Source organism: Chelonia mydas, chromosome 1 (assembly GCF_015237465.2).
Source record: "Chelonia mydas isolate rCheMyd1 chromosome 1, rCheMyd1.pri.v2, whole genome shotgun sequence".
Lineage (NCBI taxonomy): Eukaryota > Metazoa > Chordata > Testudines > Cheloniidae > Chelonia > Chelonia mydas.
This window is the reverse complement of record NC_057849.1, coordinates 250,781,458-251,052,466: the sequence shown is the minus strand read 5'-3', so window position 1 is coordinate 251,052,466 and position 271,009 is coordinate 250,781,458. Positions and strand designations below refer to the sequence as shown.

The window sequence follows — 271,009 nt, the reverse complement described above, 5'->3', positions numbered from 1 at the left end:
GCATAATGACTTAGCCACTCCCAGTCTCTATTTAAGCCTAAATTAATAGTATCCAATTTGCAAATGAATTCCAATTCAGCAGTTTCTCGCTGGAGTCTGGATTTGAAGTTTTTTTGTTGTAAGATAGCGACCTTCATGTCTGTGATTGCATGACCAGAGAGATTGAAGTGTTCTCCGACTGGTTTATGAATGTTATAATTCTTGACATCTGATTTGTGTCCATTTATTCTTTTATAAAGAGACTGTCCAGTTTGACCAATGTACATGGCAGAGGGGCATTGCTGGCACATGATGGCATATATCACATTGGTGGATGTGCAGGTGAATGAGCCTCTGATAGTGTGGCTGATGTTATTAGGCCCTGTGATGGTGTCCCCTGAATAGATATGTGGGCACAGTTGGCAACGGGCTTTGTTGCAAGGATAGGTTCCTTGGTTAGTGGTTCTGTTGTGTGGTATGTGGTTGTTGGTGAGTATTTGCTTCAGGGTGGGGGGCTGTCTGTAGGCAAGGACTGGCCTGTCTCGCAAGATTTGTGAGAGTGTTGGGTCATCCTTCAGGATAGGTTGTAGATCCTTAATAATGCGTTGGAGGGGTTTTAGTTGGGGGCTGAAGGTGACGGCTAGTGGCGTTCTGTTATTTTCTTTGTTAGGCCTGTCTTGTAGTAGGTGACTTCTGGGAACTCTTCTGGCTCTATCAATCTGTTTCTTCACTTCCGCAGGTGGGTATTGTAGTTGTAAGAATGCTTGATAGAGATCTTGTAGGTGTTTGTCTCTGTCTGAGGGGTTGGAGCAAATGCGGTTGTGTCGCAGAGCTTGGCTGTAGACGATGGATCGTGTGGCGACCTAACCCACTGTGTAGACAGCACCTCCCATCAACATAGCTGCTGCCTCTCAGGGAGACAGATTAACTATGTGGATGGGAGAAGTCTTTCATCATTGTAGCATCATCTTTACTAAAGCACTACAGTGGCATAGCTGTGCCACTGTAGTGCTCTACATGAAGACAAGCCGTTAGTATATTGCTTGTGTATGTGCACACTTGGCTCCTTGCATCGGTGCTGCACATACTCACCAGGAATACCTGTGTCAATGCCCGGTGCGGTGCACCATGGGTACATATCCCAGTGTGCAACCTGTGGCCGTCCAGCACCCTGTCTTTTGAGAACTTTTGGCACTCCATGGTGGGGGAGAAAGAAGTCACACAAAGGTGACTGACAGCAAGGGATCAACTTCCCAGCGTGCAATTATCTCCATCCCATAATATCATCTATATCCCATAATTTTTGCACCTTTTTAAAAAATCCCATGAACCTGCATGGCCCTTCTCACTGTTTGCCGTCTCTGACAGGAGTATAGAGTCTGCACAGCCCTGCATTATTGTCATGAATGTTGGAAACACAGGATGCACTATCCTTCAGTATTTGCAGAGCCGCAAGAAGAACAAAATCAGCATGGAACATGACAATTTCTTGGAGGACAGATTGCTGTGGGACACAGCAAGGACAAATTCAAGGCTGTTGGTGGCATTCACAGAGTAGTTGCAGATGGTGGAGTTCTGGTTCTGGGCCCAAGACACAAGCAGGGACCACATCATAATGCAGGCTTGGGCTGATGAGCAGTGGCTCCAGAACTTTTCGATGTGCAAGGCCACATTCCTGGATCTGTGTGCTGAGCTTGCCCTGTCCAGCACAAGGATACCAGAAGAAGAGCTGCAGTGAAAATGAAGACATGAGTGGCGATCGCACTGTGGAAACTTGCAACGCTGGATTGCTACTGGTTAGTGAGAAATCATTTTGGAGTTGGAAAATCCACTGCGGAGGCTGCTGTCATGCAAATGTGCAGGGCCCTTAATGTCTCCTGTTACCCAGGACTGTGACTCTCAGCAATGTGCAGGACATAATGGACGGATTTGAAGCAGTGGGGTTCCTGAACTATGGTGGAGCAATAGACACTACACATAGCCCTATTTTGGCACCAGACCACTTTGCCACAGAGTACATCAACAGAAAGAGCAATTTTTCTACGCAAGCATTGGGAATCACCCGGGACACTTTGCTGACACTAGTGTGGACTGGACAGGGAAGGTACATGATGCTCTCACCTTTAAGAACACAGGGCTGTTCAGAAATCTAAAAGCAGGGTCTTTCTTTCCCAACCAGCGGATTACCATTGGTGATGCTGAAATGCCCCTTTCCCCTCTGGCTCATGAAGCTGTACACTGGCCACCTTGATAGCACCAAGGAAAGATTCAACTACTGGCTCAGCAGGTGCAGAATGACAGTTGAATGTGTTTTCGGTAGTTGCTGGCGATGTTTACTCACAAGATTGGATCTCAGTGAAAAAAAATCTCAATGGTTATAGTTGCCTGCTGTGTCCTGCAAAATATCAGTGAAGCAAAGGGGGAAAAGTTGCCGACAGGGTGGAATGCAGAGGTGAAGCAGCTGTATGTTGTGTTTGAACAAGGCAACACACAGCAATTAGAAGAGCTCAATGCAGAGCTATCCAGCTCAGGGAAGCTTTGAAAGAGCACTTTAACAATGACCCACAATAATGCATTGCGGTATACTGTGCTCTATCTGGCCCTGCTGTTTTGGGGCCTGTTAGGAATTCTGTGGTGCTTGGTGCACATCAGTGAATATAGCACTGTCAATGCACCTATGAATTTTGTGGTGCTTAATGTACATTTGTAATTATTTCACTGTTTGTCACTGATCCTATGAGTTGTGTCACACTGTACAACAACAAGTAAGTGGGTGCTCTCAGAGCTGCTAGGCATTCTGCAGCATATATTGTGAATTCTTAAAGATGAATTATTTTCCAAATAATAGAATTTTATTCAGTAACAAAACCAGTGCAAAGAAAAATCTGTGCAATTTAAAAGCACATTAATGTATTATTTTTTTAATGTATTTTAAGAATTTAGCAAGGAGAAAGAACATTTATGTCTCTTTTACCTGCACATAAAGCGACCGTGGCTCTCAGGTAAGTGTATGTGAAGCTGTGGTTGGTTCTTAATGTCCCCCAATGTGAAGGTGGAGGTTGAGGTAGGGGTAGGCATGTGGCCCCTAATGCCACATGGAATGTTGAGGAAGGATATAGGGAGATGCTGTACTGGAGTTCTCCACACACTGCATAGGGAGGTGAACCCATGACTGTTGAACTTGTAGGTCCACAAGAGTCTGCACCATCTACATTTGCTGCCAGAGAAGCCCCATTATGTCCTGGTGCAGCTCCCTCTCCTATTCCTGTGGGGACTCCTGGGTCTTACTCCGGTCTTCTCTTTCCTTTTCCAGGCTGTTTGCAATATTCACCCTCCAGGCCCTTTGCTCATGGTCTGTTGCAGCACTCGCTTGCAGGATCTCGCTGAACATGTCATCCCAAGTCCTCTTCTTTCTCCTCCTTTCCTGGCTCAGGTGTTCCATGGGTGTGTACAGCAGACCCTTCAAGGCTGCAACAGCAGCAGCTACAGATAAAACACACAGAGATAGCATTGACACTTCTGTTTTGGAGTGCTTGTGCACAGCACCACTCACAGCACCAGGCATGGTCGGTATGGCCTTCTGGGGGGAGGGTAATGAGGAGGAAATTCCTCAGCTGCATGAAGCTTTGAGTATAAGGCAATGGTCCTGAACACTGGCACCGTTTTCCCCTGGTAGTGGTGATTTTAGCTGTTTTCTCACTCATGATGGTGGCAAAGACACAGAGCACAGCTGCTGCTGGTGTCCGAAGTCTTCCTGGCCCATATGCTGCTAGCCTGTGTATTGCAGTGGTGCCTGCTGAAGTTATTGCTGACTGGCCTGGGAAAGTGTCCTACCGTGGAGGAAGAAAAAAGGCTGCCACCCTAGAAACCTTCACAAGGGGGTTGCAGAGTAGCTCCATGAAAGTTTCATTGAGATCTCTCAGGAGGATTCAAGGGACACCACTGCATACGCAAACAACCTTCTCTGCATAGCCCAACCTGCCTGACTCTACTGGGGAATGAAAAGAAGTTACCAACTCTTCCTCTCTCTGTTGTACCACTCAGCTTCTAGTCTGAGTAAATTAATGAAAAGTCAATAGCTGTGTCCTGTTAAGTTGGGGGTGCCAATCAGTGCATTGTTGTAGCGGGAAATACAATTACACGCTTACCTGGAGTTCCTTCCTCTGCATCGCGCTTTCCTGAGCTTGACTTTGCTGAGACGGCAGTGGCGTCTCAAACAGGTCCTTCCTTGTGGCATAGCTGGATCCTGACTGCATGCGCCCATCTTCCTCCTCCACGTTCTCACTGTTCATGCCAAGAGCCTGTGACCCAGGTATCCATGGTGGTGTGCAGGGTGGTGGTGAGGTCTCCACCAAGTACGGGACGCAGCTCTTTGTTAAAGCGTCAAGGCTGCAGCTCTGCACAGGATCAATTGTTTGCCTCCCTGGCCTTCCGCATGCCTGATGCGGTTCCTTCACTTTCATGTGGCAGTGCTGGTGATCCCTGTTGTACCTCTTCTCCTGCATCCCCCCCTGCAATCTGCTTGTAGATGTCCACGTGTCTATGGCTGGTCCGTAGTGCTGCCTGCACAGCCTCTTCTCTCCACAAGCCCAGGAGATCCAATATCTCCCGACTACTCCAAGCTGGAGCATGTCTGGAGCATGTTGCCGGCATGGTCCACTAAACAGCTGTGCACAACAATGGAGAGCTGCTAGGTGTGCTTGCCAAGGTAGATAATGAGGAAAAGGCATTTCAAAGATGTGTGGTGTTTTAAAGGGGTAAGAAGGCCTTCTGATCTCTGTGAACCCTGGGCAGTGGAGTACACAATTGTGACCAGAACAGTCAGTGTTAGGCATTGTGGGACAATTGCTGGAGAACTGTTAGGGTTAACATGAGTAACTCTGTGTCTACACTTGTGCTGCATTGACCTCAATACACCGATCACGGCTCAGTGCCGCTCAGGGAGGTGGTGTTACTGCATTGCTGTAATGGGTCGCGTACATCGATGGGAGACAAATTTAAGTGTAGACACATGCACAACTAGGTAGATGCCAGGCAGCTTACAATGACCTACGTTTGTAGTGCAGATCAGGTCATACCCTAACAAGCAGGACACTGAGATCAGAGGCCTAGGACAGCCCCTTTCCTGTTCGATGGAGAGCAGCAGCCAACATACAGCAGACTGCATACCGTGCATCCAGAACAATTTGTGACTAAATAAAGGATCATACAGAGACCTTGTTCCAGGCACAGCTCTCTTTGCTATAATGGGCCAGGTCTTAGGGTCCAGCCAAATTACACAAAGCAAGCCAGGGTGTGTTTGTGTTTACATGACATACAGCTCAGCTTTGTACTCTCCTGGTCCCACGGGCCACTGTGTGCAGGCCTGGTCTCACTGTGCTGAGTCCAAGGACCGTTCCCCCTTAGTTGGGCTGCTAACAGCCCCAAAAGGCCAAAACCAAAACCATGGAATGGTACAGGTTAGTAGGGTCCTAGCCAGGTCATGCTTCCTCCAGCCACACCACCTGTACTGCCAACAAAGGGAAGCACAGGAGCCTCTACACCCCCAGCGTGCTGGGCCAGATAAACCAGCTCTACACCTGCAATGTGGTGCAAACTGACATTTATATAGTGCCTTTTATCCCAGATATGGTATGTATGTGCAGCACGCCTGAAATGTCACTTGTAAGGAGGACAGCGGCAGCCAACTAGCACAGGGCTCAGGAAGAGAGAATTTGTTAGCCAACACCACCAGGGCAAATCGCTGTTCTGAGTGCTGGCTAAAGATGAAGAGCTGAGTACCATGCAGCTTTGAACACATTTAGAAATAGGGATTCTGTCTGCCTGCAAGAAAATTAAATAGACCCTGCGACTTTTTGTTAGAGTAGATTTCCAGTGTTGTGCAGAGTGCTGGTTGTCACCCTCCACCCCAAAGGGGTTGCATTTCAGTTATGCTTTATCTATGTAGTGCAATATTCTTCCCTCTGCTTCTGAAAACAGAGGAGAGACAAAACCACTAGCTCCTGGCTAAGTATATGGAACAGTGTAGAAGTGAGTGCTTGAGGCCTCCTTCCAGATGTTTCTCCACTGCAGCTCCATTAGCTTACCCCTGGATTTGCAGGGAGACGTAATGCAGATAGGGGCTAAGCTGGATAGAGGATCTGATCTCTTGCAGCATGCTCATCTCCGCTACCCCTCAGATTTTTGATGTGAAATCCAGTCAGACTAGACTGCTAGTGCCACAGACTGTTGCTAGAACCAGAGACTTCCTTCCATGGCTGCTGTTGTGAAGCTGCAGTGGGAGTCAGTGGTGGGGTAGCTGTGCATAAGCACGGGCTTGCCTGGGTGTCAAGAAGCCTTGTGGCTTAAATAGCTAAAATCCCTGCACACTGCATGGGAGGAGACAAACTTTATCCCTCAAGGTAGCTTAGCTTCGAGAAGGGAACTCTTAGCATTTCCGGTCCCCTGCATGGGAAAATCCCAGCTAGGGTAGAATAAGGCCCCTAGTTTGTAAGACTCTTTGAGATCCTTCCGGATTTAAATGGTATCAGAGATGGAAATTATTATTATTCTTTAAAGCGAGACCGGTCAGGAACTCTCCTGGCTGTTAGCATGTGTTGGCAGTTGGGAGAAAGCCCCTTCCCTTATCCCATTCCAACTGCTACAGCTCCCTCAGTCGACAGCCTTCTCCATCAGTCCCTCTCTGACCAGAGTCAGCGAAGGAGCTCCCCCCAGGAACTGTGTACCGGGCTGCATCCATTGCTGCTCCAGCTCTTCAGGAATCTGCCTTTCAACTGCTCCGCTGCATCCTTTATTGGTGAATCCCATTTCAGTTGTTTGAGATAAATATATTTTTCTGACCATTCTGAGCCTTTAGACTGAGGTGAATATAACGGTTTCTTTAGATACATTGCGCAGCCTCTCTGGGATAGGTAAGCCTGAGGCTCTGAGGGAGTTGTGTCTTCAAATGATCAGGCTGCTGCCGAAAGAGGTGTGTTCTGCTTGAAGCCTTTAATTGTCTATAGGCTTTAGGATAAGGGCTGTCTGCAAATGTTTTGCCTACTATTGTTACACATAACACTTTAAGATTTCTATAAATTTAAGTCAGTACAGGGGAAAAAAATTTCTTTTTTCAGTTATTTTTAAACATCTGGTTTCACTGTAAAAAAGAAACTTACTGTCATCAGATTCCCACGGTTGTGTTCTTTTTTCACACAGCAAAAAGGAAAAAAAAAGTGCTTGTAAAACCACAAAAGTTGGCAGGTAGGCCTTAGGAACAGGTGTAGTAACTGTAACTGCTTTTACAAATTGACTAGATTACAAATTGATAGTGTCCCTTTAACCTTTCTATGCAGCACTTTTAAAAGGTATGTGTGGGGGGGGAATTAAAAAGGTAGCCAAACTTTTTTTGCACATCAAAAAGTTTCAGTCTGGGTAAACATGCAAGTTGATTCTTATTTTCGCTCATTGTAACCAGCTCCCTTTTTTCATGCACTAATCTACTTCCTTCCCAGCCTTCAAATGCTTAAAACATACTTGTTTTATCCTTAAAATCCTTAAAACATACTTGTTCCATGATGAAAGCTTTCAGTAAAGATTTCTCTAATCTGTGTGTTAATTGCATGACCTTCCATCACTGTAGTAGAATATAAGCACCTTGCCAAGTATTTAAAAATAGAAATACTCTTCCCCTTCTAAGCATGTAGGAGGTACAGTGTGACTAGTTTAGAGGTCATTTGATTCTGAGTGAAGAAATAATTGAAGGAAAGCCAAGTCAAAGAAAGATTTCAGAGTAGCAGCCGTGTTAGTCTGTATTCGCAAAAAGAAAAGGAGTACTTGTGGCACCTTAGAGACTAACAAATTTATTTATTTTAATGCTCAAATAAATTTGTTAGTCTCTAAGATGCCACAAGTATTCCTCTTCAAGTCAAAGAAAGAAGTTTTGTATTAGTTCTGTAAGCAGCAAATTCTGTGATTTTTTAAAATTTATATCACAGTACCACTCAAGGCTTTTCACTCAGGATCAGGGCTTCATTGCACTGGGTGCGGTACAAACACTGAGTAAGAGACAGTGCTTATGCTAAAGATGGTCATTCTTCTCTCCTTACATAAATGAGTTCAACAATGAAAGTTCCTCTCCTGGACCTCTGAGCCTTCCCCTTCTGGCTGACAATCTCATTTTTCCAGTGGAAGGTAGCTGTTGTGGGGGGCAGGGGTTCTCTCCAGACCCCACTTCAGATTCTTATACTGTCTTTCTCTCTCCCCCACGGCAAATACCCAAGGAGGTTCTTGGAGCAAACAAAACAAAAGTTCTCTCCCCTCTTTCTTCCCTTCTGGGAGAGGGGAGTCCATGGGAAAACAGAGAGATGTAAGGGTCATGTGGAACCCAGGATCAGCCCTTTGGGTGGACCTAAATGGGCTCCACTTCCAGCACCAACTTGTGGGACATACTGCTCTGAGGCTGGGTCTTGCAGCTTCAGGGTTGGGGGTGATGTTGCTATCTTCCTCTCCATGAGCCTGTTCCAGCTGTCTGAGGCAGGGCAACCTTCTTCCAGTTCACCACCCCTACCTGTGGCAGGTTTTCCCTTTTATGCCCCACAGGCAGAACAAAGCTTGCAGGTGTACCTTGTTGGTGTTGAACAGGCCCAGAGCAGCTCATTAGTCTTTTCTCTGCCAGTGAGGGTGTGCCCCACTACAGGGGGTCATGGTTGCAGAGGGAAAAGCAGTCTCTCAACTAACTATGGTTTTGAATATCAGGACAGATAACTTGGACTGGACTCTCTGTTGAACAGGGAATCAGAGTAGCGAGCTGTGTACTGGGGGTGTGTGGTCAATCCTGTATTAAGCGGACTAGCTTCAACGTTTTGTAACTCTTGGAGTTTTTTCAGAGCGTACAACTTCATGTCTAGACATCATTTGCATGATCAACCCTGGAGGTTACCGCTGCATAAATAGCCATAGTCACTTCTGGGTGTGATGGAGTGAAATCTTTGAGTGAATAAAGTACACCAAAATATGAATAGAGTCCCATTGTAGATACACATCTCTGAGGAACTGAGCAAAAAGATTAGACTGGACTCTGTATTTCCATATTACTATTTGCAAGTTAAAAATGTACCTCCACTTGGGGTCTAGAGGTTGCTTTCCTGGACAGATATTCCAATATTTTACTGCAAGAAAATAAGAGCTAAACTTATTTCCAAATTTTACAAGAATTTAGTTAATGACACCACTGGGCAACAATATTTTAATAGGAAGTGAAAAGGCACTGGAGTGAAAAGCCTGGAGAACAGCTGGGCGTGAAAGACTGGGCGAGAGCTGCTCCGATGTCCAGAACATCTTGATTTGCTGTACATGAAAGGAAATGCTTATCCTGCTCCTCTCTCCTACCTTCAGATCCAGCTTATTTCATAGAAATTGAAACCAAATATAGTTATCCATATGCTGGAAGAAGAATTGGGAGACCGCTGCAAATTGTGTTGGGACATTGGGAAAGGAGATAGACGGGTTATGTAGGATTTCCAAAGATGGTGCAAATGGTAACAGGTAGAACAATGAGGTAGTGCTGCTGTGTTGGAGGCCAGAAATGAGGTGGGCCTAATTCTCCTGACACAATCAATAACTTTAGAATTACTGTGGTCTAAGTCAAAAGGTAGTGAGAGTAGATTTTAAGCTCTTACTTACGTTGTAAGCTCTTTGGGGCAGGGACTGACTGTCTTTTCTCTTGCCCATGCACGTAGGCCCTGAAAAAGAGCTCTGTGTGGCTCGAAAGCTTGTCTCTTTCACCAACAGAAGTTGGTCCAATAAAATATACTACCTCTGCCACCTTGTCTCTCTCATATCCTGGGACCAACACGGCTATACCAACACAGCAAACATATCCTCAAACGAGGGTGCTAGGACAATTTTTATAGTGGGGATGCTGCTGATGGAAACCATGTATTTGGTGTTTGTTATTATTACCTCAAACTGGGGGGATGCAGCAGCACCCCCAGTTCCAGCACTACTGTCCTCAAAGGTGTTTAGCTGCCGAGCTCCCATGGAAATCAATGGCAGTAAGTTTGGAACAAATGGATTTCAACAATACTATTTCATAACACTATTAATTTCCTAATTAGTCTCACCAGGGAAGATTGGTGGGAAAGATCTCAAAAGACACATACTATTTGGTTTGTAAAAGCAGTTTTTTGCTATTCTGTATGTATCCCTTTGGGATAGGGTGACCTCACTTAGAGCACCCTCTCATGGCAGGCTGCAGCCAAACAGTCACACCTGCCTCAATTTCCCTCCTTCAGAGACTCCAGTAACTCCACATCAGGCTCTCTTGCTTCAATAATTCTCCCTCTTATTACAAAAAACATAGTGTAAATAGTCCATGACAAAAGTCCCCATAGTCCATTTATCACCCCCAGCGCATGTAGTCCTTAAAATTCCACATCATCTAGTCCCTCGACACCTCACATACCACACCCCAGCGTCTTTCACCACACCTAGACTCTTTGTCAGTCTTCTCCTATCCTTCTGCCAGGTCAGCCACCTTCCAGCTGGTGTACAACCTCTTCCCAATGGAAACTGCCCCAGCCTCTCTGCTGGAAGTTCATCGTCATCAGGGGAGCATCAATCACTTCCCCTGTCCCATTAACCTTTCTCGCCTCAGACAGTTCCATCTGGAAGTTCATCGTCATCAGGGGAGCATCAATCACTTCCCCTGTCCCATTAACCTTTCTCGCCTCAGACAGTTCCATCAGGTAGGCCCATCCACTGTTCCCTTGGCCCTCATCCCTCTCCAGCCCTCTGGCTCCAGCTCTCCAGCATGGAGATGTCACCGGGGTACGCCCCTCTGCTACTCTCCCACCTTCAGACCTCTCTGGCCCTCAGCGCTGGTCCTTCAGCTTGGAAATCAGCAGGTGACTCCCTCTGCTGCTCTCCTACCCGTAAACCTCAGTCCAGGAAGATAATTCCCAGGGAACTCCATAGAGAGCTTCTGGAAAGGTACCTGAAGAAAGCAGCTTTGGAGAAGCTGCTGGAGGAGCTGTTGAGAGCCCAGAAACACAGTCCCAGGAAGGAGGGATGTACAACCGCCTGAACCTGAGGGGAAATACTACTGGCCAGGGAGACTTTATTTTGCGTCTGGGTGTGACACGCTTTATTTCAAGTTTATTTGGACTTAATAAAGTAGAACCCCAGCAGGGGATTTTTGTCCGATACCTTTTAACCTGCATAGAATTCCTAAGAGTCCTGAGAGAAGGGGAAACTGAGACAGAGCCACACTTGACCAGCAGAAAGTGCTAGAGGACAGGCACGCCCTAGCGATTGAGCTACAGACTCTTTAGCTTTTCTTTCTGTGTTTTCCCTTTGAGGGCTTGTCTACTGTACAAAATGTTGTTGTGTTCAAACATGATTGTGAAAAGTCGGGTTAGCTGAGGTGATGACTCTGACCCATGTAGATCAGGAAAAGCAGTGTTCAGCATTGTGATAGCATACCATGATTAAACCTCTACCAGGCCTCCAGCCTATTATAAAAAGAAACGGGAAGTCCCTGTACATTTTGAGGTTAGAGAGTCTGTTGGTTGTAAGCGAAACCAACCAAAGGCAAAACTCAAGCCTGTAACAGTGTCACTCTCCTTTCCTCTCTTCTCAAAGGTCTTTTCCCCTTTTGACTACCAAACAGCTGTTATAGAGCTTCTTCTGCACCCTCAACAGCCTGACTGGCTGTTCAGTCCCTAGTCCTGCCTCATCATTACACAACCTTGGAGAGGTTGAAACTTGGGGAAAACTAGATAGGTGTCTCCATATCCTGTCACAGCTACCTTAGCTACAAAGACGAAGAGTGCTTTATAGGTACCTATAGGTACAGATAGATATAATAATTAAACAATAAGACACTCTAGGGTTTCTATTATAGTGTAGTAATGAAATAGTCACTGAGGCAAAAGACCAAAGTCTGCCTGCCATTAACCACCAAGGCATGTCGTGATTACAACACATACACATTGTTACAATATACGTCCTGGAGCATCTGACTATAATAATAAAGTATTGCGTTCGAAAGAAAAAACATTCATATGAAAAATATTTTTTTTAAAACCGAGGACACACTTGAGGACATGGTTGAAGAAAATAGTCTCATTTCTTTAAAGTTTTAATTGTAAAGCACTTACTTCAACAGTAAAATAAACTGACCTTAACATTGCTATAAGGAGACTGTATGGCTTTCTAGGAGCTCTTCTTGCCTCGCAGAGTCCCTCCTACTCATAGCTGACACACACTGAGAGCAAGAAAGGGACGCATTAAAAAGTAAAGGGAACCTATCAATGTTGCAGCCCCTAGGCCTAATCCTGAAAACACTAGTGAGTGTAGTCCTCTGGAAGTTACGAGAATAAGCAGTTGCAGAATCCAGTCCTAAAATATATGCTGTGGTCACTTGTTAGGCTTCCTTCTCACCTATCAGTTTGATCATTTACTCAACAATGCCCTTCCATCTCATCTCCCCCCTTCCTTTGGCCTGTAAGCAGGCCCTGCACCTCCGTTAAGTTTCCTTTTTTCTTCAGGGAAGTTAAAAAGGAGCAGAACTGTTAATTTTTTTTAATGTCACATCTACATTTTATGGCACTGATTCTCCCCTGTGATGCAGCTATTTTATGCCACTCTTGCAGCAGAAAGGGGTCTTAGAAAGTGTGAAACTAGCCCCAGGAGAATACATCTCTATTAGGAAGGAGTTCTCTGCTTCCATAGAGCCTAGTGTAACTGTCATACATAGGGTGACCAGATGTCCTGTTTTTTAACTGGAAAGTCCCATATTTAAGCCCTCCTGCAGGTGTCCTGACTTTTTCTTTAAAATGGGCAAACTGTCCCATATTTTCTGCCTTTCTCTCCGCGCCCACCCCTCCATCAGTACCGCTGGGTCCTGCTGCTGCCTGGATCCCTGCTCACCAGCTGCCCACCCACCAGCTGTGAGTGGGGTGGTCCAGTGGCCCACAATGGGGGTGGGTGTGCAAGGCTGGTGGCGAGACAAATCTGCAGCACACGGGTCTAGGCCTCTCCCCCTGCTGGTCTATCACTGCAGCCCCCGCTGTGTGCCAACTCTGGAGTGGGAGGGGGAGCAATTTCCAGCCTGTTCCCACCCTAAACCTGCAGGCTCCACAGCAGGTCCCCGGGCAGGGGCTTAGCACCTTCTTCACCCCCTCGGCCCCGGGTCCTGGCCCCAGGGGGCGTGGCACTGCTCTGTATCGAGGCACCCTCCCCTGCTAAGCCACCTCTCTGGCTGGGTTCGCTGAAGCCCCTGCAGTCAGGTTCCCTGGGCCCTGGTGCACAATGCACCATTAGGGCTTAACCCCTTCCTGCCCACACTGTAGCCGGGGCGGGGGACAAGAGGCAGCTGGGTAATGTTGGTGGCCAGCAGCAGCCTGGAGGTGTTAGTTGCCTTTCGACACTGTGTGGTCAGGAAGGGACAAGCTGCAAAAACATGGGCCAGGTCATCCCTTCCCCCCCTCCTTCTCCCCTGAGGCTGGAAGTAGCTCCCGTCCCTTCCCTCCTGCACAGTGCTCAAAGGCTGCTGCTGGCCACATTCTGGTGTGAACATTGGCAGAAATCTGCCGGGGGGGGGGGAGGGGGGGGGGCTATGACCCTGCGTGCCCCCACATGTCACCTTGGGAAGATGCAGCGCCAGGTACTGGGAGAGGCGGGTCCATCCTGGGGGGCCCAGCCAGACATGGAGGGTGGAGAGCACCGGGCAGGAAGGGTCAGTTGGTTGGTCACCCTCCCATGTGAGAGAGGTACAGGAGTGTGTCTATGTCACCTCTCCCAGTGTGTGTGTGTGTGTGTGTCACCCATCCCCGTGTGAACCCTAAAGCCTCATAGAGAAGAAGGTAAAATAAAAAGAAACCAACGCAGTATTTCTTTTTAAAAGGGGCTCAGTCAACTTTATGTTAATTTGAATGTTTGTACTGCATAGTTCTGATTGATTGCTGTTGAACTCGCTTGAATACAAGTAATTTTACCAGGTGTCCTGTATTCAGCATAGGTAAATATGGTCACCCTAGTCATACACAGCTGTTGCTTGTGGCCCCTGGCGTAGCGACACACTGGGAATGAGAGGTGGTGCGAATGATACACTCTGCACTGTAGCTCGTCTTTAGCCAGCATCAAAGCCTACTGAGAGTTGTTACTGGGCAGGACCAGAATGCAGGAGGCAGACAGATAGCTTTAAAGCTGCCTTTGCCACCCCTTTTCACACAAAAAAGGAAGAACAGAGAATTTGGCCCAAGTTTAGTACAAACGTGATTTAAATCATCATTTACCAACCCTAGTTTTTCCCAAGACACTCTGACAAAGTATCTCAGACATTTGCACAGTTTCCTTAAATTACCAAAGCTTCCTCAACACCTCCACCAACTATCTGGCTATTTTTCAAGTGCCCCAATTTTGACTATGAATATACTTTGCTCTGCTGTTGATAGCTTTATCCAGTTGCACTGGGACTGCAGGATCCCTCACAGGAGTTCAGCTGGGGGAGGATGGTGGAAAGGAGGATTCTGAGCTAGGCTAAGTCATCAGCGCAGTTAGGGAGTGAAAAGGAGGCTTTAATAAATGTTCTTCAAATCTCCCCCACCCTTCCCCGCTTCTGGCTCCCCTCCATAGCAGCTCCATTTCCCCTCATCTCTCTGTTTCCAGGAGGGGTCCCCATACATTATAAAAGAGAAAATGTTCAAGAGAACTAACAAGGCCTTTTAACGGTCTGAACAGTGTTCAGATTAATTACATTTTGTGAGGTACATTTTAGAGCGAGCACTGCTGGCTGTGAAGATAACAGTAATATTTTGCTTTTTCACCATTCCTCTACATCAGTAGCACCTAGCTGGTGGCCTACTGGGCTCTATATTGTGTCTCTCAAGGCCCCCTGTGTCAAGAAGAAATTGTGTATTTGATTGTGAATTGTAAGTGTGCTCCCTGGACCATGCTGTGCAATTTTTAAACTGTTGTGTTTGAATCAGTCTTAGCTCTAGTGGGCGAGGTAGCTGTGTCACCAACTCTCACTACTTTATCTCACACTATTTGGTGTGTGTGGGTGGGGGGGAGGCGGGGTTTAAAAACATCAGCTTCTGAAGTCAGGTCATTATGTGAAATTAACATAGTAAGTTTCTAACCTTCATGATTGTGGAGAAAAGTTTTAAAATGTGATCCCCCATGCACCCTAAAGGCTCAGAAACCAGAGGCACATTATTTTTTAAAAAGACCTTGTGATCTTTAAGCCAATCTCAGGATGTTGAATGTTTTGGGTTACCAATACTGAAGTAGGGAACACATTTCCCCAACTGCCTCCCACCACTTCCCCAGGAGCAGCTCTGATGAGACATGGGAGCACGCCAGGCTGCTGTCTCGCCCCTTCTGCATCACAAGGAAGGAAGGAGTAGCTCTCACTGCTCCATTGCCTGTTTCCCTGATGGACCACAGGAGCCCCAGAGATCAACTGGCTCTGCCTGACCACAGGGGAGCATCTAGGACAGAATGCCTCCCTTCCCACCGCAGCCATCCAGGGCAGCACAAAAGATGGGAAAAATAGAAGATAAGAACCAACAACCAGAACCATAAGGTTCCCTGATTCTCTGGCTCAGCCCTGGAGCAGGTTAGAGCAGCCTAAGGGATGCACCAATTTGCACCAGTGCTGTGCAAAGAGAGTGGACAAGGGCAGAGAATCTGCCCCAGTGTATTGATTGTAACCTTGGACCTTTTGAAATAATGCTTTTGTGCCTCAGGCTGAAATGTCAGACCCCACTCCTGTCCTCAAACATTTTCAGACGTGAAACTGGCGACATCTTGTAACATACTTTCTAAATTAGTAATGTTTAAAAATTGTTGCACAGAATTAAGGCAGTCTTAGCCACTCCTTGTTTAAGGAGGTCACTTTAAAAAATAAAACTTTATTCTGGTGATATTGGTATATTTACCAGCAAGAGCTCTTGTTACATAGCGTTGCATGTCTCAACTACAAATAGACAAAGGGGTACAAACCCACATTGGTATCAACACAAATATAGAGACTATTCAGAAAAAGCAGTCTTTCGAACAGCAAGTGCAAATCCTTTTTCTCTCACCTTGTCTTTTCTCAGTTTGAGGGCAAAACAGGAAGCAACCAAGTGAGTCCCACTGGCATAAAACAACGTGTAAACTAAGCTATTTTATATATCAATATGGATGTTGTACAAGTAAAATACAGGTATCATTCACACAAGCTGGCCAAAGACTAGTGTACAGCTGGAATAATTTAATTGGCTTATGTGTGTAAAATCAGAATTGGGCGCTCTGACTTCACGCTGAATGACAGCAGGGATATTTGCGAAAAGGTCATATTTTTAATGAACCAGCAGATGGCATTCTTACCCTTTATCCTTCACTGGACCAACCATTAATGTGTTTTACAGGGTCCTAGTCACATTTTCATTTTATTGCTGAGACCGACTAGCTCTGCAAATGACCATGTTCCAAAAAAGTAGCTAATGGTTTTTTAAAGGTAGGAATATTTCCTGCATTCTGTACCAAATTGTAAGTGACTTAACTTTGAGGCTTAAAACTATTTCCCCAGAGCTCTCACTTGAATTTTAAAACATTAAATGTAGTCTTTTTATAGGTGGCAACGGAACTTTTTCATATGCCCTTTTAGAAGGCATTTTAATATGCTGCAAAATTTCATGCTGAATACAGCATACACATAGCTACAGGGATAATAAGGGCAGAAGGGATCACTGTGCTCATCTAGTCTGATGTCCTGCATAGCACACGCCATTGCATAGGAACATAAAGTTTAACACATTGAATCAGATCATTGGTTCATTAATCCAGTCTGATGGATAGTTTGTTCAGAGGAAAACAATAATAAGATGCATCCTAACAAATTGTTCAAGGGTAAACATGAGACAGGAGCTCTGAGGAATATTTCCAGATTTTTCCAGGCTCTCAGCTAACACTATGAAACACGAGGTTTGGCTTTCTATATAATCTGATCTTACATAGCTATAAATCTCAATAATGGCAAAAATATTGATTGATTTTTAACATGGCAGACAAGTGTTTGTATTTCAAATACAAAATGATTTGTGAATCATATGCAGTATTAAAAGTCCACATATGGATTTTTAGTGCTATCACGTGAAATATGAGTTTATAACTATTCATATCTGGTTGGTGCACAGCTATAAAAGATGCAGTGATGGGGGGGATCTGGGTTACATATTTATAGTAGTGCTGGATCCAAATTTATCCACACTGATGTTCTGGGCTAAAATCCCACTGATTTCAATGTATTTTAGATCATGTCATTTGTGAGCAGACCTCTGCTGATGTTGCTGGGATTTCTAAGCATTGATTCCTAGAAGTATGTCCTTAAGACATTCATAGTGCAACTCGGATAAGAGAATTTCTCTCTTAAACTAGCACAAGAATTGTACTGGTAAACCCGGTGCAATTTGAGAAGGTTCAAATGGTGAAACCGAAGTGGAAAATGAAATGGGAATAGTCTAATACCACTGTCTGCAGCTAGATGGCAGTAATGACACACTAAGAATGTCTAGATTTGTTAATTTATTGATGATTCTTCTTTTGATTTATATTTTTCTTACATATATTAAAGCTGGGACTTTTTATTTTTAGCATGCCATATTTTCAGTTTTGCCTGTCTGTGTACAGTACTGATATGTGTATAGAGATCCATCTGTGTTTGTCATGTAGTTCTTATTGCATGAAAAAATGCTTGAAGCTTGGTGTCCACTAAGTATGAGCAAAGCAAATTCTATTCTCTCATTTAATTTTTAAATAAAATATTTAGTCTAGTCTCTACTTCCACAATATATTTCTATTTCCCCTACGGTAGAAGTGCAGCTAGGTATTCAAAAGTGTTTGTGTGACTCTACGAATTCAGAAGTTGTCATTTTTTTTAAAGATTTTTAATTGGCCATTAGCTGTTGATCATCAATTTATAACCTTACATGAAATGCTTTCTCAGGAGCTCAAATATTGCCTTAAGGTAGTTAGAAGGGACAAAACAAAAAACAAAAACAAAACCCAACAGCTCTCCAAAAATACTCAGAGTAACTTTGAGGGGGAAAAAATACAACTCAAAGGTTACAGAAGGAGTTTCAGAACTTCTCTTTTTTGAAGTTTTTCCATGAGTATGTTAGTTTAAAAGATTAAAGTTTGCAATCTGCTCTGAAAGTAAAGTTCTCACTAAAGCCTGTATACCAAAGCTGTCTGTGAATTGAAGACCTGGTGTAATTAGATTACTGTAAATACAATAAGAAGCTCACTCGTGGTGGTCTGTAGGTGTCACGGGGCACTAAGGATGTATTGGCAGGATTTGGGATAGTTTGACTGAAAGCAGAGAACACAATCTCAAAATCCTTTTAATCTTTTTGCAGTTCTTTGGGGATTTGTTTGTCATTAAATAACAGTCAAAAGCTGAAGGGAATATAAAATGACATTAAATCACTCAAGTATTTCTATACAATTTATTTATTCTACTAGAGTCTTTAGTAAGGATCATAATTTCTGCAAAGGTCTTCTAGAGCCAGTAATTTTTAAAAATCCTACTAGTTTGGGTCCAAATACATTTTTTCTCTTAGCACTTCCAATATACGGTCTTCCAAAAGTGCTGTGGCCTGTTGCTATGTGTCTGGGCTCAACAAGCTTAAACTTTGCACGGCCCATGCTAAACTAATTTGAGTCAATTTGTCTACATCATTTCAACAATCGTTCTGTGCATTTTGAATCGTACATACAACACTGCATGATAAAGGCCCACAGAGTAGATGCCGACTGCTCATTCTGCCGTGGTCTAGCTGTTGCTAGTTCTTCACCATGGTTTCTCCATATCCTAGTGACAATGTTAGTTTTTCGACGGTGGGGTTAAGGCTCTGCCTGGCTAGTTAAGACTTTCTTTACAGAAGACAGCTCCTATACAACTGCCAACTCTAAGCCTGACCTTTAAAATGAAATGGGGGAGTGTTAGCCTGAGTACTTTCTAAAACTTCCCTAGGGATCTCAAAGAAATACAAGGCGATTTTGCAAGTCAGTTTTAAGCATGTACAAGAAAGGGGCACCAATACCAGAAGCTCTTATTACAAAGAGCTTGTCTAACTTGCTTAAAATTAAGTAGTATAAGTATAAATAGTTCTAGCTAGTTTTTGAATGTAACCTTTGGGTGGTAGTTTTATTTTTAGAACTAAAATAAACTTGGAACTTGGGCAGAACAAGGGTGAAGAATTAGAACAGACCAACTCTGTTCCTAGGGAGTATTACTGGCCAGATCCACAGCTGGTGCAAATCGGCATGGTTTCACTGCAGTCAGAGTTGTGCCAGTTTACGCCTGCTGAGGATCTGGCCTGAGTGCCGAGCTTCATATTTCAAAAACTCCACTATTGCATGTACAGGAGGGTCCAGGAATGAGCGGACAGTAATAGAAATGAATACCTTATTCTTGTGTTCGATAATCCCTGCAAGAGGGGTTGAAAGGTAGTAATTATCTACTGAGAAAACATCTATAACTGATGCTTATATTGTGCCTGGTTTGGTTTGACCTCTTTCCTGGACCTCTCCAGTAGAGGATGATCGCTTAGCAAGTTTTGCTTATTTGGAGCCCGATCTAACACCTATTGAAGTCAGATCTGGTAGACCTGTGTTCTAATTCCTTACTCTGCCATGGACCTGCTGGGTGACCTTGTACTAATCACTGCCCTGCTTTGTGCCTCAGTTTCCCCATCTGTAAAATGGGGATCATGATACTGGCCTCCTTTGTAAAGTGCTTTGAGAGCTGCTGCTGAGAAGTGCTGTAAAAGCACTAGATATTATTTATTACTAAAGCCAATGGAGAGACTGCCACTGAGTTCAGTAGAAGATGGATGAACTCTTTTAGAAAGAACACCTCATTTTGAATTCATTTGAAGGCAGTTTTGATTGTTAGTTAATATTTATATTACAGAGGACTGGATCAGTCATGGGGCCCTCTTGTGGCAGCCACTGTACAAACAAAGGGAGACAGAGTTCCTACCCTGAAGAGGTTACTGTCCAAGAAGAGGAGTGGCATATGAAGGCTGGAGCTATGGGAGACAATCAAACAGATCCATTGGCTATATTTTGTAGTCTGGCAATTACATAAATATTGATGCTTCCCAACTACCCCTCAGCTTAGCTATTACATGGTGGCTGATTTCTTGTAGGCTTTGTGGCAGAAGTGGGGCTGAAAGAGGGTGACAATGCAGGGTAGTGGGTGGCTTTATGGAGCATTTCAAAAGAACAGTCAGGACATAAGGTGCAGTGTGGACGATAACACAGATGACTGTGTGAGAAGCAAACAGATAGGATTGTGGAGACTGGCATCATTGGCTGTGCAGAGAGGGAGGGGTATGTCTGAGCATGACATGACACAGGACACAAGCAGCTATGTGGGGAAGGGCAAAATTTGTGAAGATTAAGACAAGGAGGATTTTTCCCTTTGTTTACTCTTATGATCAAAGGGATTTGAAATGGTATGGTCAAAAATGCCAATTTTTCCACAGGAAATTATGAAATAAACCTCATTTTTTACAAAATTTCTAGTGAACATTTTTTTGTTTTTTTTTTTGTTTTTCAGTGAAAAATATGAAACCCCCAAAAGTTTTCAAAATACCTGCTTTTGATTTAAAAAATTGGGTTTTGTTTAAAAAAACAAACAAACCCAATTTTTAAAAAACAAAAGTTTAAACATTTGACCAAAACCCAAACATTTTCACCAAAAATAAATTTGGTTGAATAAAAAAGTGGAAAAATGTTGACCAAAAAGCCATTTTTCATCAACAAAACCTTTTGATAAAACTATTGCAATCAGCTCTGGTTTGGGCACTATTATGTTTCACTGAGAATTCATTGTCTAGTGCCTGGTTTCCAGAGGATATAAGTGGAGATGTGCAAAACTTGGCAGGCTCTGTTTGCAGTGGTTGATGTGAACTTTCTCTGGCATTCGAATTCATCTGCGGTTGCCCTCCTTGAACTTTGCTTTTAATTTTAGATTCAAATGGACTTCAGTAGCGAAAGTAAAAATTCCCCTGAAACAACAGTGCACTGGGGCCAGAAAGTTGCCTTAACAGGCGAGCTGGGGATTCCCCTTGCATAGTAGCATTTTCAACTGGGAGAGAGGCCAGTAGGGTCAGTTCTACGCCTCTTCCTCTCCCCACCGACGCAAGGGCACTTCTGAGGTAGTTAGTGTGCACTGTGCTTGGGCATTCTCAGCCATGTTACAGCACCTAGCAGTCCCATACAATCCAAAGCAAGTTTCAGAAGGCCTGAGGCTGACAAACCAGCCCCTGTCTGGCTGCCACAAGGGTAGGGAGAGTGTAACCTAACTTTGAAGTCCACCTTCCTCTCAGGTACATCAAGTAAAACTTTGGGTATTAGTAGCATGCCATCTAGGTATGCAACGCATGCATTTCATACCCCAGAATTCAAAAACATGGTCCAACTGGTGGTCCATGGGCCAGATCCAGCCTACAGGAAGATCCCATCCAACCCCCAAACACACACACGGAGGATGCTATTTTATAGAACAAAATGGAATCTTCCGCACAGTGTGACCTTGTATGCGCCCTATGTACAAGATCATGCCACATGGAGGATGCTGTTTTGTGGAACATCACTAAAAAGGTTGGACCACCTGAGCCATTCAAGTTTAGAACTGAACCGTTGCGTGTCTTACTAAAAATGTCACAGCATGCCACTGTTGTTCACACCTGAAGATCTGAGCCATTCATTCTAATACTGCTACAGCTAATAAAGATTTCCCTTTGCTCAAGTAGCCAAGGTTTGTGTTTCTGGAGAAGTTGGTTCTGACTGATGACAGCTTTGAGGCTTCTGCTACAGAGTAGCTACAATTCCTCAATTCTCTCTCACAGGGACTAGCTTGCTACAAACAGATGCAGGAAAAAAGGAAGCAGGACATGGTATGTGATGGGGGCAGCAGAATGGTGAAGGGTCCATCACTAATTAAACAGCATGTTTGCTGGCTAGGCCAGTGCCCTGGTGCAAAAGCAAGTTTCTTATTGCAAGGTTTATCGAGAGGGTTTGAAAAACAATCTAAGGAACATGAACATGTCAAAGCACCTCAAGTTAGGAAGGTAGAAAGCAGGGGCTTTATGAGATAAATAGACGAGAAGTGAAATGTGTATAGTCCAAATGATCTATTAACAGAACCTTTCTATCCAGCATTCTGAGTACTGGGCCAGATCCTGAGGCGAACTGGCCAAAATGCACAAGGTGCAAATCAAGGGGAGGATGTTGCTAAAATGGCATATTCCTGATCCAGAGTCCACTCTGGGCTGGGCTAGGCCAATCCAGTCCCCTGGCATATGGAACTGAATGATAGCAAGTGGCTGAAAGAGCAACAGGCCATCAGTAGAGCATCCAAGTGTCCCTTTTCTGAGGCCACACCCCCTACACTGGCAGCAGGTGAAATGATCCTATCAGGTCTACAGTCTAATTCCGTTCACGGCCTGGCATCCCCAAATCTGGCCACGTTTATTTTTCCTTTAGGGTGTCAAACCTAATGGAGGAGGCCTAGTAAATTCAGGTTGACTCAGATCTGTCCTTCTCAGGTGGAAAGTCTGAGAATGCTTGATCCTGAATGGTGTTTCACTTGGTCAGGTCATTTATATGCTCAGGGAGAGCAGCAAGAGCAGTTCCTAAACAAGGGCTTGTCTATACAGTGCATTAGTCCACACCAGAGGGGTGTAAATTCTAGTGCACACTAGCATGTTGCACACTAATTGGCCCTTGTGGACCCTGCTGATGTACACTAAAATTTCTTACTGCACATTAATGTAGTTCAGTTTTAAATGGTATTAAGTTAACGTGGACTAGGGAACTTTTAGTGCATGCCTGCGGGGTCCATGCTGGCCAATTAGTGCAGAACACATTATAGCTAATGCGCACTCAAATTTACACCCCTCTGGTACAGACTAGAGCTTTGTATAGACAAGCCCTAAGGAATACACACCGAGTGCACCCAAATTGTTTTAAGTTGCTGCGTTTCAAGGTTGAGGTAGAATTTGGGCTTGCAAGTGGAATTTAGTCAACAATTCTGTTAGTGCGTGAGAAGCAATAGAAGCCAGCTCACTCTCCCATAAGCATGTTGATTGTGTTGTGCAAACAGGAGTAAAAATGAGTGGAAACATTTGTAACACTAAAGTTAGCAGATGTGACTGAACACACACAGGAAGCAGATCACTTAAGATGCCATTTCTATACAGTCATTTTCAACCTTGGAACCTCAGTTTAAGAGCTGACGCTATATTGATACACAGGATCAATGATCAGAGCTCATACACACAGCATGCAGAAAGGTGTACATTTTATGCAATTATTTCCCCAATCCTACATATTGAGATGCACCAAAAGACTCCACTTGGGCTTCTTAGGAGTGCAGGCCTGTCCAAGAACATGAGCTTTTGGGACTGAGGCTAAGAAAGCAGCCAGAAGACAGTTCAGCACTGCTTTGATGGTGGTGGCACAGACTGACTGTATGACAATTCGCAAATGATTTAGGTTGCCCGTGCCTCAGTTTTGCCATCTATAAGATGGAAATAATAATGCCTGCATACATTTAAAAGTGCTCTGAGACTTAGATGAAAAGCATTACATAAATGCTATTTTATATTCATACGTATTATTTAATACATACATCAATATTTAAATATAATTCATTCATTATTATACAATTTAATAAGAGCTTTTTGCCAAGATCTTCGAGCCAACCAGCAAATACCACTGTGATGGGCTTGTTATAGGATGCCTGCATGGATAGTTAGATTGAAGAAACAAGGGCTTCCAACTATTCCAAGAAGCATCTAGGGCTAGTTTCTTGGTTAATTAAATAGTTCGAAGAGTAGAGCACGTGTATAGTTGCTTCCCATAGCTCATTTTCCCTGGCTGTGGCTATCTGGTAAGAGAAGAAATGGAGCAGATGGGTAGCTGCCTGTTCATTGCCAGTCAACAAATTATGTGCCATTTTGAAAGACATCTAGTGTTGAGTGCCTAGTTGTTAACATGTCACAGAGTTAAACACGCACGGGCCCCAGTGAATCAGATTGCCGCGGTTTTGTGCCATTTTCAGGTTGCTAGCAGTGGAGGCCGCTGACCAACTAGGGAAGTTCCCAGAACCATGAGCCCATGGAAGACAAAACAGATGAGGTGCCTAAGGGAACTGATATATGGAGAACCTGAGCTAAGTTATTGAACTGTTAGGCTGACTTCATTTCTGTGAATTAACCAGACAGAAAAAGCTGGTAAACAAACACACCCTTAAATCGACAAACATGTCAGAGGCTGTTTCATTCTGTTTTTTTCGTTTTAAATAGACAGTTCTTCTTCATGTATTTGTCTGTGTAGATCCCACTGTTATGCGCTGCTTGTGTGCTGAGACCTCAGCCTATCATGCTGACCAGTATTGTCTCATTGTTGCCTTGTACTCTCCTGTCTGTCTGTATCCATTTGTTGTCTTGTCTTATGCTTAGATTGTAAGCTCCCGGAGGCAGGGGCCACTTTTCGATGTTCTGTGTTTGTACAGCACCTAGAACATAAAAACATAAGAACAGCCATACTGGGTCAGACCAAAGGTCCACCTAGCCCAGTATCCTGTCTTCTGACAGTGGCCAATGCCAGGTGCCCCAGAGGGAATGAACAGAACAGGTAATCATCCAGTGATCCAACCCCTGTTACCCATTCCCAGCTTCTGGCAAACAGAGGCTAGGAATACCATCCCTGCCCATCCTGGCCAATAGCTATTGATGGACCTGTCCTCCATGAATTTATCTAGTTATTTTTTGAACCCTGTTATAGTCTTGGCCTTCACAACATCCCCTGACTAGGAGTTCCACAGGTTGACTGTGCATTGTGTGCAGAAATACTTCCTTTTGTTTGTTTTAAACCTGCTGCCTATTAATTTCATTTGGTGACCCCTAGTTTGTGTGTTATGAGAAAGAGTAAACAACACTTCCTTATCTACTTTCTCCGCACCAGTCATGATTTTATAGACTTCTATCATATCCCCCCTTAGTTGTCTCTTTTCCAAGCTGAAAAGTCCCAGTCTTATTAATCTCTCCTCATATGGAACTGTTCCATACTCCTAGCACAATGTGGTCCTGGTCCAGGAGAAGGGCTATGTGCTATGATAATACAAATAACCAATACTAATGTTATGTCTACAAGTCCGAATTCCCTGGAAAGCAGTAGCTACTGAGGGCCACGCATGGCCCCTGCATGAGCCTCAACTACTTTTTCAGTTTCAAAATAAAAAACATTCAGTTTTGAAAGACTTTCCACTGTGGGAGGAAGCTGTCAACCCATATAGGCAAATGCTCAAGTCAACAGACAAAAAAACCAAGTTTGTTGGGAATTTGCCATAAAAGGGAACATGATGAGAAAAAGCTAAATGTTTTGGCAAAAATTTCCATTTTCAAAAAACAACTAAATTTCTTCAAAAAATAAAATAAAATTCAAATGCAAAAAGAAAAGCATTCAGGTTATGCAGGGCGCTGGCCAGGGAGAACAGGTGGGGCTGGAACTACAGGAAAGTGTTGGATCCTCTGTCATCACTGTCTCATCTAAACAACCTGCCAAATATTCTAAACCAACAGACAAAGAAACATGATAGATCTGTTTGTAATATAGAGGGTAATAAAGGGTTGAACCTTAGACTAGGTAAGACTAAAAGGATGAGTGTCTGCCCCAAATACTGATCCAGCAGATGAAGGCCTTTAAAGATGATATAAAAGTGCCTACAAGAGACCTGCCTGTACACTGCAGTTTTGTGGACATTTTGAGGGAAGCTAGAGTTAATGGGCTAGTAGCCAACCTCAGCAGTCTCAAATGACCCCTATCCATTGGTGGAGCATGTGCAGTAGTTTTCAGGATGGGTAAGATTGTCTAATCAATAGCCTACAACTGACTAGAAAGGAAAAGGGGAGGTATTAGGTCAGCTGGCAGAGGGCCGGAACAGGATGGTTGTGCCCAAAGGTAGCAGTGGGAGTGCTCCTAAATGAGAAGGTTGGTTAATCACTTTACTCTTGGGGCACCAGATGACAATCTTTTGTCAAGATTCAAATTTCCAAGGCACTAAGGGTGCAAGTCATCATGGGAGCGATCGCTATATGTATATTCCCCTTCTAGGCTGGGTTGGCCACTCCAGCTGCCTGTTTGGGGATGTGTCCGTGCAAAATGAAATGAGACGGGTGGATGGAAAGCAAAGACCTTCAAGAATTAAATCAGGTTAGAGCTTTACAATCTTACAAAACTGAGCATGACTGTAATGGAAAAGTGTGTTTAGAGGCAGTTACTGGAGCCAGTTGACTCCAACTGTGCTGCATTCCAGTGGGTTTTTCTAGTAGCAGATCTCCTGATTAATACATCTGGGGAAAGAGACCTTGAGAGTGTACACAACAGTTGAACTAATCACAAGCAATAAAGAAGACAGTATTTACAGGAAGTCTTTCCAAGGACAGAGATTGTCTGTTCTGACATTATTCTAGAGGACAATCTAAAAATGTCCTATCTATGTCATAGCACTGGGCAGGAAGGAGGTAAACAAAGAAACCATTGACTTTGTGGGATTAGCAAGCAGTCTGATGGTGAGAAAACCATCAGGACTGAATGCGTTGGGTTTTAGAGAACACTGTCTAGTAGTTAGAGCACAGGCCCGGGATCCAGGAGATTTGGGGTGAAATCCTGGTCTCATTGAATTCAAAGAGAGTTTTGCCATTGACTTCAGTGGAGCCCGGATTCCACCCCTGGATTTTGGCCCTGATACAACAAAGCTTGCAAACATATGCTTAACTTGAAGCAAATCAAAGACAATGAGACTTAAGCGTGTACTAAAGTGTTTACTGAATTGGGATCTCTATTCCCTGCTCTGCTGCTGACTCACTGTGGGCCAGACTCTGATACTAGATCTGGTTAGAATATGGGGTTTTTCCCCCTGCAGGAAATTTCAACTTTTTTTGAAGGAAAAAACAAAAAACAAAACAAAAAAACCCCTAAAACCTGAAAACTGAACTAAGCCTTCTAGAATCTATATGAACGAGATAAATATTTTAGCCCCATTTTACAGACAGAGAAAAGGAGGCACAGAGAAGTTATGTAACTAGTCCATAGTTTCACAGGGCCAGTATCACATTTTGTGGTACAATCCAGACCAGTGAGGGGCTGTGTCATCACCTGCCCCGTAACAATGGGTGCCTTAAAATAAGACAGTTACCTTTTCCGTAACTGGTGTTCTTCAGGATGTGTTGCTCATGTCTATTCCACAATAGGTGTGTGTGCTCGCCATGGGCACTGGTGCCGGAAGGTTTTCCCCTAGCAGTACCCGTAGGGGGGAGCCCCCCCACAACCCCTGGAGTGGCGCCTGCCTGGCGTGGTATAAGGGGAGCTGCGCGCTCCCCCCACCCTCACTTCCTTCTTGCCAGACAACTCCGACAGAGGGGAAGAAGAGCGGGGTGTGGAATAGACATGAGCAACACATCTCGAAGAACACCAGTTACGGAAAAGGTAACTGTCTTTTCTTCTTCGAGTGATTGCTCATGTGTATTCCACAGTAGGTGATTCCAAGCTATATCTGTTGGAGGTGGGTAGGAGTTCACAAGTTCCCAGGACAGAGGACAGCCTGCCGACCCCGGCATCATCCCTGGTTTGAGGGACGATCGCATAGTGTGAGGTGAACACGTGAACCGAAGACCATGTGGCAGCCCTACAAATGTCCTGGATGGGGTCGTGGGCCATGAAGGCAGCTGATGAGGCCTGAGCCCGAGTCGAGTGTGCCCTCACAATGGGTGGCAGGGGGACACCCACCAGCTCATAACAGGAACGGATGCACGAAGTGATCCAATTGGAAAGCCATGGAGTGGAAATTGGCTGGTCCCTTGCGTGCTAAGCCGAGGCGATGAACAGTTGCGAGGACTTCCTGAGCGGCTTGGTCCGCTCGAGGTAGAAAGCCAGAGCCTGCCGCACATCGAGCGTGTGGAGACGGCGCTCCTCACTGGACGCGTGAGGCTTGGGGCAGAGGACCGGTAAAAAATGTCCTGACCCATGTGGTAGGTGGAGACCACCTTCGGGAGAAACACGGGGTGTGGGTGGAGCTGGACCTTGTCCTTATGCAAGACTGTGTACGGCAGCTTGGAGGTCAGGGCCTGAGCTCCGAGACTCACCTGGCCGATGTGATTGAAACCAGGAAGGCCACCTTCCACAAGAGGTGAGACCAGGAGCACGTGGCCAGTGGTTCAAACAGGTTCCCCGTGAGATGAGCCAACACCAGGTTTAGGTCCCACTACAGGACCAGGGGTCTAGAATACGGAAGAAGACAGTCCAAACCCTTAAGGAACCAGCCAGTCATAGCATAGGAAAATACCGTGTGCCCTTGCACCGGCGGATGGAAGGCTGATATGGCTGCCAGGTGCACCTTGACTGATGAAGGCGCCAGGCCCTGGGCCTTCAGGTGGAGGAGGTAATCAAGGATAAGCTGGATTGGGGCGGCAACAGGGGAGACACTCTGGTCCGCTGCCCACCTAGAAAACTGGGACCACTTCGCCAAATAAGCACAGTGAGTGGAGGGCCATCTACTTTCGAGAAGGACACGCTGAACCTGTTTTTAGCATGTCATTTCCTCTCCACCTAACCACTGAGCAGCCATGCCGTGAGCTGAAGAGCCGCTAGGTTGGGATAGAGGAGGCGGCCATGGTCCTGAGAGAGCAGGTCCGGGCAGAGCAGCAACGGCCACGGCAGAGCTACTACCAGGCCTGTGAGGGTCCCATACCAATGCTGCCTGGGCCATGCCGGGGCAATCAGGAGGACCCAGGCCTTGTCCATCTTTATCTTCTTCAGGACCCTGCTGATTAAAGGGAACAGGGGAAAGGCATAGAAAAGCCGGCCTGACCAGGACAGGAGGAAGGCACTGGAGATAGCGCCTCTCCCCAGGCCCCACCTGGAGCAGAACCGGAGGCATCGCCAGTTCTGCAGAGTCGTGAATAGGTCCACCTGGAGAGTTCCCCACCTTCGGAAGAGCCAGTGGGCCACTTCTGGGTGGAGGGACCACTCGTGTTGTGAGGAAAAGTCCCTGCTCAAGTGATGCGCCCTCTTGTTCCGGGCGCCCGGTAGGTGGAAGGCCTTCAGGTGGATGTTGTGGGCTACACAGAAGTCCCACAGCCTGAGGGCTTCGTGGCAGAGGGCAGAGGATCGGGTCCCGCCTTGCCTGTTGATATAGAACATTGAGGCCATGTTGTCCGTGAGGACCCTGACTACCTTGCCCTCCAGGTGAGAGCAGAAGGCCATAGACGCCAGCCACACCGCCTTGAGTTCCTTGGCGTTTATATGTAGGGTCAGGTCTTGTGCCGACCACAGGCCTTAGGTCTGAAAGTTCCCCACATGGGGCCCCCAACCCAGGTCCGACGCATTGGACTCCAGCTCCAATGATGGGACCCTGTCCCTGAACGGGACCCCTTGGAGCATGTTGTTTGGGGCGGACCACCACCACAGGGAGGTGATCACAGAGTCCGGCACGGTGAGGACCTTGTCCATCCTGTCCACGGTGTGGGAGAACTTCAAGGCCAACCAGAGCTGGAGAGGCCTCATCCTGAGTCTGGCATGACAGACCACGTCTGTGCACGCTGACATGTGACCCAAGAGCTGCAGACAAACCCTGGCTGTTGTCACCGGGAACCTTGTGACCGAGTCGATGAGACCTTTCAGGGTCTCGAATCTGTCTGGCGGGAGAGAGGCTCTGGCCGATGCTGCGTCCAGGAGCACCCCGATAAACTCTAAGCATTGGGCCGGGACTAACATGGATTTGGTGTTGTTTACCAACAGGCCCAAGGTAGTGCACGTGGACAGGAAGAGTGCTACGTGACACCTCACCTGCAACCGGGAGGTGCCCTTGACAAGCCAATCATCCAGATAGGGAAATATCTGGACCCACCGCAGTCTGAGGTAGGCCGCTACCACTGACATGCATTTTGTAAACACCCTGGGGGCAGTGGACAGACCAAATGGGAGGACCATGAATTGGTAATGATTCTGTCCCACCACGAAACGGAGGAAGCGCCTGTGCCCCTCGAATACTTGGATGTGAACGTACACGTCCTGTAGATCAAGGGCAGGGAACTAGTCCACGGGATCCAGGGAGGGGATGATGGAGGCCGCGGAAACCATGCGGAACTTGAGTTTCACCATGTACTGGTTCAGACCTTGCAGGTCCAGGATGGGCCTGAGCCCCCCTTTGGCCTTCAGGATAAGGAAATAACGGGAGTAATAACCCTTGCCCATGAACTCCTCGGGCACTGCCTCTATTGCTCCTAGTCCTAGGAGCCGCCCTACTTCCCGCTCAAGCAGGGCTTTGTGTGAGAGGTCCCCCAAGAGGGATGGGAGTAGGGGGTGGTTGGGCGGGGAGGAAGTAAACTGGAGGGTGTAACCCTGGGAGTTGGTGTTGAGGACCCATCGGTCTGAGGTTAACCATGACCACTCTGGGAGAAAAGCACACAACCGGTTGGAGAAGGGGAGCTTTATTGGGGGTGGATCCCTGAAGAGGACTGGCAGGGTGCCCTCAAGTGTCCCGTCAAAAGCGCCTTTTCCCCGCCTGCTTGTCCTTGGAGAACCCAAGCTGGGGGGCAGGCCGAGACTGCCTCTGAGGGCATCTCTTATAGTCCCACTGCTTCTTATGGGCGGCCTCATACTTTGGGAGGGTGGCCTGGGTGGGAGTCTGTTGCGGCTTGAACTTAGGTTTTGTCGGAGCCAGGACACAGAGTCCCAGTATCTGGAGGGTCGTGCAGGAGTCTTTCATGCCATGCAGCCTTGTATCTGTTTCTGCCGCAAACAGAGCTTTCCCGTCAAACGGGAGATCCTGTGTGGAAGACTGTGCCTCACTGGACAGCCCAGAGAGCAGGAGCCATGAGGCCCATCTCATGGACACCGTGGAGGCCAGGGATTGTGTGGCCATGTCCGCAGCGTCCAAAGCTGCCTGCAGGGATGCCCTAGCGGCTGCTGCCCCTTCCTCCACTAGCGCCTTGAACTCCTTCCTATCACGCTCCTGGAGGAAGTCCTCAAACTTGGGCAGGGAGCCCAATAACTTGAACTCGTACCTGCCCAGGATAGCCTGATGGTTTGCCACTTGTAACTGGAAGCTTGAAGATGAATACATTTTCCTTCCAAAAGAGTCCAGTCTCCAAGAGTCTTTGTTCTTTGGGGTCAGGGCTGGCTGACCCTGCCGTTCCCTGTGGTTGACCGACTCAACCACCAGGGAGTTGGGTGCCGGGTGGGTATACAAGTACTCATGTCCCTGAGTGGGTACAAAGTACTTGCATCCCACCTTCTTAGAGATGGGGGCCAATGAGGCCGGTGTTTGCCACGGGGCATTTGAAATCTTAGCCACCCCTTCATGGAGAGGCAAGCCACCCTACCCGATGCCAATGGGGACAGCACATTAAACAGAGAGTCTGAGGGCTCCTCCATCTCCTCTGCCTGGAGGTGGAGGCTTGCTGCCACCCTCTTTAAAAGTTCTTGATTGGCCCTGAAGTCCTCCTGTGGGGCGGGACTGCAATCGCCTCCTCCGGGCAGGGCGAAGAGGCAAGTGCGGTGCTCTGGGTGTCGGCCAGCACTGGAGGATCCACCACCTGCTCGGACTCTGGGCACGGTGCAGAGGACATACGTCCCACCGACTCCTTTCTCAGGGGTCTGGGGAGGAAGGCTGATGGTGCTTCCAAAGCTCCAGCCACCGAGTGAGCTCCCACCTGGGGCTGCGCCAGTGGCCACGGTGCCCAGTGGTACCATTGGGCCGGCCACAACGCTCGGTGCCTCTGCACCTGCTGTGGCACCGGCGGGGCCAGCTGTTCAGGTTGGCTGGCCTGGCCCACTGAAGGACGGCTATGAATAGAGGCTGGGCTGGCGTAAGAGCTGCTGTTGTTTCTGAGCTGGGAGGAGCGGCGGTGCCGGGATCTATGTCGGCCACGGGACCGCGATCTCGACATGCAGGACCAGTACCGACCGTAACAGCTGCTCCGTGAATGGCCTCAATGGGCGGACCCGTGACAGTGAGACACTGGCGATTGATGCCCAGGGCTGCGATTTCTTGTTGGAGACTTGGAGCGGGAGTCCGAGCGGGAACGGCGTCGGTGACCGTGCCGTGACCGACTGCGGTAACCCCTCAGAGATGAGGACTGTTGGCGACGCCTGCCGTGGTCCCATCAATATTCGCTCCTTGAGGACAAGCGATGCAGAGAGTCCTGGCCGGACGGAATCCAGCCAGACAGTCTGGTCAGTGTCGAGGGCAATCCACATGGACTCTGCTCCGAACGGTCACTGCGTAGTGAACAGCGTTGGAAATGTTCCCTCGACCGAGACCAGTACCGGGCCGGAGGCGACTGCGGAGATCCCAGAGGCAGCTTGCTTCTGGAGCGTGGGGCCGACATCGACGGCGCTCCAGGCACGGCATGGACATAATGAGCCTCACCTCAGTCCCTGGAAAAATCATGGAGCAGATCCTCAAGGAATCAATTCTGAAGCACTTAGAGGAGAGGAAAGTGATCAGGAACAGTCAGCATGGATTCACCAAGGGCAAGTCATGCCTGACTAATCTAATTGCCTTCTATGATGAGATAACTGGCTCTGTGGATGAGGAGAAAGCAGTGGACATGTTGTTCCTTGACTTTAGCAAAGCTTTTGACACGGTCTCCCACAGTATTCGTGCCAGCAAGTTAAAGAAGTATGGGCTGGATGAATGGACTATAAGGTGGATAGAAAGTTGGCTAGATTGTCGGGCTCAATGGGTAGTGATCAATGGCTCCATGTGTAGTTCGCAGCCGGTATCAAGTGAAGTGCCCCAAGGGTTGGTCCTTGGACCAGTTTTATTCAATATCTTCATTAATGATCTGGAGGATGGTGTGGATTGCACCCTCAGGAAGTTTGCAGATGACACTAAACTGGGAGGAGAGATAGATACGCTGGAGGGTAGGGATAGGACACAGAGGGCCCTAGACAAATTAGAGGATTGGGCCAAAAGAAATCTGATGAGGTTCAACAAGGACAAGTGCAGAGTCCTGCACTTAGGACCGAAGAATCCCATGCACGCTACAGACTAGAGACCGAATGGCTCGGCAGCAGTTCTGCAGAAAAAGACCTAGGGGTTACAGTGGATAAGAAGCTGGATATGAGTCAACAGTGTGCCACTGTTGCCAAGAAGGCCAATGGCATTTTGGGATGTATAAGTAGGGGCATTGCCAGCAGATCGAGGGACGTGATCGTTCCCCTCTATTCGACATTGGTGAGGCCTCATCTGGAGTACTGTGTCCAGTTTTGGGCCCCACACTACAAGAAGGATGTGGAAATGTTGGAAAATGTCCAGCGGAGGGCAACAAAAATGATTAGGGGACTGGAACACATGACTTATAGGAGAGGCTGAGGGAACTGGGATTGTTTAGTCTGTGGAAGAGAAGAAAGAGGGGGGATTTGATAGCTGCTTTCAACTACCTGAGAGGTGGTTCCAGAGAGGATGGTTCTAGACTATTCTCATTGGTAGAAGAGGACAGGACAAGGAGTAATGGTCTCAAGTTGCAGTGGGGGAGGTTTAGGTTGGATATTAGGAAAAACTTTTTCACTAGGAGGGTGGTGAAACACTGGAATGCGTTACCTAGGGAGGTGGTGAAATCTCCTTCCTTAGAAGTCTTTAAGATCAGACTGGACAAAGCCCTGGCTGGGATGATTTACTTGGGGATTGGTCCTGCTTTGAGCAGGGGGTTGGACTAGATGACCTCCTGAGGTCCCTTCCAACCCTGATATTCTACGATTCTATGAGGGCTTCAGGCATGGATGGCATCCGGACAGGCCTGTTCTGAAGGGGCTGGGCTACTCCGCTCAACATGAGTTGGAGGCCTGGGGCCCAGTGGGGATTGAAGACTGCCCAACATGGGCCTAGCCTCTGTCCCAGACTTCCCTTGGTGCTGCTACAAAGAGGGAGTCTTCCTGGCCCTCTTGGCATGCCCCGTGGATGGAGAGTGGTGCCGACTGGTCAGTGGCACCAGAGGGTCACAGAGTACTGACGCCGTGGTGCCGGTTCAGAGCGGCATGCTGGAGTCGGGGTCAGTGCCGATTCCATCAGGATGGCCTGGAGCCTAATGTCCCTTTCTCTTTTGGTCCGAGGCTTAAACGACTTGCAAATCTTGCACCTTTCGCTGATATGTGTTTCTCCCAAACAGTGCAAAGAGTCTGTGTGTGGGTCACTTCTTGGCACAGAAGGTCTACAAGAGCCGCATGACTTAAACCCCAGGGCGCGGGGCATGCTCCGGCCCAGGCTCACTGACTAACTAAACTATCTAACAGCTAAATAACTACAGGTACTAACGCTGAATGAACGAACAGTTCTGGGGACGAGCTACAGCAAAGCTGGAGCAGAGCAGTTCCGACACACCTTCACTGATGGCAAGAAGGAACTGAGGGTGGGGGGAGCACGCAACTCCCCTTATACCGTGCCAGGCAGACACCACTCCAGGGGTCGTGGGGGGTGCTCCCCCCCTACGGGTACTGCTGGGGAAAAACTTCTGGCACCGGTGCACATGGCGAGCACGCACACCTATTGTGGAATACACATGAGCAATCACTCGAAGAAGAAGCTCTGCTTCTGTAGCTCCCTTGTCTGGATGCTCCCAGCCTGCACACAAGCCTACACTGAGTGTCTGTGTGATCAGTAACCCTGGACCAGCAGCTCTGACTCCAGCAGCCTGCTTGTTATACCACAGCAACACTCTGGGCTCCACTGACCTTGGTTACACCTGGTAAGATGACCCCAGCAACCCCCAGTCCCAAAGTCATGTGTTCCACAATGCCCAGCCCTGTCCTGGACCATTCAGAGGAATAATAAGGTTTGTTTGCTCCTCTAAAGAGACAAGCCACACAGCTTGTCACTTTAACTGGCATTAACTATCACTTCAATTCAAACACAGCACTGGGTTGGTTTAGATTAGAAGTAATATATGTTTATGAACAAAAGGAGATAGGATTTTAAGTGAGTCCAAGTATAAAGGATAGTGTTAGAAATGGTTACAGACAAATAAAAGTGAATCACTTTCTAGAATACTTAATGAAATTACAGTCTTGGTTCAAGGTAAGAGTCTTAAACCACTGCCTTCCAGCAACATGGCTGACCACCTGTCTTGTCAGCATCTCCTACAAGGTCCATTGTGCTCAGTTCCTTTGCTTTCTTAAATGAAAAATGGTTTGCGGTTCTTTGCCCCTCTCTTTTATAGGCCAGTGAACCTTTGAAATGGATTCTTCTGAAGGTTCTTCCTCCTCCTTCCCCCCCACCATAGTAAATTTCATTCAAGCTGTGAGGAAGGAGACATGGAATGTGCTGGTAAAGGAAATTCCATGCTGGTTTATTCCCTCACTAGTGTCTGCTAAAATGCAAATGAATGGCCACTTGAGATGTGATTGCTAATTGACTCTGAGGACACCTGGCTGGAGGCGCTGGCCTGTCCTTTGCCTGGGAGAAGCTTGTTTACCCACTCCCCAGACTTGTCTGGTAAACACAGAATAGTTCCACATTTTCCTCATATTTGAATGGTCCCTTGGCCATTTACCATACATACACCTTGAAAGAATATTAATGATCAGTGTGTTGTTAGTTTTCCAGAGATACCTTACATGACACGCATCATGTACAGTTTATGTATTAATGAATGAATGAATGAATTGAATTGAATTAATTAATGAATTGGGGCACACTGAACTGGCCAGACCAGCTGAAACTCAGTGTCAGATACTAGTGAGCTCCTTGCCCTCTTGCACTGGGATGTTGTTAGGGTCACAGCCAGATTCTGACACGCTTTACTCATATTGAATAGGACCTTATTCAAAAAATGGCTCCAGGGTCATTTGGAAATGCCATCATGGTGCTTTATGGGAGTTGTAGTTCAGTACCTCATGCTGCCAATCTTTCCTGTAGACTGAGCTCACTGGCTGGATTACTTTTCCCATGATGCATCCTGTGTCATGGGGAGGGGAAGCAGTACATCATGGAGTCCCTGGCTGTGGTGTCTCAAGGAACATATAGTACAGCTGCGGAGTCCAGCCCATAGACAAGAATGGGAACATGTGCCAACCAGACTATAAATCCCATGAGGCCTTGTGGCATCATATCCAAATAGAAATATTTCTGTTTTCAGCCGAGAACTAAAAACTTTCTGGTTTTTGGATGTTTGCGTTTTTGATGGAAAAAAATAAGATTTTTCAAAGAAAGCAGATGCTTTTTGCAAAACAATTAATTTTCTCTCAAGCCCAGTTTTCCATTAAGAAAACAGTTTTGATTCACAATTTTCACCCAGTCCTCACTGATGCCTTTACTTTTGGTGAGTAGCAACTTCCTCCTTGAGTGGTACCACTGACTTCAGGGAACCATTTGTGGAGTAAGGTACTAATCAAGGTGAGTAAGCATGTCAGCATTGGCTCTGTGAAACTCTGGGGTAGTCACTTGACTTCTGTGCCTGCTTTTCTCCATCTGTAAAACGGGGCTAATAGTACTTGCCTCCTTCTTAAGGATGCCTAAATGTTTGTAAGACACTTTGAGATTGTTGGAGGGAAAGTGCTATAGAAGTGTAACACCAACAGACCGCGGTTGTGATCAAACCTGGGACCTCTGGAGCTAAATGCATGAGCCTTTACTGCATGAGATAAAAGCCATATGGCCCTTAACTAAGGCTGTAGCAGACTCATTAATCTCTCTCTAAGTGGTCTTGGTGCCACTAGATGGGATAGAACACCACACCCAGGGGGTGTGTGGGTTACAGAAGCACCAAGAAACACTATTCCCAGTGAAAGGGGACGTGTGCAGCTGTCAGGCGCTGAGATTGCCCTGTTCTTGCTTGACATTCAGGGGTAGATTTTCCAGAGCGCGCACGTTAGACATATATCAACATTTGGAGTTATTTGGAGAACCTCTTGCTTAAGCTTCTAAGTTTCAGCAGAGTGGAATATTGTGTTTCAAAGTTATTGCCAATGGGTGTACACTACATTAGATTGAAAGTGTGTTTTGTGCTTGCCACTCCATGCTGAACCCCAACCCCTGGCTCATTAATATACATGCCCCTTCTTATTTGTGCCCTTATTTGCACTCTGTAAACTGCTTCTAACAGCTCCTTTCCCCTCTTTGTTCAAACAAACAATGGCCTTTGAAAATTTATTTTAATGCTGCTGAGACCAAATTGTTATTTAATTTAACAAATGAATAATTCTCTTCTCCAAATCCCCTTTAGCTGCTCACAGATATTACTTAATAGTTTATCTGTATGCCTGCCAAATTCTTGCTCCTCTCAAAGCATACAAAGACTAACCCTTTGCTTGTATATCAGATTAGCGGGGCAGGGTAGGGGAGGGGAGGACTAGGCCTTTTCTCTTCATTCTCATTTTTCCATATATAAAATGAAAACATGTAACATAGGTTTTATATAGGTAAACTTGGCTGCTTTATCTGGACTGAGATATTATGATGTTTGGGAACATCTCTAGGAATAGGATTATCTGAACATTTGTGTTATGGATCAGGCACAAGAAAGATATTTCTATTCAACTGTTTGACGTATAATTTCAATATTATTTTATATAATTTGACTTTTTAAATTATTCAGTTTCTTCTTTTGTTTTATGTCTTTAAGCAGTTAGTGTTGGTGAGATTCAGTGGTTGACTTTTTAAGAGCTGCAGGATTGGGGCCTTACGCATATGAGTAGAGCATGGGGTTCAAGTGAGTAAGGACCACAGCAGTGCCTCCCAAACTTGTGAAAGCTGAGCTATCAGCCTCAGGAAAATAAAACCAATTGTGAAAATAAAACCCTGCAGCCTGGCCATGTGTTGTTACTAGTCCTACCCAAAGTGAGCGGTCATTCAGAGTAGATTGTGTAGATGTTTGTAATATGATCCTCCCTCTCCTTTCTCACCGTTGCTGAGCAGTGAAATAGTTAACAACAGAGGCATTTATAGTATATTCATTGTCACCTGAGTTAGCACCCATTGAAAAGAATGGGGGAGTTCACACTCAGGCCTATTGGTTCAGGCTCTCTGCAAACTCAGACAGACATCACTGCATACTTTACACAGGGTCATATTTGCAAGGATTTTCTTCACAGCCATAACAGCTAGAGACTTAGGGCACATCTTTACTGGCAATGTTAAAGCGCTGCCACGGCAGCGCTTTAACATGGCTTGTGTAGTCGTGGCGCAGTGCTGGGAGAGAGCTCTCCCAGCTTTCTAAAAACCCACCCCCCACGAGGGGTGCAGCTACCAGTGCTGTTGCACTGTCTACACTGGCACATTATGAAACTTGCAGCGCTCAGGGGCATGTTTTTTCACACCCCTGGGCGAGAAAGTTGCAGCACTGTAAAGTGCCAGTGTAGACAAGACCTTAGCTTTCATTTGAAAAAATAAATTAAATTTTTAACAATAAAATGAAGTGGTAATCTTCTGGGGTCTGATCTGAAGCCAACTGAAGTCAGTGACTTTGGTGGGTTTTGGATTAGCCCCCTACTGCATGGATTAAAGTAGGCAATAGGGGATGGCAGCCCAAGTTGGATTCTGCAGTGGGTCAGATGGATGACCTCTCTGCCAGCCTGGGGCAAAAACGTGCTAAGGAAGTGGACTGGGTAGCAATACAGCTCCTGTTGGTGGCCCATGTCTTCAGATTTGGTAGTATGCTCACACCAGAGTTTAGTTCTGACAATGTAAGTAATGCTGCAGCTTGTCCTTGCTTTCCAAAGATCATCTGTGGGACTAAAGACAGAGCAAATAACATCTGGGTCACTGTGTAAGTATTTCAGGCATCCTTCAGACGAATGTGAAAAGGAGTATAAGAGGGGGAAGGGTACAGTTAGAGCCATTAAGCGGTCACTTCCTCTGTGTACGCCAAGATGTGGAAAGCGTTGCCCATGTTCAGATGCCTAATTAGAGATTGCTTCTGTAGTTTCTTAATGATTTGTCCTTTGTCTCACGTCTGTCTTTAGGTTCATCATGCCTTCTGAAGGCAACTGCCTCTTCTCCAAAATTCCTGGGCCTACTTACCTCTGCAAGCAAAAACTATTCTTTGCGGTTTCCAGTTCTTTACTTGAGCTCATTGGTTTTTAAAAGCTACTTTGAAATAGATTTAGCTGTGCAAAACAAATGATATCTGAGTAGGCACTATAGGACCCACCATTTCAAAAATAAACTCAAACCAAGCAACGTCGAGAACATACACGTCCTTCTGTAACAGGCAGAATTACAAACATTCTGGTATTTCGGTAAAACTGTGAGGCCTAACTAGTTAAAAGGCAATGTGCGCTGAAAGGTTCCTTCAGCTGGTTCCCCCCAGTTCTTTCCACATCCAAGAAGCTTGTGGAGTTAGCTGCCGATTAACATCCAGGAAGATTGTGCTCTGTCTCCAGTTCATTGCTCTTTTGTTGGCTTACGGTTATTCAGAGCCCATTTATTGTAGATGAGCCATTCGTTTTCCTCTAATTGGATGGGATTGGATTTCACTTGCATTGTTGGCTGTATTGAAAACCCAGGGGGGCGGGGATGGGGGTGGGGGAGAAATCAGACAAGGGTCGTGGAGGTTTAACTGAGCGCCAAGTTTAGATTTCTGCCCAGAGAAACTGTACCTTTTTACATAAACCCCTTGCTTGGATTTGCAAGTCCTCTGTGAGGTCTTGAATATTTTATTGCGCTACTTGTATATATTTCCTCATAATGCCTGATCCTATCAGGGCTTCTAATAAAATGCCTAGGAATAGCAAAATCTAGCAGTGGCTTTATACTGATGTCCCTCTTTTCAATCTCCAACCGGCTTTCTGTCTCTTCTTAGGGGTTCACATGAAAATTACTTCACTGCTACCAGGTACCACATTGTATCATTATGCCCTGGGAAGTTGCTCCAATTTATTTTGGGGTTACGCAGGGCTCTGTGAATGGCGCATATTTCTGATGCTGACTTCCACTGTGCATTCCATCTCTAACAAAGAGCAAACAGGTTCATAAAGGTTTTGCCCTCTGTTCCACCTGTACAGCTCCTTTGTAGGAACTTGGATAACACTTTTATTGTTGATGAACCAGCCTGAATAAAATTCCTCTCCATATCTCATAACCGTAGTCTCACAATGCACTCTGAATTGTTAACAATAATAGTAAAAGAAATATCAGCAAGTTGAACTGGAAATACAGATCTACTGGACAAAGACATGTCATTTGTATATAGTCACATTTCAGAGTAAGACCCACACTGTAACACCTACTACTAAACTGCAGAATAGTAAGAAACTTACAAATTACAAAACAGAGAAAAAATCAGAAGCCACCATTCACGAAGACAAGTTTATCCTTAGGTTCTTCTGCAGCTGAATCAACAATTTCATCTAAAGAGAGCAGTTCGTGGACACCCAGTGATCCCTGGAGAGCTGGCTGGTCACATGGGGCCAGCACGAACCTAATGAACCATGTAAATCCCACTTACGCCCTCAAAAATAGGTTTTAAGTGGGACTTATGCATTGGCCTTATATGCTGAATTAAATTTTACCTGTAGATGCATAAATTTTAAGTCCAGAAAGGACCATTATGATAATCTACTCTGACCTCCTGCATAACACAGGCCTTAGATGGGGGTGGGCAAACCTTTTGGCCTGAGGGCCACATTGTGGTTCTGAAACTGTATGGAGGGCCAGGTAGGGAAGGCTGTGTCTCCCCAAACAGCCTGGCCCCCACATCCTACCCTCTGACTGCCCCCCTCAGAATCCCCCATCCATCCAATCCCCCTGCTCTTTGTCCCCTGACCACCCCCTCCCAGGACCCCTGCCCTTAACCACCCCCCGGGATCCCACCCCCATTCAACCCCCCTGCTCTCCATCCCCGACTACCCCGACCCCTATCCAGTATCCACACCTCCGCCCCCTGACAGGCCCCCCGGGACTCCCACGCCTATTCAACCGCCCCCTGCTCCCTGTCTCCTGACTGCCCCCGGGACTCCCTGCCCCTTATCCAAGCCCCCCACTCCCTGCCCCATTACCATGCTGCTCAGAGCACCAGGACTGGCAGCCGCGCCGCCTGGCCAGAGCCAGCCTCACAGCCCCGCTGCCCAGAGTGCTGGCGGCACGGTGAGCTGTGGCTGCAGAGGGGCGGGGAGGGGGGGGAGAGGACAGCAGGGGAGGGGCCAGGGGCTAGCCTCCCCGGCCGGGAGCTCAAGGGCCGGGCAGGACTGTCCCGCGGGCCATAGTTTGCCCACCTCTGCCTTAGACCTTCCCCCAGTAATTCTTGCATCAAGCCCTTATCTTTATTTCATCTATAGAATGTCTTTTAGATGCTGGGTCTGTTCGTTTCCAGCTGAGAGAGAGAAGATGGCAGAAGTAGATGAAAACAGCAAAAGTAGACGATATGATTAACTTTTTCAAAAAAGGACGGAACGTTTATCAAATAAGGACAGCTGTGAAACAGATAATTCCGAATATTACGTTTTCATTTATGCAGTTGCTATTGGCATAGAGATATTGTGTGATCATGAAAAAAAGGGAAGATGGTCCATGCACTTGTGAATGGGAGGTAGTCCAAGAATCAGCCTCTACATTAGGATGTGATCCATGCTATGAAAAAGTTTAAGAATCCCTGATTAAAAAAAATAGGGCAAATTAACAAGAAACTCTCTCCAATATTCCAGCTTCAAGCACGAGTAAGCTCCACTCGTGCAAGCTTTTTCTTTCCTGGTGTCGTGTTGGAGTTTGCATCAGTCCAGCTACATCTGAGGTTGGCTACCAATGGCCGAAATCCCAGTGCAGCCAAGGCCAAGTCAGAGAAATTATTTGACAAATAGTTTTGAATAAATTTGACAAAATTGTGATTGTTCGTGGGCAGTTTGAATAAAAAAGTACAAAATGTGTCAAATTATTTTCTATGAATTATTTGCCCAGCTCTAGTTGAGACCGGTATATTTTGGGCATTAAATGTTAAAATCAGCACAACAGGCAACCAATGAACAGTGCAAAACTGCAGGGAGTGTGACATAACAGAGGCCACAGAATTTCATGCAGTCAAACCAAAGAGCTTGTGGTTGAATACTGCAGATCTTTTAGAAAGACATCCCCTCTTGATTTAAAGACTTCAAGTGACAGAAAATCCACAACATCTCTTGATAAGTTGCTCCAATGGTTAAATAGCCTCACTGTTAAAATGTGTCTTATTTCCAATTTGAACATTGCTGCTTCAAGCCACTCAATCTCGTTATGCCTTTGAGGGCTAGATGAAAGAGCCCTCTACTTTCGCATAGAATCTCCCTGTGTAGATAGACCAGAGGTGGGCAAACTATGGCCCACAGACCACATCCAGCCTGCGGGACCGTCCTGCCCAGCCCCTGAGCACCCGGCCGGGGAGGCTAGCACTCGGCCCCTCCCTCGCAGCGATGCCGACACCGCGCCACCAGCGCTCTGGCCCACCGCTCCTGCCGGGCAGCGGGACTGGCTCAGCGGGGCTGCAAGCTCCTGCTGCTCTGAGCAGCGTGGTCAGGGGGCGGGGAGTGGGGGGATTGGATAAGGGGCAGGGAGTCCCGGGGAGCAGTCAGGGGATGGGGAGTAGCGGGGGGGGGTTGGATAGGCGTAGGAGTCCCGGGGGCTCCTGTCAGGGGGCAGGGGCATGGATAGGGGTCAGGGCAGTCAGGGGATGGGGAATGGGGGAGGTTGAATAGGGGGTGGGGTTCCAGGGGGCCTGTCAGGGGGCAGGGGTGTGGATAGGGATCAGGGCAGTCAGGAGATGGGGGGGTTGGATAGTGGGTGGGGTCCCAGGGGGCCTGTCAGGGGGCAGGGGTGTGGATAGAGGTCAGGGGGGGACTCAGGGGACAGGGGAAGTTGGATAGTGGGTGGGTCTCGGAGGGGCAGTTAGGGGCGGGGGGTCCGAGGAGGGGGCAGTCAGGGGACAAGGAGCAGGGGGGGTTGGATGGGTCAGGGGTTCTGAGGGGGGCAGTCAGGGGGCGGGAAGTGGGAGGGGGCAGATAGTGGGCGGGGGCCAGGCTGTTTGGGGAGGCACAGCCTTCCCTACCCGGCCCTGCATAGAGTTTTGTAACCCCGATGTGGCCCTTGGGCCAAAAAGTTTGCCCACCCCTGAGATAGACAATCACCAAGTCGCCTCAACCTTCTCTTTTGTAAGTTAGATTCAGTGGGAGACATAAGGAACTCAATCAAAGACATGTAAGGCAGTCCCCAAATCATTCTCATGGCACTTCACGGAACCTACTCCAATTTTTCAACCTTGTCTTTGAAGTGTGGATAGCAGAACTGGACACAATATTCTAACAGTGGCCTCACCAATGCTATATGGAGATAAAACTACTTCCTTACTCCTATCAGATATTCCCTTGTTTATACATCCAACTGACCCAAGGATTACATTTTCCCTTTTAGCCACATCATCAGACTGGGAACTCATGTTCAGCTGTTTCCCACCATGACCCCTAAATCATTTTTAGAGTCACAGATTTCAAAGACACAGTCCCCTATCTAGTAAATTTGGCCTACACCCTTTTTTCCTAGATGTATGACCCTGCGTATTAATTGATTGCACCCAGCTTATCAGGACATTCTGATTGTTCTGTACAACTGACCTGTCTTTACCTTTATTTACACCTGACCAAATTGTATTATCTGGAAACTTTATCAGCAATGACTATATTTTCTATCAGACCATTGATAAAGATATTGAATAGCATTAGGCCAAGAACTAATCCCTGCAGGATCCCCCTAGAAACATACCCACTGAAGGATAATTCTTCATTTGCAATTACAATTTTGAGAACTATCAGTTAGCCAGTTTTTAGTAGATTTAATATATACTGCATTGATTTTCTATTATGTTAATTTTCTTTAGAACATTGTATTTTATGTCAAATGTCTTGCAGAAGTCTACATCTGTTACTTTTATCAACCCAAGCTTGTAGTCCCATCAAAAAGTGAGAAAGATTGTTTGACAAGATCTCTTTTCCATAAATCCACATTGATTGACATTATATTGCCATCCTTTATTTTTTATGATGGTGGTTATCAAGGGAAGAGCTGATTTTACATTTATAAAGAATAATGCTTCTAGTATAACTATTCACAAACTAACCCTCTTCTGATGCCCCTGGCTGGGCTGAGGCAAAGGTGCTGCTGGCTGGAGGATTGGAGTAAGAGACTAAGAGGGTGTGTGTTGAGGCTGGAGTCTAGGAAATGGTGGAGTATCTCGGGGAGGCAAGAAGAGAAGAGACATGGAGCAGAGTGGGAAGCTGCAGTGGTGGGAGGGTGTAGAAGGAGGAAGGAAGGAAGATGGATGAGACCCCAGGGGGAGGGGCATGGAATGTGGACGGGGAGAAAAGACATTGTGGGTTCAAGGAATGCAAGATACCCAGGGAGATATAATGATTGCGGTGAGGAAGGGGAATGGAGTTGATAATTGTAATTGTCCTGTGCTTCACATTCCCAACCCAGATAGTGGACCTCATTTGTTTTTTCAACCATCAATTACAAAATATTCATGTGATTTGCACAGGGAGAGACATATAGACCCAGATCCTGAAAGGTATTTAAAGCCCTTAATTCCCACTGATTTCAATGGAAGTCAGGAGCCTAAATTCTTTTGGAGACCTGGGCCATACTCACAAGCAAAGGAATTATGTTCCATTAAAATCAAAATATAGCTACATGATAATGGCTGCTGTCACCGTGACTTACCTTTCTGTCCTTGGAGTAGCTGTTGTTTTCCTTTCTCTCTTGCTGTGAGTAGTTCAGTTCACTGGCCAAGCCAAACTCCGTCACTGGCGGTGTAATAAAAGTCCATAAATAAATAAAATTAAATGAAAAAAAAGGTCATTTCAACTCAAGTCTAAAACCTTCACCTTTGGGGCAAGGCAGAGCCAAGGCTCACAAAATGAACAGTTTCCTAGGGTTTGTTGAAATTCTTGTTTTTTTTATTTTTCACAACAACAGAAGCATATTTAAATGAAAGATTCCCCCCCCCCATTTGAAAATTAAGGAATTTCTTTGATTTTGATTTAAAGAACTGCAGTTAAACTTGTTTGATTAGAAGATATTTTCATTTTGGTTTTCCCCAATCCCAGAAAAAGGGGGGGGGGCGGGAGGGAGCAAATAAAAACAAACAAAACAAAACATTAGAGGGTGACAAAGTTACATTTTGTTTAACTTTTTTATTAACTTTTCCAGTGTGAGAAAAAGTGGAAAAACTAACAAACAAAATGGAAAAAATAACTAAATGTAAAACTCCCTCCTAGCTAGAAGCCCTACCACAGGTTTCACTCAGTCACCCTCACTTGGAGAAAAGAGAGATTACTTGTAGTCCTGGCCCACTTCCCAGCATTCCTTGCTGTCAGGCCTACAGTTCCCATACTTTCTGGGAACTACAGTCCCCAGAATGCCTCCATTCTAGGCAGAAAAATCAGTACTGAGGTGTGCTGGCCTCATAGCCTGCCTGAGAAGAGCCAGCTCTGGTGGGTTTTTTTTTAATGAGTGATAGGATTGTTGAGAGCTCTGGAGCTCATCTTCGGATGATGCTAGAAGCTTTAGCTCTCTCCTGCAATTCAGCCCTGCCAGAAGCCAGCGGACTCCCCTCCCCTTTGCTAACCATTTTCACAGGAGGGGTGAGGGGAACAGAAAAAGCCCAACAGCTCAGCATAGCTTTAACCCTCCCTTTCTGTGAGCAAGGGGGACAGGACAGCAACTCTGTTCCTTCCCTCTGCAACATCTGGCCTGGGAAGGGGCAGGAGGGTGAAGAGCCCCTGGAGCAGCAGAGGTGAGGCTGGAGGGCTGAACTGCGGGAGGGGGAGGACTACTGATTTTTAATCTGCTGAGATTGGCAATACTGAGTGTGCCCTGTTACAGACACCATGAATGTAATGATACAATCTGTACTACCAAAGCACGCTTCCAGGAAACCTGAAAAGATGTTTACAAAAGTACATTAGAACACATGGAAATAAATACTTTAGCTTCCATAATAATACCAGAAATTACACTAAAAATGGGATTAGTAATGACTACTGTCATTAGTCAGTTTTGATACTTTGTGAAGCTGTTAAAAATTAAGTTTACAATATTATGCTGATTATATTTAAATTATGTACTTTTAGTAACCAGCATTTCTGAAAAAACAAAACAAAAAACAAAACCCCCCTAAATAGGTGTGTGTTGCCTGTTGGCGTTTGACAGTGTTATGTAAATAGCGATTGTGTATTGTGCATATGGATATATGAAAATTAGCTCACTTTTATTTAAAGTCTAGATATGGATTTAGGAGCCTAACTTTAAGCATCCCAAAATATGGGCCTACATTTCCAAAAACCTGGTCAGTTTTCTATACTGGGAAAACAAAACAAAGCACAGCATGGACTCCCGATTGGCTGGTGTCATCAGGAGCTGAGAGTAATTTATAATGGTAAGATTTTTGCCTGGGGAACGGTACCAAATGGGACACCACAGGGGTCAGTAGCGGACACAGTTCAATAACTGAATTAATGGTATGGACACTTGTTCAGCCTGTCTCTTGAAACAGGGCAAGCAAAAGATCAATTGTAGGAGCACTCCATGGCCTGTCTGACACAAGCAAGGCAGCATGAGGAGTATTGGGGTACTAAGTAACTAAATATGAAGGCCCTAAAATTGAGACACCCCACAAAATGCATTCATAGGGAAATTTCTAATGCAGTTTTTTTGTAATGGATTCCCCCCAAAATAAACACCCCCCCCCTCAAACTTTGAATGAAAAACCCATGCTTAAAAAAAGATAAGGAAAATTAAAGAATCATCACGTTTTCCAAAACTCCCCTACCCTTCCTAATAGATTAAGGGTAGCCCAGAATAAAATATGACACTATATAACACTGAAATATAAAATGAAGAATTGTTAATGGTAAGATTAAGAGCTTTGATAGCCTGTGTTATTAATGATATGTAATTATGTATAGTGAATGAAACATTAAGGCTATGACTTTGCTGGAGTAAGTGTGGCTTTGCCAATTCTTCTTTTACATAGAATTACTAGTCTGCTTAAAATGTCATTGCTGACAGAACAAAGGTAACGTGTTGGAAGATGTAAGTAAGAGATACACAAACATGCAAGGATAAGTAAAAACTCCCCTTTTTCTGGGAAGACCCAGGGCAGGGTGTCACAAAACAACATAACCCAGAAGCTGCAAAACAAATAGGAAAAATACAGAAGTGGGGTAAATGAAGCTTGCACATGCATAATGTATGGGTTACCTAAAATCCAAAGCGTTTGATGTGCTAAAAGCTGATTGGATAAAGATTAAGTAATCTGAAATGCAGAAATGTATAAAACACGTAAGTGAACGTGGGTCCAAACTTGAGAAACACTGGACCAGAAACTAAAGAATGGGACCAAAGGACCAGACCAAGGGATCAGAGAAGGCAATGAGTATCATGGAAGATGAGTCATTACACAAACTAAAAACTATTTCCCCATGCTAATTTCCCCCTACTGTTACTCACACCTTCTTGTCAACTGTTTGAAATGGGGCCATCCTGATTATCACTACAAAAGTTTTTTTCCTCCTGCTGATAATAGCCCACCTTAATCAATTACTCTTATTAGAATTGGTATGGCAACCCCCATTTTTTCATGTTCTCTGTATATCTATATCTTCCCACTGTATTTTCCACTGCATGCATCTGATGAAGTGGGCTTTAGCCCATGAAAGCTTATGCTCAAATAAATTTGTTAGTCTCTAAGGTGCCACAAGTACTCCTTGTTCTTTTTTTTTTTATGGAAGATGAAAGAACTTCTTGGGCCCATTTACCAATTCTGTATTGTCTGTCGTTATTTGTCTGGCATAAATGTATGTCCTGACACTATAAGAGATAATAATTCTGTCCAAAATTGTATAAATAAAGGGGGAAATTAAGTCTAAATTGGGTGGACTTGTGACTTGTTTCCAACTTTTACCCCCCAACAAGGAGTGATGATGTATGTTTGCTCACTATCACCCCACTCAGGGGAGAAAAGAAACTACAAAGAATTTCTGTCTCCACTCTCAGCAGTCAAAAGGGGATGAGGGGAGTGAGAAGCTAATGTATCAACTGTAGTCACAGTGTAAATACTGGGCAAATGTTCAATGTTAGCACTCTCATCCATGCATTCTTGGATGATGCAGATATGGTAGTACATTGTCAAGATGTTGCACCATGAATATTTTGTCTCTCTCTAGGATTCCACCCAAAGACCAACTTGATTTCTGAGCTCCTCAGAACCGAGTGCTGTGGATCGAGAAGATGATGTAAATTCAAGTATGAACAAATCTGCTGACAGCATCAAAACTGGAAAGATATCGAATACAGTGGGGACAGACGCAAACTACAACTGGGCCAGGAGAGATTGTAACGGAGACTCACACGTGAAGTGAGAATCGATAGAAATACATGTAAATACATACCCCTGGGAAGAGGAAATAAAACACCAAATGATTTATCAATTTATCTGGAAATGGGGCCAGATTCTCCAGTCTGCTAAGGCCACTTTGTGGCACAAAACAGACTTAAAGCAGCCTAATATGCTCTCAGAGAATTCTCCTTTTGGAGGGAAACAGTCTGCTGGGGTAGCCTCCTCCTGAGCCCACTGCCACCTCAACCCACAGCATAAGGAGATTTAGGGGGTGCAGCCATTCTAACCTGTGCAGCTGTAACTCCCATTGGAACAGGTGGCTTCAGATCAGGCAACTCTAAGTAGCTCTTTGCTCATCCCCATTTCCACTCTGTCGAAGCAGAGCTCAGGTGCAGTGGAAACATTGAGCCCGGTAAGTTTGAGAATGACCAAAAGGTGGTTCAGTACGTGTCTGCTAGACTGCTTCATGGCTCATACACACTGGTCTATGATTAACTGCATTTGCCATCTGTTGGACTCCATCACCTAAACCTTTGAATTCCAGTTACATTATTCCATGTTAATTGTTCTGCCTTTAATTTTAGTATTGCCTGTACATTTGTAAGCCTCATTAGATAAGAATGACCACACTGGGTCAGACCAATGGTCCGTCTTGCCCAGTATCCTGTCTTCCAACAGTGGTCAATGGCAGGTGCTTCAGAGGGAAAATGAACAAAACAAGGAATCATCGAGTGCTCTGTCCTATTGTCCACTCCCAGCTTCTGGCAAACAGAGGCTAGGTACACTTCAGAGCATGGTTTTGCATCCCTGTCCCTCCTAGCTAATAGCCATTGATGGCCCTATCCTCCATGAATTTATCTAGATCCTTTTTGAACCATGTTATAGCCTTGGCCTTCACAGCATCCTCTGGCAAAGAGTTCATCAGGTTGACTAGGAGTTGTGTGAAGAAATACTTCCCTTTGTTTATGTTAAACCTGCTGTCTATTCATTTCATTTGGTGACCCCTAGTTCTCATGTTGTGAGAAGAAGTAAATAACACTTCCTTATTTACTTTCTCCACACCAGTCATGATTTTATAGCTGGCTCTTTTCCAAGATGAAAAGTCCCAGTCTTACTAATCTCTCCTCATATGGGAGCTCAGTTGAACATCCTGTATCACGTGGTATGTGTGACTGCAGTGTCGCTCATGGATGGATCACTGTTTTCCTCTTCCTTTCTGCTCTTTGAGCTCACTTTACGGTTGTGCTCCACAAGCCAGGCACAAGAAGAGGTGCTCCTCAACGTCAGGGAGCGAGTACAAGGTTGTTATCAGCAAGTCACGTCAATATGCCATGCAGCAAAGCAAGATTATGTCCAGACTTTGTTCACATATGGTCACACCACCACTTGCAATGAAATCCCCTGCGTATTTCCCAAGAGCTGTTATAAAGTTTTACTGCGCGTGGTTACATCACTTAAGGTCACTGGTGTCAGTGAAAAGATAGCGATTGACTTCAATGGATATTGGACCACACGCAATATCTTAATTTCACAGCCTTAATTCTACAGCTCATCTCCTTGAACCATATATTAAAAATGGTGTCGTATCGCCATTTTAATTGTTACGTTTAAGAAATGTGAGTAATTATAGTGTAACAGCTGTTTCTTGCACTAACACTGTCAAACAAAGCCCCGGAAAGCAACACACCCTTCCAAGCTCGTTCATTGTGCCCCATTTAATTACAGGAGGATGTTGGTGGCTGAAAACAGGTGCTTAGAAGATGAAGCTTTCTCCTGCAGCAGGTCATCAGGCTCACCAAGAAAGCCAATGTAAGGGGAGAAGTGCCTGCTTTCCAATGACAAGACAGCTTCCCATGAAAGAAATAGGAGCAGACCAAGACTGAGGTGAATCAGCCAGTGTAGCTCCATTCCAGTCAATGGAGCTGTGCTAATTTACATCAAGCAGGGATCTGGCCCAGAATCTGTTTCTTGCCTTTCAGATTGCTCTATTATAATGTTACTAGTATTAATACTAATTTTGACAAATTACAAACAACGGGGAAAAAACACCACCTTCATTAAGAACACACGTACCCGGGGTCCTATATAAAAGGAAGGGGGAAAGGTTCTACATGTGGACTCAACATTAAAAATAAAAAACTTTTTTTCTGAAGGTAGGTTTGAGTGAGAGGATGGGCGGCGGGGGGGGGAGGGAAGGGAGGGGGAGAGAAGAAAGGCAGAGTCAGACTGCAAGGAGGATGTCCCACTCCCTGTAGCCTACTGCAGCAAATATGTGATCACCTGCTGACTTCAGATCTGAGGGTGAAAACCATAAGAGGTGGGTCATGTGAGGGCAAAACACACAGCAAAACATTAGAAAGTAAGCCTTGAATGCAGGCAGGCCCGACTCACCATCAGTAGCTTTAACAGGCACCACATGTGTATTTTATTCTAAATGGCTAATTTTCATTTATTTGTTATGAATAATTATAGTGCCTGCTGACACCCCCTCTTCCCCATACACAAGCCTATCCCCAAACCGCAACAGTGTGTAAAAGTTTGCCATCGCGTCTCCATTAAACTGTATTCTCTCTGCCTGCTGGTGATAATGCACTTCAGATCATTCATTGATGCAATATATTTTCCAGGATAGGCTTTTTGTTTTTTCTCCTGGCTGCTCACCCTCTTCTGTAGTCAGTTTTGCTCATTTCTCTTGTAGGCTGTCTCGGAGCAGAGAAAGGCTTTTAGTTTTAAGCAGTTCTCTTTTCAGCCTCCCCTTATTGAATTCCAACCTCCATTTTTTTTTAAACATAGGAACATCATTTATCTTGGACTTTAAGTTGCAGAGGCCTTCAAGGGGCTCCTTTTTTTCTTTCCCAGCTGCATTTGTTGACACACAGTCAATCTGTTTTTTGCCTTCCTTCCCCTTTTCCCCCCCAGCAGGCCATAAAGTATCGACAGCTGTGCCCTTTATTAGCATAGCCATTCTAAACACAACAAGAGGGAAGAGACTAAATATATTACAGCCATTACCTCTGTCAAAAAGTGACAATTTTAAAACATTTCGGCTTTTCACTGGGAAAGCTAGCAGCACAAAAGAAAGTGCTATAATTTTATTGTAAATGCTTTTTAAATATGGGTCACTTGGCCATAATCAGGAGAAAGGATGGAAAAGTTCAAAGCTTGAGAATAGTTCAGGCTGATATCAGAATTTTTTTTTTTAAAAGGCTAGTCTTTAAAATATGCAAATTGGACAAAATACAACAGTGAGAAGCATGCAAACTAAGATCTTGTTCCTGGAGGTTTTGTTTTCAGTACAGCTCTGTTCATGTATTTCCATTTACTTATAAGTGTGTTTTACAACTTGGATGGGAATTTTTCCTCCCCAAACAGGGTGTTATGAATGTTGGGACACAAAGAAATAAAGAGGGAAAAACAGCCAGTCTTCTGTTTTCAAAATAATAAAGTATTCTTTTTCCCCAAATGCCTTTGGAACTGAGATGTAATATCGCTCTGGGATTTACCCGACAAGATGAATTTTAAGAAATAAACTCAGTGTGAAATCTTTCCTAGCATTTTAGGTTCAAGGTAGGACTCTCAAATCTCTGCATATGCTATGAATTTTGTTTATCTATTTTTAAGTTATGACACCGGAGTTTTTGACAAAGACTGCAGAATGGAGGGCGGGGGAGGTAACCTTTTCAGTATTTCCAGTGACCTACTGTCTGTGGTTAGCATCTAATCTGCACTTTAAAGGTAAAAGGGGATTTATGGATGTGCTGAAGTATGTATAATCCAATCATTTTCATTTTAAACTGCAATCACAGTGCATCAGGCAGGAGGGAAAAAAGCTTGAATTAAGAATGGATTCTGAATCAACTTGCTTCTCATTTAGGAGAATATCAGAAGAAAGTTTGCACTAATTTTTCCCTCATGTTAGCTGTAGCCTCCTATTCACAATTCTTGCCCCGAGGTTTGCTTTTGCTTTTTAAATTTGAAAGCGTGTGTCAACCTGAGCAATATACGACCTGACCATTTGGTAGACTCAGTCATCCAACCAGCCTTCCAAAGGCAGAACTTCTTGAAAATATCTAATTCAACAACGATCAATAAAATCCTGGGGAAAAGAGTTAACACAATTATTGTTGTTAGTATTGTGGTAGTACCTAGAGGCCTGGACCGCCCTGTGTTAGGCATTGTACAAACATATCATAGAGAGAGGGTCCTGCCCCAAATACCTTACAATCCTACTGTAAATCTCATTAAGTTATAAATCCCTATTTGGTAGCACCCTATAGATTTATGTACCACATGAAGAATGGCTTTTTAATAGCAGCAGCAACTAAAGGACCATTAGCACTCCTTTCCCAAAGCTAAGAGGAGTCAGAACAGGATCATATTTTCTTGGAGCTTACTAGTGAGGTGCGATTGCATCTATGTCACTCTCAGAAAAGGTCTTGGAGCTGCTGCCAGGTCCTCAGGTTAGATCAGGGACTGCAAACCTTTCCACGATGAATAAAATCTGAAACTTCAGAACAGCACCTTTATCCTTTTCATCAGACCTCCTGGTGCTAAATATTGGTAGAAAACACCATATTCTGATATTAGCTTTCCTTTGTTTAAAAAAAAAAAAAGTTCTGTAGGTCAAAGGTAACTTATACCAAGCCCATCCATATTATATTAAAACACTACATTAAAGGATGGCAGGGTTGCAAAGTGTAGCACTCGACTCAGGAAATGACATAGTGAAGGATGTGATCCCCAAATCCCTGCCTCATTCACTGGGTAGTAACGTGAGTGTAATTCAGCCTCCTGCAACGTGATCTTCTGAAGTGAACACTGAGGGCCAGATCAGAGTCTGGACTGTGCACAGGGATGTTGAGTGGGACATCCTGTCTCCAGTCTCCTGTATGGCTTTCTTGGAGCAGGGGCATTAGGAGAAGCCTCTCCACAGCACCCACTACTCCTGTCAAGCAGGTGAGTGAGGCCAGTCTTATACTGAAACGAGATGGAGGAGGGCCAGCCCCACCAGAGGAGGAGGAGGGAGTGTTTCTCCCTTAATCCAGGGAGAGAAGAAGGTGCAATCCCCATGTGCTCCCATACGTTAACCCATGTTCAGGACCTCGGCTCCACCTTCTGAAAACTGACCATCAGGGTAGAATTAAGCATCTGCTACTCCTCAGCACTAGAAGATTTTTAATACCCCGGAGCAGAAAGAGAGCAGGGAAGAAACCGGCCTGTGTGAGGCACACCCCTTGTCCAGAGCAGAGTATAAAGCCACAATTTGGCCTGGAATGAGATAAATACCATATGGAGCTTTTGATTTACAACATATTCCAGTTGAACCTGGGGGAAAATTGGAAATAATTTCCCCCTATGTTTGATTTATCTATCTAATTAGGTATTTATTTAACCGTGTCATCTCATTGAGTTTGCGTGTCCTTGAAATGTCACTTCCAGTGAAATTAAGCACCGAGTTTCTCTGCACATCAAGTTGTGAGATCCACTTCTGGCTTGGAATCGCAGGCTGCTACAATATTGTCCACCAAAATCATCACATGCCAGTATCATGGCAGCCATCTTTGGCCATCTTGCTTTGTATAGCCAATCACGCACCCTTACAATATATTATATACAGGGGGTGCTACTACAAAATGAACTTAGAGCACCACAGAATTCACCTTTTCTGTATGATTTACAGTATTCTTGGTGCTTAGAATGTGAAATAGTACGTTTGGAGATGGTAAATGTCCGCTGTATATTGTCACTCATTACACACAGCCCAGGTGAGGACAGAACCATCCCAGAGCTTATGCATGCTGGGTCTGCCTCCAGGAGCAGTATGAAAACCTCTTCCAGGTCCTTCACCCCCTGTTCCAGTTAGCATGGAAAGCTGAGCTAAGACACCAAAACATCAGCAGATGCAAGAGGCTGGCGGGTGGCAGAAGCCAGCTCTTTTCATTGACTAAGAACATGTAGTGACCAAACTACAGTAGCTGCTCTCACCCTGCACAATGGGACACTGGTGAGCTGTGAATGGATCCTGGAGGAGCTGTGAGCTGTGGCTGTTTAGTGGGAGATTCCAGTCCATGCAGTCTTCTCGTTGTGCAGTTATGCAGCTACAGAGGCAGGTGCTTAGGCTGCCCAGGACTGTGGAGGCAGTCAACCTGGGCACCTCCTCTGAAGCATAGCCCATAGTACACTTCTCTTTGACCCTCCAACTGGCCCTGCCACGGTGAGCTCCTCTTCCGGTCCTTCCTCCCAGTTGAGGGGGGTGGAAGGGTCTCAAGAAGGAAGCCAGTTGAGGAGGCTGGTGATTTTATGTCAGAATTATGGCAGATTCGATACTGTTTTGGGTACAGCGTTTCTTAGAACCTGTACGCTGTGACTACACAGAAAATGAAATAAGCATACAAACACCAGCATCAACAGAGCCAACTGCTACTTAAAAGCACAGAGTAAACTAACTGTACCAGAGTAAAACAAACCATCGGATGTTGGAGGAACCTCACAAAAGGTTAAACATTTGGCTGCTTATCAAGCTAGTCCAACCTTTCCCACTACTCAGCCCTCTGTCCTTCCAGCCAACAGGCCTTATGACAGGGCTTCTCTTCCCCCAGACCTGCTCTGGGCTTGTAAAGGGCAGGGGAAAGGAGATGTGCCTGCATAGCTTCTGGGGGCTGTTGGCAATTGACAGGTACAACTGGCAGCCAGGTACAACTTAAAGCAGCCTTGAGGTTGCATTACATTATGCCAGGGTCCAGACTGGTCTCCAGCTGGCTTCAGGAAGCACAATGGGGTTTAAAAGCATCTTCCTGCACCCCTCTGCCACCCCCAAATACTTTGCCTAGCACAATGGCCTATGGATACATTACTTTTTAAATGGTACTCAGGTAGCTCAGTATCAGTGGACATTTAGCAGAAGTCAAAGGACCCAAGACAAATTGACAGGTCAGAGATTGTTGAGCTAAACTTTGCATGATCCCTGAAGCCAGAAGCTGCATTCTGCAGAGATAACTGACTTCAGTAGTAAAGGCTACACAAAACAACATAGGAAAGATTGATTTGTTTTGTCTTATTGTATATACGCTTTCAGTTAAACTAGTATAATGGTCCCTATCATTTTGGGATACCTTTTCTAACAGCGCTGAACACACCAGGTAATTAAGATGTTAACCAATGATTTTCGTTTGCCAGATTACACTGTGTTTATACTTGTTCCTCAGAGCTGCTGTGCCTTTGTACTACTTTTAATTAGCATTTTACACACATGGATCAGAAAGAAGAAAAAAAAATCTTTCCTGGCCAGCTAACTGTTTAACTTGTTGCTCATCAAAGATCTAAAAAGTCTGTTTTTCAATTATTTGAACAGCGGAACAGTCTTTTTACAGCCAACCTTATTAAAGTGCTGGATTTTATTAGCTGTTTTGTGTTAATAAGACTAAGGAGAATGTAGTGGAATGCTCCTTTGGAAGCTCTTGAATTCCTGGATACTTTGGAGTTTACTTTTCTCTTTCTGAATAGGATGCCTGGCAATGGACTAATATGTTAGCCTGCTGTATTGTAATATTCCCTACCTTGAAGCGCTCTCTGACAACTACTTCACCTAGATAAGCCAAAGCTACTTTCAAAAGAAAAGAAAACCCAAATAATACTGCCCATTCACCACTTTTTTAAACTGTTCCAGGGAAAGGGACTCTTATTTTAAGGAGATTTAATATTAAGTGCATTGGCAGTCCAGAAGGAAGTCATTTCTTAATGCAAGTAAGATCTGATTAAACAAAAGTCTATTCTTAAAAAAAAAAAAAAAAAGGTCAAAATATTCTAAACTAACCCTTTTTCATCATTTTGAAGGTTTTTGTGATTTTTTTTTTTTTAAGCAAGTCACCCCTCCTTCAAAAGTGTCTTTTCAAAACTTTCCCTTGCCAAAATCTGGTTTTCAGATAATGTAAAATTTTAACCGCCATTTAAAAATATTTGACAAAATGCTTTCAATTAAAATTTTAAACCCTCCCAGCAGAAAAAAGCATGAGGTTTTTGTGTTTAGATAGTGTCAACAATTTCCCATGAAAATTTGTTTTAGAAATCCAACGGTTATTTTTGAATGAAAAATAGCTTTTTGTTCATGTAACAGGTTACCGGCCCTTTAAGGCTAGAGGACATGCATCCTGCATAACTGAGTGTGTTGGATGCAGTTCAAGCAATGCATAATCAATAGACAGGAGGTAGACTTCAGAGCTCCAGCCCCAAACAGCAAAGTTAGGTCATAGGAGTCTCCCTAGCTGTCCTGCCCAACTCTACTACTAGCAAGGAACATCCCCTTCTTCCCACCTGCACAAAGGAGGTGCTTTCTGCAGGTCAGGGCCGGATGTTAGGCAAATCGGGTAGCAAATAGAAGGAAGAGGCAGCTGTCCATGTTCATTTGTCAAACTGAAAAGTGCTATATGGAGCCTTTGAGGGAAGCATGTCTGAAAGAATAGCTGACAAGCTAAGTAGTCAGGGAGTGCGTGTATGTGTGTATATGTACAAAATGTTAGTGGAACCGAAGACAGTGGCAGGGCCTGGGGAATCCATAGAACTTAATCCAAAGTACCATTCAGGTCTAAATCAGCACCTGCTTTTGGGAGCTGTACCAAGAACTGATGCCACAATGCACAGGTACAGCAACAGCTGGAGCAAGAGGTGTGTGTGTAGCTAACAGTGATGATTCTCTGGTTTCATCAGCTTATCAGCCGAATAATCAGAAACCATGAGATGTTCTTCATGTTAGCTGAGAAAAATCAGTGAAACTACTCCTCTTCTGTCCCAGAGGAATCATGGAGAAATTGGTAATACAGAGAGCAGGTTTTACAGAGACAATATGCAAAGTATCCTATGTCACAGTGGAGACGATACTTAGATCGTGGCAAAGTACCATGAAGAATCCAGTGTCACAGGATTGCCAATAGGGAAATCACCCCTTACTGTCTATGTTCCATTCACTATAATGACAATGGGTAACATTTTCAGAAGTGACTTAGGTTCTTAAGTCCCTTGATTTTCAGTGAGATTTGAGCTCCTAAATCACTTTTGAAAATGGGACTTAGGTGCTTTTGAAAGTTTTACCCAATATCAGAAAATGACAAATCCAGTTAACTTCCATTGGCTGGGTGGATTGACTGAGCCCATCATTATTATCCAACACAATTACATACAGTAGAACTAAAGCTTATTAAATTCAGAAGCAGGCTGATACTTTGAATAACGTCCAATGGCTGCCTCAAGACTTTTAGCAGAAGCAAAAACTAGGCCATGGGACCACAAAATATGCTAAAATAATCTTGGTCTACAAGCACTTAATAGTCACCCTAACGTGTGTTTTACAGCTCTCCTCTGGCATGACTCTCCAATAAAAGATATTACCTCGCCCACCTTCTCTCTAGAACCCTGGGACCAATACAGCTACAAGAATACCATTTACATCCCCACATGAGATTACCAATAGCTCCGTGTGCGTTCCTACACCCAGAGAGCGAGAGAGCCACCAAGCAACTGCACCACTCTGCTGAATCAAGTTTATTTTCATCTTGTTTCCTTAATATTGTCCTAATATTTTCTCATATATTCAACTGCTATTGGCTGGGCTCAGCACGGGTGGCGTGCAGGGGTTCCTAAGATCTGTCCTTAAAAAGTGACTGAAGCTACTGCTAAATGTCTGGTTTTCATTGACACCAGATACATTTAAAAAAAAAAAAAAAAAAACAACTTAGAAATGCCTCACTTCAGCTTACACTATAAGCTCTTCAAGATGGGGATTGTCTTTTTACTGTGCGTGTGTGTACAGCACCTAGCACAATGGGGCCCTGATCATGATCGGGGGCCTGTAGGAGCTATTGTCATATAAATTAATTCAAAAGGGAAGCACAGCCTCCAGGCTCATTTAACAATATTCTGTGAGTTACACCAAAATGTAGCATGCAGCAGCTGAAAGAAGTGCAGCACCGGGGAGCAAGGGGAGGAGTGTCAAACTCATTAGGGAGACAGGGCTGACTTTTATTTTAATTAGAGCCCACGGGGCAGAGCTATGAAGTCATGAAGGGCCCTATACGCACTTGCAGTGCACAGCAGACGTATCAATGGGAGTTTGGGATAACTGAAGTTAGACTATGGACGGCCACAATAATTAGTATTATGACCTGAAGTGCTGAGCAACTGCAAATCCATTGGTCAAGGAGAAGTGGGGGTGGTAGCCTCACTCAGGCCCTTAATAAAATTAGCTATTGCCTCTTTAGGGCCACTGCAATGGCTGTTTTATTCCTCATCTCCCCCGTGTCTTTCCCCATCTCAAGGTTGGCCTCTATTTGGGCTAGTACCTCTTGGCCCTTTTCCCTCTTTGTGAGCGGTTGGCTTGAGCAGTGCAGTTGCTTGAAATTTAAGGGGACTTAAACTGAGAGCCCACCAGTTATTCACAGCCATCCTTCTCTGACCTACACTCCTACCTCCTCCTTACCTCAGGTCTTCCTGAGGGAGAGTAAGAAGCAGATCCTCTTCCTGCTGCAGTCTCTGTGGTACTGTTCCTTACCAGTTTCTGCAGACTGAGGAAGACAGCACTGCATCCCAGCACGTGCAGGTTTTCTGTCACACCTAAAAGGCTACATACCACTTTTTCCCCAAAAGCTTAAATTCCACAGAATCTGAACCTATCAGGGGAGCCAGACTGATGCACAGTGTGGGTTGCCGGTAGCCTGCAGGCAGTTTTTTGCATCCATGCTGTAAGAGGGATGAAATGATGAGGTAGGACGAAGAGCCATCTCAAAGAAAGGAGAGGGGGCATGTAGGGAGTGAGAAAAGCCTGGGGTTTTTTTCACAGGAGGAGCTGCCAGGTCTGCAGTAACCTTCACCCTCACTCCCCATAATCTTGCTGTGTAAAGTTAATGGAATAATGGAGTGAGGTTTTGGGACATTGCCCTAGTAGAAAGTTACTCCATACACTTAACGAGACCATGTTTCAATTTACTGAGGAGGAGTGAATTTACATGAATTACTTCAGAGCTGGAACATCAGCCAGATTCAGGTACTTGGAGTCTTCATTTCTGCCTGTCACTTTAAGCAGTGTCCAGTGTGTGTCTGAAGAATATTTACTCTTATTTTGCAAAATAAACCTTTAAACAGGAAAACAAATGGTTGTGTTATTCAAACTGGCAGAAGCAGAGTGTTGTGCTGTCTATATTGAGATCCCTTGAGCCAATATAATTTCATCCCTCCGGCCTTCTGGGAAAGATCATTTTAGAGTTGGTAGAATACGCTCAGCAGGCAAAGTGTGATCTTTCTCCTTAGTCAAAATAACCTTGCGTTGATCCCTTCCACTTTGCAGGAGGTCTTGCTGCAGCACTGATTGGTGTCCAAAATCTTACAGTCTGTGTATGTTTTATGGGAATCTACTCCTGAGCAACAGCTCCTGCCTCTGTAGGAAAGAATGTCCGAAGTGGATACCAAGAGACCTTCAAATCCTCATTAATGAAGCTCATGAGCTGTTGCTCCTGAGGGAGAGAATTTGTGAATTCTCTGGTCGCCATCTTCTACACCATTAACCTTATTGTCTATGGAGAGCTGATGGCAATTTGTGTAGAGCAAGCACTCCCCACAGGTGGACTCTTCCACAGTCAGACTCCCACTCTTTGAAAACACCACAAATCAGTCTAGAAGTAACTATCTGGAAGAAGGCAACTACCAAAACCAATCTCATTCAGGAAACTTGCCCAAGATGGAGGAGTAGGGTCCTGTAGTGGCAGAATTGGTGCCACTCTTACTTTTGTATGTGGCACCTACATATTATTGGTGCATTAGAAATGTGTTTGCTTTGGCCAGTTGCCTTCTTCCTCCAACTCAGGGTGGGAGCAGTGGCTGGCTTCACTTCTGCAAGGTGGCTTGAACTCCACTAGTTTCGATGCAGTGTGAAGAGAAGCCATAGATTCACCAGGCAATCTAGAATTGCATGGATTAGCATAAACAACATTTCTAGTGGTCTCAGCTTCAAAAATTCTATAATATTAATTTTGATATCCCTGGTGCTCTTTAAAGTAAAAGGGAAGGCTCTTGGCTAACCTCTCTCTGAAGTGAGTGAAACTCACACTTTCTGAGACGGCATCAATGGGCTTTTCCTTTCCAGTCCTTTAGGAAGTATAAGGGATGCTTAGGAGACACCTCCGGGTAACTCACCCCTATGAAATCAAGTCCCATTTCCCCTGCTACACAAAATCATTCAGGTTAGGGAGCCATGTGGACAGAAGTGTGCACATTTACACTTCAGGAAAGCATATGGACATTATAGGCTGTCCAGAAGCTCTGTATGCGACCAACGTTAAACTGAGGGAAACAAAAGGCTAAAGGGCTGCTGACTTCCCTGAGACAAACCATGCTTGGAGTAGTCATTGCAGGAGGGGTTCTGCCAGCCTCCCCCTGAAACCATGAGAGAGATGTCTATGATGAGCACTTGAACAAAACATAGAAACACACTTGACTAGGACAGGTAGCAGGGATTGTAATTCACATATGGATATCAAAAGACACACAGGTAAAGAGACCAGGTAGGCAAAAAGGCAACAGCAGTAACGCAGCACTCCTAAAACTTTTCATCTTTTAAGGGTCCAGAATTGTAATGTTAAAGAGTAAAGAAGCATTAGTTAAGTATGACAAGCCTTGTCCCACAACTCCACCAAGTTCAATTAACCCCCCCCCCCTCAAAAAAACCCTTCTCCTTTCTTCACTTCACTTCCCCTCAATTTACACATCTGTTAATTTTCAACAAGTAGCTCCTGATTCAGGAAAGCACTTAAGTATGTACTGAAGTCCATCCCTGGCAACAATTTAACAGATGCTTAAGCACTGTTTGAATAGGGATGTTTTCCTGAATCAAGGTCAGGGGCAGCAGCTTTGTATAATTTTTGATGGTGCCCAGAACAGGTCCAAGTCCAAGTCTCGTGCCCCACCTGCCTAAAGCTCTGTGAGGGAGTTTGGGTGCAGGCTCTAGACTGGGGCATGGGAGCAGGCTCTGGGAGGGAGTTGGGTGTGGGGTGCGGGCTCTGGGCTGAGGTCCAGGAGGGGGTGCACGGGGCAGGCTCTCAGAGGGCGTTTGGGTGTGGGCTCTGGGCTGGGGCAGGGGTTTGGGGGGCAGGAGAGGGTGAGGGGTGCAGTGCTTACCTCGGGCAGCTCCCAAAAGTGACCCGCACATCCCTCTGGCAGCAGCGCCTAGGTGGGGGGGCCGGATCGCTCTCCACACACCGCTGCCCACAGGCACGGCCTCCGCAGTTCCCATTGGCCGCAATTGGCGCTCGGGGCTGGGGCAGCGTGCAGACACACCGCCCCCCCCCCTCTCCCGCCAGGGGCCACAGGGACGTGCCAGCAGCTTCCGGCCACTTCCGGAAGCAGAGTGGGCGGGCAGGAAGCACCTTAGCCCTGTTGCACTGCCAGTGGTGGGGGCCGCATACCCTTTTAAATTGCTCAGGGGCAGCAGGCAGGGGATGATCCAGGGGAGGCACGCAAGGGCAGCAGGCGAGGCAAGGGGAGAGACCCAGCCCCTAACTCTGGTGGATCCGGGCCCCCGTGCTCTCATATTGGTGGAGCCTGGGCACCACGGGCTCATACAATTCACCGCCCATGATCAAGGCCATAAATAGTATAGGCTTGCTGGGCTTTACTTCTGTGGCCCTGATTCAGAGAACAACCAAATACAGCTTATTTAAAAAAAAAATAAAATAAAAGTAGATTAAGCGGTAGCTGACTGACACAGAGGTTAAATTTTGAAACAGATCGGTCAACCATGGTAACGAATGGGGAGATCAAATTTGATGGTTTACATGTTCTTTTTCTAAAGTGGTTGTAGAAACACTGAGCAACCGTGTAAGCAAACTGATGGCTTGACTAGGTCAGTCATGTCACATTTAACATCCTTTATTCCTAGGGCAATTAAGTCATTCTGCTTCTTTAGCTGAAACTGTATTTTGGGACGGGGCTGGGGTAAGACACTGTAAACAACAACCAACAACAACAGGAAAAGGAAAAAACCTATTGAAATGGGAGAGAAGAATCTAGCAAGTTATAATAAATATTTACTTTTTTTGCATTGCAATCTTTTATTTTCATCTCACTGAAATACAATTTGCTTTACAATTAATAAACTGATCATTTGTTCCTATATAAATGGATTAATAAAAATGCAGAGATTACACCACAAGATCCATCATTCAAATATCCCAATAATAAGACTTAAAGTGATGTTGGCTAATGAGAGGGTAGAATGTGTAGATAAAAGATGTCGAGGCTCTGAGGGAAGATGCTGATTAAAGGAGATATTGACAGAAGCAGGTGATGCTTTAGTCTGAATCTGAACTGTCTTGCTCATTGGTTTGGTACTGGCAGATTGTCTCTTCCAAAGGAGTCATCGTGCCATCCGGTCGAACTCCCATTGGTTTTATAACCTCATCCCTGTAAGATTTTTTAAAAGTCTTAATTAGCATATGCACACATGCATCAATCCACTGTTTTATTATATAGAGAGATATACACACAAACTATATTTTTATAGTCTTTAAAATAACGTTTTAATGAAGATCTCCATTTTGAATAAGAAAGGGGAACAAAGCAAATCCAAAATGGGGGTGGAGAGGACAGATAAAGACTTCATTCATGTAGGCCAACCTATTAAACCAATTAAAAGATACAGGAAAAGTCAATGCCTGACAGACTCACCACAAGGAGCAGGTTCACTGTTTTAAATACATACACTAGCTTTTCTTCTGTGAATTCTTTAAGAAGAAATGGTTGCCAAAGTTTCACCTGCCATTCTGGGCAACACACAATTAAAATAGATGATTTGATACATATTCATCTCACTCAGTGAAATAAATCATTCAGGAGAACACATTCTGCCTACACAACCTCTAGTGGTGCTTAAGTACTTGTTGATTCATTTTGAAAGTCAGCTTTTTTTTTTTCTTTTCTTACTATTGCTTTTGTTTGTAGCAGTTTAATTACAGGATTGACAGTCATTTTAATCTCTTCAAAGCTCCAAAGGCCTCTCCACAGCTAATCCAATTATATCTACTCCACAAGCCACAGCCTCATCTAAAGATGATTAATTATTGATTAAGCCAATCAAAAAGTATTAGCAAAGATTTATTTAATCCTCACATTTTATCACCTCATTTATTATATGTGGATTATGGAAAAGGCTGTAAGGTCAAAGATAACATTTTGATTTTCCATTAAAAAGCCCTTATTTTTAATTTTCATGATTTCATCTAAATGGTGCGGATGCTGGACCCTAATTTACCTCCAATTTGAAAGGGAATCCCTTCAAACTTGTTTGTTGTTCCCAAAGACAGCCATAACTTAAAGAGCAGGATTTAGTTCCTCTCAGTGGGGAAAAGCTTTATTTCCCCCAACATTCTGCCTGTTCCTCACTCTCTCTTTAGGACAAACGAGTAGGGCTTTGTACAGAGAGCCAACAATCCCTCCTTCCAATGATGGCTGTTACAGAAGCAGCTAGAAAAGCAACACGCTAGTTGCAGGGTATGAACAATAAGTCAGATATTATAAAGATGAGCAATGTTCAAACAAGATACCAGAAACCCTAGTTTTGAAGAGTCTCATCTCTCTCAATAGAGAAAGGGAAGCTATTTGCATAAGTGAGGCACTCAAACCACAGTCATTATTTGCACCAGACACAAACTCAGAGTGCTTTCTCCTCTGGCATTTTAGAAAAATGTATTTGCTGCACTATGTGGCTTGAGACACCTTGAACTGAAGGAAACCAGTGTGGTTTTGCAAGCTGAGCTGGGCAGACTTCTAGGTATTTGTGCAAGAGGTCTGCAACCCTTGCATGCAGACCAGTGACAGTATGGCTTCCTTACACATCTGAGTCTCCAGGGGGAGCTGGCAGGGGGAGGGAATGTGCAATTATGTACTTCCACTGGCTATTTTCTTCATGGAGGAGAGATAACTAGCCATGGACTAGGACTGATTCTTCCTCCCCTTCTCACTTTGGCAGTAGGGGTTCTAGGCCTCTCCTGACCATCCAAAGTTCCAAACCACCCCACAGTAACTCTTGTACTTCAAAAGGCTAAAATGAGAAGGGAGAGGAAAAAAAGGACTAAAAGTAAAGAGAATAATTAGCAAACAAAATATGTGATGTTTGGGATGCCACAAAGCTAACTTTATGAGTCTGGAATGAGTACATCACTCAAAACAGAACTCGTTGGGTAGGTTTGCAAGAGGAGTAACCCCACCAATTGAAATAAAGCCGACTTTGACATTTGCATACAACAATCCTCATGCAGATCCTCAGCTCGTGTAAACTGTCATAGGTCCATGGAGGTCACCAATTTAGCACTGGTTGCTTAGAGACCTCAATGGAGCTATGACAATTTATGCCAGTTGAGGACCTGCACCCTTTTGTTTAAAGTAAGGTAAAAGTCATCTTGGGGTTCTCCTGACAAATGCACACATGTCGAAGAAAATAATTTCACATCTATGCTATCACAGCTGTGAAGTGTGATCACTCCACATTATAGGAAAGAGATCTTACTTCCCGCATGCAGTGGGCGGCAGTATGAATTTTGCTGTATCAATTGAATATATATGAATGCAAATATATGAATGCAAATATTAATAAAATTTGTTTAAGTGTGTATGAACATCCTTGTAACCCCTAACAAGATCAAAGACTCTTGGCTGCACGACACATGTTCCTAACACAAAACAGAGCATTCTATTCAAGCACACAAGTAGAAAACACACCCTAATTAAGCAGTTGGTAAAATGCATTCTTTTCTCCACTTGCAGATCTCCCAAGTGTCCCTTCAAATTTACCTATACAAGTTTCAGCTTCCTGCTTGCCACTTAGCTTAATAACGATTCAAAAAATCATTCCCTTGTTTTCAAGGGTACTTCTTTCTTGTCCGCTCTGTGTATGACAGGGCAGTATTGACACATGGAATTAATGACAGCGTCTGTAACGAAACAACTGTCATGCAAACACCAGTCTGCTCCTTTGATAACGTGGCATGTTTGGGACCTATTCACCTCCCTATAATTGAGTACTACATAATAGTTCCAATCCTTTCATATAACATTATTTTGTTCTATGATTAGAAAAGGGGGGGGGGAATCATACACCATTACCTTCTTCATTCACCCCCTGATTAATGCTGTGTTTTTAATGAGTGTGGCTGCTATTTAGGCAGGTTCTGTTACATACTTGTTTTGTTGACTTCTGTTCAATGTACAACAAAACCCAAGCTGTGATAATTGGGGACCATTTCCATCAGCAAAAGAATTCCTGCTATTAATACAAGGTTGGCTTGGAAAAAGCACCCTGACATTTTAAATTAGTCAATTAATATATAATTCTCCCATAATTTATAATGGAGAAAGTGTTAGTATATTTATCAGACATTTTAATTAGCATGGAATATTTCCAATACTGTTGGATATAAACAGATGGAAAATTGCACAACAGTGATTTAATGTGGCTAAATTTAGTCCTTTGCAACTCCAAAAGGTTATGTTAAATCTTTTTGTACACACTGGAGAAGGTTTTGGAAGCTCAATCATATGACTTACTATGGAGAGTAAACTGATTCGCACCCAACAATTCTCATTGCTATAACAATATGATTTATACTACTTACTTACAAACAGGTTTTATTTGAAACAAATTCAGGGCTAACTCCAGCCACCCAACACCCTATACAACACCTTGCCCAAGTAGTGTTGAAAGTTCCCGAGTGCTGTAGAGATTTCAAGGTCTTCCTTTTCCCTTGCATTTAAAATTATTAGAAATACATATATTACAACACCAGCAATAGGAAAGCATCCTTGTCAGGCTAAATTTGTACCAAAGTTTAGTTACTGTGAACGGAACAGAGAGCTTTTATAAAACCAAGACCAACATGCTTATTTAAAAATCAAAAGATGATTTATGTTTAGGATAGGCTGTTATGGTTATATCAGATTTTTTTTTTTTAATACTTCATTCCTATGTATTTTATGGGTGCTATCCTTGTATGTATCCTGACTTCTGACGAGTAATGAGTTCACATTCTGTATGCCACTTTCCCTTTTCGTGGATTACAAAACTCCAGATAACACTTCATTTGTAAAAACTGCAGTTTAACCATAAAAACCTCAATACTTTTAAAAACCCTCAGCCTGTACAAAGCAGTTTTTCAGTTATGTGCAAAAAAGTCTGAAACATCACAAACATGTATATTCACTCCTCCCCTTCACACTACCTATATTTAGATGCAATAAAACTGGATGAATTAATTTTCCACCCAAACATGGCAATAATAATTCGTTCTTCACAAAATCAACTTAGATCAGCGTTAGCATCAAAAGATTCATTCAAGCACAACTGCCATACTGAAAAATTATAAGTAACTGAAAATAGCAGATATGCCATTGCAACCTTACCTATAGTCTAATGTCCATTGCATTTCTCTCTCCTAAAGAGTTAATAACTTTAAAGATGCCAATAAATCCTTATCACCTCCTTCCAGCTCCATCATGCTTATCATTTAGTGTTACAAAATGCCATAAAATGGTTTCAGATATTTCCTTGTTGCATGCAATTATCTCCTACAACAGGCACTTTTCAATATTAATACAATACAAATACTAGTGTAATCAAAAAATGGACAGCTTCACAGCTCACAACACGTGTGTCCAACACGTGACTGCTTGTGAAAGTTTGTGCCCTTTTAAAAAATGGTGCCATGTTTTTATTTCCTAGGAGTGCAATCGGTCAGAGAACGCATTTTAAAAACAATAAATAAAATCAGATCTAGAAAGGTCTGTAATCAGATGGGATGATTTTGCCATTTTCAGTCAGTCAGGGACTTATCAGTCCTTTATATTTTTCTTTACTGTGAGAATGCTAGTTCTTAAAGGGTTACATGCCCCGCCCCATCCCATATTTTCCTGTTCAATTTCTTTCCCTTTTAAAAAACCCCTCCCCCTAAATGATGAAAAGCACGCTGGTGCTGGAAGGAGGTGATAATCATTTATTGGCATCTTTAAAGTGATTAACACTCTAGCAGAGAAGAGAAATGCAATGGACATTAAGATTGCCGTAACATTTCTGCTACTTTCGATTACTTATAACTTTTTAGTATGGCAATATTTCCACAGCCAGCTTCCTTATGTGTTACTTCCTATAGTGACAACAGAATTAGCAAGTCTATCTAGAAGGAAGTACACCTGCCATTACTGATCTGCTTCAAGGCCATGAGCTTCAGAACCAAGAAACAAAGAAGCTAAGAGATTGTGGTCCTAGACGTGTAATTCCAGGATAGAAGAATATTAGACTTTATAAAACTTCTGATTAATTTTCAAGAATTGTAGCAAAGCAGCTTTCAGTTTAATCTGTAACTTACAAACAACTGCAAAATATTAGAGTGGGTCCCTGGTATACGTCAGGGTTGTGTTCTTGCAAAGGGGCATGGATACCGAAATGACGTATACCGGGGACCCGCTGGTACAGCAGTGGCGTAGGCAGGAGGGGACACTGACGGGAGGCAGAGGGGTAGGAGCGGCCTCTCCACCCCTCTACTTGGCCTTGCAGTGTGGGGCGCAATAGACACTCTGGCCAGGAGCGCCTGGAAAAATGTGCTCCCCCGCTCCCCCTGTGCGCTCGGGGCTCGCCCTGCTCTGCCCATCTGGGGCTCTGCGGCTGGAGCGCTGGGCAAGCCCCCGACCCCCGCTCCGCGGCTGGAGCGCCAGGTGGGGCAAGCGCTGGGAATGGGAGCAGAGTCGGAGCTGGGGTGGGGGGGTGGGCCTGGCTATTAAGTGGGGCTACCCATATCTGTTGCATATCCGTCACTCATCAACAGGGGAATATGTTCCGCTTCACGTTGGTGAGCAAATCTGTCGTTTGCAACTCCCAGTACAGTACTTCAAAGGACAGATATGCAGATCGGGACAGATGTGAATCGGAACACGTTCTTCTATTGATGAGCAACAGATATATGAAACAACGGATAAGGGGGAAGATGTATACCAGGGACCCACTGTAGTCAACTGGTAGCGTTAACTTTATGAAAAAAGTCTCTGCACTGAAAGGCTCAGAGTGCTGGCACATATGTGCAGTTCCAAATAAAAAGGAGAAAATCCAAATCCTGTTAAAATTAGTTCCTCTTCTTGAATGCAAGACTGGCAGCTTCTGGTTTCCATTTAACCTCTCTACAAACTGACCAACTGCAGTAAGTTACATTTGGTTAAAAAACACTCCAGTCTCCTGTAAACAAGCTTCATTTCCTTTAGTTCTCTCTTCTTGGTGGTATCTTTTTACAATAAATAAAAAAAAGGGAAGTGATTTTTTTTTTTTAATTTGTTTTACAGCAGTGCCCAGGAGGTCAAATCATGACTCAGGGCCTCTTGCAGTGGGCACTGTACAAACACATAACATCAAAACAGTTCCTGCCCTGAAGAGGTTACAATCTAAGGCCTTGTCCACACTACGGGGGTAAGTCGAGCTAAGTTACGCTACTGAGTCGACGTAGCTTAGGATGACTTACCGCGGTGTCTTCACTGCACCGTGTTGACAGGAGATGCTTCACTAGACCCGCTAAATCGACACCTGCTGCATCAACTGCAGAAGTGTCGATCTCCCGGTAGTGAAGACAAGTCCTAAGTAACGAACAGGAGACAACAAGTAGATACGACAGACAGAGGGAAGCACAAGGTAACAGCGAGCGGATATTGGTCAACAGCATAAGCAGCGCAGACAATGCCCAGCTACCTAACCACTGTTACGCTTTTTGTAGGCATCATGGCAGGTGCCTCCAACCCTGTGAATTGAGAAGGCTCTTTCGTCACAGTAACGTCATTTGCATTTTATCTAATGTATTTTTGAACAGCTATAATGATAGCAACTCAAAAGCCTTCAGTCTTAAATAATTTCTCATCTCCAGTACAAAGTTTCCCTTTTAAGTTTCGGACAATAGGTAGGGTTATTATGATGTTCCTTAAAATGACCTCTCTTTTTACTACCCCTCTTTATCTTAATACTCTACCCTATTCACTGATTTTCCCTCACTGTTGCACATGTAATTCTATTAAAGTTAGCTATTTTCTTGTGGTCATCGCTTGTACATATTTTACTATTTTTTGATGATAGACAAATGCGTCTTTTTAATACAAATAAATGTGGGAAACAATTATTCAGTTACTGCACTGGTATCTCCAGACTGATGCACCTCAATTTTTCCCTTCCTTCACATCTGATTTAATTAAGTATATTTGTTAATACCAAATCCAATGTTGCCATCCTCTCTCTTAGCATGGCACACTTTCTGATTGCAGAAAATCAAACACCCTTGCCCTTCCCCCCGCCCCACAGCGCTGCCCCCCACTCACTCCATCCCCCCTTCCTCCATTGCTCGCTCTCCCCCACCCTCACTCACTCTCATTTTCACCAGGCTGGGGGAGGGGGTTTGGGTGCGGGAGGGGGGGAGGGCTCCAGCTGGGGTACAGGCTCTTGCTGGGGTGGGGCCAGGGATGAGAGGTTCCGGGTGAAGAAGGGGGCTCCGGGCAAGGGCCGAGGGGTTTGGAGTATGGGAAGCGGCTCAGGGCTGGCGCAGGGGTGCGGGAGAGGGCGCAGGCTCTGGCTGGAGGTGTGGAGTCTTGAGTGAGGCCAGGGCCAAGGGGTTTGGAGTGCGGAAGGAGGCTCTGGGATGCCATTGGGGTGCATGAGGGGGCTAGGGTGCAGGCTCCAGGCAGTGCTTTCTGCTGCTTCTGGGAGCTGCCTGAGGTATGTCCCCCTGGTTCCTGGTCAATGGGAGCTGGGGCAGGGGCAGCACGCAGAGCCCCCAGCCTAGGAGCCAGAGGGGAGACATGTTGCCACTTCTGGGAGCCATGGAAAGCCAGGGCAGGCAGGGAGCCTGCCTTAGCCTCGCTGTGCTGCTGACCACAGTATTAACAGCCCATTCAGCATTGCTGACTGGAGCCGCCACGGACCCTTTTCGACAGGGCGTTCTGGCTGAAAACCAGACGCCTGGCAACCCTAATCTCTCACTGCATTCTTGACCATTTGAAAAAGTTATTCTTAAATAAAAAGATCTATGAAGATGTATGCAGCAAACCATATATCTCCTATCAGATAGCTTTGTAGTTTAAATTTCCTAGAAATACTTAGATTCTGTGCCTTTATGAACTTTGGCTCCAGTCCTGCAAATGCGAATATTTTATACGTGAAAGCAATCCCACTGAATTCAATGGGTTTGATGTGCGTAAGTGTTTTTAGGACTGGGGCTTTTATCCATTTGAGAATAGCGCCGTTAAATATTTTTAGGTGAATCAAACTCCTATGGCCCAAGTCACTAATAATCATAATCAGTGTTATATTAGGTATGAACTGGTACTTGAGAACTCCATACTTGTTTGTTTATAAGGGATTATGTTACTTAGATAAAGAGTTGCTCCAATATTCACATGTAGTGGAAGTGGAGGAAGAAACTGTTTCTGAGACATCCAAGTATGATGCACCAATTCCTAAATATTAAGTCAAGGGTGCAGATAGTTATAATCACTAAAATAGATCTGTTCTCTCTTGGTAAAGAGAGCCAATATGTTAAATCAATTCAATTCTACTGCATTAATTTATATTTAATACCATTTTCTTTTATGCTATTATCCTTATACTGATTGAAGTTCATATTTATCCTCATTTGGACTACAGCAAATCACAGCTGCAAACTCTCAGGCTTACTCACAGCAGTGTAAATCTAAGTCACTTTTTCCATTTGTGTTTCAGTTTGTAAACCTGTTAATATAAATTCATTTCCCACAGGCCATCCAATAGACTACAAATGACAACTTTTATTCACTACTTGTGTGACCTGGGCTAGATTTTATCCCGCAACTTAGAAATAACAAATTTTGTCATTACCAGTCTGCCAAGCCACCTAGTGCCTTACGGTGTCTTCCACTGCTGCGTCTCATCTTGATCCTTAGTCACTGGTGTATTTTACTCCCCAAACACTGTATACTCCCCACCTTTTCTCCGCCCCTATTCATTCCATAATGTGACCGTCTTTTATGTTCTGTCCATACACTTCCCAACCCTCCCACTACTGCTTTCTCCACACAACCTTTGATTGCTTCTGTTAGTCACAGCAGCTTCCTCCTAATCTGTTCTGAACACAATCCCTGCCATTCTGTCCCCGACTCCTGCTCTCCCCTCCAAGGTCAGGAAGTGAGAGCAGCACACCCACACTACTATCAAGAAAAAGACACTGTCTACAATCACTGCTACTTAAAAGTAACAGCAGTGAGACTGGAAAACACAGTAAACCTGTCAAAAAGCAAGTAGGTTTTTAGAGACTCTTGGTTTTTCAGGGTGTTTTATTATGTTGCCGCAATGTTTTAAACCAGAATTCTGAGGCAACTCAATGTGCACCTGTCTCTCCACCCTGGCTCCTTTGCTTTGGCGCAGGGAACCAACCGTTTCCAAAGGTCCCATACACATTACAGTTTACACAGAGTTAGATGGAACAGTGTTAAATACAAGTTCTTGCAATCTGTCCAAGCGTAAGCATCATTTTCCTGTCCAGTGAAAGTAGCCAAAACGGGGGAAAAAACCAAACACTTAAGCATGTGGATAACTAAAAAGCAAGCAAATTGTCCCACCGACATGAATACACACCTCTGACAGAGTGAAGAACTCGGGCCTAAACCTCTCTCTTAAGAGGAGCTATGATTAAAAACATCCACTTTTTTTGTTTGGTTGTAGTATTTTGGATAGAGTTACATTACCTGGAAAGTTTATCAAACATGTTGACAAGTTTCATGGCTTCATATTCTTTTTGTTCTTCTGTCATTTCATCCATAGGGTTGGGCATTGGCTCCTCTACATGGCCAGTGATAAGATTAATGCTGTGACGGGGGGAAAAAAGAAAAAAAAAAGATGGCTGTAGCATTTACATCTTTACATTTACCAGCAAAATTTCTCTTTTTGGATTTTGACAGATAACTGTTTTAAAAGTTAATGCTCCCTGGTAGCATTATAAAATGGTTTAACTCCTTCAGACAGAATTGCAAGTAGAATTCTGCAGTTCTTTTCATGGATGGCCTTCCTCCATATTGTTTTATATTCATTTTGTTGGCTTTTTAATTTTTTATTATATTAGCTCCATGTTAAGTGCTCAAATACCCAAGTTTCACTAGTACTCATTATGCCTATGGGTCAAGACTCAAAAGAGGAATTCTATTCAAGGTAGGCATTTTGAGTTAAATTTTCTGGAACGATTACTTTTGGCACATATGGCCCAGTTCTGATGGTGCACTTTATCCTCCCCCCCCAAAAAAGCGGTGTGGGGGGGTACCTTAAAATGGCATCACCACTTCCTTTATTTCCTTCTCACACTCATTTTTACTGAACCAAGCTTTACTAAGATCAGAGGCTGAATTTACAGTACTGGCTGTTAGGAACCCCCTTCTCCCACGCATTTTTTACTTGTAAACTGAGAGTCAATTGGATATGGAAATCAGTCACAAAACACAGGACACCACAGCTTTAAAAAAAAAGTATGACTTTTCAGAGCAGAAAAGTATGACTTTTCACACTTCCAAAAATGAAATGAAAAATAATATTCAATAAAATAAAAATCAAAGTAGTAGAGGAAGTCACATTTAAGACCTTTTCACATAAACAAAATGGCAAATCCCAGACTACATGCTCACAAACATCTTTTACATTCAAGATGCCCATCATTTATTATCTGGAGATGACAGGACTCTTTTCAGGTCAGGTTCTTGACAAAGAGACCAAGAGGAAGATGTCCCCAAACTATAGGGAGATTGAAGTCTTCCGTCTCTTTTCTTCTCTTCGTGGTATATGTTGCTTTAGGGGGAAAAAAGTTTTTGCTGTAACCTACTGAACTCCAGGAGATTTTCCAATAGGAGGGCCAAAAGAGGCCGGAATCTGCACATTTTTTAACATGTGTCTTTGAGAGAGTCTGAAAATAAAATCAAATAACCCTACATATATTCGTATCTTTCTTCCATCGAGAAGATTAGTAGCTTCAAGCAAGGCAGAGCAAAGCCATATAACAAGTAAACCCTACGCAAGCATTACGATGGGCATTTGAAATAACTAAGCCCACTGAAATAGTATCCCATCACTAGGGCCCTACTAATTTCACGGCCATGAAAAACATTCATGGACTGTGAAATAAGCCCTGCCCCGTGAAATCTCATCTCCCCAAAATCAGCCGGGCTGGGAAGGGACAGGACTTATTTTTCTACATAACAGCCATGCAGGGAAAGAACCAGACCCACCTCCATAGACAGTGCAGGAGTGAGTGTGGTGCGCTGCAGCAGCCTCAGAGCTGGGTTCCAGACCGCCACCCCCTGAAGCTTTTGCCAGGGCTCGGGGCGCCTGGGCTGGGGGCTGCTGTGCCCCACAGCTCCTGCCTGGGCTCAGGGCACCCTCATTCTGACGCTTCCACCCCCGCCTACATATGGCTACTACCAGGGCTCAGGGCATCCCAGCTCTGGGAATTTTGCTCCCTCTCCCATCTGGCTCCTGCTGGGGCTCAGGATGCCCGAGCTCCAGGGCTGCCGCTCCCCTTCCGTCCCCCCCGGTAGCTCCTGCAGGGAAGAGCCCGGGCTTGGGGCTTCCACCCTCTGTAGCTCCTGTCCAGGCTCAGGGCAGCCGCCCCCCGGGGCTCAGGGCTGTTGTCCCTGATGGCTCCTGCCAGGACTTGGGGCTGCCACCCCTGCCCCCCTGTGGCTCAGGGCTTCCACCCCATGGCTCCTGCATTTTCAAATTGTGGGGGGCTCCCAGGTACAGGCCCCATGGGCCCATGCATTAATCCACCACTGGCCCTGACTAGCAGCTAGGAACCCTGTTGGGCCACTCCCAGCAGCACTGGGGAGATCGGACCTACCTCCAGCTCTGGGAGCCTCCTCCAGCTGCAGGAAACTTCGCAGCTGCTGCCTTCAGAGCCAGGCTCTGAAGGCAGCCCAGAAGTGAGTTTGGCAATCCTACAATCCCCACACAACAGCTTTAGGACACCCCCGCCCCCCCAATGATCCAATTTTGGATCAGGACCCTCACAGTTACAACACTGTGAAATTTCAGGTATAAATATCTGAAACTGACCAATTTTAAGACCCTGTGGCTGTGAAATTGACCAGAGTGAACCCTGAATTTGGTAGGGCCCTACCCATCATATATCTAAAATTGGTTAATATGGAAACATCCCAGCCTAGAGCTAGGCAGTTCTCTATCACTTATCAAATTCATTGCAATTGATGAAATTATGGAGGCAACATTCAAGGATGAATAACAAAGACGAAGTTACACTTGAACCCCAGAAACACTAGATCAGAACAACACTGAAAACCTTCATAAAGTCTGTGAAAAACAACAGTCCATGTAAATACACACAACTCCAAAGTTGTAAGCTACGATGGATCCCTTTGACAAAGGGCAGAGAGGAGGAAACTAACTCAAAACACAGTGGGCTGGGTGGTAGAAACAGGAAGAAAAAAAATAGTACTGTACTTTGGCTTTGCAGATTTATATTCTTCAGTGTCTGTATCTTCATCATCGGAGTACCAATGATCTCCCCTTCCTCCTGCTAACAGGCCCCTTGCTGCCAGCAGGCCTGCTGCATTACCATAGCCTGTATACTTTAACAAGTTGTCAACTGCAAAGAGACAAAGATCAATTTATTCAGCTAGAAGTTAATTTAATTACACTACAAAGTGCAACATTAGCATCATCTTTAAAATGGGTTTTAAAATCTAACTTCTTTATATGGTGACCAGTATGCCCTATGAAATAGCTGAAAAAGGCAGAAGTGAGGTACAACATTTTAATTCAGTCCCGCAGTCAGTCACTTTTGATTTTTTAATAAGCCACAAAGATGGCAAATTTAAGTTTGCCTGTTTTATATCATTTTGTCAGACAATTTTCAGGAGGCTGAAAAGCTGTGATAAGTGAAAGTGTGTATTTGAACTCTTGACAGGAAGGTGGGGTCCAGTGGTATGAACCAGGATTGGGACCCAGGAACTCCCAAAATTCTAATCCTGGCTCTAAACTCTGCACTTTTTGTGGCTCATGTGAAGTGCTTTCCCTCCCCCAAAAAGAGGGCTTTATTTGGTTTGATAAATAATGTAGGCTGGGATTTTCAAAAAGTGCTTAAGAGTGTTAGGTTCCCAACTCCCACCGAAAAGCAACGGGATTGAGTCACCTAACTTCTTTAGACTCCTCTGGAAATCTTGACTGTAAATGCGAAGTATTATTACTGCAGCCACTATCAGAACAGCTTCTTTTATTTTCTATGCAAACCCAAAGAATAAAATAATTTTTTAACATCCACTGACCAAAGATGCAACTTACTGGCAACATTTTCCTAAATGATCTAGAAAGTTCACTGAATCCTTTCATATTTGGTCAACTTTCTGTTTTCCATCCATCCTTCCACCCTCCCAACCCCCATCTTCACAGACAAAGTGCTCTTCATTGTTTATATTTGTGCTACTGTTATTTACGGCAGCTAACTAGAAAATTCTTGGTTGGTACCATTGACAAAATTTCATGTTTTTGAATTTTGTTTTCATTATTATTGCTTGAAACTTTCACGTATTTCCATGTGATGTGGAAATAATTTCTTGAAAATGATTAAAAAGAAACCACATTTCTCAAGAAAGATAATCTGAGGTTCACAGTTATGGGCAAAATTCTGCTCAATTGACATACCCTAATCCCAGTGACTTCAGTGGGAATAGTCAAGTGAGTAATGACAGGAGGATTTGGCTTCAATGCTTCTCAAACTATGGATAGTATAGGTAAGTGACAGTGAAAGGATAACATTTTCTTGAAAAAAAAAAAATGTTTCTGGTACACAGCACCATGCATATACTATTTACAGAGTACATAGTCCAGCAATCGCAGAACGTATCATGCTTAATGTTCTGGAAAAAGGCCATCCTATTAGTTAGAGAAGAAGAGTTTAGCCTCTCCTTCTGTAGTATTAAAGCTGGCCATTGTTAGAAGGGGAAAAAACCCACATAATTTATGCAGCCAGTATAGGAGAAAAAAAAACAACAGTCAGTCACTTTTCTCAGTACAGCCATCTGAAAGAAAGACCACATGGCACAAAGCATTTTTCACCAAGCACACACAAGGGTTTTCTTTCTTTTTTTTTTTTTTTTAAAACAAGTGGTATTTTAAACCTACAGCAGATTGTTACTTTTACCCACAAATTCTCTGTGTGTGACACTAGCAGAATGAGAACTTGATGTGGGAGACAGAAAATCAGTTTCTAAGCTTTATCAACACAGAATCATCACTTGAAATGTAGGGCACTTACAAGAAGTCAGTTTCCAAATCCATTCTCTTGCATATCAGGCCAGTAGGGGCTTGGAGAACTGCAAATACAGTCTACTCATCCCTTATGGGGACTATGCTGCATTGCTATGCAGTGACCCCTTTGGCTAATATACAATAGAACAGATCCTGATGTTCTCCTAATGGAGTCCATTCAGCCTTCCGTATTCAAAATAAGGTCACTAAAAGGTAGGGTCTTAAGGGAGAATGAGCATTAAAAAAAAAGGAAAGAGCATGAGATGCCACAGTACATTCCCAGGAGAAAAAGCAGGACATTTCTACAAGGGCAAAGGCCTAGACTTTGCATGGTTGTTCAAAAAAATTCTTTTTTCAAGCAGCAATTCTGAGAATCACCTTCTCTGAATGCAGAATTACAAAAGTGATTGTCCCTACATCTTACAAAGGTACTCCACAACCATGCTTATGCCCAAATCTGGTATTAAACAAGAAATTAAGCTATAAAAGCAATTGCTGGCATGCTCTTAGCAACAGAAACTCCAAGATCGTGGCTATATCTTGAAATAAGTAAATAGTAAAATTCGCACCAGTACAGGAGCCCTCTCCTCCCCCACTTACGCCCTTTGCACAAGGTTTAATGAAGGACCTTGCACATTCCCTCTGCACTGGGGTGAAATCCAATCGAACTTGGTAGTGATCAGAAGTAATTTACATATTAACATTTTGGGGCCTAGTGGTAAGAAAAAAGAATTGGTTTGCTCAGTCCAGTTCCTGGTACCCGTTCTGCAGCTGCTCTGAACATGGAACTCCCATTGAAATGAAATAAGATACTTTGCTTCAAGTCAATGAGAGTTCTGGGAACTGAACAGCTACAGAAGATAGTTTACAGATAAAACTACTACAGCTGGTGCCATTGGCATTCTTAGATGAGGGGTCAAATATAGAAAAAGGCACACAACCTAAATAATTCTTACACCCAGGCTGAAGCAGATTAGCAGGGCTGTGTAAAGAAGCTTGTTCTGCCACTCTATCAATTCCATGACAAACAGAAAATTCTAGTCACCTGGCTTGTAATTTTGGGTAAATTTATCAGATTAAGAAATTATAGATTTATAAATGATTTTTTTATATGATGAGAAAAGCCCTTGAAGTAATTTTTTACTGTAGGTTGCTGTACTATAGACTAGGCTGTGGAAGTACAGTCATACTTTAACATTATTACTGGATTGGTACTAGATTTTTCATCAAATATCAAACTTTGAAAACAATGTTTTATGGTTTGAAGCGTTCATAAAGTATATTACTGAAAAGGAAAATAACCATTAAATATATGTCAGGAAAGAGTTTGGATAATCAAGGTATTTAGTCTGAACTGATCACAATTTATTTCCAGTAAATTATGTTACATCTTTAGAATGTAAGATCTTTGAGGCATTGACTGCTGTCTTCCTGTTTGTCTCAGAAGCACCCGGCACATTTTTGATACTAAGTAAATAAGGCTAGAATCTTATTTGTCAATTAGGACTCCAGTTCTTAACTGAAGCCACAGATCTCTGGAAGGCAATTAAAATTTTATTTTCAGTCTTTTTTAAAGAAGATATTTGAAGGACACACTTTCACCAACACAGAATTAACTTGGCCATTAAAAGGTGTTAATTTCATTTAAAGAGTAGAAATAAAATCTATTTAATATTACACAGAAGCATGGTAGGTGTATGTGCTGTCTGGAAGCAGACAGAACAATTAGTCAGTTGCAAGATCTGTGTTGAACTAAATGACTTGCAAGAGGAAAGCTGGGGGGAAATATGTAAAGCAGCATAAAAGAATTTCAATAATTTACAATTACTGTTGTTTAGTTAGAGTGGCCAGACCCCAAAAATGAAGCTCAATTCTGTCAGTATACATTAATTATGATGTTAGTACTATGTAATGTCCCATTGCACAGTAACTATATACATGTTGTAGATAGAAAATGGAAACCTTTATCTAATATTTGATTAACGATGAAAAACATTAGGCATGATTTAAGCAGTATCACAAACAGTACTTTTAAACTAAAGGACATATCTGGAATTGGGAGGGTTAGGAAGATCCTCCTAAAGTCTTGCTGTAATTAGAATAAAAGGAAAGGAACAAAATTGATTTATACCTCTCTCCTTACAAAGGACAAAAAGGAATTCTGCTGCAATTTGCTTTACTCCAAGGTCGACATGTGTCATAAGGCGCACAAGTTTGTTTCTCACTGTTGTGCCAACTTCAGGACGATTTGATACATCTCTTAATGGAGGCAATACCTAGTGTTACAAAAAGAAAAAGTGAAAACCATACATTCCTGGCAGAAGTTAATACAGTACATGGAAAGGAAAAACATTGCAAACTTTGATTTCTTGGAAAATAATGTATGGAACAAGCTTAAAATCCCACCCATGCAAAGCAGCTGCAAGTTTATAAGTAGGATATCTACAATATAAAGCCTATCTTGCAAAGGTGACTAGAGCCCAGCTAGCTGCATGGGTTTCCTGGGACCTCCGCAGATAACTAAACAAGACACCCGCCTTAGAATACATTTGTTTCCCCTCTTCTGCCACCTTTATCCCAAATAATGTCAGGGCTCTAGCCTATGTCTCCAATAGTCTTCTTGCCAAAAAGAGCCAGAGAAGGGGTACAATGAGATTGGATGAGGAGATCAGTGAGGGAGACTAGAACTGGGAGCCAGTAAGGTGGGGGGGGGGGGGGGGTGAAGAAGAGAGAGTGAGAGATTGATTGGATGAGGAGCTGAAAAAGGAGACTGGGACAGGGCTGAGAAGCCTGAGGAGTGGAGACAGGGACTGGGAAGGCAAGGAAAATGGGACCAGGAGAAGATGTCAGGGAACGGGAAGACAGCACAGACAACAAAAGGTTGGAAGGGATGGGGCTGAGGGTGAAATGGGCAGAAGAGCTTGTGCCCACTAGAACAAGCGAACATTCTTCCAGACCTTGGAATGGAATCCAAGATTCCCGAGTCTCACCATCCCTCTGCTATCAGCAAATATCTGTGAAACTCAATGGTAAAATCTGCGTCTCATCCCCGTCTAGTGCTGATCCACATGAAGGATGACAACTTTGTTACTCTGTTTGCTCAAGTAGCAGAGATGTGCACAGCGGATCCAAAGGTTCCAACCCTGCTGACGAGCCATGTGGGTGTCAATAGGATTCCACATGAGGGAATTTGTTTTTTTCAGTTTGCTTTTTTTAAGAACCTTGGGAATTACACACAAAAAACTAAAAAAAACATTAAAAGAACATTACTAAGGATGCAAAGTCAAGCACTCAAAAGTTGGGAAATGCCATAATAAAGGTTGCCTGTGCATTCTTAATCTGGCCCTTTTGGGCATACGCATTATGATCATGTAATTAGAAATTGCATCCTAATACATACACATGAGGGGGCCATATTAAGGCAATCTTAATTCTGGCACTTCCTAACTTTTGAGTGCTTGACACAACCTCAGTAGTGCACTTTTAATGTAGTGTGTGTGTGTAATAATCAAAACATGTTCATAGGGAAATGACTGTCATATGAATATGGGTTCAGGTGGGGAATATGCAGCAAGTACCGATTTCTTGAAAGTAAAAGATCAGGTTTTCATTTAAAGATCCCTAACAACAAAAAGGGAAGAAGAAAAGATGCAGAGAAGATATGTGGTAGAACGAAGAGCTAGACTATGATTTCAGGCACAGCCCTGAGAAGGGTGTAATTTGGAAGCTGCATCATCCTAGGAGTAGCCACAGGAGACACTGAGAATCAGTGATGCAGCTAGGACTCAATTTCTATTCTGCTTCCTCCTTGCTTGGCAGGGGGGCATTTTGAAAGTTTTTCCATTGCACTTTAGCAGATAGTTAAAATTGCAGAAGTTACCAAAAAGTCTTTTTTAAACATGGGATGAAATTCACCCCTAGGCAGAGGGCCAGCATAGAGCTCATGCTCCACTTAAGACCTATTTTAAGGGCTTAAATGGTGCACAAGCCTTGAGCTAGCCCTCTGCATAGGTATGAATTTCACCTTGGTTATACAATTTACACACAGCAGTTAAGTCTTAAAGCTCCAACACCATTGATTCATTTCTGCTGATGTATTGTAATTTATGACTGAAGCTCAATTGAAGGGTACCAAAACACGGATGGATTGACTGGCTTCCATACAGTTGTAGTGCTATTTTATTAATTATGGGGCAAATTTGCAGAAGTGACTAATGGATTTAAAAACGCAAGTCCCATTAGGTTCTTTTGAAAAAGTCTCCTATCTCATACACTACAGCTTCAGACTCCACCCTAATGTTGCTGAATTGAAGGCTCTTGGCATAAGCCATGGCAGTTAGGCCCATGCAATTGAATTAAGCCAAGGAACCATGGCATCTTCTTGTAATTGAAACAATTTGTCCAGTTCCCCTCTATATTTTAACATTACAGAGGTGCCTTGTGGTTACATCCCAAGTCTTACATTTTGTATTTTAATTTGAAGGAGAATTTAAAGTTCTTCAGTCTGTCAAATATTTTATTGTTGGATTTTTATTTGCTGATACAATGATTTAAAAGTCATTGTCCTGCATTTATAGGGTGACATTAATGTTCATTCCCTTTATATTACTTTGAAATCAAATTATGACATTGCACTGAAAACACTTAATGTAGATCAATATTTTTGTCATTGAGCTGACAGAAGGTAACAAAGACACTGCAGTTGCTTACAGATGTAGACATCTTTAAGAGAAATTTTAAAATCCAAGTTGCTTAATATTCAAGCATCAATGTTCTCTGTGCTGTAGACGCCTGAAAGATTTTGCTGCATATTTTATTTTCAGATTTCTAAATTTATATCTGAATCTTACCTGAGCTTTGATAAACTTCCTGATGTTCCGATGAGCTCGACAACATTCTGTTAGTAAACTGAGAACTGGAGTCAGACCCTCTCTGTAGCTGCTTCCCTAAAGTGGAATTATAAAAAACCATACCAAACACTGGCTGAATTACAAGAGTCAGACAAGATTATATTTTATATATTATATGCATTCAGTATGGGTGTGCTTTGCTTGAAACTTTACAATAAATAATTAATGTGGCTAATTTAGTATACAGTTAAGTGGAAAAGAATAATTCTTATGTCTGCAATGACAGATTTTTCCTTCTCAGTATAATCAAAAATTTTTAAAAATATCACCAACATATAAACTGTTACTAGTTTCACCACTCACTGCGGGGACAGCATTTCCATTAAAATCTTTTCTTTCAAGGGTTTATAATAATTTTACGTAAAGTTTCTCTCTAAATTAAATCTTTGCACAGAATATCTCATCATGAAAATACATTACTATACACAATTTGAAAAAATGATTATGTAAACACACTACCAAAATCCTCCCTGAAATTCATAATTTCGGAATCCATTCAGTAATTCAAAAGGGACTGTTACATAAACTGCAAATTTTCAGACTAAAATTAGCTTTTAAGACAACCTAGTTTAGTTCCCTTGGAGGTCATAAAAATATTTACAACTGCTTTGTATTTTGAACATTATGTGCAGTGCACAATTTAATGGTGGCGTTTCAGCCTTCAATTCTCCTTGTGTTTTGGATTTTGGATTCACATTACTTCAACACATTTTGTTCAGCAAAGCATTTAGGCTTAATCCAAAACCCAGTGGGCACTGGATGAGAACTTTAAGTATACATTTAAATTATCTGCTGAACTCGGCCCTAATCAAGTTTTGCTGACCTTGCTTTTCTATACATAGATGGTATTCTCTGCAGCGCTAACAGAAATAAAAAGTTGTCAGTAAAAGACGACATCTCAGCCACAAGAGGCAAAATGTTCCCATCTACTGCCCACACACAGCTGTCACTTTTTATAACCACAACCATGTTTTAAACTTTATTGTATTCAAGGGATCCAGAATCAACATCACATTAGAAACTGGGCTGGATATCAGTACGGTTTTATCATCTGTAAATAAATTCTATTTAATTGAGTGGAAAATTCTCTTCTTAGCTTTGCTTTTCCTTGTTATTTTAATATTGATGTAATGAGAGAAATGGGTTTTTCTTTATTACATCACATGCCTCTTGACATTTTTCATAAATTTATGAAGAATTCTACATTAATATAGTTATGATCACATGAACTTTCAAATTCCAGAATGAGTCTGACCTGCAAAATTACTGAATTTCACATCATTCTCACCCCTTGATGTTTTAAAGTTCTGGAGTAGAGATCTGGAGTTCTGATTCAAGTTCGTTTCTACTCTTACTAAGAGGCATTCCTTTTGTGAAGTCCTTCAGTGTCACACATACCTTGTCTATTCTTTTCTCCATGAAATCCAGCAACACTTGAATGGCATCCATATTCATACCATTATATTTCAAAACTGTTTCTTCTTGGGTTGATGGATTAATGAGAACATCCAAACAAGAAACTGGAATATTGCTTAAAAGGTTGATTGCATTACTGAAAGAGATTTTTATCTAGTTAGTGCTTTGGTAACATATTACATGCTGTACCCAAATCATATATAAGTAATTTTAACACTGACTGAAAAGTATATGCCATTACCAACACTGTTTATGTGCTTAAAAAATAGACAGTGTAAGGAACTGAAAATGTAAAGCAGAATACTAACTATGCATAAACACCTACAGTTTCTTTAAGATACTTAACATTAGTTCTTAATTCTATATTCTTTCTAATTTCTTACAAGATTACCCATGTTGTGTTTCTAAAGGAGGAGAGGCAAATATAGCTGCTTTTTGTTACTTCTGGCTGCTTCAGCACCCCTGATGTCAGCAGGTACTGTATATGCATAGCTAGAAGAACTGTGTTTATTACATTATTGATGCTGCACCTAGTAGGGGGAACCCACACATTGGTTTTCAGGAGGTCACATAAAATGTCTTTTTCCTTGAAATTTACAAGTTTTAGCTTTACAATACTTAAAGTTACAATGACTATCGGAATATTTTAAAAACAGTTATTTCATCCTCCTTGAAGAGGCAGGGGAGGAAGTCTTAAATGCTGTTCATATATCAGCACCTTTACTTGACTTCTCACGTATGGGAGATATTTAAGGGTTTTTTGTTTTTTTTTAAGCCAACTGGAGTTCATTTCATCAAGTGCTGGATTTTAAAAAGTGATAGTTTTAGAATCCCCAAAACAGCGAGGGTCAGACTGCAATACTCTTACTCATGCTGAGTAGTAACTTACTTCATAAATAGCCCCACTGACTTCAAGCAGACTACTTGTGGCAGAAGGTACTATTCAATACAAGTGAACTGGACTGTGTCTTGATTTTTAAAACCATATTTAAGTCAGTTAATGGAGACTAATATTTATTTAATCCAAGAAACTATACCACAGGGTCCTTTTGTTATGGGAAACCATGTTAGAGTTTTACTTCATGAATTTCTGCTTTATGGTCTGATTTATTTATCTTTTCAATCAGAGAGCCTTATTCTGCTCTTTTGACAGAACAATAAAAGAGTTAGATTGTATTTATAAACTTCCCCAATATATTGCTATATAGTAGGTGCTGAAAGAGAAGCACCCTCTCCATATTTACTGACGACTAACCAGCGTTTAGCAAAGTTAACAACAGATAAATCTAGAAAAGAGTTAAGAAATATTGTAGAACACAGACTCTGAAGTGGCATCTTTGGGTAAGACTACACTGCCAAAAAACAACCATGGCAGTGAGTATCAGAGTCTGGGTCTGCAGACTTGAGCTCAAGGGGCTTGCACTAAGGCGCTAAAGATAGTAGTGCAGATGTTCTCGCCCAGGCTCTGAAGCCTAGGGAAGAGGGGGAGTTTCAGAGCCCGAGTAGGAAAGTCTACATGGATATTTTTAGTGCTGTAGCGCAAGCCGGAGTCTGTAGGACACTGAGTCTCAGCCCATGCAAGGATTTTTTTTTTGCTGTGTAGTTGTACCCTTATAGTCCTGTTAATCATAAATATCAGTGCTTGAAAAGTCGTGAATAATCTTGGCCTCAGAGACCTCAAAGCTTTCAGAAGCCTCTACTGAAGTTAAAAACAAACACAAATCTAGCTAGGTATTAATATTGCCCCCCATCTCCATAGTATCTTGCTACTTGATATTGTGGTTCTAGTGAAAAGTCTATTGTCTAAAACTTTCAAATAATCAGATAATATTGTTGTGAATTTGTATTAGAAATTGTATTTTTGTTGCAAAAAAAAATGACCGTTTCCCCCCACAATATTAGCTCCCTCTCTAAATTTTGAGAGTCTATTATTTTACTTTCCTTCAAAGCAGCTCTCTCTTTTAAGCAATCCAAAAGTATCCAGTTTCCAGCCACTCATACAGCAAGAAACAAAACTCAATTCAACAAATATTTGGTGGCTTCAGCCTTTTCATAGAAAGTCCCCTTTTTACTGGTTTCCTATTAAACAACTGAGTTCCCAAACACCTACAAAATTAATTTTCTGGATCACTGTGCCTGAGCTATTCTTTTCAATAAATGAAGCCCAGCTTTCTGATCTTTGTCACTTCACTGACAGTTTTATTTGTGGCAGAGGAGTGTATGAAATTCTCCAGCTACCAGGAAGTCAGTGACTATGCACAGATCTGCACAATAGCGTTTGCATTCCTACTCCAGGGGGTAGAAATACTGCGTATATTACTCTCCCCTTTCTAGCTTCCTAGAGATCATTAATCACTGGGACATGACGTCCACCCACTCAGACTCCCAGCCCCCTCCTGATATGCAAATTCAAAAGCAAAGGACTATTGAGCATGGCTGAATGCCCTGATTAAAGCCTTGTTAGTGGGCTAAAATGGCACTCGCTTTAATATGTGGTGCTTTAAGCGTCTCATATTCAAGTGAGAAGCAATGATATTACAGAATTGTATTAACAGCAACAAAACAATGCAGGTACTAAGTTAGTTAAGGTATTTTCTATAGAAAAACTTTCACTTATTGGTTAAAAAAAAAATCAAGTTGTGGTTAGTGCTTATGATGAGGGAGCAAACCAAACCATATTTCAGGTTTGGTATTTCATTTGATGTTAGTATAAAATAAGTTTATTTTGAGCTCAAATGTTCATACAAGGGCTCCTTAACAGGCTGTCCAAGTCCTGCATTTGGACACTAAAAATCAACATTTAGAGGTGTAACACTCAAACTTACATGCCAACAGTAGGTACTGATCTAAGCATCCACATGTGGGATTTACTCATCCTTTTAAAAATAACCACTGTTGAAAAGTGGGACACTCAGTTGAAAGTGTTGTTTATACCCTGAAGAGGGACTATAAAAATATGTTTGTGCCTCAAAGATGCCATACAAAATGTGCTCAATTTTCAAATAGAAACTTTTTTGTAACTGCCAGGCCTGCAGGCTCCATCTGAAATCTGGATTCTAAAAATCAAGCTCTCTTCTCTCTGGTTTGTGCCTCATTTCCAGCAATAAAGATTCTACAATTAGAGTCTACTGTAGTTCAGAGTTCTGTTGCTGAAACATAAACCTGAAAATAAACCAGCTCATACTTTTTTATACCTAAACTGGCTCAGCAGTGCTATCAGAATTTAAAGAGGAATAAATAAAATATATTATTAATAATAACTAAATTAATAATAATAAAATAATAATAATAATTGAAAACTCTGATCTGGAAAGTAACATTTGTGTTTACTTACGACTACACCCATAGGGGACTAATGGGGTATTCAAGCCCCCAGAAGTTTATGAGGGGAATCCCCCTGGGCTAAAGCCACCCCATTCCAAAATTGCTTTATTACACAAACATTTGAGTGAGGAAATGCCACATTCATGGTTGCTTATGAAGTCTTAATTTTGCCCCCTTGTGTGTCCAGTCTGTGCACTGAATGAGATGGAGGTCCGGGGGGGGGGGGAGGGGGGAGGGGAGAGGAAGCATGAAATCACATAATTAAAGACTGTATCATAATGCATATGTACAAGGGGACAGAACTGATGTTCTGCAGGCAGTCTTAAGTCTGGACTTTCTAGTGCCTGACTTTGCAACCTAAATAAATGTTCTTTTAACAGGTTTTTTGTATGCAGTTTCCTAGGTGGTGGTGCCCCCCCAGACAAATATCACCTCCTCCCCTCATCACGCATTATCAGCGGATTTGAACAGTCAGTACTGCACCGGCCCTGTCTACCAAACACTTAGCAGGCTGGGACCAAAGTACATTACATGTTAGTTATCCATTTACAACAAAGCAAGACCGCAACAGTCCAAGATGGCTATACTTTACGGGGGTGATATACATAGATACACATGGCCCTAGACTCTTGGGCGTATGAAGTAGAGCTGTGGAATAATTTACCAGAAGAGATCAGACAGAACCTGCCCCTAACAATGTACTGGTCTAAATGCAAAGACCCATCTCTTTAATAATCCCTTCCTCCAGTAGTAGTATCTCCCAACAATCCGCTAATTCCCTCCTCTCCCACCCCCACACACTTCAGGGGAGGATGAGAGCAAAACACAAAAACAAGGGAGAGAGAGAATATACTGCCCTTTAGGGCACACCCAGCACTATCTTTAATTACATGGTGCTTAGGCACCCATTGCAGATATGCCTTAAATAGTCCCAGGCTAATCTACACAAATTGAGCACAGCTCTGATGCAAGATCTAGATTCCCAGCAAGTAACCTCACTGGCACTGTAGCTTTTGATAACTTTCAGTCAAATTTACAGATAGTGGTAAGGGGGTGAAACCTATAGCATTCTTCTGAGAACTGCTGGCCCAAAGCAACATCCTCAGAAGATTTTGTAGCTAGAAATATGGCCTTTCCAAGTTGAAATAGGCAACACTAGTGTCTGTCATTAGACAACTTGGGGACAGTGTTTGTATCTACTAGGCTCATGTGAGTCTTTGGATGTCTGTTACATTGAGGAAGACAAAAATAAAAAATAAATATCACAAATAAAATACTAGCGATTCTAAATGCACAAGAGTGGGACCCTTATCAAAATGGATTTGAATTTTTTGTGTGCTTAACCTGCAGTCAAACAGTTCAAGAGAACTTGGTGAAAGAAAAGAAAAACTTGATAGAACAAATTCCTTACGGGATCAAAAGCAACATTCGAGGAAGCTGCAGATTCCCCAAATAGCACAGGAAGATGACCTGATAACTAAGGCAGCTTAATGACATTTATACATAAATAATAGGTAGGACAGTGGGAAGGCAATTTAGAATTTTAACTATTCCAAACTCAGTCAAATGCAGGAGCACAGATCCAAGAGCATGAATTTATTGCAACTGATTCACCTTTTGACAAATTAGAATTTATACATGTATATGGCACTTGCCCCGCTAGTATACCAGTGTAGAAATGCTGGGCTAATGGTGACATAAAACACCAAAAGAACAGTTCCAGACTAGTACATCAGAGTTGTAGAAATATTTTTAACTTCTTTCTCTACTGATATTTATCGGGGTATGTCTACACTACGAAATTAGGTCAAATTTATAGAAGTCGGTTTTTTAGAAATCGGTTTTATATATTCGAGTGTGTGTGTCCCCACAGAAAAAGCTTTAAGTGCATTAACTCGGCGGAGTGCTTCCACAGTACCGAGGCAAGCGTCGACTTCCGGAGTGTTGCACTGTGGGTAGCTATCCCACAGTTCCCGCAGTCTCCGCTGCCCATTGGAATTCTGGGTTGAGATCCCAATGCCCGATGGGGCTAAAACATTGTTGCGGGTGGTTCTGGGTACATATCGTCAGGCCCCCGTTCCCTCCCTCCCTCTGTGAAAGCAACAGCAGACAATCGTTTCGCGCCTTTTTTCTTGAGTTACCTGTGCAGATGCCATACCACGGCAAGCATGGAGTCCGCTCAGGTAACCGTCACCGTATGTCTCCTGGGTGCTGGCAGACGTGGTACGGCATTGCTACACAGCAGCAGCAACCCATTGCCTCGTGGCAGCAGACGGTACAATAGGACTGGTAGCCGTCATCATCATGTCCGAGGTGCTCCTGGCCACATCGGCCAGGAGCGCCTGGGCAGACATGGGTTCAGGGACTACATTAGAAGTGACTTGACCAGGTCATTCTCTTTAGTCCTGCAGTCAGTTCTATTGAACCATCTTATGGTGAGCAAGCAGGCGATACGGATTGCTAGCAGTCCTATTGTACCATCTTCTGCCGAGCAGCCATGAGATGTGGATGGCTTGCAGTCCTTCTGCACCGTCTGCTGCCAGCCAAAGATGTAAAAGATAGATGGAGTGGATCAAAACAAGAAATAGACCAGATTTGTTTTGTACTCATTTGCTCTCTTCCCCCCCCCCCCCCCCGTCTAGGGGACTCCTTCCTCTAGGTCACACGGCAGTCACTCACAGAGAAGGTACAGCGAGGTAAATCTAGCCATGTATCAATCAGAGGCCAGATCAACCTGCTTGTTCCAATAAGAACAATTATTTAGGTGCACCATTTCTTATTGGAACCCTCCATGAAGTCCTGCCTGAAATACTCCTTGATGTAAAGCCACCCCCTTTGTTGATTTTAATTCTCTGTAAGCCAACCCTGTAAGCCAGGTCGTCAGTCGCCCCTCCCTCCGTCAGAGCAACGGCAGACAATCGTTCCGCACCTTTTTTCTGTGCAGACGCCATACCAAGGCAAGCATGGAGGCCGCTCAGCTCACTTTGGCAATTAGGAGCACATTAAACACCACACGCATTACCCAGCAGTATATACAGCACCAGAACCTGGCAGAGCAATATCGGGCGAGGAGGCGATGTCAGCGCAGTCACGTGAGTGATCAGGACATGGACACAGATTTCTTAGAAAGCATGGGCCCTGCCAATGCATGCATCATGGTGCTAATGGGGCAGGTTCATGCTGTGGAATGCTGATTCTGAGCTTGGGAAACAAGCACAGACTGGTGGGACTGCATAGTGTTGCAGATCTGGGACAATTCCCAGTGGCTGCGAAACTTTTACATGCGTAAGGGCACTTTCATGGAACTTTGTGACTTGCTTTCCCCTGCCCTGAAGCGCATGAATACCAAGATGAGAGCAGCCCTCACAGTTGAGAAGCAAGTGGCGATAGCCCTGTGGAAGCTCAACACCAGACAGCTACCGGTCAGTTGGGAATCAATTTGGAGTGGGCAAATCTACTGTGGGGGCTGCTGTGATCCAAGTAGCCCATGCAATCAAAGATCTGCTGATATCAAGGGTAGTGACCCTGGGAAATGTGCAGGTCATAGTGAATGGCTTTGCTGCAATGGGATTCCCTAACTGTGGTGGGGCCATAGATGGAACCCATATCCCTATCTTGGCACCGGAGCACCAAGCCGCCGAGTACATAAACCGCAAGGGGTATTTTTCAATAGTGCTGCAAGCTCTGGTGGATCACAAGGGACGTTTCACCAACATCAACGTGGGATGTACAGGAAAGGTACAGGACGCTCGCATCTTCAGGAACTCTGGTCTGTTTCAAAAGCTGCAGGAAGGAACTTTATTCCCAGACCAGAAAATAACTGTTGCGGATGTTGAAATGCCTATAGTTATCCTTGGGGACCCAGACTACCCCTTAATGCCATGGCTCATGAAGCCGTACACAGGCAGCCTGGACAGTAGTCAGGAGCTGTTCAACTACAGGCTGAGCAAGTGCAGAATGGTGGTAGAATGTGCATTTGGACGTTTAAAGGCGCGCTGGCGCAGTTTACTGACTCGCTTAGACCTCAGCGAAACCAATATTCCCACTGTTATTACTGCTGGCTGTGTGCTCCACAATATCTGTGAGAGTAAGGGGGAGACATTTATGGTGGGGTGGGAGGTTGAGGCAAATCGCCTGGCTGCTGGTTACGTGCAGTCAGACTCCAGGGCGGTTAGAAGAGCACAGGAGGGCGCGGTACCCATCAGAGAAGCTTTGAAAACCAGTTTCATGACCGGCCAGGCTATGGTGTGAAAGTTCTGTTTGTTTCTCCTTGATGAAACCCCCCGCCCCTTGGTTCACTCTACTTCCTGTAAGCTAACCACCCTCCTCTCCTCCCTTCGATCACTGCTTGCAGAGGCAATAAAGTCATTGTTGCTTCACATTCATGCATTCTTTATTCATTCAATCACACAAATAGGGGGATGACTACCAAAGTAGCCCAGGAGGGGTGGTGGAGGAGGGAAGGAAAATGCCACACAGTACTTTAAAAGTTTACAACTTTAAAATTTATTGAATTCCAGCCTTCTGTTTTTGGGACAATCCTCTGTGATGGAGTGGCTGGTTGGCCGGAGGCCCCCCCCACCGTGTTCTTGGGCGTCTGGGTGTGGAGGCTATGGAACTTGGGGAGGAGGGCGGCTGGTTACACAGGGGCTGTAGTGGCAGTCTGTGCTCCAGCTGCCTTTGCTGCAGCTCAGCCATACACTGGAGCATACTGGTTTGATCCTCCAGCAGCCTCAGCATTGAATCCTGCCTCCTCTCATCACGCTGCCGCCACATTTGAGCTTCAGCCCTGTCTTCAGCCCGCCACCTCTCCTCCCGGTCATTTTGTGCTTTCCTGCACTCTGACATTATTTGCCTCCACGCATTCGTCTGTGCTCTGTCAGTGTGGAAGGACAGCATGAGCTCAGAGAACATTTCATCACGAGTGCATTTTTTCTTCTTTCTAATCTTCACTAGCCTCTGGGAAGGAGAAGATCCTGTGATCACTGAAACACATGTAGCTGGTGGAGAAAAAAAAAGGGACAGCGGTATTTAAAAAGACACATTTTATAAAACAGTGGCTACACTTTCAGAGTAAACCTTGCTGTTAACATTACATACATAGCACATGTGCTTTCGTTCCAAGGTCGCATTTTGCCTCCCCCTTCCCCGTGGCTAACAGCGGGGAACATTTCTGTTCAGCCACAGGCAAACAGCCCAGCAGAAACGGGCACCTCTGAGTGTCCCCTGAAGAAAAGCACCCTATTTCAACCAGGTGACCATGAATGATATCTCACTCTCCTGAGGATAACACAGAGATAAAGAACGGATGTTGTTTGAATGCCAGCAAACATACACTGCAATGCTTTGTTGTATAATGATTCCCAAGTACGTGTTACTGGCCTGGAGTGGTAAAGTGTCCTACCATGGAGGATGCAATAAGGCTGCCCTCCCCAGAAACCTTTTGCAAAGGCTTTGGGAGTACATCCAGGACAGCCGCAAATGCCAGGGCAAATTAATCCTTTCACATGCTTGCTTTTAAACCATGTATAGTATTTTAAAAGGTACACTCACCGGAGGTCCCTTCTCCACCTGCTGGGTCCAGGAGGCAGCCTTGGGTGGGTTCGGGGGGTACTGTCTCCAGGTCCAGGGTGAGAAACAGTTCCTGGCTGCCGGGAAAACCGGTTTCTCCACTTGCTTGCTGTGAGCTATCTTCTTCGTTCCCAAAACCTGCTTCCGTGTTGCCTCCATCTCCATTGAAGGAGTCAAACAACATGGCTGGGGTAGTGGTGGCTGAACCCCCTAAAATGGCATGCAGCTCATCATAGAAGCGGTATGTTTGGGGCTCTGACCCGGAGCAGCCGTTCGCCTCTCTGGTTTTCTGGTAGGCTTGCTTCAGCTCCTTAAGTTTCACGCGGCACTGCTTCGGGTCCCTGTTATGGCCTCTGTCCTTCATGCCCTGGGAGATTTTGACAAAGGTTTTGGCATTTTGAAAACTGGAATGGAGTTCTGATAGCACGGATTCCTTTCCCCATACAGCGATCAGATTCCGTACCTCCTGTTCAGTCCATGCTCAAGCTCTTTTGCGATTCTGGGACTCCATCATGGTCACCTCTGCTGATGAGCTCTGCATGGTCACCTGCAGCTTGCCACGCTGGCCAAACAGGAAATGAGATTCAAAAGTTCGCGGTTCTTTTCCTGTCTACCTGGCCAGTGCATCTGAGTTGAGAGTGCTGTCCAGAGCGGTCACAATGGAGCACTCTGGGATAGCTCCCGGAGGCCAATACTGTCGAATTGTGTCCACAGTACCCCAAATTCGACCAGGCAAGGCCGATTTAAGCACTAATCCACTTGTCAGGGGTGGAGTAAGGAAATCGATTTTAAGAGCCCTTTAAGTCGAAATAAAGGGCTTCATCGTGTGGACGGGTGCAGGTTTACATCGATCTAACGCTGCTAATTTCGACCTAAAGTCCTAGTGTAGACCAGGGCTGAGACAATTACAGTTAAAAATAACTTCAAGGAGTGCTGCAGCTAGAATTCCTGTAAACAATTTTATCCTCAATACTTGCACAAGTACATTTTACATTTCAGTATATTCTCTCAGTCTTAATAAGGGTTATGCAGTTCAGGGATTACTTTTTAATCTATTTTTTGGACAGTGGATATTATTTTTAGACATTATTTTGATCTGCTAATATCTAAAGAGAAATATTTAATGCTCTAACTAAAAAAGTTATCCTTCAAAAATATATTGGTTCTGTTAATTCTACCAACCTGTGCAATTCTTCAGTTTTGTCTTCAGTAGGGCCCACGGTTAATAAGCAGTGGCGAAGGATGGCAGCCATATAACGAAATTGATGAGATTCATTCTATATAAATATAAATTATGAAGATATTTTCATTTTGACGATTGCAAATGAGGGTTTCAGGTCACTAGAATAATAAAAATTAAAGACGGAAAACACCCATTAGATCATATAATCTATTTCCTACCAATAAAGGACTGCTCTTTCAGAGTTCATTTGAATGCTTGGTGCAGTCTAGTTTTAAGTTACTCTAAATCCATTATTTCCCCTGGGAGATTGTTTGGGCTAGATTCACAAACTTTATGCACCTTTAAAAAAAAAAATAGATCACTGGGATTCACGAAGCCTGAGTTAGGCACCTAGCCTCCCTATACAATGAATGGGGACAGACAGAAGCCTCAGAATGGGAATCACACAAGCTACTACATGGGGAGGCTTTCCACTTAAGTTAACCAATGGGAGGGACCAAGGCAAGGGATTTGTCCTAAGCCCCTGCCCCTCTTAAGGAGCTTGGCTCTAAGTCCAGGATGCAGGGAGGTGCCTCCCTTTGCGGGGCTGGCAGTTACAAAAAAGTTTCTCTCCTCCTGGCATAGGAAACGTATGCCATTTTTGCCAGAAAGTCGGGGGAGCAGGAGAATCTTCCTCATAACTTTTAGTACAATGGTTAGGGTACTCACCGGGGATGTGGGAGACTGGTGACTCAAATCCCCCCTTCACCTGAAGGGGAGATATTCTGAGGTGGGGCTCCCTCAGTCTCCGATGTTGAAGCTGTTGTATTGTGGATAAACAATGAAAGCATCATTGGGCCGGAGAGAGAACAAGCTCTAGAATGACTTTGTAGCATGGTGGTTCGAGAACTCACCTGGACAGTGGGAGGTCCAGGATCCAATGATTAATTATTTATATACAGTGGAACAGTTTCAGCAGGAGAGAGAGAGAGAATGAGGGACCCCACATCAGACTATCCCACTGCCCAGTGGTTAGGGCACTCACCTGAAAAGTGGCAGATCCCGGTTCAAATCCTTTTTCCTCCTCAGGTGGAGGGTGAACTTGAGTCCAGGGTCTCCTACATTTAGGCCACTGGGCTAAAAGTTATGACAAAAGGTCCTCCTCCTCCAGCTGTTTTGTGTAAACTCATCTGGAGGGGGCAATCTGAGAGGTGAGCTCTAAACACGCATAGTGGATCGGGCCCCACAGGCAAGTTAGATATAGGAATGCATGTAGGGCCCAAATTACACTGGGGCTTAGGTGTCTGGATGCCCAGCGTGGGGCTGCACTGAGCATGCTCAGATGCAAAAACATAGGCATAGGGAACATTTACAGTAAAAATTTAGGAGCAGAGGAAGTTTAGGTGCCTACCTGGTTTGGCAGCAGCGGAGTGGGGTTTTTGTAAATCCCACTGTGGCCTGATTCTGGGATTTAGGTGCCTAAAGTGTCAGTTAGGCATGCAAGTCCTTTTGTGCATCTAGCCCTTCCAGTCTAACAGATTTCATAATTAGGAAATTTATCTTGATATTCAGACTAAGTTATCCTTTGCTCAATTTCAACTCCACAACTATCTTCTCCCTTTCCCTGCCATTTACCAAAATTTGGTATGCGTTACATTACCCTTAGCCCTCCTCATTCTGTGAGGTGTCACTTCTCTGTAAGCTACCCAGAATGTCACTGCCATTTTTTGCACTCCTGTATCTCACTGCAGGTTGGTTTTTTTTTTTTTTTTTTTTTTTTTTGGGGGGGGGGGGGGGACAGGAGGGGAGGAGGAGAAGAGGGCAATCTCATCCTGGGGGCACTAGATCTATTTCCCCTGAAAGCTGGCAAAGCCAAAATTCCCAGAAGAGGAGCCAGCCCTTGGTGCCAGAGATTTGTCCCTTGCAGTAATCAGGGACAGTGGCAGCAACATTCCTTCATGGCTCCTGGGCATCAATGATGTCACTGACTCTGCTTTTGAAAGTTTAGACTACATACATTTCTCAGTCTGATTGGGACAAACAGCCAATCTCCTCCCACCCCTATTCCCCTTCCCTCAGTCTTTTTAAACACATCTCAATCTGCTGTCCTCCATATTCCTCCTTACTCTCTTCTTTGCCCCTTCGGTCCTTCACTTCTCCCTTATTTAACTTCTCTACTCTTCCCATTCCCACTCATCCTATCTTTGCCTTATTTTTTTTTTAAATGACCTCGCCCACTCATGCCTCCCCAAAAAGCCCTAAACAGAAGCAAAAAAAATACATAATTAAAGTGTGCCAATAACCACCACAATCATTGAGTTGTATGGGTTATCCCTGTCCCCTTCCCTATTTATTTTCTTTTTGACTGTTAGTTTCTATTGGCAGTGAAGGTCTCAAGTGTTTGTAGAACCTAACACAATGGGATCCAATTCTGATTGGGCCCTGGGGTGCTTCTGTAATATAAACGTTAAACCATCACCACCTCATCCTCCAATTTGATACTCAAGATCAACTCTATTCTGGCATTGCTACTTTGAAATTATTTCCTGCCATTGAATACTGGTGTTTCAGATACAGGTTGAGGTTGAATCTCATTTTGTGCTCATAGGAATAAACTCTTTAGATCCCTTTATAATTTTTCCATCCTGCCGGATGTTTGCAACGTCTCCTAATTCTGCATCTCCAGCACACTTAATTAGTGTACTGTTTACCTCTTTCCCCAGATCATTAAAAAGGATGTTAAACAACACTTTGCCCAACAAGGATCCTTTGGGGAATGTTAAAGTTTAGAACTAGAGAGACTAGCTTTTACTGAAGTGCTGTTTGGCTTTGGAAACCTTTAGCAAATAAGTTACTATAAAAGCTCTATCTTGAACTACAAAATAAAATTTCTAAGCCTAGAAGAGATCGAACACTCGTGATATAAAATAGAGTGACCCAATGCAACAGTACTTCCCTTTTCCTTTCTTCATTATGCTCCCTCAGCACAAGCTGTTTCTTCAGTTCAGACTGGCTTGTCCAGGGACAAAGTTCTGAGATGAAACCTCCACTTTTCTAAAGATATTCCCCCAACTGAATCAGTAGGAAATGCCACTGCCGAGACTGCCAGTTCCCACATGCACTAAACTCCATCGTTTTTGAGGTATCAGTGCGAGAAAGCATTGGGAAAGATGCCATCTCAACCTTCTTAACAACTCCACAGAATCTGTAATCATACCCTTCCTTTCAGGTGTCAGAAAATGAAGACAAAATAACCAAGAGTTGGCCAGATAGCTAACTGCTGATCCTTCCCTATAGTTCAGCCGCACCATGGTTTCACTTGATATTGCAACAGACTTCCCAAAGTCCTGTGGACTATCAAATGGGCTCATGTTGGAAAAATCCAAGCAACCAAACAGTTTCTAAGAGCTTACTTCAGTGGCCTAGATCAGAGCTAAGACTACTTTTCATGCGATAAGTCCCTAATTACAGACTACCTGGCTAAAAAGATACAGGTGCAGACATTAGTGCACTGTGACTGCTAAGAGATACCATATTCAGCTTCAATCTTTATGTTCTCAAGGAAGAAGACAGTGAAGAACTACTCCCCTTTCAAAAAACATGGGAAGCCCAACTTGCTGCCCAGTCACTATTATTTTAGGCTATTTTGAAAACCAAACAAACAGTGGATGGGGAAAAACGCTTAAGGCTACAAATTCATCTTACCAGGGCAAGTGATAGCTCCAGTGAATTCTGCTCTATATTTTAACAGATAGGCAAGACCCAGGAGTATGTGGTCTATCCTGTCTTGAAAATATACTGAAAGATCTGGTGATCAAAATCATAATAGACATCCCCCTTTTGTGACAGCTGCAGTTCCCTGCAAGTCAACCAGTTCCAGTATGATCAGGTCTTATACAGGCTTAATGTGAGGTGTCATCTGTTTTAGGTATTTTTAAGCAAGGTGCCAATGACCATGAGAGGTAGTTGCTTTATATGCAAAGGATGTTACATAATTTCTGTAGTCCCTTCGTCAGGAGATAGAACCTTCATCTAGTGCTACTGGAAACCCTCAGAGATGGAGAAGTAGAACTTATCAGCATCAAGACTTAGGTTTCAGAAGAAGGAGTTGTTACCCATGAAGTAAACACATAACATGGCTTGAGTCTACAGTTTAACATCTTTGATTTTATGACCAGGTAATTCTGTCTGAGGGAAATAAAGTCATTTATTTTCACCCAACTTTTTTCCAAATGCATACATTTATACAGCATGCATTTATATATAAATAAAATATGACCTCCTAAGTGCATATACATGCATATTATACACACACTTACACTTAGGAGGTCATATTTTCCATTTAATGCTATTGTTTGTCTAGACAAACGTAAGGCATCTCTTCCTGTCAAGAGAGAGACACCTTTTTAATTATTGAGGTTGTAAGTCAAAAGCAAAAGCAAGAGCAAGAAAAGTCCCTCGCTTTCTTGTGGATTATCCAAGAGTCTGAAGACTACGCTATCTACTGTGACATTTAGACCTAAACTTTTCTATTTTGGGAGTTACATTTTTCTTCAGGGCCCCATAATTTTGGGAAATTTTTAACTGAATTGTTAATTTCAAAACTCTTTTCAAGTCCCACATTCCCGGGTGAGTAATTCATATCCGGGCTCTCATGTTCTTAGGATTGTTAACCTTTCTGCAGATTAGTCTAACACACTGACCTTACACAAAAGAATCTCTGCTCGATAATTAAGACATTTGTTTTGAGGTTTAACTATATGGCAAAATTACTATAGTGTAAATAGCTTCTCTTTAGACTTACCAGTTGTAATCATATTTACAGTGCCTGATTTGAAAGAGCTTACAATATAATTTTAAGATTGACACGAGTGGGGTCAACAACAAAAAAGAGGGGAGGACAGGAAGGCTGATGTGTCATATTCCATAGGTTCTCTCGAGGCAACTGGTTTGATATTCAGCAAGAGAAAAGGTAAATCCTATTTAAAAATTACACCAACAAGGTGCATGTATTGCTTCTCATCATTTAACATCTTAAGGAAAAAAGCACACCTCTTTCCCTCAATTACTTGTTCTTAAAAAAAGCTGATCTGTTTGTAATTGTGCCCACAGAAAAACAATCAAGTCATCGTTCCACAGCCTTAATTGCTGGCTATAATCCAGAGAGATGGTCATCTGAACAACACACATTTAAAGAAAAAAGTTATCCTAACCAACAATTATATTTTAATGTGCTTAACTAGTGCTTATTTCCCTTTGGAAACCTTAAGTTCTCATCCAGCCTGATTCTCATTAGACATTCAACTGCATATGAGTTTATATATAAAAACCTTAAAAAAAATAAAATTGTATTATACCATCCATCCAACCCCCACTGTATAGTTACTTTCCTCTGAGGACCTCAAAGTTTTTTCCTAACATTAAGGATTCATCACCTTTTTGAGGCCCTAGTTCAGAAGGGCACTTAAGCATGTGCTTAGCTTTTAAGTACTGTCCTAAACAAGGGAATGCCCTGCTCTGATGACTGGGCAATTGCTTCTCCAATTTAACTATGCGGTGGCTATGGTTCTTGCAGACAAAATAAGCCCAATCAAAGAATTTAAACTCAGACCTTACCTCACTGTGGACATTCCAACTGTCGAGCGTCACATTAAAGAGAGCTTTGAGTGCCTCAATGGCACAATCTGTTTCTTGTAGCGATAAAGGAGATCCATCATGCTCTTCAGCAGCTTTGTACTTGTCTGTCCATCTTATGCTAAATGAACTTTCCAAGGCTTGCGTCAAAACCTGCAACCCTTGTAGCTCATGATGCAACTGTGACCGAATCTCTGTGTGCAGAAGTGACAGGAGGAAGAGAAGGCGCAAATCAAAACATTTAATGTCATCAACAAACTGTTGGTCCTTGCATTTTTTCAGTAGATTGCAAAGCATAGCTGCAAGGTTCAGTTCCAAACTGAGCTTCTGTGCAATAGCACTATTAAAAACTATGTTACAGAGGCATTTTAAAGCTTCCACTATAATAGGGAAATTGGACACATCCTCCAAAGAATCTTCTGTCATGTCCAGCTTTGCCAGCCTCATCAGGATCTGCATGTTTTCCTTTGTTGTCACAGGCACTAAAACCTTCTTATCTCTGGAGAGAATCCGAAGGGCTTCAAGACAGGCAACTTGACATGAAGTTTTTGTGTCTTTTTCGAGGATGTGTAAGATTCCTTCACACAGTTTCTGTGGACACATACAAAAAAACCCCAAAATTTTAATCATTGTGAATTTGAATGCAAAATCTTTTACTACTGTCATCCATCAAATCATAAACACTTCAGCCACTTTCTTCAAGGAACTTGTTTTTGGTCATATTTTATCTAGGTCATTATTAGCTTTTCAAAATATGAACTGCTACAGAAATATTCAGAGAATATCTTTAAAGGTTTTCTTACACATACAACCAAAATAAATGGATACAGATAGAGATGACAGCACATCTCCTAGTCATAAGCAAGCTGCCAGTTTCACCTGGGTTCTATACATTAATCCTATTGGGTCACAGCAAGACTTTGATTACTTTTATGGAAACAGAGAGGTCCTTATAATAGACCATTACATTTTTAGTTTAAAAAAAGAAATCATCCATGTCATAAATATAAAGGAAAGGGAAGGGTAAACACCGTTAAAATCCAGAGGAAAAGCCCTTTCACCTGTAAAGGGTTAAGAAGCTAGGATAACCTCGCTGGCACCTGACCAAAATGACCAATGAGGAGACAAGATACTTTCAGAGCTGGAGGGGAGAGAAACAAAGGGCCTGGGTCTGTCTGTGCGATGCTTTTGCCGGGGACAGAACAGGAATGGAGTCTTAGAACTTAGTAAGTAATCTAGCTAGAGATACATTAGATTATGATTTCTTTAAATGGCTGAGAAAATAAGCTGTGCTGAATAGAATGGATATTCCTGTCTTTGTATCTTTTTGTAACTTAAGGTTTTGCCTAGAGGGATTCTCTATGTTTTGAATCTAATTACCCTGTAAGGTATTTACCATTCTGATTTTACAGAGGTGATTCTTTTTACTTTTTCTTCTATTAAAATTCTTCTTGTAAGAAACTGAATGCTTCTTTTCATTGTTCTTAAGATCCAACGGTTTGGGTCTGTGGTCACCTATGCAAATTGGTGAGGATTTTTATCAAACCATCCCCAGGAAGGGGTGTGCAAGGTTTTGGTGAGGATTTTGGGGGGGAAAGACATTTCCAGATGGCTCTTTCCCAATAATAAACCGGTTAGACGTTTGGTGGTGGTAGCGAAAGTCCAAGGGCAAAAGGTAAAATAGTTTGTACCTTGGGGAAGTTTTAACCTTAAGCTGGTAAAAGTAAGCTTAGGAGGTTTTTATGCAGGTCCCCACATCTATACCCTAGAGTTCAGAGTGGGGAAGGAACCTTGATAATCCCGTTTTAGTCTTAAATATTTGGAATATAGTACATACCTCTCCTACTAAGCTTGTAGCTAAATGGTTCTTCATGTGCATATACCTCTCTTATTTGAGATTTAATGACCCAGTCAGATTCAAAGTTGAGGCAAACTCAAACTGGTATTTAATAGTCTGTATGCTAACAGACAAAAGAGGGCATATTAAAACTAGCAAGATGAGACAGAGTGGAATGTAGACTTTTAGTAAATTAAGGTAACTAATACGCAGTCATAGCTAGGAGAGTTTCAATACTATCTGCAAAACACAGTGCCAGTCCATCCTGATTAAGAGACTCAAAGATTGTCCAGTGATCAAAAGATAGAATGCTATACTTATGTTACAAGCAGTTGTTAATTTGCATTGCTGCTTAGAAAAATATAAGTGATCTAAGAATCAGAAGGTCAGAAAAACAACATTTCAATTACAGAAAGATTCTAAAACACACTAGTCTGATTATTTTCTAAAAACCTAAACAAACCAAGAGAGAGGAAAGACACAATAGAAGAGAGAGAGTGCATGACCGAACAGGGCTCCATAAATTTTTTTATTGCTACAAATTCAGGAAGACAATATTACTCATGGATGGCAGAGTCACGAGTCTAGTTATGAAAGTCTTCGCAAATAAGTGGCAATAAAACTTTACTGCACCCTATACCACCCAGATCCTTTGGTTTTTGCCCTTTAAATCTTCCTCTGCTTCTTGTCCCTTGACGTACGTTAGTTACTAGTGAAACAGTGTAGTCACTAATCTGGGTAGTTCTTAGTGACATCCACTGGTGCAGTATGAATCAGTTTATGACCAGAAATATATGCCATGTACACACACTTCTCAGTTTTTTAAATTAATACTAAATATATTGTAAGTTTCCTACTTAAGGAAATGTCGCAGGAATTGGATTTTTCAGCACTAAAACAAATGCTCATCACCCAGACTGAGAGCTAGAGAGGAAAGTTCCACTGGACGCGATCGAGGGAGTTTTGTTACAGTAATGATTAAGAAAATGAAGAGTCATGTTAAAACAACATATTATTCAACTAAACTAGGCAGGTCAAACTGTGGTACAATGCTGTGTGATACATCACGTTGTCAAACAGGAAAGCATATGATATTATAATCAAAACATGAGACAAGTTAGTTATTGACTGTCACACACAGCTACTTAGTACACTGGTAATGTTTTGGTTTAAAGACCTACCAGTCTGCTGCATTCTTCGCCTCTAAAAATTTATCTGGAAATCATTTTTGATCAGCACAGATGGGGTTATATTTATATCATGTATGCCAAAAGAGACAGTCACTAAAACACAGAATTTCAGTCTCTCTGAAATACTTAGTATTGTTAAACCATGGCTATGAAATATCTGGAAATCAACAAGACACATAAAAGAAAAAAAAGAAAAAAAAAAAGGAAGCTTAAGAGTGGGCTTTTCAGAAGCATTCAACACTGGCCTAACTGCTTTCACTGAAGTTAGTGATAAAACGCTCTTTGACTTCAGTGGGAAAAGTTGGCCAATGCTGAAGACTTTGAAGATCTCACCCTTAAAGTTTTTTTTTTTTTTTTTTTTAAAAACGATCATAGTTCAGGAGAAATGGTCAAATCAATCTCTACAGCTCAACTGACTTTTCACAAATATTTTTTATACAGAAAACTTTTTAATTGAATTATTATCTTTGCTTATAAATCAGAAGCAGCAGTTACTGAATCTGCTAGATTTTGATAAATAATCCAGACAAGAGAGAGTGGGCAGCACTTGGGACTACAAACACAAACTTGCTAATAGTAGGAACAGAATAAATTGACCCTTTTTCTGTTAGAGTGATTCAGTCAAGAAAGCTCTGTCTCTGCTGACAGAGTACTGTAATTCACAGTGGCAGAAAAACTGCTAACTGATCCAAACTGCCACTGTGAAACAGCATTGTAGGAGAGGTGGTCTCTGAGATAACCAAGTGTGGGCAATTTTTTCCCCCCTTTTTGTTCTTTAATAGTGGTAGATAGAATCCCATGGATGAGAATAAATGGGTTGTAAAAAGAGGTGAACAGCAATTTCAGCAACTGTGGGACTGGCAGGACATATTGGGGGCATTGCTGAAAGATGGCAGAGTTAAGGTTGCATGGGCAACCTTAACTGTGCATTTCCTGGCTTTCAGAAATTTGAGCTTTGCTCAACTCATTGTTCTGCAAGGAAAGACTACCAGCAACCTTATCTCTGCATTAACAGTTTGCCACTGAATTTCCCAGTTTTTCAAAGACAGGAAAAATATATGTTCTTAGCAGTCATTTAGGCAGTTGTACATATTATGTCCCATAATTTGAATACCAACCCAGCTAGCCCATTCTCCACACACCAGCTAGGCTCCACTAGCCCTGTTTTAGCACATCTCCCAGCCATGTTGCTGACCCATTCAATGCGTTCCCTCTCCAACTTGCCCCCCCACTACTGGCATTTTCTGATCTATGCAAGGTCAGTTTGGTTTCTTGTAGCTAGTGTACAAACATGCTGAGAACAGGATGGGGCTTTTTTGCTGTTCCCCCTAGTGAATCACTCTTTCCATTTGGAGAATATCAGGAACTTGAAAAATATACTTCCCATTACTGCCATATACAAACCAGTAGCTGAACACCACTAGCTTATTGAGTATAACAGCGTGACTATGGATGGTTCACTGTTACAGGAACTAACTGGAATTTAAGGGTGAACAGCAAGAGTTTTGCTAAAAAATAAATATCTGCTTCCAAAATTTGCTAGGTTCTCTTATATTTGATGTACTTGCATTTTTGAGTTACGTCAAAGGGACCTAAAGCATATAGAGGCACCCTTTTCAAATACACATCTATATATTATTCTACTTTGACGCGAGATTAAAGAAAATAATTTGCCTCTACAACTACCTCACTCTGAACTGCATGCTGATCCTATTTTCCTGTACCAGAGCAGACACTGTCAAAAATGAAGGAAAATCCAGCAAAAAGTAGCAATTGAATGTTACCCCAAAGTAATGTGTTTTTAAACCATCTTCACTTATCTTGCCTCTTATAAGCAATGCAGTTGGGCCCGATCCCGCATTCTTTTGCGCACCCTAAATTCCAGTGGCAGTTCAGCGGGCCTAAGGAATGCAGTTTAGGATCCTGGTAGGTATGTGGAAAATTCCCAAACTCAAGCCTAGCCATATACCTTTGTTGAATTTTTAATCTAGATTACCAGTAACTTCAAGGATCAGGTCTTCTGCTTTAAAGCTAAATTGATATTGGCTCAATTTTAAAGATTCATGATTTTAATGCAGCATTGTGGAGGCAGAGGATTTGACTTGGGAGGGTGATGGCACATCCACCTGCTTTAAAAAAAAAGATTCTTAACAATTTACACAGTTATATGGTTTTGGTTTTTTAGAAAATGTCCATTTTAAAAAGGCCTCAAATAGCTAAATCATGGTACAAGTTGTTTTTTGGAAAGGGGAGGGGGAGAGCAGTGATGGTGAGGAAATCAGTCACATCACAGGTTTGCTATGAAGTTTCATGAGCTTTATAGTTGAGAGCGCTGGCAGCACCCATATCTTTGGCCTCAGAGATTATGTGCCAGAGCACATGATGTTCCCAGTCACTTGAATAAATGGTAACTGGCATCAAGTCATTCTGCCTTCTCCTGGACTGACTTAAGTCTCTGTAGTTCATTGTGTCTTCTAACCAAGATTTTTCATAGTTTTAAATTCTCAGTTGATTTTAATTAAGCTCTCAGTAGGGGGTTCATGAGATGGGCAAGTTTTTAGTTTATTTAATACAACCTACTTTAGCAGCTGCTCAGAGGGCAGAATGTTAATGAAGTCAATAGGAACACCACACATAAAACAGATGCAAAACTGGGTCCCATAAAAATAATTTTTAAAGGGGCTGTGGTGGGAGACAGGCTAGTGAATTAAAAATAAAGAAACAGTGAAATAAGTACAGTAGACCTCATACTATATATGCCCCACAGTTTTGCATTGACCATGCATAATGGATTATAGAATTTGTCAAAGATAGAAGTTCGGAGTTTCTGGCAATCAACTAGGAGACAGCTAGGGATTTTAACACCAAATAAGGTTGTTTGGGATTGCTGGATAAGTTGAATAGCTGGCTATTTCTGCTAAAATGACCACCATTTTATGGCATTAGGTTTTGGAGTGAAGCATCTATTGGTCTGAGTGAGAAAGTGTATACTCTTTACATGTACTATTTTAAGCTCAGTGTATTTTCAAGATGTCAGTATTGCATTGGTTTCCTTTCAGTGCAAGTTATTTTCATAGTTCCGTCAAAAATAACACATGAAAGCTTAGATTCTGGAGCACAATTTTGTAACAGTGGCTAGCGTTCACAGCAAATTCTGTGGCTGCAGAGTCGCAGAATACAGAGGCCCCAACTTCTTCTTATTTTTAAAATGTTTAACAATTGTTTCATTTTATTTCTGTAAATCCACTTACACAGAGCATTATGTCTTAACTGTTGTGACAGCAGCTAATTCAGTCAGCATGAGTTCTTCATATACACTTATTTTTTTTGCATTTTCTTGCATGTTTTCTCAATGGTGCCAGCTTCCATATATGTACGTCAATCGTAGTGTATATATTCAGCAGTGGCTCTCAATCTTTCCAGACTACTGTACCCCTTTGCAGGAGTCTGATCTCTCACGTGTATCCCAAGTTTCACCTCACTTAAAGACTACTTGCTAACAAAAATACAAAAGTGTCACAGCCACTATTACTGAAAAATTGCTCACTTTCTCATTTTTACCATACAATTATAAAATAAATCAATTGGAATATAAATACTGTACTTACATTTCAGTGTATAGTATATAGAGCAGTATAAACAAGTCATTGTTTCTATTAAATTTTAGTTTGTACTGACTTTGCTAGAACTTTTTATGTAGCCTGTTGTAAAACCAGGCAAATATATAGATGAGTTAATGTACCCCTGGAAGACCTCTGCATACCCCTGGCTGACAACCACAGATAGAGATACAGCATTCTAGATTTCTGAGAGCTTCTAAGAATTAACTACATTCTGAGTTAAACTAAAACTCCAATTGGTTCTGAAATGGAAGATGCTGAACAGAATATAGAACTGCTGAGCTGTTGAAGTTAGTAGATTCATGTGAGTGCGTGGTTAGAGGGGATTGTGGAAACAGCTAATTGGCAGGTGCCAGGGGCACATTTACAGCCCCAAAACACACTGACATGAGGATTCTGCTCCACCGTGCTTGCAGCAACCCACCCCTGCCCCCCAAGACAGCAGAGAGGGCAAGACTCTTCAGTGATCTGGGGACCTGACAGGCCATGTGGGGCTGGCACACAAAGGAGACAGGAAGGGGAGGTACCACTGTCTGGAGGAAGCTGGGCGGGCAATAGTTCTAACATAAAGTAGGGGGAGGTAGGGAGCCTAGAGATGGGGAAGCAAGAAAGAAAAAAAATCTAGAATTAAAATGCAGAGAGAGACAGGGTCATTTCTACCATGGAGTGCATGACAGAAAGAGTTAAAGAAGCACAGGGGTTATGGTTTAAAGAAGTGGCTTTGTTTTTGGTTTTTTTTTTTTTTTTTTTTACAAATGTGATAATCATGTGGAAAAAATTAAGTGCTACTAACCCATCACATACAAAAGTCAGTTGATAATTCACAAAAATGTAAAGCAGAGGAAGAGAGAAATCCATGGTTAGAGAAACAATGCTACCAAAGGTTGAATAGCTGATCGTAAAGGAATTAAGAGAAAAACAGAAATTACTCCCCTGCTGAAGTTTTGGGACCAGAAAAAACTAACTTATTGGAGCTCTTTTTGCATTTGGCTGCTGCTCCTTGATTATTTAAGCTCATTTTTTGTGTGTGTGTGTTAATATAAACAGTTTTCCTTCCTACCTTGGACGAATTTACTTCCTCTGTTTCAGCAAAAGTATTGTTAAGCTTACAAACTACTTCTGGTTGTGAAAAGTCACTGAGAGAAATATGACAACATATTAGGAGACCACAGCTCTAGCCACAAAAATGCTGCCATTTTCCCAATTTTAAAAAATGTCACTGTTGACCAGAAAAACCCTTAAGATTGCTACCTCCTAAGGGGGTTCCAGGGCCATTACAAGTTAACAACAACATTAGGATATCAGGCTGGTTATTTGTTTTACTGAAATACTCAATAGAATGGTTCTACAATTCCAGCCCGATTCAGTTCACTGCCCCACACAAGAAAAAAAAACACGTTTCAGTAAGAGACAGCAGGCCTAGGTTCTGCAACCGCTAGGATACTGTAAAGTCGTCCTCTGGCTGGAGGGTCCTATAATACTTAGGCAAAACAGGTAAGATATGATCCCAGAATATCAAATTTTCATTTTGAGTTTGGTTATGCTAACAACTTTTTTTTAAATTGAGGTGTGGCAATACCTAGGGGTCTGATCATCCTTTAAGCAGATTTGTTAAGAGCCCTATAGATATGCTTTATTTTTTATTTCCATTCACAATGGGCATGTGTAATTCTGCAATATCAGCATGCACTGAGTACACTGCGTGAGATGAAGTCAAGTGCCTCTAGCTCCCAAGTACTTATAAGATAGCGATATACACCAGAGCACAGTAATGATTAGATTTTAAAAGAGTTAATAAAACCAAATTACTGACTGAGATGAGTCCCGTGTTTCTATGCCATCCTTGTTTGATAGTCTATTTTATTTTATTGTTTAAAAAAAATTTAAAAATCGTACACGCTTGGGATGATTTCAAGACGACAGATAAGAAAAACAGCTGAAAACTTTAAAAATCAAGTTTTCTATCTTTTTATTTTTTTTTAGACAGATGGACTCCTCTGCAAAAAATGGTAAATGTGTACATAGAGTATTTCCATATCTCTCAACTAATTTTTATGCACTTGTCATGCCATGCAATGCAATGCAACGCAACTTCAACAGCTTACCCAATGAAAATGCAGTGCCTATCCTCCAGGTCACCTTTTAAACTCTGCATACAGAAGAAAGAAAATATACACAAATAAAGGGTTCAGTCCTGCCATGCCTTCCTCAAGGACTACTCACAAGATTTTGTAGGATAAGTCCAAAGAGCACAAAACTTAAAATGAAAAAAAAAAAAAAAAATCATAATTTGCCTTAAAGTTAATGGCCACAACTGAAAGAAGTGCGTGCATGTTTTCCTGAAACTGGATTTCCAAGGAACTTTGTTCCTAGAAGCCCTAGTTCATACGGTCTCCCATCATGTGCGCGCACACACACCCCCCCCACACCTAGATTGGAGGGAGAGGGAGAAAGGATTCATGGAGACAGCAAAAATACTTCAAATACATAATAAATTTGCATATTAAATCAATGACCCCAATCATGCCTCACTGTGGCCATGTTTGCAACATTAAGGGCTTGTCTATACTTTCTGCTAAATCAGCACTGCTGCAATCGATGCAGCGGCAGCGATTTAGGGGTCTGGTGAGACAAGCTAAGTCAATGGCAGAGCATTCTCCCATAGAGGTCTGTTCTCCACCTTCCTAAGAGGTGGGAGGTAAGTGGGCAGGAGAGCATCTGCCATCAACATAGCGCAGTGTAGACACCCTGTAAGTTGATCTAAGTTACGTCGACTTCAATTATGTAACTGAAGTAGTGTAACTTAGGTCAACTTACAGCGTTAGCATAGACCAGCCCTAAGTTTAAAGATTATGTTCCCCTCAAGACCTTGTCTGTTAAGAGGATTCAAAGATGGTTCTCTGATAGAACATTTTAAATAAAGGTCCCGAGTAAACACCATTTTGCTTAAAGCAGTGTAATAGTAAGGAGAATGGACTGCAAAAAAAAAAAAAAAAAAATGCTGTAAAGCACTCAGACAACCCTGCAGCATATAGCATGATGCCAACAAAGCACATTAAAAACTTAAAGACATGATCTAGTTACACACTTCTAAAGTTATCTGAGCTAATCAATACAAACATACCTGCAGTTATTTGAATTTTGGTGACAAGAACATGGATGCTTATATTTGAATATGCAATCACTTAATACACTTAACAATCCCTTCCACAGGACTACAGGTTATAGTTTCAAATCATGCAATGCGACCACAAGTTAAAAGAATATCTGAATCCTTATAATTTAAACAAGCTTTTAGATGAACAGCTGGAAACAAGTTTCGCAGTTAAAAGGAAGGGTGTTACATAAGATGTCAAGAATGAAGGAAGACGAGACACCACCAGAAAATTACTGAAAGCATGGAACAGAAGCCAAGTCAACAGGAAGGGAATCAGAGAACTAATTATATAGAGGGACTTGTATATTATTTAAAGTTCTTGATTTTTAGTTGGGTTTATATAGAGACCTAGAATGTCAGTGTATATAGTAGTCACATAATATATTTAAAACATTTTCAATAGAACTGTGTGTTATTTATTCATAGATATGTCAAGTCATCTTAGCCATTTTGTTTTTGTCGGGTTTTTATTTATATAGTTTAGAACTATGATTAAGATTGCAATACATATTAACAACTTTGATAGTTAGAAACTAACATCTTCAGGTACCAAATCTAGTTTTAAGTGGAAGTATGTTGGATATTAAACCCACTGTACCCTTAAATATCCCACTATATTGATACTAAAAATACTTTTTTCTAGCTTTTATGCGTTGGGTAAATTCACATATTGCCTTGGAATCCATTTGTGCGCTTGACCCATGAAGGTAAATTGTTCCTGTATAAGTGGTCTAGATCAGTGGTTCTCAAACTGAGGGTCAGGACCGCATTTTAATGGGTTCACCAAGGCTGGCATTAGACTTGCTGGGTCCTAGGGTTGAAGCCCAAGCCCCACTGCCCGGGCCGAGGCCAGAGGGTTTCAGCCCTGGGTGGTGGGACTCAGGTTATAGGCCCCCTGCCTGGGGCTGAAGCCCTTGGGCTTCTGCTTTGGCCCCCTACTCTGGGTGGTGGGGCTCAGGCTTCAGTCCCCCACTCCTGGGGTTGTGTAGTAATTTCTCTTGTCAGAAAGGGGTCACAATGCAATGAAGTTTGAGAACCTTAATTTCCTTGAATGTTCTTGTTCTTTAAGTAACTGCACATGGCAACTGGTTCTTTGAATAACTGCACCCACTTATGGTGTCCACATTCCCCAGAATAGCAGTTCAGAATGTTTTCTCTAGCAGTGACTAATGGGGTCATGCATGTGCTCCCACCACTCCTCCTCACCCCGTCCCCAGGGAATAAAGTGTACAGCAACCTCAACCTCCATTCAGTTCCTTCGAACTGCTTTAAGTAATGAGTTGGAACAACAGTGTCCATCTGTATTATTCATTAACTGCCAGCCTAAATACTCAGTAAACAGTTTGTTTATAGTTGGTTACTTTTTACTGTTTCAGTTAGCAGCAGGTTAGGGAAAAAAAAAAAAAAAAAAAAAAGAAAGAGTGCAGCTTTCGGTAGAGCCTAAATTCCCAGGTTTTAAATCATGCCAATCCTGGGGGGCGGGGCCAGGGGAGAAGGAAATATTCCTCTCACTGATACCCAGACAATAAAGGCATATGTCATGGCTGAGGAACTCCCAGTTATCCCAGATAACTGTACCATTTGCATGCCCTTCAAGAAGTGGACACAAAGGGAGAAGCAGTCTAGACTGAATCTTTTTCCTCGGGGGCAGGGGGGGGGCACAAAAAAACCATGAAAGCTATGTTAGGCTCTGACCATAGACAAAAGCTTCTTCCTTCCTGAGACAGTCTTCAAATTCTCCTATCAAAGTTGTGACACCAAACTTGGGGGCCAGGAAGCAGCTGAGGCAAACTCAGGAAGATCCATCAAAACAGTCCTGCTTCCAAGGACTGAATAGTTCTGACTCATCAGCTCCTGTGCAACTGCAGAGAGAAGTTTTAATCAGCTGTTCTCAAACTTTGTTGCACCACGACCCCTTTCTGACAACAAAAATTACTACGCAACCCTGGGTGAGGAGGACCAAAACCTGAGCCCGAAGCCAGAGCCCTGCTGCCCCAGGCAGACGGGGCCGAAGCCCAAGGGCTTCATCCCCGGGAGAGGGGACTGTAACTTGAGCCCTCCACAAAAAGAAACAAGGGTACCAGTTATGAAAACTTCTTTGAAGCAACACATCAATAAAATTAAAAGGATGCAAGTCCCACTTTTATCTTTCAGTCTCCTGTCATGGTTCCTGCATCAGAGTTTTCTTCAGCCAGAGACACCAATTCCTCTGCAGCTTCTGACACGAGTCTTCCATTAAAAAGAAATATCAACGGAGAGAAAATAATAATGAGAAGAAGCTTCCTATTACATCTAAAGATGCTCATTTTCACTATGCTCCTTGGTTTCCTCTGAACTGGCCACATCTCTTTCTATATGGCCACAATACTCATAATTTCAGAGCAAGTTCTCCCACAATATACTATTCGTGACTCACAGGCTGCAGACTCTCAATTCTAATAATTTTCCTTGTCTAGTTCAAGACACAAAGGAACAAATTTTAAGTGATGATGAAATACCTGCTCATCGGGACAATCATTCTGATCCTATACCTGATGAAATCATTGCACAGGCTACTCCACTTTCACCTGATAATTTTAGAACTTTTCAGGAACTACTGAAGCATATAGTGTACACACACACACTCACTCTTCATTTGGATTTAGTTCAGGAAAAAGCATATAAACTATTTGATATTCAGCAATCAGCAGCCCAAGTCAAGGTTGCAACACCTATAAATGAAGGGATATTGGATTCACCAAAAGGTATCTGGGCTTCCCATGCTTCCATTTCAGCTACTTTCACCACTTCATGGTAGTGACAGACATCAGATGCCATTCAGAAGATTTGAGCATTTTTATACTCATCTGGCACCATCATTGCTGGTTGTTCCTGCAGACAATGAGAGAGCAACACACTCTGGAAAATCTACTCCTGAGGGGGGAGGAGAATTAAGGAACTAGATTTTTTCAGAAAGAAAATGTATTCAACATCTTTACATGTTAGGGTAGCAAGTTATCAAGCCATGATAGCTGCAATGGGATAGACTCAGATTTTAAGGACAAATTATCCTCAGAGTTCAAAAATGAACGTAAAGCTATTTCTAAAGGAGGACAGTTTATTGCTAAAACGTCTCAAACTGCATTAGATGCTGCCGATTCTGGTGCTCGTTCAATGGCTACAGGTATTGTAATGCAACACTCGTCATGGTTATCTGCCTTAAGTTTTACCAAAAGAAGTTCAAGCAGCAATTCAAGACTTGCCATTCAAATGGTCAGAATCTGTTCAGTTCTAACATTGATAATCTCTGCATTCATTACAAAATTCAAGATCCAAGCTCAGATTTTATAGAATTTCAAAAACAAGGAATTTTGTCCTCAGTCTTCCGTCTCCAGATATAGGAAAGCTCAATATTCTTTTTTCATATTCTCAACACCAGAGGCCTTCTGTACAATTTAAAGAAAGATGTACATATTAAAAGAAGTCAGCTCCATTACCCTCTCCTGTACTACTCAGTTGGATCAGGCACAGAGACATCAGATTCGACGCAGTGGTCAAGGATCTTGTACAGACGCTCCCTGACTTATGCAATCGTTCCATTCTGGAACGCCTTACACAAAACTCAAGTTACGCAAGTCGGAAACATATCTGACCATTATGCCAACAAAAAACAAAAACAAAAAACCCCAAAACACTCTTTATTTCTAGCTTACGGAGCTTTTTCCAGAAGTGCAGATTTGCATAAATCAGGTCTTGCGTAACCCGGGGAGTGTCTGTACTAATCTACAAAGATCTATGCCCTTTTACTTCACACTCTGATTCCTGTCTATTTTTTTTCCTGCAGGCTTGGATGCCATTCACCACAGATTGATGGGTCCATCAAGTAGGCAAGGATCATTACGCCATTCAATTTCAAACCTTTTCTTCCTTCCCGCCCCATTTCCCAGTTCCTTTTCAGGGACTATTCTCATGAGAATGCCACATGCCAGCAGATAGATGACCTCATCAAGTTAGGAACATTAGAATTAGTACATCAGAAGGGCTTCTATTTTCTTTATTTCCTCATACCAAAAATACATTCAGTCCTCAGGAACCTTAAATACATTCAACACACCAAATTCCGCATGGTAACTCTCACTTCAATTATCCCAGCACTAGATGCCATGGATTAGTTCATTACCCTCAACTTGCAGGACATTTATTTTGATGTGCACTCACAAATGCCAAGATTTATGGCTCTGGGGAGTCATTATCCATTCTGGCACTTCCTTTCAGAAGGTCATTGACACTGCAGGTGTTTATGAAGCACCTGCCAGGACTAGCAGCTCATTTATGCTTATAAGCATTGCACATTTACTTTTATCTGGACAACTGGCTTGTAAAGGGGAAGTCACGAATGCAAGTCATAGCAGCGGCAAGCAAAGTGATTAATTTATTTTCATCCCTGGGTTTGGGGATCAACAAAGTCAAAGCTGGATCTGTCCCGGTCTATAGGAGAGCTCTGATGAATTCTAGATTGAAAAGCAGTGAGAACATTCTTTCTACTGAAAGGATTTCAAATAAAAAAATTTTATCCTTCACATCTGTACTTACCCTCTGCCTACAATAAGAAAGAGTTGCAAACTTTTAGGCCATATGGCTTCGTATATGTTTGTAAATCCAATTGCCAGATTATGTGTCAGACCATTTCAAGTATGGATCAAATCACCTTAGAAACCAACACTCAATGATTTGTCATTAAAAGTACTGATTCCTAATCAAATCCTGGAGCCTTGATGGAATGATAGACAAAGGGAAATATATGTGTGGGAATTCCATTTGCTTCTCCAGTCATGTCTGAAGCTCAGATAACCGATTTATCCAAAATAGGCTGGGATGCACATATTATTTTTGTCCTCGTGGCCTCTGGTCATGTCTAGAACCTATGATTCACATAAACATACTAGAATTGAGAGCCGTGAGATTAGCTTGCAAAACCTTTCTGCTTTTCATCAAGGACTCTTCAATCCAAGTTCTCATGGACAATTCTACAGTTACATATTATACAGACAGAGATTGAGATCAGACCATCTTTTTCAAGAAGCCACAAAACTTTCAGAATGGTGTATTGAGAAGCACATCAGTCTGACATTTCCTTCATTTCCTGGGAGACAAAAATGGTATTGTGTACTCACTAAGTAGGCAGATGTCTTGTCTGATGAATGGGAAATGAAAAATTTTCTACTAACCCAAGTCTTCCAAGAATGGGGAATTCCATTTGCTTCTTCCTGCCGGTTGAGTTAGTGGTCCCTTAATTTATTTTTCCTAATCAGAACCTCCAACAAGATTACTTAGCTCTTTTTTGTTATTTTTCTTTATCAGTTCTTCTGGAACTCTAAGTTTCTTTTTCTGACAGCACAGCGAGGCAAAACATATAATAAGCGTGACAAACTACGCTCAGTTGTATCACCTCAGTGGTAGTGGACTCTAAACAACACAGAGCAAAGGAAAGACTGCCTGAAAGGGGGCATGCACAAGTAGAAAGGTTTGTTTTGCTTACCTTTCTTTTATCCTCATCTGCAGGATCAAATTTGAAAGTGGCCCTATTCTGGGGAAAGAAATAAGTTAAATGTAAAATTGCCATAATCTGATTAGAACAAATTTCACAGTTTTAACATGAATCGCAGTTGATATGGTGCAAAGGGACTTTCTTGAATCATGTAATCTAACCCACTGCATCCAACTGTGAGGCTACAGTAAGCTTGCAATAAGTGCCTCTAAATTGTTCCCCAATTACCTCTATAGTTGTGGTATAAGCCTGGATCCTGGAGCTATGCAGTGCTAACCTTTACTCCCTCTGTGATCATGGCCAAGTCACTTAGGGCCAAAGACTGACCCTATTGAAATCAGGGATATTTTTGTCACAAACTTCAATGGGCAATGGAATCAGGTCAGCAAGATAATACCTACTTACACACAAGGGAAACTGCAGTTATCTCCATCTTTTCACCTTATACAGGTGTTGAGGATTAGTTCCATGTGTAAAACAGCAAGGCTATTTAGTTACTCAGGCTTTACAAACGTAAGTGGTGCATCTCATTTGTAGGTTGGGAAATTCTGCTTTAGGTTGACTTTCCCAGTTTGGGTATTTTTAAAATAATTCATCCAGACAATGCTGATTCAAATAAAAGTGAGTACAGTACAAGATCTGTTGACATATTTCTTCAATTTTTAATTTTTACTAGTTGTAAATGCATTACCTAGTGTTCTTTTGTTATGGGTACAATTAAGTGTGAGGAAGGTGTGGTCTCACAGAACTTGAGCTAGTGATGGACATTAGTTCTATTTTAGAAAATTCTGAACTGTATTAATTAATCAGCACTCAAGTGGCAAAAAATATTGTTAGAATTTTTTTTTTTTTAAACTTGACAACACCAATTAGTTATTTTAACAATATTTGGTCTTTAAGAATGCTAAAAAGAGATGGACAGCAATAGAGTGTAAGACTCTTGCTAAGCTATGTAACTTTATCCAATGAAGTGAACATTGATCTTTACTATCTCTGTCCTTTAACACCATAAGAGGAAAAAATGACAAGCTGCTACCTTTCATACAAAATGATCCAAAGGTCAAGCATGACTGCTTACATGGCTTATCTACAGGCACTCTCCCTTGCACAGCACCAAGCATGCACCTATGTTGGCAAAAACTGGACTAGACGTCACTATCTGGACTCACTATCAAAAGTGATCAGCATCAGTCTCTTCAAGTAACAACAGGCTCTCAAGGTCAAATGATGATTCTTTTTACTCCCCTCACATCAGACCTGCCCAACAATGCAAAAAGTAAAACAATCTGTAAAGCTGTGGTAGCTGTTTTTAACTACACTTAATGACCATGAAGGTACCAGCAGAAAGTCTCTGGGTAGGAAGACGCAGAGGACAAGCTTTGGATATGTCTTTACGAAACAAAATCTGGCTCATATTAAGTGGGACTCCCCCAGGCAGAACATCTATTAGGGCTAGATGGGAAGAGTTCACCACCTTCTCATCACAGATGTCAGAGTGAAAGAAAGGGGCCCAGACCTTGGCAGCATCTTTTTATTGATACGACGCCTTGAAAAGACTAGAGAAACCTCTACTGGGGGTAAGGTATCTTTGAGCAAGAGAGAAAACACAATTTGGCGTGCCCACTGCAGATGGGGCCATGGAGTGGGAAGAGAAGGAATGAGCATCTAAATAAATGCTCTTTTAAACAGCCGTCTGCAGCCACCAAGAAACAACTCTTAAAAGTTAGACACACAGAACTGGGTCCTTCTATTAAAGAAATAACTTTTGTTTTATAGAGAGATAAGTTATCTGCTGCTTTTAGAATTTGCTGGGTTTTCTTTTCTTAAAAATTTGAAAAGTGTGCCCAGGGTAATAGGTTGTTTTTTCACGTGCCTTAACAAATCAGTTTGTAATGGAACCTAGATACTGCGATGTTTTCTGCTTCTGCCTGATTATGCCTTAGAGGATAAATAAATGAGACACAGAAACACTGTGGTAAGACTTCTTTGTAAGGACCATAATAGGCAGGGGTCAGATTGGGAACATGTTTAGAGATTCATTCCTGCAGCCCAAGTTTTTCTGGAATACACAGCAAAACCTCCAGTCATCAGAAGGAGAAACTTTAACCACAGCTTAAATGCTAAATCCTACTAAGGAAAGCTTCCCAGGCCATTCCCTGCCCCAAATGAGTAGGGGTTGGCAAGTCTGACCAAGTGAGGGATTTTTTGCTGGGTGGGGTTGTTGAGAAGGGAGGGGGACAAACAGAGATAAAGTATTAGATATTTATGTGCATTCAGACACTGATTGCATATACAGAATTTAACAAAAATACAGTTCTCGGCCTTACATGCCTGCAGTCTGCCCCTCAGGCATAAACCCCGTACCTCAGGTGACAGTTATCTAAACCCTCTGTTGGACCACAGGCAAGTGAATTCCAGAGCAGAAATTCACACACAGGTGATACCTTGACAGTAGCCCTAACCGATACAATCAAGTCTATCAACAATTAGGCAAGAACATGCTGAGATACTCTGCTCAATCTCCAACAAAACCCCAGGTAGCTGGAGGCTTCTGCTAAAATAATCAACAGTAAAACTGCTACTGTCATCATTAAACATCACTCAATAAGAAATTGAGATACGTTCCTATCCATCTCATACCTAGGAAGACAACCATGAACTGATTCCCATTCATAAAGGTTTTCCTTTCAAATCACAGGGCTAGAAATGTAAAGAAATGAAAAGCTTACTCTGCACAAAACAGACAAAGCCACCCAGAAAGCCTTGGTACAGGACACAAGCTATGGCCAAGATTCAGACTGAGCTGGTACTGTGCTGAGATGAGCCTCTGCAACAGCGCAAGAAAGAAGAGGTGGCAACTTAAGAAGCTAGTACTCAAATCTAGCAGATTCAGAGTTCAAAATAAGCCTTTAATTGCATCCAAAAGCATGCTAGAAGATATAGCTGTTCTCCAAAGTCTGAAGTAACAGCGGTCTGACGGAATAAGGCGTCTACTTTTTATGTCAAATGACCTTCAAAGATAGACTACACCACCTTGGGTTGCCTCCCGGATTGGCCAGGAGTCTCCCAGAATCAGCCTCGATCTCCCAGTGGCTATTGAAAGCAATCCGGGAGATTTTAATAGGCCATTAAAAGTCCGGCCGGTGGAGCGTAGCGGAGCTAAGGCAGCCTCCCTACCTGCTCTGGCTCCATGTGGCTCCTGGAAGCAACCAGTACATCCCTCTGGCTCCTAGGCGCAAAGGTGGCCAGGGGGGTTTCTGTGTCCTGCCTCCGCCCTGTGCACTGACTCCAAAACTCCTATTGGCCTAGGTTCCCAGCCAATGGGAGCTGCCGGGGCAACACATGCAGGCAGGGGCATCACACAGAGCCGCCTGGCCACCCCTGAGCCTGACCGACCACTTCTGGGAGCCTGCCGCACCCCAACCCCTTGCCCCAGCCCAGAGCCCCCTCCTGCACCCAAACTCTGTCCCAAAGCCCACACCCCGCACACCCTCCTGCACCCCAACGCCCTGCCCCAGGCTCAGCACAGAGACCCCTCCCACACTCCGAACCCCTTGGCCCCACCCCCAGCACCCCCTCTTGAACCCCAACCCCCATCCCAGTCCGGTGAAAGTGACTGTGGGAGAGAGTAAGCGATGGGGGGGAGGGGGGGAGATGATGTAGGGGGCAGGGCCTTGGAGGAGGTGCAGGGCAAGGCTGTCTGGGTTTGTGCGATTAGACAGTTGGCAACCTTACACCACCAAAACAATCTAGATGTCGTGAAGTCCATATCAGACAAAAATGGAACCAATCATCTAGCCCAGCGGTTCTCAAACTGTGGGTTGGGACCCCAAAGCGGGTCACGACTCCATTTTAATGGAATCACCAGGGCTGGTGTTAGACTTGCTGGGGCCTGGGGCCGAAGCCCGAGCCCCACCACTCAGGACCAAATCCCAAGCCCCACCCCCCCGAGGTCAAAGCCAAAGCCTGAGGGCTTCATCCCTGGATGGCAAGTCTCAGGTTACAGTTTGCCCCCTCCTCCCGCCTAGGGCTGAAGCCCTTGGGCTTTGACTTTGCTGGCCTCCCCACCCCCCGGAGGAGTAGGGACTCGGGCTTTGGCTTTGTCACCTCTGAAGCGGTGGGGCTCAGGCTTCGGTCCTCCCTCCTGTGGTTGTGTAGTAATTTTTGTTGCCAGAAGGGGTCACGGTACAATGAAGTTTGAGAACCCCTGATTTAGCCCAACAAGTGAAAAACTAAACTTCTGGCTCTCATGCTACCAGGGAATCCAAACATATCCCCAAGCCCCTTGACTACACATGGGCATACCCCTGTGGTAATGGAAGCAGACATACCCTTTGCCACCACCCACTAGATGCTTCTTGCCAGCATCTTCTGCTCAGCCTTTTCTGAACTGAGCTTCAGCAGGCTCTCTTGCACACTCATGCCCTTACTTTGGCCAGGTATACAAGCAAATTAAATAAGCTGTGTCTCCTGGATTTTATGAAAGAGACAGCGCTCCATGTTATTCACATACTGACAACAGTCACAGACCACATGGTCTCCGCATCACCTAGTAGCCTCACATATACACCAAGCAAGATGAGCGACAAGCGAACCCTAGCCAAGAGTGTCCTTCAGGTGGATGAGAAGTTACCCATCACCATCTTCCAGGAGAAAGGAATGGAATGACTCAAGTGCAATCCCATCCACTCCCCAACCAACTCTGCAGCCATATTATCAAAACCTTGAAGTCACTGGTACTATAGGCTGACGGCAAAGCTAAAAAAATCATTATGGTATTCTTATTTCTGAGCGTGGCTGTTATTTTGTGAGGGATAAATAATGAGGACATTACAGGGAAGGTTAATAGTCATACAGCATTCATACAAAGAAAAGGAGTACTTGTGGCACCTTAGAGACTAACCAATTTATTTGAGCATAAGCTTACGTGAGCTACAGCTCACTTCATCGGATGCATAAAAGTGGAAAATGCAGTGAGGATATTTTTATACACACAGACCATGAAAAAATGGGTTTCTCTCCCCCTACCCCACTCTCCTGCTGGTAATAGCTTATCTAAAGTGATCACTCTCCTTACAATGTGTATGATAAACACCCATTTTTTCCATGGTCTGCGTGTATAAAAATATCCTCACTGCATTTTCCACTTTTATGCATCCGATGAAGTGAGCTGTAGCTCACGAAAGCTTATGGTCAAATAAATTGGTTAGTCTAAGGTGCCACAAGTACTCCTTTTCTTTTTGCGAATACAGACTAACACGGCTGCTACTCTGAAACCTAGCATTCATACAGTGCATGCTGATTTATAGCCTAGGCAAAGTGAAGAGACATTCAGGTCAGACTATTTTACGGAGTAATTATACATTAGGATAATGCCTAAAGGTCCCAGTCAAGATCAGGGCCCTTTCATGCTAGGCACTGAACAAACATGGCATACCCTAAACCTAAGGAAAAGAGTACTTGTGGAACCTTAGAGACTAACCAAACCTAAGGAGTGACAAATGGTGGGGTGGAGGAGGAGAAGCTATAAATCACCACACACTTGTAAATATTAACCTTCCCTGAAATCACCTCATTACTGATCCCTCACAAAATAAAATCCCCACTCAGAAATAAGAATACCATGATTTTTTTTAGCTCTGCCATCAGCCTGTAGTACCCGTAACTGCACTGTTTTGATTGGAGTGGGGAAGGAGGGTAACAAAGATCTTGCAGGTTTCAGAGTAGCAGCCGTGTTAGTCTGTATTCGCAAAAAGAAAAGGAGGACTTGTGGCATCTTAGAGACTAACAAATTTGTTTGAGCATAAGCTTTCGTGAGCTACAGCTCACTTCATCAGATGTTAGTCTCTAAGGTGCCACACGTACTTTTTTTTTTAAAAAAAAAGATCTTGCAGTTGATTCGATTTCTTGCATGGGTGTCATATAGACAGACACATACATACACACACATACTTGGAAAACAAAAGAGATAGAGAGAAAGTCACATAAGCGTTGCTTAATTTAATATCTTCCCAAGTAGAACTAAGGTATTTGTGGTAGAGAAAGCAGAAGACACATGAAATGAGAGGAGTGGCGACCAGGTGAAGGAGCAAAGGGGGTTATTTCAGGGAGGTGTATTTTGGGATCACTTAAGAAAGATAACCGGTGTTTGTTAATTTGTGGAAATTTACAAAGTTAAAAAAAGGGTGGGGGGGGAGTTAACAGGCAGTAGCCAGGGGCATTCTAGCAAAGACCTACGATTACGGGAGGAAACAGGAAAGAATGGGAACATACTAAGGTATCTGAGGCAGGAACAGGGATGCACGAGGGAAAGGGGTCATCAGGAAGCAGGGGTTAAAGGAGGAGCTGCATTAAGGCGGGATTTCACAGAGATAACAGGTGTCCGTGACTTGGAGTCACGAAGCGGGCGGTTGCGGGGAGTAGCGGGGGGCTGCGCGGCTGCCTGCGGAGCACTCCCGAGTGGCGGTGTCTGGGGGAGAGCGTTACGAGGGCTCCCGCGGGGCTGGGGTCAGCGCCGTTCGGACGCGGGGCGGCGGGGGAAGCGGGCTGGCGGGCGTGCCGGGGCGCAGAGGAGGCTGCTGGCAGCGCTGTGCCCGGGGAGCTGGAAGCGGGGGTGACAGTTACACGGCGGGGGGGGGGGGGGGGGGGGGAGGATGCTGCGCGAGCGGGGCGGCACACCGGGCGGGCGGGGGGGGGTCTCGAGGGTGTTACACGAGGGGAGCTAACGGGGGCGGGGGGAGTTATACCGAGGTCCGGGGCTGTGGCGACGGTGGCTTATATCGAGGCCTGGGAGGGGGGGGCTGTCCGGGGAGGGGGCGGGGGGCGCGTTACCTTCTCGTTGTACCGGCCCAGGACCCGCTCGAGGCCCTCAGCCCCGCCGCGCCCCCTCACGGCCTCCAGCGCCGTCTCCAACTCCATGCCTGCGCGGCGCTCCCGAGCCGCGGGCACCGCAGCCGCAGCGCCTCCGCCAGCAGCAGCCAACACCCAGCCAGCTGCTCCCCGACCTTTCACCCTTCACCGCCAATGACGCCACGTTTGCCCTGGAAACCAACGGCCCGGCCCCACCCGGCTAGGCGGGGCGAAGGGAGAGTTCGGTCGCTGTTGGCTGGAGCGGGCCTGGGGGAGGCGGGCTCGTGCCCATTTCGTCGTTCCTATTGGCTGCGCTCTATTTCCCTCCCCAGTTCGGGGCAGAAGCCCCGGCGCCCCCTCAGGCAAGGCCGAGGCTGGCAGAGACTACATTTCCCAGCGTACAGTGCGTCAGCAACACGGCCATGCATGGCGGGACCTGCCGCCTGTTCGTGATGTGTTGCATGCTGGGAGTTGTAGTCCCTAGGGGCTAAGCTGATAGGGGTCTTAGCGGGGGCGGCAAGGCAGAGAAACTTTAATTATCACAGTCTCCACTGGAAGCACTGACGTGCTGTGTGTGTGAATGTGCGTCTTGTCTCCCGTAACTCCTTCGTGCCTCAGTTTCCCCAGCGGCCCGATGGTCATCACGACATGTCCCTACCGTGGTGGCTAATACAGCTGATAACAACATGCATTCGGCCCCGGCCGCAGGCTCTCAACCATTTATGTCCTTTTGCAGGAGGCTGCAAACACGGATCCCGCTATGGGGGTTACCACTTGTGGCCCTTCGTCCCAATGGGCCAGACAGGCACGTCGCAGCATCTGTGCCCCGGGGTCATAACGCTGGCCCGGTGTGGGCTGATGCCCTCGAATCATATGGAGTTAGTTACATTAGTGCAGGAGGGCTGTGGGGGGGAACAGAGAGCACAGGACTGGGCGTGGGGCAGAGGGCCGCAAGAGCGGAGTGTCGAGCTGGGTGCAGTGTGGAGATCATGGAGCTGGGTTTAGAGGCAAAGTGATGGTGACAGACAGCTCAGAACTGGGTGTGGGGGAGTTACAGGAGGAGAGAACTTAGGGAGGGAGCGGGAGAGCTCTATCCTGCCCTCCAGGCAAATTCTCGTTGCCCCCCTGCAGGAAGATATTGCAACATAGGGTGATATACCATTAGTATATGATGGGTTTCAGAGTAGCAGCTGTGTTAGTCTGTATTCGCAAAAAGAAAAGGAGTACTAATGGCACCTTAGAGACTAACCAATTTATTTGAGCATAAGCTTTCGTGAGCTACAGCTCACTTCATCGGATGCAACATATGTGTTCCATCATACAAGTGCACAGTGATGCCACTTCAATGTCTTGACTCTTTGTCCAAGGGTGAGAAAGTCTATCTAAGTGGGAACTGGGTGGGCAAGTGCCATGAGGAGGGTGTGTCCTGAGGTTCCAGCCAGAAAGGGGGATAAGGAGGTCTCTTTTGACTTTCTCTTAGCCTGTAGCTGAAGAAGAGAGCAGTCATTGGTGCTGGGCATGACATAAAGCTTAAAATAAATATTCTGGTGACCACCTGAGAAAAGCTGGAGCCACCACAGCTGCCTGGAACAGCTGGAGAGTCAGGGTGGTCAGGCAGCCGCTACACATACTTATAAAAAGCAAGAGGCAAATATGCACACTACACAATTGGACAGCGTCTTTGAATTCTGTGTGCACTCTACACCAATAGGTCTCAACCTTTTCAGACTATTGTACCCCTTTCAGGAGTCTGATTTGTCTTGCATAGCCTCAAGTTACACCTCACTTAAAAACTACTTGCTTCCAAAATCAGACATAAAAACACAAAAGTGTCACAGCACACTATTACTGAAAAATTGCTCACTTTCTCATTTTTTACCATAGAATTATAAAATAAATCAATTGGAATGTAACTATTGTACTTACATTTCAGTGTATAGTACATAGAGCAATATAAACAAGTCATCGTCTGCATGGGATTTTATTATGTACTGACTTCACAAGTGCTTTTTATGTAGCCTGTTGTAAAACTAGGCAAATATCTAGATGAGTTCATGTACCCTCTGGAAGGCCTCTGCATACCCCAGGGGTACACGTACCCCAGGTTGAGAACCACAGCTCTACAGTAAGAAAACAAAGCAGTGTCACTGACAGTGAATGATAAGTCTGATACCTGCGGTGTTACCATCTTTTGTGATTATCAAGAGTTCAGTATAGTTGGTGTTTTTCCTCAAGTCCCACCTCCTGGACTCATGTTATTATGTGAGAATCTTAGTTTCCATTTAGAAACAAAAATTACGCTCTCCTTCTCAAGTGACAACATGGTTGGCTCTCCAAAGTTGCCTATGCACAGTAAATCCTTTTGCAGATAGATTAATGATGTGATGGGAGTTTATAGTGGCCTGACTAGCGTTAGTGCCATGGAATGGTAGCGTGTCACAACCAGCTCCCTGCTCCACTCCCCTGCCCACTATGTCACGTGCTGCATTAAAAGAGCAAGAGGGCAATCTGATATCAACAGGAGTTATGGGTGTGCATAAAATTCAGGATGAGCTCTCAAAACATAAGGGCAGAGATCTTGTGTTCCTATATTTTTTTGTGAAGCATTATACACATCTATATGTTTACAGCAATAAAAAAAACACTTCAAACTTGAACAGTATTTTACACATTCAGAGCATTTTGTAATAAAAATGTACTGTCCAGATTGCAGAAAATTGCCTATTTTGTGATCAACAATAAAACATTACTTCAGAGGGGTCTGCTACTTGTCTCCCCCAAGAGGAATTTACTTATTCAACACAGACTCATTTCCTGACTCCCAGGAATGCTCACTCTCCTAGAGAGCTTGAAGAATACTTATCTCTCGCTCTCAAATATTTGATAGCATAGCTGAATATATCCTGAGGCCAGGGCATTAGCAATTACTAATGGACCTCCAAATAGAAACACTCCTGAACATCTTGTGCATGTGTGTATGAATAATCCAGATCCAAATCTGGATCTGAATGTCTAATTAGGGCCTTGATCAACAGTGGGCTGAACTGAAACCCTAAATCAGAACATCATCCAACCTTTGGGACATAGAGGAACAAAATCCAAGCCTAAACACTAATCTGATTTTTTTTTTTACTCAGACATATCAATATAGTACCTTCTTAAAGAAATTAAGCAAAAATAATCCTTTGGTAGTTTTTTTATCTACACACCATATAATAAAGTACAAGCCTTTCTATACCTCTCTCTCTCCAAAATAATAAAATGTTCAAATTACTTACATACCTTTTTATTAAAACCTAAAAGATAGACTCTAGAAAAAGTTACTGGCACTTTGAAGGCACATTGTCATTTATCATCTGTGCATTTGAGTTTACACCTTAGGTAGCATATGAAAGATTAGGATTTCAATGAAAGGCGGACAGAATAATTTGCATCTTCCCCCAAAGAGCTGCCAGACCTTTTCAGAGGGCGCATACCATGAGCTCTTCCCATGTTTGTCACTTTATCTAAACCTTCCAAAGCAGTGTCTGCCCCTGAATTTCATGGGTTTCAGGGTCAGTCACAACAGAATTGTGAGGTTGGCGAGGTCAGAGGCCATTTTTGTCAAAGGGTAGTGACCCTAGCAGCAAGAGATAGCCTGACAAAAAATTGGATTCATTCTAGTGAAAGTAGTTCTCACTGCTCTTCCCCTGCTGAGTCTTTTTTCTACCTGGTAATGAAAATCCTGCAAAGTTGTAGTGGGGTTTCACTCCAGAATGACAAAAGCAGCATTTTGAAAATGCATTTGTAGTGGTCTCAGGGGGGAAAAAAAAGACAGTGGACTTCCCCAGAGACATTTGTATAGTTGCACTTTACTTAAACTTTGTGGCTATGAAATCACAACAGTTTTAGTTGCCATGGTCAAGGAGCTCAGGTGGGCGGGCAGGGGAGGTCACTGAGTGGTCTAAGCATCTGCTCTGTAATAATTCCTAGAATTACAGGTTCAAATCCCTATAGAAACAATTCTGCCTTTCATCCTTCTAAATTAGACGAAATGAGTGTGTGTGTTCTGGGGGAGACCTTCGAAACCAAGGCCCTGTCTAATCTGTGCAGTCATTAAAGATCCTGTGGCTCTTTTCATAAGAGCAGATGTTTGCTGTGGTGTCTTTGACCAAAAGTCCCTCTCCCCAGCACTGATGTGCTATATGCTGGCTGGCTGCAGTCCTCCATCCCAGAGATGGTTGCGTTTCAGTGGTACTATATACACTGTATATGATTTCTATCTATCCACCCACATAGGTTTTCATATGGCTCCCATCATCATGGTATCTGAGCACATCCCCCAAATTCTAAAATATGTGTGTACACATAAGGATATATTTCTGTTTCTCTTCCTTCCAGTCAGCAGGGACTGGGCTTTGTTTATTGATTTTAACGTGCTGTTTTTGTGGAAAGGCAAAGTGGTAGATTTTGCACTTTGCTTAGAAGCAGCTGAGGTTCAGGTCACCTGGATCTCTTCCAAGAGTCCACTCCAGATTCTAGTGCTAGTGGCGGAGAAAGCTCCATTCTGCCCACATGAGCCTCACTCTTGTGGCAGACTGTTTTGGTGGTATGCAGTTGTCATGCCAGGTCAGAATCAGCCGTCTATTGGGTAACTTAGGCCACTCCTCTGTAGGGGACATTGAAAAGACCAAAACCTTGAATTTGACAAAGTATTTCATGGAGGGTCAGTGAACAGAATGGGTCACAGGTGGGCCCTGCTTGGCTAAGCAGAGGGGCTGCTGTTCAATGATTTGAGAGCTTTTGGGAGAAAAGGCAAATTTTATTTCTCTGGCAGCATTTGCTTTCCCTATGGGTTGCAGTGCACTGATTGCAGTCTGGCTGTAGGTACATATCTGTATGCATTTTATATTTAACAATTTCAATGCCTTGATTAAACAAACACAGAAAGAACACTGAAATCAGGACCTTGATCCAAACCAAATACTTCAAAACTGTAGCTGCTAAAGCTTAGCTACTTATAAACTTCACCATACATTTTAACTATGTGATATTTTGACATTTTTTGTGGATACCTTGAATTATAACAAAGGAGGATTTGATACATTGAGCCTGATTCTCAGTTTCCCTGCACCATTTGTAGTCATTTACACCAGTGCAAAATGACTGTAGACTGAGTGTAAAACAATACCATTTGATCTAGTAGAATTTTACCTCCGCTTTTCTCTTGGTGTAACCACACAATGGAGAACCAAAGCCAGATTTTAAAGATATTTAGGCACTTAAAGATGCAGATATGCACCCAGCAGGATTTTCAAAAGTGCTGGTGTTTTTGAAAATTTCACTAGGTGCCTATCTGCATCCTAAAGTGCCGAAATACCCTTAACAATCTAGCCGACAGGTTCATTATTTGTAATTAGCAAAAACTCATTTCATGCAAATTTTCAACTCAATTCTGCAGTCAATGTGTACCCCTGTCAAAGGGTTGGCCACCTCCCAAGTGCCCCCCTCGTGGCCTGAGGTGGCTCTACGGAGGCCTGCCTCACTTTCCTCTTCATTCAGAGCCTTTTAAAAAGTCCACACAGTCCAGATATTCAAAACATTCCCCTTCTGGGGTCCCATTTATTAAGTCCTGCACAAAATCTTTCACAGCAGATCTCAAACCGCTGAAGACATCATCCCAGTTTCAGCTTGGCCCAGCCCTTGGCCGCTGAGGGTCTGACCTCTCTTTAAAGTCAATTTCTTTTACCCTTGTCCAAAGCTGGGCATAGCCCCTCCTCTTGAGTGTCTATCTCCCTTTCAGAGTTCAAACACTCCATCCTTCCAGTTTCAAGCTGGGAACAGCCCCTCCTCCCTTAGGATCTGTCTTCCTGCTTTCCCAGTATCTCTTGCCTGGAGTTTGGCCTTCTCCACAGGCCTTTCGCCTGCACACACAGAGCCCTGCAGGAGCCATCTTATTCCCTGCAGTATGCATAGGCATATGCCAACAACCACCACCCACTGTTCCCCTTCAAAAGGCCCAGGTGCTTTCCCTTATGCCCAGTTGGGCAGACGAAAATTGCTCCAGCAGATGCACTGATCCTGCTCCCTCTTAAGGGGGCCAGTCACCCTGTGATAACCCCATTGACCTAAACAGGACATTGGGTATGCATGGACTGAACATTTGGCCCCTTTATTCACTGTTCTAAGAAAACAAAGGCTTTGTTTTTCCAGCACTATTTGGCATTGGCCTTGTTATAAAAGTTATATTTATACAGAGACAAATCTTGCTTCCTTCATCAGTGCGATTACTTGAGTGAACAATGTCACCAGACTTTGGCTTGGATATGGCTCCAATCCAGCAGTGCACTAAGCACATTTGTAACTTTAAGCAACCCAGCAATCTCATTTAAGATAATAAGACTATTTAGGAGCTTAAAGTTTCACACATTCTTAAGTGCTTTGCTGGATAAGGGCATATGCCACCACATTTAAGATTTGTTTGAAGAGTTGTCAGCCTGTAAAGGTCACTGTGTACAAATAAATTAAAATAAAATATATTTAATTTCAAAAACTTTTTATCTGAGTGTGAAAATCCTTCATATATCTTGCACAACTGTACAAATAATATTTATTTCCATTTTAGCCATAAACATGGTTATCATCACACTGGGTGTTATCAAAGATTTTATTTACATAACAATTACTAAAATGCCCGATGTCGTATTTCCATTTATTTATTTCTTACCCATAGGGTAATAGGTCCACCATAATTGCTTGGTGCATTTTATAATAAGAAGAAAAACCTATGTTAATAAATTCTAACAAAAACTCACAAATACCTACAAATCTGACAGAAAATGTCTACTAAAAATTCTCCCAAAAATACAATACATTTTCCCACACATACACATTACAGAATAAGTTCAAAGGCACAGCTTTGAATTATTTTTTTGTAGACACATATTGAGTTGTCATCTTGTGAAGGAATCAGAAGAGTGGTTTTCATACCTGTCGATAGGTAATGAAATGAATAATTTGTTTTGTATTGTCACTTTTATATAATTGCTTTGTATCATCGTATTTAACATATGTGGCTCTGAATCCAACACTTTACCAGTCTCAAAATCCCTTCTTAACCTTGATGTTACAGACCAGAGCTGTTGCATTTAACCAGATTGTGCAAACTTAATACAAATACATACATAATAAGAACCACAGTCAACTTAAGGCAGTGTATCATTCAATGCTACATGTCTTTCTTTTGTAAGGATAACACTTATTTGATCAACAGAAAGGTGCATCAATATACAAAGTTATGTGTAAACTGAAGCCTATAACAACACATACCATTTAAGGAGCCCAAAAAAGGAATTTAGGACAACAAGTAACGACCTGACAGAATGTCTCTAAAGAACCCAGTAGAGGTGCCAGAGCTTTGTTATGGTCAACTTTTTGTCTTTATCTCAAATTATAAATAGATTTCTCTCTAACATCTTTCCTTAAAGACTAATTAACATTTGTCAATAAGGGGGGAGGGGGAGAATGGCTCAGTGAAACTGACATCACAACAGGGCCAGACCATACCACAGAAGAAAAAGAAGGCACAGCTTGGCCAATATAATGCTCTATAGTAACAGTTAAATCTTGTTACAGGAACACTCCATCACACTGGTCTGCAATATGTCCAGATTATGAACTAAAATTATCTGTCCAGGATCGATTCAAGTCCGTTAACGAATGTTCAGATAAAGTCCCATGTAATAGCCAGATATAAAGTTTTTCTGTCTTTATTAAATATAGGGGCTCATGCTGTATGAGTCATTTTCACTTAGCCCACCCTGTGGTGGCTTCTCCATTGATATAGGCAAAGCCAGGAAAGTGTTGCATGTGCTCGTATTCAGAATTCCTGCGAGTTGTCAAGGGCGTGTACATGTCACTAGAGTTTCCATATCTTGTGGAGTGCATGGATGGACTTGTGTAGCACGTGTTTGCTGATGGGACTTCTGGCCAGCGAGGAGTTACAGGGGCTGGATGCAGTCTTGGGGTGCTACTCATCAAACAGGGCTCCATCCTGGATGTCGGGCTGTTAAAAGGGTACTTAGAAATAAAAACAAATTTTAAAAATGTTAAACACACACATTAAAAAAAAGTTAGAACAGGCAATAGCATACATGTTGCCTTTGTAGTAGGAACTATTGTTAAGGAGCTATAAAGGTCATCAGTAAATTCATAATGGTAAATATTCTTAGCAATACATTCTCTTTTATTTTTATCGAACACTTATAGTGTGCCACATGAGATGTTCTGCAGACTGTTAACTGAGAGCTAAAGAAAAACAAATGTTGAAACATCAGACTTTAAAGGGCCTAATTCTTCATCGCCCTACACCTTGTGTGGTCATTTACAGCAAGGCAAAGTGAGTGTTATATTCCACCCTTCTGATTTAACTACACTACGTGCAGGGCACTGGAGATCAGGCTCAAAGACAGGAAGTGGTTAGATGGAGGATCTTAGATGGAACAGAATGGGGAACAGATTGACCAGCAATGCATGTTTTGATTATACCAAGGCTGACCAAGTTTGAGGAGTTCAGTAACCTTCATAATGGGAAATATAAATAAAAGTCTGTCCCACACTGGTAGATGTTTGACAACAGTGGACAGGCTGGGCAAGAAAGTGGAAGAGGAATACAAAATGGTGGTGAATCATGTGGTGGGGACAGAAAGGAACTCCTGAGTGGAGGAGTGGAGCAAGTAGGTGGGCAGCAGGTGGACAGAAAGACAGAGAGGGATGATAGTACCACTTGTGGGAGGCCATTGTGAATTTTAAAGAGAATGAAGGAAATTGTAATTAATTAGTTTCAGAGATGAAGAGGAAGCCAATTAAGCGGACAGAAAATGAGAGAATATGGTACTACTTCCTGGAGGAAAAGGAGCATAAGTATTATTAATCCAAAATAGCCTATAGATTATGGAGAGTTGTGGGTTGGATGGTGATGGAAGATGGGGAACACTGTTTGGAAGATGAGTAGGTATTGCTGGAAAGAGGGAAAAATTTAAATGCAGGGTTGGCAATGATAGCCAAACACCCTCCATATTTAGAGGCAAGGAGTTTTTCCATTGTAAATGGGGAATAGACTCACTGAGTGGAGAGAAACTAGGGTTTAACAATCAGGTCTAAGCCACCTGAGGAATGTCAATGTCATCATCCAGAAGGAGGTAAAGATTGCATAGTAACAGATCAGATGTTCTGGAGAGAGTCAGGTGGTGGTTTGGTGCCACATGCATTGTCTTGACAGAGAGAGGGATAGTGCAGAGGAGGACTAGTAGAGAGGCAGACTCCTAAGGCAGCCGCAGGAAGATGAAGACCAAGCAGAAAGTGGATGAACTTGTTTTGTGAGGAAGGTCAGCATCTGGGGCTGGAGGCCTTGGAAGAAGGGAGATTTGTTTTAATGGAAAGCAACACTGGGGAAAATAAGGGAAGGAAGAGAGAGGGTATTATGGATAAGAACTGGTGCTAACTACAAAAGAATATGGGAATAGACATACCAGGGTAGGCAGCAGAAGAAGGGACAGTGATAAGTGAAATCTTGAGATAAAGAAAGAGGGAAAATAGTAGGAAGTTACACAGGGAGATGAGAGGTTTCTCAGCCTTAAACAGAGCATTTTCTACTCATGAATGCTATGCCATTACTCAGCAATGACAGCCAAAACCATAGCAACTCTCTATAAGAGACTCTTAGTAAACATTCAAAATGTTCAAGTTTTATTCACACATATGTTCAGGTAAAGTGCATTTTAAAGTTGCGTGCACTAATATTCTCTGAAACTGATTTTAAAAGGCCCTGATCCTGCAAGTTGATCCATATGAGTGGACCCTTATGCCTATATGGAGTCCCACTGAAGTCAGTGGGGCTCTGCATAAGGGCAGGGTCATCCCACAGGGATCAGATAGCAGGATTGGAGCCTAAATTTGCACATGTGAACACATGCACTAGAAGTGCAAGCCTACCTATTCAATCAGGAGCCAAACAAAACCATGTGACTTATCTAATCTATCACATCAACAGAGTTTATATTTAACAGGTTGAGTATTAAATACTAATGTTTGCAATTCATCCACAGAATAAGAAATGGTTTGCAAACAAATCATTAAATTCAAACTTCAAATACATTCAGGAAAACAATAACTGTTGCAAGATAGTTCACAAGCAGAAAATAAGCCAAATTTGTCACAACTCAAATCAAGAAACTTATTATCCAATAAACAGCAAGTCTTAAAATGTCACACTTCCTGCTCATTCTACTGCGTTCCGAAGAGGAAAGATAAAAGGACCTTTAGAAAAAGGCGGTCTGTCCCCTTTAAATGTTTACAAGCCTGTCTCCCAGCCTCTGCAGAAAGGAGCCAAGGTCTGTCCACCTAGAAGGGAACTAACTGGTAAATCCGGAGATCCCTTTCTGTGAAAAATATCACATTTAAAAAAAAAATTATCCCAATTTGAAAATTTTCCACAAATGGGAAACTCCATTTTGGGAGAACTGAAATGGAATTTTTTAGCTTGCCGGCTGCCCACCTGGAAGACTCTTATCCATTTTACTTTCTGCAGTTGTAGAGTTCAGTTTTCCCAGCCAGAAAAATAATTTTCTTTAGCAAAATGGGAAGTTTTCCCACAAAACAATTTGATTTTGCAAAAAGGGCTTTTTCTGTGAGCTAATCACTCAGGTGGAAAATTCCTGACTAGCCCTGCTAACTGGAGAGCTTCTACAAAGAGGTGGGATGGTGAGTTACGGAAAAGAATCTTTCTACACTCCGTCTGTCTAAAGGGACAGCTGGAAACAGGAGAACAGAGGGGGATGATATCTGCCTCCTGCTAAAAAGAAGACAGGCTGAAGGCAGGACAGAAGGGAAGAGAGCAGAGTTTGCCCTCTATAGCTGGGAGTAAGAAAACAAGTCATGGACCATGTAGTGATATATGTAATAATTTTGAGTAGGGGTACATTAGAAGGAAAAGAGGGAAACTTTTCTGTTGTAAGCTGCTTTTTATGGCAGCAGCAGTTTGAAGCTAAATCCCGGGGAGAGGGATTAGTTAGCAGAGGGCAGGTGAAGAGGTCAGAGATGCATGATGCATTCATTTAACACATGGCTTATCACTTTATCACATGGCTCTCATCTCCACACACGTAGCATATTATATTTTCCTGTACAATGTTTGACAGGAAAACTCGGTAGCCTAAAGGCCTTGATTTTCAATGCTGAGTACCTAGAGCTTTCATTGAAGACAATGAGAACTGCAGGTGCTCAACACCAATGAAAATCAAGTCTTGAAATTTTACATTAAGGGACTTAAGGCCACAGAGGGAGTCAGTCTCTGAATCAGGCTTAGAATTTAGGACCATGGCAGTCTACTTTAATGGGGTAGTAATCTGGTTGGTAAAGGTTAGAGATTTTAGAGCAGTCTGTCAAAGAAATTATAAATATTTAAATAAAATATAAATAGTTCCAGGTAAAGTTTAAAAACTTTTCATATCTTTAAAGTGTCAGGTGAAAAACTCATTGGAAGATCTTTTCCATTAATATGCTCAAGAACTAAATTTTCTTGGACCACATAAGCAATATATGAAGTGGGAAGGTAAAATCCCTCTGAAATTCATTCAGTCAATCATATGGGGATGCTAGGAAATATAGACCATCTCTACCATATGTCCAGCTGTACAAATGTGCTGCCATAAAGTACAATCAAACAATACTTTGTAACTAAGGCCCTTTGTTTTCAGTTTTTATTTTGTTTAAAATTTCACAGGAATGTCAGTGTTTATTACAAAAATTTAAAAATGGGCAAAAATCAATGCAAAAGATTACTTCACAGTTTTCTGGGTAAATATTGAGATTACTATTGGGGGATGGGAGTCTAGAAAAAAAGCAACAAATAGAGAAAAGTCAGAGTATTGAAAGTAAAGCAGTTTAATGCTGTAGTTTATTTGATGAACTGTACATTAACAGTACATACCCATATGCACATGCATGCATATATGTGTGTGTCTTCCACTGCATTGCCTTACTTTAACAGACAGCCTCTCATTCACCCCAGACTAATTTATTATTAAAATAAACATATCTACCTAATGTAATGTAAAAATCAGTAGTCTCATGTACTTGTGTGGTCCAAAATTTGGGTGAAAATAGTAAAAACAGAACAACAGCTTTTGTAAAACCTGGGAATTTTTCAGTAAAAAATCAGTAAAAACTTAAAACAAAGGGCCTTATCTGCAGCCAACTTAATGTGTTGGCTAGGGCTGTTCAGAGGAGGTCATTAAATCAACCGCAATGTCCCACTCTATAGTGGCCAAAGCTGTGAGCTGTTCTCCTTCCTAGCCTCAGAAGCCCCTTAGGAGCAATGTTCACAAATTGTCCTATGCAAGGACAAAGATGAACCATTTGGGAAAAGGTAAAAGCTTCAGGGATAATTGAAATGAAAAATGTGTACTCTCCAGGGGCCCACTGTGTGAAGCTTGGCCTGAACTAGAGCTAAATTGGGAAAATACTATATTGGCCGAATCAAGATCTTGTCTTATAAACATTGTGATTGATTTATGTCTTAATTCACATTAGAATTTAATGTTAACTTGAAGTTTTGTTACACTTGGAGCCAGTGTTCTGGCTTAAAAAAATCTTTTCTTCCTGATGTTCTAAACAACTTTCCCTCTTGCTAATCAGATTAGAACATTCTGCCATTCCGACATGCTACAATTTCCTACTGGAAGCTGTGAGGCAAAGGCTGGGATTCAAAGCCAGGACTTCACCTCCTTGCATGAACTGAGAACGAGGACCTTATACACTCCAGAAGAAGCTCTCTCTGGGATGTACAGCAGGCTTCTAAAATTTCAACAACGTTCAAGGGAAACCGAACGGTCTCTAGGGAAACCTCACAGGTTCTCCAGGTCATGCCATGTCATCATTGTATGAGGGAGTCACACAATGCAGTTCACTTGGCAGGTAGAGTAGATGAACATATCAAAAAGATGCCATTTTTGGATTTAAGCTTTGGCCTATGGAGCAAACTCCATAATGCATTGAAAGGGAGAGCTAATCTGCCTTCCCACTTTCAGTTAATATGCCGCAGTGAGGCTTACTCGCGAGCAAGGGCTAATGACTGAGCATAAGGGGACAGGATACAGTGTGCTGCTTTTCTGTTTAGTCAAATACCCCAGATGCAGCTGTGTTTATGAATGTGTCACGAATATAAAAAGAATAATTGCCTGAAAATAATATGGACTCCAAATATCTACTATTTTACAATAAATTCTGTTATGACTGAATCCAACATGGAAAGTTTTGTAATGGTAGGTCAGCTAATTGCAAATGAGTCAGTGACTTCTTTTTCCCTACAGTGAAGAGACCATTGAAAGACAATATTTTTAAAGTACCCATTGGCCCCTGCCTGACTATTAACTCAACCAATGAAGCATCTATTCAGCCTTGTTGGAGTGTCCAAAGCATAGCCATCTGCGCGGATGCCTGCCCAGGCTGCCTGAATCACCTTTCACACTTTACATCCGGTTTAATGAAGAGTGCTTAAGCATGCTGAACTCAAAACACTGGGGCCTAGTGATCTTTGCCAGATATAAAAGCGACATTTGTTGGAGGGCTCTTGACAGGAAATTACTATTTTCTGGGTCAACTCACACTCGCTGCTACCACTGCTGTTTAAACTAGACAAGAAACACTAACTCCTTTAAGTTGGGTGACTTTAAGCTGATTATTGTTAAGGCCTTTCCGCAAAAATTTTAAATTAACTCAATTTCTTTTAGTATTATTTTAGAAAATACTATGTTAAGTGTCTTCTCCCAACAAAGGAGTCTGAGTTCCTTCAGAGCAAGGCTGAAGAATAATCTCTTTATCCTTACCCTTTAGCAAGCCGGTTGATTATGCAAGAAGGTGAAAGGTGTCTCTGTCCAAATAGCAAAATATTTTCCTTATGAACGCAGCTCTAACTTTATATTGCATTAGCTCACACTTTTGAACAGCATTGGAAGTCATTATTATATACATCAAACATTATCTTTAGGATTCATAAGTACCTAGTCAAAAGTTATATCTGTATTAAAGACCTGGTTACAAATGAACTTTTTGGAAAGTTGTACAGTAACATCTAATGGAATTTAATAATAAAAGCTATTTATGGATTGGTTGTTCCTTTCTAACCTTTAATTTGACTCTTTTCTGTACAAAGCTAGGTTTGGTGTGTCTTGGCCCATCACAGATGTAGGGTAAGTGACTTAGGCACTTTTGAAAATGGGACTTAGGGGCTTTTGAAAACGTTACCAATGCTTACTTTTTAAAATGTCATTTTCTGCTTTCCAATAGAAATACATGACTATTTCAATTGAGTAAATAACAGTCTGATGGACAGTTATGAACTCATATCTTCTAGAACAATAATTCAAGTTTCTTAAATGGGATTTGGACATATTGGTCCTTATTTATTCTTAATGTCACGACTAAATATAAGGAAACTGGCTGATTCTAATGGGTATTACAGTTTCCAGGATTATAAAGTGGTTATTGGGGGATGAGGACATATGGAAAAGGGAAATCTATTGTGTAGGGATATAGTGCACTTGGGGTGAGGTTCTCATCCCTTCTCTAGCCCCATTAAGGCAGGCAAGAAGGGTGTAAAGGGAGTATAAAAGAACTAGTTCCAGGTGGAAGAGAACTCCCCTGGAGCAAGCATTGCAAACAGACAGGAGTAAGACTGACTTCCATGGACCTCCCCCCACTCACAAAACCTGGCCTCTGGGCATATCAGTGGTTGTGAAGGGAATGTCAGAGGCAGGGCTGCTCATGCAGTGCTGCAGCCCATAGGGCAGCCCTGCAAAGCTACTGTAACTTAGACAGGACTTCAGGACTAAGTTATGTTGGGGGCCTCTCCAGTCCCTGGAACAGCCCAGTGTCAGCAAAGCGCAACCATGGCTTAAAGCAACCTTAACCTCTGTCCTCAACCCCAGGGTGTGAGTTCTCTGCTGTGCTTCTTAGAGGTACAACCCCAAATTTCACCCAAGGAGCATAGTAGTATTAGAGTTACCAGTGCTACCAGTGTATCCCACACCACAGTGAGCGTTAGCAGGAGCGAAGAGGTTATTTATGAGAAGGTACACAGGTAAACATGCACGTGTGCTATCTAGCAGAAGGTGTGTCCAGTCACATATACCCACAGACATGTGGGTTATAATCCTGTTTCATTAGTAGACCTCCAGGCACTTCGCTGCCCACATTAAACTCATGCAATAAACTAAACTACTGCCACATTGGGGTTCCAAGGGAACTGTGGCCTTAAACAGATAACATCAGTAAACATTTGTAGAGATCCAGTCATCAGTGTGCACTGAACAAAACATGTACTGCCCCAAATTGCTGTCACTATAAACACAACGAGGAGATCAAAGACTAGCATTACCACTTGTCCTGAAACTCATGGGACACATTTTTCATGGTCTGTCACACGTGCTGAGCACTGGCCTGGCAATGTTTGTGTCATCCACTATTCAATATGTTTCAGAGTAATAGCCGTGTTAGTCTGTATTCGCAAAAAGAAAAGGAGTACTTGTGGCACCTTAGAGACTAACCAATTTATTTGAGCATAAGCTGTCGTGAAGTGAGCTGAAGCTCACGAAAGCTTATGCTCAAATAAATTGGTTAGTCTCTAAGGTGCCACAAGTACTCCTTTTCTTTATTCAATACGTGTTGTTTTCCCTCTCTGCCTAATCCATGAAGATCTATAGAACATATGACTTTGATTCAGCTTCTAACTATGAGAAGTAGGTCCCAATTCTGGAACATATTGCTATTCAGCACAACACTTAAACACATGCTTAAAAGTGCTGTCCTAAATAGGAATGGTCTTAAGCAGTTGCGTAAGTGTTTTTTTGGCATCAGGGCCTCAGTCCTTTACCTCAGTCTACAGAGGCTTATGCTCTTGGCTCTGGCGGTCCCAGGTTTAAGAGGATTGTCCTTATATTTACATGACATTTTCTTTGGACAGTGAAACTAGAGAAGTGAGTTGTGCATTCTGTGTCCAATCAGAGTCACTTCCTAGTTCTTATACATTAATGCAATGCTATTGTGTTTGGGTTCCAACATCATAGGGGAAAGTTTAAATCAATCAGTTTGATTTGTCTGACTTGGAGATGAATGTATTGTGTCATATGTTCAGTTACTAGACATTTAAAAATATTAAAGACAAATATGGTTTCGTGTTCATGAAAACACAGCTCTTCATATTAAGATAAGTGTAGTGAAAGTACTTGGTGTTTTACAAAACAAAAAATGTTGGGGCCTAAATTACTCAGTGTCCAGTTAAGCAGCAAACAGTTTCTGGAGTTTGAGAAGGAAGAAGATGGGTGTCTAGAAAGAAAGTGGAATAATATTTTAACTGAATGATACACTGGGTCATAGTCTGCTACAGGGTAAAGCTCTTCTATTTCTCATTCCAAAAGTTTTGATCAAATCTCAGCTGACTTTGGACAACACAGGTGGTGGCTAGGCGGTGACATTATGAATAAAATATACATCTCATCACTGTGCCATGGATTGTTAGGGGAAATGCTCAGACGTTCTTTGACAAAATTGTTGCCAATGACCTATTAAATATGAGGTAACACCAGCAGCATCTCAGCTAAAACTATGTAGGTGGCTAATTTACGAAGTATAACCTGCAATACACAGGTGTTTATGTATAAACATTGCACACTTCACTAGTTGCAGGAGTCACATATGATCATATGCAGTTCTGCATTATTGCCTAGAAAATGAGACAGTAGTTAGCAAATTCACACAGTAGATCATTTCACATTGATGCACCATGCTCTTCTTGCTGGTGAGCCAGACCTGGAGTGCTAAATCCGAGCAATTATAAATAGGAAGCAGCTGCTCTGAGAACTATCAGCAGATGCCACCAGAAGGCAAATGGATTTTAAAAATATTCAGGCTAAGATTAAGATACATCTAGAGAGATTCTACATAAAGGACCCAATCTAATTCCAATTTAAGTCAATAAAAAGACTCCCACTGACTTAAGTGGGAATTGGAGCAAGCTGATAGTGCGGGGAGGAGCCAGCAAGAGACTGAAGCCAGCACAGCAGCTGCAGAAAGCAGTTCAACCAGGAGCCCACAGCTACTGATGATGTCATTAGTAGAACTGGGTGGGAAATGGTTTTCCTGTCCCATGAATATTTTCAAGATTTTGGAAATGTTTCCTATTCTGCATTGAGATAAAACCGAGACCTTCTAAAGTTATTTGATAAAAGCGAGAGAGAGAGAGGTGAGAAACAGACACAACTTGCTCCAAATCAAGCAGATCAGGGACTTCAACTCATGTTTCCCAGGTACAGGCCTGCCCACAGCAATTCTGGGCCCCAAGGCCAGGGCAATCCCTAGGGGGGCTGCAGGGACCAGGGTGGAAGTGACGAAGCCGTCACTTCTGGGATCGACCCATCACTTCTGGGACCGACCGCGCTGGCCAATTGCGCCGGCCCCTCAAAGCACGGGGTCCGGAGGGCTTGTGTGCACCTAGGAGACCTGTGGCCTGCCTGGGAGGTTTAAAAGGGCCCGGGGCTCTTGGCTGCCACCCTGGGCACTTTTAAATCGTCTGGGCACAATCGGCGGGCCTGTCCAGGTGAGTACCCAAACAACCTGGCTAGTGGCTATCCTGGGTGGCTCTCCCTCCCCTCCCCACTCACCACCCTGGACCTGAGAAACCTTCCCAACAAAGTTTTGTCAAAACTGTCCCTCTCCTATGAACTATTCTGGTTTTCACAAATTGGCATTTTCCAACAAAAAAATGCTTTGTCAAAAAAGTCTCCACCAGCTCTAGTCATCAGATTGCTTTCTGCAGTTTTCCCTCTGAACATTCACTCCACTGTGTTGATTGGCTGTTTGCTTCAATCCCCACTCTTCCTTTGTCTTTCAATCTAACCAATCCTCTCCTAACATAAGCCCATCAAAACGATTTACATAATAAAACAAAAGCAACAAAAATATCCTGGGACTAACTTGATGTTTGCAGCCATCACACTGTTCACTCTGCTTGCATGTTACCCTTTTTCCCGCTCCTTTGTTTGATCTGTCCACTTAGACTAATGGTTCTCAACCCGCATCCCACGGGCCACTTGCAGCCCAATCAGCACACAGCTGCGGCCCATGTGACATCCTCAGTGCCATACAGGTAGTATATATATTTTGTGGATGCGGCCCACATAACATAGAGAGCTGCATATGCTGCCCACAATGGTAAATAGGTTGAGAACCACTGACTTAGGCGGTAAGCTCTTTGGGGCAGGGACTGTCTCTTATGTTTGTACAGGGCCTAATGCAATGAGACCCAGTTCTTGATGGGCTCCTAGGCACTACTGTAATGAACATGGTAAGTAGTACACTAAATAATGCTCAACTAGGCTTTTCTATTTAAACCAAATGTGGACTATGGAAAAATATTTCTTTTGAAAAAAAACCCCACTGGTAAATATATGCCACTTGACTGAAGAGCCCATGCAGACTGATGGAACCAACTTCACCCCTGGCATAAATGGGTGCAGCTCCCCTGACTTCAGTGGAATTGTGTCTGCAAAGGACCCTGCAAATTTGGCCCATTTTGTTTTGATTTTGCAAAGTCATGACTTCTGCTCTCTGATTCCTTGCAGCAGGTTTCCCTTACAAATGTGGCTTCATAATACCTCTTTTACCTTTTCAGTGCAGAACACATAATTAAGTTGTTATGCATTAAGGGTGACTAATAAAATGACAACATTTATCAGTGCAGAGATTTTACAGCATTCCATTAAACTTTAAAAAAAAAACACCTTGATTTCAGCCAATGTCATATTAAAACTCTTGGAAGCATTCTTGCATCTTTGGGTGCAGTTTATAGCTCCTTTAAATGTAAAATTAGCACATTAATAGGCTTTTGCTGACTATATTCTGCATTAAAAAATCTCAGTTTACCAGGAGGGTAAGAAAGAACATACTCAATTCAAGCTGAGGTAACTGCTCTGAAATATGATCAGTTAAGACACATCTACTTGTTCTATTTTGTTCTAGAATGTTCAAGAGCTGAATAAGGCAGAAAAGTTCTTTGAAACCCGGACTTGAAGAGACAGTTGACTACAGCAACAATGCTTGAAAAAGAAATCTTCCTCGAAATGGCTGCATGATTTTAATTTATTTTATTTGCATATGTTGCCTTAACCATGAAATTAGTGTGCACTCAAAGTAGTTATCTCTATTTATTGTTATTTGCATAACAATATGCTATGTTTGACACTGAAGACTGTCACAAGAGGATAAGAAATTTGAGTAAGGGACAAAATTTCTCAACAAAAGCAACAGCCAAACACTCTATTATACACACAGACACATGTGCTTCAATAATTACTGAGCCAGTGCATGTGTCCTTAGATCACATATTTAGATTGTTTTTCATGCAATTGTTATTATATATTTTCTGCAATTAATAACTGAGATGGAAAACTGATTTCCAAAAGGTGAAAAGTCTTTGATTTCAAAGGTTTGTTACAGAACATAAGAATACATACTGTAGTGAAAAACGGATACATACAAACTTGTCTTGCACTACTAAACCTAAATATCCACTCATTCTTCTTACTGTAGATATAGCTGTTGCACTAAAGGTTAGAGTCTCTACCCAGCACCTGGCATAACTGTCTGGGCTAGGTGCTTGGAAGATGCATAGGAAATTGTGGGAGGAATCTCTTCACACAGGCCACTGAGTCACTGTCAAGCTGTTAGTAATACCTACCTCTTATGCAGCACTTTTCATTCATATATCTCAGAGTGCTTTACAGAGTATCATTATCCTCATTTTGCAGAAGGGGAAACTGGGACACTGAGAGGGGAAGTGATTTGCCCAAGGTGACCCAGCAGGCAAGTGGCAGAGCCAGGGCTAGAATCCAGGTTTCCTGTGTCCAAGGCCAATGCTCTATTCATTAGGACATACTGCATCCTCCATGAAAGCTGCTCCAGCCTAATGACTGGAGTAGGCTCCGTGGCCCCTTATGTGTCTCCCTAAATTCCCTATAGATGAAAGATAGGAGGATCCATTCAGATGGACACTCCCAACTTTGCCTCCTCCAGAATCCTGCCCCTACCTGCTTCCTGCATGCTCCAAGACACAAAGCCTTCATGGAGCTGTGCTCCACACTGTGCAATAGGTCAGCACCCTCTGTGTATCCCCCAGAACCTCACTGCTTTGTGGATCCATACTAGTCCTGTTGCCAACGGCTGTGCCTGCACCTCTAAATCCCATGCTGGTTCTGACAGGCACAGTTTTATGAACTGAAAAAACTAATTAGTGTAGTTAATGTACAGTATGAGGCGTAGAATAGAAAGTGGACTAAGATAGTGCTTTTCATGCAGTGGAATTTGAAAGTGCTTCACAATACATGCAGAAACAAAGTGCAAGTGGTTCCCAATCAGTGAAACTAAACCTGAGTCAGAAGACACAGGGCTTGATTCACCACTGGGTACTACTTTAGTTTCATGCCAATATAACTCCATTTAAATTAAATGAAAACTGGAGTAATGCGGCGGTGAGTGAGACCCACAGTTTTTATTTACAATGAAATGACTGACTCAGCCAGATACAAATCCTAAATATGAAGTGCATAAATGTTGGATCATATTAAAGAAGTTCTATATTAAAATCACAAACGAGTTTGATTCCCCATAGTTTAAATTCCAGGGTATTACTAATTAAGAGGTCTCTTGGTTTTTGGTACTGTTTCTCTCCCTCTGTGTGTGAAACTTGCAAGCTGCTAGTTGTGTTAGTACATTCTAAGACAGAGTCTGTTCTCAAAGCAATTCACAGAGACTCAAAGCAATACTCTAACAATAGAAACAGCACCCAGAGACTCCCCGCCCTTTTGTTGTATTAACAATTGTGATTAAAATAGAGATAGAGGATGTATGTGGATGGATGCTTGGTGTGGATAATAACTGAATGATCAGGGAGGTGCCAGCCTAAGAATCCAGTGTCCATCGGCTGAAGAAGGCGTCAAGTGGAAATAACCAGAGGACCCCCGGAGGGCAGACTGGAATCCACCCAACAGCCTCAAGAATGGGAGAACCAAAGAACAAGATAACATCTAGGAGCCGTCAGGAATGTGCTATCTGCTGATTGATTCAGCAACAGCATGATGAAGCAATTCCCATAGACTGGCATAGAAAGAAATTCCTATAAAAATAGACTCTAAAAAGTGAGAACTTTGGGGTCTGATTCTGCAAACCAACTTCCAGGAGCATCAGATGAGCATCTGACAAGGCCCTGCTCCCTCCTCATGTCCAGGCCACCTGGCCAGTGGCTTGGCATGAGCAACTCTAAGGCTGGTAACTATGATAACAACTTTGCAGAACGTGTGTGTGTGTGTGTGTGTGTGTGTGTGTGAATAAATATGAGATTGAATGGAAAGTTATAGCTATAACTAACTGCTTACTATGATAACAACCTTGCAGAACCTGTGTGTGTGTGTGTGTATGAATGAATGTGTGAATAAAGATGAGATTGAATGGAATGTTACAGCTGTAACTAACTGCTTACTATGATTCTTTCTGTATTCACAATAAATGTGGTATTTTGCCTTTTTCCCTTTAATAAGATCCTGCTGGTTTTTATTTTATTGGTACGACATAAAAGCCCAGTACATATGTTTGAAACAGCCAACACGTAGGCTTTATATCATCTCAAGCCATTATGGGGCTCATACAGACAAACAGCTTTAATAAATGGACATGATTTTAATATTACATGATTGATTAGATAGATGGATAGATAGAGTCCAAATTGTGCTGCAAGTTACAAAAGTTCTTAAAGCAACTTTATGAGAAACATGGGATGAAATCTTGCCTCCATGAAGACAATGGCAAAACTCCCATTCAGTGGGATCAGGATTTCACCCAGCATATTTAATTAGATGCCAATATAAGTTTCAGAAATGCAGTAAAATACTGAGCCTCTGTTTTACGAGTTGAAATGCAAGCAGTATTTGTTACAAGCTCAGGGCCAAAAAAAAAAAATAATAATAATAATAATAATAAAAAATCAATACTCAAAGGCAAAGGTTGCAAAAAAATGGACTACAATCCTAGCATCAGATGAATTATGTCTGCTGTTTTAAAACATTTATTACAAATGAGAAGTCTCCTTCACTTCAGAACAGCTAATGCAAATGTTCAGTTATTTAAACTGATATTTTAGACCGGTGCTTGGCAAAGAAACGTTTTTTGTAATCCCATCAATTTCATTTAAGATCATAGCATTCAAAAACAACTTCACAGATTAAAGTCACTTTTGGTAAAAGAATCTGCAGCCATGATAAAAATTTTTATGAGGAATTTTAGACCACTATGGTCTATAAAAGCTGAGAGTAAAAATCAGGGCATAGCATATAACACCACGTATTAAAGACAGTTTAAAATAGCTTGAATGCTGATTACAGATAGTTTAAAATCTTTATTTAATACATTAAATCATGCATTGGCAGTAAGACAACAGACTTACCTGTGAAGAGCTTCTGTGATAAGCTGAGTAATGAAGTGGTCCAGAAATAGTAGTGTCATGTGATAGAGATGGATATTGACTCTGCATTGGATAGGGGTGCTGGTTGCTATAGCTACCATAGTTGTAGCTTCCTGTGTACCTAAAATGAATGAAACCCCCCCACACATTTAGTACTCATAAAAACGGCATTCCAGCTACTAGTTCTGTTGTAGTTTTCTAATGCTATATGCCAGATATATTTGCATTTGTTTCCATAGGAGAGAGATGCTCTGAAGAACAATCTGTACGAAGATTTACCCCAACTCAGCTCGAAAATGCAAATGTCACTTAGTGTAAATATGTGCTCTACACTGAGCAAATAGAGTGACTCCATGTATCTGCGTGATTTGTAATCAGTCATTTGTAGTGCTTTCTAAGCGTCCAGTTTGGCCACTTTTACTAGTGTTCCATAGTCCTCTATTCAGAGAGGCGGTTCCTGGGGCTACTCACACAATGAAGTACTATTCAGCATGAGCCAGAATGGTAGAACTGGGCCCTGAGAGCTAAACTGTTAAATGTAGCCACAGCCTTGCACTGGGGCAAGGGGTGCTCCCCACTGATGGTGGGGTTGGTGGAGTAATTTGCTACTTCCCTTTAAGGGGTACAGCGTACTCTTCCTGTGCAGCTGAGCAGAGGAACAGAGTCACGGCTCTGCCTACTCCCCTTCTCTCCTTACCCCTTTTTTTTGGGACAGCTGTTCCAGCACAGGTCAGAATGGGGGAGGGAGAAGCTCCTGCACTTTTCTGAATGTTTCTGGTTAATCCTTAGGTGGGTCACACAAGAGGGGGTAAGGGATGGAGACTCTACAGTCTCCCTGCCTCTGCATGGCCATGTAAATGCTACGTGCTAATCTACCTCTCAAGTACTAGGCTTTAAAAAGGTACACTAGCTAGACGTGGTACTGATATAGGGATAGGGGAGCGGGGGCGGGGGAAGGAGGATGAGGCTCATTTACATTTTATTTTTATTTATTTTTAACATCTTTTAAACAGACTACTATAAGGTGTACAGGATAGATCTAGAGTCTGGGTAGACTCAACCATCTCCTATTAGTCTTCAGTTTAGCACACTAGAGATACTGTGCTATATTGTAAACCAGTCAAACAAACAGGTACGTTTATAAATGACAGCAGGACACCTAGTCTGAAAAGGATTGCTTTCAAAAACCGGGGCCAGAGGCCTCTCTTCATTCAGAAGTGTGAGGTGGAGCAAAGCAAGGGGGAAGAAGATGGACCACAGTGGGACTCAAGCATGAATAGGGAGGTTTTCCATATGTGGGACTGGTCCATCTGGGCGGCTCACTGGGTCCTCCACTCTCTGTTAATTGGAATGGACTAAATGGCCCAAGAGTCAAAGATGTTAACATGACCCTGTCCCTATACAACATTAAACATGACTCATGGTTTTGAGTACAGAGACCTCGCCCTGCTTAGCCCCATGGAATCAACCACTATTAAAAAGCGTTTTAAACTTTTATTAAAGCTACAGAAAAAGAAGAAAAAGCAGTGAAAGCATTTGAACTGTAATGCATTAAAGGAAGCATTTCTTCATTCCCTTTAGCTGTAGAGTTTTTAGCAAACCCCAGCCCGACAGTCTTTGAGATGGTATTAAAGATGTAATAACTGTCTTGGGGGGGGGGGGGAAGAGAAAAAGATAGTTGAAATGGGCTGAAGTTGCTGTTGTTGTTAAAGTCCAATCCTGATCCCTTTCAAAACAAAACAAGAAAAACATATACGAGGGGAGAGAAAAGCACAGTGAAGACAAAGTGCAGCTTCTGTCTCTGGTGCTCAGTCTTGCTTGTAATCTCACTCCTGAAGAAACCCGGAGCACACAGTCCTATCTATCACTCCCAGACCTGGCAAGCTGTTCCAGTGTTGGGCTGTTTAAGGTATTGCTTTTATCTGCCTCTCTGGTCATGGGCTCGCAACAGGGTTGTGAAAGATACAATCTTAGCCAGCTAAGCCAGACTCGTTTTAGAAGGCAAAAAGAGAAGAAAGAAAAGAAATAAGGTGGGGAAAGGAAAATGATATTCAAGGGAGGGCATGACAGCTACAACCCAAGTCTCACATCCCTACAGATGTTTGGGATTTAGCCTGGTAGAGGTGGTGATGTCAGCTGTGTCCCTCTCTTTGGTTCAGTGTGGTCAGGGCACCTGTCAGGATCAGGTCAATGAAGGCCCAGTGGTGTCAGGGTGGGTTCCAGGAGAAGATTGGGGTGGCAACCATGATGGTAGAGCTCACTCCTTTCAGTTCACCTGTCTCCAGCCCTCGTGTTTTGATACCTTCCCCCCTCCTAGTCTCTTTTTTAATGAGCTGAAAGGGGGTGATAGGAATAATAGCTCATCCCCTCATCATTGTGTTTGCTATTTAGGCCTGCTTGCTGACACACCAATTTTGGTCCATTCATTTCCAATTCCATTCTCTTGTTTAGTGGTCATGATTTCAACACCGTTCTTGGGTGGTTTCAGTAGACCTTTTGGTCTGGACTCATTTATTCTGTCTTCTTTTTATACCTTTTTCCAAAGAATTTTATAGAACAGTCTGAACTGGACTTTTGTTACCCTGGACATCTGCACAACAACTCCTCCTGATGGCAGCATGACTCCTCCTGCCATGACTGTGCTCTCTCTCTGGGGCAGATAATGTCAGTCAGACCAGCACTGCATTTCCGCTCAGCAGTGCATTAAGCAGGGTCCTAGGACAGCATGCTGTATATGGTAGCAGCTCCTTGTCCCTGCCCTCACTCCTCCAAACTCACATATTTTCAACCATGTGATGTCCACTTGACAAGGCTTCTTCAGCTTCCTTGTAAGGACACGCAGGGGCATGCCATGGAGCTGTCACCCATATTTACTCTACTGCAACCCACCTTTGGGGGGTCTTTTTGCTTCTTGCTCCCCTTTGCAGGGAAGCATGAGGCTCAAAGCCAACAACAGATTTTCTGGTGGTCAGTGGTAAGCCGTGGCTTTCTTACATTATTCTATGGTGCAGTCTCCTTTTGCGGAAGGTTTACACCCACAATTGGTCAAGTCAGTCCATAGTTTAGGAATGCTGTTGGATTCCTTGCTGAGGCTAAGCTGTCATATCTGAGCATCCACGAGTAATGCTTTCTACCATCTCCAGTTGGCTAGGAGATTATCCCTTGCTGGTGGTGATGACCTTGTCTCAGTTATTCCTGCCTTTAGCACTGTGATGTATCTGGGATCGGTTCTGTTCAATATCTTCATCAACGATTTAGATAATGGCATTGAGAGTACACTTATAAAGTTTGTGGATGATGCCAAGCTGGGAGGAGTTGCAAGTGCTTTGGAAGATAGGATTAAAACTCAAAATGATCTGGATAAACTGGAGAAATGGTCTGAAGTAAATAGGATGAAATTCAATAAGGACAAATGCAAAGTACTCCACTTAGGAAGGAACAATCAGTTGCACACATACAAAATGGGAAATGACTGCCTAGGAAGAAGTACTGCGGAAAGGGATCTGGGGGTCATAATGGATCACAAGCTAAATATGAGTCAACAGTGTAATGCTGTTGCAAAAAAAGCAAACATAATTCTGGGATGTATTAGCAGGAGTATTGTAAGCAAGACATGAGAAGTAATTCTTCCGCTCTACTCTGCGCTGATTAGGCCTCAACTGGAGTATTGTGTCCAGTTCTGGGCACCACATTTCAGGAAAGATGTGGACAAATTGGAGAAAGTCCAGAGAAAAGCAACAAAAATGATAAAGCGTCTAGAAAACATGACCTATGCGGGAAGATTGAAAAAATTGGGTTTGTTTAGTCTGGGGAAGAGAAGACTGAGAGGGGACATGATAACAGTTTTCAAGTACATAAAAGGTTGTTTCAAGGAGGAGGGAGAAAAATTGTTCTTCTTAACCTCTGAGGATAGGACAAGAAGCAATGGGCTTAAATTGCAGCAAGGGCGGTTTAGGCTGGACATTAGGAAAAACTTCCTAACTGTCAGGGTGGTTAAGCACTGGAATAAATTGCCTAGTGAGGTGGCGGAATCTCCATCATTGGGGATTTTTAAGAGGAGATTGGACAAACACCTGTCAGGGGTGGCCTAGATAATACTTAGTCCTGCCTTGAGTGCAGGGCACTGGACTAGATGACTTCTCGAGGTCCCTTCCAGTTCTATGATTCTATGCAGGCTGACAGGAGGATTGGAAACTTCACCTACACACACAGCATGCCAGCTTCCATAGTTCTTTACTGCAAACAGGCCCAACTATGCCAGTTAGATACCAATCTACATTCTTGTTATGGTAATTCTCCCTGAAGTAGTACACAGTGCCTTTTAATCTGGGGAATTTGCTGTGTGTCAGACTCCTGGTTCTTCCAAAAGAATTTGGAGTGACATGGGAACAGAGAAAACTGTCATCAAAGACTCAAAAAGCAGCAGTAGGATTGTAGGACTTAGAATAAAGAAGCCAGCTCGTCAGATGCCCCTCACAAAACATGTCCCGAGTGAATAAGCAAAAGCTACAGGAGAAAGAAGTGAAGACAAAGTCCACAAAGCAAGTTCTTCCCTCTGCACTGGAGAGGGATGAAGACTATGTTACAGCTCTTACTAACTATGTCATCAACAATATGACAAACCCATTTGACCCTGAATCACATCCAGAGGTGCTTAGCAACATATCTATAGACTTCATGTAACATTGGATGTACAAGAGTCTCTACTGAAAATAGTAGATGCTGGTGAAAAACAAATGGAGAGATTTAGGAGAGGTACACTTGATTCTGATGGGTCATGTAGTTTCTTCAGCCCAGGCAGGAAAACTGGCATCAAAACATTTGCTAATATGGCCAAGAAGACCAAATTTAAGTCCGGCAAAGGAGGGACACTCACAGCAGCTATAAGTGCAGAAACTGTTTCCCACAGAGCCCTATCTTTAGCAAGAGGCAGAGATGATGTTTCAATGGCAATTGTTCTTAGTCACCCAATAGGACCTGTGCCTATGTTCCTCTTTCATGCTGATGAAACAATGAGAACAGACAAAGCTAAATTAGTGCATCAGCTGGAAGCTCAAGCTGAAAGAATCCATGAGCTAAGAGCATGCAACAAAGAAACCGCTGTATACATCAGAGATGCCATGGCTGTCATACAATGATGGCTGGAGACAAATAAATTCCACACATTCAGTGAACTGGCTGCTGAGTTCTTGAGGAAGGCCCTGGGATTTCACAAAGCTAATTCTGTAATTGAAGTCTTTGAGAGATATGACAACAGTAACACTATTAAAACTGCAGAAAGACAGCGCTAGACAGGATCTAAGGTTGGACGCAAGAAATACCAGGTGATTGGTGGATGCCTGGATTGGTGGATTCCTGTGCCTCCCTGGAAAAAGTTTCTAAACATGACATTTTACAAACATTGTAAAATTCCTCTATGAATACATGGTTTAAAATGCACCTAAGTGTGTAGGAGCACACCCAACACAAACACTCCTTCTTGCTGGAGACTTTTCCAGTGGTGAGGTAGCAAAGTCCATCACCAACAGAGATGTTGAAGAAGCCCAAGCCTTGTACAATACTCAAGAGAAAGTGGACACAAGGATGCTTCTGCATGCTATATGTGCCAATATGGCTTTTGAGTCTCTTAGTGTCAAAGGAACCATAGCAATTAGGTCAACTGATACAGAGGTTTTGGTCCTGCTGTTCACCACCTTCCATAAATGGAACACACAGATAGCATGTGGATTGAAACCAGGCACCATTACAAGCATGACTGACTAGTGTCACTTCATATCTGTGCATGCAGTTTGTGACACACTCATACACTCCTGAATTCTGCAATATACTTCTTGCTGTACCTGCATTGATAGGATGCATCTGTGTCATCCCTATTTGGGATTCAGGGGAAAAATCTGTGTTCAGTTTGTCAAAACAAAGGGAGCTTACCTCATCAGAGATCTTGCCAAATTGGGAGAGTGTGACTGACAAGCCACAATTTCTGCAACAAGAAAGTTGGTAGCAGTGCTGTATGACCAGCGTGAGAAAGGGGACCCACATTGCTTTTGGCTCAATGTAGCCATCAGAAAGGACACGGAATCGGCCAAACTCCCACCACACGATGACAGTTTTGAAGAGCAGGTCAAAAGAGCATCTTGGCAGACAAAGATTTGGACGTCTTCACACACACAGGTAAACCAGATATTGGATCATCATTGCAACATGGATGGGCAAATGTGGATGATGAGCTCATTCTTGTATTCTTCATGGGCCAGTGGCATTTGAGCTTCTTCAAGACCTTATCTGTGCCTGTAACAGTAGGCGTCACTGCACAATCAACTGTCTGTAGTCAGAACAATCTTCCCTGCACAGAACTGTGTGTATGCAAAGGCAATGAAGACTGGGTAACCAATACACTCTTGACAGAAATCATAAGGAACAAGGTGATGATAATGATGTTGACTAGAGATGTCACCAGTGCTATTACAGTTCAATGATAACTGTACTAATTCATTAGATTTTGCTTTACTCTTCTGATTGTCGTGATGCTCTGAAATCCAAAGAAATCCATTTTTATGTCTTGAAATAATAACAGAAACAAATGCGAATATTTCAAAGTGGCCATTTTAATATGTGGATGGTGTAATTGTTTACCCCTCTTTCTATGATAATGGCACCATTTGACAATTCCGCATCACATGTCATCTTAAGGTAGACATAATAAGCTTTCAAATTATGTATGCTGTGATTGTGTGTAGAGAGGGTACATTAAGTTGCCCAAATTGGAGGTCACTGCTGCTCGCCATAGAGGGGTATGTTTTTACAGTGTTCAGACACATTGCACTCTAACTGCCCTATGTACACTCCATTGGTGCATTCTAAAAAGTCCCTAAGTCACGTTAATGCAAACTAGGTACTTTTTGGAATGTGCCAGCAGGGTCTACACAGCACAGCTGGGTGCTTTGCAGATCACATCCCTCTGGTGCGCTCTGCCACGCCACGTAGACAAGCCTCAGGAATCTTGGTTTCCATTTCAAATTCTGTAGGGGAATGTGCTCTAGTAGGCACAGACTCTTCTGCCTGTTCCCCCAGAACTTGATCCCTTCTGTCCCATGCCCTCCAACGCAACCCTGTCCTAGTCCTGTGTCTTCCCCGCCCCAGCTCCTCATTCCAATCCCATTCTTCTCAACTAGCCAGTACCAGTCTCCACTCTTAAGGCATCTCATCTTAGTCCCAATCTTCTTGCTCAGCAAGTCCTAGGCCTGGTCTACTCTATAAAGTTAGTTTGGCTTAACTATGTCAGTCAGGGATGTGTGAAAAATCCACACCCCCTAAGCAGTGTAACAAAGCCAACCTAAATCCCCATGAAGACAGCGCTAGGGCAGGTGAATGAACTACATCAATGGGAGAATCCCGCCTCTCTGTTTAGGTAGTGTCTATAGTGAAGCCCTGCAGAGGTGCAGCTGTGCCACTGCAGCATTTTAAGAGTAGACAAGCCCTCAGTCTCACCCCTCTGGACTCCCTGTACCAGTTTCAGTCTCCTTGCTCATCTAATCCCGGTCTCTCCCCATTTCAACTCCCAATTTCCCCTCCCACCCACACCATCAACCTCCAGTCTCAGTCTCACGCATGTAGGCTCCTTGCCCTAATCTATTCCCCCTACCCCATTCCAGACCCCATCTGCATTTGAAACAGGCAGCTTCCTCTTTCATGATGCCTGGGCCCAGCAAGGTGGGCACTGAGAGCACAAGAGAGACAGTCTTTGACGTCTGCACTTCTCTGTTACCAGGATTTGGAGGGATAGCTCAGTGGTTTGAGCATTAGCCTGCTAAACCCAGGGTTCTGAGTTCAATCCTTGAGGGGGCCATTTAGGGATCTGGGGCAAAAATTGGGGATTGGTCCTGCTTTGAGCAGAGGGTTGGACTAGTTGACCTCCTGAGGTCCCTTCCAACCCTGATACTCTATGATTCTATCACCTGAAGCTATCTGGATTCCTGGGTAATTAGGAGGTTGTGATTAATCACCTGTGCAGTAACAGACCAACAGAGTGTGAATGAGGGTGAATTTGCTGCTGCTCCTTTCCTCCTGCTCAGAAGGGATATAGGTCACCAGAAAGGGAAGGTTCCAGGGCAGTTTGAAGGCATTAGGTCACAGAGGCAAGCTTTCTCATGGCCCTTGGGTGGAACACAGTGATTGGAGGCAGCTAGCAGAGTCTAACTGGAACCTGCCAGTGCCTTCAGGCCTGGCACCTAAGGTGCCTATAGCACTTGTCTGGCAAGTGGCACGCAGACCACGCCACTAAGGATGATTTCAGGACAAAGGTTGGTACTGCAGAGTTGCCAAGACCTCCCAAGGGGTGGACAATTATAAGGTTTTCCATGCTGCTGTTAGCGTGACTCTTGCAGTTCGTAGAAGAAAGGTAAGCAGTTTCTGTCTTGTTATCCTCCACTATCTCCTAGGAGGTGCCATTGATATACACAATATACATTTCTTCATTTGGTATTTTGGAAGAATGTTTTCTGACTGTGTTAAAGGATGTTTGCGCACTTGTGCAAATCGGTCTTAGGTGCTCGAGGTTTCCGACTTTTCCACCTACTCTCCAGAATAAGTCTCACTAACCCCTTCCCATCTTGGACAGTTTAACTGGGCTTTAGGAGTAAATAATTTTACATAGCCTCTGAAAAGAAAAGAAAAGAAAAGAAAAGAAAAGAAAAGAAAAGAAAAGAAAAGAAAAGAAAAGAAAAGGCCACAACAAGAAGTTACACTCCTGCCACTTTCAATAATATTTTCACCAGTACAATTAGGCTAATTAAGAAATGTCTGATAAATCCCCTCATTTAAAACACAGCTGAATGTCACTATCTCAGCATCTTCCCAGGAAGGTTTGGAGTCTTATATTATCTATTATTGTCACCACTTCAAATTCAGAGGGAAGCAGTAATGATCCCTCACTATTTATGGTCATGAAAGCTGCTTTTATCATGAAGCTTTCATTTTGTTTTGCACGACCGGCCTCAAGTACAAAAAGATACATTTACATTTTCTGAGCATGACTCAAAATGACTCTGAGCTTGACTCTGTCTTAAGCCCGGTTATGTGGTAAAATAAAAGTCAGTGTAAAAACTCTTGAGCCCTTTAAGGTGCTCTCCTCATCAGTACTCTGCAAAGTTTTTGCATTCCAGAGGGTATCCATCTTCAGTGATGACTGGTAGTAGCTCCAGCAGAAATTGTTCTAGAAAAGCCAGAAGAGGTTCTCTCCATTCAGATATATTGGCAGGCTGAGGATCCGCATTTTGTGTGAAATTCAGCCCAGATCGAGGACCGAAGCCCTCAATGGTGCATAGATATTGTGCTGGCTCTCCACAAAGCAATGAATCTCTTATCTTCCACTATGGAGTAAGCATTTCCACACATGGAAACTGTGGACAGAGCTTGAGGAATTCAGAAAGAAGTCTTCACCTTGTGTTGCACTCAGGCTATCAGCAATATCTCCCACACTCCTAATCCTGGTACATGCACGGGCCTGCCCAATGGGTGATTTTGTTATGGTGTTTGGCTAGCTGTGGAAGGGACAGAGGAGTTCTCTGAGCTTGATACAGAGCCCTATAAGTTGGGAATATACAGAATGGCTATTGCTTTCGAACAGAAGTGTTGTTAGGCTTTGTTAAAGTTTGTAAAGTGCTCCAAGATCTCTAATAAATTGTGCTATGTCAATGTTTACTATTTTCATTGGTCAGCATTACTCCGAGGCTTTGACACATTTGTTATGCTGGATTCTCCTTCTAGTTCAAAAATTGTCTGTCTTTCCAAACCCTGGAAATTGTTGCTCTGTGAGACTAGCAATTACCTTGGTGAAGGAGGGTTAGCTTTTCTTGACATATCTAGGCCATTGACATAGAATAATAGGAATCAGAGACAGAAAGAAACCTAATTAGATCATCCATCCAGGCCTTCTCCCTTTAGAACTTATTTTCCAGGTTTCCTTGTGTTTATGACTAGCATTATGTTTTAAATGAATAAATGGAAATATGTGAGAGACCATATAACCATACAACGCTATCACATTTGCAATGACGATCTATTCCCTCAGGAAACAGACCTTGGATTCCAACTGCTTTTGAAAAAAAAATTATTGCAAATTTAGACGAGTCCTTAAAACTCAAATAAACAAACTGGAAAGTGACCTACCCGTGGTCCTCTCTGTGGGGGTAAACAGGTATCCTGTGTGTGACAGATGAAGAAGGCACATGAGGACTTCTCATGCAGGGCAGCTGTTGCGAGTTCTCAGCAGGTGAACCAGCAGCTGTTGTCACAGTGTATGTGAGTGACCATGTATAGGACTGCATAGCTCCTGCAGAACAAACAAAGTTGACATTCATAGTTAACATGAGCTGTAGTCCTTTGAAACGATCCATTTTGAAACAGCCAGTAAAGAGCAATCTAATAAGGTGATGCCTGTGAAGAACATCAACCAAAGGAGGTGAATAAAAATGGCCATAGTGGAAGCAGTAAAACACCCATTTTTGAAGAACACTTCAAAAGGTACAAATAGGTGAGCCAGAATATCAGATACTAGGAGACAACCCAGACACAACTAGTATTTTTGAAACATAGCAGGATGGGAATAATCAATGCAATGCTGTAATTTGTGCCTATAAACCTTTGGGCAGGGACTGTCTTTTTGATCAGTTTGTACAGCACCTAGCACACTGGGGTCCTGGTCCATGACTAGGGCTCTTAGGCACTACAGTAATACAAATAGAAATATATAATATAATTAATATAATATAATATACAAAATACAGGACAGGGCTTAGAGCTGGGAGAACAGCCCTAGCACAAAACATTCCATAGACATTATGGGCCAAATCCTGAGCCCCTCTCTGCAACAGAATGGAGCTCCGTGCCGGACTAACTTGATCCTCAGGATGATCAGGGCTGGTGTGGTAGGAAAACCAGTCAGGGCCCTTGTGGGCATAGAAGAGGGTTGGACTCAGGCAAATGAATTCCCCGCAGCCTGACTTGGCTTTCATCTACCCACCAATGTAAGTTCTAATGTGGTCCCCATCATTGTGGTATCAGATTGGCTCCCAAAATAATAACAAGTGCACACTTGGAGACGTTCCTCTCTCTTCCCACTAGTCAGCAGGGACCAGACTTTGTTGACTTTTAATATGGTTCTATTCTAGGAAGGTTAAGGCAAAGAAGTGGGTTTTGCATTTTGCTCTGAAGGTGCTGAAGTTTTTAGTCAGCCTGGTCTCCTCCAGGTGGGAACTCCAGATTTATGGGCCAGTTCTTGAGAAAACTTGTCCTCTCTACGTGACTCCCATTCTTGAGGTTGGTGGTTCCATAATTCTGGGGTAACATAGCTGTTGCGGATGAGGGCCAACATCTTGAATTTGACCCAGTATAGAACAGGGAACCAATGAAGATAGTAGAATAAAGGTCACCAGGTGCTCTCAGCTCTCTTTCTCCAGCTAAAAAAGGGAATGGACTAGAGTTTCAGGAGCTGACTTAGATTTTCCTTCAGCACCTCTAGGACTTTCTGTTGTGTCAAAGGACCTAATTCAGAGAGGCAAGTTACTGTGTTGTCAGCTCTGTGTTCATTGTATGGCTCTTGGTGAATGGAGAAGCAATCTCAGATGTGGGTGATTTTCTTCAGAAAGTCAGGCAGATAGTTCTTTGTAGTGGAAAGTGCTCAATTCTGGGACTAAAGTGGGACACGCTGTGCTAAACAAGGTGATTCATAGACAAAATCTCCAGTAGGTTGTGACTTTATGGCTGCTGAGCTGGAGAAGAGGTGGGAGTACTTTGCATGTTTCATGCCTGAGAGTAAGAACAACGAGTCTGGTGGCACCTTAAAGACTAACAGATTTACCCACGAAAGCTTATGCCCAAATAAATCTGTTAGTCTTTAAGGTGTCACCAGACTCCTTGTTGTTTTTGTGGATACAGACTAACACGGCTACCCCCTGATACATGCCTGAGAGTAGGTTCACAAGAATTGCTTGTGCTACAGCCTGTCTGCATTTGCTTCTGTTCTCCATCACTAACACTTGAATTTTCTTCCTTTCTACTTCTTCTGTTACAGGTTTGCAGAGAACCACTGAGATCTATGGGAGCAATGAGGAGGGTGCAGGCATTCCAATGCTAGAACATCAATGGTTGTGTTTAATGAGCGGTCACAGTGACTCAACAGACCCTGTATCCTACAGCAATTTGGTGGGGTGGCATTACCTGCAACTGTGTTTTGGACTTGACTGGGTCCAGGCCATTACGTTACCTTCCTTTTTGTCTGGAAACCAGCCTGAAGGAAGTGACGGTCAGTCCAGCATAGGGGGCCGTTTCTTGTGTCCTCTATATCAGGTTAGGTTCCCCCTTTTAAGTGAGTGAGAATGATCTAGTAGTCACTGCTGGCCTCAAAAATCGATGAATCCATAGCCAAGTCCCATTCAAAATTCAGGTCCAAAGCATGACCTGCTCTGTGTGTAGAGCCAGATGTTACCTATGAGAAACTAAAAATGGAAAATGCGGCGAAGAGCTTTTAGGCCATTGCATTGGAGGGGTTGTCAATATGGCTGCTGAAATCTCCCAGGACGATCGTCAGAACATCTTCACCATGCCAGACAGCAGCACCTCAGGCTACTGCTCTAGGAAAGGCTTGCTTTCTGGGACGTCTGAAGACTAGCAGCTTGCATGTGGTGGACTTGTCTCTGGATTTGCAGAGCATCTGACTATTGAAAGATTTTGTATCAAGGAGGCCTCTCTTGCATTTGAGACTGGACTGGAAAAGGATGACTACTCACCCCTTCTCTCCCTTGTGGAGGGAATGCAGTAGCTTTCACAGAGTGATCTGCACATGAAGAGAGAGGGGAAGGAGTGGCTCAGATTTGGAAGGTCTCAATTTCCTGTTGGAGGAAGAAGAGTGCAGAGTACACGTGTGTATGTATGTGTTAAGGGAGGGCACCAATCAGAGCCCTTCCATACATTGTGGTAGGGCAAAAGGTAGGAGGAGAGGCAATTGAAGAGATTGTGATTGTTTTGATTTTTAAAACACCAGACACCAGAATCCCAATCCCACAGCTTTTATACAATCAATCCCATTGATTTCTGGAATCCAGAAGACAGCCTTTTTTAGCTGCTGTACCCACTGAACTGAACCAAACTGAACGTAAAACAGTAGTGGTTGAGTGATTTGACAACACTTTGTTTTTCCTTGTGATTTCAGCCTTTGGGGTTTGAATAAACATAGAAAGTTCTTTTACTTCATTTCACTTTATTTTTTACTTTTTTAAGACTGAGTACATTGTTGAAGACACGACAGCAAGAGGCCCTCTGTAGGAAGCACAATGTATAAATAGCTCTGCTAAAAGCCCAACAACAGCCTTGTTGCGCTTTCACACAGCAAAGCCAAAAATCCAAAGGAATTTCATTCACGGACGTGTGATTTGTACTACAAACCCTGACTGTACTTGGTGGTGTGCGTGTACTGCTGTGAATAGTCCCATATAGCCAGGCTGATTAGCTATTGTCCTGCCTCTTGTGCAGTCATTTATACCAGTGCAAAGTGAATGCAAAGTGGATGTAAAATGCTACCATTTCACAATGGTACACACATTCACACATGGTTTCACATTTTACAGCCACTTTGCACTGGACTGCAAAGGTGCATGGCAACACTGAAGCAAGCCCACAGATGTCAGTAGGAATCGCAATAGTAAATATTATACCTGGTAGTAAACAATACAATACTAGGTATAATGTTTACGACAGACTTATGTCGGTATAACTACGTTGCTCAGGAGTGTGGAAAATCCACACCCCTGAGCAATGCAATTGTGCCGACCTAATCACCAGTGTAAATGGTGCTATGTTGATGGGAGGGATTCATAGCTACTGTCAACATAGCTACTGCCTCTTGGGGAGGTGGATTAACTACCCCGAGAGGAGAAGCTCTCCCATCAGCATAGGTAGTGTCTTCACTTAGTGCTGCAGTTGAATTGGTGCAGCTGTGCCACTGCATCGAAGTGCATGTAGACAAGCCCTCAGTCTCTCCAAAATCAGGAGACTGGCTTAAAAATCAGATTTTTAAAAACCAGACATTTGGGGTTCTTTTCATTTGCTTTCTGGTGCTGGATCCTTCAGGGTTTGCATCATCAAGCTTTTCTCTGCAACCATGAGGGCTAGAAACTTACCTTAATTTTTAACAAAAAATAGCATTCTCATGAATCAAGGAGCTGGAGCTTTAAGTAAAAGCACCAAATATCATGAGACTCTTGATAAAATCATGAGAACTGGTAACACTCACTAAGAGTTTACAAGATCAGCCCCAGGGAGCATTACTACCAAGTCAGCACCCTGAGGAATAGTGTACAGTACTATTGAAATGAACCTTCAATTCAAATATACAGTCCCTTGTAACGGAGAGGAAGACAGTGGAGGTGGTGATGACAAGGAGGTGGAGAAATAATTAGTTATCTATTAGCAAACATTTACAATGCAGAATTTCTGTAAACCAGTTCAGGTTCTTCTAACAGCAATGGCATTAGCAAATGAGTAATCCCAGGCTTTAAGAGAGGACTGCAGAGTCAACCATATACCCATCACTTTTGTTACAATATTGTTGTAATTTGACCAATCATTAATCTGGCCTTTGTAATTTAGAAAGAATTAGGGCTAATTATCCTTTTAAACTTTCAGTAATTTAACAGAAAAATTTAAATAAAACGTTAACTGGGCATGCCAGATGTTTTACACCAGAGCAATCTATATAGGATTTACCTTACTTTAGTTAGGTGTCATCTAATCGCAGTGATTTAATTTGCTGCTTTTGTGTTTGACCATTGAGTGCATGCAGGAAGTTTAAAAAGCAAGTTTAATAGTTAACCTTTATTGCCAGTGCCACAAGCAGCAAAGACTTAATGACACCTCAAATGGGGGAACTGCAAGCTATTGGCAACCAACCAGACTAGTTTTCTAGTTGTACAATGCATTTCCACACTGCTACAATTACCTAAATTAAAAAAAAAAAATTAAAGAAAGGCAACACAGTAATTTTTAAATATATCTCAAGAGAATTGCTGGTTCGATCCACTTATCTGGAGAAAATACACAGAATTAAAAAACAAACAAAAGAAAATACATTGAGAATTTTACACTTCATCCCTCAAATCCTCACCTGGTATAAATATGCATAACTTCACTGAGCTGGAGTACTTACATTTTCAAATATTTTGATTTTTACTTTACATGCTGTATAAGCACTAGGGCCTGGTCTGCACTTGAAAGCTTTATCAATACAACTATTCTGAGTAGTGGTGTGATTTTTTTTTACTAACATAGTTGTACTAGTGCAAGCCCTAGTATGGATTCAGTTAGACGGATATAAAGGTGAGACTGCACCTAAAACTTAGGTCAACTTAGCTATGTTGCTCAGGACTGTGAAAAATGTTGTGCCCTGTACAATGTAGTTAGGTTGACCTAACCCCTACTGTACATGCAGCCTCTTGAGGGGATGAATTTTCTACAGCAGTGGAAAAATCCCTTCCTTTGCTGTAGCAAGTGTTTATACTTCAGTGGTGTAGCTGCTGTGCCGTTGTAGTGTAGACATACCCACCAGTATAGCTTATTCCCCTTCCTGAACTGAAATAAACTTTAGGCTTTATAGCTAAAAATCAGCATTTTTATACGGAACAACTGCATCCACACTAGGGGCATTTTGCTACTTTATCTATGCTAATGTAGTTAATGAGGAAAACCTTTCTAGTGTAGACCAGCCCTTAGAATCAAGAAAAACATGGATAAGAAGTATCTTTTACATTTTTATTTAAAAACCTCCCCTTTTTATTTTATCATCAACGTACATGAACTTTCCACACAAATGCCTTTTACATTTTTCACATGTCTGGAATATTATCTGCATCGACATCACCACCAGTTTTGGGTAATTTTTTTGATGTCCCCTCTAATGTTTTTAAAAACTTCCTATTATATTTTTCTACAAACTGCAGAATATACCCTCTATTAATTGATATCCTAGAACTATGGCAGGTTGATTAGCCCAGATGGTTTATAATACATCCTCAGCACACACAAAGTAAAATACAACCAATTCCTGCAGCTGCAATGTTTCTGGTTCTGGATTACTTTACTTATATGAACCCTTATTCATATGAGTTGCGTTCTAGACAAAAATTAAGATAATGGTGATTAAAACAAAGCTGAGCTCAATGGCCAGAGAGAAGCAGCAGTTCTGCCAAACAAAAGAATATGGGGAGAAAATAGGGGAGGTGGGGGAGGAAGGGAAATGAAGAGCTGGTGAAAAAGGAGGACTGTAATGATCAAAGATGAACTGTAGCAGAAAGGTCTTCCATGGAGGTTTAGCTAAGACAGGCTGTGGTAGAAATGCTCAGGTGGGAGGGTTCCTTAGCCATAGTCCCTATGTCCATCCTGAGGCTTCACCCTAGCAGTCCTCAGCCTTGGAGGGCCATAGCAGGAGAGAGACAATCACTCAAGCACCCTAGTAAACATAATTAAAGTACAAATAAATTAACATAATGCCAGTGTGAGTCCCTTCCACATTCCCCACTCTTACTACCTCAGACCATTCTCATTTTGTAGGTCTCTCCTTTGAGGGGCAGCACACAGTTACCTGCTTTTCAATTTCTTGTTCCTGGGGGAGGTTTTCTGGCCTGTGTTACATAGGTGGCCCGACTAGATGATCACAATGGTCCCTTCTGGCCTTAAAATCTACGAATCAAATTATTCATAAAATCTATGTCTCAAGTCTCTACTGGGGAGAGCACATAGCATGCTGCTTCATTCAAACAGTGTATTTGCTTTTGTGCTCACCAATATTTCCTCTAATTTTTGACAGGCCAAGTGCGCAAAACATTTCTTCTGTGAAAATTTTTGAAGTAGAGTTCAAATTTGTGTGCCATGAGGAAAATGCGCCCAAGCGAGTAAAATGCTTATACATTTAAAAAGTTTTAATTTGCTATTTGTGATAATAATAGTTTTACACCACGTTATTTTATAAATGTCGTTTTTAAATACTTAGAAAAAGGAAATTTAACCATTCTTCATGAAGCACAAGTTAGTTTTAAGCATTACGTATTATGATCTTTTTTATAGACAATCACGAGCATATATCAAGCACATATTAATCATGATCATTATCAGTCCATAGGCTTCTGCCAGTTGGTGTCCACTTTCACCTTTCATTCTATACACATGTCCGAAAAGATTTTGATAAACATATAATAAAGACAATTTAATAAGTATGCCATTATGTCAATTTGTATGGGTTTTCAGAAAGAGACATCATAAGTAAAAAAAGAAAAACAAGAGTTTGTGTTTTAAATTTAAAATTTTCCTAAAAAATATCAATAAATGATTATCAGCCAAGAATAAGATATGTAATTACAAATACATTTTAATTTCCTTATTGGTCGAAATGTCAAAGACTGCTAAACTAACCTTACTGTTTTTCCCTGTGATCTTTTTCATTTGCCCATTCAATATAAACTCTGTCCAGATCTATCAGTCCTCCATCCAGCTGGTCACTCTTAATACACATCAGCATGTCCAAATGATCTACTTGTAAACGATTCCGTAATTTGTTTTTTAGAGTGTTCATTAAACTAAAGCCACGCTCACAGTCTGCACTTGATGCTAGGAATGTTCCTCCAATATCCGTCAACTTTGCAAGATCCTGAAACGTTCGTTCTGGTGAGCAAATGTCACCATATCTGGGAAACTTAAAATCAATTGGCTTTTGATTCTTTCAGCTACTGCAAACTTGAAGTCATTGTACTGACTGACTATAACAATCTCTTCAGTAAGAAAGTCTTTGTATTTTGAACATAGAGTTTTGACCTGATGAATTCCAAAATTGAAGTCACACTTAACTATTGCTGCACGATCAAAAGCGGAGCACTCCTGGACTTCATCCTCTAGAAACCTGTCTGCCAAATGTGCACACAAGAAGTTTATGAAAGTTATTATGGAACTGGTATCAATTTCATTATTTTCTTGAGAGCTCATATCTAAGAGAGCCTTAACTTTGTCACTCCATAGACTGAATCTCCAAGGGACTGTCTTCTGATCTTGTTCAGTTTACCTCGGGCAAGGTGAAATGCTTCAAGAGGTGTAAGGCCCCGTTTCTGGAGCAGCGTGGATAGTGAAGTCAGCTCCGACAAAACATCATTCAAAACTTCTAATGTTATTTGGTATTCCATGGTATTCAGCTTTTTGTGGCAGTATTTAGAAACTGGATCAGTATCTTTGTCTTGCTCAAAATATTCCAGAAGAGGATTATAGTTGCGAATAATTGCTGGAAGTGCGAAGTGCCTAGATAACCAGCACACTTCATTGAGTGCCCTGAAAGCCACTGACTCACATTCAGAAGCATCCACTATTTCCTGAAATTTGCATTTTCTCCTGGATGACTGACAGAACACTGTGTAGACAGTTCTCATTAAGGTTTCGATGTCTCTTATCAGCTTGATCTCTTTCAATGCATCGGAAATCCCCAAGTCTTCCCGGTGTGCAACACAATGTTGCTGGACTAAGTATGGACTATCACATTTCAGATGAGCCGCCACGCCATTGAGTTTGCCCAACATCACGGAAGCACCATCAGATATGAACATCACCATTTTCATGAGCTCAAGTTGGTGTTTTTTATAGAACTCTTTGATTGCAGACACTATTGAAACAACATCACACTCTTGCAATTGTAATAGTCCACCAAATGAAGTTTTATAGTCTGCAGAATTTATGGATCTATATTTAAAGTAGAGTATCAAGTGTCAATGGATATATCAGTGCTTTCACCAACAGCTAGAGTATGAAACATTGCCGATGCTATTTCATGCATGAGGTCATTTTGGACAATGCAGTTGACAATTTCAAGAAATTCAAAAGCATAATTTTTACTTCTCCAGCTAGCTGGTATGCGCACATACTTTTCCATATGGTCATTAATATTCTGAACAGAAAGCACTGAGCTGTTAATTTTAATAGCTAACAACACACTGTCAATAAGTACCTTGATTTCTTCTGGGTTTGAGCGCTTGTGTTCAAGATTAATTTGCCTCCTCTGCTTTTCAGCGGGACTTTCAAGAATCATGCTAAGCAATCCGCTCCGTAAGGACAGGTTTTGTTTCTAAAGGGTAAGTCTTCACTACCCGCCAGATCGGAGGGTAGTGATCGATCTATCGGGGATCAATTTATTGTGCCTTGTCTAGACACGATAAATCGATCCCCGAATCAACGCCTGTATGCCACCTCAGCAGGAGGAGTAAACGGAGTTGACGGGAGAGCCATTGCGGTCGACTCGCCGCCATGAGGACGCCCAGGTAAGTCGAACTAAGATACTTCGACTTCAGCTACATGAATAGTGTAGCTGAAGTTGCGTATCTCAGTTTGAACGCCGCCCTCCACCTCCCCCCCCCCAATATAGGCCAGGCCTAAGTCTTGTTATACCATCTATATGAGACTTACTTGACAGATGACGCTTTAAGAAATCCAACTTCCATAAATAGTTCCACATTCTTCCTGTTGAAAATTCTCCCGAAGCTCTGGCATCTCGACAATATACACAAACCACTCCATTGTCCTCATTATATGTGAATATTTCACAAAGTTTAACAAGCATTACACTATGGGTACATTTTCCGGCACGTAGTGATCAATCGGGGATCGATTTATCGCGTCTCATCTAGACATGATAAATCGATCCCTGAATCGACTCCTGTACTCCACCCCGGCAGGAGGAGTAAGCGGAGTTGATGGGGGAGCCACTGCAGTTGACTCACTGCCATGAGGACGGCCAGGTAAGTCGAACTAAGATACTTCGACTTCAGCTACATGAATAGCATAGCTGAAGTTGCGTATCTTAGTTCAACCCCCACCCCCCCACCCCTTGCCAGTGTAGCCTAGGCCTACATGACTTTGGTGTAACCGTCTCTATAGTCTCATCCAGCCATCCAGATTTAAATTAAGTCACTGTTCTTTTATGCTTTAGACCTCTAGATAGTGACATTTTTGGGACTGATTTTTTACCAGATTGGTTTATTTAAAATTAATACTTTTAAGAAATGGCTACTATTTCAATGTGCTTAACAGCGTAACTCGACAAAAGGGCAAACGGGAGATCATTCAGATCAGCATACCGGAAGTTTGTGCATAGCTCCGATCACATTCATGCATCTGTGGCAAAAAAACGCAGGAAAATGGTAAAACATCACGAGAAAATGTATGAAGTTCAATGCCTTTGAAAGATTTCAGTCACAAAAACAACACTTACCTTTGTTCATTTCTGGGAAATCTTTGCAGTTCCTTAGCAACTACGGCCAGGCATTTTGACTTATTCACACGTACTTGAGTTTGTACACAGCCAAACGAACAGACTACAAGGAGATGTGTGGGTCCCGACTGTCCTGACGTGATCAACGTTTCACATTCGAAATGCTGGTGGGGAGAGGTACGATTCATTGCCCTCCTTTCCCTTTCCCCCCCTTGCCAGCTAGTAGAATCTGGCTGTGTTGATAGATGGCAGGCGAACAATGTCAAAAGTCGCCCGTAAATGATATTTCAGCATGGCTCTGATGTAGTATTTCATTTTTTGTGTGCGCGGTGTTTTGCCATGTGTGCGGAGTTTACGATCTGTGTGCACATGCACACAGCTTAGAGGGAACAGTGGTACTCACCCTTCATGTCCAAGAACCACATGACTCTGGTCTTGTGGTCTTGCTGTTCAGGACATGGGATTGTTGTATTTTCACACCAAATACACTCTAAACTTTAGACTATGATTCTAAAGTCTCAAACAACAAGCAAACCTGAGGTTTCCACAATGCTATGTAGGATTAAAATGCTCTTAAATCTATTTCAGCCACAAATACACACTGTGGTTCCCTGGGATGTCTTTGAAGGCATGAAAAAGATTTGGCAGAAACCTTTATTAGTCCTTTAACTACTGTCTGATTCTCTAGGATGGTAAATTGCCATTCCTGGCATTTTTCTAGAAGCTTTTGTTGCTACTCTAGAGTCCTCCAAAAGTGAAAGTTTTATCATTCATTTCACCACTGAGTAGCCAGGGCAGCATCGGGTGCCTGGAATGTCTTCTGACAGTCATTCAAGTTCCTGACTCCTTTCCTGCATTTGCAGACTCAAATTAGGAAAACAAAATATTTTTGACCCCAGAGACTTGAAGGTCATGACTGGCCCTGGCCACCACCTTCAGAATGTACAATCTGTCTTTCATATCAGAGAGCCTATGAGAGGAATTTCACATGCAGAGTATAGAGGCCCACTTGTATACACCAAATTGCAAGCCAGTTGTGTGCCTATTGGTTCATTTGCAATTTTTGCAATCCCAAGTCACAAACGGAGTATCTTCATGCACAAATTATTAATTAGGACTTTTACATGCCCATTTGATATACAGTGTGTTCCTGAAACCGCTATAATTATATGTGCAGTTATAGGCATGCAGTTGCATACAAGCCACAGGCCTTCATTTCCTAAATTCTGTCCTTGTAAGATGTTGAAAGGTATGAACAAAGCATTAAAACAGAAAAACAAAACAAACCCTAGAGCAACTGAGCCAGATTTTTAAAGGATTTAGGCACCCGAAGATGCAGACAGGATCTATTACCATTGGGAATTGGGAGTTGAGGTGTTTTTGAAAATCCCGCTAAGAGCCTATATAGCTTTATAAATCTGGCCCATTCAAACTGTGTCCATTTTTAGAGAAAGTGTGTGTTAAGTCATCGAGGGTGTTCTAAAGCACCATTTCTCAAATGTGGCCACACTGGCTGCATGTGGCCACTAGGGGGTTTCCCTGTGGCCACGGCAGTTTCCTGGGCTGGGGGGAGGGGAAGCATCAGCCCCTCCAAGTTCCCTGTAAGCTGCACAGCCATGTAGCAGCCTATTTAGCACCACGCAGGTATTCAGGGAACCCGCCTGGGGACCGGCCCCACATCCCCAACCCCATCCCAGAGCCTGCACCCCCAGCTGGAGCCCTCACACCCCTGCACCCCAACCCTCTGCCCCAGCCCTGAGCCCCTCATTCCTGGCCCCATCCCAGAGCCCACACGCCCAGACAGAGCCCTCACACCCCTGCACCTCAACCCTCTGCTCCAGCCCTGCCACATTCCCCCTCAGCCCTACCCCCATCACATGAATTTTGTTTTGTGCACCAATATGAAGGTTTTGTGCACCAATATGAAGGTGAAGGTCACACATCACCTCCATATTGGTGCACATGGGTGGGAAAAATTAGCGGGAACACTGCTCTTCCTCCCTGTTGCTGCATGCGCCCCCTCTCTGGAGGCACAGGTGGGACACACAACGCTTAAGGAGCAAGGTGAGAAGCCGAGGGGGGGTGAGGAGGCGAGCAGCGGGGGAGTAAGGAGGTGAGTGGTGAACCAGCAGCAGAGTGAGGAGGCCGGGGGGGGGTGGGGGACACACGTGTCCTCCCCTCCCCTCAGCCATCCTGAGCATCCTCCCCGACTCTCCCCTCCCCAGACCCAAGCCGCCCAGATATGTTTTTCATTATTATCTGGACTTCTATTATGTGAAAGCACTTTAAAATTTACTTCAGAATTGTTGTACAACCATTTTTACCAAAAAAGCAAAAGAAACAATAATAAAAAAAGACAAGAACATGCAAAGCAGCTTATTTGTGTTTCTATTCTGTTAGGTCCAGTCAAGAATAGAGATAACTACATTATTTTTATTATTGAGTCCTCAAAAAAAAGCCCAAAACCTTACATAAATAAATTACAATGATTTAGATGTATATATGTGCATATTACTTTATTAATTTAGGAAAAATAAATAATTTTAGGAAAAAGTGTCTGTGCGGCTACCAGCAAGAGTTGGTGGCCACACACTGAGGCCACCCAAAAATTTGTGGCGAGAAGCCCTGTAAAGTGCTGTATTTAGAAAAGGCTCTTTTAAAGTATTGCTAGAAATATGAGATTTTAAACTGAGGTTTGAAAACATTTTGGAACAAAATTGTGGCCCTGTTCTTCCAAGGGCCCCAGACATCTGCATAGAGTCCATAATGTATTGAGATTTCCATCTGCTTTTACAAATTTATATCTTGATGTCCAGGAATCCATGCACACATTGGATCCTTTTTCAGTTGCACTGCATGTCATGTTTGGCAAGATATAAAGAAAATATCTGTTTACAATTATAAATAAGGAACATATGCTGAGTCCATTTTGAGAGGGCGACTTCAGAGACAGTGGCTCTAAACTGACACATTGCTCACAATTTTTATTGCAGGCTTTTGGTTTTTTGACAACATTTTTTTGGAAAAAAGAATGCAAGAACCAGCCATCCTTAGCCTACCTACCTGTTGTAGTTGCTATGCTAGCGTACTCTGGGGATTGACTGCTCACAGGTGAGGGTGCAGACGGCACTTCCACCAAGGTGGCAGATTTAGCTGGAGAGAATGGCACTGGGGAAGGAGTTGGAGGAGCAGGTTCTGTCAATATAATTTCTTCTCGTATTTCTGCTGAAGATTGGGAGACAGGTCATAAAAATGTTGTTAAATATGGCTCGTGGAACCCTATGAAATAGATCACTTAGAAAAGTTAATTTTAGATGTAAACTCTGGTGTGTGGAGGAATTACATAAATATGTCTTTATCGTAGGTATTTTCATGGCCCCATTTTCATGGCCCCATCTCCTGATCATTAACATGCTTATCCTCACAACATCAGTGTGAGGTACTCTTATGCCCATTTTACAGGTGGGGAACTGAGGCACAGAGAGGATAAATGAATTACCCAGGAAGTCTGTGGTGGAGCATAGATTTGAACCTGGGTCTTCCAAGTCACAGGCTAGCACCCTAACTACTGGATCATCCTTCCAAACCTTAGGTGTCATATTTAGTCTATGCTAAAATGGATGGGTGAACTTTTCAAAAGCCAGCTAGGGGATTTAGCCATACAACTCCCATTTAAATTAATTGTAGCTTCAGGGAGGGATGGAAGCTGGCTCCACTGACTCTATGCCTGCTAGGACTCTTTTTCATCACATGCATCCTGCACTGGGAGGTTATAGGTGATCTCCACACCGCTGGGGCTGCACTGAAGTACCTGAGCATACAGCACTGAGTATCTGGCATCTGTATTTCTACTGATAATGTAGATTTTTTTCTTTGGAAGTTGAACATTGGTATATCATAAATCATAGCTTTGGCTTTAATCTTAACCAATGAAAGTCACTCACCCCGATTCTCTTCTCAGACACAGTGGTGTAAAATCAGGAGTAATCCGACCAAAGACAGTGGACATATTATTGTAAAGCCAGTGTAAGGGAGAGGGGAATCAAGACACGTGTCACTTAAATGTGACTGTGGTTTTATAGGTTAGTTGATGTGAACATTCAGTATAAAACTCCCTTGCTGAAATCTCAAATACAGGTTTAGGAGTTGAAATTTTCAGACTTTCATAACTAAACTCAATAGTTACAGCAAGAATCAGGCAGTCTAATTAAAAATCAATTTCAGGACACTCAATCTCCCCACTGAATGCATCCGGTGAAGTGAGCTGTAGCTCACGAAAGCTTATGCTCTAATAAATTTGTTAGTCTCTAAGGTGCCACAAGTATTCCTGTTCTTTTTTCACTAACCAGAGAGGCTCATAATTGACTTGTCTGACATAATACAGCTGAAAAATGACACATTCCTTCTGGAAAGGCCTGATTAGGATAAATGGGGATAGGGAAATGCCCACGTACAGAAATGGGTGAATCACAGAGAATAAAATTATAGAAGGTATGTAAGGTACTGCTAAGAAAACAAACTCACCTGTGCTTCCTTCTCCTTTCATTGCCCTCATTAATTCATTAGCTCTCTCCTGACAATGCAGTGATTCTAACAGGTATAATACGTAGTCATCAAACATCAAGTGAATAAGGTGAAAAGACCCTGGGAATTAAATAATATGAACAAACATAAAAGCAATTAATGGTCTCAATACATTTATCACACAAATGATTACAGTAATACCAAAAAAACAACCCCAAATCACTGAATACCACTGGCCCCTGTATAGTCCTGCTACTGAACCATGTCCTCTTACTGAAAAGTGAGTCATCTGTCAATGTTAAAGGCAAGTTAAGAGGGGAGGGTATTTTTGTGTCTGGGTTCTGATTGCCACAGTGTACTTGTACCTGGATTTATACAGATGATGTGAATTCTGGGATCATTTCTCAGAAGTAAAATTTGAGTCTCTGGGGTCCGGTTCTTGAGAAAAGTGTCCTGACAAATAACTATCATTCTGTAGTAATTATAAATCTTGAGCAAGAATTGCCTTTTGGACCAAGCTCTCTCTCCTATATCCAAGCAAGCACTTACTAAGTCAGATGGGGCGGTCTGGGAAAGCAGGAAAAGAATCAAATATAAAAATCTATTCCCTGTCAAATGCACTAGCACAAAGTATTGTTGAGCTAGCTGGACTGTCCATGGGGGCTTTAAACTAGAAAGATAAAGGGAGGGATATGGTGAAGGTCAGAAACTATGGGACCTGGACCCAAGCCTTCCTTCAGCATCTTCCCAGCAAGAGTCTGATTATCTTTTTGTTAGCATTTTTCAGCTGATTGGGCATTGGTACCATTTATGTAGGACCTTTAAAGCCAGAACATTTCCTTCCCAACTCTCTGGTAATGTCATTAGTGTTGCCAAGAATCAAAGCCATTATTCGTGTATGATAGGATGCCCAAACACCTTAAAATAAGTTGCTTTAACAGGAAGCATTGTCAGTCAGGATAGGTACAGTCTGAAGAATTTATAAATAAGGAACTTTCTCATTTTTCATAATTATAGGACTGGAGGTAGATTATGTTTGTGGTTAGACTAATAGGTTAAAAATTACAAGTGTTAAGAATCAGCACACTTTAGGATGTAAACTGGTCACTGAGTTGAGAGCTGGAAATAAATATTTTGCTCTCACGTCCTAGCATTGTAAAATTGGTCAAGAACAATATAGCATACTTTTCTGCCTTTCTCTGAAGCATCAGATTACTGACAGATGTAGAATACTGAATGGGATAGACCAATGATATGTTCTGGCATGACAATTCCAAGCTACCTAAGACATCAGAGAAGGTATATGACACAATGATATCAACGAGAGACTAAAAGACTCCTTAAGTAAAAAAGTCCATCCCTATGGCACATCTTGAGGGTTTTATCCAGTCTATCTTTGAATAATTCGACAGATGAGGTTTCCACTACTTCCCAAACATGCTAGCAACAACTGTGGGATGCCCCACATGGAAAGGCTTCAGCCAACCAAAGTAGCGTCAATATCTCTGGCATCAGCCCTTCCACATGAGGCATCTGTCAAGTTATTAAGTACCACATTACTATAGCTGGAATAGGAAGTGTCCTGAATGTTTTGGCTTTGCCTGCGATCTCCCAGCATGAGGGACAGGCATCACTATCTTTAACAACCATCAGTCTTGGAAGTTCCAAGCACATTTCTTGGTGGTTCCCGGCAAGCCACTTCCTAGGAGGCAATTTGAGACATGCTACACAGATATGGATCTGGACAGGAAAAGAAGAGTTTCCTGTGTAGTTTCAGGTCTCAGTTCAATTAGATAAATGCCAAGAAGCAGAGAACAGACGTGAGGGAAGCAGTACTGGGGAAAAATTGACTTTTCCTCTAGCCTCCATAGACAGAGATTTAAAAATTTATACAAGGACTCAGTGTGAGAAGTAGACATGTCCATATGCTATCACTGGGCAGATTCAGCAGTGTATAGAAGATAGGAAGCAAAGAAGAAAATCAAGACAGATTACTTTGTCTGAAGAGCATACTGGCATCTACTAGAGATGAGTGATATATATATATTTAAAACTAAATGTTTTTTCTTCCAGAACTAATCTTTTTGCAAAAATGAAAAAATCACAAAGACATGTTGACCCTCTTTTTTGTAATTTTAAAAATTTCCCATGACATTTTTTGTAAAAATTTAAATCACAATTTGTATTGATTTTTTAATCAAAATATCTTCAAAATTTTTCATTTACCAAAACCTGCTCTTTGATAAACAAACAATGTGCATAAGCATCTAGATAACACTTTAGACAAAAGTTGCAATAAACTGGTTTTGTACAAAACAGAAAAATGGGTCTGTATCAACCACTGCAAAACAGAAACTTTGATATTTGGGGTTATTATTTTTCAACCAGCTGTATTATCTATATTATACAAGAGAGCTGGGTGAATACTTCACTTTTTTTTTTTATGAAGAGTCACTCTAGTGAGAAATTTAACTTGCTCTTTTTATATTGGCTTTCCACCAACGATTAGTAAATTTTAGATCTATTTATTTGTACTTGCATTGTACATTTAAAAAGGCCTATCAAAGGCTTTAGGTACCTTTGGCAGGAGTGAATACAGTCAGACTGGTATAAAAGTAAACCCACCAGCCACCCCAACACCAGAGAAAATAGCCAGCTGAAAAGAAATCAGAAATCAGCTCCACCCATAGACCCCAAATCCCCCAACCACAAATACAAGCCCTCAATATACTCATCACTCCTCAAAACCTGGAAAAAGAGATGGCTTTTTCGTTGTGCTCTGAATATCAATAGATTTGTCGATTTAAAACCTAGGGATAACGGGAGGGTGAATTCCAAAATGGAGGGCCCCTCACAAAAGAATGTCCTGCCAACGGGCCCCTTTCTTAAAAGCCAAGAGGTGTTAGCTCACTGCTCACAAAGATGGCAGCTGGGGACAGAGAGAGGCTCTCTCTCCCATAGGCAGGTCCTTGGTCACAGCCCAGGATCTGGCCCAAAACTTTCAAATTTCTTTACTGATTTTCTACCAAACTTTTAAGACAAAATCCTTCCCTGGAATGGGATGCTACATACATAATTTCAGAATGATTGTTTTTTTGGAGGAAATTAGAGGAGGAGGTTGAAAGCTGAGCTTATATTGGGAAGCTTGTTTCTACCTTAACGAGTGCCTACAGCTGCTCCATAAATATGCTGTTCTTTGCTCGTATATACTGTACAAGTGGAGTGTAGGAGAAGCAGTCTGAAAGGCCCCATGTCATTATGCAATGCAATGCTGTCTCGTAATTAGGCTTTCAAAGCAACTGTGCACACACTCTTCTTCAGTTGCGACAGCTCTAGTCTTTGTGTTCCATTCTCTCAATGCACGCATGCGTAACTTCCATTGTCATTCATGGGAGTTATGCACACACACTGAGGGGAGAACAGATGCTTTGTGTCCTTGGCGCAAGACCAAAAACAAAAACATCGGACATTTTTATAAATAGAACACATGCGTAGTGATGGGCAAATAATCTTCCACTGGCGAATATAAAGGGCTTGATTCTCTACTTTTGTGATCATTTACACCTGTGCAAATCAAAACTGTATGCTTCACAGCCATCTTACAGAAATTAAAATGACTAATAAGGTGCAATGTAATGGAGAGCCTTAGCCAAGCTCTGTAGCTGTTTAGTTTTATAAAGTTTTTGAACTGGAAGTCTTGTAAAAACTGCAAATGGAATAAGATAGCTATTTTCAAAATGCTTAGCATCGGTTACAATGTTGTAGAATCCTACTCTGTTTAGAAGTGTTATGAACACAGTGGGCCTGATTGACCACTATGTTAGTCCAGTTTAATACTGATGTAACTCCATTGGGGTTCACCAGCATAAAAAACTGGAGCATTATGCCCTAGAACAAGCCTGGTTCTCGTCTCACACAAGTTTGTACCTCTGTTGACTTCGAGTCATTACTGATCCGGACAAGAGGCTAATATTCAGCGTTTCCAAGTCTCACAATTTTAATCACAAGTCTCAGGATATTTGGTGTTCATCCTTCAAGCCCCTGCTCCTGGAGACAGGTAATTACGTGACAATCTCATCTTTCATTAAAAAATAAAAGAAAGTTTCTAGCCCTAAGGTTCCAGAGAAAACCCTGAAAGTAGGAACACTAAATGCTCACATGCTAGAAGACAAATACTAAGAACCCAAGATTTATTATTTTTTAAAATCTCATGATATTTGGGGCCTAACTCTTGATTTTTGAACACTTGGGGTTGATAATACTGAGTACACCATTTAAAAAACTATCTGGTCCCCTTGTCTCTCTCTGAATTTCCCTCTTCTTTTATCATTTGATATTTTTTAATTCTGTAGAATGTTTGAGACAAAATTTATAAGACACTCTGCATCAAGGGGTGTTGTATCAAATGAATGCAATCATTTTACATTTTAAATTAATTAAGTTAAATGTAAGATATAAAATGAAACCAGTTTCAGGATATGCACATCAGTTACTTACTGAGCAGCTATTCATGTACAACTGTTTATACTTTAAGTTTATATTTTGTTTTGCATGCTACTGCATTTAGCAGGGACCTACGATTGGCTCTTTCAAATACAGCTGTAGGTACTGAAGAGGATTCATCTGTGTCTCATAAAATATATATTCATTTAGTGACAGATAAAAAGCCCCCTAGATATTGTACCTACAGTAATAAATTGCTTTTGACTCTCTTTTCAAAAAGACCAAATTGAATGCAATCAGGATATTATTACAGCTGTTCTATCCAGCTAATACACAGTAAACATCAGCAGCTTTCACAAAAGCCAGGAATTATGTACAAGTATCGTAAAACAGAGATATATAGCTCTGGGGAAGATTGGAAGGCTCCTTTTACTAATTAGTTGTTTTAATACACAGGATGCATCACCAAAACATTGCCACCGACTGTGCCTTTGATATGCCTAGACAGAAGACGGGTAGAGGGAGAGAAAGAGGAGAGAGATGAGCTTTTGTCTGCCAGGAATCGTTTTGACTTGCCCATGCCATGCACCATACTTAAAAGCTTTGCCCAGAGTCAGATCTGTATGTCATTTCAGGATATATACTACCAGCCCAGTGACATGTTGTGAAACATTCTGTAGTCAAATTTCCGGATCATGAAATGATGACAAAGCTAAAATATATTGTACTGTATATAAAAATGACCACAGCATCAAACAAGTGATTTTTATCATGTTTTTGTTTCAAACACACTCTCAAATAATGCTTTTTTGTTTTTTAAAACAATAACAGCGTAAAGATCTGGCATTGTTTATTGCTTAGAATGATCCCTAAAATCAGTGCCTGTTTATATAGTCATCAATGTAGCCAAAATACACAAGTTTTCATCTAAGATAAGAACAAATTTATATAGAAGACAATATCTAAAATATATCAATGTCATCTTTGTTTCCCTCTATTGTACAGTACTCATTAAAAATGCATGGTACTATAAAAAGAGAGGAAGAACTGTGTTAAATTAAGCCCACAACAAGTTCCTCAGGTCTGATTCTGATACGTTTAAATTCAGAGGATATTAGACTTTTGGAACATGCTCAGCTATAATTCAATACAATGGCTTTGTAATTAGAATATTACAGCATTCATTCAAGAGATTATAATTCAGCTGATGATGTTAAATAACATGTCAGTCACTTTTTGAGAAGTTGGAGCAGTGATAGCCAAATTTTATTATACTGGGGTCTGGATGTGGTTTCAATATTCATCCCCTCTGAGGATCTGAAGTCCTTGCTCATTCGAAACTCCCACTGACTTCAATAGACCTGCACTTTTGGACCCAGAGGGGAGAAATTCAAGGGTTCCGTTAAAAACAACTAAAAGCTCTTATTCACAGAGACAGTGTGTACTGGTAAAAAGAAAGAAAGCTTACATGGGCTTATTATAAGAAAACCTTAGGAAGTTTACAGTGCCATAATGAAGATGTAAATGATAATCCTGTTCACTACTGCTGCAAGCAGCATTATCAAACCCAAGTCGTTAAAAAATTCTATACTATATTATTTATATCCTTTAAAAATGCATTATTTTCAGAAAACCAGTTTATACTGATTTTACATGTGCTATAATAATTTGAAAGCAGACTCTTAACAGATGTAGCTGGTGATTACAAATGTAATTAAATTTCCAATACTTTTAAGAGACAGCAATTGATTTTTAACATACTTTTAAGATGGAGTATGCATTTAAGACCTGTCTTACTAGAACTGTATAGAGTAATTCTCCAGATGCCATGGAAAGCACATCGCATGTGGCTGCTGATATGCTCTTTCCTAATACACCATTCTATCTAAATAGCTATATTTTGTGTAGAGAGGGGTATACGTGTGTGACTACACATCCTGTATATTTTATTTTATACATTTTACAAAAAACAGTATTCTATTAGGCTACACATTTAGCCTAAATAGGCATTTAAAATACTGCTTATGTACAGCTTGACAGAGAGTGCACAATTTTTGGAACCTTAACTTGCACTTTTGACGTTTCATGATTTTAACAGTGTGACCTCAACATTGCATTTACACAGTGTTTTGCATATAAAGGCTGCTCCTGCAGCTGAGTGCTGCAGAGAGCCAAAACGCTCAGAACTCAGTGTTTGCTCAATACCTGTTCCAAGAGGTTTCTGCATTGTGCAGAGAAGTATGCAATGCTTAGCAATGCGAGCAATCTCTACTTCCACAGTGAAAAGAGTTTTGGTGAATAAGGGGGAGAGCACATATGAGAGGGGATAGATATCAAACATGGTCAGGGCTCTGGTACTTCAGCACAATCCAGTGAATACAAAAGCTGTGCATAGAGGCCTTTTAAGGATTTTCACTATCCCACTGCCTGCTAGGAGTGGCAATTCACTGTTGTGCGTGCTGAAAAGCTGTGCTTAGAAGAAACTGACAACAGGGAAGCCATGAAGACCAACCACAGATCAAAATGCTCCTGAAGGTTCTCAGAAGACAGTGAGGCCAGCTCTTGAGATTTTATCAAGAGTTGTGTGGTAGTTGGTGTTTTTCTTAAAGCCTCAGCTCCTGGCGGCTTGTAAATATGTGAGAATCTCAGCTTGCATTAAACAAGTAAGCTTCTAGCCTTTATGGTCATGGAGTAAAACTTAAAAACGTGACCCACATGCACTCTAGAGATTCAAAAACCAGAAGATAAGTAAAAGCACCCAAAATGCATTTAAAAAAAAACATACATTTTTTTTAAGCCAGTCCCATGATTTTGTGTGGCCTGACACACAATTTTTGATTGCTTGGGGTTAGTAATACCGAGTCCTCATGGCCAGCTTCCCAGTGCCCCATGTGGGACTTCATAGTGTTCTTGCCTGCCTCCAATATCTGCTCCCCTCAGCTTACTGGTACCTGAACAAAGCTTGGAAGCTTTCTATCTATAGGTCTACATTCTTCTGGGGGTGCCCAGCACCCCTGTATCTAAGCATCACCTAAGAGAATAAAACACAATAAAGCACTGCTGGAAGAAAACATGCTAGTGGATCAGTGCTGCTCTCTCAAAATCCTCATTATTATTAGTCTGCTAATAACATACATTGACAAGTGTGCACTTATGAAAACACAAAAGCACAATAGCCAATTTTCCATCATTCCTATTGTTGACTAATTCAATTTGTACATACACGTACTCCTCAGTAGGGACTGTTTACACACCAGGTTTCAAAGCACAGTTCTGTGTGAAAAGAAACAGGACAACCTTTTTTTTCTTTTCTTTTTTTTTTAAAATGGGGTACGTTTATATTCTTCCACTCTTATGGACATCAAAAACAACTGAAGGGAATTTGTTCAAAAGCAACAGAAAAAATGACCTAGAGGCAGAAAATTTGTTGAAAATTTCAACCCCAAAAAGAGATTTTTTAAAAAAGTTATGAACATGTGAAAATCAGAGGGGATCATCACTCAAAAGTGCGTGACAGCTCTTGATCTAGCATTTTTTACTGTGCTAACAATCAGTAAAATTAAAATTAAAGTACCAAAGCTGGGTGCACTGTGCAAAGTCATGTCCCGAATCACTCGTGTGCCAAAGCAGGACCACATCAAGAGGAACTGCTGAGCCACTTTCTTCAAAGAGCCTTGTCTCTTGGCAGCTACCTACAAGAAAATATATATATTTCACACGGATAACAAACATTCATTTTCATTTCCATTGTCTGTCCCAGCCCAACACTGCCCATGTCCATCCATTTCCTTCACTAAAACTACATCCCACTGTAAGAAAATTAGGATAAAAATTAAAACAGATACACATGAAGCCATCCCGTAATGATAATTCTATACACATTAGTTTGCAGGAAGAAGAAGCTTACAATAAAATTATAATCTCTAAAACAGAAAATGCTCATGCTTGTGGAGGGTAACATTTGGATTATAAATAATGAAGGGATTTATCAGACTGCCTAACAACATCCAGGTCTTCATCTTAATTTGACTCTCTTTTTGGCAATTCTCTAGTTCAGGAAGAAAATTTATAATGAATACTGCTGGGAATATACTGCAAAAATAATGTATTAATCTAATTAATTTAAACTAATTGGCTCTTGGTGCGTTCACATCCTCTTTGCATTTTCTTTCTGTGAACATCAGATGATCATGTTTAACTCACAATTATACTTCTCAGAAAGCATATTGTAAGTTTACACTCTCAAAAGCTCATTTTCTATAACTGTTACTGTAGCCGTGTTGGTCCCAGGATATTAGAGAGACAAGGTAGGTGAGGTCATATCTTCTATGGGACCAATTTCTGTTGGTGAGACAGACAAATTTTTGATCTTACACAGAGCTCTTCTTCGGGTCTGGAAAACTTAGAGTGTCACAGCTAAATACAAGATGGAACAGATTGTTGAGCATAAGTAGCTAACACATATTTCAAGGGACCATTCAAGGTGAAATGGCCCGTTAATTTTCTATATTCACAGTTGATCCTAAGAATTATACTCATCTAGTCAGCAAATAGAAAAAATACCACATCCAATATGATCCATCATAAGCACTCACAGTGATTTCAAATAGCAATCTATAGACTAAAGACACTTTTTAAAAAATTAAATAATTTCAAACAATTGATACATTTAGGAATTTTTTTTGGTGGGGGGGAATTGTGGACATTCTGCAAACAGAAAAAGAGGTAATATTGTTTAATGAAGTGTTCTTAAGTTATTTACACAGGTCTAATAGTGGACTCTGGAAGTAGAGTTGCAATTTTCCAACAGAACATGCTAATACAAAATGTATTATCATTCACAGACAGAAGCTAAAAGTATATGGTAAATTGTACAGTTACATATACTGCATAAAATTGTATTGATGTCTGATTGGCCGAGAGTGCTCATGAGTTCAGTCAGTAAGTGTCCACCCAAATAATACTAAAATTTAGGTCAGAGTTCTATTACTGGTGTTTCAGAGCAACTCCTAAAAATCACCCAGCTTAATCCCTTGCTGAACCATAACTAGTTGTTAACCTTTATTTACTAAAATGAATCAGCTGGACTAAATATTATCTTCATTAAACTCTCAAAAGGGCATATTAATTTATTATCTCCACCTGCAATGCTACATTATTCACTATACACTACAGAGAAGTCTGAACCAACACTTCAGATCCATACACCCTTGAACGTTGGGGTGTTGAAAATCTGAACTCTGATCCAGTTCCGAATTTTGCAAATGGCTCCTATTTTTAGAATGGAATGAGTGAAAGCCTTGAATCTGAACACTCCCTGACTTTTGACTCTGGAATTTGGATCCAGATTTTGCATCTTGAGTCTGTGTCTACTAAATACCTATTGCTTTGTTAAAACAAATATTACACATGGTTATACTGCACATTAAGTGACTCGGGTCCTAACTCCTATTTACCAACCTTCACAACACATCTGTCCACCATGGAATCCAGCCACTCAATGTAGGACTCAATGGGTGACTGCTCCTCCAAAAGATGATCAAACTCCTGATACACTAACAAACAAAGAAAAATACTCCAAATCAGGACTTTAATTCCGTTTTATAACAATAGAGAAAACAACTGTCACAAAACAATCAGTAATACATCGCTAATTTGCTAAGCTAATTACAACAGGTCACTTAACTATAAATGTATATATGTACACCTTAAGACATAAAAGAGGTTGAAACCATTACTATGCTTGGTCGCTATCCTGCTCCTATGGAACTCAGTGGGAGTTTTTAAAGGATTTCAGTGGGAGCAGGATCTTGGCCCATCATTTGAAATTCATCTTTTGATTTAAGCTTCAGCTGTCTATGCCCGGAAGTAAAACACATTTATGGTGTTTATGGTGCAGAGCAGTAAGCTAGGCTTTGACCCTCATGAGGAAAAAAGGCCATGCATGAAATTGATTTAGAAATGCATAGAGAATCTTTTAAACACCCAGTGGATGAGCATTGTTGATAGGCCTCTCGTCAGCAAATCTCCAGTGCATAATGCTTTAGTTGTGAAAACGTGCTTCAGCTGCAACCGTCATTTAGTTGTAACATCAAACAAGCAACAACAACAACAACAAAAATGTACTTTTATAAAGTGATTTACTGCCAAAACACAAATGCCATGCTGACTACACCTAAAGGAGTTTCTACAGACAGGCAATCCTCTTCCAAATATTTTTTTCAAAAACATAGAGAGTAAACTCAGATGGCCCGTTCAAATGTGTCAATTAAATAGGAGAATCTCCAATTTATTTAGGAGAAGAAGCCATTGGAAGACAAGGAATCATGTGTCTGAGCATCTCAAGGAATTGCTCTGCAATTGAGCTACAAAAAATGGTCCCCTAAATCAAAAGAAAAGATGCTTTTATACCAGCTGTGTCACAGGGTGATTTAAATGCGCTGTGCACGTCCATTTATACTTCATTATAAACAGCAAGAGAGAGGAATTTCCCACCACTGGAGTGGATGCTAGGGGCAGGGAGAGGAGGCAAAGCACAAAGTTGGCAGCTAGGGAAGAGTGCAGGAGACATGGAGAAAAAATGCAAAATACAAGGATGTTCTCCACTTGAGCAGCATGGCCATTCTTTGTAACACCACCCTGGATTGGGCTCTGCAGATTGGGAAGTATTGTTATGAGCTGAAGCAACGGATCCAGTAGGAATGCATTTAAGAGTTTCCTTGCCTTACAAATGACTGTGCATTGATTCTATTTAGACTTAATTACAAAGGGGTAGATTGTCACAGCTGTTATTCAGCCACCCAGGGGAACAATGGGGAGCAAGCCTCCCCTTCCTTTCCCACTCAGACCTGCTCGTATTAGGACCCTGGATGCAGAGGGGAGAACTCTATTTGTCCAATACTTCTCACTACAAGCAAGCCAGTGGGGACAGGGTGGACGGAACAGGGCATAGGAGGAGCCCTCGCTCTGCCGCCTTAATCCAGTACCTGGCTGGGCATAGAGTGGGGAGTAAGCTGCTTCTACTACATTCTCTGTGAGTGAGTAGGGGAGCACAAGTGGAACTGTGATCCTCCGAGTCCCAGTTTGTTGTCTGGTTAGCTGCTGGGAAAGTGCCGCTATGCACTATCCCTTACTCAGGGCCGATTACAAAGTTACCATCTGCCCCAAAGCAGCTATTGCAGACACATCTGCAGGGGCCAGAAGGAATGGAGCACCGGAGAAAAATCATGATAGAAGTAGCTCTATTCTTAAAAACGAGAAAAGCCACTTTCTACTAACAAACGACTATCACGTTCAGTGGAAATCTGCCAATCTGGAAGATATTTTTCCAGTTATTATAGTTGGAAATTGTAACCTCGGGAGGCTGAGTGTCGGGATTTCCCAGCACCAGCAGGATATAAAGGAGCATTGGAAACCTACATTGGACACGTGTATTAAGAAATCCCAATGCCATCATCCTAAAGTGAGGGCCCAATTTCACCACGTGAGGAGACACCCTGCAAAAATGTGACACTTTCATGCATGTGTGAGTGTGTGTGCGTGTTGCAAATAAGTAAAGTGGACTGGGTGAAAGAACCAGCCCGAATCTTCATCCAACACTTGACCTCAACCTACACCAGTCCCTTTTAAAGGTACAGAACAGTTTGTCTTTGTCTCTTCCCCTTACCTATGTTTTCAACCAGGATTTGAAATGAGACTGAGCACTGACAGAGAGGCAAGCTTTAGAGGGCCGGGAACACCTTTTCAATCTGTGTGCACACAGTGCTTAGCACAATGATCTCTGATTCAGACTGTGGCTGCTAGGCACTATTGCAATACTCATAAGGAATGGCAGGACATGGGAGAGTTATCCTAGAGTTCTTGGTGATTCAGAGGAAAAAATCTATCAAGAGTGGTAAGAGTGCACAGGAGGACAGAGAGGAGGTGATACTACTGGAGGATTCAAAGGAATTAAGCTGAATCTCCAGCCTGCTGTAAACCTTCCAGTAGAAGGGGAAATACTGACTTGCAACAGCAGTACTGAATTTGCTGCAAGGGAGCTGAAAATACCACCCCAAAAAGAAGGTTCACCTTTTGGAACTAGCTCCTTGTAGACTTATCCTTGGTTACAGATCTTTAAATGATCTTCACCTAGGTAGAAACTATATGCAAAGTTGGAAAAAAACCTCTTGAGGTTGGTGTCACATATATACCCTTGTCTCAATGTAATCCTCAACACGTACACTGGGTTGGGTTACTGCTTCTGGTCTTTCTCCTCTCTCTCCTTCTTTCACACCTTTCTCTTCTCCCTTTCTGTTGCAAACTGCTACCCGACTAAGACTGGCCCCTTCTGGAAAGCACTTATATGCTGAATTCCATCCACTCTTCAGGAAAGTTCTTAAGCATTTGTTTAACTTTAATGGGATTTAAATATGCACTGAAAGTTTAGCACTTGCTTAAGGGTCCTTCCTAAATGGGGATGCTCTCCTGAATCTGGGCCAGAAACATTACTGGTATTAAGTATTAACCCTTTGGGAACTAGATAATTTCTAGGGGTTTTGGGTGTATGCTGAGGATGGTTAAAGAAGAAGAGAGATTTTCTGGCTGCTGGGAACCAGGATGAGCCTGGATTCTAGGCTTCAGCTTGTCCTGAACTGCTTATCTTTTACCCCTATCCTGTCCTGAATTCTCACTACTCTCAACCTCTCACTGCTGCCAGCTCCTGGCTCACTCCCCTCAATCACCAGTGGGCAGAAGGGTCATATCAGGAGGTAAACTCAGGGGCTGGGAGGAACTGGCAAGAATCCCAGAACAGTTCTCTTCTGGGAAATGGAGCCAGCAGAAGGTGGTCAGGAGATGTGAGGCCTTCTTCCTGCTTGGGGATGAGTCTTTCAGAGGTCAGTGAGGGATGTGAGGTAGACGGGAGCATTTTTGTCATCTTCAGGAAAGAAAGGAGGAGGACTCCAACTGGAGGTAGAGGTTGAGACTGCTACTAAAGACAAGAATACTCATCTTTAGTATCTCAGTGTAGCACACCGAGGGATGCACACACATTTGTTGTCAGAGTTCTATGGGCTAGAAATGGCTATCACATGCACATTCTGTGGGCAACTTGTGTCACTACTTTACACTTGGAATAGATGAGCTTTCCCCCTAAAATAGGGTGACCGGATAGCAAGTGTGAAAAATCAGGACAGGGGGTGGGAGGTAATAGGAGCCTATATAAGAAAAAGACCCCAAAATCGGGACTGTCCCTATAAAATTAGGACATCTGGTCACCCTACCCTAAAACTAACTTGCCCCTTTAAGAAAGCACAACTTTTCCAGGGTTTCTACAAGTCATTCTTCAATAAACCAAGCAGTGTCTATGTCAGCCAATCAGATTTCTGGATGTGGGATACATATTTACTTCTAAAAGTTCACAAAGAAAACTTCAGCCAATCAGAGACTAACTTGCTGATAAAAGTGCTTTGTGAAACCAGTGCTTTTAAAAAAAATAAGCCTCTGGAAGTGACTCAAACAAAAATGGCCCTGCTGTCAAAGCCATTCAAAAGGCAGTTATCCCATAATAGGATAACTGGGTAAACAACCATCATTCTACTCTATCAGATAAAATGATTCGGGGCTTGATCCAGAGCCCATTAAAGGCAATGGGCAGACTTCCATTGACTTCAATAAGCTTTGGATTGGGCCCTAGATCTGCATCAGTCATTAGGAAGACTAGAAATAATCTCTTTAACAGAACATTGTCCATATCCATGTCTCAAAGTGGAACATCTTGGTTTCGGCTCACCTTTCTTTTTGATACGTGTTTCAGTATTTATCTGAGCAGCAAGCAAGCAATAGCCAGTAATGATGTGCTACCACATTGCTACAATATCTCAATTAATAAACTGATTGACTGTAAAGCAATTATTATAAAATTGAACATTATTATTATTGTGGTGTTTTGCATTCAACAGGAAACACAGTTCAGAGTTCCCTGTACCACATTTGAGGGTTTTATTCTTACATTGTATGATGAGCTTTCTGTGCTCCTCACGTGAATCCTCCATGGTATAGAGAGTTTGTTTGGTAATGCTGTTCAGATCCACATTCCTCCAGTCCTCCAGCATTTGAAAGGTAATGTCTGCACTGTGGATCACCGTTCTTGATGCCTATAATCCAATCCGATCTACTCATTAGTTCATGGTTTATTAGCTTAAAAATAGACTTCATCCCCTTTTACGCTCCCTTAGCGAGCCTCACTAAGTTGATTCTCAAACCCCACACACCTCTTGATCCTTTCTCGAAGTTACTGGACACTGTAGCTGGAGAGAACTCTGAAGCCATTTTTGCCAGTTCTACTCAGCATGTATTTGGTTTCCACAAAGTACAAATCTCAACAGGCATTTCTAATCAAACTGCTCTCTCCCTAGACCATTAACTCTACAAGGTTTGAGCTGCAGTGTTTGGTCCACGTCAGTCCAAGAACAAAAACACATTGGCCCAGATCCTTCCCCTCAATCTATGTAGGGAGGAAATACTCTGCGTGTGCATCTTCCCCCTGACACATGAAAAGGAGGCTCACCTGCCCCCACACCACCACCTGCCCATCCTCTGGACCATGCAGAGGCCTCCCTGCACAAAGGGAAGGAGTAGGCTGAGAGAAACGTGGGTGGTGCTGGATCGGGGTCACACATCAGTCCTGTGTAAATTAATCAGAGAAGACAACCCAGATTAGGGCTGTATTATCTTTTCCAAAGAGTCTCCCTTGGGGGCCATGGCAGCCTGAAGAGTCCCTGGTTTAGGAAGCTGTTGAGGGGACAGAGCTGTGTGAATGGATCTGGTCTTCTACAGATTCCCCTGGATCTATGCAGATTCTTGGGGATCTACCAGGTTTGTGGATAGACCCCACAGCTCATGCAGCAGGACGCCCCACAAATGAATTAAAGGAGGAGGAACTCCACAAAGCATCCTCACTAAGATCTCCTTCCGGCAGGGGGTATTTCTGCTGTGGGGGTTAATCTGGGGCATTAGATACAGTTTTCAAATGTAGCCCCTCAAACTTGCAGTGTGGGACAAACCCTCAGCTGGTGTCAATGGGTGAAACACCACAGGAGTCAAGGGAGATGCTCCTACTTATACCATCAGAAAATCTGGCCCTGTGAATTTTGCACAGTTCATGTGGCCTAACTGAGTCAGTGAAAAATAAATCACAGACATAGTATGTTGACCTGCATGGTGGATTTTTATCAGTAAAACAATGGGATACTATGAAGCTTATATTCACAGCTATAAGAACATTAATACATTATAACGGTAATTTTATTTATAAAATGATCTCTACTGAAGTACTGTTGGGCATGCCAAACAAGTTTTGATAAATAAACCATTTCAAAACCCCAGAAGAAAATAATCCATTGTAAAAAAAACCCCAAAATACAGAAAAATATAGTCAAGCAATCCTCACAAAATGATAAACAAAGAAAACTAATAGAGTGGGTCCTATGTTAAAGGGAAAAAAGACAGACAAAATACACCTGTTGAAATAGTTCAATTTTATATGCTGCTACGAGTTTTCAGGTTAATTTTATGGAAGAAAAACAATCCATCATGTATGTCTATGAGAGCATCTTTTACAAAGTGGTAAATCTGCATAACAAGCTTAATCAGTTTTTATCTAGGCAAAACTCCCTAGTTCTGCCAGAATAAAGACTGGATTAACAAAAACGAGTAAAGTGTTCAGGATTTGAGAGCACTTGGTTTTAAACTGAAGTATGTAACCACAATAAGTGAATATTTGCCCTGTATTTTGCTTTCACTTGAGGTTTAATGTCACAACTAGGTATGGTGTTTTCTCTCTAGAAAATGGACAAATTGCTTCCCTCATCAAAGGCCTGATCCAAACCCCATTGAAAAATCAATGGAAAGTTTCCCATTGGTTTCAATGGGTTGAACTGGATCTGAAACCTCTTCTAGGATCAGATCCTGAATTTGTTACATAGAAGTCACTGGGAGTTTTGGGTGCATAAGGAATGCAGGATCAGACCCACTATTTAACAAATCATGTAACTGATTTGTGGATGGTTTTGTAGCTTATCTATGGAAGATCATAATAAATAAATATTAGAAACAAAACTACTAAAGCAGGGGTGGGCAAACTTTTTGACCTGAGGGCCACATCTGGGTATGGAAATTGTATGTCAGGCCATGAATGCTCACAAAATTGGGGTTGGGGTGTGGGAGGGCTCCAGCTGGAGGTGCAGACTCTGGGGTGGGGCCAGAAATGAGGAGTTCAGGTTGAGGGAGGGGGCTCCAGGCTGAGGCAGGGTGTGGGGGGGGGAGGGTTCCAGCTGAGGGTGTGGGCTCTGGGGTGGGGCTGGGGATGAGGGCTTTGGGGTGCAGATGGGTGCTCCGGGCTGGGACTGACGGGTTCAGAGGGCTGGAGGGGGATCCGGGCTGGGGCAGTGGGTTGGGGTGCAGGAGGAGGTCAGGGGTGCAGGCTCCAGGTGGCGCTTACTTTCAAGCAGCTCCCGGAAGCAGCAGCATGTCCCCTCTCTGGCTCCTACATGGAGGCAGGGCCAGGGGGCTCCGTGCGCTGCCCCATCGGCAGGCACTGCCCCTGCAGCGGCCATTGGCCAATGGGAGCTCCGGGGCAGTGTGCGGAGCCCCCTGGCTGCCCCAACGCATAGGAGCCAGAGGGGGGACATGCTGCTGCTTCTCGGAGCCACACGGAGTGGGGCAAGCCCCCAACCCCGCTCCCCGGCTGCAGCGCCGGAGTGGGGCAAGCCCCAGACCCCGCTCCCCAGCAGGAACTCAAGGTCTGGATTAAAACGTCTGATGGGCTGGATGCAGCCCATGGGCTGTAGTTTGCCCACCCCTGTACTAAAGCCTCATATACCATTGTTACTTCCAAGAGAGTTTCTCCTTGTGCAATATCCAACCTGCAGATTTAGCAAACTGTTACAACAGTCTGCAAAAGCAGCACAGAATAAACTTATCGGGAATGGATAACCACTGAAATACCTACCTGGCAGAGATGATTTAATGAGGTCTGCCGACGGAGAATTTGTGAAAACCTTCTGGATACTGCAGGAAAGGAGAATTACACATTTAGGTAATATGCCAAATAAAGACACCTGATTTTAAAAGTACCTTGTTAAAACTAGCATCAATTAAATACACTGAATTTCCTTTCTGTTAAGACACACATTTGTGACTTATTTATTGTTCATATTAATTGCCCAGTTTTCAAAGATGGACTTCTGAATAGGACATCCAAATCTTACATTTGGATGCTCAAATCAGTAGTTCCAAGTATTATAAGGACTATTTATATCTCTAAATGATGGTTTGAGTGTCCCAAAAAGGGATCTGGGCATCTTATTGAGGTATCCATACTTGTAACTTGGGCTGTAAATATTTATTCTACATACAGCATCTGAAATCTATGATCCCAATCCTGAAAACACTCCCAGCCATACAGCTTTCTTTCACCAGTACTTCCACTGGCTTCAATGGGACTGCACAGGCAAGAGTAACTATTATGCCCAGGAGTAAGTAATCATTTGCAGGATAGCCAGGCACCAAATACAAGTAAATGCTAGTGTGTTCTCAAGTTTATTCTCATTTTATAATCACTAAAGATCTGCAGATCAAAGCAAATAATCTATAGAGATATTTGAAGTCAGACTTGTTGGTATTACATATTCCTTCTATATTGTCTATCGAGCAGTTAAAATATATATTTTCAGATTTATTAAAACGTTCATTGTCCCAATATTTATATGAGCAGAACAGAGTTCACTGTTGTGGATTCTCAATAGTTTTGAATTGTCAAAGAACTGACAAAAATAGTCTCAGGACACATTTTCCATAATTTTTGAATAACTAAGTAAATGACCAAAAATATCCAGTGGATTATTATAATATGTCCTGAGTACTTTCTGCAAAACATACTCCTAATTTTCCATGCTGATCAGTAGTTAATCCTTCTCCTAAATTAGTTTTTTTTTTAAACTTCTGATGTGGAATTTACTGCTCATGAAAAGCAAAGAATGGAGAGCTGTGAAATAAAGCAGGCTTTATCAATAGGTGATGCGCACTGCAGGCATCTACAAAGCATGTCTGAAAAGGCATAGTGCCCTTTCCTGTGGTGACAGGGTAATTTGATCCCCTTCATATTTAACTCTGGCACTTCTTTGGAGTGAGGGCCTCAAGCTGTATTCAAATTGTGCAAGTCTATAGGTTTGTTTAATAATTTGCTTTGCCTAATATCATGCCTAATGCTTGCTTACTGTCAACAAATTAATTTCTTATCAGAGTCCACAAAAAAGGAAAGGCAACTGGTCTTAGAGCTGTACTTTATTACATTTAAAGGAAATTGGTTCTCATGAGTGAGTGGAGATTATTGGTGAATGAAAGATCTGTAATGCTGATCTTTTTTCATGACTAATAGAACATTTTCCCTAGCTTCCAATTAATTTGTAACGGATAAATAACACATTCTTCTCATATATATAAAAGAGATTGCTTAGTACATACACTCAAACTTGATATTTCGGAGGTTTTCTGGCAGGTCGTAGAGAGCTACTTTTAACCACTCATCCAGCTGTTTTGCAAACTTTCGGATCACCTGAGTCAAGCTGAAAAGACAAATCACTACTTCAGAAAATGTACACTGTGTGGTTTATACGGCAGTGCCTGGAAGCATGTAAAGTCAGTGTTCCACCACCCAGCATATCATTTTTAGTTACCATTTATAAACAAAGGTACCTAGGACACAATTTTCAGATGTGGGCATCTTAATAGTACATTTAGATCCCCTATTTGGGATATGAAATTGGCATTAAGGTTCATAATACAGGAATTCATGCACTTAATTGCCAATTTGAACAGCCACATCTGGGTTCTAGAAGTCTCATTGGTTGTTTACATTTAACAATTGTGCCCATAACATAAAAGGGAAATTTTGACATAGCTTCAGGAGGGTGGAGTGACTGTTGGGCCAGATTCGATTTTCCGTTACACCAGTGTATATATGGAGAAATTCTGTTAAAATCAGTGTTGTTACTTTGCATTCAAACTAGTATAATTCTTCTGAGCAGGATTCGCCCCACTACCGTCTATGGGGCCCACTGGCAGCCCAGTTACATGGCTTTTTAGTGAATAGTTTAAACAGGATTAAACATAGAAAGCTGCATAAAAATAACAGACCTTTAGAAGTTTGGAAAGGGGAAGAAATAGCCCCATTTCTTAAATGACTACATTTTGGGAACTGTATTCTCAAAACAGGTCAGATCTGAATCCTGATCATGCAAGCAACTGTCTGGGCAGCTCCTACACCTGTAGGCAGCCCCACTGTGCACACAGAGTCACCTGCAGGATCAAGGACTTGGACAGCATAGAAAACATCTGAAAATATCTGAAGCAAAAGGGAAAATACCCCAAATACCTTGAGCTCAGGAATAGTTTCAGATTCATCTTCCTCATTCAAATCAACTTTAAAGACGGCCTTAATACTTCACTAAGCTTACAACTGTGTTTGCTGTTTTCAGTTAGGGGGCGGAGGGTGGGGGCAGATCAGCCTCAACCTATTTAACTGTCATAAAAAAAATCATGGTCCTACTCTCAGTCACATCACTTTAAGGAACATAAGACCCAAGATTAGAGTTTTGAGCTCTACTGGGCCCAGCCCTGCATGGGTACACAAAGATGGAAGGGGGAGGACACATAGAAGCTTTTCCACTCCTTATGGAGCCCCTGTGCGGGGACCGGGCTCAACTCATTGGATGTAGTGCACAGCCAGTTTCCTGTGGACACTAGCTACTCACAGTGGGGCAGGAAGAGGTGTGTTGCAGAAGACATGGCCACGGTCCTGCCTTCCTCCACATGGGCTATCTTAAAGGGCTGGGCGTGGATGGGAGTGTATGATGCCCCCACTGAAAGGTTGGCTTTGTTGGCACTGCAACATTTGTTCCCAGGGAATTCCGGCTGAGTCAGCAAGATTTCCTCCAACGGCTTCCATTGCTGTGTCTCCATTGCTTGAGACCCTTCTGCACTCCCTCCAGTGTGGGCCATGGCTTAACAGCCACAATCTGGCCCTTTATATGCATTACAAAAGTCCATATTCACACTCAAGTCTCTCCTTATTTGCTCTGAAAGAACTAAGCAGCTTGAAAAAAGAGCTGCTATGCAATTTAATCCTTCCGATGAAATAGATGGGGGGGGGAGGGGAGGGAGCTGAAGTCTGCAAAAACTTGCAAGATTTACCAAAGAAATCCATGCTTGTACCCTGTTCCTGGCTGCAGACAGATACTTTGCATCTACTTAACAAACCATACAGTCTGAACACTGCACTCTAGTTTAAGTAAGTAGAACAAAAGCCGGAAAAGGTCTGCTGTAATTAGAGCTACAATAAAACGTAGGTGACCAAACGTACAGTGCAAAGAGTGAACACTCAAAGCAACAGTCTCAACAAATTGCTAGCAAATCTTGTGCTGAATTTTGTCAAATAATTTTGAATATTGAACAAATGCATAAAAATCTAAGTCTGTTTTCAGATAATTCACAAAGAGAAAAAGAAGCTGGTTGAATAAAACTTTCTGCAGTTAATTGTTGACCCTAACCCTGCTGTCTCTATGTAAGCAAAACTCCATGGACACAAATGAATTACATGTAGGAAGAGAACAGACAAGATCTGACATGTAGATCAGAAAGGAGAATTTAGCTCTCAAACTAGTGTGGAAAGACTATGTATCTTTCCTGTAGAGATAGGCTGTGTAGGCCTGGTTCTGGACCATGCGAAGAAAGTGACCCCCAAATGGGCACAATTCTATCCTGCCCACTATAGTATTTAAATGCATCCATGTTCTCTCAGAGGTCAGCCTTACACCCAGCCCCCACACACATTCTACTCCTGGTAAGTGGAAGAACAATTTGGGTCAGAGACTGTGACAGAGACCAATGCTTGGATTTCTGCACTTGCGTATGCATTTTGGAGCCATAACTCCTCTTGGAGCCATAACTCAGAATATTGAGCTCTCAGCCCTGGAGAAGTGACCGAGCAGCCTCTCTAAAAGTTTTCAAAGGAGGCATAATGAAGGCATTCCACTGCCAATAGATTTCTGGTCGGCACTCGTGCACATGCCATCTGCAACATGACCATCTATATGCTATGAGACATTTCTATCTATCTATAAACTCATTTAACCTGATTCTGACTTGGATTCAGGAGATAGGAAATATGTAGGGAAATTATGCTTTTTAAGAACTGCACCAATAGTGAAAACAAATCCACACAATTAACAAAAACAATTCAAACAAAAATGGTCAATACTGCAGAGCATACTAACCTGTCAGGTAATGCTTGCAGTACTGTTGGCATCAAAACTCCAGAAATAGCTTTGTACAATATTGAATCACAAACCCCAACTATATTTACTACAGTGGAAGAACCCAATACAGGAAGCATGTGAGGCGGCATCCCTTGCCAAAAGTGCAGAAGAAAACTTTGAACCTAGAATTACACACACACAAATTAAACATGGCAAATATGATTTTTTTCTTAAATGATATAATTCCATATTACTGATATGGCACCACAGTTGTACATGGTGCTGCTCAAAACTCACATGACAGAGTCCCTACCTGGACAGGCTTATGCTGTAACTTAGATAAACATGGTACATCATAAGATAAATGCACAGGAGGATAAAGTGGTGAGATCAGTTTAAAGAAAGCTTTTGCCTTAGCAGACTGCAAGGGTTCCATGCATGCCATGCAATTTTTATTCTCCACCAGCAGGCACTATGAGTGCAGCTCCTTGACTTCCACATATAGTGCCTGATTTTCCACAGCTTGCACCGGGTGTAGACATTTATACATGTGCAAAGTGAAGGCCAGGAGAGGACTAGAGGTGGTCAAAATATGGGAAGTATTTTCCATGGACATTTTTGGAAGGAACAAAACATGTTTGGTTTTTTGAAAGAAATTTTCTGGTTTTTGGGGTTTTTTTTTTAAATGAAAACTGAAAATGTTTTCACTAGAAAGGAAAAGGGGGAGGAGAGGAGAGAAATAGGGAAGGAGGGGAAATCTATTTAAAAAAAAAAAAAGGTAGGTGGGAATTTCAGCCAAATCAGAAGTTTTCTGTTAAAATTTTCATTTAGAAAAAAAAGCCATTTTCCATGGGAACAGATTTGATGAGTTTTAGAGCAATCAAAACACAAGTATTCCAATTTGATAGTATTTTAGACCCACTTTGCACTGATGTAAATAACTACACAAAGTGCAAAGCAGGGGAGAATCAGGCCTATAAAATTTATAGCCATCAGAGGTGCTGAAAAACTATCGGATTTCCCAACAAGATATTTGACAAAGGAACTATTGTGGAGCCGATCCTGCAAACGCTCCTATATAGATGCTTATTCAGTGCCACTGAAGTCAATGGGACTAGAACAGGGGGTATTTACCTTATATAAGCTATGTGTCCGTTTTACTCTCATTAAGAAACTGCCTTGATCCCCATTTGAAAATGGGTGATTGTTAACAAGGAAGCTACCAAAGGAAAATAGTAAAATGGGAGAGCATTCGTATTTCACTTGGGTAAATGAAAACATCTAGGCTGGATGTAATCATTTAAAGAGCCTCAGGTTGAAACTGGAAAAGTGTGGGGAATAATGCAGCATGAGAGACATGCCTAGGGAATTCTGCCCCCACTCTGGCTCGGATGTTCAAAGAGGCCGACCCGAATAGTTGCCCCGTTCCTATTGACTTTCAGTAGGAGTTGGGTGTCTTGACTCCCTTAGGTTCCTTTGCAAATCCCAGTCTCTGTGTATTCAGACTTATTTCCCTTAACTAAATACTTTCTCCATATGCAATTGCAAATTACTTTACACATTAGCAATTTTGGGAGTTTGCAGTTCTTGAACTATAACAAAGGCTTTGTAAGTACATGACCAGAAAGTTCTCAGACTATGAAAAATAGGTTGCATATTTGTGGGGGTAGTTTATATACTGAAGCCAGTCAAACCTGTGTGGTGCCTCAGACTGGCTGCAATGAATCAGTCTGAATCTTGTATCCAGAATACATGCCCATTCCTAACAGATATCCAAGCAATCAATGGTAAGTGTTACTAGCAGCACAGGGTTATAACTGGGCAATGGCAAATTTATACTGAACTTCGAGAAAAATTCCCTAAGATTGATACGTTACTGTATAAAGATCTCCCTAGGAAAGTGACGGATGACTCATTTTTTGAATCACATAAAATTGGACTGACCAGCACTTAGAGTATACTATGGGGCCAATCCTGCATTGGAGGAGGGGTAGACTAGATAAGTTAGTAGATTTTTTCTCTAATTTACATGATGATATAAGTAAGAGTTATCATGTATAAAGCACCTAGATACACTAGTGCAAATATCCTCTATTATTCACAAAAATGTACCAGATAATCTATCATTTGAAATATCACATTCAAAATATGCTCCAGAAGTCCTGAAGACATTAAATGTTATTAAACTACAGCTCTTTTCTTTCTCTCTTCTTTCTTTCTCTTTCTTTCTTTCTCGCATACCTCATCAAAGTTGGCTCTTATTACAGTGTCTAGTATCCTCTGACAGTGAGTTCTGTACATCATAATAAAGGTAGAAACCTGAGAAAGAAAAGGAAAGACACATGAAAGATGATTTTACTTAAAAAAAAAATCAAATTAAATTAAAAAAACTTCTGCTTTAAAAACTACTATCAAAATACACAGTACAAAAGGAACATGGCGGTTTCCCTCAATATGTAATTGCAAAAAATACTAAAATCAGCTGAAGTGATGAGTTCAATTAGATAACTATTAGGAACAATGCAAGTCTTAAAGCTAAATTCTCCTTTTTGAGACCTACAGAGGATTCCTTGATGGAGATTCTGCAAGTATTAAATGAGCAAAAAAGCCTTGATGAGATCAACAGGAATAACATAGCCCTTAATTAGGATATAGAGAACCCTATTTATTTTGTTGAGTCTACATATTTACTAAACACATGAATAGTGTCTGCAAAGTAGATCAATGAAGAGTCAAGACATTTTGCCATATGCACATATAAGATTTCTTTCGCTTTCCAGCCTACAGGAAGGAGAAATGTAATAAATACACTCTTTCCTCAGGAAAGTGTTATAATAGATTTCTTTCAGCTTGCAAACAAGGGAGTTCAGACTTTGTAGATGGTATACTCAATTACAGAAACAGAGGCCTAGAATATCACAGTTGGTGACATAAACGGATACCCGTTGCTAACCCTTTCTTACTGTATACACTGTGCCTACAGAATGAGTTTACATTGAACTCAGAAATGTTGGGGGGGAAAAAGCTACAGTAGATTTTTTGTCAGACATTTTAGTGAGAGAAAAATACGTGCCCCTAGCACATGGAGCAATTAAGTCCCTCATAAATAAAGCCAAGGCATTATTAAACTCACTGTTTTTTAAGATCCTTGTATTTTAGATCAACCTTTCATCAACAGGAAAAAAAGCAAGGCAAGCCAAAGAAATATTTCAAAAGCATTACCTTCTCCTCTGGCAGACTGGCTGGCAGATTTAGATCTTTGACATTTGGAAACTCTGGCAGTAACGTTCCAAGTTTGGATCGTGGTGAATACGCCACTGTCTGTTTGGTTACTTCTTTTTTTCCTGTTTCATTGACCCAGGCTGCTCCTTTCTTAGAATACATCACGTCATAATACTGAGAGCTCTCTTTCACTGCAATGCCATAGTAATGGTACCTGACACATGAAGATACACATTTTATAAGCAACCTATTCATATAGCATACAAATAAAGGGCGGGAGGAGAGAAAATATGCAATTGCTGGTGGTTTCACTTGCAAAACAGATGTGTGCCAGTGTACATTTGGTGCACAAGTGCCGATTTAATGGCAGAATGACACTGTAATGTATCAAGTTTCCAAATATCAATCCTGCTGGTAAAAATAGCTCTAATCAGGAAGAGTAAAGCTGTTAGCTATGAGCAGAGACAGAGCGCCAGACCAACAGGACTAGCACCTCTGCTATATTTCCAGCTACCTGATTCTCAGGCCGCTGCGTGCTGGTTGGATCCTGAGGAGCAAAAGTTTTTATCACAAATAGAGCTGGTTGGAAAACTTCAGATGAAACAAAATTTCAAAGAGAAACATTAACAAAGTATGGCACAAATTGGCAAATCCCAGGAATGTAAATTTCAGGATAAAGTTGTTTGCAGCTTGGATTGCTATCCTCATTAGGCTGAGACCCATGAGGGCTGTTACATGACTGAATAACATCACCTGTGCTACAGTACATAGGGAAAACAGAATAGGTTTAATACTGTTCTTACATCACTGCAAATTTGTGCTACAGCTTAGCATTATCATAAATGATAATGGGACCCCTCATTATCCAGTCCAACCCCCTGCTTCAAAGCAGGATGGACAATATGATTCTTTCCATCAACTTGCCTAACCTTGACCACAGCAACTCAGCCATCGCTACCTCATTGTGGTGATTATGAAAATAGACAATGTCACAAAAATACCCTTCTCTTGAAACATTCATTCACTTCTTTGTTTTTCCTAGAGAGAGTTGTCTGGCATCTTCATGTCTTCTCATAGGCATAGTGTCACAGACACCTTCTGGGGTGTGGCTCCTCTGGGAGCCCATCAGTGATGCTCCACTGGTCAACCAAAAGGGACTCACTTGAAAACAACATTAGACTGAGTGGGATTTTCAAAAGCCCTGAAGTGACTTCTGAGCACAAGTCCAATCGGCTTTCAATGGCATTTGTGCTTCTACATCACTTCAGCACTTTTGAAAACCCCACTCTCCATTCCCTAGTTCCCTTTAGGGGCTTAGGACAAACCCCAGATTCCACACAGGACAGCAGATTACCAGACTAGTCCTAACTACAGCTGGCTGAAATTCAGGATTTCTGGTTCAAGGGAAATTTGACAGTTAGAATTCTGCCTTCATTCTGATTCAGACCGAAACCAAATTGTTCAAAGTTTCCTGTGTGAACTGAAAATTCTGAAAAAAAACCCCAATGGTTTTGGAAACACCATGTGTGGCTTCTATAAGCGACAGGTAAACTGACAAGAATCATGTCAACTTCATTCAGCAGCTGCCAGGGCTCCCAGGATCTGTGGTTCTGGGGCGGCTCCATCCACAGGAAGTCCTGGGAGTCAGCTGGGATCCCCCAGAGCAATCCACACAGTGGGGCTGCCCCAGAGCCAGACCCTGGAAACACATGTTCACCAGCAGCCCGCCAGGAAACCAGACAAGGATCCACCAGAACTCTGCTTGGGATTTAAGCAAAGGTCATCGAACCTGAGACATTTCGGCACAATAGTTTGGGTTTGACAAATCAACATTTTCTGATTAAACTTGGTCAGAAAATTCCCGACCAGCTCTAGTCCCAACCCTGTTCCACATTTAAGATGACAATCGTGCCCTCCTGCTCAGCTACCACCTGCTGTACACACTGATGTGCTCCATTTTTTATATCAAGAGTCATATCCTCTCACTGGCTCTAGTCCCCTTATGCTGTGTAAAAGGGCTGTAGCAACCTAAAGGGGCTCTACAAGCCCTGGTTCCAGCTGGGGGAGAATTTCCCCCAGCACAAGCACGGTGGAAGACAACCATAAAGCTGCCTTCTGAGAGCCTCCTTGCAAGCCCTGATGCGGGGGGCATGCCAGAGGTGGGACTGAGGGCAGGAAGAGCATGTTGGGGTCAACGCTGTAGCAGGCAGCACTGCAGAGATTCTGAACAGCCCTGGCAGGCTGCAGTAACCTAGGCAGGGCCCCAGCCCCCAGGATGGGGAGGGCTGGCCTTACCATGAGGCGAACTGAGGTGGCCACCTCAGGTGCCAGACTGGAGGATGAGGGGCGGACGGGACACTAGGACCCAGAGTTTCAAAGTTTTGGCCCAAGTGAGGGGGATGTGGGCGTCATTTGAGCTCCCCACCTTAGGTGCCAAAATGTTGTGGGCCGGCCCTGACAAAAATGGATTAAAGCCACCTTTGACTCCGCTTTCCCTGCATTGCAAGTTTTCTGCAGTGCCTGAGGGGCACAGCACAGAATCTCACCCCCTGTGTTCTATCACTAAATTGTTCCTTTAGGGCTAGATTCTGATTCTTTTACTCACACTGGGTAGCGCTTTACTCCAAAGGTAACCTCATTGACTCCATTAGGACTATTCACGGAGTATATACTATTCACCATGAGTAAGGGGATCACAATCTAGCACAGTCAGTTTAATTGCTGAATTACTGGGACAATGTAGGTGGCATCCTACGAGAGGCCTTTCCCTCTAATAAATTCAGCAACTCACAGAAGCTCAATTTGATCTCAGCTATACCTGTTTCAAAATCAAAACCTGAACAAAAGTGTGGAGAATTTGATAGTGTTTTATTTTGTATCATTTCATTCCTGGCATATTTCACTTAGCAGTACACTACAAAAGAGGGTTTTTCCAATAGCCACAAAATCAAAGAAATGGCAATATTCAAAATTAACTTATTAGGATTACTGCTCCAAAGGACAAAAACTCGTTAGTACGCTCTGCAAATATTCTTTTCTAACTTTTCCTATCAGTTACTGTGGAAAAGAGTTAAGCCAATAGCCAGCATATGAAAGTTTAAGCTTTAAGAGAATAAAATGCCGACCATACCCAAACATTTTTACAGCAGAGCGGAATGACTTTTCCTTTCATGGGCTGAGTACCTGCAGTACTCCTTCAGTGAAAGAAATAAAATTCCCTGCACACCATGTAGTTTCCATTGGGAAAAGTAACCCCTTGTTCATATAATTGAAGAGTTTCAAGCTACAGTACCATACAGAAAGAAATCGGCTTTTATGTATAGCTGCCTTCTCATGGCTCACCTGTTGTGAAACTGTTTTTAAGCTCAGTGAGATAGAACACAGCTGTGTTCTTACAGGCAATAAACCCCATTGCAAAGAAGAAAGCTGGTCAGCTGATGACCAGAAGCATAGTGACATTGTAGCGCTGAACTTCCTAATGTTACTTTTTTCTATAAAAAGACTGAAGGCAGAACAGTGTGAAGCTAGATAATCTTAACCATTTGTACGGCTGGAGTTCCTTTTGGCAATAGGTGGGTAGCGGAGTGAAATGATATTGGCAGCAATTGGTCTGCCCAATTGTTGAGAGGGAGACCGATCTTCTAGTTTATAGTTCTTCAGTAATTTCTCTATAGAACATTTAATTTGAATGTGATTGGATATTTTTGAAAACAAAAATAGAACTCAGTCAGAGCAGTACTGCATTTGGCAGAGAGTGCATTTATTGTGATGGACTGTATTTTGTGCATGTAGATCTTCACCTTTAATTGGATAAAATCAGAACTACTCATCTGGGTGCTGTGATCCCTACACTGCTAACAGCTAAAAGAGATGTAGACCTGAAAGAATTGAATTCCACCCCTCCTGTTGCTGTGAAATTTTGAGAGGAAAAGACATCCAACACAGTGGGAATCATGAACTCCCTATGTGGCCATGCATTTGTTTCTATGCTGACTGCCTAAAACCCTGTACATTGCTCTGATTATTTTGTTGTTTATTTTGCCTGCCTTTCCTTATTTAGAAAGATGGTTAAGGTCAGATGTTAGCAACAACCCAGGCCAAGTCTGAACAGGATGGGAATCTCACTGGACAATCCAGTGAGATGACACATGGCCACTAGGTATCCTATTGACAATTCCACATCACCAAGAATGGGTCCTGTAAATATTAAAATAACCACGTCTACCTGGAAATGCACCCACATAACTATGTAATGAGTTGGCCTGTTCAACTGGATGCTACTCCTGAAGGCGTTCCCTCTGAAACTGGACTGGAGTGGCCAAATTTATTGGCCAAATGCTGCCTACAAAGTTCTACAGCAGGACTATGGCTACAACCAACTTTAAATGTGAAAATATGCTCATACCTCTGCATTAACAGGAGAGTAATTGCCATCTATTTCTGTTTATGCAAATTAAGCATGGAACTGGGGCTCCTGGTAAACTGCTAATATGGCTCCCTCAAATGGGTCACGTGTGGGTGTCCCCATTATAGCACAAATGAATTGCTAGTTTCAGCACTCGAGTGACAGAAGTACCGTCTTCTAAAGGCAATTAATATTATCGTCAAACATGGTAGCACTCACCCTTTCCTTTCAGCTGAAAAGCAATTAACCAAATGATGTTGCAGTTGACACCAGTGTGAGACAGTGTACAATTTCACGGCCTACTACCCAAAACCAAACTGTCACATCTTCATACATACTGCCCTTGCTGAACCAGTGCAGAAATCATGTCCATTTCTAAACCTGGCTAGCTTGAGCCCTCTTGGCCTACAATTTTTTGCTAATGTGCAGCTGGGCTAGCCCATCAATTTCATGTGAATAATATTTTGGGTTATTAACCATTATGGTAGCTGGGCAGAAACACACTGGTCTTTGGGATGAGATCTCAATTTTAAAACTGTCTGAGGGTTATCACTCTGGAAAAAGAGTTTGGTTACAAAACCAGGAAATTCTCACAAAAATTGCCTCAGGGAGACGGTGGTGGGTTGTTGTACAGTTAGTTTTGATTTCAGTGAAGAGAACCTGCTAGAGACGCATCACCATGGAACCATTTATTAGAAGGAGAAGGAAGTGAAATCAGATTTTAAAATGGTACTTGATTGAATATCTTTCAATGTATGACTTATTGTTGGTTTCTATCCTTAATATATGTTAATAGATAGGTTTAATTATCATTTTATATGTTTTTCTTATTGATTAGTAACATTGTGCTTGTAGGCTTTATGTGGGAATGAGAAGTTTTACCAACAAAATTTTGCAGCCATACTAGTTAGGGCTTTCATTTTATATTTTACAAATTAAGGGTCCGATCTGGACAATATGTGGACCTCCAAGGAAAACCTAGGTGTTGCAGGGAGTGATGTTGCATTCACTCTTCTTTCTGAATCAGTATAGAACCAATTCCTGTGATGTTAGGATGCACTTTACTCTGGAAATTTCATCTTTTGGATGAGACAGAAAACTCAAATCCTGACCACTTATGGTTTATTAAAGATCTCATCTTCTCACAAGAGCAGAGGGTATTAACTCCAGGTTCCTGGCCAATCTCCAGTTTGGGCAATTGGATTCTTTCTACCTAAATTCCCTCTAGAACCTCTTTTTGATATAGTGTTCTGCCATTTATGTCCTAAACTGTATGCTATTGAATAACTGTCACATTGCACCCCAGAAATGGTTGCATTTCAGTGGTGGGTGTGAAGATCTCTAATAGTGTATGTAGTGCTCTGGAACCTTTTGGCAAGAATGGTGCTATATAAAATGTATATGAAATATAAATGATATAACTCTACAAAGTTTCAGAAAGTTAGCACAGAATGGTGAAATAAGTAAAAGATGCTCTTTTAGACCATTTATAAATTACCTTAGTTACTACACCACTAAGAGAAAATATTACTTTGAAATGGCTTCTAAAGCAACAGAAATAGAAGTCAATGGGAACTCCATGGTAGAATCTTCAGGCAAAGTTTGGATCTAAAATGCTACAGGGGAAAATTCATCCCTGGTGTCATGCCCTTATCTTCAGTGACAGGAAACCAAATGGCAAAATTTGTCCCTGCGTGAGAATGTGAAATAATACTATACGTTGCTCACTTTGACTGGCCTCTGGTTCCGAGTCTTCTCGTTGTTAACTGTGGAAATTGTTGTCTTATTATCTGCAAATAAATACAGTGACATGTTAACAAATCCAAAAAATCACATATGCTAATACTGTATTTTTAATATAGCCTGTTTTGGGCAGCACGAGGGAAAGGGAGAGAAATTGTATTGCACGTAAACAGGGGAACCACCAGAAATTTGTCACCTAGTGTGCACGATCGCACTCACCCTGCAACAGCGCGTAGGCCCAGTTTCCCATTCCAGTGTGTTGCAACTTGGTGCCCAGGGTCGCAGTGCCACTGAGGTTTGGCCTGGTGCCAGGTTGCAATGCCACTCACTGAAATGGGGCCCTGCGATCCTCCATCATGATAGGTTTGGACTCACAGCCCCTCTGAGTGGCAGTGCAACCCTGCATGCTGGGTCACACCACCACCCAGTTTTGGGACCCTCTCAAATGGGAGCGCCAGGCAACCTGCCTATTTTCCCCTCTCTAGGCAGCTGTACCCCGCCCATTGGCACTCCTGCCAATGGTATGCACCATGTGTAGCAAACAGAGCTGTGGGCACCACTGCAAGTACATGTAAAGTGTGACAGGAGAAATCGAACCAAATTAGCCTTTTCTAAAAAACGATGTATTAATTTAATCCCGTTACTGAATGAGGCACAATAACAAATAAAATTCAGAACAACTCCACTCACTTAAATGAAGCTGCTCTGAATTTATACCAGAGTGAAGCATGATTCATAAACTCTAAGGGCACAGTTCTGCCCTTAAGCTTATTGAGAGTTTCACCTAAAATTGGGCGTACTATTAAAGTTGCTCATATATGCGTTTGCAGGAGCAGGGGCTTCATGTTATCAGAATAAGACACTAATTATTAGAAAAATTGCTCAGTGTTCTGGTCAAATAAGCCTGATATTTTACAATTTGGGTAACTTTTGGTTATGGAATATTAATTTGTGGGCAGTATCTCATCTTGATGGCTCTGGAAGCAGAATGTTTCTTAGAATGCAGTAATTCTTTCGGGGCCCCCACATTCCTGTTATTAAAATACTCACACTGCTACAAGAAGATTCCTTGGAAAGAGGTTGCTGTTTGCCAGAGGCCACAATTCCGCTAGATGAGGTTCACAGTTGTGTTTACAGGGATAGGGTAGTGTTAACGTAGGCTTAATCTACACTCTGGATGGAGAATAAAGGTCCATCTCACAAACAGGATTAAGCAAAGAATTTGAACACTGATTTATGCCCAATAGACAATGAAGGGGACTGGTAACCAACACCACATCTTCAGTGCTAGCAACATTTAGGACTCCGATCATTATTAATTCAAACAGTAGATTGTGCCTTCAATAACTATTGATTCCTTCATGCAGTCTAGTCCCTCCACCAGTGCAGAGCCCCTTTGTATGGGTCTGCCCAACTCCTACCGAGGTCCAAGCGAGTGGAACCCCCTCACAGGAATGAGCGCAGTCTGCAGTATCACATGAGGCATGATGAAAACTCTTTCAGCAGAACAGCCATACAAGAAAGAAAGCAGTAGGCCTTAAAGATTGGTATGGAGAAGGAATTTCTTCCTTTATTTTACTCCTAGGCATTCTATTTTCCACCCTAGATTATTGCTGAATTTTTCTCATACTTGATGAAAGCCATGTAAAATTAATTGAAGACAAAGATAAAAGGAGCTGTTCAAACAGAAGAAAATGTCAATTAAAGATTAATTACATAATATGGACTTTTCCCATAAAGTTGTATTTTACCACAACTGGTATCAGCAATCAATATCTAACCCTGACTGATGATCAAAAGCTATGGAACGGGCATTTGGATCAAAGGTGTTTTATAAAGATTATTACAGTATCACATATTTGGCTTATTCTTCACAAATATTTCTTGCCAAATCTACCAATGGTTTTCCTTGTGCAACAGATAATCGATTTGTGTTTGTTTCTCAGAACCTTGCACACACTTTGGCTTGTGTCAAAAATGCTACGTATGTTCACACTCACTAGGCTGTTCAGCTTTAATTTCTGGAGCAAAACTTCAGCAAACAGTAAAACACTTTTGTGGAGCTGTGAAAGTTCACAGCCTAGCTGTTTGATAAATGAGCAGACGGGCAAGCAGCCCCTCTTTCTTTTTTTGTATGGATTCAATGAAGCCTGCCTAAAGAACACCACATGCTGTTCCAGCTACTGATCTAACATTCCGCAACATCTCAACCTTCCAAATTCCCTTTAATTACACATTAATCCCACCCCTCTCTCTTTCAGTTTCTGCAGACAAGGTTGGGGGCTCCACAGGGCTGTGGGAAAAAAGGCAGTGTTGAAGAACCACTTTCTGGGGATTTTTTTCCTTTTTTTCTTTTGGTGGTTGCCGTCACTCAGAACGTACCATTCCACTCCCGAAGTTGAATATTACAGCAGTGGATTCAAAAGCAAACTTACTCTATTTTACTTTTACCCTAATTTTTCTTTCAAAACCAAACAAAAAACAAAAAAAGTAATGGAATAACTTTCAAAGTCTGTCAAGTGCTGATTAAGTGTTATAGTGTACACTGTAAATGTTACCTTATGAACCATATTCTGTGGGAGTTCTTGAAATTTAGAAATCAGACATTTCTACATACCAGGGCAGAAATGACCAGGAAAAGAAAAGAATAAATAAAAGCAGAACATCAGCTGATTTGCCTTTTTTTTTTTTCCTCCCAAATCCAGTACATTAAGCAGTAAAATATACTTTCTGGAGTACTGCTGAAGTGTGTGTTGCTTATAACAATATTCAGTATAAATTATTTTTTTTAAAGTCCAGCAAAACCTTAAAGAAAAATTCCAGGATTTTTCCAGCAAACGTTATGGGGGGGGGGGGGGTATGTGGGGGAGGGGTGTAATTTCAAGCACAACAAATGTTGTTATTTAAAAAATAACTGTTATTTTCAAACGTTTATATTTATATGGTTATAGATGACTTTGTTCTATCTCCATGGATGGAGCTAGTTCCCTGCCAAGTGGCAGGAAGTGAGGCTGAGTAGGTTGAAATCACTGTGCATTGAAATCAATGGGAAAAGCAGACATGTGTGATTGTTGGTTTTAAAATGTGTTTCCACTCTGAAAAGTGCTGATAAAACCCAGCAATATGGGGTTTCATGTTTATTGACTTTCAGTGACTGACAGAGAAAATTTGCTCTTTTTAATAAGTAAAGATGCTTTTTTCTAGCTGTCAGAACTGAAAATTCAGCTTAGGATCTGAAAATTAAGCTAGGTTCTTTCCTTCCCATCACCAGTAAAGAAGATTCTGTGGGGCGGCTGCAGATACAAGTGAGGGCAAGATCTGACTCTACAATTTGAACTTGTTTAATAATTCTGTTGGTGATGTGTGAACAAGAATAGAATCCAGCTGCATTCCCCACGGCAATGTTGGCTCTGCGGTAGCAACAGAGGTAAAAGATATCATGTGAAATCATACCTATACTGGAGTCAGTGGGAATTTGCCATTGATTTCAGTGAGGTCAGAATTTCACCCCATATGTCCCTAAAGTGAGCAAATATAAATCTGAAAACAGAGAGCTCTGCTGAATAAGGAGGAGTCATTTTACATTGTCACTTATTAAGACTAAAACCACATTTTTACACTAAACTTTATTTTATATGAAGTTTCACTTGGGATTTTTTAGGAAGATGAAGCCCAGGAATTTCACATGAAGATAATCTGGGCTCTCAACACCACCTCAGGAGCCAGTGCTCCACTGATTTCCTTCCCTGCTTAATAACTTCAGCTCTGCCCCTTTCATATGTGCCTTGGCTAAGATCTAGTCTTTCCTTCTCATGAGAGGGAATCTTGTGTATTTTCCTATGAGCTATTTAAACATCTCCCTCATCGCTTTGTAAAATAATCACACAATTAAATAGTCATACCTGATGCCCCTATTAGTGAGTGCCTGGGATTTAGATAAGGCAGGATTAATTACATCCAAAAATCAGAGCTGTATATTTTTCTTCTCTTTTGGACTATTACCAAACACATCTGTGTTTGTTTAACCCTTTTGATGTTAATCCTGAAATGTGGTTTTATGAAAGTGGACAGAACGCCTGTGTTGTGTTTTAATGTTATCAGTGAGAAGTACATGAGGGACCCTTTTTTCTGTATGTGTGGTGGGGACAGGTGACCTTTCCTCTCTGAGGTTATAGAGGACACCAGAGATAATGGGAGAAGGGCTCCCCTCAAATCATTCTTATACATTTGAGGTTAAACAGTTGCAATGTAACATACAATATCTATTACATAGCCACAAAAATGAGAAAAGAAGTGGGTTTTTTACCCACGAAAGCTTATGCTCAAATAAAGGTGCCACTGGACTCCACAATGTTTTTGTGGATACAGACTAACACGGCTACCCCTCTGATATTATATAGCCATTACATTAAGAAGCATTTAATCCAGCGGTACTTTTGAAACCTAGAATAGTTGCCTGAGTAAATCTAATTTAAATATCAAATTAAATGTACTTTTGGTAATTCTTAAGAAGTTGAAATAAACAGTAAACAAGTCATATGTAAGGCTCAGTGCAAGATACCAAAAGTTTTATAAACAATAATATAGAAAAATATACAAAAAGTGCAGATATCTATATTGTACTCTGCATGAGCCATGTAAGCATCAGCCAGGGATAGCTGCAAAAGATATAACTATGCTGCCGAGGTGCACCCTGCCCTTCCGATTTATACCATCTGTAATTTCTATTATTGCATCACACATGCCTCAGCAGTATGAGACTCAAACACAACCAGGGTCCTCTCTATCTTTAAAATGAGAAGTGTATTGTCTATTCTACCTTTAACCCCTGCACCAGGGGCCATCATCCCTTATCCCATTCACCAGTGAGCTGTGAACTTTCTACTTCCCAATTATTCCACCTAAATTCTTCCCTGGTATGAGGCTCAAAAACAGCTTAGGCCTCAGTCTTCACACTGACAACTAAGGATGGGAGAGACCAGCCATCTTTGAGGTCTTGTGAAGACTCTAGAACTTTTTGGTTTATTAGTTAAAATGTTGGATTTTGCAAAACCTTTTCAAAGAAAGATTCCCCTCCATTTAAACTGTTATTCTTCAAAGGTACATTTCATTTTTACAAGTGCATTTGAGCTAAATAGAAGCCTGTGCTATACTTTGCAAGTCTTTCTACTTCTAATTTGAAAATTATTCTTGCCATGCTCCTAACACTATCAAGGGCAACTAAATAAATTTAGAATAAAACAAAAACTCATATATTAACAGCCCAGAACTTGAACTCTGCCGGAACAAAACAGAACTCCCACCACTAAGATTCAGAGTGCCAGTCTAGAACTCATGATTATCACGTTCTAAACAAGGCAAGAGAAATTCTCTTACCCCTGCTAATAATTCCTTCCATTCAGGTCTGTCTCCAGTTTCCCCAGCAGGGCCCGTCATTCACTGAACATTGACTGATGAGCTGTGCACTCCCTGTGGCTTCCAATACTGCACCCAGAGCACATTCTTTGCTTGTGTGAAATGAGATACAAAACACAGTGTGTGCTATTCCCCAGTTTTAGGGTAATTATTTTTATTGCTCTGGTCTAAGACAACTCTGCCAGGGTGGTCATTCTCCTCTTGTTCATTGCAGGGGTGAGCTCACTCTCTCAGAGCTGGGCTATCTGTATTTCCCATTAGTGTTAAAACTCGAATCACAAATACTACTGGTACCTTCAATCCTATACAGGAAAGGTGGGGTTCTCACAAGTGCGCCGCTGTGACCTAACTCTGCTCCCATTTAAGTTTTACCAACCACTCCAATGCCAAGTGCTTTTGAAAATCCCACCTGAAACCCCCACCCCCCACATACATATTCTAGGATCAGTCCCCTAATTATAGGGTATCATGTAGACGTGCTGCCCCAGGAAGAACAGAAGGAATGCATTGTGCTGCAGAAGCACACCACTGAGATGCAATTCCTCCAGAGCACCCCTTTTCCACTGGTGGGAAGAAGCATGATAAATCAACCCACTGTAAAATAATACTCCCCGCCCCCAGCATCCATCCAGCTCTGCTGGCCCGTGCATAGTGGGGGAGGAGGCATGACCTGTGCCTACTCCTCACTCCCTCCATGCCCACTTATATGCGAGGGATGGGGGAGGGCAGGAGCATTGGGAGGTACTTTACCCCTGCTCCCAAAGCTGTGTGATTCCAATGGAGGAATGAGGTTATAATCCAACCCTAAATCTAGATTGTTACATTGAGGATTGCTATGTCCCAGTTGACACTATCAAGCAAGATAAGGCAGGCTCTTTGCACCCACTTTAATCACTGGCCCTTGTTCTGACAACTATCTGTTGAGTAGGATCTTACCCTGCAAACAGTCCTACTGGCTCGAGTCCTTTAGGGAAGTTTGTGAAGCCCTTGCTTGAATCCAGGTATGTACAAAATCTTCCACTGTAAGAGTTCATCCGGCCAGATGAAATTCAGGCTAATTCACATGTGACACTGCACTCCATATTCTTCACAGTGATATTATTATTGATAGGATTCTGGCATAATTATGATGCATTTTGTACAAGATAAGACATGTGAGGTGTCATTGAAAAGGTTATGATTTGCTGAATATGATAATCCTATTTATATACAAGTATCATTTTTGTATCTGAAGTTTTGAATATTGACTATGTATCTGTACTTCAAATGTAGTTACACCTGGGTAACGCCCACTAGACAAGATGCTTTCAATCTAGATAATGGGTGGGGAAGGGCCTATTCAGGGCAACGGGCCATTAGAAAGAACAATAGGCCTCAGGAGAGGTTTATCTCCCACCTGGTGAGCCTTCCTGAGAATGCTACAGACAGCCTGTGAGTGATGACTGCTATGACTCTACAAATGTGTGACCAGGCCACAAGATGCTGGACTCCACCTTGGGATGTCAGTATTTTTCCACAGACTGCTCTGGGAGCCAAGTTTTGAAACAAAGCGTTCCTGCCTTATGCTAAAGCTATGTAAGGTAGGGAGTGACATCATCAGAGGCTCTTCATCCCACACACAATAAGATTCCTGGAAACACCTGGGGAACAAAGACTGAACTAGGGGAAGTGCTGGACCCAGGTTAAAGGGATTTCTAGCCTGTGTATGAAACACCTGGGGATTCCAAGCTGTAAAGCAAGCACAGCTTGCCCCTTAAGAATCTGCAGCCTGCTTGTATCATTTCTCAGGGTGAGAATCGACAAATTCATATCTAATCTATTTAGTATCTTAATCTTATTTGCTAGGTAATCTGCTTTGATCTGTTTGCTATCCCTTATAATCACTTTAAATGAACTTTTTTAGTTAATAAATTTGTTTTTGCTTTAATCTGAACCAGTGAGCTCTGACTGGAGTGCTTGGGGAAAATCTCTGCTTGGTTATCACAAGTGTGCATTGTTCTCTTCACATTGAGGGATAGGCGGACCAGGTATTAAACCCATATACTGGCAAGATTTGACCAGGGCAGGATGGAACTGCTGTGGGGCCCCAGGCTGGGAAGCTGGTGGTTAGACAGCCTGCACGTAACTGCAGCTGGGTGTGTCCCTACCTGTATGAATGCTGGTGAAAGTGCAGGCTGGAGGGCTTTGCAGCTTGTCAGAGCAGTACAGTGTGAGAGGGAGCACAGGCTGGTGGGGCGGGGGCTCAGTGGTACCCCAGTTCCAGATGGCACGCCAGGGGAACCCCGTCACAGCACAATCAAACAGACTGTTGCTTTTTCAAGATTAAAGAACCATTGAACACTTTGGCTCAGACTCTCAGTTGAGTTGTAGCTGCCTGTAATGGCCAGGGTGTAGGCAACTGGACCAGTAATGTCTGTTGGGCCAGGGTTGTTACCAGGCAAAGTCAGGAGACGGGTTCCAAAGTCAAGCCAGCCTAGGGTCAATGTCAGGATCAAGACAGAGCGAAAAACAAGGTTTGTAGCCATAGCAAGCCATAATCTGCATTGTTGCTCAGACAGCTCCCTGGGCCAATTTCCTAGATTAAACAGTTGGTGTGGACCAATCAGGCGGCCGCCGGGTTCTGTTGCTCTGGCCTCTTCAGGAAGTACTTCCTGGGTGTCTTTGCTTTTGCACTTTAAAACCACTGAAATGTGCAGTCTGAAAACTGTTGCACATGAGGACAAGCTTGTCAGGAGGATACTTACAATACACACTCCTGATTAGTACACAGGGCCTTGCCTGTAAAGTAACCTTTAACAAGGGCAAACTCATCTTCAGTCCTTTCCGCTGATCGATTAAACTAATTCATTTGCTTTAATGAGGGAATCGCATTTCCCTCATCTTTGAGTCCCAAGCCAATTGGCTCTCAGGACTCTAAGGAAACATTACTGGTGAGAAGGCACAGATGTATTTTTATATTTTGCTAAACACATACGGACTGTGTGTGACTGCCCTCATTAGTATTGGACCTGAAGTCTTTGGTATGGACAATTGTCATAGAAGATACATTTTTATTAGATATTGTTTCCAGCCAATACTGGGAAGGAGAAAAAAGAAAAAAAAAAGAACTAGGGGGGAAAAAGGTGTTTAAATCTAAGGATCGGTGTGGTCCAGTAGACAAGGTGCTAGCACAGGAGTCAGGAAACTAGTGCTTAATTTGTGCCAGGACTTGCCAGGACTGAGCCCCGGCACCTCTAGGCTTGCTGTGTCAATTATGAAAGTAAAAACATTGCTTGAGCCCCGGCACCTAATTGCTTGAGCCCCAGCAAGCCCTAATTGCTTGAGCCCTCTTTCGTTACCAATTAAGCACTGCAGGAGACCCTGGCTCTGCTGCTGAACTGTTGTGTGACCTTAGGTACGTTTCTGTGCCTTAGTTTCCCCATCTGTAAAACTGAGATAATATTTACTGGCAGCCTGTATTATAGAGGAGGTCACATTAGATCAGTGGTTCTCAAACTTTTGTTCTGGTGACCCCTTTCAAATAGCACGCCTCTGAGTGCGACCTCCCTTATACATTAAAAACACTTTTTAATATATTTAACACCATTATAAATGTTGGATGCAATGTGGGGTTTGGGGTGGAGGCTGACAGCTCGTGACCCCCCCATGTAATAATCTTGCGACCCCCTGAGGGGTCCTGACCCCCAGTTTGAGAACCCCTGCATTAGATGATCCAGTGGTTCCTTCTGGCTTTGAACTCTGACAATACTGTGGATTGATCATCTAGCAAAGTTTGATTTTGAAAAACTTTTTCTAGTTCTTAGAATGAAAAGTCTTAAATAGAGAAGCCTTGTCTAGATTAGAAGGGGTTTGCTGGTACAGCCATATTGGCAAAGCCTCCTAGTGTAAATGCAGCTTACACCAATAAAAGTACTTTTGCTAGTGAAGTTTATACAGTTCCCCAAATGAAATAAGATATACCAGCACAAGGACTTTTATGCCAGTAGAACTGCATCTACTCAGAGGCTTGTGCCAGTGTAGAATGTCATAAGAATCAGTGACATTACTCTACTCCCCCTTTACATTTAAAAACATGGGACTTAATTCTCATTCGCATCCAGACCACGTTACACCACTTTGGCAGCATCTGCTTTACACTGCCAAGGGTGGTGTACAGTAGCCTTAGTATGAATGAGAATCAGCCTATAATTTTTTGCATTCTTCAGGATGCCGAGTTCTTTCTTTTTCCCTTTTAAAATATTTATTTGCTGCAGCTGGCCAAAGACACAGCAGCATCACATCAAAATAGGGAAACAATGGAAGGAGATAATAGAACCTCCAGGCTGCACAATGGAGTTGCATGAAGAACACTGGGAGGGAGCATAAACCCATCACGAGACACTGCAGAGTTCCCCTTTGGAGACATTCAGGATCTCGGAGACAAGTGTTAAAACAGAAAGTTGGGGGAGGGGGGAGACTACATTTTCAGGAGGTGGGATTAAGAGAGTGAGGAGCATATGGGGTCATGAAAGAAACAGAGGAAGGAAGCAGCTATGTGAGAGGACACCGGGGAAGAAAAGGGGAATGGAAAGGGGACAAGGCTGAAGTTATTGGTAACTTTATAGCAGTGGTTCTAAACCTACAGTATGAATCAATGCTCACCTGAGATTACTGACAGATCTGGGAACGGGTCAAACAGTTGGGAAGATTTTTTTAATTAAATGTTTGATTCACTGAGTCCTTTGTCCAAATAATGGGGTTTCCTGTATTTCTGCCTGAGGACTATTTCACAAGCTGAACATTCTCACAGTCAGAAAAAACTTTTCTTCACATGCCGCCCAAATTCCTTTTTCTTACTTGTACCCCATTGGTCCTAATTAAATGCTTCCCTGTCCCCTCCCACTGGCTGCAAGTACCAATCTAACTAATACTGCTCCCTCCTTAGGGTGAAAGCCTGGTTCCATTGATGTCATTGGGAATTTTGCCATTGACTGCCCTGATTTCAGCCTCAGTCAAAGCCTGGCCTTCTTTAGTCATTGCTTAGGTAAGTTATACAGGTAGAATTGCCAAGCGTGCCTAAGGCCTTGCCTTCGCTAGGAAGAAAAAGGGTGGGTTTTTTTACTACTTGTTACCAAACCCTTTTTCCTCATGTGGATACACCTTAAGTGCCACTGAGGACTCTCTTAATCATCCCTCTTATAGTAATTCTGCTCTTCCATCTTCTTATCACGTCTCTTGCTCTTTTTTAAACTCCCTTTATTTTTGTCTCCATTGTACGTGTATTCCATTTAAAGGAGGTTTTAAAGGCACTTCTGAGCTGAAACCTTGAACCCCAGGTCTTGATCTACACCAAACATTCATAGGCAAGTCAGAGATCCCCCAAAATGGCATTTATAAATGAAACCTTACGTGTACTGGTGGTATCAGTGCTGGCATATTAATCGAGAAGAAACAGTTGACTCAGAGGTAGTGTGCTAGGGGTTTACTCATTGCACATGGGTAATTTTTAGCTCAGGACAGAGAGCTCTGTGCTTTAAAACAATCTATTGAAAAATAAAATAAATCAATCAAAAAGCAGGAGCCCTTATGTTTAACATTGCCCACAAAGTTCAAAGTTCAAAGATGAATCATAAATTCAGTGAGATCCACTCAAAGGAGAACTGTCCATAACTTCACTAACAGCTTTCACAGAACAACTAGCCTCTTTCTCTGGAGTAGAGGACAGCTGCAGTGCACTGATGAGTCGCAGTAAGGGCAAATGTGTCTGGGTTTCTGTTCAGCCAGCTAAATATGGAAACCCCTCAATTGGCGCTACTCATTTGTGCCTGGAAGGACAGCCCCACTTCCAAGGCACTTATGGCGCACACACTTTAAAAATTACTGCTTTTTCAGCTGCCACGCCACAGCAGCGTAATTTGTCAGAGCTCTAGGGTGTGTCTACACTAAGGGAGAAATCGACGGCAGAGTCATTGATTGCATGGAGTGACTTTTGGCTTCACTGGTCTTTGTAACTGTTTAGTACCTCTGCACAGCAACAGTGGGTTTGACAGAGCCATTTTGCTACGTTCAGCTTCCTACAGATAGCCTACTGCCTCACCACCATAGCTGTACCAGTGCACTCAGATTCCTGATGTACATATCCCTGTTGCTGGGAACATAGGTTTGGGGGTAATTTGCACACATGAAACACTGCATGATAGGATGCAGTGAGAAGGCTCATTTGTGTTGGCTCCTGTCTACAATGGAGAGAAACCGCTAGATCTGAGCTAAATCCCTGACTCTAGTTTGGGTGTTGCAACCAGCTGGTAAAAATCTGCATTTGGGACAACTGCACCTGCTTTGCAAGTTCAAGATACTCCAACTAGTGCTTCGGGGAAGGGAAAGGGTTTAAATGCCTCTTCACCTAATGTAGGCATAACGGGAAAGACCAGTGCACTTTGAGAGGTCACCAGTGTGGCGTAATGTTTCAGACAGGCAAACCATGTTTGTTTCCTGATTAAACAATTTAAAATTTTACAGCTTATGCATCATTTACAGACATTTTTGTAAAGGCAACAAAGGTATAATAAAAATTGTACCTGTGTGCCAAATTTGTCAATCTGTAGGAAATTTGTTACTAATTTCCATTGTTTCTAAATTAGTCATTGGAACAATATTAACCACTTAGTAGCAATGATATAGCAAATAGGATGAACAGAAGTTTGAATAAAAATAATTTTTCATTTACTATATCTAAACAGAACTTTAACACAAAGTCAACCTAACTGCTTAGGGCTTTATAACAATTAATTCACCTAAAACTTTGCCACACAATGCATTTTACTTGCTTCACTAAACTATTTAAATAAACATGAAATACAAAAGAAAACATTCCATTAAATGTTTTCTCCTCTTTTGGCTTCTGCATTAGGAAACATTTTTGATTCTGTAAATATATAGCACTACTATACAATTAATGTTGTAAACATTAAATGAGACTAGCTTCAATTGAAATTAGCTTCAGACGGATGCTCGCAAACTTTTCAAAAATGGTTGGCAAATTTCAGCACGTTGTATCACAAAATACAAGATTTAAAGGTCCAGGGTGCTCTCTTGAATAACTAAATAAAGATTGACATAATCCTATTTTGCACTTAAGACACCCACCTATTTGAAAATTCAAAAAGTAAGAACATCTGGTAATGTTCAGGGTTACAGGGAGCTCCTAAAAAGACAATGAAACTTGGTACTGAAATATACAACTAAGATTTATTGATCACATCTGTACTGTGGGTGAAATTCACTCACTCACAGAAGACCAGCACAAGACATATAATGAGCCTGGTTCTCCTCTCACTCATGTTAGTGTAAATCAGGAGTATCTTTACTGAAGTCAATGGGCATTCCAATATTTCTGCAGAATTAATGTGCACTTCTGTCCACACTAAGAGTTTTTATTGCCTGAATTGTTGCTGTTTAACTCTTAAAATTAATGTTATTGTTAAAGCAATATTAAGGAATAACAGAATTACTTACACTCTCTTGTATTTGGCTTCCATATTGCCAATGCCATAAATGTCATTTTGAAGCAAAATGGTTGCCACGAACAGGCAGGTCATAAAAATCATCAATTTTTTAAAATGCATTTTCACTTTAACCATGATGAAAAGCGATCCTGACCTTCTGAGTGTTTAAAATGCTTCACATTTTTCTTGGAGTTTTAATACGCACCATATTCCTTTGATGCATCACCACCTCTGACTTGAAGTGACAGTTTTCCTGAGGTTAGAGCCTTTATCCATAAAATATCAAAATCTCACTGGAGCAAGGTTAGGGAGCAAGGCTTCTCATTGCAGTTTAGACTCACCTTCCCAAAGCTGGCAGCGTTAACAGGCTGCGTGTCGTTTTTCTCACAGAAGTCCAAATAGTGCATGTAGAGAGCACTTCGAGGAATGCAAACGCCTTCTGCAATCTCATAGTTCTCCTCCAGCCTTAAAAAGCAAATACCAAACAAAGAAAACTGCAAATATGTTGGCTGCCCTGAATTATAAATAGTGTGCAAACCTGCACGTTTAAGTGACTTTCACTTTTCAGCTAACCTCTGTTTTATCGTTATCTCATCTTTCCAATTCACCTCCACCCCATTTGTCTGTATTGTCTACCTGTTGCATTCTATCTGATATGTAGATTGTGAGCTCCAGGGGCTTCTTTGTTACTTCTCTGTACCGTACCTAGCACACTGGAGCCCTGATCCTTGATTGAAATTCCTAGGTGCTATTTTAATAATTAATACTATTATATCATAAAACTTTAAATCATATTGGGTTAAACGAATGAATGCACAATCACAGAATAAAGAAATCACTAAGTGGCAACATTCTGATGCACCCTAGATGATGAGTCCAAGCCAGTGTCACCATCAACATCCTGAAATATTTTAAATACTTTCACTTCTATCTGACTGCAAGATTCTTTACATAAAGTAAACAGGAGTGGCTAAAATAAAATATTTGCATCAATGTAAGGATCTCCACAGATCAAGTTTTGTACAACAGTTTCTTACAGCTGCTGATGAACAACACAGGATAAGAAGAATCTACCACGTGCTGAATGCAACATTAAGATATTGTTCTATTCTACCTCATAGAAAATAATAATTCCCCGCAATATATTTAATTTTACACACACACACGCTTTGCCTTTAAAAGGAGACTCTCCATATAACTGAATAATTATAAATCTGTCTATCTGAGAACACGTTGCTTTGAAAATTATTTTCTGAAGGCTGATCTTTCCCAAAGAATAGAGGCCCCAGTTCAGGCAGGTACTTAAGCACATGCCTAATTTGAAACCCATGAGTAGTCCCACTGACTTCAATGCTCCTACTATAGTATCTTGCTGAAGGAGGGTCAGAAAGGGTACACTCCATTTTTTTGGTTAATTATATTGCTGGAATCAATATTTGCTCAGGAAACCTGGGTTTTAAAGCAAACATGGCCCTTTAAGTAGTTACCTGTAAAAGTTCAGATCTCCAAATAACCTGAGTTTCTCTGTTTCGCTGCCCTTGGCAGACCTTCCCTCCATGTCAGTTATTGTGACCATTTGTGACTGCAAACTATTTTAATAAGATATCTGGCTGGATGAATGGAAGCAGTTTGTAAGGGCAACATCTATTCTTCCTTGGTTTCTACAGGAATATCATCACGGCATCGTTCCCCAAATTCATTGACCTTTAACAAGACCTCTTTTCAAAACCCAGTGAGTTCATTTCTATACTATAGCTGCTAATTGGCACGTCAGCTTCCCTGACCAAGACAGGACAGAAAGAAAAGCAGTTAATTATTTCTGTTCATATCTGATGAATTTTTCTTTTTCTCCCCTCTTTCACGGGGAGTCATTAGTCTGACACTGAAGAATGCTCCATTATACCTGGACTTTTTTTTTTTAAATGATCAAAAACCCCATTTTGCTCCACTTCTTTTATTTTCCTGCCTTTTATTTAACAACTTTATCATATTTTGAATTCAGCTTCATCCTACAGTATTGTGGAAAGATAATGAACTCAACCTTCTGCCTAATAAATCATTATCAGAAATATATGTGTGTCCTAATAAAGCAATCCAGTAGTTCACTATGAGAGCTTTTGTACCACTCATGGTATTGCAGTAAAAAAACCTAATGTGTCTATAGGAAAGACAATTTTATCTGCCCCTATTACTGTTCCCCTTTGTTACTTATACAGTGCGAGATTAAAAGGGATTATTCTGCATCTGAGTAATGTTTGTAAGTGTTGATCATACAGACTTTTATTTTGAAATGAGAAGCAACAGAATATGCCAAACTGTTGCAACGTAACTACAATTAATTCCTATATTTATTGATGGAATTACTATGCCAAGGAAGGCCTATTTCTTATAATCCTCTCTTTCCCCCTTTCCTAGTCCTTTTTACATTATTTTGCCACTTATGCCCGATGAGTAATTTATATCACCATTTATGTCACTGCTGAATTTGGCCCAGACTTTCATGGCAGTTGCACATGTTTACACTCTAGGCTGTCTCCAACTGAATTTGGCCTTCTCTCTTTTACAATCATGCAAAGGCAGAGTCCAAGGCAATTGCAGGCAGAGCTGTCAAAAAAACACATGAAACTAAAACTACTACGCATGTCTTGTCCGGTGTTTGTACAGCACCTAGTACAGTGGGGTCCTAGTTCATGACTAGGGCTCCTAGGTGCTACTGCAATATGATGGTTAATCTGATGCTAACGTGTTAGGCTTTTTAGAACAGTGCAAAACGACATCTTCACACCATGAAAGCTTAGCACTTTACAGCACACTGGCCAAGATATTTGAGTGTCTGCTTGTATACAGTATAATCTATCCAGTAGCACAGCTTCTCCAGGTGAGACCAACAACATTCAAAGAGATAATACTAAGATAAACAAAAGGAAGAAACACCACATACTGTTGTGTGGCACAGCCGCTAAACTGTGAAGCTCTGGGGCGTCAATCAATATGCTAATTGAATTGTTTAATTTGACACCAGAAAAAAGATATTTTAAAAACACAGAAGAAAGTTGCTGTGTGTATTTTGCTCTCCTCACATATTTTTCAGTGGAATATTCAATAGAGGGAATTAAATGCTCTGCAAAAAGTCAAAAGGGAAAATGCATGCACTAGATAAACATGGGGGAACATAACGTAATGTGTAGGTAGCAGGAAGCAGATAGACTGCATGATGCAACAAGCCTTTTACATTTCTAAATTCTAGGATTCTCTGGCAAATGCTTCTGAATGGGCATTATTGTGCAGACTGCATTCCAGCAGAGTTCTATATCCCAGGAGTTTAGGGATTTACTAACCTTTGTGAATGAGGAAGCCTGAAAGTGTTTGGCTGAATATTGTTTATAGTATTTGCATGTTTTCTTTTGAGAGCGGTATCACTGCCATGTGTTCCAATTCAATCTCACTTCTTGGCTACTATGTTATTTGCTCCTTTGGGGGGGGAAAGACTTCTAACTGGCACTACCACAAAATAAACAATGTCCTGAATTTGTGGCTGCTAAGTACTGTTGGCTATTTTATTTTAGATAGAGTGTCCTACATTGTATTGTTTACCTTGTACTGAGGTCAAGTAGACTGGGGGAATAATGCATAATAACAGTACACCTATGAATATTCACTCTTCACTTTTTAATTAATTCTGTTTGGCCATACTCACTCACCCTTTTCATTCACTGACCACAAACATCTGAGAGACTAAATTTCTTTGGCATAGATACTTGCAGAAAGTGATTTTCAGAGTCAAATTATACATCAATTTAAATTTGCAAGTCTGAGCGAGTATTTGCATCAGAATTGTTCATGGGTTTCTCCAGTCAGAACACTGAATACTCACAGTAAGTTGCTCTGGATCGATCCATAGTCAAATAAAATGAAAAATTTCACTGAATAAACTTTAAACAACAGATGTGAGGAAACAGCAATCTGCTCATGAATATTCCACATGCAGGAAAAGAGGCAAATTCATTGGATAGATTATTCTTTGCAACGTATTCGTTCAGGTCTACAGTGAAGCATGTTGGAGGTAGACCACCAACCTAATTTTTATACTGGGATGGATAAATGAGAACCCCCAAATTTTGCAATTGGGTGCTCAAATTAGCATTTAGAAACCTAAAATGGGTATTTGAGTGCCTAAGTGACAATCTAAGGGTCCAAGTGCAAAATTGGGTACTCTTGTTTGAAAACTGGCTCTTTGCTTGATGTCCCTTTAAAGACATGAGTCTCAAGAGGCTGACACAACAAGGTAAGTATTCCAACATTTTGCTAAGTGAGATATTGTATGGCAATAATCCATTTGTTACCTGACATACTGAAAATTACTGATAGCTGAAGTAGAGTGGAGATAACAATAGCCCCTCAAGTTATTTGCTTTGGAAAGTATTAAAACAAGTCCGGGGACACTGATTTCCAACAGGGTACCTAGGGTCCAATCCAAAGTCCAATGACTGTTTCAGTTGACTTCAGATCACAATTCTAGAGCCCAATCCTATGAGATGCAGAGCACTTCCTGCAAGGCACTTTGTGTCCTCAACTCTCTCTGAAATAAAACTAACAAAAATAAAAAGACAACCAAAGTAGAAGACACAAGCTACAGAAATAGAGCTCAGAAGATTGTGTCATCATAACACAAATGAAAATGCTGCAGTAAATAAGTGTGACCAGGTGGAACATCCCTCACTTATTCACAGTACAAGACACAATAATGCTCTAATGCATTCTCATCTACTTTCAACCTTGCCCCTCCCTGCTCCACCACCTAATTTCTCCTCTCACTCCTTCCTGTCCTCCTTCTCCCTGGTGGGATTATGACATGTGAGGTGAATCACACAGTCAAACTCCAACTGTTCTTTTTCCTCCTCTACCTTAAAGCATTTGGACTGCATCTAACTATTGTTGCCAGCTTCCTATTTGCACAAAACCCAATACCCTTGCCCCACCCCCTGCCCTGAGGCCCCACCCCTTCTCCAAGGCTCCACTCCCATTCACTCCATCCTCCCATCCCTCTGTCGCTCGCTCTCCCCCACCCTCACTCACTTGCTCATTTTCACCCGGCTGGGGCAGGGGGTTGGGATGTGGGAGGGGGTGAGGGTGTTGGCTGGGGATGCAGGCTCTGGGGTGAGGCTGGGGCCGAGGGTTTCGGGGTGCAGAAGGGAGCTCCAGGCTGGGGACAAAGGGTTTGGGGTGTGGCAGGGAGTATGGACTCTGGGCTGGGGGTCCAGGCTTCGGGGTGGGGCCAGAAATAAGGGATTCAGAGTGCAGGAGGGGGATCTGGGCTGGGGCAGGGGGTGCAGGCTCTGCGGTGGGGCTGGGGATGAGAGGTTTGGGATACAGGAGGGAGCTCCAGGCTGGGGCCGTGGGATTCAGTGTGCGGGAGGGGATTCCGAGTGGAGGAAGGGGGTTGGGGCACAGGAAGGAATTCAGGGTGCAGGCACTGGGAGGGACTTTGAGTGCAGGAGGGGGCTCAGGGCTGGGCACTGGGGTGTAGAAGGGGTTTCAGGGTGTGGGTTCCGAGCAGCGCTCATCTCAGACGGCTCCCCGCAAGCAGTGACATGTCCTTTGGCTCCTAGGCGGAGCACAGCCAGGCGTCTCTACGCACTGCCTCCACCCACAGGCGCCGCCCCCACAGCTCCCATTGACCGTGGTTCCTGGCCAATGGAAGCTGCGGAGCCATTGCTCAGGGCGGGGCAGTGCATGGAGCCCCCGTGGCCATCTCTCTGCCTCGAAACTGAGGGACATGTCGCCACTTCCGGGGAGCCACATGGAGCCAGGTAGGGAGCCTGCCAGCCCCGCACCAACTGGACTTTTAACAGCCCGGTTAGTGGTGCTGACTGGAGCCACCAGGGTCCCTTTTTAACCAGGCATTCCCTACCAGACACCTGGCAACCCTACATCTAACAGGGGTGGACATAAGCACCTGGTTGAGTGCTTTGCTGAATCAGGGTCTTGAAGACTGAAAAACCCTTGGCATTTATTTTTCTTTATCTTTTTAAAATTAAACAAAACAAACCAAAACCCTCATTGCTTAGGTGGCAAATACATCTGCCCAAAAGACTTATGCAAACTGGATCTGAACTTGCTCCGTATACAAAAAACATAATTAGGACAACCAGCAAGACACATTATCATATAGAGTGTAACTGCATAGAATGCCCACATGCAGTGAAAACACTATTGCTTTGTGAGGTTTCTCAGACCTACAGTCTTTTTACTTGGGGACAGAGCAGGAAAATGATAAGGAATTATCAAAGGTTTTTTTTAAAAAAAGGAGTCTTACCATTGCAGAGTAGCTGGAGTCGAGTGTGGTTTGGATGCTCTGTTATTTTCTTTTTCCTCATCTATTGAGAAATAAAAAATGGTATGTCATTTCAGTGGGAATTGCTCAGGCATTTGTGAGCTGATAAGGAACCATCTATTCAAAGAATTCTGTCAGACTTCACAGCCTTCCAAAAATAGAGACTAAATTCTGGAAATGTGTAAAACGGTCCCCCTAGACTAGTTCACATACATGCTGCTAAAACTATGCATATTTTGGCTTGCAGCAGGCCCTGACAATTAGAGAGGAATTGTGCATAGGGGTTATTGTTATGTCATATGTAACAAACCCCCCACCCCAACATGGTCATAAGAAGAGTCAGAATCTGGGACCTTCAGCACCACAGCACACGACCACTCGAGCTAATGGAGCAACTGTTCCTCAAGTCCCATTAATTCTTATAACAGTTAAAAAATAAATTTAAAATAATTCCTGAGCAAATGTGACTTGCAAGGCTGTACATACTCAGGGATGTTAGATGGTATCAGAATCCCCCTCAGAAGGGATGTTTAAGTAATGTACAGTACATCTCTGCTGTCACCAGAACCCCCAGATGTATTGATATCGAGGTTCATCATTTCCTAGTTTGTAACAGTACATGGACCATAGATCAGACAGCACATCTCCTCAATATGCAGGATTGACTACAGAATATTAACAATTTAACCCAGCCCTTGAGTCATGTCTGAAGGCCATCACATGCAGTAATGGTCAATTTCTCTGCGCTGTTTCCATAATATATTTTGGTTTTTATGGGACAGGGTTATTAGCCCTGTGCCTAACCCCCAACCTGGAGGACCAGGGTGTCTGTTTTGTCTGGTCCCTCCCGCACAGACCAATCCAGCATGTTTGAACCTGCCAGGAGCAAAAAGCCCCCCTCCCTTGGCACAGACTCTGGAAATCATCAAAATACCACACCAAAACCAAACTCAAGATTTATCAGAGCTGTGTACTTTCAACCTTGCTTTAGAGTGCAGAATGCAGGGGAATGACAAAGTATGACATGTCCAAACTATCTTCATTCCATACAACCTGTCTCAGAAAAATCCTCCAAACCTTTTGGCCCAGAACAATCTCAAACCGAGACCTATTCACACACTGCAGCCAAGCAGATATGAGCACCATCATTACCAAGAGGCGCTGGAGACGGATTGTCCATGTGCTTCAGATGGAAACCGATTCCATCACCAGAATAGCAATAAGATGGAGATCTGAAGGCAGGTGAAAACAAGGCTGCCTGAAAATGACATGGCAAAGAGCTGTGGAAGTTGAGCTGAAAAACCTGGGGCACACTTGGGGAACCATTGAAAGACTTGCCAGAAACACACAGGAATGGAGGAGCTTCGTTGCTGCCCTAAATGCCAGAGGCATAATGGATACTAACTAACTATTGAGTCATGCCAGAATGCTCTGGAATGCCTTTTTGGCACTTTCTGGGGGAGCCAGAATGGCACCTAGTGGTACTTCCTGATCTTATTGGGTACTTCTTGAGGACTGCATTCACCCCCTGTGTTAGCCAGCCTATTTGCTAGAACTTTGGCCCCCACCATTCTGCCATGTGTTGCTACACAGCTTAATTTTATACATCTTCCACACTTCTCCTGGCTAGTCCTCCTAGCTTCCCCACACCCATTTGGGGAAATGTTGGTGTAGATCTTCTTAATATAATACTTCCTCAGCCCTGTCAACTCCTAATGTTCAAAACCCATGAGTCAGAGGCCAAAACAAAACCAACAACAAACCAACAAATATTTGCCCCCAGGTTTCTGAATCATGAAGTGCCACATTTTCCAGGTTCTTGCTGTACCACAAGGGCTAGAAATTTGGATTTTTAAAAAAACCTGAAAGTGGAGAGCCTCCCATAATCATAGGACTCCAGAAGCAGGGAATTAAAGAAAAACACCAGATACCACAATACTTGAGATAAAAAAATTACAATCACAAAAACTGGCAATATTGCTTCCTCTCCTTTCTTACATGCTTTGATGAGCAGTGAAATAATTAACAATGATGCCATTTAAAGTATCACCATCCCAGTTAGCACCCACTTAAATGAATGGCTCAGCTCACATCTTAAAGCTATTGTTTCTGACTCTCTGCAAACTCCTACATTCCTTCAGTTACACTCACTTCACCTTTTGAAGGTTTTCTTTGCAATCATCATAGTAGGAGACCAACATTTTTTCAAATGAAAGCAGAAACTGTAGACTCTCTCCGTGCCCTTCCTCCTACTCAGCTAAGCCAGGCGGGTTGAGGACACACATCGGGAAACACTACTCTACTTAATACTGCCCAGCACTTAGGCCAAAATTTTCAAAAGTGATTTTTGAATGTTTTGAGTGTTGAACTTAAGACTTCCTTAAAGGGGACTGATTTAGGTTATATTAAAGGAATGTTCTCACTTGAAAGTTAGGAAACATCAGATTTATGCTCATCTGTGCAACCTTAATTCTGTCCCCTTGTGCATAGGCATATTATATAGTCTTTAATTACATTACCACATACTGCTTTTTTCCACAGGACACCTGCCTCATTCCGCGCACAGGACAGCTGCACAAGTTTAAATACAGTTTTTAAAAAGGTAATTTCACGGGGCTTATTTGAAAAGGAAAAGGGTGAAAACAAAACCTGTTATGTGCAACTGTAACAACTCTCTCACCGGGGGAGTCTGCCCTGAGGGACTCTCTCTCTCTCTCTGTCCTGGAAGTTGATGAGGTCTAGCCCCTTGAGGTGCCCCTGGGGGATGGGGAGCAAACATGCTGCTGGGTCTCAGGGGCACCCAGCTGGTTTCTACCCAATATGGTGCTCGCAGAGGGGTTACGGGCCACACCCAGGGCGGGAAGGGAAGGGGAGCCCAACCTAGTTTTCCCCCATGACAGCCACTCTGGAATCTCCCAGACGTTCCCAGGACACAGTCTGCTGCAGCTTTGACATGGGCAGCGTGAGGTCAGCCTCAGGGCACGTCTACACTACTAAGTTAGTTAGCTTAACCGACATCGTTCAGGGCTGCAAAAAATTTCACATCCCATTCGATGTCATTAAATCAACCTAAACCCCACGTAAACACGAATAGGTCGATGGAAAAATTCTTCTGTCGAGCTAGCTACTGCCCCTCAGGAAGGTGGATTTACTATAGTGACTGAAGGACCCTTCCATCGCTGTTATAAATGTCTACACCACAGTGGCATATAGCAACACAGCTGCAGTGCTGCTGTAGCATTTCAGTGTAGACAGACCCTTAGAATTGTGTATGTGTGTGGTTATTCCAGCAGGCTGCCAACATTTCCCTGAGGGAAAATGAATGAGAGAAGGGAAATGGCCATTTTTAGCAGTTTATATCTCAGCAAAATGTAAACAGAATTTTGTGAGACAAAGAAGAGACACTTCTGTAGCTGGAGGGCAACCCTCCCGTTGAACATTAAAAGTGTTCTGCAAACAATAGAGGTCAGAGAGTTTGCAGAGAACAGATCACAAGAATCTTGCATAATGGAAAGTGTTTGGCAACCCAAGTACAGATATCACTACCAGTCCCCCTACAATATGGCACTATCTAGCTTTTTTGCACACCAATGTCTTTTCCAATGCTGCTGATTTTTAAGACATAAAATCTATAAACAGATGCATAAAGATGGCCTCAGTTATTATTTCAGAGCCATGCACAAGAGGCCAGAATTTGTCCCTAAGCCTCCTCTTCCTGTTATGTTTAGGGTTATTCTCCCCAGATGTAAGGTCAAACATTAACTTAGTACTTTCTATTTTATTGTCTAATTTATTAACAAAGATGGTAAACAAAATGGGAACAAGTATCTGACCCGTGAAACCCAGTGGATGCTATTCCCTCCACAGACTTCAACTTTTAAATTTATTCTTTCTGTTTTGTTCAATGGGCTATCTTTTAGATGCTTATTATATTTTCATCTATGCCAGCTTGGTTTAATTTTCCCTTAGGATATCACGTGGAACTGTATGAAATATCTTACCAATATCTAAATTATACAGCAGTATAGTCACTACCCCTATCCATTTAGTTGCTGTGTTTTCATGTAAGGAACTATGAGCAGGTGCCTTATCCAATCTGATAGCAAGCACAATTTATACACTATGAATAGTCCAAACTCATTCCTCCAATGCACTTAATTTTATTAACACCAAAAATTAATGATAAGATCACAAACCCCAGGTAAAACCTTCTCCTAAGGTTGTCTGTTCCTGGGTTCCTCCTTTCAGACTTTGCAGCCCACACACTGGTTTCGGTTACATCATAGTAAAATCAAGAAACTGAGATCTGAAGGAGCTGTTGCTGGTTCCAGAACAATAATATATATGAATCCTGCAATCATTTTTCATTCCTTTCTAACACTTGGAAGCAGTGCTTAATTTATAATGAAAGAGGTGCTGGGGCTCAAGCAATTTTTTTTTACTTTCATAACTGATGCAGCAAGCTCCAGAGGTGCCAGGGCTCTGAATTGCCAAGCCTAGAAGTGCCAGGGTTCAGCCCTGGCAAGCCCTGACACAAATTAAGCACTGCTTTGAAGTGGAAGTGAGGAGAAGGCAATCCCATGGAAGGAGAGGTTGAGGAGTAGATTGGTTTTTGTTTGTGTTTTCAAGGGGTGGTTTTTTGGTGTGGATAGGAGGGATAATTGCACCTGAATGAGGAGCCATGGGGGAGATGGGTTGTACGTATGAAATTAAACATGCGCCGGTATGCCTTTTTGTGTACAGGTTTGCCTACTTCTCCTGTATACAATATCATCTTGTGATCTCAGTAGCTGATTGAATAGCAGAGCCATACATTATAGTTAGCCTTCTTTTCATAAAGAAATAAAACCAATATTTTTTTTCCTATTTTGAAAAATTGACATGAACTTGGAGATGGAATGTTCTGTTTGAATCTTGCCTCAGGTCTGGTTCTGCAACCATTCATACAGCAAGAGCATAATAATGCGTGTCATTTCCCTTTACTTTTATGTTTATTCTTTTATTGCTTCACAGCAGAACAGTGCCTTACATTAAAATAAACTACTGTCATTTAAATGAATGCTAAGAACTCTGTAAAAGAAATATAGAAATGGGAACAAGTCCTGGCTCAAGGTACCTCCAAAACCAGAGTTCTCAGTACCTCTACAGCTGCAATTGTAGAAAAGCACTTGAAGTCCTGCGGGCTATCCCAATGCCCCATTCGTGTGTATGCATGCACACACTTGCGTGCACACACGGCCGCTGCATAGCACTTTAAATGGCATCTCTCATCCCCAGGAGCTGAGCTAGTGAGTCGGCTCTCCCAGTGACATATATCCAGCAGTCAGGGTGCTGCCAGTGGACATCAGCTGAATTGTACCTTCAGGACAATGGCTGGCTTTGACAACTTTCTATTCGCACAAAACCAAACACCCTTGCCCCGCCCCTCCTCCAAGGCCCCACCCATTCTCCAAGGCCACGCCTCCACTCACTCCATCGCCTCCACCCTCTGTTGCTCGCTCTCCCCACCCTCACTCACTCATTTCTCCGGGCTGCCTCAGGCGTTGGGGTGTGGGAGAGGGTAAGGGCTCTGGGCTGGGGGTGCGGGTTCTGGGGTGGGGCCATAAATGAGGGGTTCAGGGTGCAGGCGGGGTTTCTGGGCTGGGGCAGAGGGTTGGGGTGCGGGGGGGGTGAAGGCTCCGGCTGGGGGTGTGGGCTCTGGTGGCGGGGGGGGGGGATGAGGGATTTGGGGTGCGGGAGGGTGCTCCACGCTGTGGTTGAGGGGTTTGGAGTATGGGAGGAGGCTTCAGGCTGGGGCCAGCTGGAGTGCAGGCTCTAGGGTGGGCCCGGGCATGAGGGGTTTCGGGGGGGTTCAGGGCTGGGGCAGGGACTCGGGGTGTGGGCTTACCTCGGGCAGCTCCCCGTCAGCGGCGCAGCAGGGCTAAGGCAGGCTCCCTGCCCGTTCTGGCTCTGCGCTGCGCCCGAGAAGGGGCCAGCAGGTCTGGTTCCTAAGCAGGGGGGCCAGGACGCTATGTGTGCTGCTCTCACCCTCAGGCACCGCCCTCCCAGTTCCATTGGCCAGGAACTCCCCTTATACCTGCTGGGACATCAGGGAGGTACCGACCCCTCACGTCATCCCCCTGCAGTCCAGTGGGTGTGACAGGACCCCTGAGGGGCTATGTGGGAGCAGGGGTCAGATTTGGATGAACTCCCTGAATTAGGCCGAGCAGCTCCACAGTTTTCAGATGAACAGCCCCTTCTCCCCTGTCAAATTTCCAGACTAGGTCTGACTGTTCTTAGGATTGGTGGGCCCAATGCTGAAATGAGCTAGACCAGGGGTTCTTAACCTTTTTCTTTATGAGCTCCCCCCCTCCCCCCGGCACATGCTATAAAACCACCACAGCCCAGCTGTGTCACAACAACTGTTTTTCTGCATGTAAAAGCCAGGGCCAGTGTTAGGGGGTAGCAAGCAGAGCAACTGCCTGGGGCCCCACACCACAGGGGGCACCGCGAAGCTAAGTTGCTAAGGCTTCAGTCCCAGGTGGTGGGGCTTGGCCCCGGGCTGTAGTCCCATGTGGCAGGACTTTGGCTTTCTGGGCCCTCGCAAGTCCAGTGCCAGCCATGGTTGGCAGACCCCCTGAAACCTGCTCACAGCCCCCCCAGGGGCCCCAGACTTCTGGCTGAGAACCACTGAGCTAGATTAAGGTAAGTAGTTACCACATCTCTCCCTCTTATGTAGCCATGGTGAGAATCTGGCCCCGAGGGCAGATCCTGTGTTCCTTGTACAGGCTGGGAGTTTCCAAAGCACCTACGTGACTTAGGAGCACAAGTCTAATGGACTAGAGATGGTTGGAAAATTGACTTTTTTCCGCCCCATGAAAAATTTAAGTGAATTTTCCCCAAAATTTCCAGGGGACAATTTAGACTTTTCATTGAAAAATTGAAAACCAAACCCAGAAAAAGTTTCAGTTTTTGGTAAAAATTGAATTTTCTAACAAAAAAAATGCAAGGAAAGCAGATACTTTCAGCAAAAATTTTCATTTAGCCTAAACCCAATTTTCTGTCAAAAATTTTCCACTGGAAATTCTTTTGATCAGCCCTACCATTGTCTTGCAATGGAAGCTGGACTGGTAAATCACTTTTGCTTCTGAAAATCCCACCCTATGGCAAAACAACCAGGGAAGCCAATAGGAACATTTTATGGGTAAGGACAATGAGGTCAGGCAACTTTTGTCTGAACTCTAATTTCTAATGGCTTTGAAGATGCACACAGCAAAGGAGAACGCTCTGAGAGTTCTCTACAGATTTAGATTTATACATTCGGTAAAATGGAATTAGTCCTTCAACTATAATTGAATGCCCTAGAGACTGTCTAATTGTAATCTTCCTTACACTACTAGTATAATAGGATAGCATACACTTTATGAAAGATGTGGACAAATAGGAAAGTCCAGAGGAGAGCAAACATGATAAAAGGTTTAGAACACCTGATCTATGAGGAAAGGTTAAAAAAACCAAACACTGGGCATGTTTAGTCTTGATAAAGAAGACTGGGGGTTGGGGGAGGGGGTTGATAAGTTTCCAAATATGTTAAGGAATGTTATAAAAAGGTCTCTGGTCAATTGTTTTCCATGTACACTGAAAATAGGATAAGTAGTAATGGATTTAATTTGCAGTAAGGGGAATTTAGATTAGAACTTTCTGACTACAAGATTAATGAAGCACTGGAATGGGCTTCTCAGGGAGGTTTTGGAATCCTCATCATTGAAGGTTTGTCCCACCTATTCTTAAAAACACCTGTCAGGGATGGTCTAGGTTTACTTGTTCCTGCCTCAACACTGGGGGATGGACTTGATGTTTCAAGGTCCCTTCCAGCCCCACATTTCTATGATTCTATAATTCTGTCACAGAACATTAAAGCTGAAACCTTCAGAAAACCCTAAATTGTAATATCCCATCCCCAAATCCTGCTGTTCTGCAGAATATGCCAAAGCAGAGGGAACAATAAAAGTTATTTAATTTCGTTTACTTGACAGAAGATGATGCCACTCCCTTTTACTAGAATTTTTGAACAATGGGAGTGCAGGGGTTAGAAAACTGGAAGCTGATAAGGCATTAACCTAGAACACTGGTGCTAGGCCAAATACTATGTGCCAGCTATGCGCAGAAAAGACCCTGAATGCAGGGTAAACAGGGTAAGGGGGGGCAGAGAGGCTGGTCAATCTGCAGCTACACAGTTTGACTAATACTAGTCATCCCTGTCTTCCACAAAGAAGCAGGGGAGTACAGCAGCCTTGATGGGCAGGGTGGGGGAAGAGGGAGAATGGCTGGGGATATCTCCCTCGGGAAAGACCCATTTTCTCAGGCTGTGGTCTTGGACAGGGTACTGATTTTATGAGCATAATCTAACTATAGGAAAAGATGTGTCAGGGGGAAATGAACTCTATAGCTTTTGCCTAAAGCCTCACTAAAAGCAAAACCTTGGAAACAAGGCTGGGAAAACTATAGTGAAAGGCAAACAGGGTGCTCACAAGAACAAACATTCTTTCACTTGAGATAGCACAAGACATGTACAGATCCAGACAAAACAAAATACACCAATATGCCATTTCCTGCCTCACTTTCCTCTCCACTCTGGAGTGTTCTTCAGGATTTGGGTCAGTATCTTTCTGGAGTTCCAGGTCCCCTCTTCAGGACTCCCCTCCTTCAAGACGGGCTTCTCCTCTTTATCATAGAGCCGCCTGACCTGGAAGAATGAAATCCCAGAGGGGAAACTTGGCCCTGCAAAGACACTGACTCACACCCTGAAGAATACTCCAGGATGGGGAGGGAAGTGATGGAGGGCATAGCATATACGTATTTTATTGTTCTGGCTGGATCTGTATAGTTCTTTTGCTATCCAAAGTAAAGAGCAATTGGTTTTGGAACCTTTGCACAGTCTGTGTGTTATGTGCTTTCATCTCTCTCGTGTCCCCGAAGGGGTAACCATAAGCCAGAGTGCCCTCAAAGTTGGTGCTCTGGGAGGGGCATGCTTAAGCTACTGGAGAGCCTGGGCAAGCTGGCTCTAGTCACAGGGCCTAGGCTCAGCTCTCAGAAGGGGGTGCTGGATAGAGGATCTGCACCCCAGGAGTGTGCCTAGAGACCCAAAGACCCAGGAGAGTGCCTGGACTCTGCTCAGACACAGGAAGCTTAAAAGCACAACGGCTCAGTGTGTGGGCCCAAGACAGCAGTCTGGTGTGTCTCTGGCAGGGACAGCTTTACCAGGGGCTGTGACAATAAAATCAGCTGACAGAACTCACTGCCACAATTATCACTAAAGTCAAGAACTTATCAGAATTCAAAAAAGGCAATAAGACATTTATATGGACAAAAACCATCACCAGTCACATTACATGGGGGGGGGGGGGGAAGGGAAGACTTTTAAGGGATATAAACCCTTCTGCTTCAAGGCATAACCTCTAATTAACGTAAAGTTAGGAAGAAGTTTCTCTCAAGGATGGATTATACCATAATTGCCCACTTTGTGGTTTTTTGCAAACGTCTTCGGAGATATCGGATATGAGACACTGTGGAAGACATGATACTGGATTAGATGGGGACCTCAGTTCTGATTAGCTATGGAAATTCCTTTCTATATATGTTTAAGAAAAATGAGAAAAATCTATCTGCTAATTTAGGTGCATTGAGTCAATGTCACTTTTATGGCTGTGGGTTTTGCAGCCACGGCTTCTGTGGGGGTCTGCAGGCATGGCATCACAGAAAGTCCTGAGGTTCAAAAATCAGTCCCAACGGTCTGAATAAGTACCCTTAAAACTGCTGTGGCTGAGGTGAAAAGCCTGCAATTAGGTATGGATGCTGAGCCAATGACTTCACATCAGCCCAACAAGCTACCAGATATATGAGTGACTGACACATGCTCATACAAGCTCCTTTCACACCTCATGTATTTAAAGGCACATCGGGAAATGGAATCAGCACAGAGACACTTGAAATATGGCACTTCTTTCCCTGACCCTGATTCTCAGAAGACCCATTACAATACACTGATAAACAATGGAATACAGATGGAAGACCCATTGCAAAATACTGATAAACAATACAAATGGAATTTCCTTGGCTTACCAATGAAGTGGCCATTTTAGATGCTCAAGGGACACCTGGGAGTTAGAGGAGGTTTAATACTTGCCAAAAAGCAAAAGAACATTACCCAAAGTGACCTCCACACCAGTTAACTCCACCTGCAGTGGAAGGACTAGCCAATCAAACAAGCCCAAACCTGCCCAGCACCAACATACTCTTTGCAGATCCAGAACAGAAAACTCTGGAGTAAGAGCTACCCGTACTATAGGGCATTAATCAGACAGGGCCTGATCCGAAGCTCAAAGTTAAAAGAAAGACTCCGACTGGCTTGGACTAAGGGCCTGATCCAAAACTCACCAGAGTCAATGGGAATCTTTCCGTTGACTTTGATGGGCTTTGGCCTGGGCCTGCAGAGACCGTGAGCGTTCTGAAAAGCAGGACTGCTCAGCGTTGAACTCTTTGGCTATTAGGAATTAAGTCATACCAGGCGTCACTTGAAAGATGGCTATACTCAGGTTTAGCACACAGTGTGAAATTGATGTTATAAGCATAGGCGGCGAGTTACATCTCCATGTGGTGCCTTAACACCAGCAATATTCAGAGCCCAGGGGCCCAGCTCCACCAATATTTGGGGCCGGGTGTTCCCCCAGCCCCACCTGCCGCCCCCCCATCCCCTGTGCCTTCCCTGAGTGTCCCCCGGCCCCCTCTTGCTGCCCCCAGCCCTCCTGCACGCCTCCCCGGGCCCTGGAGCAGACTGTCCCTGCCTCTGCCTCTTCCATGCAGCGCCATGCTGCCTCCCTTCAGCAACTGCTGCTGCAAGGTCCTAGTGCCCCCCATCTCCACTGCCTGGGCACACTGACTCTGAGCCTGCCCTTGCACCTCAGACCCTTCCCTTTTCCGGCGGGACCCTCCACCAGCACAGGGGGCCCCTCCGCCTGCAGTCACCGCTCCTGCCCCAGGCTGGGCAAGGAGGCAGCCCCATCCCCCACCCCCAGTGAGGCTACAGTCAGGGGCAACAGCAGGGGAGGAGGCGCACGCAGCACCCACTGGCACCCACCACGGGGGAGAAAAGGAAGATTCCTGGACCTGAGAGGGGCCCTAGGAGCACATGCAGTGACAGTGGTGGGGGTGAGTGTGCTGCTGGGGGGGGCAGGAAAGGGGAGCTCCTCCCCCAGAGCTCGCTGCTGCCGGCAGGGAAAGGGCTGGGGGGAGTCCTCCTCTCTGGCCCCTGTCCCGGAGCAGCCTGCCTGCACCCCAAACTCATCCCCAGCCCTACCCCAACCCAGAGCCCACACCCCCAGCCAGAGTTTTCACCTCCCCACCGCACCCTCAACCCTCTACCCTAGCCCTGAGCCCCTCCAGCACCCCCAAACACTTATCCCCAGTCCCACCCAGAGCCCTCATCCCCCCGCACTCCAACCCTCTGCCCCAGCCCTGAGCCCCCTCCAGCACCACAAACCCCTCATCTCCAGCCCCAGCCAGAGCCCTCATCCCCCTGCACTCCAACCCTCTGTCCCAGCCCTGAGCATCTCTAACCCCGCAAACCTCTCAGCCCCAGACAGAGCCCTCACCACCACACTCCTAGTCTTGCCCTGAGCCCCTCCCACACCCCAAACCCCTCATCTGCAGCCACACCCCACAGCCTTCATCCCTGTACCCCCTTCCTCCGCACCCCCTCCCATCCCCAAGCTTCCTCCCAGAACCTGCACCCTGCACCCCAATCCCCTGCCCCAGCCTAAGGCCTGCACCCCAGACCTCCTCCCCCACCCAAACTCCCTCCCAGAGCCTTGGGCAGGTGCAGGGTGGAGTTTGGGCAGGGGCAGGTTCTGAGCACCACCAAAATTTCTACAAACCTACCACCCCTGGTTATAAGATATTAATGATCTCCGTCTACATAAAACACGGGCAAACAAATGGTTGTTGTGAATCTGCCAGAATTATTTACAGAGAAACTCAATTAGAAGAACTCCTTAATTTCTAAAATAAACCCTGGCAAATGAGTGGTCCTCAGCTAAACTCATCAGTTTGCTTCAGTGAATTACAGCATGTGTTCTCAATTTTGGGGTCACAAACAAGTGTCAGGAGATTCCAACCATTCTTCTCTTCCCATATTTCTAAATTAGAGGGTTGTCCCCCTAGAGCCCTGAGCAGAGGGGAGCAGAGTCCCTGTGTAGAAAGGACCACTGAATTATTGTACTGTCATATCATCAATATCATAGCAACTGGATATCCTCAGAGTATTTAATTCTCCCTTAATGCAAAAAGGGTGTGTGTGTGACGGGGGGGAAGACAGTCAGGTACATTGGATGCAAAATATGGGGTGGGAGGATTGTTTTTCTTAGTTTTTAAAAGCATAGTAAAAAAATAGCTTTTTAAAAAAATTCAGTTAAGAGTGTTTATGTTTAGACCTAAGCAATTGCCTGCAGGGTAAGAAATGCAAACTTACATTGTAGCATGGGCTAACACATAAAATGCAGAGACGGAAAATGACTTATGATGTTTATTTTCTCTCCCCAAATTGAGTAAAATGAAAAGAAAAAACCCAAATGGGGAAAAGTAAATGTTGAATTAAAAAAAAAATTTAAAGGGAAACACCTTAAAAATCATTTCTGCCTGATTTTTAAACTTGTTACAAGCAACAACTAAAATTGCTATCACTGAAGATAATTAAAATATTTTTTTCCTCTGACTAGATTTAAAATGGAAACTGTCCCTTTAATAACTTAAGGTATTAGTAGCATTGGTAAGGGCATATTTAACATGTGATTGTAATCTGAGAGAGTCTAATTTTTAAACACATAATGTACACATTAGGAAGGATTTATTAAGCCACTGTTTATTGTTTTATTCTGCGTTCCAAGTGTCTAGTGGTCACCTGTCAAAAACAAAACAGATTTTGTTCTTGATCTAATCCTGACAGTTGCATTTTACAGGTCATAACTTTTTATACAGTGGACCCCGAATCCTGCAACCTATTCTATTCAGGCAGACCCCTGTGCCCACACAGAGCCCTACTGAAGCCCCGACTCAGAGTATCCTGATCTAACCAACAGACAACACTGCTTCCTTCACCGCTCTTCAATACATTTTTAATGGGAGGCTAGCAAACATTCTAATGAAAACATGTATAAAATTATCAGTTATCGCAGTAACCTGGCTCTTTGGACTACACAACTGAAACACTCTTTCATTCCAACAAGGACTGGATTTGGAAACCTGAATATACACTATTTTACAGTCCTCAGATTGTAAGCTGTTTGGGGCAGCTGTCTGTCTGTACAGTGCCTAGCACAGTGGGATCCTGGTCCACGACTGGTGTCCGTAGTTGCTACCACAACACAAATAATAACTAATAGTTTTAAATCACGTGGAGAGTGTAACTGCCTTTTTGTGCTGTACAACAAGATTCACTTCATTTACCAGATCATCAACTTGAAAAACAGCACAGTGCAGCTAAGTCTACACCTATGCTGCGATCCAAGGCGTGCTTGCAGTACTGCTGAAAATAGCAGTACAGATGCGGTAGCCCAGGCTTTAGCAAGGGCTGTACAAACATGCCAGAATCCAAGGTATGTACTTGCGCTGCTAGCCCCTGTTGAAGCCAGTGACCCCATGTCTGCACTGCTATTTTTAACTCTGTCAACATGGGCATTCCTACCTGAACTGCAATCGCTCCTTGTATTGCAGTGTAGACCTACCCTCATTATAAGGCATGTAATTTTTTCTTTATATATTCAATGTCATGATGAAATAAAGAGAGTTTTTGAATGTAAGCATCAGTGTTACAATGGCATGTTTAAACAAGTTAACTTCTGCACGTGGGCATACCCATAACCTCACTTAAACGGAATGAAAAATTACTTACTTTCATCATTAGAAACATTCCCCAGAGAGGTGTGACTGGAATACCGTTTGTTTTCACTTTCATTGAGACATCTTTCAATCCAGCTCTCTGCAAAATAACAAAATTGCTTTTTTGTCTTTTGTGTAAATACAAATCTTTTGAATGATCTGAAGTCTACAATACAGTTAGGCTTGCCAACTTTCTGACTGCAGAAAATGGGAGGGAGTTGGGGTGCGTGGGGGGAGGCTCAGGGCTGGGGTGCAGAAGGGGGTTGGGGGTGCAGAGCGGGCTCTGGGCAGCACTTACCTGCGGCGGCTCCCAGAAGCAGCAACATGTCCTCTGTTTCCTAAGCACAGTGGCAGCCAGGGAGGCTCTGTGCGAGGCCCTCACCCACAGGCACAGTCACCGCAACTCCCATTGGCCGCAGTTCTCGGCCAATGGGAGCTGCAGAGCCGGCTCTCAGGTCAGGGGCAGCATGCATGGCCTCCCTGGCCGCCCCTGCACCTTGGGGTGCAGGGACATGTCACCACTTCTGCGAGCCTTGCGGAGCCAGCACAGGCACGGAGCCTGCCTTAGCCACGCCACCAACCAGACTTTTAACGGGCCAGTCAGCAATGCTGACCGGAGCCACCAGGGTCCCTTTTCGACCAGTCAAAAACAGGACACTTGGCAACCCTAAATACAATCTTTTCTTCTTCAATGCTTAGCCAGATAGTCGGCCGTAGCAATAATTTGCCATTTGGTCTGTTCCTGCACAACCGCAAAGGCTTGACAGCCTGAGAGTCCAACATCGGAACAGACTTGATGAACCCTTGTATTGGAGGTCTCCCCCCAAAGTCCAACCTGTACCTCATTGGGGTAGAGGAAGTGTAACATCTGAAGTCGGGGATTGCTCATTGGAGTTATGCCATCAGCGATGAAGGCTTGTCCGAAATATCACCTTGGGCATTATGCCAGGTGGCCAGATCCAGCGTAAACCCTGAAAATGATGGCTAACACAGGCGGCAAAGATGCAGGGCAGCAGCTGCACCTAGCTACCCGAGGCAAAGGAAGTTAGAAAGACTCAATGGCTCGGATTGCACAGCGTGAAGCCAGTACTGGCAGACTAGATAAAGGGTTGCGTTACCGCGCCTCCGTCTCATCACAGTGAGACGAGGCATTTCCCGGGATAATCGTTCGCTCTTCTCAATACAACACAGAACCCAGGTTTTGCTAGAGGCCTTTCGGCTGGATTTCACTCAAACCTTGCCCAAACCCACATACAAGTCGAATCATCTTCCTGCCTTCAACTATCAGATTTCTGTTTTAAAAAACTACACAGGCTGAGTGAGATGTGTCCATGTACATTAAGAGTCTTCTTCATGGAGACCAATAATTTCTCTGACACATAATTTAATGTGACAAGACAAATCAAGGGCCCTGTTCTCCCGAAATGCTTTCAAAATTATGCAGGGAATTGAAACAAATGCACTATGCATACATTTCTAGGCCTCAATCTTGCAAAGACTTATGCATGATTTCAATGAGACTCTTCACATGTATAAAGTTAACCAAGTGTGCAAGTCTTGACAGGGTTAGAACCCACACAGAGGCCCAATCCTGGAATCAGATACACTCAGGTGGACACTTATCCCCTCACGAATTGCTCCTCCCAGCAGATACAAGGGTCTGGCCATGGAGCTCTGATTACAGGACTGTGGCCTTAGATGCCAGGTCTTAAGGGCAAGGATTGTATCTTCTCATGTGTGTGCTTGTACAGCTCCTAGAACAATGGAGCCCTGAGTCTGGCTGGGACCTTTGGACACTACTGCAATTAATGTAATTCTTCCTCTCTGGTGGAACTGACCATGGCCATAGGTGGGGTAGGAAGAGGGTGAACACAAGGCTGCAAAAGTGGCCCCATACTTGCAGCAGGTAGCAACGCAGCAGAGAAAAGACTAAGAGTAAGTGAAGTTAGTCAGACCCTGGTATATAGCAGATAGCCAGGGCCAAGAGTATTGAAAGGGATCTGGATGACCACACACTCACTTTACACCACACAGCCTACATGAGAGACCTAAAACATTAATTTCAGGGTGCAGTGATGGGCTGGCGGCGGTCCAGGGGATGGTTGTCTGTGAGATTTAGCATCCTAGTGGGTAAACATGAGAGCACTGGCATTTTGCGGGCAGCTCTCTGCATTGCTAAAGTGTATCCTGTGGTTTTAGAGTGCTAATTTGAGGGTATACTTTGAAGTTATAAAAACAGGACATGTACAACTTTGGTTCAGAATTGAATTTGAATAAATAAAGACGTAAGCAATCGTGGCCAGACAACACCCATGAGAGCAGCCTCATGCACCCAGATGCTCACACACGCACGCAACAGGGGTCCATACAGAAGTACTCAAGAAGGGCAACGTGAAGCAGCAAATCACATGTTTGCCAGGACCCTACCATAAGTCTTCAGTTATAGTTGGGCACATGCTGTTCGAGCTGGTTAGCCCCTGGACCTCAGGTCGCAGCAGCTTCATGTTGCACCACCCCATCTCTCTATTCCACGTGGCTTCCTGAAAGGAATAATGTGGTAGTGCAGCCTTCATTCCCTTAATTATGGCCACATCTGCATGCACCACCTCCCCTTTCTCAACTGTTTGCAGGTTCTGTGCACAGAGGCAACACATTCACCATTAGACTGCAGAGCACCCAAGAAGTATCAGACCCATAATTCTCTCATTCCTACAGTTTACTCCCCTTGCAGATGAGGATTTTCCACACTTTTTCAGGAAGGCAGCTAAAGCAAACAAACACTGCAGCAACATATAGCTATTGTTTCTGGTAGGTTTATACCCTCTCCGGAAAGCTATTCCTCTTTCTATCACATCCAACATGGCCATACATAAGACCACCCTGAGCCCAGTGGCTTAAAACCTTACAATAGAACCTTGATAACTAATCTGTACTTTACTCAATCACAAACCATAAGTCTGGCTTTCACAGAAGAAAAGATCCCGTTGAAGTTTTGCGGCAGGTAGATCCAGTACACTGGCTAAGGGCCATATGCCACATTATCTCTGCACCATGTCTGGTGTTCCTGCCACATGCTCAAATTGACCCAGTGGTGCTGCGAATCCCTCCTGCTCCTTCAGTGCAGTGGGGCAGAGGGATAGGCCCTCAGCACCAAAGAGGAACCAGGCACTCAGGATTACAGCAGAGTGAGGTCTGAGAGGCCTATGAGAAAGGCAACCCCACCTCTCTGACCTTCAGAGAGCAGCCTGTGCTGCTTATACGCATCTCATGGCATTGAGCTCAGCTGCCGGGAGCAAAAGCAAACATAGCTGCCACCACCTCTGAGCAGATAGAACTGATCCTCTGTTCTTCATCCTTCTAACAAGAACTGTGTGAGTCATCCTAGCAACAGGGAGCTGGCAGTAGCCATCTGTATTTATCTTCAGTGCCTGGGCCTGGGGCTGGACTGGGGGCAAAGCTTTTTCAAGGTTTTATTTGGTGGTATTTTGCTTGTCAATATCTTTACACATACTGAACCCACTGTCTTCGATTAATACCATGACTTAGATTCATTTAGAAGGCTGACAAACTATAGTTTGCACAATCCCCCCACCTCTTAATGCAGTCACCTATGGGATGAGACACAGTCGCTGTTTAACAATGTACTGCAACCCTAAACTTAGTGGCAGATCCCACACACCACTATCTGCAGCACCCTGGGTTTTCCCCTGTGGTCTCACATTCAAGTGTCTATCAAACCTCTTCCAGTATGAAAAATTATTTGACCTGCCAAGCAGCAAAGAATAGAGGAAACTAACCCTGAGTCTCAATGTTCAGAGGATTACTGGCAAATTTACCATAGAACAGAGCACATTACAGAACCTGGCTGAAAAAGGTCTGCTTCTTTAAATGATGTGACTGGCGTTATGAGATGAGTGATGGAGATCTGGCTATCACAGCCAGTGCTAATTGGTGCAATCAGACATTCAGCCAGACATTTCCTGTGCACCTGGATCAAGATTTCCAAAATTGGGTCCCTAAAGTTAGGCTCCTAAAACCATATTTAGCTCCTGTAATAAATGAGCTTTGCAAAAGGGCTGAGCATCCACCAGTTCTCACTGAAGTTGCAACAATAATTTGCTGTATTTTTGCTTGAAATCAGCAGGACTCTGCCCATGTGGATCTAATTGTGGCATCAGGGCACAGATTTGCAAATGAGGACGGAATACATATTAGATTGTTTTGTAGAGCCCACCTGCCAGGTAGTTTTGGCCCCAAATTAACTGTGGAGGAAACTATTTTTAGCTGTTTTTTTTTTAAAGTTTTTACAAAACCTAACATCCAACAGTAATAAGAATATTTTCGTGCATTTCTTAAAAAGCACAAACCTGTTTTTGCAGAAATTTAAATATTGCCATCTGGGACTTGCAGAGCCCAAATATGGCAGCAATGCGCTAATGAAAATTTTTTTTAAAAAAAGGAGCAAGAGAGAAACTGACTAGAAACAAAAGTGAAGCTGGCTGGTCTAGTTTAGTTTCTCACCTGAGCAAAAACAAAAAAAAAAACCAACAACAATAAAAAAACAAACTAAAAAGTGAAAAGTAAGTTTGATTTTTAAATTCTCTCAGATCTTAATAATAGAGGCCATGACCCTATAAAAACAACCATATAGGCAGACCCTGAATGTGCACAGACCCCTACAGACTTCAGCAGGGCTCTAGGCAGGCCTTGAGTCTCACTGTATGGTTGTCTTTTCAGGATTGAGGCCTAAGTATTGTTCTGTGACCTTGGGGTCTATGTATTGGTTGGTTAGCACAGCCAGGCACAGTCCCAATAACAACAATGCAAACATGAGCTCCATGAAACAACAAAAGCACATCTATTTATTGCAGGAATAGAGTACAAAGGCAAATCCCCTCCTCCTGAGAGGGCTGTTTCACATTCTCCCTTCCACAGGAAGCATGCACACTCATCCGCCCCTAAACTTCCTCTAAGAGTTACTTCCCAAGGCAGAAGTCCTTCCCACATGGGAGGAGTCAGACATTTTATGGGCTGTCTGTGGGTGTGCTTAGTAATATTTAATACAGTCACCCCATGGGGACTCAGTATAGTAACGCAATACAGTAACTCTGTTACACTATTAGTAAAGAACAGAGGTAAGGATTTTTTTAAATATAGTTTTTGAGATGACGGTGCCTCTTTAAATAATAAGTAAATATATCAGGGACTAAAAGTGGACTGTCAATCAACCTGTCATTTTACATGCTGCATTTTGCAATTGTATATTTTTTGGTATCTAAGTGAAGACAAGCCCATTATAAATATTACACCATTTCTGTATGACCGAAAGAAGCAGATTCTTAAAACCGAGGTAATTTTTCGTTCTTGATTCCCCTGCTAAATAACTTGAGAATAGGACAATTAACTTCAGAGTACTTTCATAAAGATGGTTTGAAGGTGTTTCCTCAAAGTAATAAGCATTTCCTGGACTAAATGAAATTTGCCAAGGTATTTATCATAAAGAATGAGGCTGAAAACCAATGTATTTATTAGCCCAAAATATTTTTATTATTGTGTCTAATGAAAGCACACTCAAATTGTTTCTACGTGGACATTTTTAATGTTCTAAATTAAACTCAAGCTTTTATTTTTTTACATTCTCTCTCACAGAAGATTGACAGCATAATTTTCTTTCCTGGTTTTTTCTCTTCTCTGTCATGTAAATGTTGGCATTTTTCTGCTTCAGCTAAAGGGATTGAGACGCTGAAGTGACAGAGGATGTTGTGAAGGCCAAAACTATAACAGGGTTCAAAAATAATTGGATAAGTTCATCAATGGCTATTAGCCAAGATGGTCAGGGATGCAGCCCCATGCTCTGGGCATCCCTAGCCTCTGACTGCCAGAAGCTGGGAGTGGGCACCAGGGGATGGATCAGTTGATGACTGCCTGTTCTGTTTATTCCCTTTGAAGCACCTGGCATTGACCACTGTTGGAAGACAGGATACTGGGCTAGCTGGACCACTGGTCTGACCCACTATGACTATTCTTATGTTCTTATATGTAGTGTTGGCAAACAGCTTGAAAAAATTCTCAGTACAGGAGCTAATCGGAGCTGAGAGATTACTGTAACCAATAAGACTTTGTAAATTTGTATATTCAAAGACTAGCTATTGAGATTGAGATAGACAGTGGTTATGTAAATTCCTACATTTGACTGGCTAATAATGACTGTTCGCCAGAGTAGATTGTAGTTGATGTTATATATGTGAATAATTGTACTGAAGGGGAATTCACAGAGTCATAGATTTAAGGCCAAGAGAGACCATTATGAGCATCTAATCTGGCCTTTATTTTGTCTCAACCAATCACAGTGCAGGGATTTTCCACCAGTTATGCAATATTCTGCAATTTGAATGTGGTTGTATGATTGGCATAATCATTGTATGGTTATTTCTCAATATCCATCATGCCAATGTGCAAATCTCTCCACTCTGTAAACCTGGAGTGATTGGCTCCTGAACTCAGAATTTTCAAGTGATTTGACAACAATAAATAGGACCATTTACTTCAGCTTTGCACAAGGGATCAGGATTCACCCTATATGGATTGCTTCAATTTGCCGATTGCTGAGTCACCTCTGAAGTGGGATATGGCTGCTGTTAGAGCTAGAAATGGGCCAAAGGAAAAACTTTTGATTCAACCACCCACACACTCCGATGGTTTGGCAATTGAACCTGAATGCGATCCATTCCTACTTTCTGTTTATCGCTTTAGTTATAACCTCCCAACAATACTACAAAGCAGATTTAAAACTGCGTGCTAAGCAATTGAAGTAGAGGGGAAGTTAGGTCTACAGATTGTGAATATTGAAAGCAGAAACTGGCCTGCACACCATTACTCTTGCAAAGAGTGCCATGAGATATTTAATATCCAGATGTAGTCAAGGAGACTTCATTTTACATTTTACCTGAGAGATGGCAGTTCCTACAACACACTGAACCTTACTACTGTGGGGGAAAGTATTGTTGACCTGACCCCATCCCACTCTGTGACAAGACCTATGCACTATATGCAGCATAGGCAAGAGCGGTAACGCAAGAGGCCTACAGGCCTGCATCCTGTAAGACTTCGCTTAAGCTAAGAGTATTTGCATATGCTGGGCTGTGGTATTTTGACCCAGATAACAAACTAGGCCAACCTCTAGCCTAGCTCAAGTTCCTAGCTGTCCATTATATGCAACCCCCGCCCCCCGAACCTGCAAAAGCCTCTAGACAAAACGCTGCCACAAGCAAAGTGCAGATCTTTCCTGGAAATTCCTGTGTGTGACCATCTCTGTCTCCTTCTCCCTGCATCCTTATATTCAAAAATAAAAGGACCTCAGACTGTTTGAACCAAACAGATGGTGTGACTCGTTTTCCACAACACTACCATGCTGTGGTATTGGTTCAATATTTTCAGAGGGAAGAGTTCCATCTACTACAACAGTCACCACCACCTCGTTTTGCGGCCAATCCCAGTGCTGACTCAGCCAGCCACGATTAGCTATTCTTGTGACATCTCAAGCCAAGAGGGTGTGGCTTGGGACAACAAATATGGTGGGTATAAGGAGGGACTGGATAGCTCAGGGGACTGCCCCTAGGGTATGGAATCTTCCATCTCTAGTTCTCCAGATCAAATGAAGCCCTTCACTTTACTAACCAAATATCATTACTGGAGAAAGACTGCCCAGTGCCCTGCGTGAACTCACTTGGTGATCTTACACCTGTTCCTAGTGGGTAAGTGTTCACATCAGAAAAAACATGGTTCTGATAGGCCCCTGTGGTAGCAGACTCTGGAGAAAGGCTGCTGACTGAGTGGTTTATGGAGACTGAACACTTTTCTCATCTCTAGCCTGAAGCACATTGATATGAAAGACCCTTGCATTCCTGCTGCCCATGTGGGTGGATAGAGAACTTCAGCCTCCACAACTGTGGTTATCACAATGGAGCGACAATCCTGGTATGGGGTCTTTGCATGCTATTGCAATGCAAATAAGTAATAATGATAGTAAAAGGAAAAACAATAGTACATCTTATTCTAATATTTCTTCTGGGGAAAAAGAAGTCCACACATTACAACACTGTCACGACCCAAATCAAGCAACCATACTAACACAGAGGACAAGTCAGGACTTTTAAACTCCCAAGCCCTACTCTCGTTAACAGAACAAAACACCGTTGGCCATTGGTCTCTGCAGGACAGCCTCACCAGAGTATACCCAGCAAATCATTAAGGGTCTATTCCAGCACCCACTGAAGTCAAAGGACAAACTCTCATTGACTTCAGTAGACGCAGGAGCAGGGCCTAACAGCTTTCAACCGAAACACAAAAGTTTACATGATAGGATCTAATTGTTGAACATAACATTACTGGAATAGGGACCTGAGTAAAGCCCACTGAAGTCAATAGGGTCTTTCTATTGCTTTCAGCAGGCTTTGGATCAGATGCTAAATCCATAAAGCACTACCTATATATAAATAAAACTTTCCCCCGTTTTCTCCAGGAGCTAAGCCTTCAGTGTCTTTGTTATTTATTTATTTATGAATGCTACTGGTGGTGACGAAAACCCTCTAGCAGGGACCAGAATGTAACAGGTCTATAGTTATTTCATGAGTCTGCAAACAGATGAAACAATGGAGCAAACTCACCTCTGGAGTCACTCCCCTGACTTTAACAGAGTTACCTCTGAATCGATTTTGATCCAATAGCTATAAGAGACTTCTCTAGTTTATCATAAGGGGCTGCATAGCCTAACGACAACTGTTTTAAATTGACAGCATTTAACTGTTTCAGTGCTAATCATTTGAACATTAACATCTAGCTGTGCTTATCCACTGTGGTTGAGTAGCATGGAAATTAGGCTGGAAAAGATCTGGCAGGTCACTTTAACCATGTTCTGGGGCCCTGCTAGGGTTGTTCCCTTCTGTGCATTCTCTAGGGCTTTGTCTAGTCTAGTTTTAAATGTTCCATCCCTTCCCTGGAGATGGTTATTATTCACTCTAATAGACTCTTCCCTGCTAGGAAGTGTATCTCCAGCCTAATGTTTCTTTTTCTTAAATTCATCCCATTACTCCTAGTTATTATACCAAGGCCTGAAGTGAGCACTCCAGAAAGAGGGGGAAAGAGAAAAGGGAAGAGGGACAGCATCTATGAGAGGAAAGGTGAAGGAAGTGAAGTGAAGCAGCCCACAGAAGAAGGTGGTGTGGGGAGAGTTGAGGGGAGAGCAAACTAAGGTGGAAGCTTAGTAACGAGGCCATGAGCCAAGGACCACCAGAATATTCTCCCCCCAGTTCAACCCTTGCTGCCAATCATACAGAGAACTAGCCCAGCAGACTTGGGACTAGCTCCCTAATAGTGTGCACTACAGGTGATTATGAAGCAGCAAGTCATCGACAGGCTTATAGCCAGAGCTAGCTATACATCACTTGTTCTGACGAGAAACCCACTCATGTCTTGCTCCTTCCTTATCCCTGTAACACACGCTGTTTAGTTGCTTGTTGCGTACACCAAAGGCCTCCATCGCCTGAGAGGCACACTATCGTATGCACTGTTGGAAGTGTCCTAAGGTTGACTACAGCAGAGCATTAGAAGCTTTTGAAAGAGTCCCTAAAGGGGAAAAAAAATCATGATCGCTCTGAAAACTTCACCAAAACACTGAGATTTATTTCCTAGCACCAGCCACCTGACATGGGACTGGGCTACAAACAATTACACGCCTGGTACATAGCAGGGGTCAGTCGCCACCAATTCTAGTGGCTGATGGTACATCTTTTTTAAAACAGTCAAACAAACAAATGCAACTAATATACTATCAACCCAAACCAACCACCAAAAATTAATATGAACAATTAATAAAACACGGAGAGATGTTTAGGCTGTAGGTTAGAGTAGATAACGTCAACCGCCAGGGCACATGAAAGGATTCTTCTGCCTCTTCTGGACCATTAGTCAATAACGATTACCTCTCAAGCTCAGTGGCTTTCTGATCACACGGCCACTTGTTCTTTAGGTGGATCTGCTACCTTGATCCTGGGTTTGCTGTTTTTTTGTAATTTCATTGTTGTTGACTGGATGTGCATTATGTCAGCCCATCCAGGAGCACTGCTGGTAGTATCTTGGGTGCCCATTACCTTGGCAAGTTGCCAGACACGGCCTCTTTGAAATCTAACATTCTCTCCCACTCGCAACAGGGGTAAGTGTCTAGCATTCTTGTTGTAGTAGTTTCTTTATGTTCTAGTTTCTTGGACTATCGTTCTGTTGGAACTACTTCAGGGTTAATTGTCTTTGGTCAAAGAAACACGTTAAAGGTCTTTGTCCTTCCACCCATAAATCTCTGAACTGGTGGTCCTAATGAAGCATTGTGAGGGGTGTTGTGATATTCCAACAATGCCAAGTATGGACCCCGTGAATCCAATGGGGCCCTTCTGTTCTGTTTATCCATTTTTTGCTCTTTGTATTGACTGATGTGCTAACCCATTTTATGGTGTGTCGTATGGGCTTGCCCTGGTGTGCTTGAACTGATACACCTGAAAGAGTTGTGAATTATAGCCCATTATTTGTTGTTAACTCATCTGGAATCTCATGGTGAGCAAACCGTGTTTACACTGTGCTATTACCTTGTTACTTCATGTGTTGTGCAACAGCTCAGTTTTAAAAATCTGGAGTAATATTCCACCCAAGAGGGCATATTTCAGTTTTAAAAGACTGGCCCAAACCTTGGACCAAGGACATTCAGGAATCTTATGTGGTTGCAATGGTTCATTTGCATTCTGATTCCTCTATTTCACTACAGATCTTATTTTTCATAGCAGCATTTATGCCTGGCAAGACAGGAACATCTCAAACTCTGTCCTTACCCTCCTCAGGAACCACATGGTGATTTATGTTTGGTATATCTGACCTCATGTTGTGCGTGGAATTATGATGACAGCCATTCTCCAGCATTCCACATATTTTGGGCAGTAGTTTTCACCAGCATTGTAAGCATGCACTGTTCTTTGCAATGTCAAGTCCATTTCTCACAGTAGCCTTGCTTTGACCTAGTGATCAGTTATACCAGAAATAAACTGATATCTAATTGATCCATCTGTTAACTACTCAAATTCACCTGACTTAGTCATTACCTAGCTCTGCAACGTGATGGTCAATCATCTGCCCCAGCACCTGGTTTTTTTTAAAGAATATATACCTTGAATGTATTCCTGAATTTTTTGGATGACTTTGTCAGTTTGCAGCCACATTCATGCTCTCATTTTAATGTATTATGTAGATCTCCAGTGATTCTGGGTCTGCCGCACATAGCAGTATGGAAGATTTTACCTTCTCTGATTTCTCTGCAACAACATTTCCTTCCAGGAAGATTTGAAAGTTCACAATCACCTCCTCCTTTTCTGTGCCAGGTTCATTCCCAGGCCGAAGGACAGCTCCCTCTCTGCACTTTTGCCAAAAATTCCATTTACTTTGAACCCCATGTAATCAATGTGTGACACACACGAGTGTTCATAAGAGACTGGTCTTTGTTTCTTGGTCCCAGTCACCTGGCAGGGGTATCCACTCACTAGTAGCTTTTGGGGGGAAATCATCATGATGACCCTTGAACCTCAACCCACTAGCGCATGTAAAGAGGCGTGAAAACCCCAGACCATTGATTCAGTCCCACAGGGGTACAAAACTAAAGTGAGTTGGCTGGATAGAATATCTATGAGAAGCAGGTCTACACCAGGTGCCCATGCTATGCTTCCTTCTCTGCAACAGGCGCTGCTGAATCTAACAGCAAGCCAAGTTGGCCCAACACAGTGATCAGTGCTTAAAGTGGTCTGAAAAAATGTGTGGGGTCTATAATAATCCGGGAGATGCAACTTCTATAAAACTGTGCTTAAAGTGTGCCCCTCAGTGACCTGGTTCAATTCTTAATTATTATTTTTTGCCAGGTCTGTGATCCCTTGTGACCTCTCCTCCTACACACACTTTAAGCACTGAGGTGGTGCATCAGTAAGACAGGCAGGCAAAGAGGACAAAGCAAGAAGACAAGTGATGAGGGGGAAGAGACAAGAAAACAATGACAATAGGGATGGGGGATGAGGAAGACAATTGAGAAGGAAAAGAAAAGGGGGAGGAAGAGGAAATATTGCGCGGGGGGGGGGGGGGGGGACTGGTAAAAGGAGGTAGCCAGGAAGAAAGGAGGCTGAAGGGAGAGAAGATAAAGATGGAGAAGATACCAAACAGAGAAAAGGGAGACCAGGAGAAAAGAGAAAAACTATACAAGAGCCAGAGAAATCTGTCCCATCAAAAAGAGCACTACTTGCCAGACCCATACAGAAATCTTGACTCTCAAAAAAGTCCAGATGGGCCATCTGGATTGGCAGCAGCAATATGGAAGGACCCAAATACTAAAAAAAAAAAAAACCCAGCAAAACAAAGCAATAGAAATGAAGATACTCTAAAGGGTAAAAAGAGAAGAGAACAGTATTTCTTTTAGAATTTAAAAATCCATCCGGAGCATATTTGTTTTACAAAATTAGAAGGGGTGGTAATCAATAATAAATAAAATAATATGTATTAATTAATTAATAAACAATGTGCTCTAGGCCATCCTAGAGGTCCCAGCAAAGATCAGTGTCCCACAGTACTATGGACTGTACATATACACACTAAGAGTTCTTGTCAGAAGCTGGGAATGGGTGACAGGGAATGGATCCCTTGATGATTACCTGTTCTGTTCATTCCCTCTGAAGCACCTGGCACTGGTCACTGTCGGAAGACAGGATACTGGGCTAGATGGACCTTTGGTCTGATCCATTATGGCCATTATGTTTTATCCCACAGAGCTTACCAGCTAAATATATTTCTGAGAGGTTTCTCAACAGCTCTCCACTCAGCCCCCAATACACGCAAATTAGAGATTCAAAAACCTAGAGCAAATTCAATTCCTTCCGCTCCTTCTCCCCTCAGAAAGTAGCACAAATTTCTCAAACTGCGAGGCTGACCTCCTGGAGAAGGCTCCACTTCCCACAATGTGCAAGCAAGGCCAGGGAACAGGAAAAAAGAAAAGGGCTAAGACAAGAATCTAGTCCTGAATATTCAGCGCTGAATGCTAGCTGCTCAATAGATGAGCTGTTTGCAGGAGCTCCAAGTGGAAATGATCCAGCAAGCTGGAGAAGTAAACAGGCTGCTCCGTCCATGTGATTAAAATGCTCTCTAACTGCAGCCTCCCAGTCCATGAACCCTCCTCCCCTCCACCATGAATGCTCTTTGCTGCCCCTACCCACACCAATTAAAATGTTTATATTAGGGCTGTCAATTAATCGCAGTAAACTCACGTGATTAACTCCAGAAAATTAATCACGATTTAAAAAATTAATCACAATTAATCACAGTTTTATTTGCACTGATAAACAATAGAATACCAATAGAAATTTATAAAATATTTTGGATGTTTTTCTACATTTTCATATATATTGTATTCTGTGTTGTAACTGAAATCAAAGTGTATATATTAGTTTTGCTTATAAATATTTGCACTGTAAAAATGATAAACAAAAGAAATAGTATTTTTCAATTCACCTCATACAAGTACTGTAGTGCAATCTCTTTATCGTGGAAGTGCAACTTACAAATGTAGGAGGGGGGTTGGTACACAACTGCACTCAAAAACAAAACAATGTAAAACTTCAGAGCCTACAGTTCCACTCAGTCCTACTTCTTGTTCAGCCAATCGCTAAGACAAACAAATTTATTTCCATTTACAAGAGATAATGCTGCCCTCTTCTTATTTATAGTGTCACCAGAAAGTGAGAACAGGCTTTTGCACGGCATTTTTGCAGTCAGTGTTGCAAGGTATTAACGTGCCAGATATGCTAAACATTTGTATGCCCTTTCATGCTTTGGCCACCATTCCAGAGGATATCCTTCCATCCTGATGACGCTCGTTAAAAAAATAACGCATTAATTAAATTTTTGACTGAATTTCTGGGGGAAGAATTGTATGTCCCCTGCTCTATTTTACCCACATTCTGCCATGTATTTCATGTTATAGCAATCTCGGATGATGATCCAGTCCATCTTGTTCCTTTTAAGAACACTTTCACTGCAGATTTGACAAAGCGCAAAGAAGGTACCAATGTGAGATTTCTAAAGATAGCTACAGCACTCGACCCAAGGTTTAAGAATTTGAAGTGCCTTCCAAAATCTGAGAGGGATGAGGTGTGGAGCATGTTTTCAGAAGTCTTAAAAGAGAAATACTCCGATGCGGAAATTACAGAACCCGAACCACCAAAAAAGAAAATCTGACTCAGATAATGAAAATGAACATGTATCGGTCCACACTGCCTTGGATTGTTATTGAGCAGAACCCGTTATCAGCATGGACGCACGTCCCCTGGAATGGTGGTTGGAGCGTGAAGGGACATATGGATCTTTAGCGCCTCTGGCACGTAAATATCTTGTGACGCTGGCTACAACAGTGCCATGAGAACGCCTGTTCTCACTTTCAGGTGACCTTGTAAACAAGAAGTAGGCAGCATTGTCTCCTGAAAAAGTAAACTAACTCTTTGTCTGAGCAATTAGCTGAACAAGAAGTAGGATGGAGTGGACTTCCAGGCTCTAAACTTTACATTGTTTTATTTTTGAACGTAAGTTTTTTTATACATAATTCTACATTTGTAAGTTCAGCTTTCATGATAAAGAGATTGCACTACAGTATTTATATTAGGTGAATGGAAAAATACTATTTCTTTTGTTTTTTACAGTGTAAATACTTGTAATCAAAAATAAATATAAAGTGAGCACTGTACACATTGTATTCTGTGTTTTCATTGAAATGGATATATTTGAAAATGTAGAAAACATCTAAAAATATTTAAATAAATGGTATTCTATTATTAACAGTGTGATTAATTGCATGATTAATCGCGATTAATTTTTGTAATCGCTTGACAGCCCTAGTTTATATTGAGGTGTGGGGGCAAGTATTGTCTCTATCACCCTGTGTTTAGGAGAGGAATGTTGGCACCAAGTTTGGGAAACCCTGGGCTACGGAATCAACCACAACTGTGGGCTCCGTTATCATTGCCATTGACGAGAAAGGCAAAACAGAGGGCCAGATCTTCCGAAGAGTTCAACACTCGGCAGCTCCCATTGTTTTCAGAGGGGGCAGCGGGGTGGGTGGAGTAAATCCATGAACCTGCAAGGAGCTCTGCTAGGGCAATGAGGCTGTGTGCAGGTGAAGGGGCCCACTCAAGCAGAACCCCTTTCAGGGCCCAGGGCTTCCCTCACGTGGCACGATAATATATGTCTGGTGGTAGATTTTAGAAGCCCAGGAGAACAGGCTTCTCCGGAAGCTGGACGTACGTTGTGCTGATTTAGGCCTTTCCCCCCAACGTTGCCTCTGGGAACTTGATTTCATCACCAATAGCACGTGCACCCTGTCTCTGTGTAGCTTTAGCACTCATCAAATATTGTGCAGAAATGAATACAATACAGGAAAAGTATGTTTTAACCTAACGTATCATTCCATTCAGTGTATCACTATTCACCCTACATCTCTTTTATCTGCTGTAATCAAGATGATTTCTTACTGTAATTCTCTTTGCCATTTCATTGCAGTATAAAGGTACCACAGACTAAGGATGGAATCCAGTGCCTGTTGGCTTCAATGGAGAGACTCCCAGTGAATGACTCCATTCGGCTCTGGTTCAGGCCCTGTAAATCTGTGTAGCAACCTAAAGTTCACAGCATCTGTATTTCAGTGTTTTGCTTACTCAGGGCCTGATCCTATAAACTTCTACTCAGGTGAGTAGCTGTTACTCCTGCAGGTAGCCCTATCCAATGTAATGGGAAAGCTCACGAGTACAGGTTTGTGGTGTCAGGCCCCAACTAGCTGCATCACCTGAAATAGCTGTGCTGGGGAAAGCTGGCTATAGGAGGCCCGTTAGTATTATTCTGACCAGAGCAGGTTTTACAAAAACTTTAAAAGTGAGTACTGATTAGAAAAAAAAAAAAGAAAGAAAAAAGAAGTGACTCAAATACTAACGTGTCTTAGGACATTTCTCATTAAGCCACAACAATTTCTAATCATCTATTCTTTAAGTCCTGACTTCAGGCAAAACTCCGATTTCTTTCAAGACTGGCTATCAACTTTGCAACTGAATTAACCTTCCCCCCCTGAAGAATAGGGTTTACAATGGATGTGCTGACATAACATAAGAGCCTAACCCTGTAGTACTGATTTGCCCAAAGTTCCTATTGTCTTCAAGGGTAGTTTTGTCCACCTAATGACTGCAGGATCAGGCCAGGAATAGCACAGAAAAATAATGAAATCGAAATGCATATCAAGAGCTGAATGCTTTAGAATTAATGACTCTTTCTTAATGCTGTGGGTTTTAGTTGGGACTGTTTCTCAGAAAGACACCTGTCTATCCTGCTATCCTGGTTCTTCTGTTGTTGCTCATCATCATAATGAAGTGAGCTGTAGCTCACGAAAGCTTATGCTCAAATAAATTTGTTAGTCTCTAAGGTGCCACAAGTACTCCTTTTCTTTTTGCGAATACAGACTAACATGGCTGCTACTCTGAAACCCATCATAATATAGGAGCTCTTATTTAGAAAACCTGGTGAGAATTTGTTAATTGTGAACTCTGGTGCGCTAGCTGCTGAGAACTGGCTATTTCAGTCACATAACAAAGACCATTTTAGAGACATAATTTCACTTTCCAAACCCCTCCCCACCCCACCACCACACACACTTAACTGCAGTCACAGGGAAATAAACAAAACATTCCTGAGCTGAGCATTTTGTCCTTTCTTGGACAGGTTGGGGGAACTTTAAACTGCAAGGGAGCCTTTTCTCAGTTATTGAAGCCAGTGGGCCCCATTCTCCTGCTGACCCCCTCTTTCTTTCTCTATGACAAGTTTAATATGAAGGGGAAAACTTGCTAAAAACATTTAACACGATCAGTTATACTCAGGGGATGAAATCTTGGCCTTGTTTGAAGTCAATGTATTTTGCCATTGATAGAGTTTCTAACAGCAGCTGATGTCTTATACCTAATGAACAGATCTTCATGCAAATCTCTAAGAAGAAAATAAACAGGAAGGGGACAAAGCCACAACTGCCAGTTACACATGTGACATGGATGCAAAATAAAATTACATATTCACAAGCATTATAAAAACTCATTACAGGCCAAGCCCTTTGTATGAGGAACTCCCATTGACTTCGACAGGAGATTTCCATGGAAGCGAGGGGGATGGAAATGGCAGGATCGGGCCCTCTATCAAGTAGAAAATTATACTATACACACACACTTACATCTGAATGCAAATGAGACATGCACACACAGACACACACACACGTGTGCATGCACAAATGTCTGACTATGTACATATTAAAAAACATTCCCTATGCCCAAACTGGCGTAATCATCACCAATTACCCTTCCTCGTTACTACTGTTCTCTATTGTATCCCTCGTGGCAAAACCCATTATACCACCCATCATCCTAGCTAGAATGTCAGCAGTCCGTTTACTCAGCTGCTATGAGTTTCAGGCTCCAGCGGGATCAAGTCTTAGAGAGTATTCATTTTCAGTTACAATGGCATAAATATATAAAATTCAGCACAGATCTATGGAAATAGACATGAGGGGGGAAATCAGAAAATTCACCTACTTCAATATTCATGCAATAGAGAGCTGATTATTTTTTTGTCATGTAATGTCAAATACCACTCAAAGTGTGGACTTTATACCTGCGTTAGGTACATGACAGCCCACCACTGCTCCAAAGGCGTCGTTACAGTTCTGGCTTTACTCGAGCCCACCTCTTTGAGTCTTGACCTGAAGGGGGATGTGTATTCAGACACCACCCCAAGTTTAGCGATCCCAGCATTGCACCTTAACGTCAGGATTTTGCTGGGGGAGGCTCTAAAGTGTGGAACCCGTTCCCCTTGACATTCACCCCAATTCCTCTCATCCTTCTTTATAAACAAACAAGAAAGCCTGGTGTTCTACAGTCAGACACGGCTGCCCCACCCAGCCTTTCCCCCTCTCCTCCATATTGCCCTTATTTTTATTGAATCCCGCCTCCCCACAGATTGATTATTCTTTGGGGGGATTAAAATAATAAGGGTGTTTTCAAATTATGCTTCATTATATTTTAATAATATTGGTGTGTAGCACAGAACCCTAGTGTCTTAGCATAAGGGTGTTAAAATAGTCATCATTGTATAAACAGATTAAATATTTGATAAATATTGAACTCAATAGACAAGAACACTACAGTAAAGGAGGACTGTTCTGTATATCAGGTGAGAGCAGGGGGGTCACAAGTGCACAATGTCCACTGGAAGCACCATTGCAGTCTCACACACATGTCCGGAGGGCCCAGTTCTGGAGCCCTTTCTTCAACAGGAGTTTTGCCCAAGTAAAACCTTGAGGACTGTAGCTTAAAAAAAAATATTTTCTCACTCTACTTTTGCAGAATGAGGCACAGTTGTGCCACTCTCCAGGCTATTCGTGTGCGTATTTTTGTTTTAAAAACAACCATTTATAAACAGCAGGCAAATAAAGCGCCTTCACTCATTTCACACACACAGCTGAGAAAACTAACACATCTTTCCCTCGAACTTTTGGAAATAATTCCATAGCAATTGAAGAAAACGTAGATGATTTTTTCCCCTGACTAGAACTCTGAAAGTCAATGTCTAACAGTCCAAAAATCTCTGAAAAGCAGGGTTTAATATAAATTCATGGATACAATGTAAAGTTTTGATCCTAGCGCCTTCCCTGTTCTCACTAAGAGTTCCGCCAGCATAATACCCAAAATAATGCCAGCAGCACCACAATAGTAAACATGAAAAACCATTTCTACCTCTTTCACTGGTGCATTTCTATGAAATCAGATAATGTGGTTAACAGGATTTAGACCCTATAGGACTCAACGCACTATTCTTTGTATATCCACACCACATCAACTTCAAGGTGTAAAAGAAATACAGGATCAGCCCCAGGAACATAATGCACTATATATATGGAAGTATAGAATATAACAAGCACATTTCTACCACAGCATAAGCAATCAATAAAGAAATATAACATGCTTCAGCCATAATAAACAGTTTGTCTCCTAGATAACAATGCAAATTGTTTTGGAAACTTCTTATGAAAAGATAGGTAGTTTTCCAGCAACAAAATAAACCGCTAATTTGAATGTCAAAAATCTGGAGATCTAAGGTTAAATAGTGTATTATTATTCAAATGTTTTAAAGTTTTATAATCAATCTCTTTGCCAACTAGGACACTAATATTTGTTAAGATTTAAAGTGGTTACATCTTTATACCAATTTTCATGATCAAAATCAATGTATGAAAGCCTTTATAGTTATTATAAGTGAATGTTTACATTCTAGATTTTTTTGAAAAAATGCAAATGAATAAAACAGAATGTTTAAAATGAACTGATATGTTTTAGTAACAAAGATATGTAGCTATAATGTCATCTTCATTCACAGGGAATCATAATAATCCTCATGCATGATGATCACATATCCCAAAATTTGACTAATGCTAAAATGCTTTCATCATTTCACGTGATTTAAGCATTTCAAGGTTCACACCAAAAGTGCTTTAAGGACTCTCTGAAATAAATGTAAGCCTTTTGATTGAGTTTAATGGGCTTTGGATCAGGCCCGAAGTATCAGCTTTAGGTCCCACCACCCCCAAAAGGACCTGATCCCTCTCCCACTGAAGTAAGTGGAAGTTTTGCCATTGATTTCATTTGGAGCAACACGGGGCCCAAAAATCTGTAGCAACAAGTGTCTCCATACTTTAAACATACATCCAGCAGAAACATTCTACTGCAAAACGATCTCCTTTCCATTATCCCCCCAGCCCTGACATCCTGTGGTACAGATCATTCTCAGAGGGTTTTATAATGCTTGGCAAGATGGCAACACTAGCATGGTCTCCAGTTCCTGTCCTAGGAAAGACATGCTGTTCTTTTGGAACCCAAAAGGATGGGAAGTGATGGAGGTTTCGACCTCTGGGACATGGCTGAAGGTATGTGGAGGTAAAGCTACCCACCTAGGAAAGAGGAGAGCACACACACAACTGCTTTAAAAATAACTAAACAAACACATCATGACCGCCACCAAAACAAAGCTACTGTTTTGATGAAAGGATTAAACTCTGACACGTCATCTAGGGGGAGAGAGGGGAATCATACATTGCAGACCCCTGCTTCTTGTGGAATCTCTGGGTGTGAGGCCTGTTTGGTGTCTGTGTGACTCAGTAATATCGCACAATGTATCACGCAATATTAAGATGACATGAGAGATTTCCTTTACTTATGGGAAAACTAGCTCTTTGCCCAGTCCTGAAAATATAAAAGCAATACTGTTAGCATGCTTATTCAACAAGTAGTAGACAGAGTCATTTCAAATCTCAGCTGAACACATCACTTTTCTCCTTTGCCTCTACACCTCTGCTTTTCTCTATCTCTCTGTCACTGATCATTTGCTAGGTAGCTCTGTGAAGCATCTAGAAGATTATGTCAGCCAAAGGTGCAATGCAAAATCCAGCTGCGTTGTGTGAGCTGATGCAAGGAAGTGGGAAGTACTAATCGTTTGGCTGGAAGGAAGATTGCTCTCCGAGGTGGCCAGAGACCTGATGGTTCTAGATGCCCGTCCCTCCCAAGTTTGTTTGGACAGGATTGTTAATGAGTGATTAAGAATGATTTGTTGGAGCTGTTCAGCAGGGTTTCGCCCCTTCTCTTCTGCGTGGTTTTATTTCACAGCAAGCGGCAGGGGCTCCTACATTGTATGCGGGGGACATGCATGCTCCATTGGATCCTTGCTCCTTCCACTCCCTCACTCCCCCTTTGTTGTGAACTCGCTGCTGCTTTCGTGGTGCCCCCTGCTCCCAAACGCCTTTTAAAGAACCAAAAAACCCAGAAAACTTATAATATTTTGCTATCCCCTCCCCCCGCCGGGAGCTGCCTCCCCCCCCCCCCAGCTCCCTGCAGTCACCATGGTGATGTCACGGGGGTGGGGGGAGGGCTGTGGCTATGGAAACATGTCATTACTACTTCCACTGCCTTGCAAACTTTTCTCTCGGTGTGTGCGGGAAGGCGCAGAGCTGTCCTGTGCGTTCCAGCGGCTGGGCACCGCTCAGGGCGCGCAAGGCACCATCAGCGCGCACAAGGCACCGCTCTGCCCGCGCAAGGCTCACTGAAGCCAACTCGCATTCTAGGCGCGGTAGCTCTGAGCCCTCTCCCTGCAGCAGGCCCCTTCCTGGCCAGGACTCCCATGGATTGCAGTGGGACTGGCCCACCCTGGGGAGAATTGCACCGTCTCAAAGGCCCTAGAGGTGGATGGGAAGGAATAGGCTATTCAAAGCAGCAGGAGCAGATGGTGATGATTTAAGGGCCAAATTCTGTTCTCCCTCACACCTTGCCTACTTCAGTGGGGTTGCATCGAAGGGGGGTAGACTTTGGCCCTTAAATTGTGAGAAGGCAAGTCTGGAGATAACTTCCCTACCACAGAAGTGACTGCCCAGCTCTATGAGGAGGCTTCTAGCTGCCTAGGTGCTTTCCTGCAGAAGAGCTCTGAGTATCTGGAAAGCTTGTCTCTCTCACCAATAGAAGTTGGACTAATAAAAGATAGTACCCCACCCACCTTGTCTCTCTGGGTGCTTGCAGTGCAGCCATCGCCATGGTGTCTGAGCACCTAACCCTGTCCCTGATTGCAGAATTGTGTCCAGAGGAATCAATGCTGGGAGAGGTATAGAAATGACAGCCCTTCCCTCCAGCCCTTACCCTTGCAATGCAGGGTGGGTGATGGGGGGCGGAATGAAAGACGGCAGGATCCGACCCTTGGCTTGGTTCATGATGTGTGTGTGGCAGGTGTAGCCCTCTTCCGTGCAAAGCGCCTGGCCAGACTGCGGCGAGCTCTCCCCAGAGTCACTTCCTCCCCCTCCAGCCCCCAGAGAAAGATCCCAGCTGGATGGCAAAGGAGACTGCATGGAGCGCAGGAAGGAAGGGGACCCAGGAGGAAGAGAAGGGGGGAACTGGCAGGGATTTGGGGGAAATCCAAGGTAGGGCGTGTGGGTGTTGGTCTCCCCCTTTGACTGGGGAGGTAAAGGGCATGTGGAGGTGAGGCCAAGGTAGGATTAGGCGGGGGCTTGGTTGCGGGGTGGGATGGGGCTGGCCATGAGTCTCTCTCCTTCACCTCCGGGCAAACAGGTACTAGTACTAGGCTGGTTGTTTGGGGTCCGTTTTAATGAGTCAGGATGAGCCCTTGGGGGAAAAGCTCTCTCTGATTATGGCCATAAAACCCAACCCCTCTGTGAAGATCCCCCACTACTCCTTGCTCTTCCTTTGTACGTCTAAAACAAAGGGCAGGGCGAGCCGCCAGCTAGCAGTGCGTCTGCAGGGCCTGGATTTTTACACGGTAACTTCCAGCGCCTTGCAGAAGAAAACAAAATCTCTCACTCCGTCAAACTTCTGGGTCTTTGCCCAACGCTAGACCGTAAGTGCCTTTAAACAGCATCGCCACCAAGAGTAGGGGTCCCCTTACAAGAATATCAACAGCCTGTCTTCATCGTCGATTAAGGGAGGGGAAGGGCAGACACACTAATAACCCAAGCGAAGAAATCTGTCCCAAGCGAAGAAATCTGGGGGCTTTTCCCTTCCTGACCACGGGTTGGGTTCTCTCCATACAGCAATCCCCTGTACAGCCTTGTTTGGACAATCGGGAAACGCTTCAGCTATCAGGAGCCAGGACCACCAGTCCGGGCGCTGCTTCCTCTTGTCTATTTCAATTAGTTTCCAGACCTGAGCTCCTGGATCCCTGCTGCTAGTAAGAAGTGATTCTCTTCTTCTTCATCATCTCTCTTCCCTCCTGTCCACACCTCAGCTAAAGGGTATTTCTTTAGAAGGACAAAAAAAAAAAAAAAAAAAAAAGAAGGAAACGGAATCTCTCCCTCGGTGTGTGGATGCATCCTTCACTTTCACTCCAGCAAAATTTTGCCTTTGATTCTGAGCACTTGTTGCATATTAAGGGGCGGGGAAGCTTTGCCCGTTGCTGTTTAAAACAAAAATCCTCCTAAAAAGTCACAAGACGATGCTGAAGATCTCATTAAAAGGAGAGGGGATTTTGTAATACTTCCAGATTTGTAGCAATCGATTTCTTCTTTGAATTGGTTTTAAAATAACTAATTTCCACGCACGCTGTATCTTAGTTGACGATTCGCTAGGCTAGATTTAAGCCGATGACATTTTATTTTATAAAGCAAAGATTATTAAGTGATTTCAGTGCCTTGCCATTAAAAGTTAAGGGCGGGTTGGGTTGTTTTCCTCGTTACTTTAAAAAAAAAACCCAAGAAAATAAAACTGATAAAGAGAAATTAAAACATGGCTGGGGTTGTTTTTTTTTTCCCCCAATGAAGCTATATTGCTCCTCCAATGCCCTAGGATCTTTACATAACAACTGAAACTCAGAAGAAAAGCTAATTGGATTAAGTCCTCTGAAAGGGAGGCTAAGGTGTCTGAATGAGACAACTGCAAAGCTCCACTTTTCTTGCCATCTGTTTAGCAAGGCTAAAATGTTTTCTGATTAATATTATCTTCATCAATCATGCTGGCATTTATCATAACCGTGTCGCATTTAGAGAACGGCAGCTCACAGGGACGGCCGCAGGGCACAGGTCTGAGTGTTGGGACTGAAAGTATCGGTGATTCCAATCGCCTATTCCACCGGTAAGTAACGAGCAGTGCCCATAAATAAGTCTGGATTGCGTCCCTGCTAAGAGGGGCAACTTTATCCTACTGTTTAACGACTCTTCACTGAAAACTAGGCGCAGTGTGGGCTGCCTTGGAGCGAGTTTTGCAAATCAGCGAGTACAACGCTTCATTCATTTCAAAACATTTTCATCCTGAGAAAACAAACTCCGGGGTGTTTTTTTGTTTTTTTGTTTTTTGTTAAAGGGTCACATCTTTGTAAATTCGCCCCAGCCAGACTATTCCCTCCCCCGCCCCCCGAAAGGTTTTGAGTTCCAGCTGTTGCGTTTAGTTCTCAATGCATGCACATACTAATTAGAGCTGCAACAGAAAAAACCCCGGGCAAGGATCTCACACTCTGCATTTACAAAATAAATTCTATTAAAGATTTAAATATCTGGCGTTTGCTTATGCGGGAAAGCAGTTCACATTTAGGTGGGGAAGCGTCTTGCTCTTGAAACTTGCATACGATCCGTTAGGAGACTTTAGGCTTTCTTTACATCTATGGCCCCTTTCAAAACACAGCATCGACTCCTACCCGAACCGGTGATAATTGGTAGAGAGCAGACAGGCTTTCAGGGGTTCTGAAATGTTACAATATTTTCACACACACACCTCCCCCTCACGACTTACTTCTGGAGAGTCCTCCAAACGCTAGCGGTAATGAGTCTCCCCTAGTTTCCTTCCCGCAGAACTGCCTAAAGCTACTGAGCTGGGGGAGAGAGATTCTTTGCATCTGAGTGAAAGACACACACAGGAGAATTCCCAGTGGGAAATACAGCACGGTCAGGGAGAAGGAGCCCAATCAAAGAGAAGTTTTAGTTCTGTTAGGGTGGATCCTGTAGGTCTTCGTCGGATAAAACCCTCACGGAGTCGCTGGGAGTTTTGAGCCCGTGAGGTCTCTAGAATCTGGCCCATAATTACTCTTTGGTCAACATTGCAAGGCAGGATCCTGCACCCACTGAAGTCAACGGCAAAACTCCGACTGACTTCGTTGGGGGAAGGATCGGGTCCCCAGTAAGTGTTCAGCACGGCAATTTATAATTAATTATAAATTACTAAAACTCGATAAAAGAAAAGGAGTACTCGTGGCACCCTAGAGACTAACGGATGCATGAAGTGAGCTGTAGCTCACGAAAGCTCATGCTCAAATAAATTGGTTAGTCTCTAAGGTGCCACAAGTACTCCTTTTCTTTCTGCGGATACAGACTAACACGGCTGCTACTCTGAAACCTAAAACTCGATAGAAACCTGCATAAGGCGAATATAAGCCGCAAATCAGGGCAAACGGCCACTTACGATTTCTCAAGTGAAAAGTGGAAATGATTCCAAGCTGGGCTTATTTTGAAAGAGGACTTTGCCGTGAGAGAGAGCGAGCGAGCGACCTGTTTGGAAAGTTTTTTTCTTAGAAAAGCGCAAAGGTTACTGATGGATTCAGGGATCTGCTTCTGAGTGGGAATTGCTTTCCTAAGTCATATGTTGCATCAGGACAGGCTGGTGTGGCCCGAGTGTAAAATCCGGCTGGACATAGAAAAAAATCTAGAAATGTCATTTCTGTGGGTGCAAGATGATTAAATCGATTTCATGATGGGGACAAAAGGGGGAGGCCAAGTGAACCGGCGCAAAAAGGGGGGTGGATTGGTTTCGGAAGGTAGCTAACTGACAGCTGGCATGGGGAAGAAATGGAAGGCCTTAAGTTAAGGGAGCTAATAAAGCATGTGGTTCAGGGGATACTCTCGGAACCTGTCCACAACATTACCAGCCACCGAAACTGCAATCCACCGCCACCCGATTTCCAAAGCACGAGCCTTGCCAACGCTGCGGTGCCAGGGGCTGGCAGGAAGCTGCAGCCTGAGCTGGACAAATACCCTTTCGTGTACTCCTCTGACTGAGCTCCGCATCCATCCCCTCTAGTCTAAGGAAGCCTGGGGCTTTCTTTGCTTGCCGCGGTTAGGAAGAGCTTAGTCACGGTCTCCGTTTCATCCCAAGCAAGGTCTTTACACCTAACCCTGGCTTGAATTTTTAAAAAAATCAGAAAAACTTCCTACTCAGCCAGTCCACCCCAGCGATGGACTCGCTTTCCAAACCGGCTTGCATTCTAGCTAGTCCCACAAGACGCCATTTGGATGAGGTCACTAAAAAAAAACAACCCCTTCCTTATTAATACCGTAATTTATTGCCCTGGAAAGGCTCCGCTCAAATCTAGTCAACTGCCTAAAACTGAGAGCAGAGAGGGAATTAGTTTGCCGATATCCCGAGGAAAAATCCAGCCTGCACCGCAGCTGCAAGGGCAAACTCAGGGCTCCAGCCAGCCCTGTCTATTTTTAACACAACTTTTTGGGGCTCCCTTTCTGGTGAACTGAAAACACACACACACACACACACACACACACACACACACACACTGCACCTTTGATTGGAAGCCGGGTAACTTATCACCCTAGTAGAGTCTAGTATATTTCCTCCACTGTCAAGTTGAATAGTCTCCACTTGGCTGCAATGGGAGACTGTTGTCTCGAGTCTTGGACTAACCTGTGGAATCCATGTCGGGTTCCTCCAGTAACCCACAATGCATGCTCTTCCCATGGGCAGTACAGAAGCCCCAAAGTCCCGGGGTCTGGAGATCCCCTAGCTCAGAGATGCACACCGAGAACAGAGAGAGGGGAGAAGGGGGGGGGGAGGTTAGAGAGAGAGAGAGAAAGAGAGAGAGAGAGAGGGACACTCAGTAATCCAGCAGGGCAAAGCCAGACCCGTCAAAATGTTTGCGGATGTTTCATGGGAAAAAGCATCATTTTATAGGAGCCCTGATGGGAGAAATGTCATTGATAGGCCAGCCAGCCTGATGAATGGCTGCTAGTCAGATGGGGATGTGGCAAGGCTCAATGTGAAGCCCATTGTGATGCTGTTTTGAATAAGAAAAGCTTTCCTCCAAAAAGGGGGGCCTTAGATCTACGCAATCCCAACACTTCGACTTCCCTCTCGGTTAGAGCATTAGAAACGTTCTTCTGATTTAAAGTTCCAGGGGCCTTTCCACTCCCCCCCGCCCCCAAGTCTTTGGTTCATTACAGCCTGAGCTCAAATTTGGCTCAGCTCTTCAAACAAGCAGGAGATTTGGGTGCGGGCTCTGCGGTGTGTGTAAAGACCCCATCGATCGACCCCTCCCCGGGCTTTAAGTTGGGCTCATTCACAGACACACATGGAGTTGGAGGCTGTGTGCTGCCTTCCCCCCAGGTCTTGCAAGCTCAGTTTGGCTGGGGAGGGGTGACGGAGAAAGTTGCCCATGAACAGAGCTGACGGTCCAGTTCTGTGTCCCTGGCACCCCCCCCCCAAGGCATTTTTGCTTGGCTCGCCAGGGACTGCACATAAACTGCATCTGTTGCACAGGGCGGTGGCACGTTGTACAAGTCGTATGCACTTGACGTGCAAGTCTGGAAGAGAAGGGAAGCTCCAGGCGGCGCTTCCAAGAAAGAAGGGACGGTTGTGTGTGCTCTCCGGGGAACGTGAAAAGAACAAAATGTTACCTGCGGTTTTTAGGACAACGTTGTAGGGTTCCCTTTAGGGGTGCAAGGGAGCTGGACTGCAAAGAAAGTTGCTTATTCTGAAGGCGGTTCTAGGTGCTGGAAGTGGAAGTAAAAGTGCAAAGCTCGGGCTCTGATAAAGTGGCTGGTTTAGGGAAGGAAAAGCTGTGATTAGAATATGAATAGAGCTCCAGGAGAGGAAGAGAAAGGGGGATTACAGCTGAATTACTTTGACCATGGACAGAGCCAACGTTTTCTACTCTCTCCCCCACACCCAGACTTCCCCCCTCCTTCCCTTCCCCTGGAAAAAAAAAACAACAACAAAAAAACCCCCAACCACCCAGCAAAACAAGCAGCGCTTCTGCTAAACAGGAAGCCGAACATCTCCTAGTACCTTCAAATCCATATTAAGAGATGAAAGGAGACAAAAGCGTTGCTGCCAGTCGGCTGCCGCGGGGCCCTGCTCGGATTCTGAGCACTCATGCAAAGAGTCTCTGTGCAGAGCAGGGAGATGCTGACACACTTGTTAGCTTTGCCTAAAAGACAATAACCACAAAGATTGTCCTTTGGGGCAAAGGAGTGAGGAGCAAAACCTGGAAAACTCAAGGGGGTTTTGTGTGGGAAGCAAACTGCGGCTCAATAAGAGGTTGCAAAAGAGTGAGACTGTGACAAAATAGCGTCTGAAGCAACGGGATCGAAAAAGCCTTCAGGGAAAGGTAAAGAAATGGGCCTGTTAAATTTCACAAACGCTTCCTGCTGCAGAAACAGTCCCCCAGAAGACCTAGGAGCAGGGGCAGAGCCGCTGCTCCGGCGGAGCTCTGGGGAGGTTGGCTATTGCGGGCTGGAATCACCTGCACCTTAAACAAACTGACCCCTTTGATCCTGGGTGTTTATTGAATGCCAGGGATGAGATGATAATGAGGTGATGGGACACAGTATCAACAAGGAGCATATTGTATGGGGCTGGTTTTTTGGGGGGGGGAGGGGAGGAGGGGGGAATCGGGAGAGTCCTAAAGAGAAATCCCAGTGTGGTAGGCTCAGCAATTCCTGTAACGTTGGTATAGTGTAAACCCGGAGTGTGACCGCCGTATTGGTGTGAAGAAGAGCGATACACTGGGCTGTGTCCAGCTTGTTTATGTCTGTTGAAAGGTGGGAAGGAGGGTCGCATTGCAATAGCAACGAGAAAGCAAACCTTTCCTCTGCTGGGCACGAGTTGGGGATTGTCTCTCTAAGTTGCTCCACAGAGGCAAATCCCCCCTGTTTCTTCCTGAAAGAAGAAGTGAACTCCCACATGTTTGGGGAAGTCGAATCTGGCAATTTAGAGACAGCAGCTTGTTGCCCTCCTTTGAAAGAATGTCATTTTCCTCCCCTTCCGGTTGAATTATGATTTAGACACTGACCATTTCTTTTGATCAGGGCTAATGGAGGGTGTGGGGTGGCCGCAGGGCCAGAGAGACCCAAAGGTTTGCAGCAGCTGTATTTGGAAGAATGCCTTTTGTCCTCGCCGGAGTGTGCTAGGAAACACGTGATGGGTTAAAGTGGGATCATGCTGCAATAAGCAGCTGGGGGGATTGGGCCTGTCTCCTGCGGGTGTCTGTCTGGGAATGAGGGCTCGGAGCTCGAAGGCCATCAGCACAGAAACTGTCTTACAGGCAGCGGAAAGGGGTGGGGGTGAGAAAATTGGGGCCAAGATTTCTCCTTTTTAAGATGGTCAAAATTTCACATCCATGGTCCGGCTCTGCTGCAGCCTGTGTGTGATGGCGGGGCACATGAGGGGCAGCTGCCAGTGTCTGGACATCAGGGAGCTGCAGCTTGGGCAGGGGACGGGCTTGCTCTCCTTCCCCTTTCCTGCAGGACTCTCTGCTCCTTAGGCCTCACAGGTGAATGCAGCAGAGAGCGAGCCCCCAGCCACAGTCTCTCATAGGCCCCCAGGAGACTCCTCTCCAGTGCAAAGTGCACTGTGAAACTGGCTCTTCTGTACTGCCAGACCTGCCCTCTGGGCATCCAGAGCCTGACTTACCTTAGTGGCAAAGGAATTCTGCCCTGCCTCTGGCTCCTAGGGCCAGCACAACTGGGAGGGAGGGAGCAGAGGCTGGGGTCTATTCCTTCTTGCGCAGCCACAGCATCATTAACTCAGGCCTGGTCTACACCACACGGGTAGGCCAATGTACGGTGCCTTGTGTCAACCTAGCTGTAGAAGCTTCTTTACTTAAATTTGGCTCCCACCAGCATAAGTGCTTCTCTACACCAATTTAGTAATACCACCTTCCTGTGCACAGTCATGCTTGATGTAGCTAGGTAGACGTAGCGTCAGTGTAGACACTGCGTTACTTACCTCGACTGTTGCTGGCTTTCAGGAGCCATCCCACAATACCCCACCCTGATAGTACAATCAACACAAGCGCTCCTGGGAAGACGTGCGCTGCCAACCCATGGAGCCTCATGTGCACAAACGATGTAAAAACCACAGTGGCTGTTGGCCAACGAAAGTTAGGTCAACATGATGTTGTAGTGTAGACATGGCCTCTGTTCCAAGCACAGGGCCAATCACTTACACCGCCACAAACATGGGTGTACCAGAGCAGGGGTTAGCCCAAGGCTTTTACTTGGGGGTTTCCTGCTCAGCTGCAAGGTGGAATCAGGGCTCCGTAGTTGGCTGCTCCCTTTCTCTCAACTTCAGAGTTTATTTTTCCTCATGTTATGACTAGAACACTGTACAATACAAATAGTGTATTAGATTTAATAAAACAAAACAAGGTTCCCCGGACCCTGAATTCCTGGCCCTGCTGAAGCCCTGCAAGCCCCAGTGTGAGCAATCTTTGGAGCCTGCCCGTGTTTGCTGCTGTGAAAACTTTGTGCATGGTTTGGGGATAGGGTGACCAGAGAGGAAGTGTGAAAAATCAGGATGGGGGTAGGGGGTAATAGGCGCCTATATAAGATACAGCCCCAAATATCAGGACTATTCCTATAAAATCGGGACATCTGGTCACCCTAAGCGGGGATGTGCATGCGGGTGTATGAATAAATATTTAGAGCAGTGGTAGCTGGAAGCCTGTGGTACTTCTGCGGGGTGGGGATGGGCGGTTAGTCAGCTTTAACTTAAAAATAGGAAGAGCTAAATGTAATGGAGCTTCCAGAGCTGGGTGTCATGGAGGAGCTCCCAGAAACTGCTCCCTCAGAAATTACTCAGAGGCACAGGCCGCAGGAAGGCCAGGTGTGCTGTCAAAGCATCAGGCAGTGGGGCTGAGTGAGGGCCAGTGAGCCTGTCTGGCCAGAGGCAGGCCTCCTAGTGTTGTAGCCTGGCACCCCGAGGGGAGAGACGCCTCCTGCTCATATCAAATCACAGGCAGAGGAGCCAATATACTATGTGGGCCTGATTTTCAGAAGTGCTGAGCATCCAGAATGCCCGCTGAAGTCAGTGGGACCTACCTGGGCATAGCACCTCTGCACATCAGGCCCATGTGTTCTAACGCTTCACAGAACCATCCCTGTGATGTCCCAGCATTAAATCATTTGTTAGCGAGCAATACAGCAACTCCTATGACCACGTTCCTTCTGTGCTGGTGAGATGGAGGCAGTTCACAAGTGATTATGTGCAGGATGGGGTGGCCAAGGGAACACCCCCACAGAGCTGAATGCAGCCCAGGGCGGCCCTCTTCTTTAATTTAAACCAGAGGTTTGCCTCTGCAGAGATGACAAGTCCCAGCAAGTGATGCTCCACGTGAACACTGTATACTTCCTCCTGCGGGCAGAACTTCCAGCTCAAAGACGAAGGTGGCTGCTAAAAGGGAGCTGAACAGGTATTTGTTTTGGTTCAGTTCAGGTTCGCCTTCAGTTGCATTCAGTGTCTTTGGGTTCAGTTCCAGATCAAGCCACCCATAAACCCCCCAAACACAGTTCGGTTACCAGTGTGAACTGGTTCAAATCAAATTTCAGTCTTAGTGGAAGTAAATTCGAAAGAGAGAGTTGAAAAAAAATTAAACTTTTTTGATTTTTGACCATTTTTTAATTTTACATGAGTTTTCCTGATGTTTTAGTGTTATCAAACACAATTTTTTTATGAACAATTTGTTTGAGTGAACTAAAAAAGCATCTAATATTTGGTCTGTCATATTGGACCTCTGTGACGAAAGGATACATTTGAAGCCTGAAAGTGTTCTTTCAAAAACTCACTTGTGTTCCTGCAACTGCCCATACAATTTTTGCCCGTTGATACAGCTCGAGCATGACATTTTCATGATGGAACCCCCATCAGTTAATATGTTTTCTGTCTTACTGAGACCTGGCTCATCTTCAAATTAATCAAGAATTGGCCCAATCCTTTTTGGGCTTTCCTTCATCCCGATCTCACTATCTTTTCAGAGGTTTAATGAGTTTTATAAGACGTTCCAATTCATCATCTGATCTTTCAGTTTCAGACATTCATTCTGTGACATCATTATTTTAGACTGCTGCCTGAAGCATTTCCATTTGCATCCACGTTCGGGTTAAATGAGATTTTGCCTGGACTTCTGACATAAGGGGTTGATATCTAGGATCAAGGCATATACACGAGAGAAAGATATTTTCAGAACAGACTTTTTTTCTCATTTTTTCATTTAAGTCAGAAAAGCTTCTGTAAAAGGAGAAGAGAGTTTTGGTGTTTCCAGGTAGCATTTTAAGCAAACACCATAAAAAAGTCACCCGGGGTCAGTTTTTCATACTGAAGAATTTTTGTCGTCACTTTAGTAGGCTTCAGTGCAATTGCGATTCTTTCAACGGAGGTGGGTATCGGGCAGTGCCCCAGAGGGTGGGGTGCAGGGTGGGCCCTGGGGCTTGCTTTGGTGGGGAAGTGAGCTTGGGACATGGACCCTGCCTCAAGTGGGGCAATTAGAGGGAGGAGGTGCTCCAGGATTGCATATGGGTGGGAGGCATCCTGTCTAAGGGGGAGGAGGGCTGGGAAGCAGGGAGGAAATTCATCTATCTCCTATGTCCCCTTTGCACAGATTACAGGGCTGTAAACTCCCTTTAGAGAATGACCCTGATGTAGGAGACAAAGCCAGCTCTGTCCCATCCCCCCCAGTGGAGGGGCTCCCTGCAGTGGAGACAGAGTGTGCCTACATTCCAGCTATTCTGTATTAGTACACTGGCTCCTATAGGGCATTGCATTAGGGATACAGGTCAGTGCCAGCCTCATGGCTACTCTAACCTGTGAGGAAGGCCAAGCCAGCCCTCACCAGCCACAAGCTAGCGGAAGCATTCTCCTTGGTGGTGGGGGGGGGGGGCAGGGTGTCTCTCCACCAGTACAACAGCAGTTTGGGTCTGGTTGATTTAGTTTCCCAGATGTAAAATCGGGATCATTCTTACAAAACTGATTTACCAGGTGTGGTATGAGAGTGACTTGTGAAGCACTTTGAAGGTGCAAAGCACTGCTTATTAGTTTCTCATTTCTTCCCATCACAAACAAATGAAAAAACTGTTACTAACCTTCCATAAGTGTTGTTCTTCAAGATGTGTTGCTCACGTCCATTCCATGCCAGGTGTGTGCATGCCGCATGCACAGTTGCTGGAGATTTTTACCTCAGTGGTATCCATTGGGCCAGCTCTAGCACCCTCTGGCCACATGTGCCAGTATAAAGGGCCCTGCCGACCCCGCACCCTCTCAGTTCCTTCTTGCCAGTAACTCTGACAGAGGGGTAGGAGAACGAGTCATGGAATGGACCAGAGCAACACATCTTGAAGAACTGCTACAGAAGGTTAGTAACCAAGTTTTCTTCCTTGAGTGCTTGCTCATGTCTGTTCCACGCTAGGTGACTCACAAACAGGACCTTTGGAGGTGGGCGCAGAGTTCATGGACATGCTGACTGTAATACTGCTCTTCTGAAACCAGCGTCATCTCAAGCCTGTTGGGTGATGGCATAGCGGGATGTGAAGGTATGCACCGATGACCAGGTTGCGGCCCTGCAGATGTCCTGGATTGATACCTGCACAAGGAACGCTGCTGATGAACCCTGGGCTCTTGTGAAATGAGCAGTCACAATGGCAGGAGGTGGAACCTTCGCCTGTTTGTAACAAGTTCGAATACAGGCCGTTATCCAGGATGAGATTCTTTGGGATGACAAAGGTAGCCCTCTCATCCTTTCCGCTACTGCTACAAAGAGCTGCGTAGACTTCTTGAAGGACTTCATTCCCTCAATATAAAAGGGAGGGCCCATCCAACATATGAAACAGACGTTCCTCAGTGGACTCGTGAGGTTTTGGGAAGAAGACAGGTAGAAAAATGTCCTGGTTGTTGTGGAATTGTGACACCACCTTTGGCAGGAAGCCCAGGTCGGGGCACAGCTGGACCTTGTCCTTGAAGAACACCTTATAAGGGGGTTCCGACATCAGGGCTTTGATCTCAGAGCTCCTTCTGGCCAAGGCGATTGCCACCAGGAAGGTGACCTTCCAAGAGAGAAGCAGCAGGCAGCATGATGCTAATGTCTCAAGGGGGGTGGGCATGAGCCTCACCAGGACCAGGTTTAAGTCCCATGCGGGGATTGGATCATGAACCTGAGGGTAGAGTCTTTCCAGCCTCTTCAGAAACCTTACTGTCATCTCACAGGAGAACACTGATCTGCCATTCAGTGGAGGGTGGAAGGTGGAGATGGCTGCCAAGTGAACCTTAATAGATGAGAGAGCCAGATCCTGATGCTTTAGGTGGAGCAGATAGTCCAAGATAGACTGAAGAGAAGATCAGGATGGAGAGAGATTTCATTTAGAGGCCCAACAAGTCAAATGTTTCCACTTGGCCAGGTAGGTAGCCCTGGTAGAAGGCTTTCTACTATCTAGCAAGACCTGTCAAACCTGATCCAAGCAGGCCTGCTCTTCAGGGTTCAGCCACTCAGCAACCATGCAGTCAGGTGCAGGGAGGTGAGGTTAGGGTGAAGCAACTGGCTGTGGTCTTGTGAAATCAAGTCTGGGAGGAGTGGGAATGTGAATCAAAGAGGTCTAGAAGCTTGCCGAACCAATGCTGGCATGGTCTGGCCAGTGCTATTGGGATAAACTTCACTTTGTCCCATTTGATTTTTAGAAGGACCTTGTGAACCAAGGCGATCGGTGGGAAGGCATACAGCAGGCTGTCTGCCCGTGAGAGCAGGAAGGCATCGGAGAGGGAGCCTATGTTGTGACTGTGCAGTGAACAGAACTGATGGCATTTCCTGGTCTGTCTGGTGGTGACCAGGTCCACCTGTGGAGGCCCCCACCTCTGGAAGATGACATGGAGGACCTGTGGGTGAAGAGACCACTCGTGGAGAGAGGAAAAAGATCTGCTGAGATGATCTACCAGTGCGTATTGGGCTCTGGGGAGCTTTGACGCCTCAAGGTGAATGGCGTGTTTCACACAGAAATCCCACAGCCGAAGGGCCTCCTGGCCCAGGGCTGAAGATTGAGCCCCCCTGCTTGTTGATGTAAAACACTGATGCAAAATATTGGTACAGTGTTGTCCGTCAGGACCTGCACCACTTTGTCTGAGATCTGGGGAAGGAACAACTGGCAAGCCAAGTGTACTGCCTGAGTTCCCTGACATTTATATGCAGGGAGAGTTCTTCCTGGGACCAAAGGCCCTGGGTCCTGAGACTACCAAGGTGGGCTCCCCACCCCAGGTCTGACATGTCTGAGACTAGGGTTATCAATAGCTGAAGGGTAGCAAAGTGTACCCCTTCCATTATGGATCCTGGGTCTCTCCAATAGGCCAGCAAAGTGAGAACTAGAGGTGGAATCATGAATATTGAGTCCAGGTGGTGTTTGCTTGGGGAGCAGACGGATGTCAGCCATATCTGGAGGGGTCTGAGGCATAGCCTTGTGTACTGCATCATGTAGGTACATGCTGCCATGTGTCCCAGTAGTCTGAGGTAGACCCGAGCAGACCCGTGAATTGGGTGAATCGTGACCTTGGAAATCAGGTCTAATATAGCTTGGAATCAGGCTTCTGGTAGGGAGGCTTTGGCTGGGTCAAGTCGAGCACTGCCCTGATAAACTTTATTCTCTTAATGGGGACCAGGGTTGACTTCTGCTTGTTTATTAACAGACCCAGTGCCTGGAAGGTGGCCTGGACTGTACTGATGATGCACTGCACCTGAGCCTGCAACTGCCCTTTGATCTGCCAGTTGTAGAGGTATGGGTAGACTTCTGCGCCTCAACACCTGAGGAAGGCTGCTACCACGGCCATACACTTTGTGAAGACCTGTGGGGATGCCAATAGGCTGAAAGAAAGAGCAGTGAATTGTTAGTGGCATTGACCTACTACAAACCTGAGAAATCTTCTGTGTCTGTGGAAGACAGATGTAGAAATGAGCATCCTTTAAGTCAAGGACCGCGTATCAGTCTCCTGGATCCAGGGAGGGAATGATGGAGTCTAGGGAGACCATACAGAATGTCAATTTCTTGAGATATTTGTTGAGGTGACACAGGTCCAGGATGGGCTATTAGACCCCCCTCCCGCTCCGCTTGGCCTTCTGGATTATGAAATATCAGGAGTAAAACCCTTTCCTTCTCAAGTCTTGAGGAATCTCCTCTACAGTCCCCACACATAGGAGGGCTTGCACCTCCTGGACGAGAAGCTGCTCATGAGAAGAGTCCCTGAAGAGGGATGGGGATGAGGGGTGGGACGGAGGGGTGGATGAAAATCGGAGGCTGTAACTGACTGTTACCTTACTCATTACCCAACAATCTGATGTTATATATGATCATATTCAGCTGAAGGGCGACAGGTGGTCCAATAACAAAAGGGAAGATGGATATGGAGTCAAGACTGGTATATTGCCCTCAGGCATACCTTCAAAAGGTCTGCCTCGCCCAGCCGGGTTATCTGTGAGAACCCAACTGGAAGGCTGAGGTAGGAGGAAGGGGTTGGCGTAGCTTATAACCCTTCCCTTTTCTTTTGTAGGGCTCCTGCCCTGGGAGGCTGCTGGGATCTAAAGTACTTCCTGGAAGCTGGGGGCACATAAAGGCCCAGGGAACAAAGCATGGTCCTTGAATCCTTGAGGCTGTGAAGCTTCGAGTCGGTCTGTTCCGAGAGGGAGGTGCCCTCAAAGGGGAGGTCCTGGGTGGACTGCTGCACTTCGTGAGGGAGGCCAGAGGATTGGAGCCATGAACAGCGCCTCATGGTGACTGCCAATGCCATAGTCCTGGCTGCTGAGTCGGCTGCATCCAGAGCCACCTGGAGGGAGGTCCTGGCCACAGTTTTGCCCTCCTCTAGGATGGCTGTGAACTTCTGCCTTGACTCCTGCAGAAAGGAGTCCTTAAATTTGGACAATGAGTCCCACAGATTAAAATTGTAGCTCCCCAGCAGTGCCTGCTGGTCGGAGATACATAACTAGAGACTACCTGTCAAATTAACCTTACGTTCAAAAATGGGTCCAGTCTCTTGGCCTCTTTATATTTGGGGTTAGCACTCGACTGCCTCTGTCTGCCCTGCTCATTTGCCGCCGACACTACTAAGGACCCCAGGGTATGGGTGCGAATAAAGGTACTCAAACCCGTTGGCTGGGACATAGTATTTCTTCTCTGCCCTTTTTGAGGTGTGGGGGGGGGGGGGGGCGGGGGCAGAGAAGGAGTCTGCCACAGTGTTCTGACAGGGCCCATCACCACTTCGTTAACAGGCAAGGCCACTCTGGAGGGAGCAGCTGCAGCTAGCATGTAGATTAGGCTGTCTGCTGACCCCTTAAGCTCCTCAACCTCCAGACTCAAGGTCACAGCAACCCTTTTCAGGAGCTCCTGGGGAGCGGGTTACTAGGGCCTGCGACTGCCTCGTCTGGGGATGAGGAGGAGGCCTGTGCCAGAGGCAGGGCTCCCTCCTCCTCGTCTCCTTCCACCACGTCCATTGGGGCCACTTCCTGAACATCGGCACCGGGGTTGGTACCGGAGTCAGGTCTGTTGCCAGATAGGAAGAGACGGGAGCTCACCTTTCTGACACCACCGAGTATGAGAGGTAGGAAGGAGTGACCAGTACCGGGGGAAAACCCCAAGGATTCCAGTACTGCCACTGCATTGGCCAGTGGCCAGAGGGCTGGCACCGAAGTCTGGTGTGTAGACTGGGTACTGATAAGTTTTGGGTGGAGCGAAGGATTCCCCATCAGAGTCTGAAGTGGATTCTTCCTCTGGAGACCATGGTGGTGCAGTACCAGCTTCTGCCTCTGGGCAGTGCCGGGGAACTGCTGCCTCGGGATCATGGAGGGCTTGCCCCAGATGGTGCCGTGGTGGAGCTAGCTGCACCTTGCTCCTTTCTGTCCTCAGTCGCCTTGGCTGATGAGGGGCCTTGAGGGGTCCGCGGAATTGGGAGGGACAGCGGGTCCTTTGCGGCTTGGAAAACCTCCGGGATCGAAGGGGCCAGCAGACGCCTGACCCCATGGCTGCTCCTGAGAGACGGTGGCAGGTCCCGTACTGGACTCAGCACCTAGGCAGTGTCAATGGCGTCATCAGAGGCTCTGGGGAGGATGAGTGGCCTGATGCAGGTCTCACTATGCTAGTTGCTGTCCTCTTGTTCCTCCTCTGCATGGGAGAACGCCCTCTCTCAGTGCGTTGTTTCTTATGCTTCTTCCTCAGCACCAGGGATGGGGAGCAGCGCTGGGAAGAGCACGGTGCCAGGGGAGCGCTCTGCATGGTTGTCAAGGTGCTCAGCGTTGATTCGGAGGGGCTCAGCTCCGAGGCCGATCTGAGGGCCACCTCCATAAGAAAGGCCTTCAGCCGAATGTCACTATCCTTTCTCATGCGGGATTTGATGTCTCTGCAGATCTGGCACTTCTCTTTAATGTGAGACTCCTCCAGCCACTTTAGACAGCTAGCATGCAGGTCACTCACTGACATCAGCTCGCCGCATGAGGCTCACAGCTTGAAGCCCAGGGACCAGGGCATACCCAGCCCTTGGGTGAAAAGTCTCTCGACGACAGGGACAATTACTAACAGAACTATATACACTAACTAACTCTATACACTGACTGCAATAACTGTATAAAATATGAACAGAGAAAGTCCAAAACCACTGGGAAAGCAGCCTTGGTACAGCAAAAAGGGTCATTCCAGCAACTGTCATGTGCGGTAAGAAGAAACTGAGAAGGCACAGGCCCAGCAGCACCCTTTATGCTGGTGCATTTGCCAATGAAGAAAGTAAAACACGAGCCTTTTCCTTAGTCCTTAAAATAAGCATTACACTTT

General features: G+C 43.2%; 2 protein-coding genes and 2 long non-coding RNA genes across 12 annotated transcripts; 2 read left to right on the top strand and 2 right to left on the bottom strand.

The window, feature by feature from the left end:
- The first annotated feature begins 45,377 nt into the window (after window positions 1–45,377).
- Window positions 45,378–50,544, top strand: LOC122464938. The gene is made up of 3 exons (XR_006289389.1): window positions 45,378–45,782; window positions 48,214–48,798; window positions 50,112–50,544. It is a non-coding gene; the product is annotated as an uncharacterized LOC122464938 (long non-coding RNA).
- An 11,912-nt stretch (window positions 50,545–62,456) lies between these two features.
- RIC8B (RIC8 guanine nucleotide exchange factor B) lies at window positions 62,457–121,189 on the bottom strand. 7 transcript variants are annotated; one of them, XM_037880177.2, is made up of 12 exons: window positions 120,899–121,135; window positions 114,059–114,106; window positions 98,719–99,327; window positions 93,123–93,217; window positions 83,028–83,181; window positions 81,570–81,665; window positions 78,851–78,995; window positions 74,914–75,058; window positions 73,280–73,360; window positions 72,159–72,278; window positions 68,921–69,032; window positions 62,457–62,828 (listed from the first exon to the last, which is right to left on the bottom strand). In XM_037880177.2, exons 1-12 carry the CDS (start codon window positions 120,983–120,985, stop codon window positions 62,823–62,825), a joined length of 1,698 nt encoding a protein of 565 aa, XP_037736105.1. In that variant the 5' UTR covers window positions 120,986–121,135; the 3' UTR covers window positions 62,457–62,822. The 7 variants fall into 7 exon arrangements, with proteins under 7 accessions (XP_037736105.1, XP_037736141.1, XP_037736125.1 ...); XM_037880213.2 differs by lacking the exon at window positions 120,899–121,135 and adding an exon at window positions 107,489–107,532 and having other exon boundaries at window positions 114,059–114,074; XM_037880197.2 differs by lacking the exon at window positions 73,280–73,360 and having other exon boundaries at window positions 120,899–121,189.
- Window positions 121,190–127,464: 6,275 nt separating this feature from the next.
- On the bottom strand, window positions 127,465–259,215 carry RFX4 (regulatory factor X4). Of its 3 annotated transcripts, none has more exons than XM_043542267.1 (18): window positions 258,852–259,215; window positions 232,544–232,630; window positions 218,602–218,662; window positions 212,627–212,750; window positions 199,372–199,433; window positions 193,239–193,452; window positions 192,258–192,335; window positions 190,035–190,198; window positions 187,225–187,325; window positions 185,711–185,769; window positions 182,711–182,855; window positions 178,180–178,274; window positions 176,294–176,411; window positions 168,277–168,396; window positions 166,816–166,974; window positions 153,630–153,792; window positions 143,445–143,583; window positions 127,465–128,974 (listed from the first exon to the last, which is right to left on the bottom strand). In XM_043542267.1, exons 1-18 carry the CDS (start codon window positions 258,892–258,894, stop codon window positions 128,702–128,704), a joined length of 2,205 nt encoding a protein of 734 aa, XP_043398202.1. In that variant the 5' UTR covers window positions 258,895–259,215; the 3' UTR covers window positions 127,465–128,701. The 3 variants fall into 3 exon arrangements, with proteins under 3 accessions (XP_043398202.1, XP_037736094.1, XP_037736086.1); XM_037880158.2 differs by having other exon boundaries at window positions 127,466–128,974; window positions 166,816–166,977; window positions 258,852–259,209; XM_037880166.2 differs by lacking the exon at window positions 166,816–166,974 and having other exon boundaries at window positions 258,852–259,213.
- On the top strand, window positions 196,691–214,018 carry LOC122464928. The gene is made up of 3 exons (XR_006289371.1): window positions 196,691–196,810; window positions 202,658–202,813; window positions 213,953–214,018. It is a non-coding gene; the product is annotated as an uncharacterized LOC122464928 (long non-coding RNA).
- Window positions 259,216–271,009: the final 11,794 nt, after the last annotated feature.

Coding starts and splice junctions, on each gene's coding strand:
- RIC8B (XM_037880177.2), bottom strand. CDS start 120,985: ATGGAGTTGGAGACGGCGCTGGAGGCCGTGAGGGGGCGCGGCGGGGCT. Junction 78,996..81,569: donor GGAAGTTTATCAAAGCTCAG/GTAAGATTCAGA, acceptor TTGTAACACTAG/GTATTGCCTCCATTAAGAGA. Junction 72,279..73,279: donor GGAAAATCTCCTGGAGTTCA/GTAGGTTACAGC, acceptor CCCCCGTCACAG/CATTAATCTTATCACTGGCC.
- RFX4 (XM_037880158.2), bottom strand. CDS start 258,894: ATGCATTGTGGGTTACTGGAGGAACCCGACATGGATTCCACAG. Junction 218,663..232,543: donor GAATGTTTCTAATGATGAAA/GTAAGTAATTTT, acceptor ATTTCTCAATAG/ATGAGGAAAAAGAAAATAAC. Junction 153,793..166,815: donor TAGCATAGCAACTACAACAG/GTAGGTAGGCTA, acceptor TTTGTTCTGCAG/GAGCTATGCAGTCCTATACA.